This window comes from Geotrypetes seraphini, chromosome 1 (genome assembly GCF_902459505.1).
Source record: "Geotrypetes seraphini chromosome 1, aGeoSer1.1, whole genome shotgun sequence".
Taxonomy (NCBI): Eukaryota; Metazoa; Chordata; class Amphibia; order Gymnophiona; family Dermophiidae; genus Geotrypetes; species Geotrypetes seraphini.
The window spans coordinates 195,888,445-196,139,106 of record NC_047084.1 but is presented as its reverse complement, the minus strand read 5'-3'; the positions used below and the strand labels follow the sequence as shown (position 1 = coordinate 196,139,106).

General features: G+C 42.4%; 2 protein-coding genes across 2 annotated transcripts; one reads left to right on the top strand and one right to left on the bottom strand.

Moving 5' to 3' along the window:
- Positions 1-39,665: 39,665 nt before the first annotated feature.
- Positions 39,666-43,927, bottom strand: SLC25A4 (solute carrier family 25 member 4). Its single transcript, XM_033943462.1, has 4 exons — positions 43,715-43,927; positions 42,283-42,769; positions 40,984-41,124; positions 39,666-40,187 (listed from the first exon to the last, which is right to left on the bottom strand). The coding sequence occupies exons 1-4, from the start codon at positions 43,823-43,825 to the stop codon at positions 40,030-40,032; spliced, it is 897 nt and encodes a 298-aa protein (XP_033799353.1). The 5' UTR covers positions 43,826-43,927; the 3' UTR covers positions 39,666-40,029.
- A 17,648-nt stretch (positions 43,928-61,575) lies between these two features.
- On the top strand, positions 61,576-238,783 carry LOC117359952 (EF-hand calcium-binding domain-containing protein 6-like). The gene is made up of 20 exons (XM_033943447.1): positions 61,576-61,628; positions 64,442-64,716; positions 91,028-91,137; positions 93,700-93,800; positions 96,307-96,384; positions 109,289-109,465; positions 110,119-110,160; positions 113,420-113,557; positions 118,442-118,542; positions 140,573-140,718; positions 141,628-141,824; positions 143,731-143,838; positions 151,000-151,065; positions 161,388-161,498; positions 219,056-219,170; positions 222,920-223,044; positions 229,582-229,825; positions 230,550-230,722; positions 234,006-234,174; positions 236,917-238,783. The coding sequence occupies exons 2-20, from the start codon at positions 64,449-64,451 to the stop codon at positions 237,190-237,192; spliced, it is 2,745 nt and encodes a 914-aa protein (XP_033799338.1). The 5' UTR covers positions 61,576-61,628; positions 64,442-64,448; the 3' UTR covers positions 237,193-238,783.
- The last annotated feature ends 11,879 nt before the right edge of the window (positions 238,784-250,662 follow it).

Here is a 250,662-nt window from a genome sequence, read left to right as displayed (position 1 = left end):
AGTGGTCCCCAGTGGTCCATCGTGCCTAGCAGTCTGCTCACGCGGTGGCCCTTTGGTCAATGACCGAAGGGCTGTCGCGTGAGCAGACTGCTGGGCACGATGGACCACTGGTCTGACCCAGCAGTGGCAATTCTTATATTCTTAAGATAAAAATAAGAAGAAATAAATAAAACATTAGGTGGCCGGTAGTTGGAAGTCCATGGGTGGGTATTATAATATTATTTTTAGTTATTTATTTATAACTTTCAACTTAACTATCAAGTATTATAACTTGTACAGAAAGAAATTAAACCTAGGACATTCTCCAACATTCCAATAAAATTGGCAGTTTAACAATCAAAAATAATAAGGAAATCAACTACACAGGTTTAATTTTACTCAAGTCCTCAAATTGGATCCAAGGTTTAAACACTTGGTGAGAAACATAAGAAAATACAATAAGGAATCAAGACTTGAAGCTGAGAGCAAAATGTATAACAATCTAATGAGCTTAAGATTTTTCTTTATCGGTTTATTAAGATGGGTATAGATAGGACTCATTGAAAAGCAAAGGTTCTAGACTTTCAAAAAAACTAACTTTGGTCGAATGGGGGAATTATTGTCTGGATGGGAACGTCTGGAAGGAGTGGAAATGCGGTGGGCAAAATTGAAAGGAGCAATTGTAATGATGATAAACCTTACAGAGCAAACTCCCTGTCCCAGCTCGCTGCCTGATAAGCAAGCAGACGCTGCTGGAATCTCTTTTGAGTACAATCTCAAGCTGGGAGGAAGACAAATAGAATAGAGTTGCATAAAGAATGGTTTGGTGTAAACAAAATAAATAATTCTAGTACATACTCCAGCGCCTGGCCGTGTAAGACTTTATAGCAGAGAATGCCCAATTTGAATAACGCAAGAGCCTCAAACAGAAGCCAATGAAGTTCTCTATAGTAAAATGTAATGTGATCTGATTTTTAAAATCAAAGATCAAGAGGGAAAGGGGGAGATATGATAGATGTTTAAATAAAAAAAACATACTGTATATTTAGCAGAAAAACCATATTCATACCAAATCAAAGCAAAAAAGACAGAAAAGTAATAAATACAAAAAAATGGGGAAAAACAGACCTCATACACAGGCAGCCGGGACTACACAGTACTCTAAGCCACCCGTATCATCACTGGTATGAAAAAAACTCTGTAATGTTGAAGATTTCTTGGAATTTACAGGTGTGTGATAGTTGTCACTGATGTTATGAAAACTGAGATTGTGAATGACTCAAAATTACGTGAATACATTAAAATACAGTATCTGCACATTACATTGGAAACTCAGCCTTGAGGCCTTGTAATAAAGAGATTAAGCTCACATATTGGCATTCCCTGTCTAAATTGCTGATTCTACATTTCAGCTAATGCTAGGAAGTTCAGAAGGTTGATTTTGTGACTCTTAAGAGACATAGATTTATGTACCATTCTTCATATACATCCATGGGGATAAGGTTCTCAGAGGAACAGGATACTTGGGTGTTTTACAGAAAATCTGTTCCTTGTAGATTAGAAAATACAATACTAATTGGAAGGTCATACAAAAGTTAAGATGTGTTTGTAGGAAGTAGGGCTTTTTACTGACATGATTGATATTTGAAAAGGTCAGAGAGCAAAAGTGATTTAGAAAGAAAAAGTGAAACACTGCCACCTGCTGGGTTTAAAAACTTAACAGAATGGGCTTAACGTTAAAATTAAGGATTTCATTGACGTAAGGCATTTTTGGAAAGGAAGTCATGTGATCAACTGTGCCATTGTATTCTAAAGCACTGTTCTTCAACCGCCAGTCCGCAGACCGGTGCCGGTCAGCAGAAAATTCCTATCAGTCCGCACAGGGCCAGCAATATCAATACCGTTAAATTTCCTGCCCAGTGGTGTTGGCGGAAATCTGCTGTTCCTCCCAACCTCAGGCGATCAAGACAGGCTGCCGACATCGGGCATTCCCTCTGTGAGTCTCGCCTATGCGGAAACAGGAAGTTGAAGCAAAATAGGCAGGACTCAGAGAGAGAATGCCCGATGTCGGCAGCCTGTCTTGATCGCTTCCCCTGCTGAGTCGCCGAAGAGGGCCGCGGGGAAGGTGCAGGTGGAAGGGAGATGGTTAGCGTGCGTGGGGGAGGGGTCAGCGTTTGGATTGGGGCCATCAGCAGCATCTGTGCTGAGAGTCTGCCCACGTGCAGGATGCGGCGTGTAGGGGCCTCCGGCTCGTCTTGGGCGGCAGGGCCTGCGATGCAATGCTGTTTTTGCCGGCTTGGGGAGGGGCCGCAAATGTGCAGGGCACGCAGGAGCAAGATCATGGGGAGCCTTCGACAGTGGCTGTCTCCCCTCCCAGCAGTTCTCATATTTACCAGGGCAGTGATTCACTTTGGCACCTTCCACTTTCCTCAGAGGCGGCAACGGACCCAAGGCTGCCTAAGGAAATCACTGCTGCAGGCAAGTACTGAGAGCTGCTGGATAAAGGGAAAGCTGATACTGGACCTGGAGGGAAGTAGAAGGAGAGATGCTACTGGGTGGGGAGGAGGGAAAGGGATAGGAAGATAGTTAATGTTGGATAGGGGGAGGAGGGAAGGGAGAAGGAAAAAATGAAGGAAACAGCTGGCAGGGAGATTACAGGAAGGGAAGGGGGTCAGGGTGGAATGGAGAGGTCAGATGAGGGAAAGGGGATAGAAAGAGGAATGAGAAAGTAGAGAGAGATTGATGCTGGAAAGGGGGTCAGCAGAGAAATGAGAGAGGGATAAAGATGCTAGATCTGGTGTAGGAGAGATAAAAATGAAGAAAGCAGTGCAGCTGGAATGAATGATGTAAAAAGGAGAGAGGAGGCACAGGCTGGATGGAAAGGGGAGAGGGACATAGAAAGAAATCAGATACATATGGAAGGGGGAGAGGGCAGGCAGTGGATGGAACGGGCAGATGCTGAATTGAAGAAACAGGGCAGACGCTGGAAATAAAAGAGTGAAAAGAAGATGAAAGCAGAGACCACAAAAGGTAGAAAAAATCATTTTATTTTTATTTTGTCATTAGAACATATCAGATTTGAAATATATATCCTGCTAGAGACATAACTGGGGACTGCAAAGCCCAGCCAGTGCTTCTTTAGCTTCAAGCTGGCTTAGGGCTCTCTCTGACCAGGGGGCACTCCCCTAACACTATTCCTGTCATGTGTGACTGCAGTATTCTGTTAGCATGATATTTCTGTGTAGCATTCTGCAACAATTTGGCTTGTTCAGTTTTCTTGAAAGTAGAGGGGATATATGTGAAGGGGAGGGGAGATAGGGGTTTGTTGGTCCTTGCTCTGTATATTTATATATATAAAATGGCAATTGTACAGAATATTGTTTCTTTTTATACTTTAATAAAATATGTTCAATATAAAATCATAACAGGCTTCTGCGGATGGGATCAGATGGTTTGTTGGGACCGAGCTTGCAGAAACGGGGCGGAAATGTGTTTTTTTATTTCGGTCTTAGTAGTTTGCCGGACCACAAAATAATTCTTTTATTTCTGCCGGTCCACAGGTGTAAAAAGGTTGAAAAACACTGTTCTAAAGCATGATAATTATTACAAATGATGTCACATAGGGTATAAATCTGTTTGCCTTGTTTTCTCCCTTTGAAGAGCACTGAAATTCTGAGGGCTTGCTCTTCCCAGACAATGGGAGCTCTGTCAATAAAACCTATTTGTTTATTACATGGCTTTTCTTCGACTGTTATTTGAATTCACAGAACTGAGTCTCTAGCCCAATCATGTGGGAGAGAGAATCCATTCTGGCAATTCTTTTGGTCTTGAAGTTCAAGTCTTCCAGCCTGGCTTGAACAGTACAAATATATTTATTCAATCTCTCCTTTCATTTCATAGGTTTTTCAAGATAAGTTTACCAAAGCCTTCACATGCTTTAATATTAATTGAAATATTTGAACAATTTTTTGCTCCTAGCTGTAGTCATTACACAATTGTTTTATGCAGAATTAACCCTTTGCTCATACATAGTGATGAACATGACAGAAAATGAATTTTGAAAAATAAGCCTATGAAATGAAAGGAGAGATTGAATAAATATATTTGTATGGCGTTTTTTTCAGACCAGTGATGATACAGATGGCTTAGGGTATTGTGTAGTCCCGGCTGCCCATGTATGAGGTCTGTTTTTCTCTGTTTTTTTGTACTTATTACTTTTCTGTCTTTTTTGCTTTGATTTGGTATGAATGTGTTTTTTCTGCTAAACTAAATATACAGTATGGGGTTTTTTTGTATTTTTTTATATATACGACTTTACACTTGTATTTATTAGAGATGTTTAAATACCACCTCTAATCAAAAATTTATGTTACTCGCCAGAGAAGGGCTGTGGTCCCACGATAAACATTTGCAAAAAGGTGGAGAAAAAGCCTCAAATTGCATAAATCTTCAGCAATTAATAATGATTCAAAGCTGCATAAATTCTTTTGTCAAAAAACTCCATTACCACCAAAATGTAATTATCAATTGGGTATTACACCCATTACTGTGCATAGGGAAAGAACAAAAAGTTTATCTAGAAAGGAATAAACTGATGAAAACAAGCCAACATGGCTTCTGAAAGGGAAGATTGTGCCTAACGAACTTATTGCACTTCTTCGAAGGAATAAACAAACGGATGGACAAAAGGGACCCCATAGACATCGTATACTTAGATTTCCAAAAAGCCTTTGACAAGGTATCCCATGAACGACTACTACGGAAACTAAGAACCATGGGGTGGAAGGAGACGTACACAGATGGATCAAAAATTGGTTGGCGGGTAGAAAGCAAAGGGTAGCAGTGTAGGGCCACTTCTCCGACTGGAGGAGGGTCATGAGTGGTGTTCCGGGAGCACTTCCAGGTTGTGACTTCAAATCAGTTGTTGACATTCCATAGAACGCCACCCATTCTACCTGCTGGTTCAACCTCTTAGGCCATAATGTGTCAAGGAAAAAAATCCAGCGCTGTTCATGCTGGTACAATATTCGCTTCACATCCCGCTTCACATCCCCCCTCCAAAATGAGACAGGGATTTGCTCCAATACAAAACACACAAAATCGTTGAAGTTGTGCTGCTCTATAACACAATGGCAGGTTAAAATGTCAATTTATTTTTTATGGCTTATGTTGGACCGATGTTCGAACAGCCTGGTTTTAAAACATCTAGATGTATGGCCAATGTAGGATAACCCGCAGGGACATGTCATCCCATACTCCACTCCTCTGGTTTCACAAGATATCAAGGAACGTAATTTGAAAGCTCTCCTGCCTGGGACCTGTGCCAATGTCGTTAATCTTAACAAAAACTCAATAGGCACTAAGGCCTGGATTCTTTATAGGACGCCCGGGAGAAGTGTCCTATACAGAATCGGGCCTACACCGTCGGCAGAAGGGTGCCCATCCCCTCCTGCCGGAAAGCCGCCCCACCCCCCGAAACTGTAGATCACCGGCAGGAAGGTGCCGAACCCCTCCTGCCGGAACCCCCCCCCCCCCCCTCGTAGGCACCTGGGCCAATCAGGCCTTAGGATTAGTGGGGATGGGCGGACCCACTATGCCTAAGGCCTGATTGGTCCAGGCTTCTAGAGCCTGGGCCAATCAGGCCTTAGACTTAGTGGGGAAGGCATGGGCCCGTCTCATTTCGACGAGGCGGGCCTATCGGCTGGATGGCAGCAAGAACCGTCCAGCTGGCCAACATTTAAAGGTTAATTGGGGGGGGAGGTTAGTTGGGGAGGTTAGGGGAATCATCGGGGAGGAGGTCGTTAGCATGGGGGGTCCGGAGGGGGTCCGGCTTTCCGGCAGGAGGGGTTGGGCACCCTCCTGCTGGCGATTGGGAGTTTGGGGGGGTTCCGGCAGGAGGATTCAGCACCCTCCTGCCGGCGATTGGGAGTTTCGGAGGGGGGGGGTGTTCCAAAAGGAGGGGTTCGGCACCCTACTGTCGGTGATCGGACAGGCGGCTGCTATACTTATTGTGGCAGGGAGATCCCTTGCCGTGATAAGTATAGCAGCCGCGTCTACTATAATGTAGGCCAGCATTTTGCTGGCCTACATTTTAAGCGTCTCTTCCTCTACTAGGGAAATGCGTAGGGCCGACTAGGTTCGCCTAAGGTCCTTAGGTATCTTGTGGGCCTCCCTAGGCTCCCTGAAGCACCTTCAATATAGGCGGCCTGCCTGGGGAGCATTTTTATTTAAAAAATGTGCATCCCGATTGGCTGATTAGACAGCTGTAGGACGCCTACAGCTGCCTAAAATCGGGACAGCACTTTGCAGAATTAGGGCCTAAATGCGGACGAGCTCTCTCATTCAAAACTTGCTTCACAACCACAAGAGCTTCATCCTGAAATATGCATGTGTAAAGGGAGCGCACATCCAGGGAGACTATAAACGACACAGAGGCACTGCTCACCTGTTCCTCAAGGCACCGCAAAAATTGAGTAGTGTCCTGTATATAAGAAGGCAGGAGAGCCAAGAAGGTGTCAATGTATTTACATATACGCTCCAACACTGAATCCCATGCTGACACAATAGGACAGCCCCGGTGGATGTTGTAAATCAGGGGTGCCCACACTTTTTGGGCTTGCGAGCTACTTTTAAAATGACCAAGTCAAAATGATCTACCAACAATAAAATTTAAAAAAAAAACAAAGCGCACTGTACGCATAGAAAATGTTAATTATCATTCCTATTCCAGGGGTTTTCAAAGAGGTCAAAGCAGATGACTCTATGCACTATCACCTCAGTAACAACCATACAAAAATAAACAAATATACCCCCTCCCTTTTTACTAAACTACGATAGTTTTTACCGCAGGGAGCTGCGCTGAATGCCCAGCGCTGCTCTCGACGCTCATAGGCTCCCTGTGCTAAAAACTGCTATTGCGGTTTAGTAAAAGGGGACCACAGTGTAAAATATAGACAGCAGATATAAATTCAGACACATTTTGATCACTAAATTTAAAATCAAATCATTTTTCATACCTTGTTGACTGGTGATTTCATGAGTCTTTGGTTGCACTTTCTTCTTATGACTGTGCATCCAATCTTTCTTCCCTTCTTTCAGCCTGTATGCTTCCTCTCCTCCAGACCTCATTCCCTCCCCCAACTTTTTCTTCCTCTCTCCCTGCCCTTTCTTTCTCTCTGCCTCCCTTTCTTTTTTTTCTGTTTCTCTTCTTTCCTTTTGTCTCCCTGCCTGCCCTTTTTCTTTCTTTCTCCCTGCCCTCCCCCAAGCCACTGCCACTGCCATCGGGGACCAGGACCCAAACTGCCATCGGGGACCAGGACCCAAACCGCCACCAATAACAGGCCCGAAAGCCGACGCCAATAACAGGCCCGAAAGCCGACGCCACCCCAACCTCTCCCTGCTTCGGCCGACCAGCATCGCGATCGAGCTGTTGGGGGAAATGCTACCGGGTTCTGCCTTCGCGGAAACAGAAAGTAGGCAGGACCCGGCAGCAAGAAGAGGAAATGCTTCACTAACATGTCTCCCGCCTTAGCCCTTAGTGAATGCTTGCTTCAGGGCTCTCAACATGTGCGTGCCGGCTTCCCTTCTCCCCTCCCCCCCGGACATAACTTCCAGTTTCAGAGGGAAGAGAAGAGAAGCCGGCATGCACACTTTAGAGCCCGGAGCATAAGTTCGCTACGGGCTGAAATCTCCAAGCCGGTTTTTTTTATAATGTTCAGCAGCGGCGGCAGCAATTAAAAGGCCTTAGGGAGAACACCAAGTAAGGCTGATCGGCCCGGTAGATCAGGACGGCAACACTAGTCTATCACAGAGCCTGGGATGGGCTCCACGATCGACTCACGTTGCCTTCCTGAGCTACCGGTCGATCGCGATCGACGTATTGGGCACCCCTGTTGTAAATCCTTATATATCTTGGGCAAAAAATATATAACAGGTACCTTTAACATCCGATGCAGTAGAAAAACTCATGCTCTGTTCAATTTCCCTTCTGTAAAAGGCTGTAAAAGCAAAAAATTCCTAAATCATTCTTTAGCATCTTCTCATGAAAAAGAATTTTGATCATTGTTGCTCATAGCTTTTTTTTACAGACAAGAAGCATAGGAAAGTGGTCTCGGGGCGTAAGTAGTCTATCCAGACTGGCGGTGACATCTCGTATCCTGGCTCCAGGTAGACAGCAGACAATCTAGGGAGGTCTGCTGTCTGCCTGGAGCCAGGATACGAGTTGTCACCGCCAGTCTGGATAGACTACTCACGCCCCGAGACCATTTTCCTATGCTTCTTGTCCACATAGGAACCAACGACACTGCCAGGAACACACCGGAGACCATCACCAGAGACTTTGGAGCACTGGGTGAGAGGCTGAAGCGGACAGGAACGCAGGTAGTTTTCTCATCGATCCTCCCAGTTAGAGGCAAGGGAAGAGCCAGAGAAGAATGTATCCTGAGGACAAACGAGTGGCTACAGGGATGGTGCCCGGATATGAACTTCGGATTCCTAAACCATGGGGAAGCGCTACAAGGACTTCAGGGACCAGACGGACTCCATCTGACCAGTAGGGGTAAGAACGTCTTCGGACACCGACTAACCCGCCTGCTTCACAGGGCTTTTAACTAGGTAAGTTGGGGGAGGGTACCCATTCACATATTAGTGCAGAAAGGAATTATCCTGATGAGGTGAGTCGAAACTCCGCTTCCATGTCCAAGGTAAGTACCTCAGCCGCGTGGCAGAGGCAGAGAGGTGCTGCGGGGAGCGCGAGGAGAGACGCGGCGGTGAGGAGTGGGTAGCGGCGAGAGTTAGCTCCGCCCACCCGCGTCACCAGCCGCGACAGCAGGATCGGCGCCCGGACTCCCCCTTAAGAGAAGGGAGCCGGGCGAGGAGGAAGCCACAGCAGCCGCGTGGCAGAGGCAGAGAGGTGCTGCGGGGAGCGCGAGGAGAGACGCGGCGGTGAGGAGCGGGTAGCGGCGAGAGTTAGCTCCGCCCACCCGCGTCACCAGCCGCGACAGCAGGATCGGCGCCCGGACTCCCCCTTAAGAGAAGGGAGCCGGGCGAGGAGGAAGCCACAGCAGCCGCGTGGCAGAGGCAGAGAGGTGCTGCGGGGAGCGCGAGGAGAGACGCGGCGGTGAGGAGCGGGTAGCGGCGAGAGTTAGCTCCGCCCACCCGCGTCACCAGCCGCGACAGCAGGATCGGCGCCCGGACTCCCCCTTAAGAGAAGGGAGCCGGGCGAGGAGGAAGCCACAGCAGCCGCGTGGCAGAGGCAGAGAGGTGCTGCGGGGAGCGCGAGGAGAAACGCGGCGGTGAGGAGCGGGTAGCGGTGAGAGTTAGCTCCGCCCACCCGCGTCACCAGCCGCGACAGCAGGATCGGCGCCCGGACTCCCCCTTAAGAGAAGGGAGCCGGGCGAGGAGGAAGCCACAGCAGCCGCGTGGCAGAGGCAGAGAGGTGCTGCGGGGAGCGCGAGGAGAGACGCGGCGGTGAGGAGCGGGTAGCGGTGAGAGTTAGCTCCACCCACCCGCGTCACCAGCCGCGACAGCAGGATCGGCGCCCGGACTCCCCCTTAAGAGAAGGGAGCCGGGCGAGGAGGAAGCCACAGCAGCCGCGTGGCAGAGGCAGAGAGGTGCTGCGGGGAGCGCGAGGAGAGACGCGGCGGTGAGGAGCGGGTAGCGGCGAGAGTTAGCTCCGCCCATCCGCGTCACCAGCCGCGACAGCAGGATCGGCGCCCGGACTCCCCCTTAAGAGGGGGGGTGCCAACGGCGCGCGGCCGTTCGGCGCGCAGCGAAGGCGAGCGGCAAAGGCGCTCGCCTTAGCGAGATCGCCTTTGCGTAGGAGCCTTGGAAGGAGCCCAGGCAGCCCAGCAGCGAATCCTAAACTTCTAACTAAAAAAAAAAAAAAAAACTCTTTTCTTCTGCTGTCATTCTCTTCTCTCTCTATTCTTTCATATAGCTGCACGCAGAGCTAACTCACACTCACATTCAGCCAACCCTTTCAGATATCCTTAGCTCCTAACTTCGTATTCTCTCAGACACCCAAATCTTTCATAATCTCGCACTAGCTCTCAGTAGGATTTTTCTAACTCTCTTTTCTTTTTCTAATTACTGACAGGCAGATCTAATTTGCAACTTGGAAATGGCAGGGAGGACTAGAAGCGCCAAGGCTACAATCAAATCCAGCATTCCAGCCACCATGGGGACCCTGGAAGAGATCACGGACGGCGTACAAAGGGAGGAGGACTCAGGACGGTGGACAGAGGTCTCCGTGCAGACCGAATCCACCCCCGGGCACTACACTACAGTCTCCACGCAGACAGAGGAGGCTGCTCAGCTGGATGGAGCCCTCATGCAGGAACTGTGGAGCCTCAGGGAGGAGGTGGTTCGCCTGAGAAGCATCCGAGAGGATGAAGCCTACATCGATGGAGTCGTTCAGGAGTTGTCCCAAATTACTGAGCAGACCCACGACAAGTCCATTCTTGAGACACCCAAATCATCAGCTTTGAAGACAACATTTGGGATACAGGAAATGGCTGGCGGTAATGACACCTGGCAGTTGGTGACCTCTTCCACAGGTAAACATAGAAGATCCCCCCCCCCCCTTTTTTCAATCTCTTCATCCTCTTCTTTTTCTTCCCAACAGGTCAACCCTACATCAACCCCTCAACTCGTCCTGAAGAATAGATTCCAGATTCTTCAGGAAGAAGCCGCCGACGAGGTACAGGAGCAGGCCCAGCACGAAGAACAGGAGCAGGCCCAACACGCAACCCCATCTTCTGACCGACTTCCCCCTCCACAACGGAAGAAGCGCAGAGTTATAGTCATTGGGGACTCCATGCTGAGGGGCACCGGGGGACCAATCTGCAGACCGGATGCTCACTCAAGAGAGGTTTGCTGTCTGCCTGGAGCCAAAATACGGGACGTCACCACCAGCCTGGGTAAACTACTTACACCTCATGACCATTTTCCTATGCTTCTTATCCATATAGGTACGAATGACACTGCCAGGAACACCCCAGAGACCATCACCAGAGACTTCGGAGCCTTGGGTGAGAGGCTGAAGCAGACAAGTGCGCAGGTAGTCTTCTCATCAATCCTCCCAGTTAGAGGCAAGGGAAGAGCCAGAGATGAATGCATCCGGAGAACGAACGAATGGCTACAAGGATGGTGTCGAGATATGAACTTCGGATTCCTGGATCATAGAGAGGCGCTGCAGGGACTACAGGGACCAGACGGACTCCATTTGACCAGCAGAGGTAAGAACGTCTTCGGACACCGACTAGCCCGCCTGATTCGCAGGGCTTTAAACTAGGTAAGTTGGGGGAGGGGACCTACTCATATACTGGTGTGGAAAGGAACTATCCTGATGGGACGAGTCGACACTCTGTTTCCGAGGTAAGGACCCAATATGCAAACAGTTCTCTAGGAGTCACACAGACTCAGTCAGGAATAGCCTTACAGGGACTCAGCAAACACAAAGTGTGGAGGGCCATGTATGTTAATGCACACAGTTTAGGCAATAAAATTCTAGAACTGGAAACTGAAATAAGGGATGCCAACCTGGACGTGGTGGCAATATCGGAGACTTGGTTCACGGACGCACATGGGTGGGATATGGCTATACCGGGGTACAATTTACTTCGTCAGGACAGAGAGGGCAGGTTAGGTGGAGGGGTAGCACTATACATTAAAGAGGACATCAAAACCACCAGGATCACTGATGTCAAGTATACCGGGGAATCCCTCTGGGTAAACCTGGCAAGAGGTGGCAAAAAATGCCTGTATCTTGGAGTGGTATACAGACCTCCAAGACAACCGGAAGACATGGACGCAGAATTAATTGAAGACATAGAGAATATAACTCTACGGGGCGACACTGTACTGCTAGGGGACTTCAACATACCTGATGCAGACTGGAACACATTTTCAGCAACAACTAGCAGCAGCAGGAGGCTTTTGACCTCCATAAAAGGAGTACATCTCAGACAGATGGTAACGGAACCCACTAGAGCCCAGGCGATCCTAGACCTGGTACTCACCAACGGGGAAAGCGTCTCAGAGGTCTCGGTAGGAGATACGCTAGCCTCCAGCGATCATAACATGGTATGGTTCAACCTTGGGAAAGGATCCCCTAAATCAATTACAAAAACAAAGGTGCTCCAATTCCGGGGCACCGACTTCGCACGCATGGGGGATTTCGTTCATCAGACGCTGCAGGACCATGCAGGGACCAGCAATGTGGAAACTATGTGGTCGTACCTAAAATCATCCATACACGAAGCAACTAATCGCTACATAAAATCAGTAGATAAACGACAAAGAAACAACAAACCCCAATGGTTCACTGAAGAGATCTCGCACCTCATTAAGGAAAAGAAAAAAGCATTTCTTTCCTACAAACGTACGCAGAGAAGAGAAACTAAAGTAGAATATAAGACCAGATCTGCAACGGTCAAAACAGCAGTTAGGGAGGCCAAACTTCGAGTGGAAGAAACTCTGGCAAAGAACATTAAAAAAGGGGACAAATCCTTCTTTAGGTATATCAGTGATAGGAAAAGGAATACAGACGGTATAGTACGCCTTAGACAACCGGACGGGAACTACACGGTGGCGGACTCAGAAAAAGCAGAACTACTAAATGAATATTTCTGCTCAGTCTTCACCTGCGAAGCACCGGGACACGGACCACAGTTGATGATAAAACAAGACGTGGATGACCCGTTTCAGAATTTTGAGTTCACACCTGGGGACGTTTACAACGAACTGGCAAGGCTAAAGGTAAACAAGGCCATGGGACCGGACAATTTACACCCAAGAGTGCTCAGAGAATTGAGAGACGTTCTGGCGGAACCGTTAGCAGTGCTCTTCAATCTCTCACTAAGTACGGGGAAAGTTCCGTTAGATTGGAAAACAGCCAACGTCATTCCTCTACATAAAAAGGGTTGCAAGGCTGAGGCTGCAAACTATAGACCGGTAAGCCTCACCTCAATAGTGTGTAAACTCATGGAAACACTAATTAAGTATAAATTAGATACGATCCTGAACGAGGGAAATCTCCGGGATCCCAGCCAACATGGATTCACCAAGGGTAGGTCATGCCAGTCAAATCTAATCAACTTCTTTGACTGGGTAACAAGAAGACTGGACTCAGGAGAGTCCTTGGACGTCGTGTACCTGGACTTCAGCAAAGCGTTCGACAGCGTCCCACACCGCAGGCTGCTGAACAAGATGAAATCGATGGGATTAGGAGAGACTCTAACTGCATGGGTTAAAGATTGGCTTCATGGCAGACTTCAGAGGGTGGTAGTTAACGGTACCCGCTCTAAAATGTCGGAGGTGACTAGCGGAGTGCCACAGGGTTCGGTCCTGGGCCCACTCCTCTTCAACATATTCATTGGGGATCTGACTCAAGGGCTTCAAGGCAAAGTAACCTTATTCGCTGATGACGCCAAACTATGCAATATAGTAAACGGCCATAATCTACAAGATGCTATGGAGCAAGACCTGCGTACTTTAGAAAGTTGGTCCTTGATGTGGCAGCTGGGCTTTAACGCCAAGAAATGTAAGGTCATGCATCTCGGTAACGGAAATCCTTGCAGAACTTACACCCTGAATGGAGAAACTTTAACCAGGACTACGGCAGAACGAGACTTAGGAGTAATCATCAGTGCTGACATGAAGGCAGCCACTCAAGTGGAGAAGGCTTCATCTAAAGCACGGCAGATGATAGGTTGTATCAAGAGAAGCTTCGTCAACAGGAAACCTGAAGTCATGATGCCATTGTACAGAGCCATGGTGAGACCTCATCTGGAGTACTGTGTGCAATTCTGGAGGCCACATTACCGTAAGGATGTGCTCAGAATTGAGTCGGTTCAGCGGATGGCCACCAGGATGGTCTCGGGGCTAAAGGGTCTCCCGTACGAGGAAAGACTGAGCAAATTGCAGCTCTACACTCTTGAAGAGCGCAGAGAGAGGGGAGACATGATTGAGACATTTAAGTACATCACGGGACGGGTCGAGGTGGAAGAGGATATCTTCCTTCTCAGGGGACCCTCGACCACAAGAGGACATCCGCTCAAACTCAGGGGAGGGAAGTTTCGTGGAGATGCAAGGAAGTACTTCTTCACGGAGAGAGTGATCGAGCATTGGAACAAGCTTCCAGTGCAGGTGGTCGAGGCACGCAGCATCCCAGACTTCAAGAACAAGTGGGATACCCATGTGGGATCCCTACGGGGTCATGCCAAGGGATAGGGTCACTAGGACTTGAATGAGCGGGTCAGTAGAGTGACAGTATAATTACAATTATACTTAAGGGGTCAGAAGACTTAAGGGGGTGGGTAAATAGTGTGGGCAGACTTGATGGGCTATATGGCCCTTATCTGCCGTCATCTTTCTATGTTTCTATGTTTCTACCCACATTGCAAACAGTTCTTTAGGAGTCACACCGACGGGTAGGATACGCCTCACAGGGACTTAGCAAACACAAGATATGGAGGGCTATGTATGTCAATGCACACAGTTTAGATAACAAAATTCTAGAATTGGAGGCTGAAATAAGGAATGCCGACCTAGATGTGGTAGCAATATCTGAAACATGGTTCACGGACTCACATGGGTGGGATATGGCTATACCAGGCTACAATCTACTTCGTCAGGACAGAGAGGGCAGGTTAGGAGGGGGGGGTAGCTCTATACATTAAAGAGGACATCAAAACCACCAGGATCACAGATGTCAAGTACACCGGGGAGTCCCTCTGGGTAAACCTGGCAAGAGGCAGAGTAAAATGCCTGTATCTAGGTGTGGTATACAGAACCCCAAGACAACTGGAAGACATGGACGCAGAATTAATTGAAGACATAGAGAATATCACTCTACGAGGAGAAGCTGTACTGCTAGGGGACTTCAATATGCCTGATGCAGACTGGAACTCATTTTCAGCGACAACCAGCGGTAGCAGTCCGGCTCTTAACCTCCATAAAGGGAGCACGTCTCAAACAAATGGTAACGGAGCCCACTAGGGCCCAGGCGATCCTTGACCTGGTACTCACCAACAGGGAAAGCGTCTCAGAGGTCTCAGTAGGAGATACGCTAGCCTCCAGTGAACACAACATAATATGGTTCAACCTTAGGAAAGGCTTCCCTAGATCAAACATGAAAACAAAGGTACTCAATTTCCGGGGCACAGACTTCGCACGCATGGGAGATTTCATCCATCGGACGCTGCAGGACCAAGCGGAGACCGATGATGTAGAAGCTAAGTGGTTAACACTGAAATCAACCATACATGAAGCAACTAGCCGCTTCATAAAATCAGTAAATAAACGACAAAGAAACAATAAACCCCAATGGTTCACCGCGGAGATCTTGCACCTCATTAAGGAGAAGGAAAAAGTGTTTCTCTCCTACAAGCGCACGGAGAAAAGAGAGGAAAAGGTAGAATATAGGACCAGGTCTACAGCGGTCAAAATGGCAGTTAGGGAGGCAAAACTTCGAGTTGAAGAAATTCTGGCAAAAAACATTAAAAAGGGGGACAAATCCTTCTTCAGGTATATTAGTGACAGAAAAAGGAACACAGGCGGGATAGTACGCCTTAGAAGACCGAACGGAAGTTACGTGGAAGCAGATTCCGATAAAGCCGAACTACTGAATGAATACTTCTGCTCAGTCTTCACCTGTGAGGCACCGGGACACGGTCTGCAGTTGAAGGCAACACAAAGCACAGAAGACCCGTTTCAGAATTTTGAGTTCACACCAGGTGAAGTTTACAGTGAACTGGCAAGACTCAAGGTGAACAAAGCCATGGGACCAGATAATTTGCACCCAAGAGTGCTCAGAGAATTGAGCGATGTCTTGGCGAAACCGTTGGCTGAGCTATTCAATCTCTCCCTAAGTAAGGGACTGGAAATTAGCTAATGTTCCTCTGCATAAAAAGGGTTGCAGGGCAGAGGCTGCGAATTATAGACCGGTGAGTCTCACATCAATAGTGTGCAAACTCATGGAAACACTAATTAAAAGCAAATTGGACACGATCTTGAATGAAGGGAATCTTCGGGATCCCAGTCAGCATGGATTCACCAAGGGTAGGTCCTGCCAATCCAATCTCATCAGCTTCTTTGACTGGGTAACAAGAAAGTTGGACTTGGGAGAGTCTTTGGACGTCGTGTACCTGGACTTCAGGAAAGCTTTTGACAGTGTCCCACACCGCAGGCTGCTAAGCAAGATGGAATCGATGGGGTTAGGAGAGACACTAACTGCATGGGTCAATGATTGGCTGAGTGGCAGACTTCAGAAGGTGGTGGTTAATGGTACCCTCTCTAAAACATCGGAGGTGACCAGTGGAGTGCCGCAGGGCTCGGTCCTGGGTCCACTCCTTTTCAACATATTCATAGGGGATTTGACTCAAGGGCTTCAAGGTAAAATAACACTATTCGCCAATGACGCCAAACTATGTAATATAGTAAGTGAATGCAGTTTACAGAATTATATGGCGCAGGACCTGCTTACATTGGAAAGTTGGTCCTCAACCTGGCAGCTAGGCTTCAATGCTAAGAAATGTAAGGTCATGCACCTCGGAAGCGGAAATCCATGCAGTACGTACTTCTTGAACGGAGAAACTTTAACTAGGACTTTAGCAGAACAAGATTTAGGATTAATCATCAGTGCAGACATGAAAACTGCCAATCAAGTGGAGAAGGCTTCATCTAAGGCAAGGCAGATATTGGGTTGTATCAATAGAAGTTTCGTCAGCCGAAAGCCTGAAGTCATAATACCGTTGTACAGGGCCATGGTGAGACCTCATATGGAGTACTGTGTGCAATTCTGGAGGCCACATTATAGTAAAGATGTGCGCAGAATTGAATCGGTTCAGCGGACGGCCACCAGGATGATCTCGGGGCTCAAGGGTCTCTCGTATGAAGAGAGACTGAACAAATTGCAGCTCTACACTCTCAAGGAACGTAGGGAGAGGGGAGACATGATCGAAACATTTAAGTACCTCACGGGACGTGTCGAAGTGGAAGATGATATTTTCTTTCTCAAGGGTCCCTCGGCTACAAGAGGGCACCCGCTCAAACTCAGGGGTGGAAAATTTCATGGCGACACCAGAAAGTATTTCTTCACAGGGAGAGTGGTTGATCATTGCAACAAGCTTCCAGTGCAGGTGATCGAGGCAGACAGCGTGCCAGACTTTAAGAATAAATGGGATACCTATGTGGGATCCCTACGAGGGTCAAGATAAGAAAATTGGGTCATTAGGGCATAGACAGGGGGTGGGTAAGCAGAGTGGGCAGATTTGATGGGCTGTAGCCCTTTTCTGCCGTTATCTTCTTCTATGTTTCTATATTTTAGAAAACAGCTAAAAACCTATCTTTTCTCCAAATACCTGACTAGCTGACTCATTCGAATATATGATTATGTTTAATGTTTATAATCTTTTGTAAACCACATTGAACTTTTTGGTAACGCGGTCTGTAAGTATAATGTTATGTTTAAAAACCAATTTCCTACCTTCATTAAGAATATTCAAAAGAATTGCAATAATGTCATCTGAAGGAGTTTTCAATCCCTGAAGAAGCTTTACTGAAGCGAAACAAGGCACTTGTTGGATTAGGGCATGGGTTCTGGACTTTCTATCTGGTAGCCACCGTGTTTTTTTTAACAATCTGGCCAGGTGTTTTCAGCGGCTGTGACGGCGATCCCCAGACCATGGTTCCAAGCTAAGTAAACTTTTTGTTCTTTCCCTGTGCACAGTGATGGGTGTAGTACCCAATTAATAATTACATTTTGGTGGTGATGGAGTTTTTTGCCAATGTAAAGAATTTATGCAGCTTTGAATCATTATTGATTGCTGAAGATTTATGCAATTTGAGGCTTTTTCTCCACCTTTTTGCAATAAATGGTTATCATGGGACCACAGCCCATCTCTGGCGAGTAACATAAATTTTTGATTAGAGGTGGTGTTTATTTTGTTACTCTTTATATTTTTTCTTGAGAGCTGTTTAAATACCTATATAATGTAAATGCGCATGAGTCGAGTCTCTTTCATTTGAAAGGAAGCAATAGAATGAGAAGGCATAGGTTGAAGTTAAGAGGTGCTAGGCTCTAGAGTAATCTAAAGAAATACTTTTTTACAGAAAGGGTGGTAGATGCGTGGAACAGTCTCTCTGAAGAGGTAACATAGGAAATGTCGGCAGATAAAGACCTGAATGGTCCTTCCACTCTGCCCAACCATACATGCTCTATAAATTAATTATTTAGTTTAAATTGTCCTTTTTCTTAGATATTTCTGGGCCAGAAACCCAGAGCCCTTCCCAGTAGTGTGCTTAATTCCATTTACTGGAGTCTCCATCAAAACTTACTCCAGCCCATCCTAACCATCCCAGCCATTGAAGCCCTCCCCAGCCTGTCTTCAACTGAATGTCCATATACAGGAGTTGGTAGAGAGAGAGAGACTGTGTCTGAATTCAAGAGGGCCTGGGATAGGCACGTGATATCTCAGAGAGAGAAAGAGATAATGGTTACTGCGGATGGGCAGACTAGATAGGTCATTTGGCCTTTATCTGCTATCATGTTTCTATGTCTTCTACACCAGTGTTCTTCAACCACCGGTCCACAGAAATTTCCTGCCGGTCCACAGGGCCAGCACATGCATTAGGCCCAAAACAGTGTTCTTCAACCGCCGGTCCACGGTGGGATCGATGCGGCGTTATCTTCAAGCCAGCTCCCTCTTCCTCGCTGATTCAGTGCACAAAGCCACGGGCAGTGGCTCCTATGCGCATCCTGTGCCTGAACCGGAAGCTTTCTCTCTGACGTTGCAACATCAGAGGGAAGGCTTTCAGATGAGGCGCGGGACGCGCAAGGAGCTGCTGCCCACAGCTTTGTGCACTGCATCAGTGAGGAAGAGGGAGACGGACTGAAGATAACACCGGGGGCAGCATATCATAGAGGGAGGAAGACAACAAAGGTAGGGGGGAATTATTTTATTTTTGAATTTAGTGATTGAATTATGTCAATTCTGAGAATTTACATCTGCTGACAGTGTGCTTTGTGTAGTTTAATTTTGTGGTTAACCATTATGTGTCAAGATTATATTGTGTATCTGTGAAAAATGAATGGAAAAAATAGTGTTACAATTAGTACTATTATGGGGGCGGGGTCTGGGGTGGAGATTGGGTAGAGATGGGCGGGGTCTGGCCCACGACTTAGCCCAGTGTTCTTCAACCGCTGGTCCATAGAATAATTCTTTTATTTCTGCCAGTCCATAGGTATAAAAAGGTTGAAAAACACTGTTCTACACAACTCACAGTTAGATGAGAATAACCCACTGATTTAGATTGATGTGCCTTTCTACAAGAAAGAAGATTATTGAGATAAGAATCTAATTTTTCCTTATCATAAAAGGTTTGGAGATCATCCTGTATTTTTTCAAATGTGGCATGAGCATTGATTTTATTCTTGGATAGCAACGGTTTCCGTCTTGCTACTCTCCAACAAATCCCATTTTTGCCGAATCTGTTTTTTATTGTAGAGTCATACACTGATTTTAATTGAGGCTAGAAGTGCCTGCAGTTTTTAGGATGTTTTCAGGCATGTCTTGTGACCTCCCAGATGAGTTATTGCTGTGTACATGGAGTAATTTTGACAGGCTGGCTATTCCTTGAAAAATTTACCAATGTTCCAAGTCATTTCCATTTGGAGATAGTGGCTTTCACTGTGGGCCAGAGCTTTAGAAATAGCTTTGTAATCCTCTCCAGACTGAAATAGTCACAAAGTTTCTCAAGAACATAAGAATAGCCTTACTGGATCAGACCAATGGTCCATCAAGCCCAGTATCCCGTTCTCACAGTGGCTAATCCAGGTCACTAATACCTGGCCAAAACCCAAGGAGTAGCAATATTCCATGCTACTGATCCAGGGCAAGGAGTGGCTTCCCCCATGTCTTTCTCAATAACAGACTATGGATTTTTCCTCAAGGAACTTGTCCAAATCTTTCTTAAAACCAGCTACGCTATCCGCTCTTACCACAACCTCTGGCAATGCGGTCCAGAGCTTAACTATTCTCTGAGTGAAAAAAATTTCCTCCTATTGGTTTTAAAAGTATTTCCCTATAACTTCATTAAGTGTCCCCTAGTTTTTGTAATTTTTGACAGAGTGAAAAATCAATCCACTTGTACCCGTTCTACTCTACTCAGGATTTTGTAGACTTCAAACTCCCCTCAGCCGTCTCTTTTCCAAGCTGAAGACCCCTAACCATTATAGTCTTTCCTCATATGAGAGGAGTTCCAACCCCTTTATCATCTTGGTCGCTCTTCTTTGAACCTTTTTTAGCGCCACTATATCTTTCTTGAGATAAGGAGACCAGATCTGAACACAATATTCCAGATGAGGTCGCACCATGGAGCGATACAGGTGCATTATAACATTCTTAGTCTTGTTAACCATCCCTTTTTTAAATAATTCCTAGCATCTTGTTTGCTTTTTTGGCTGCCGACACACATTGGGCGGAAGGTTTCATCGTATTGTCTACGATGATATCCAGATCCTTTTCGTAGGTGCTAACCCCCAAGGTAGACCCTAGCATCTGGTAACTGATTCAGGTTATTCTTCCCAATGTGCATCACTGCATTTGTTCACATTAAATTTCATCTGCCAGAGAAGATGAGAATAAAAGGTTGTTGAACTATAACACATTCATGGAGTGGCTGAGTTCAAAAAGCTAAATCCATTTATCATTAAATTTGGTCAGTTGGTTGATCAGGTAAGGAGGAGTTACTTTTTCACCTAGGTGCTATGGGAGTTGGATAACTTTGTTCCAAATAAAGAAGTAATAGTTTAAAAGCTATGTTATGTGTTTACTCAGGTTCCCTGGGGGGGCATCTTTGATATGATATCTAAATCTGAGTTTAGATGTTTTGTGGAACATGCACAAAAATCCAGTATAAAACATGTCCATTTTCAAAACTGCAAACATCTTTTTCAAAAATTGATGTGTTTGTGCTCTATGCATCACTTTTTGAACCGTTTTGGGGAGAAAAAAAACCAACATACAAATGAAAAATGCACAGAACAAGCCATTGGAATGTAATAGGGGCCAGCATTTGTACTAGACTGGCCTCAAACACATCCCAACAGTGCAATAGGGCATTGTAGTGAACTTCACATAAAAGGTCCCAGGTACACATTTCACCATAGCCCCCTTATGGTATATGGTGAGTCCTCTAGTACCCACCCAAAGCCTACTGGACCCAACTATACACTACTTCAATAGACCTAATGCCTGCAGGTGACACTTCACATTTGGGTGGAGTTTGGAAGACTTACAGATTTCACCATAAATGTAGTGGTTAGAGTGGAATATGGGCCTGAGTTCCCATCTCTGTGGTTGACTACATTGCCCGCCAGGTTACTCTAGGAACCTGCTTGCTGCTCTACTAGTACTAGCCATATCTTCTGAAGCTGTCATACAAGCAGGTATGTACCATTTCATTCACATCTTTTGGGAATGGGAGAGGGTCAGTGACCACTGAGGGAGTTTGTGTGGGGGTCCTGCTCACATCCCTCCAGTGGTTCATCTTGTGGCATCTTGTCTAATTTCGTGCTGTGACAAATCTAGCTCTCTTCCTAGTTTTGGCACAGGATTTAGGGAAGAAGAGCAGGAGACCCTGAGGCAGGAGAGTTGTCCAGGTTGGCTCCATGGTTTACTGAAAGCGCTGACTTCACTCGGGCTAGCTCAGGGGGTTAAGAAACTACAGCTCCCAGAAGGCCAGCCTCAGCACAGGAAGTTGTCACTGAGGCAAGCTCAGCTGCAGAAAGTTTTCTCTCCCTTCCCCCCTCTTCAGAGCAGGGAGGGGCGAGTTGATTGGGATTAAAAGTGAGCAGCTGAGACAGAGTGGGAAGCCTGGGAGCCCAGGAGGGCACACTGCTTCTCCATGGAGGTGTGGGGAACTTAGCTCTAATTGTGAAGATATCTGAGGTGTTGGAGATTGAAGCAGAGGAACAAGTCCAAAGCTATGAACCCATGGACATTGGAGTATCTAGTCTGCCTAGTGAATGCTTGGAGGCAATGGACACAAACTGAGAAAAGGTGGGTAGTGAATGGCTTTGTTTTGTAGCTTACCAGTTTTTTGGGGGGTTTTTTGCTTAAAGGTTTGAGTGAAAAGTGCTTGTATGCCAAACGCTGGGGAGCTTAGCAAAGCTTATCTTCAGAAGCACTGATATAATTGAACTGTGGAATTTCACTGTAGCACTGAGGTTTGTTGGTTCCCTCTCAGCCCAGCTGGAGGTTAATTAAGGAAGATAAAGCTTTGCTGGAACGGCAAGCACAGAGGAGCTTCTTTTAAGGAGGGGTCCTTATCTGCAGGCACTCTGTGGCAGTGCTGCAACGTTAGCTGTTTTCTTTTGACCTTTTTTTTTTTTTTTGTAAAAGCTTTATTTTGCCTGGACTGCAGGAGTATAGTTTTGTTTTTTCTTCTGCCTTTGCATAGGAGAAGGAATTTTGCTGAGGCCATCCTTGACACAAAAACCTGGTGAAGAGAACTATGTTACAAAGACTAGAGTCCAACCTAAAGGGTTTATTTTGAGTTTATCTTCTGGACATGAGAGTCAGGCTGGTATGCATAAAACCAGAGTGTTCAACTTAACCTAAAGTTTTATGTTTTCTACAACCTGTGTGAGAATTGTTGCAAGATGCTATGAATAACTGTACCAAAATAATCCGGAAACATAAGAATAAAACTCAACTTTATTATTCTGCTAATCTTGTTTTGAAGGTGTGTGAATTTCTTTTCCCTTGCCTGGTTTCTGTAATGACACAGAACCTATAATTGTACCTTAGGTAGGCGCTAAGAAGGCCTGAAGGATACCCTGGTCAAAGGGTACACGTTTGGACAGTTACAGTCACGGGGTCCACAGCTCGTTGCCGTGAACAGGAGCTTGTGGGGTGTGACAGTGCGCAATTCCAAATTTAATTGACATGATTGGCATTTGTACTGAAAATGCCATTAAAAGTCAAACATTTAAGTAGTGTGTGGATGGAATTCTGCATGGTGCCTACCGACACCTAAGTCGAGGCACTTGTGCCTAACAGATATTATCTGAAAAGTAGGTGTGGTTAGGAGTGGAGAATAGGTGTGGTATGACTTAGGTGCCGATCCCTGGCCTAATTTACCAGCACCTAACATTATGATGCCTACGGCGCCAATGGGCATGATTCTGTAAACGGTAGTGCTGCCCGATTCACGATTCGAATCGGTTCACTTCGGGTGAATCGAATTGATTCAAAGCAAAAAAAAAAGGCTTCCCGATTCGGCTGAACCTACCCCCTCGCCACCTAAAGCAGGAGTGGCAGCGCTGCTCTTGCTGGCCGGCCACTGCCGCACCTGCTTTAGAGCAGTGGTGTACCAAGGAGAGGGGGTGGGAGGGGCAGTCTGCCCCGGGTGAAAGCCTTGAGGGGTTGCTCCCAGTCCAGTTCCCCCCTGCATCCGGTTCAGCCCCTGATGTCTGGGTCTCGCATCTGGTTTCCTCCCCCCTCGGCCTCCCCAAACCATTTACCTGAAGCAGCCTGCAGCATGATCGCGATGCCAGCGATCTTTGCGCTACTTCGGCTCTGTTTCCTCCACCGCAGTCCCGCCCCTCTGACATCAGAGGAGGGGCAGGATCGCGGGGAAGGAAACAGAGCCGAAGCAGTGCAAAGATCGCTGGCATCGCAATCTTGCTGCAGGCTGCTTCAGGTAAATGGTGCGGGGAGGCCGGGTGGATGAGCGGTCCTTCGAGGTGGGGGGGGCGAGTGGTCCTTCGGAGGGGGGAAGCAGGCCTTCAGGGTGCGGCGGGCAGGCAGGCCTTGGGAAGGAGACAGGCCTTCAAGGGAGGGACAGGCCTTCAAGGGGGAAAGGCAGGCAGGCCTTCAAGGGGGGGGACAGGCCTTCAAGAGGTGGAATGCAGAACCTTTAAGGGGGGGACAGGCCTTCATGGGAGGGGGGCCCTGGTGTAGAAGTACACGGAGGGAAGGGGGAGGGGTTCAAAGAGACGTGCATATGCCGGACTTTGGGTGGGAAGAAATAATGGGTCTGATAATAGAGGAGAGGGAGAGAGATGATGGACCATGGGTTTTAGGGAGGGAAGGAACAGAAAGGGAGAGAAGTTGGACACAAGGGATGTTGTGGAGGGGGGGGGAATAGAGATACTGGTTAGGAGGGTAGTTGGGAAAAGAAAGGGAGAGATGGTGGAACCTGGGGTAGTGGGAAAGGAGGGAGAGATGCTGGATGAAAGGGTAGTTAAGAAAAGGTAGATCTGTGGAGAGAGATGAAAAAAAGGAAAGATGCCAGACATCCGGGGGAGGGAAGGGAAACGGAAGAGGAGGACAGAGATGGAAGATGGATGGTTACCATGGAGAAAGAAGGAGACCCTGGCAAGCAAGTTATCAGAAGACAACCAGAGCCTTGGACCAACAAAATTTGAAAAATAACCAGACAACAAAAGGTAGAAAAACTAATTATATTTTCTGTTTTGTGATTACAATATGTCAAATTTGAAATGTGTATCCTGCCAGAGCTGGTGTTAGACCGCAAATGTGAGCTAGGATTTAACAGAGAGAGGATAAATCCTTTTTGTTTCTTTATTTTATTTACACCACAGCACCAGTGTATTTAAGAGAAGCAAAAGGGGGGTGAAAAATCTATAAAATAAACCCACCAGGAAAATCAAATCGATAAACCAATTAATTAAGCTGAATCGAATCGAAATTTTTTTTTCCTGAATCTGGCAGCACTAGTTTGTGATACTATCGTAGACTTTAGGACCTGGGATTGGGGAGAGATGGCATTCTCAGTACTTTATAATGCAAGTGAAACGAGGATTTGGTCAGACTTTTGAAGGGTCTGCAGAAGAAAAATATTGTATAGGCCGGGGACATGAGACAGCAGAAAATGGGAACTTTTCTTCCTTTTATTTTTGTGAATGGAAAGGCTGAGGATGTCAGAGTTCAGTTAAAATATGTGCTTTATAAGAAAATATAATAATGTGTTTTATAAAGTTTATAGCATTGCTGGCCTACCCGGTGAGGTGTTCCTAGTGGTGGTGGTGGAAGCGTGTCAATGTGTTGATAGGAAAAGGTGGTCTGGGAAATTCTGCTGAGCAAACTCCGGGCCCATTTCCACCCCCCAGTTAGTCCACTCCACTCAACTGGTTCACACACTGAGTGGGTCTTTGGGTGTTGTTCCTGGGTAGTTGTTTTGGGATCTCTTCCATTGGTTTGTCAGTATCTCCTTGTGGTCCAAGGAAGGAAACTTTGTTAACCTTAGCATTGACCTTTAGAATATGTTTGGAACAGTGCTGCTTGTGTGGCATTAGGCTATGTAGTGATCGAAAGAAAAAACCAGACCTTTGCACATTTTTGCACTATATGGTGGGTGTATGAGGAAATTCACATTTCCTGCACAGCTAAGTCCGTGTGAAGTTAACTTGTGCTGTATTTGACATCTAGCAAGGTCTCTGTTTGGAAGGAAAGATCTAAACTTAAAAATGAAGTGGCCAGAAGTTATGGTAAAAGCAGTTAGTGTAGCTGGTTTTAAGAAAGATTTGGACAAATTCCTGGAGGAAAAGCCCATAGTCTATTAATAAGACATGGGGGAAGTGTCTGCTTGCCCTGGATCGGTAGCATAGAATTTTGCTACTCTTTGGGTTTTAACCAGGTATTAGTGACCTAGATTGGCTACCATGAGAATGGGCTACTGGGCATGATGGACCATTGGTCGGACCCAATTAGGCTATTCTTATGTAATGTATTTTTTTTATGGGAACTTATCAGTATTTTTTATAATGGGAACAAAAATGGAAGAAAATTAATGTGTGTGGAATAGGAGGGTAACTAATTTCTTCAGCTAAATAATTGAATCCACCTCAACCAGACATAGGAGAACTCACGCACCATTCACACACCCTCCAACCAAAAACATCAAAAGAAAAAAACTGTTCGACAACCTCCTAGTCATTCGAACTGCAACATTCGACTCCCAACCTATTGACCTTGACCATAGACTACAAAACCTTCAAAAAAGAAATAAAAACCCTTCTATTCAAAAAACACATAAAACCGAACTAACAATCTAGAACTGTCCCAAGCATCATCTGCAATTACTCCATATGTACTTCTGATGTCATAACAATTCAGACATAATTTATTACATTAGTGACTTATATTCTGCCTGTACCTTTCAGTTCTAAGCGGATTATAGTATAAGATAGCTGGGCTTTTCCAGGAAGTTACAATTTGGGGGACACTTACATAGTAGAAGCAGGGGGATTACAATTTAGGGGAGGTTAAATAGAGGAGGCAGAGGAGAGAGGCTGGGGAAGGAAGGAGAATTGAGGAGGTTAAGTAGAGGAGGCAGAGGGGAGAGGTTGGGGAAGGGAGGAGAATTGAGGAATACTAGTAGGGAGGAAGAGTTTAGGGTTGGTTACTTGTTAGGGTCGGTGGGGAGATTGTATAGTTTTTTTTGAATAGCAAGGTTTTGATTTCTTTTCGGAATGATTTAAAGTCACTTGTAGTTGACAACAGATTGGAGATACAGGGGTCTAGTTTCGCTGCCTGGGTCGCTAGGAGGCCGTCGTACATCTTCTTTTGCTGAGTTCCCTTGAGCGGTGGGTAGGAGAATAGGATCCGGGTTCTTCTTATTCTGGATGTGCAGTTGAAATTTAGACGGTTGTTGAGGTAAGTGGGTGCAGTTCCGTTTATTGCTTTGTATAGTAGACAATAAAATTTGAATTGGATTTGAGCTCGTATTAGTAGCCAGTGTGAGTCAAGGTAGGCATTAGAGATATGGTCAAATTTTCCGAGTTAATAGATCAGCCTGAGGGCTGTGTTTTGAATGGTCTGCAGTTGGTTTATCAAGTTTGTGGGGCAAGGAAGGTAGAGGATGTTGCAATAGTCCACTAGTCCTAGGACAAGGGATTGGACTATGATCCTGTAGTTGTCTTTGCCGAAGAATTTTCTTATTTTTCAAAGGTTGCACATGGTGAAAAATGATTTTTGGGTGGTTTTGTTGATTTGTATCTGCATTGTTCAACATCTATCTGTCGACACTCCAAGGATTTTGAGAGAGGGCTGTATGGGGTATTTGGTGACATTTATTGCTAATTCTGTTATGGATGGGGTTTTGTCCTTTTCTAGTAGTAGGAATTTTGTTTTGTCAGAGTTCAGTTTTCAGTTTGTTTTCTAGCATCCATTTTTCCACTACTTCCAGTGTTGTTTTTAGGTTGCCTAAAGAGGTGGGGTCTTGGGTATCGAAGGGGAGGAGTATGGTTATATCGTCTGCATAGCTAAAGGATGTTACGTGTAGGGTATCTAAAGTGAAGCCAAGGGAGGATATGAAGAGGTTGAAGAGCATAGGCGATAATGGTGATCCTTGGACTCCACAGGGGTTAGACCAGGGGTCCGATTTGTGGTCATTTGACTTGACTCTGTAGGTTCTTGATTTTAAGAATCCTTGGAACCAGTTGTATACTGCTCCTGAGATCCCTATGGTTTCTAGTATCTGGAGTAGTATGGTGTGGTCTAGCAGGTCGAATGCCGCTGAGAGATAGAGTTGAATTAGCAACATTCTACCTCCTTTACTAAGGTGCTGTCTGGCTGTGTCTAGTAGCGTTGCTAGTAATGTCTCTGTACTATAGTTGGATCTGAATCCTGATTGAGAGGGGTGAAGTATGTTATGGTCTTCTAGGTAGTTGGTAAGGTATTGTGCTACTAGTCCTTCTATTAATTTAGCATATAGTGGGATTGAGGCGATGGGTCTGTAGTTAGAGGGGGTATCTATTGGGCCTTTGAGATCTTTCAGTAGAGGGGTGATTATAATCTCACCTAGTTCAAGTGGGAATTGACCTTCCATGAGTGTGAATTGAATCCATTGCATGAGGTTGGCTCTGAATTTAGGGGTAGCATTTGTTAGAAGGTATGAGGGACAGTTGTTCAAGTCACATGATGCTTTGCTGTATTTTTTGTATAGACGGTCCATAGCAGACCATTGAACTAGAGGGAAGGAGGTCCAAGTCCTTTCGGCTGCTATGGGTTCTTCTGATGTAGGTTTTGTTATAAACTCGTCGAGGTAGGCTGATGAGTTATTGAAGGTGGATCTGATTGTGGTGATCTTGCTTTTGTAGTGGTCAGCTAGCTGGGAGCTGTTGGTAGGTAGTTTCCTTGAGTGGCTAAGAGAGGCTTGGTGTCAGTGAGGTTTTTTACTAGTTTGAAGAGCATTTTAGTGTCTGGGGCTTTGGTGCCAACTAATTTGGAGTGGTAGGCTTTCCGTTTTTCATTAAGTTTGATCTTGTTTAGTTTTCTCCACTCGACTTTGGTTTGTTCATGGTTCTGCTTTTTCCAGGCTCTTTCAAGTTGTCTGCAGTGCCTTTTTAGTTGTAGAAGTTTGGTGTCGAATCATTTGTCGGATGGCCTGCAAATTCTGTTTTTGGGTTTTAATGGGGGCTAGATCATTCAGTGTTTCGCTTAAGGTGCGCCAGTGGCATATAAATTCCTTAGGATCTGTGGAGCCTATTGCGGGGTCTATTTTGTCCCAGAATGTGGTTGATTTGATTTTTTGGCGAGTTGTGAAGGAGGTTTTTTGGAGTTCGGGTTTGTTGTTACTTTGTGCCCAATTGATGTTGAAGGTATATTTGTAGTGATCTGACCAGAGGGAGGAATGCCAGGTACCATTGGAGATGTGGATATCTGGTGTGTGGGAGTTTTTGGATGTGTATGCTGCAATATCCAGTTGGTGGCCTTTTTCATGCGTGGGTTGGGGGTTAAGGATTTGATAGGATAGTACATTGAGGTATGAGAAAGATCTTCAACTTGTTTTGAGGTGTGGTCTTCTAGGTGTAGATTAATGACTCCAAGGAGTAAGTTATGAGTTGGGTTTAGTGAGTTCTGGAAGACGAAATCTTCGAGTTCGTGTTTGGAGGTGTTCCTTTTGCCTGGTGTAATGTAGCAAAGAAGGCAGGTCAAGGTACCTGTGAGTGTGTGATCGGATAGTTGGCAGGCTAGAAGGTCCAGGTGGGGGGAGGAGCGTTTATCCAGGACTTTTAGGTTGAGGTTGTTTTTTACTAGTATAGCCAGTCCTCCCCCTCATTTTGTCAACAGACTAGTTCTAGTTTGTATCCTTTGGGGCAGAATTCGGTTATGCGTGGGTCTGAGTCGGAGGTTAGCCAGGTTTCAGCTAGGAAGAGGCAACCTAGTTGTTCTTTAGTTATCCAGTCCTTGATTAGGTCTGTCTTTGGGCTAATTGATCTTATGTTCGTGTATGCACAGGCTAATGAGGTGAATTTTATATGAAGAGTGGTGATAATCTTTGGATGGAGGAGGTTTCTAGGAAGTGTCCAAGGTTTTTGAGTTGTTGTCTTGGGCTTTGGAGGTGGCCTTTTTCCCCAGGTGGGGGGGATGCTTTCGTGGGTAGCCGATGGGCAGGATATCGGATTTTTTTTTGGGGGGGGGAGGTTTCCTGGGTGATTAGATTTGTATGTAAGCTGCTGTCACTGTTGGATAGGGGATATGTGGTAGCTTGCTATTTTCCAGTTTGTTAGGAGCAGGGAGAGCAGTAGGAGGACCAGTGTGGGCCTAGCTGTGCTGGTTGCCATTGCTATTATGTGGGTGGCGATTGTATGAGAGGTGGATCTTTACTTTTTGTTCTTGTTGGATTGGTTCGTATGTGTGAGAGGAGGTTCCTTAGCACTTGTTCTATTGGATTGGAACTGTAGTATTGCTCACTTTAGGGCAGTGTGCAGGTTGGAGAGTTGGCTGCGGGTTGGAGAGTTGGCTGCTGGTGATTATTAGTTGGCTACTGGTGATTATGTGACTCTCTGCTGCGTTGCTTCGCAGCGTCACTTTGTAGGTGCACGGCCAGGCTCCTTGCAATTTTCCCTGTTTCGGGGAGGGGCGGAGCAGGGCTCGCTCGCTCATCTCGTTGCAGGGTTGGTATAGTAGGCTAAGCTTGTAGAGTTAGCCAGTCATGCAAGTACTTATTAACTATTCAGACAGCTAGAGAGACATGCAGAATAGAGGAGCATGCAAATACTTATCAGTTTTGTCAGTGGGACATTGGAGAGAGCTTCCCGTTTGGAGGCGAATCTTCCAAAATTAGGAGGCAGGATTGCGGGTTTCAGCAGACTCAGAGGTGTAAAAAACTGTAGAAGATGTCTGGACTGCATCAGGGTCGATCGGCTTCCCAGCAGTCGCTTCACAAAGGCGCTCACTAAGGCGCACGCGCCTTTGCCGTGTGCCTTCGCCGGCACGCTGAACGGCTGCACGCCATTGGTGCGTCTCCTTCTTGAAGAGACTCCCCTGCTGGATCGGGGGAGGGGTGGAGCTGTGCTATGTTATGTTATGTTATGTTTGGAATAATGGTTACTGTCTTAGACTTTAGGACCTGGGATTGGGGAGAGATGGCATCCTCAGTACTTTATAATGCAAGTGAAACGAGGATTTGGTCAGACTTTTGAAGGGTCTGCAGAAGAAAAATATTGTATAGGCCGGGGACATGAGACAGCAAGAAATGGGAACTTTTCTTCCTTCTATTTTTGTGAATGGAAAGGCTGAGGATGTCAGAGAGTTCAGTTAAAATATGTGCTTTATAAGAAAATATAATAATGTGTTTTATAAAGTTTATAGCATTGCTGGCCTACCCAGTGAGGTGTTCCTAGTGGTGGTGGTGGCAGCGTGTCAATGTGTTGAGAGGAAGAGGTGGTCTGGGAAATTCTGATGAGCAAACTCTGGGCCCATTTCCACCCCCCAGTTAGTCCACTCCACTCAACTGGTTCACACACTGAGTGGGTCTTTGGGTGTTGTGCCTGGGTAGTTGTTATGGGATCTCTTCCAGTGGTTTGTCAGTATCTCCTTGTGGTCCAAGGAAGGAAACTTTGTTAACCTTAGCATTGACCTTCAGAATATGTTTGTAACAGCGCTGCTTGTAATGTAATGTAATATATGAGGTTTAATAAAAGAAAATTTTCACTGCCTGTTTCTATTCTGACCATTTATTCCGTTTCATGGACATTACAAAAATATTTTTTTACATGGGGGGGTGTCAAAAAATGATGGGCCCCGGATGCCACATACCCCGGATGCCACTGCTTTAGAGGATAAGTGAGGATGGTCAGTCAGGAAGTGGTGCTGTCCTGCTTCCCCCCCATGATGTCCGGTTTTCTCCCTCGGCGTCCGGCTTCCCCCCCTGGCCTTCCCGCACCATTTACCTTATAGGAGCAGCCTGCAGAGAAGATCTTTGCAAACTGCTTCAGAGCAGTTTCCTCTGCCGCAATCCTGCCTCTGATGTCAGAGCAGTGGCGTACCTAGGGTATGTGGCACCTGGGGCCCATCATTTTTTGACACCCCCCTCCATGTAAAAAAATATTTTTTGTAATGACCATGAAACGGAATAAATGGTCAGAATAGAAACAGGCAGTGAAAATTTTCTTATATTCCAAACACAACATAACATAAATTATGTCTGAATTGTCATGACATCAGAAGTACATATGGAGTAGTTGCAGGTGATGCTTGGGACAGTTCTGATTGTGTGTGTTCGGTTTTATGTGTTTTTTGAATAGAAGGGTTTTTATTTCTTTTTGAAGGTTTTGCAGTCTGTGGTCGATGTCAATTGGTTGTAGAGTTGGGGGTCGAGTGTTGCAGCTCGAATGGCTAGGAGGTTGTCGAACAGTTTTTTCTTTTGATGTTTTTGGTTGGAGGGTGTGTGAATGGTGCGTGAGTTCTCCTATGTCTGTTTGAGGTGGATTGAATTATTTAGCTGAAGAAATTAGTTACCCCCTCATCCCACACACATTAATAAGTTCCCAGAAAAAAAATACATTAAAATAAAAAGTGAAAACAAAGGCCCCTAAAGATGAGAACATAACATAAGAATAGCCTAACTGGGTCAGACCAATGGTCCATCATGCCCAGTAGCCCCATTCTCATGGTAGCCAATCCAGGACACTAATACCTGGTCAAAACCCAAAGAGTAGCAACATTCCATGCTACCGATCCAGGGCAAGCAGACACTTCCCCCATGTCTTAATAACAGATTATGGACTTTACCTCCAGGAATTTGTCCAAATCTTTCTTAAAACCAGCTACACTATCTGCTTTTACCATAACTTCTGGCCACTTCATTTTTAAGTTTAGATCGTTCCTTTTAAACAGAGACCTTGCTAGATGTCAAATACAGCACAAGGTAACTTCACATGGACTTAGCTGTGCAGGAAATGTGAATCTCCTCATACACCCACCATATAGTGCAAAAATGTGCAAAGGTCTCTTTTTTTTTCTTTCGATCACTACATATCCTAATGCCACACAAGCAGTGCTGTTACAAACATATTCTGTAGGTCAATGCTAAGGATAACAAAGTTTCCTTCCTTGGACCAGAAGGAGATACTGATAAACCACTGGAAGAGATCCCAAAACACCCAAAGACCCACTCAGTGTGTGAACCAGTTGAGAGGAATGGACTAACTGGGGGGTGGAAATGGGCCCGGAGTTTGCTCAGCAGAATTTCCCAGACCACCTCTTCCTCTCAACACATTGACACGCTGCCACCACCACCACTAGGAACACCTCACTGGGTAGGCCAGCTATGCTATAAACTTTATAAAACACATTATTATATTTTCTTATAAAGCACATATTTTAACTAAACTCTCTGGCATCCTCAGCCTTTCCATTCACAAAAATAGAAGGAAGAAAAGTTCCCATTTCCTGCTGTCTCATGTCCCCGGCCTATACAATATTTTTTTTCTGCAGACACTTCAAAAGTCTGACCAAATCCTCGTTTCACTTGCATTATAAAGTACTAAGGATGCCATCTCTCCCCAATCCCAGGTCCTAAAGTCTAAGACAGTAGCGCAAACTAATGCTGCTAGATTCAGGAAAAAAATTTTTGATTCGATTCAGCCTATTGAATTGGTTTTTCAATTCGATTTTCCTGCTCAGTTGGGTGATTTTTTTCAAAACTCCTGGTGGGTTTTATAGCTTTTTCACCCCCTTTGGCTTCTCCTAACCACACTGGCGCTGTGGTGTAAATAAAATAAAGAAACAAAAAGGACTTTTCCTCTCTCTATTAAATCCTAGCTCACGTTTGCAGTCCAACACCAGCTCTGGCAGGATACACATTTCAAATCTGACATATTATAATCACAAAACAGAAAATAAAATTAATTTTTCTACCTTTTGTTGTCTGGTTATATTTCAAATCTTGTTGGTCCAAGGCTCTGGTTTTCTTCTGACAACTTGCTTGCCAGGGTCTCCTTCTTTCTTCTTTCTGCATGCTAACCATCCATCTGCCAACTCTGTCCTCCCTTTCCATTTCCCTTCCCTCCCCAGGAAGTCTGGTATCTTTCCTTTTTTTCATCTCCCTCCACAGATCCACCTTTTCTTAACTACCCTTTCATCCGGCATCTCTCCCTCCTTCCCCACTACCCCAGAGTCCACCATCTCTCCCTTTCTTTTCCCAAGTACCCTCCTATCCAGTATCTCTATCCCTCCTCCACACCATCCCTTGTGTCCAATTTCTCTCCCTTTCTGTTCCTTCCCTCCCTAAATCCCATGATCCATCATCTCTCTCCCTCTCCTCTATTTTCAGACCCATTATTTCTTCCCCCCCCAAAGTTTGGCATATGCACGTCTCTTTGAACACCCCTTCCCTCCATGTACTTCTAAACCAGGGTCCCCCCAAAGGCCTGTTCCCCCTTAAAGGTCTGCCTGTTCCACCCCCTTGAAGGCCGGCCTGTTCCACCCCCTTGAAGGCCGGCCTGTTCCACCCCCTTGAAGGCCGGCCTGTTCCACCCCCTTGAAGGCCTGTCCCCCCTTGTAGGCCTGCCTGCCTGTCCTCCCCCTTGTAGGCCTGCCTGCCTGTCCTCCCCCTTGAAGGCCTGCACCCCCCTTGAAGGCCTGCCTGCCTGTCACCCCCTCCCCCTTGAAAGCCTGCCTGCCTACCCCATCCTGAAGGCCTGATGCCCCGACCCACCCAGAAGGACCGCTCGCCCCCCTGGCCTCCCCGCACCACCTATGAAGCAGCCGCAGCAGGATCGCGACGTCGGTGATCCCTGCGCTGCTTCCTGCGCTGCGGTCCCGCCCCTCCTTTGATGTCAGAGTAGGGGTGGGATCGCGGCGCAGGAAGCAGCGGCCAAGCAGCTCAGATCGCTGACGTCGCGATCCTGCTGCGGGCTGCTTCATAGGTGGTGCAGGAAGGTCAGTGGGGCGAGCGGTCCTTCGGGGGTGGGGGGGACTGAACGGCAAGGCCGGGAGCACCCCCTCAGGGCTGGCACCCGGGGTGGATCTCCCCCTCCGCCCCCCCCCCCCCCCCTTGGTACGCCACTGTGTCAGAGAAGGGGCGGGACCGCGGCTAAGGAAACAGCTCTGAAGTAGTGCAAAGATCGCTAGCACCGCAATCTTGTCTGCAGGCTGCTCCTCAAAGGTAAACGGTGCGGGGAGGCCAGGGGGGAAGCCGGACACCAGTGGTAGGCCAGGGGGAACATGTAGGCCTTCTGTGGGGGGGGGGGGGGTGAGCAGTCCTTCGGGGTGGGGGCTGGGACAGGTCTTCAGGGGAGACATGCAGGCAGGCCTTCAAGGGGGACAGGCAGGCCTTCAGGGGTGGGATGCAGGCCTTTAAGGGGGGGACAGGCTTTCAGGGGGGACAGAACTTCAGGGGAGGGCGGCCCTGGTATAGAATTACACAGAGGGAGGGAGGGTTCAAAGAGATGCATATGCCGGACTTGGGGGGGAATAAATAATGGGTCAAAAAATAGAGGAAAGGGAGAGAGATGATGGACAATGGGATTTAGGGAAGGAAGGAACAGAAAGGGAGAGAAGTTGGACACAAGGGATGGTGTGGAGGGGGGGATAGAGATACTGGATAGGAGGATAGTTGGGAAGAGAAAGGGAGAGATGGTGGGGAAGGAGGGCGAGATGCTGGATGAAAGGGTAGTTGAGAAAAGGTGAATCTGGATGCCAGACCTCTGGGGGAGGGAAGGGAAACAGAAGGGAAGGACAGAGATGGCAGATGGATGGTTAGCAGGGAGAAAGAAGAAATAAGGAGACCCTGGCAACCAAGTTATCAGAAGACAACCAGAGCCTGGGACCAACAAGATTTGAATATTGACCAGACAACAAAAGGTAGAAAAACTAATTTTATTTTCTGTTTTGTGATTACAATATGTCAGATTTGAAAAGTGTACCCTGCCAGAGCTGATGTTAGACCGCTAACTTGAGCTAGGATTTAACAGAGAGAGAAGTCCTTTTTGTTTCTTTATTTTGTTTACACCATAGCGCCAGTGTGGTTAGGAGAAGCCAAAGGGGGTGAAGAAGGTATAAAATAAACCCACCAGGGTTGAAAAAAAACACCCAATTGAGCAGGAAAATCAAATCGAAAAACCAATTCAATAGGCTGAATCGAATCAAATTTTTTTTCGTAATCGGGCAGCGCTAGTAAACGGTGCCTAGCGCTTGATTGACAACATTAAGCAGTGCCTAGAACAGGGGTAAGGAATTCCGGTCCTCGAGAGCCGTATTCCAGTCGGGTTGTCAGGATTTCCCCAATGAATATGCTTAAGATCTATTTGCATGCACTGCTTTCAGTGCATATTCAATGGGGAAATCCTGAAAACCCGACTGACCGGAGTTCCCTACCCTTGGCCTAGAAGTTAGGTTCTGTTTATAGAATCAGCTCCTCAGTGTTTGTTCTACAAGATATGGGAATTATTTGTCTAGGGCAGGGGTTCTCAACCCTGTCCTTAGGATACATTCAGCCAGTCAAGTTTTCAGACTCCACTATACCTAATATACTGGCACCTAACACTAGGATACCTATCGCTTACCAAATCGAAATAAGCGCTGAACTCATGATTTTGTAAACGGTGCCTAGTGCTTGACTGACAACTGCACCAAGCAGTGCCTATGAGTTACTACTATTAATCTTTTCTAGAGCACTACCAGATATACGCAACACAGGGCTGCCCAAGTCCGGTCCTCGAGATCTACTGGCAGGCCAGGTTTCCAGGATATCCACAATGAACATGCATGAGAGAGATTTGCATACCAAGAAGGCAGTGCAGGCAAATCTCTCTCATGCATATTCATTGTGGATATCCAGAAAACCTGGCCTGCCAGTAGATCTCGAGGACAAGACTTGGGCAGCCCTGCTGTAGAGAATCACAAAGAAGACAGTACCTGCTCGAATGAGTTCACACAATCTAACCAATTAAGACAGACAAACAGGATGCCAGGTTAGGGGTTACAGTTAGCAGGGATGGTTGAACTACAAGCTATGGTGGTGAGCAGAAGGGAGTGGGGTTATGAGTTGAAAGCTATCTCAAAAAGATGGGTTTTCAGCCTGCTTTTGAATAACGTAAAGGAAGGGTTGTGATGCATGAACACTGGTAGTTTATTCAAGGCATATGGGACAACAAGATGAAAGAAACAGTCTGAAACTGGCAGTGGAGAAGAAGGGTACAGATAAAAGCAAGTTATCTGAGGAACAGCATTCTCAGGGAGGTGTATAAGGAGAAACAAGAGAGGAGAGATACTGAGCGGTAGCAGAATAAACACACTTGTAGGTTAGTAATAAGAGTTTGAACTGTGTGCAAAGGTAGATAGGGAGCCAGTGAAGTGATCTGAGGAGAGGGGTAATGTGAATGTAGCGAGGTTGACAGAAGAAAGGAGTTAGGCACCGTTTATAGAATTAGCCCCTAAGAGGTACATAATTTTTTAAGTCTAAAAACCCACCTAAATTGGCACTTGGACGATCAAAAAACAGGTTGTCCAAGTACTGATAATCCAACAGGGTTTAGACATCTAATACTAGCTTAGGCATTTTGATTGCCTCTGTGCGCCCAGAACGAAAAGGAGCATTTTTTAGAGGAGTGGGGAGGGCGCCATCTGGGCCGACCTAGACTTAGTCGTCTGGCAGTCATAATCAAAAGTTTTACAGGTTGCTTGGATTGAACTTACACGTTTTGACTTAGACCAAGTCAAAACAAGTAGCAGGAGGGATTCCCAGTCCCTACAGCCTGAACCCACTGCGACCCCCCCCCCCCCCTAAATGATTGCCGGTAGGACAGATGCCCAATCGCTCCTGTGGTGACTCCCCCAAATGATCGCCAACAGGAAAGATGCACAATCACTCCTGCTTGCACCCACTGTGAGCCCCCCCCCCCCCATGAATGATCATGGCAGGAAGGATGCCCAGTCCCTCCACTCGGACCCTCCAAGGCCACCCCCACTCAGACCCTCCCACCCCCATCAGGACCCTCCAAACCCCACCCAGACCCCCTAACCTGTTTTAGATGGCTGGCCAGATGACTTCTAGTTGTGTCCAGCTGGCAGGCCTGCCTTCACTGGAATGGCAGGCCTGTCCCTTCCTGGTGCATCTTGGGATGCACCAGGGAAGGGCTTAAGGTCCTGATTGGCCCAGGTACTTAAGGCCCCTCCCATAGGGGGGCCTTAGAAACCTGGGCCAACCGGAATCTTAGGCTCATCTCTCTCTCATTCCCATTCCAGTGGTCTGACATCTTTCTCTTCCTCATGCATCTCTACCATATTCCTCTCCCACCACCATGTCCAATAATTCTCTCTCCCTTTCTCTACCCAAAAATTCTCCCCATGTGTACCATCTCTCTTTCCCTCAGACACCCAATTCTCCTTTTCTATTCCCTCCCTTACCTAAGCATCTCTTTCTCTCACTCTCTCCATTTTTCCATCCTATGGCTCATGCTCCCCCCCTCCTTACCTTCATTCTATGTTCCAAATACATGCCTCTCCCTCCTTCCATCATTTGTCTAAAGTTTGTGCTCTCTCCTCAAGTCCCAACACACCCCTCTCTCTCCCTCCATTCTGTGCTTCAAATACTTGCCTCCCTCTGGCGGGTCTTTACTTTCTGGCAGACTCCCTCCTCACTGCCACAGTCGTTTCTATGTACAAAGCCATGGGCGACGGTTCCTATATGCATCCTGTGAATGAGTCGGCAAAATTTGAACAACAGGTCATCTATACTTCCCCCTTTCATAGCAAGATCCAATGTTGGAAATGGTTTTTAGATATATTTTTTTGTGGATTAGTACTATGGATGAATAATTGGATTTTTCAAAATGGATTAATGAAAGAATGATTTGAAATTTGAGATTAAATTTGATCTATTTATTGAATTTCTGGATTTATTAATTATGAAAAATCTGTACTGGAAATCAATAGAGAGAAATACTCTGTTGGCATACCATAATTTCCATCCTCATCATCTAAAATACAACCTTCCAATTAGTCAATTTCTCCATCTTCAGAGAATCTGTACCTCCCTACAAGATTTAGAACATAAGAATTGCCATCTCCGGATCAGACCCTGGGTCCATCAAGTCTGGTGATCCGCACATGCGGAGGCCCCGCCAGGGTAGGATATCAAGAGTTCAGTTAAAAAACCCTAACAAGACTTCATAAAAGTGTGTGGGGGCTAGTAATTATATATATATAGCCGGATCTTGATTGCATTAGTCTTCATTCAGATGCTTTGTCATAGAATACTCAGAGCCCACTTTTATTCTGTCGCAGCTGTTGAGTTGATTTGAATAGTTTTACATGAAAAATCAAGCAGCCTGAGAAACATAGAAACAGAGTTTGACGGCAGAAAAGGGCCGGTGGCCCAACAAGTCTGCCCACACAATAACCCTCCCTCCCACAAGTCTACTCAAGACAATCCCCCCTCCCCCCCACCTGAAGTATCCATCTTTTAAGCAAAACTCTGTGGTACCCCCACCTGTTGGTCCCATCAACCACCTGGCGAGGAAGACTATTTAATCGATTGATCAACTGTTCGGTGAAGTAGTATTTCCAGGTGTCACCATGGAATCTTCCCCCCTTAAGTTTTAACGGATGCCCTCGTGTCGATGTGGGACCCTTCAGAAAAAAGATTTCTTCCTCCACTTCAATGCGACCCGTGATGTCGTGAGATATGAAGTGAATATGAAGCTAAATGCTAAACCTGCCAAACAGGAGGGCTATAAGACATCCAGGCTCATGTAATTCAAAAATACAGACTGGAGGAAGACTAAGAAAATTTTAGTGTTTCAGTATTCCTTGGGGCATTAGTTCTCATCCCAGACAGGTTGAGTTTTCAGGATATCTACAAGGAATATGCACGAGATAAGATTTGCATGCATTGCCTCTATGCTATGTAAAACTATCTCATGCATATTTGTGGATATCCTAAAGCCCCAACTGGATAAAGAATCTTTGCGCCCCCCCCTTTTTTTTTTAATCTTTGCCAGTGTAAGCAACTACTCTAGCCTGCTGCTTGCACTGGCCTGGTTCCCTCTGAAATTACTTAAAGGTCACAGGGCCAGAAGTGATGTCAGAGGAAGTCAGTGCGAGCAGCAGGCTGGATAAGCTGCTTGCGCTGGCATAGGGGAGCATCTCCTACCCTTGCTATGTCACTGCCTACAATGAATATACATGAGAAAGTTGCATGTACTACCTCCATTCTATGTAAATCTCATGCGTATTCAGTGTGAGTATCCTGAGAACCAGATTGCCTTGGGGTAACCTAAAGAATAGATTGAGAATTACCAAATTTTTTCATTTTACAATAGTTCAACCCAGTCTTTGGGACTCACCTAGCCAGCCAGGGTTTAATGAAAACTACAGTTTGGTTATCCTTAAAATAAATATTCTCCAGCAAGACAGCTAAAAGACTGGATTCAATTATTTTTATTAACAACTCACAAAATGAAGTCTTGAATTTTAATTGTAAGTTACATCCAGCTCCAATAAGTTTTCAAGAACACTTTGCAGATTAGGGGTATGCATCAGGATATGCCATCATTTGGTAGTGTTTAAATTATGTACAGGTTCCAACATACATTTTTAAATTTTAAATATATAAATTATACTTGTGATTTAATGGACAGCCATTACATTATAATAATGCTACATCAATATCTTTTCGTAACTGCCCCATTTTAGCCACCTTTTTCCCTAGGAAATACCTTTGTCCATTAAGCCACATGCAAAATATTACAAAATATCTGAAACAAGGTAGATGAGTTGTATTCATTTAAACAACTTTCTTGATTTCATCATACAATACTAATACAAATGCCCCACCCATTCCTCTCAGTACATTGGACCAAGCACCTTTAAAGAAAGCTCTAGATCCTTCATCTTTGGCTATCTTCTTCCAGCAGTCAATTGTGCCCTTATACATAATGTCAGCTGTGGAAATAAACGTACATATTAAAATTGATCATAATATTATGAAATTAGGACTAGTACCAAATATCTTATTTTTCATCTTTTAAATAAAATCAGCTCTTTCAATATAGGATGCAAAAGAAATGGTTTCTTTGTGCGTGAAAAGAATCTCCTATTTCCTTTTTATATCTGTTTTTATCACCACCTATCTCCAGAAATATAAATCTATATATGAAGATCACCATTCTGTAAAAATCAATTACTAATGCATTTTATAGCACTTTTGTGCAAAATCCTAGAGTGATTATCAAGGGCTATATACAAGGGTGGTTTGAAAAGTTCGGTAAATAAAGAAAGCAAGTTAAACAGTCTTCTTCAAGGGCTATACACTTAGGGCTCCTTTTACGGAGTTGCGCTAGCAGTTTTGGCATGCGCTTAAATGCCGCATGCGCTAGCCACTACCGTCTCCTCTTGAGCAGGCGGTAGTTTTTTGGGTAGCGCGCGCTAATCTGGTACGTGTGCTAAAAACGCTAGCGCATCTTTGTAAAAAGGAGCCCTTAGACCAGCACGTTTCCAATTTTTTCTCATTGTAGGAAAAATAGCTTATGAAAAAAAACTGAAAACACGCTGATCTAAGTGTATAGCCCTTGATGGAGACAAAACTTTTCAAGCCACCCTCCAATATCAAAGAAGCAACACTTTTTAACCTAATAATGATGTGTTTCACAGAGGAATTTTCTGCTCTTTCTTAGCCACCCCTCACCGATTTGCATTCAAGTTTGTAAAGCTATAAGCATAATACTAGCTTTGCTCTTACCCCCTTTCCTGCCGGACTGCATCATCATACGACGCCTGACAGTGTCAAAAGGGTAGGACACCAGGCCAGCTACAGCTGTCACAGTTTGAGCAATCATCCAGCTCACCACAATGTGCACATTCTTAGGATCAGGCAGCATACCTGTTAGGAAAGGTAAACCAGGACTATAGTGATGCTGCTCAAAAAAACATTTTGCAAAAGAAATCAGATCAGACAAGCCATTTGTGTCCAGTCCCAAATTCTTTGAATTTCTTAATCTGGAAGCTTCATCTGTCCATTTGTATATGAATTTCCAGGTTGGCCACTGTTCAACAAATCAGCATCATTCCAAATTATGAATTCTTCCTTAATATAACCAACCATCCTTTTTTTTACACACCCACTAGTTAACACATCCAGCCTACAGCACATATAGCTGTTTGAAAGCACTAGAAATAACAAACTCCTCAGACCAACTCCTGCCTCTTTTGCAGAGTAGTCACTCATCCCCTAGTCAAGCTGTTCAGGTTAATCATATTTAACCACTATGCAATCTATTACTTATGGAATGCATCCACCATGTTGTCCCACTGCCTTGATTCCAGCCAATCAACTACAGTAACTCATTGATTTGTTCATCCATGCTTTCTTCACTCTAATTTAATTATAATTTAATCAAATTAATAACTTTAATAATGCAAGCTACTGATTGTTACTTGAATTTGACATTTCCTTCTCTTAATAGCCAATTAATACTGTGTTAGTTGTAGCCATAGAGGTATCCATGACATTCACTGTACCAAAGCATTTACATGCTACTTAGTATACTCAAATCAGAGCCAATCCCCAAATTTCTTAGTTTTTGAGATTGTATGTTATTTAAAATATGCTAATGTGCTATAAGCAGTAATAAGTCCAGTTTGGTTTGATGACTCCAATTTTTGTGGAAAATAAATCTATTTGCAATTATCAATCCACTACCTAGTGTAATATAAATATATGAACATTATTGCAATTTAATAGAATTCTGGTAACAAGAGTCCCCCCAAAAAAAGTACAACCGACTTTGAAGTGACCTTCAGGACTCACTTCTCTTTTGTATTTTTGCCCTTTAATGCAATTTCTTTATACAGCACATACCTTTTCATCCATTCACTATTTTACATTTTGTTCTAAGTCTCCTTCACCCTCCCCCTTCCTTTCTTGTGTTTCTCGCTCATTCATCCCTTCACTCTAGTAACTCCATCCCCATTTTCTGACTCCACCTTCTCTCCATTCCTGACTTTGCCTCCTTCTGTTTCATGACCTTATCCCTCTTACCCTTGGCAGTATCATAGACACCAAAGTAGGCCGCTCTGTAAATTATGATTCCCTGGACCGAGACGTTGAATCCTTGGTACAGGCCTTTCAAGCCATCAGTTTTAAAGATCTTAGAGATGCAGTTGCCCAGCCCAGTGAACTCTCTCTGACCAGGACCTTTACCCACATCTGCGGCCAGTCTGGTCCTGGCGAAATCCAGTGGGTACACAAAGCAGAGGGAAGTGGCTCCAGCAGCTCCCCCGGAAGCCAAGTTCCCCAAGAAAAAGCGCCAGAACTGAGTGTGCTTGTCCACTCCTCCAAGGAAAATCTGTTTGTACTTGTCTTTGAAGGCGAAGTTTAAAGCCTGTGTGGGAAAGTAACGGATCACATTGGCCAGGTTGCCTCTCCAGAAGGAAATGAAACCTTGCTCTTTGGGGATTCTCACTACGCAGTCAATGATGCCCTTGTATTGCTTGTCAGCTGTGATCTGCTTGCTGGCATGCTGGACCTGAAGTTTCAGAGGGGCAATGAGAAACATGGCAAAAGAGAAAAGAAAGTAAATAGTGGAGTCAGAATGACAAAATTTGACAAAGCAAAACAAATACCCTGTTGCTTTCGCTTGCCACCATAACCTTTGCATCCACATACTAAAAATGATAAGCTGAAATGCTAGTCTTTTAAAGTTGTTGATTAAGAGTATCACAGCTCTCAAGAACAAACTTGACAATTGAAGAAACATCATCTGGCACCCTTGAAATTAATTTGATTCATATGCTATAATACTGTAGTTCTAAAGAATGGATCACTGTCTTGTAGGCAGCCTTGTATTTAAATTAACCATTCCCCAAAGTTCTCTATTTGGATTCCTCCAACATTAAAAGAAAAGAACTCACTAGTTCAAGGTTAACTGTATAAATAAAACTGACTAGATCAGAACTGAACACTGCTTCCAACGTGGCTGGCAATGTTCCATCGACCCTGTATATACAAATCGTAAGAGCTCCTTATCCAGAAATCATTTAACAAGCTCTCAGAATTATTTATTGTTACTTTGACATAATTATATGGAACAACATTAACGTCTCTTAGGTTTTTGGTTTTTTTTTTTTAGTATCTCAAGTTTGTCTCAGTTCTATAAAGAGTCAATGGAAAGGAGTCATGCCCTTGTGCAACTGGAAGAGTTTCCATATTTAGCCAGTCAGCTCCCTCAATTGACTCGAGAGTTTCCCCTGCATCAGGTTATCCTTCTGGATTTCTACCTCATTGCTCAGATGGCTCGTTTTTCAATCGTACCGAATGGCGATTCAGCATGTGAAATCCCCCCACCCTACTTTTTTTTTTTTCCACTGAAGTTAGGGAAAATCGATTTCTAGACCCTTTTCCGTCACTAATAATAAACTTCCACTTACCACTGCAAACTCCAACACTCTTGCTGTTTCTGTCCCCTGCTTACCTGCAGTAACAGCTTAACTCTCTCAATGGGCGCCACTGCCGTCTTGGAAATAGCAGCAGCAATCCCACCGGCCAGAAAGTCCTTAAGGAAACTCATCGCTTGGTCGCTCATCTTGCAATCTGCTCAGATTTCCCCCTCGCCAAAGCGCCCAAAACAACCCTGCGCTCGCTTCACCCACTGGACCACCGCCGACCAAATGGGCAAAGCCCCGGGCGTCGTCCCCTTATAGTCCACCAGAGGTCTCGCGAGAGGAGGAACCCCCCGGGGACGGGTATTGGTGGAGCTGGGGGAAGCGGCGGCTCATCAGAGGGCAAAGGCGCCGTGCACTTGTCCAGGGCTGCTTCCAAGAACTAGGGACGTTTAAAGGGCAAATTAAAGTTATCGGGCCCCTCCGAGAGAACGCTATGTCACACACCATGTGCCCGCTGTATTAATAGCACAGGGTAGAGCGAAGGCACGCTAGCTAGGCGTTAACCCCTTCTCAGGTCAGGCCCACGGTAACACGATCGCTATACCCCGGACACTGAAAGTTGTAGATCTGTTTTCCCGAGTTAAGATTAAAATTAGGTCGGCTCGTCCTCGCCCTTTCCTATCCAGTGGGAGACGTCAGAGAGCATCCACTCTAGCACCTGATCCCCCCCCCCCCCCCCACACACAGCTTCCACCAAGGCATAGTAACATAGTAGATGACGGCAGATAAAGACCCGAATGGTCCATCCAGTCTGCCCAACCTGATTCAATTTAAAATTATTATTATTTTTTTTTTCTTCTTAGCTATTTCTGGGCAAGAATCCAAAGCTTTACCCGGTACTGTGCTTGGGTTCCAACTGCCGAAATCTCTGTTAAGACTTACTCCAGCCCATCTACACCCTCCCAGCCATCGAAGCCCTCCCCTGCCCATCCTCCACCAAACGGCCATACACAGACACAGACCGTGCAAGTCTGCCCAGTAACTGGCCTAGTTCAATATTTAATATTATTTTCTGATTCTAAATCCTCTGTGTTCATCTCACACTTCTTTGAACTCAGTCACAGTTTTACTCTCCACCACCTCTCTCAGGAGCACATTCCAGGCATCCACTACCCTCTCCGTAAAGTAGAATTTCCTAACATTGCCCCTGAATCTACCACCCCTCAACCTCAAATTATGTCCTCTGGTTTTACCATTTTCCTTTCTCTGGAAAAGATTTTGTTCTACTTTAATACCCTTCAAGTATTTGAACGTCTGAATCATATCTCCCCTGTCTCTCCTTTCCTCTAGGACAGCGATGGCGAACCTATGGCATGCGTGCCAGCTGTGGCACGCGAAGGCCTTGCAACTGGCACGCGGGAAGGTCCGCAATAAAGAGCTGCACGGGTCGCGGGGATCCCGTGGGGACGCCTCCGAGGGTCGCGGGGTTCCTGCGGGGCTGGATGTACTAAGTCGCGCGGCTTTTCTCCCTACCTGCTCTGCTTGCAGCACAGAGCCGAACGGAAGTCTTCCCGACGTCAGCGGGAGGGAGGGAGGGCTGACGTCGGGAAGACTTCCGTTCGGCTCTGTACTGCAGGCAGGGTAGGTAAGGAGGAGTAGCCTCGCGGCTCAGAGCATGCCCAATGCATATGTTTACATGAAGCAGTGTTTTCAGTTTGCAGTTAAGACACTTTCTAAGTTATTTAAATATTATTTAAAGATGTTATTTAAAAAAGGGACTTTACATGGCCCTGTTGTATTCCAATCTGGAATTTCCAATAAAAATGGTTGGTTTAATTGAAAGCTCTTTTGTTTTCTTTACATCATATTATTAGAAATGTAATGATTTAACTATTTTCTAATTTGATTGTAAATTTTACAAAAAAACATGTATAGACTCTTTGGGAATACACACCGAGTCTTGACACAGTTAACAGTTTTAAGAAGTTTATCTTTTTTTTTTACTCGGGATACATTTGACATGTTATGTGAATAATACATTTAAAATATATTGTGTAACTGAATCAAATTCTTCCTAAATTCATTAAATTGAATGAAATCATTAAAACATTATAAATTGCGAATAAATTGAAATGAAAACCAAAGGATTGTGAATCAAATTGATTCTCTGACAATACAAAGATTCCAACCTTTAAAAATGATGTTACATAGTTCAGGCAACTTTATAAAGAGTTTTTAGATACTAAAATCTTGTTATTAAGGTTTAATTGACGTGCTAGCACTTTGAGAAAAAATTCTTTGGTTTTGTGCGGCAGTTTGGGCACTCGGGCTCAAAAAGGTTAGCCATCACTGCTCTAGGGTATACATATTCAGGGCTTCCAGTCTCTCCTCATACATCTTCTGGCGCAAGCCTCCTATCATTTTCGTCGCCATCCTCTGGACCGCCTCAAGTCTTCTTACGTCCTTCGCCAGATATGGTCTCCAAAATTGAACACAATATTCCAAGTGGGGCCTCACCAATGACCTGTACAGGGTATCAGAGCTCTGCACCAAACCAGAATCCCACTTAGAATAAGGAGATTATTAATCTGGATTGATTGTTGTTACTGCTTAGTCAGATCGGGAAGGAATAGGAGCCTGGCTTGGATCCTGTCTGTCTGGCCGTCTTGCTCCTGCGAAAAGCGGAATAGCGAAGTCGGGCAGTACGAAATGATGCTCGGACACCCCACGGCCGGCTAAAAAAACTAACGGCCTGCTCAATGCAGGTGTTAGTGGCTAGCGCGGCAGGCGGTTTAACGCGCAGTATTATTATGCGCGTTAAACCCCTACCGCAGCTTTGATAAAAGGACCCCTTAGCTCTGTTAAAGTGAAAGTGTTAAAGAGGTGGTTTACTGCTCGGTCCCTGTTCCAATTTCCAGCCTGAATAATATTCTTAACTCTTCACCCCAGCACTAAATGGTAAAATGTGGAATTTCATTGTTGTATCAGTTACGGTACTGGCATTTTTCCTCAATATAGTTTTGGCTTAACATAAGGATAGCTATACTGGATCAGACCGATGCTTCCAACAGTGGCCCATCCAGGTCACAAGCACCTGGCAGAATCCCAAAGAGTGGCCAAGATTCCATGCTACTGATCCCAGGGATCCGCAGAGGCTTTCCCTATAATCTATCAATAGCAGGTTATGAATGTTTCCTCCAGGAATTTGTCCAAACTATTTTTAAACACAATCTAACTGCTATTTACCACCTCTTCCTGCAACAGTTCCAGAGCTTAACTGTTCATTCAGTGAAAAGACATTTTGTTCTATTTGTTTTATAAGAACAGTATTACTATGTAACTTCAGGGAGTGCCTCCTAGTCTTTGTACTTTTTGAAAATTGATTCACACTTACCCATTCTAATCCATTCTGGATTTTGTAGATCTCTTCCATGTATCCATTAGTTATAACTTTTCCAAGATGAAGAACCCTAATCTTTTCTCATTTTGGCTGCCCTTCTTTGAAACTTTTCTAATTCTGCTATGTCTGTTTTGAGATATGGCTACCAGAATTACGCACAGCACTCAAGGTGAGGTTCCACCATGGAGCAATACAAAGCATATTCTTTATCTTATTTTCCATCCTAAGAATCCCTAGTGTTCTGTTTGTATTTTTTGGCCACCACTGCACACAGAACAGAAGATTTCAACATATTGTCCACAAAGACAACTAGATCTTCTTGATGGTAACTCCTAAAGTGGAACCTAGCATCAAGTAACTATAATTTAGATTATTTTTCCTGGTATTCATCCCGTTGCATTTGCCTACATTAAGAACATAAGAACAGCCATTTGTTTAGGCCAATCAGGGACTTCCTTTAGGCTCTTTCCTAAAGATGTCCCTGATTGGCTCAGATGCGACAGGGGGCATTGCAGTGGGGGTTTGCCACAGGGGCATTGCAGTGGTTTGGTGCATGGGGGGGTTCAGCACGGGGGCTGTTGGCAGGAGGCAGAGGGAGTCGGCATCCCTCCTGCCAGCAGCCCTGTGCTGAACACCCACCAAGTGCAGTGGGGGGAGGGGGGTTCGGCATGGGGGCGCTTTGTTGGGTGGGGGTGGGAGACTTTTTTTTTTTAATATATATAGGCGTGCCATTAAAAAAATGAAAAAAACAACCAGGCAGACCTGTTGGTAACACAGTTACCGACAGGTCTGCAGCAGTTGGATTTTAGGATAGTAAAACCCAATCGCATGGCTATTTTGCATGGGGTTTTACTAATTTGCATGGGAGGAGCGGAGCAGAGAATAATCGGGCAGCAGTTTAGTGAATTGGGTCGGGGAGCAATCGCTAAACCAGTAAAACTGGATTTGCAATCATCAGTACAGGATCGCAAGGTTTAGTGAATCTAGGCCTTAAACTCTTCCCTACTTAAGCCTTGCCCCTTTGACTCAGGACTTGTTCTGGCAGTTTAACTCCACCTGCTATCAGGCAGCTAAACTACACCCTCAATGAGGGAATGTTCATCACTATTCCACCCATTTCCTCATACAGACCAAAAAACAAACTTCCCTCTGCCTGGTTTCCCTCAATTTTCATGACTGGAAGGATGATGGAGTGCACAACTCCACTACAGCAACGTATGCCAACAGTAGGTGCTTGGTTAAAATGGAAGTAAAGTGGTACTCCATTTTAATGTGGCTGAAGTTACAATAAAAGTAAAATTTACTTCAAAGTTAACTGTACTTTTGTTTTAGTGCAGTAATTCCAGTTTAATTCTATTTTTTTCACCTTCTATTTTAGCACAAAGTTTACTTTGCTGCTTTTCTGTATATAATTAGGATATTACAGTACATTGGAAGCAAAGTAAAAAAAATAGTGTGAAAGTATATAAAACTTGCATTGAATCTAATGCTGTTGTTTATTACACGAGACTGTAAGTCTGTCAGTTCAACTACACAATAGAAACACTACCCCCCCTCCCCCAGATGAGGAAAACATATAAATAACAGAAATCAAACCCATAGTTGAATAACTGTGCTTCTCTTTGGGAAACAATCACCCATGCATGCAAGCAAAAAGAAAAATTATTAAGGAGCACCAGATATTAACAGCAGTATATTCTAATCCAAATTTCAAATGTGCAACTTGTTGATTCAACTAGATATGAAAACACTGCAACTGCTCTACTGAAGCAGGCCACACACACAAAAAAAATCATCTATCCATATAAAGTTTCCACGTCATCAAACTAGAGCAGCAGTTCTTAACCAGTATTGTGTGCTACAAGCACATGGGAAGGTAATTTGAAGTCCATATAAAACATTTAGGCCCAAATTCTGTAAACGGCATCCCGATTGTAGGCAGCGGTAGGCATCCTACTACTGTCTAACCAGTCAATTGGGATGCACATAAAAAAAAAAAAAAAAGCTCCCAAGGCAGGCTGCCTACATTGGAGGTGCCTTCGGGAGCCTAGGGAGACCCACATGCCGCCTAAGCTTGCCTAAGGCTAGGCATGGGCGTGGTTTGCCCCAGAAGTAGTCTTAGTCAAACCTAGGCGGCTATACACATCTCCCTTGTCCAGCGGGAGACACGTACAATGTAGGCCAGCCTATATTGTAAGTAGACATGGCCACTAAGCTTATCACAGCTGCAGCCGCCAGTCCCCCCTCCCACCCCTAACAAACGCGGCAGGAGAAATGCCCAATCCCTGCTGCCCGGAACACCCCTAACCTGCCCCGAACGAATGTGGCAGGAGGGATGCCCATCCCTCCTACCCGGAACACCCCGCCCCCACCTCCCTGTAGATCGCTGGCAGGAGGGTGCCCAATCCCTTCTGCCAGAAAACCATCCACCCCCCCACCCTGTAGATAGTGTGACCATCCCCGGATCCCCCTCTAACCTGCAAACCCCCAACACACCCCCTCCCTGAACCCCCCCAACCTTTAATGATGGATGGGTCTTGCCTCCGTCCATCCGGCAGGCCCACCTCCATCAGAATGAGGCAGGCTTGCCTTTTCCCGGTGCATTGTGGGATTCTCCGGGGAGGGGCCTTAGGCCAACTGGAATTTTCAATAGGCCGATGTGTCTGAGGCCCCGCCCCTAGGAGGGGCCTTAGGCACGGGCCAACCGGAATCTTTAAAGATTAGAGGGGGGTCCAGGGAGGGTTGGGGGTTTACAGGTTAGAGGAGGGTCCTGGGAGGGGGGGTCACGCTATCTATGGGGTGGGGTTTCCAGCAGGAGGGATTGGGCATCTTTCTGGATTCATTCAGGGGGGATTACTGGCAGGAGGGATTGGGCACCCTCATGCCGGTTTCGTTTGGAGGTAGTGATGGGTTTTCTAGCAGGAGAGATTGGGCACTCTCCTATCAGAAATCTACAGGGAGGGCTGGGGAGTGTTCTGGCAGGAGGGATTGGGCATCCCTCCTGCCACGTTCATTTGGGGGGGCTTACTTTAGGCAGCCTTAGACCCGATTCTATATAGGGCGCTCGTTGGCTTCTGAGACTGGGTGTCCTATACAGAATCCAGGCCTTAGGGCCTCTTTTATAAAACTGCAGTAGCAAGTCCAAGTGCAGCAAATGTGACACAGCCCATAGGAATTGAATGGGCTGCAGCACATTTGCCATGCAAGCAAGACTCGCTACTTTGGCTTTGTAAAAGGGAACTTTACACATTATGAGCATGTATGCATATTATATACGAGTTCAGTTTTTTATTTAAAGTATGAGGTTTCAGCCATATGATTCTTTATTATTAATTAGTTAACCTCTATGAAACTTCGGAGAACATTAACTTCAGCTTCAGGCATGCTTGGGACCCCAATGACATGGGGTTCATTGCATTCCCCAAACACAGACCCTGCCTGCAGCCAGGGAAGTATTTTACTTGAAGTTTATAGAAAATATAACAAATGCTGGATAGGATTATATAGGTGGACTTTGGAACCAATGATTGATATATTTGTGACTTTTGTAAAAACAGTTATGCTGTGATTAATATCTGACATTTCTTTGAGTGCATATAAAGATGAAGAACACAATTATTAATTTTTGAATTTATTCAACCATGTAAGAAAATATTTAGCTCATCAATGTCACCCTGGCACTCCACAAAGACATTTTTTTTTTTTTTAAACCTTTTAAACAAGAAATTGGATCTGAAAAAGGTAAATCAAATAACCAAATAGCCCTTTTACTAAGGGCTCCTTTAATCAAGCCACGCTAGCGGTTTAACGCACGGAATACTGCGCACTAAACCGCCTTGCACGCTAGCCGCTACCGCCTCCCTTGAGCAGGCGGTATTTTTTAGGCCAGCGTGGGGGTTAACGCATGATGAAACGTCGCGCACGTTAACCCTGCTAGCGCGACTTGATTAAAGGAGCCCTAAGACACGCTAACCGATTTACGGGTCCTTTTACTAAGGCACAGTAGCCATTTTAGCACGCACTAAATGTTAAGGCATGCTAACGCACCCATAGGATATAACGGGCGCATTAGCATGCCTTAACATTTAGCATGCGCTAATTTTTAGCGCGCACTAAAACGGCTACCACGCCTTAGTAAAAGGACTAGTTAGCCTGCGCTAAATGCTAAGGCGCCCAATATATTCTGTGGGTGCCTTGGCATTTAGGGTTAGCACGCCTTAGTAAAAGGACTCCCCAACTTTCTTCAAAGTTTGTAACGTACAGGGAAAAAACATCTCACACCAGAAAACACCAATTTCTATTACAGTATCTTTGGAATTTCATATTACCTGCATATTTGCATGATGCACAGGTACTTGTTAATCCACAGCAAATTGTCCTTTTAATTTGTAAATAATAATGTCTGCAAAAGAAGAGTATATTCCAGGGCCATTACTGCTAAATCAAAGCTGAATTCTGTGGGAAGTATCTGTCATAAGAACATAAGAAATGCCTTCACCGGATCAGACCCTGGGTCCATCTAGTCCGGCGACCCGCACACACGGAGGCCAAGCCAGGTGCTCCCTTGATTACCCGTATCCCTCAATGTGATTTGCAAGAAGGTGTGCATCCAACTTGCGCTTGAACCCCGTCACAACCTCCTCCGGGAGAGCATTCCAAGCGTCCACCACTCGTTGTGCGAAACAGAATTTCCTGACATTTGTCCTGAGCCTGCTGCCCCTCAGTTTCAGTCCATGACCTCTTGTCCGTGTCACATTTGACAATGTGAATAATGATGTTTCTTGCTCTATTTTGTCGAATCCTTTTAGTATTTTAAAAGTCTCTATCATATCCCCTCGCAGTCTCCTCTTTTCGAGGGTGAACAGTCCCAGCTTTCCGAGGCGTTCTTTGTAGCTCAAATTTTCCATACCTGTTACTAGTTTCGTGGCTCTCCTCTGCACCCTCTCCAGCAGGGTTATATCCTTCTTTAGGTATGGAGACCAGTGTTGGACACAGTATTCCAAGTGTAGTCTGACCATTGCTCTGTAAAGTGGCATTATGACAGTTGCCGATCTACTCGTGATCCCCTTCTTTATCATGCCCAACATCCTGTTTGCTTTCTTTGCCGCTGCTGCGCATTGAGCTGACGGCTCTCATGCAAACAAAGCTCCATAGCAACTTTCCAGACCCTTCTGCATTTAGCATTATGCATTAAATTTTGTGTTGTTGCAGCTCCCAGGTGGAAAGATGGGAAAACTACACTGCCCCAATATAACACCTGTCCCACAAGATACTGAATCAGTGAAGCTCCTGGATTGGCATGTGAAATGGATTTAATCATATGAAATTGCAAAGCTTAAATTTTGAGAATGTCGATGCCCCCGTCAGCCCTACAGATAATCTTAAACCACATCTGTGCTGATCTGCTTTATGGAGGTGAAATTCTCTTTCCCTCTATTTGATGATCTGCTCCTGCTGCAAAGTAGCAAATTTTCAATTCCAGTTAAAAGAAAATTCTTTCCCCAGGATTCTTTTTCTTCTCACGGTTTCATCCATGCAGTTTGTCACCAGACCCAAGAAGGGAAAAATGTGTTTAGTACTTTCCTGAAATCTCAGCATGTGGCACTAAAATCTCTTCACTGGAATATTCCCTCCAGAATTATAATTTATTGGTATGCATATTTCTGATATTTTGGATTCTTTAACAGAACCTAGTAAACATGCAGTTCAAGGATACTGTCTTATACCTTTGTGTGAGGCAGCATAATTAGCACCTTTAAAAGAAACCATGGCAGCTAGAATAGAGTTGTCATTTTATCCTTCACTTGAGGATGGATGACTGCTCTGCAGGCTGCTACCAAAAAACAAAGAGCAAGTAATCACTAATAATAAAACTCTAAGCGCGCATGCGCCCTCCTACCTGCGTGTTCCCTGCCTCCATGATCCGTAACTCCGTGGCAGGCAGAGAAATGTTACAGCATGCGGTGTGTGCGCATGTTCGGCGAGTGCGACACATGCGCGCATGACGGTTTGCTGTGAGTGGTGGCGGTTTACTATATCCAGCAGGGGTTACTGTGTGCCGGTTGCCTTTACACAATGCGTGATTAAAAAAAAAAAGGTGGGTGGAAGAAGGGGCACGATAAACAGAGCAGGGACATCGACAGACAGAAACAGAGACACACACACTGAAAGACAGGTAGGTGGGAATGAAAGACACACACAGAAGGACAGGGGCCAGGGAGAGATATAGAAAGAGAAAAAAAAACAGACAGCGGACAAGGAGAGAGAGACACACAGAAAAAAAGACAGACAGACAGCGGTCAAGGAGACAGACAGCAATAAAAGACAGACAGACAGTGAACAAGGAGAGAGACTGAAAAAAAAACAGACAGCGGACAAGGAGAGAGAGAGACACACAGAAAAAAAGAGACAGACAGACAGCAGCCAAGGAGACAGACAGCAAAAAAAAGACAGACAGACATACAGCAGAGAAGGAGAGAGACCGAAAGAAAGAAAGACAGACAGCGGCCAAGGAGACATATAGACAGACAGGGGCCAAGAAGACAGACAGCAAAAAAAGACAGACAGACATACAGTGGCCAAGGAGACCGAAATAAAAAACAGACAGCCAACAAGGAGAGAGAGACAAAGAAAAAAAGAGAGAGAGAAAGAAAAAGACAGACAGACACACACATCTATTCTAACACCCGTTAATGTAACGGGCTTAAAGACTAGTGTTATATAATCAATCAAATACAGGGAAACAAAGTAGTATCTGACTAACATTTTACTAATCACAGAAATCTTGCACAGAAATCTTACACTTGGTATAATCACGTGTGTTCCTCTACTCTCTATGTTATGTTTTTCCCATTTCAGCTGGCAGTATGACTATTAAGAACATTGTGTCCTGGGCTGGAATTTCAAAGAATGTGACAAGGAAGCTTGAGGTGTTTTTAGTCAATGGTATTGAGGTTTTGGGTCTTCATGCCAGTTCTTCTTAAATGTGTCCTGGTGACTCCACACTCAGCAGAGGTGTGTAAAACTCTACACAATGAATATGAATGAAAATAATTTGCACACATTGGAAATCTTGTATATAGAAATTTGTCTCATTCATATTCTTCATGGTTCTTATCTTTTGAAAAAACAACTTTGACAGTTCCTATCTACCTGGCAGCATTCCATCATCCTCATCAATTACATATATGAACATAAGAATAGCCTTACTGGGCCAGATCAGTGGGTCCATCTAACCAGCATCCTGTCTTCACGGTGGCCTATCCAGGTCACAAGTACCTGGCAAAAACCTAAATAGTGGCAACATTCCATACAACCAATCCAGGTCAAGCAGACTATGGACTTTTCTTCCAGGAACTTGTCCAAACCTTTATTTTAAAACCAGCTATGTAAACTGCTCTTAACACATCCTTTGGCAATGCATTCCGGAGCTTAACTATTCTCTGAATGAAAAAATATTTCCTCATTGGTTTTAAAAGTATCTCCCTGTAACTTCATTGAGTGTCCCCTAGTCTTTGAAATTTTTGATTGAGTTAAAAATGATCCACTTATACCTGTTCTACACCACTCAGGATTTTGTAGACTTCAATCATATCTCCCCTCAGTCATCTCTTTTCCAAACTGAGGGGGTGCTGAAAAGTTCTCAGCCCAACCAACTTCCTAAATTCTGAGCATTATTTTGCCACTGTAGTTGAAAAGAGTTTTATTTTATTTTGCAAAGTGCCAATTTGCAGAATCGTAACGCTATGTTTTGACATTGTTTCACATCATTGATTGAACCATGTCAACCTAAAATGTGGAATTTTCAAGTGTGGAACTCCGAGCCGTCATAAAGTTCCTACTCATGCAGAAGAAAACTCCAAAGGAAATCCATGAATGTATGATGCAAACATTGAGTTACAAATGCCCATCACACTCCATAGTGAAAAAGTGGTGTGCAAACCTTCAGCATGGAAATTTGAGACCCAAGATGCAGCAAGGTCTGGGAGGCGTCAAACAGTGTCAACTTCTGAAATTGTCCATGACTTAATTTTGGTGAATATCTGCTAAAACGATTGCTGAGATACTATATAATCCATGAGCAGCTGGGTATGAAGAAGTTGTCAACTAAGTGGGTGCCCAAATGTTTGAATGCTGATAAGAAACAATGTTGAGTGGACTCTTCCAAGTTGATTTAGCAGCATTTTCAGCAAGCTGGTGCCAACTTTTGGGAATGACTAGTTACTGTTGATGAAACATGGTTACACCTCCATGATCCTGAGACAAAACAACAGTCTATGCAATGGTAGTGCTCAGGTTCTCAAAAACCAAGGAAATTCAAGACCCAAAAGTCAATGGGAAAGGTCATAGCCACAGTATGTTGTTGTTGTAATGACTGTCTTCCAAGGGGCCAAACAGTTAATGCAGAATACCACTGTAACTCACTGTGCCTATTAAAGGAGGCACTGACTCGGGGACACTCAATGAAGATACAGGGAAATGCTATTAAAACCGATAGGAGGAAATATTTTTTTTTACTGAGAATAGTTAAGCTCTGGAACACATTGCCAGAAGTTGTGGTAAGAGCAGATAGGTTTGGATAATTTCCTGGTGGAAAAGTCCATAGTCTGTTATTGAGAAAGATATGGGGGAAGCCACTGCTTGCCCTGGATCGGTAGCATAGAATGTTAACTTAAGAACATAATAATATCCTTACTGGGTCAGACCAATGATCCATCAAGCCCAGTAGCCCATTCTTATGGTGGCCAATCCAGGTCACTAGTACCTAGTAGAAAACAGAGGGTAGGGTTAGTCATTTTTCTCAATGTAGGAGAGTAAACAGTGGAGTGCCACAGGGCTCTGTACTGGGACTGATGCCATTTAACTTATTTATATATGATCTGGAAACTGGAAAGATGAGTGAGGTGATTAAATTTGCAGATGACATGAAACTGTTCAAAGTTGTTAAAGCACATGCAGATTGTGAAAAACTGCAGGCAGACCTTAGGAAATTGGAAGACTGGGGGCCAAGTGGCAGATGAAATTTAATGTGGACAAAAGCAAAGTGATGCACATTGGGAAGAATAACCCAGATCACCAGTTTAGAGTCCACCTTAATGGTTAGCACCTGAGAAAAGAATCTGGGTGTCATTGATGAAACCTACCGCTCAATGTGTGGTGGCAGCCAAAAAAGCTAACAGGATGCTAGGAATTATTAAAAAGGTATGGTAAACAAGACTAAGGATGTTATAATGCCTCTGTAGTTATAATGCCTCTTTTATAATCACTCCATAATGCGACCTCAACAGCAGTATTGCGTTCAAGTCTGGTGTCCTTATCTCAAGAAAGATATAGCGACACTAGAAAATTACGTCAATAACGTGTGATAGTCTGTTTCTCTGGCTTTCTGAGAAATCGGAAAACACAAACCCTTGGATGAAAAAATGTGTCTTTAACTGTTTGGGTTTTTAAAAATCTTGTCAAGGGCTCAATAGCTCAAAGATCAACTGGAAGCTGATTCCAAAGTGAAGCTACAACCCAGAAAAAAGTGATGACATGCGTAGATACCCAATGGGCTTGTGTGAGTGCTGGAGCAATCAGTCTATGAGGGGCTGCTGAAAAGTCTCCATCGAGGGCTATATACACAGTCCAGCAATTTTCCACTTTTTTTGTTCCGTATGTTTGTTAAATTTATTATGTATGTGATTTCGTAATCTGCCTTGTTAAAAGCAGACTATAAATTAAAAAAAACTATAAACTATAAACATGATCTCAGAATGCTTGTGTGCTACAACCAATAATTTAAATTGAATACAAAGCAATGGGTAACCTCCATATTTGCATTTATAGGCATTTCCCAGCAGTCTAATTGCTTCTTTTTGTAGGGTTTGCAGATGTTTGCGAGCAGAGGCAGAAAACACTGTTTAGACCAGGATATTCTAGTCCAGACTAGAGAATGACATAGGGACAAATTTGTCCCTGTCCCCACAGGAACTCAATTTCCCCATCCCCGTGAGTTTTGTTGCTAGCCCTGTCCCTGCCCCACTCCTGTAATCTCTGCCTTAACCGCATAAACCTCGAACACTTATGATTTTAAAGTGTTTGAGGGTTTTGCAGTTGAGGACGGAGCTTGCAGGAATGGGGGAGAGACAGGAAAAAATCTCGTGGGGAATTGAAAATGAGTTCTAACCCTAATCCTAACTGTTCCTCCAATTAAAGAACTTTATTACACCAGAAATACAATTTTTCCGCCACAGCCCCTGCCCTCTGGAACGCCATGCCTTCTTATCTTCTCCATGAAAATTCTCTCAATAAACTCAAAACCAAACTCAAAACCTTTTTATTCGAAGATGCATTCCACAATACAAGATAGTAACCACTTCTCAATCGCAGCATTGTTTTTTTTTTTTTTCTTATAAAGAACGGCTTCTATAAAGCGACCCCCATTCCATGCTGGTTTTTCCCCTCCCCCCGTACTCTCCTGTACTTTTATTTTTATGATGTAATTATCAACTTTCCTTACCCCTTACTCCTTTCATGTCCAGTTATGCCCATGTCTTTGTCCTTATTTGTCCCCCTATATTTATTTTAATATTTTTAGCATTGTAAACTGGTCAGATACATGTAGATGGTCAGTATATTAAATTATAAATAAACTTGGAAACTTGGTCCCCTTGTCATTCTCTAGTCCAGGCAAGAAATCAACAATGCATGAAGCAAAGTATGTAAACTTGATGTATTCAATATTGCTCTAATTCTATATAAGATGCTCAAAATTGTGTGCACAAATATAGGCATATACCCAATTTGTGCATGCAACTTATTTGATTAATGAGCCAATTAGCACCAATAATTGGGTGCTAATCAACTATCAGCATTAATTGGCATTAATTGAAATTTGCACATCTTTAGGCACTGGGATTCACATGTAAATTTCATGCATGGATCTGAAAAGGGGGAATGGATAGATTAGAGGTGTTCCTGGAATTTGAATGAATAATTTAGGCCCGAGAATTTACACCAGGTCTTACTTGGTGTAAATCCTCACGCCCAAAATTGGGTGTGGATCCCGTGCCAAACTGTGAACTATTGATAGACTAGCACCAGTTCTAATTTTTATTGGCGCTCAAATGTTGGTTCCTATGTGCCTAACATGCACATTTCTCAAGATATAGAAGTCTCTTTTGAAGTTCCTCTACAATTCCCCTGATGATGCGACCTGCGAATCGGGGTACTCCCGTTGGGATTTAAAAATATCAGACACAGTTCTGAATTCCCAATCTATGATAAGTGGCCATATAGTGAGTGTTGGATATTGTAACTGGCTGTGTCTGAACTTTCTATATCTAAGGGTGAGACTCTGCAATCCCCTATGCTCAGAGAGGAATGGACCAATGTTCTAGAATATTAAGAAAATTACACTAATAACGTGTGATAGTCTGTTTCTCTGGCTTTCTGAGAAATCGGACACCACAAACACTTGGATGAAAAATGTGTCTAACTGTTTTGTTTTGTTTTAAAAATCTAGTCAAGGACTCAATAGCTCAAAGATCAACTGGAAGCTGATTCCAAAGTGAAGCTACAACCCAGAAAAAAGTGATGACATGCGTAGATACCCAATGGGCTTGTGTGAGTGCTGGAGCAATCAGTCTATGAGAGGCTGCTGAAAAGTCTCCATCGAGGGCTATACACGCAGTCCAGCAATTTTCCACTTTTTTTGTTCCGTATGTTTGTTTAATTTATTATGTATGTGATTTTGTAATCTGCCTTGTTAAAGGCAGACTATAAATTGAAAAAAAACTATAAACATGTTCTCAGAGTGCTTGTGTGCTACAACCAATAATTTAAATTGAATACAAAGCAATGGGTAACCTCCATATTTGTATTTATAGGCATTTCCCAGCAGTCTAATTGCTTCTCTTTGTAGGGTTTGCAGATGTTTGAGAGTGGAGAGTTTATTTATTTGACCTATGACTATTATGGGACTACTGGTTGTGCTTGTATAATTAAAGTGCTTACTTTAGCAGTGGTTCCCTAGCCAGTAGTGGCTTTAATTGAAGTCTTTTTTTCTCCACTTTTATTATATGGTGTATACTCTGGATTGGGTCCTAATTTACCTGCCTCTGTGTTTTGTACTGTGTGATTTTCTCCTCTATCCTAGAGAGTTGCGCGGGGACAGAAATCCCACCCGTCCCCACCCGTCCCCGCCAAAATCCCACCCATCCCCACCCGTCCCCGTGAGGAATCCCTCCGTCCCCACCCGTCCCCGTGAGGAATCCCTCCGTCCCCACCCGTCCCCGCGAGGAATCCCCTCCGTCCCCACCCGTCCCCGCGAGGAATCCCCTCCGTCCCCACCCGTCCCCGCGAGGAATCCCCTCCGTCACCATCCTTCCCTATAAACTTCAGAAATAGTTATTTTATTTAATTATGCTACTGAATTAAAGGCTCTGGTAGAGACCCATTTACAAATAAGCAAAGAGACTATTAATTTGGAAATATTAATTGGGAAGAATACATACTTTGTAAATGGGTTTCTACCAGAACCTCTAATGTAAATATAAAATATAAATACTCAGCTGATGAGAACCCACAAACTGTCAGCTGAGGACTTCCTTTGCAGTTGGCCTGGGGTCCCTTTTGCCAAGCTTGGCAGGCAGCAGTAGCGTCCCTGAGTCACAGATGCTGGCACCTCAGTGGCTCATGGATGCTGCCAGCAACTGCTGCGCTTGGTGGAGGGGAGTTCTGACCATCTCTAGAGGAGGTCCTCTGCTGGCGGTGCTTGGGGATCCCCACCAGTCACAGCAAGGGCCAACAAGTACTTCAACACTGTAGAAATAAAACCAGAAATGCATTTCCTTTTCTTTTGAACACAAAACAAAGATATCTGCCATATACATTTCCCAAGGCAGATGACTCTATGCAATGTCACCTCGGTAACAAAATACAAAAATAGACAAATACACCCCCTCCCTTTTTACTAAACCACAATAGTAGGTTTTAGCACAGGGAGTTACGCTGAATGCCTCGCGCTGCTCTCAATGCTCATAGGCTCCCTGCGCTAAAAAACAATATTGCGGTTTAGTAAAAGGGAGCCATAGTGCAAAATATAGGCAGCAGATATAAATTCTCAAAACAGACACATTTTGATCACTAAATTGAAAATAAAATCATTTTTCCTATCTTTGCTGTTTGGTGATTTCATGAGTCTCTGGTTGCACTTTCTTCTTCTGACTGTGCATCCAATCTTTCTTCCTTTCTTTCAGCCTCCTGTATGTTTCCTCTCCTCCAGACCTCATTCTCTCCCCCAACTTTTTCTTTCTGTCTCCCTGTTCCCCCTTCTTTCTGTCTCTCTGTCTGCCCCCTTTCTTTCTTTCTCCGTGCCCTCCCCCAAGCCACTCGGTTTGCTGCCACCGCCATCGGGGAATAGTCCCCAAGCCACCGCTGTCCCAAGCTTTCCCTGCAGAAGCGTCGCGCTGACCAGCATTCCGCTCCCTGACGTCAATTCTGACGTAGGAGAGGAAGTTCCGGGCCAACAAGGCATTTCTCCTCATTCCATCCAGCCTGAGCCCCATCTCTCCTTGATCCAGCATTTCCCTTCTGTGTCTGTCAGAATTACCATTCCACCTATTTTCCAGCATCACCCTTCTTTGTGTCCATCTCACCTATATCCGTATCTCACCACTTTTTCAGAATCTTCATTTGTCTCTGTCCTTGTCTTTACCCCATATTCACCATTTGCCCTTTCAATGTCTTTATCTCCCCCCCCCCCACACACACTTTTTCAGCATTACTTCTATGTCTCTATTTCACCTCCTCTTCATGTCCCCTCTGTATCTCTATCCTTATTCAGAAGGTCCTGCTTACCCTTTCTCTTCTTTGTGTCACTATCTCCATTTTCAGCTTTCCCCCCTTTTCCATTGTTAATGCACCCTGTAGCCAGAATCTTTCCACCCTCCCTCCACTCCGGCCCAGCCCAGTATGAAATATTTCCTTTTGTTTCTCTCCCCTCTCTCTTCTCCTCCCTCACCCACGAGTCCTGCATCTGGCCCTCTCCCTTCTACCTGCACCTGGCAACACCCCCCTGCTCCGCGGCTCTCTTAAGCAACTCGTCAGCAGCGGTGATCAAGACAAGCTGCCGACATCGAGGCCTTCCCTCTACGAGTCCCACCTTTGTGGAAAAAGGAAGTTGAAACAAGCGGGACTCGCAGAGGGTAGGCCCCGACGCCAGAAGCTTGTGTCAATCGTTGTTGCCGAAGAGAGCCGCAGGTAGAAGGGAGAGGGAGATAGGAAGGCTGTAGAAGCTCCGGAGCATGACACCGAACCCGGCCAGGATGATTTCTTTTTCAGGCTGCTGCTGCCGCTGCCGCTGCCATCCCCCACCCGAAATGACAAAAAACAGCCTAATGCCCGCGTCGGGAAATAGCCATGTTGAGCAGTGAGCTCAGCACGTACACAGATGAAAGCCTTGCTTGCTGATTGGTCCGGCGGCACGGTGGGGCGGGGCCGCCGGACCAATCAGCAAGCAAGGCTTTCATCTGTGTACGTGCTGAGCTCACTGCTCAACATGGCTATTTCCCGACCCGACGCCAGACTTGCATCGCCAGACTTGCATCGCCAGAATTTAGGTAGGTTGTTTTCATCCCCGTGGGAGTCCCGTGGGCAAGGGGGCGTCCCCGTGGGAGTCCCGTGGGTCAGGGGGGCATCCCCGTGGGAGTCCCGTGGGCCAGGGGGCGTCCCCGTGGGAGTCCCGTGGGCCAGGGGGGGAACCCGCAGGATCCCCGCGGGACCCGCGGGATCCCCGCGATCCCCGTTCCCGTGCAGACCTCTACTCTATCCTTCTCTAGATGGTCATTTAGGAATCCCAGATATTTATGAGTAGTTACTTTTTTTTACAAACTATGAAATGAACACAGTGAAATGAATGATATCTAATTGTTATAATGAGGGGAATAGACATCACATACCGCTGTGTCAAAAACAGAGTTTTGCAGACACTCATTTGGGGCAAAAGGTACTATCATTGGTCAAAAACCTAATTGTTAACATAGATATATGTGAAAAAATAAATCCAAAATTCGGTGCTCTATTTCATTATAAATATTATTTATACCAGTGCACAGCAAGTTTTTTTTTTCTTTTCTACCTAGAATACTCTCATTACTTTTATAGCAATTGGGTTAATCACCCCACGCTAGAAAGCAGGTGGATGAAAAAATGCTATTTAGCAAACTGTTGGAAACTACTCTACAAGCAGTGGTCTATTATCAAATAATGTCCACACTAGAGAATGATACGGGGACAAATTGTTCCTCGTCTCCGTGGCAACTCATTTTCCCATCCCATCAAGTTCTTTTCCTGTCCCTGCCCCATTCCTGCAAGCTCTGTTCTCATCTGCACAAGCCTCAATCACTTTAAAATCGTAGGTGTTTGAGGCTTATGCGGTTAAGGCAGAGCATACGGGAATGGGGCAGGAACAGAGGCAGCGGCAAAACTCATGGGGACAGGGAAATTGAGTTCTTGCAGTGACAGGGACAAATTTGTCCCCGTGTCATTCTCTAGTACACGCAGCAAAGCTTAGATAAAAGCTGAAATGCACTTATCTTTTCCCAATGGTGGCCTAACCGTTTCACACTAGGTTTCCTCAGGGGAAAGTACTGCTGTACTGCTCACCATGCGAAGTTGCTGTTGGTGTGTCTTGGCAAAACTTCATTCAATTGCTGCCGATTTTCACCGATTCTGGCTAATTCCCTCTGTTGGCATTTGTGTATGTAATCAAAAGGTGGCCTGACGCAGTATGGCAGTTCCTAAGTTCCTATTGAAAGGTCACTTGGACACACAAAGTCAGAGGCGTGAAGAAAGTACAAGAAATTTATTACGGTATACCGGACTCTATTGCAGTTAATAGCCTGCCTACTAGAGTGTCAGAAACAGGAAATACACGGACTTTTATGCCTTTTTTGCAAACTAATATATGCAAAAAACTACAATTTTAATTTGTTACTTCTATAACTTTTCTACAATTATTATTGGGCCTAAGCTCACACTAGCAGGTCACTTATCTAACTCTTACAGTTCTAAATGTTAAATGTACAGAAGGGCAGGGTACATCATGGCTCAAACTCTTATCTATTCAGCTTACAATGTGGTAAGGTAGGGACATACATTTTAGGCAGATGAAGTCAATAGATTGTACATTTTCTTCAGCTATGTAGACCAGAGCAATATTTTAAACAACCGTTAACCATTTCATGACCCTACACTATGACTGCAGGAACACTTCCTTATCAGGACTATTTCCTAATTCCAACAGGTAAGCAGAAGGCACTGAGAGAAGTGGCACGCATAGCATCACAGTCCAGCTCTGATATTTTATTCCCCTCCTTTTTCTAATTCTTTCATTACACTTTGCCCTCAAGATACCTGTATCGCCTCGGGAGTGAAGCAAAAAAGAATCATAATAAGTTTACTTGTAATGACGAATTGAATCACTAGTATTTGCCAATATCAATGCTTTTAAACACCTGGTTCTTACACACAAAAAGATCATTATTCTTCCACGTTAACCCTATTTCCTGAAATAAATGAATAATAAATCTGAGTGCACTGATTTGAGTAGATGACAGCATTAGTGCAGAGTAGGTGTAAACTGTTTCTCTCCCGTCATTTATCTTTCTTTGGAAGGTACAGTTCACTAACACCCAGGAAGGCCAGGTTATGTTAATTACAGCTGGACCTCCCTGTGGTGCCCGCTTCTCAAAGGCACTGGCAGCACTGCTGGAAAGGAGATTTAACATACAAGTAAGTTTTCTGTTGCCTGTAGCAACCCTCTCCTTATTCAATAAAAAGGACAACACTGAACTCAAACACTGGAAAGGCTAGTGAAGAAACAGAGCAATTCTCTGACAGGGATGCCCGGAAGGATCTGAGGAATTACTGCTTGAAAATAATATTTTCTGGATTCCGAGACTACATTTTTGAAGCTAAGGTATCACAGAGACACACTGTTTGAAAAGTGCCACTCTCAGTTGGATGAATTTTATCTTTAATAGTGGAATTGTTTTTGATCCCCCTGCAGAGGGGAATAAGGTGCTATATATGTCTAAATAAAAAAAGAGTATAATTTTTTTTAATATTTGCCAGAAAATATAACTAGAACAATTCAAAAGCCATTTTCTGTAAAGAAAAGGCTGAATCACAGTGTATTTTGGAGAAGTCTCAGTGGTTCTCTTTCTTCCACTAATAAAAGCTCTATATTCTTTTTTCCTACTTCTGAAAGTGGGTGGTTGTGTGGTTTGTCTGTATCTGGCACTGTTTTTTGTCATGACTTTCTGCAGTGATAGCTAATGAGATTTGTGCTTTTGTTCTGCGAGGTGACAAATTTTGTGTTTATATAACTGTACAGAGCTAACCTGTTTTCTGCCTCCTCTTTCCACTGCAGGCTAGAAATGTCTGGTCAACTGCTCCCAGCCCCCAGCTCAGGCCTGCCCCGACTACCTGTTATCCAACACCCGCTCTCCCTGCTAGGGGACCCGGAAACCATCTCCCTGCGAGGCTTCTCAAGGGCTCCGAGTGACACCCAGTCGAACAGAGCTCCACATGCTCCAGAGAAAGGCGGCCTGACTCCCATCCTTGCTCCTCTGCAACTGCACATCCCGGAAGGGGTACAGATCGTAGCTTCTGCAGACCCTAGCAAGACACGGCTCCCTATCTTTGGTAAGTGAAGGTGACCACCTACAGATTAATCAGTACTCAGAGAGAGAGGACTATGGAGTTTGGCAACAAACAGCATGCAAGAGAGAAAACACCTTTAAAGCATCCGCATGTTAGAAAAGTTGATGAGCAATCTACATTTATTTTGGTTCTATTATAGCCTCATTGTTCTTGTTCACAGTTCTCCTTTCTTAAACTAGGACTCCCCAGTGTATGACTTTTACAAATTTTGAGATAGCAGTCATGTACCTTTTACAATACCCATATTCCTTCCCTGAATTAACTGCTATCTTCATGCTTCACATGTATCATGATGATGATACAGTGCTTGAATATCTAAACAGACAATTTCCAAGTATACTAAAACTCTCAAAGCAATTAAAGTTTAAAAAGGAATTAAAGGAAATCTTACTGATCTTATTGGCTCCAACTGCCATTTAAACATTCAAACCCCCCACAAATATTTGCAAATTGGTAGTGCCATGTCACTAACTACAGTCTATCATTGCTTAGACCAGAGGTAGGGAACTCCGGTCTTCAAGAGCCGTATTCCACTCGGGTTTTCAGGATTTCCCCAATGAATATGCATTGCAAGCAGTGCATGCAAATAGATCTCATGCATAATCATTGGGGAAATTCTGAAAACCCGACTGGAATATGGCTCTCAAGGACCGGAGTGCCCTACCCCTGGCTTAGACCAGGGCTGTCCAAGTCTGGTCCTCGAGATCTACTGGCAGGCCAGGTTTTCACGATTTCCCCAATGAATATGCATCGAAAGCAGTGCATGCAAATAGATCTCATGCATATTCATTGTGGATATCCTGAAAACCTGACCTGCCAGTAGCTCTCGAGGACTGGACTTGGGCAGCCCTGGCTTAGACAGTGAAAGAAGGTTTACTAACTGTACTACCATATTAGTATCTCCCTCCTACCTTAATCATAAGCCTTTTGAAATACAGTAGTAATGTTTTAAAACCTTTTTAAAAGGTTTTCAAATTATGCTCCAGTCTTAAATAAGATGATATTGAATTCCACAATTTCGAGCCCAAGATGTAAATTACAGAGGACCGATATTCCCACCGGACCATCCGGAAGGAGGGTACATCCAATAATGCTGCATCTGCTGACCCCAGTGATCGTGGCTGTTGGCAAAGATCCACCGTTGTTGCCATAATCACCGACGTGGTTGTCGTTATTATGTAAAACCTTGAACGATGTGTTTTAGAAGGCTACAAATGATCCAAAACACAGCAGTCAAATTACTCTGCAACGCAAAAAAGTTTGATCATGTCACTTCACTTCTAATACAATCCCACTGGTTACCAGTCACACATAGGCCCTCTTTTACAAAGGCGCGCTAAGCGTTTTAGCGCGGATTTAGAGCATGCTAAATCAACGTGTGCGCTAACCGCTAATGCAGGGGTAGGGAACTCCGGTCCTCGAGAGCCGTATTCCAGTCGGGTTTTCAGGATTTCCCCAATGAATATGCATGAGATCTATTTGCATGCACTGCTTTCAATGCATATTCATTGGGGAAATCCTGAAAACCCGACTGGAATACGGCTCTCGAGGACCGGAGTTCCCTACCCCTGCGCTAATGCATCCATAGGATAACATGCACGCATTAGGATTTAGCGCTTGTTTAGCGCACGCTAATATTTAGCATGTGCTAAAAAGCTTAGCGCACCTTTGTAAAGAGGGGGATAGAATCACATTCAAAATCCTATTGCTTAACTTGAAGGCTAAACTAACCCCGGGATTTATAGACGAACTACTCATTTCACACTGTCCAACGAGAACACTCCAATCCAATAACCAACATCTCCTTAATATCCCTTCTCTATGCCATCTCTTTTACCACACCGCTAAAAAGAAGATTTTCTCTGTTACAGCCACACCTTCAGGAAGAAACACCTATGGATAAATTTAAAGTAAATCTAAAGGCCTTTCTATTTAAGGATGCTTACGATAAGTAATCCTCAGACCTCAAAAAGAAGGAAGAGTATACCCCTTTCCTACTGTATTGACCTGTGTTGTTTTTCTCTCCTATTATAACTTGTATTTCTCCCCCCTATCCCTCATGTGTCAATATGTCATTTAAGACTCTGTACACCGCTTAGACAACTTTTTTAAGCGGTATATTAAATTTTAAAGAAAACTTATAAAGTATATATAATTCTGTATTCAATTGGTAGCCAGTGTAGCTGCTTTAAAACAGGAGCGATATGATCCTACCAAGAGTAACCCCTCCCCCCTACTATCCTTGCTGCCTCATTTTGCGCTACCTGCAAGGCTTTCATCATATGCCTGGGGATACCTATCAGTAAACTATGGTAACAATCAAAACACAGGGTGACCAGACTTTGAACAACTAACCTGAAACTATCTCTTGAGAAATAATCTCTCAAACGCCTGATTAACATCAGTCTATAAAATTCTTGCTCCTTCATGAATAACAAGGATCACTACATCTCCCATTCCTATCTCAACAGGTAAATCAGCCCATCTGATATCCCGCTAAATAAATCACATGGGTTTTAGATATATTTAATTTCAGACGATTCCCTTGTATCCAACTACTCGTATTGTTTGTAAGGAATATGAATGATATTTCCATTGCTGCTTGCATGTTTAATTTATATACATTAAAATTAAATAAGGACGTGCTCAACCTTATGATGGAATGCAAGCATCTAATGCTGTTATGATCTGGTCACCTATGCACTGAGGTTTATCTGAGGGTGGAAAGGAGGAAGAGCATTTTCTGCCACAGGATAGTGTCAGCAATAGCACATAGCTCCTAATATGTGTACCTGTAAAAACTGTGCTGCACTAGTCAATTTCTGACACTCATGCCTATCAAGAAATACCATATAACTAGCTCCAAAAAAAGAAGAAAATTGCCACAGAAACTTAAAAGACCCAACAGCAAGGTAAGAAAGGTCAAGGGTTCCGTGAGTGGTTGCAGGACGGAAAAACACCAATACTCAATGCTGACAAAGTTAAACAACATTAAACTAACTCAATTAGAGAAATATTAGTGATAGGTACCCTCAGTGCACAGATGCAGCGACGGGAGCAAACTCCAACGCTTCATGCGAAAAGGTAGAGGCTAACTAGCCCCCACCTACACACCATCATGGGGTACCAAGGGTGTGTTTCAAATGAAATAACACTATCACCAAAAACAGTGCACAATGAACACAGGTGAAATAAAGTGAAATCACGAACTGCAATCACTCAGGGAACCCCCCAGCCAACTCCCCCCAAAAATCAAGAAAGAAACTGAGCTACAGTGAATCTTCATCCGACGTCCAAGGGAGCAGGAACAAGACAAATGACACACCGCAGAATCAAGAAATACCAGCATCTTGTTTCTCTGCCCTCCTAGATTGTGGTGCTTTCTACACTGTTCCTTTCTGCAGCTTTATGTGATAGATGTTTATCTGCACTAATTAGGATTATACCATAAATCTGCCTACAGCTCCAGTCTGTCACAACATGAAAAAGAATAAGTACTTATGGTTTGAAAATGTTATTATAATAACGCACACAATATTTCTTTCTACAATAACTTAGCAGCAGAGAAGATAATATTCCCACAAGTCAATGGTATCTAGGGAACAATTAAAAACACCTTAAAAAACTTCTCCCATTTTGCAAATAGAAAAATTAATTGCAGTCCCAGTCTGCTTACAAGCATTAACCACAAGACTCCAACACATATCGGTAGGCAGGCAGCGATTCACTAAAAAAAAAAAAAAAAAGAGGGACACCGACTGGGCTAACCAATCCAAAAATAAGCGACTGCTGAGGACCAGTCGCTCAGGTCCTTTCCGACTGCCTTGCCTTCTGCCACCCTGCTCTCAGCCCCGGTCTCCTGCCTGCCACAATCTGCTCTCTGTCCCATCTCCTGCTCTAGCCCCGAATCTCTCCTGCTGCCCCAACTTGCTGCCCCAACTCGCCCTGAATCTCTCCTGCCGCCCCGACTCTCCTGTCCTTCCCCACAGTGCAAAGCCTGTGGTTCTAACCCATGGGCTTAAAGCGAGTTAAAACCACTGGCTTGTGAAGAAATAAAAAGCAAAAAAAAAAAAAGAAGTTTCCTGTTCTGCCGGGCACGGAAGGCCAGTGCATGCGCAGACTATCTACAGATGGTCTGCGCATGTGTCAGGATCGCTCAGTTGGGGGGCATGATTCTTATCGCCCTCATTTGCATGAAGGCGATTTGTGGATCAGCTCCCCGGACAAAGATCAGATCTGATCCCTCACAGATCGAATCCGATCCGTGCCCTTAGTGAATCTAGCCCTTGGTTGGGCTGAGAACTTTTAAGCACTCCTTCATAGATGAAGGTGAAAGGGGATAGATTCAAGAATAATCAAACAAAATACATTGTTATAGCCTCCCAGTACAAGTGGTAGAGGCAAAGACTGTATCTGAATTTAAGAAAGGATGGGATAATCATATAGGATCTATATGGTTGAGGAAGGGATAGTAGACAGTATGAATAAGTAGATGTGGAGGGCCATATGGTCTTTTTCTGCCATCATTTTCTCTAAAGGAACAGAAACATGCTTTCTTGAATTCAGATACAGCTTGTAATGGGAGGCTATAACGATAGTATTTCCTTTGATTATAGGCAACCAATGGATTGACTCCTTGAATCCACAGAAGGATAAGAGTCCAAAAGCCAAAAGAATTGTGGAGTCTGATGATACTGATGCAGGCTTTGGCAATGGGAGGGCATGAGGGAGGGGACACTGGGTGCAGATCCTGGTAGGGCATGGTACTTGAATATTAAGCCCCCGTCTTATATTCGAGTCAACCATTTTTCCTCCTTTTGGGGGGAAATGGGGGTCTCGACTTATATTCAGATCAACTTATATTTGACTATATAAGGTACATCCACAACCTCTCCATTGTTTACAAATGCACTTCACTGTTCCAAGATTGTGGAATACCTTATTGTTTTAATAAAGCCTGCACCAGTATTATCAGATTCCACAGTTCTTTTGGCTTTTGGACTCATTTCCATTGATTATTCCTGAGCAGGGCAGGATTAATTCGTTGAGGGCCCCTAGGCACACAAGTACACTTGGTCCCCTGCCCCACCCCACCATTCACCCAGGCGGAAACAGGAAGCTGCGTCAGAGGGAAGCTTTGGGCAAGCAGCACTGCTTGCACAATTACAGTTCCTGTTGCCTTTCTTACCTGCGTTGCTTGCTTGTCTTACTTTCCGTCGATTGGGGGGGGGCCCGCATTGCCAATCGGGGGGGGGGGGGGCCTGCATTGCCGATCGATGCTGGAGGGGCCCATCGCCGTTTGGAAAAAACAATGTTGATGCCTTCCTTCATCGGGCCCCCCTGACCATTTCGGGCCTTAGGCACATGCCTACTTGGCCTATTGGTTAATCCTGCCCTGTTCCTGAGTCTAATCCCTTTCACCTTCAAATCATTCCAGAGTTTGCTTTCAATTAAAAGAAACTGGCCTGTTGTGTATTTATGCCTTGGAGGTATTAAAATGTCTCTATTATATCTCCCCTTCACTGTAATCTTGCTACTCACCCTGAGAAAATATGAAGGAAAAAGCCTCAGCTTTACTGGTAAGCAGTATAAATCAATGTTCTACAGTTGCCAAGCATAATAGGCATAAAAAAACCTCCACAGATACAATATACACCTCATCGATTGCATTTTACGTTTCATTGGTTATTTTACTATTGTTACACTATAAGCACAATGTAAGCATATATCCCATAAGTGTAAATTGATCATAGATTGATAGCTCATCTCACTATCATTTCATTTTTTTTTTATGGTGCTTTGACTAGAGCACAGGAAGTGATACTAAATTACATCACAAATTCAATGAGGAAAATTGGAATGCTTATAGCTCGTGATAGGTTGTAGTATCTCTATATGTTTCCCATGGTTTCCTTGAATGGTTTAATTCTTAGTTGTTCCTCTGATTTGAAACTGGACCTCTCATTGTGGACTATAGATAATATTATTTATTTTGAAAATTTATGGCCCACTAGACAAGTTTTTATTAGTAGATAACAAAACCAACATCTGAAATAATTAATAAAGATAACACAAAAACACAAACACAGAAAAAAATAATAGTTTAGTTCAGTGTTCTTCAACCGCCGGTCCGTGGACCGGTGTCGGTCCGCAGAAATTTTCTGCCAGTCCACAGGGCCAGCACGTCCATCGGGCAGAAGACAGTGTTCTTCAGCCGCTGGTCCATGGTGCAATCAATGCAGCATCTTTGGGCCGGCTCCCTGAGTGCTGCAGTGCACAAAGCCATGGGAAAAGACTCCTATGCGCGTCCTGCGCCTGAACTGGAAGCTTTCTCTCTGACGTCATAACGTCATAGGGAAGGCTTCTAGATGAGGCGCAGAACGTGCATGAGGAGCCGCTGCCCACAGCTTTGTGCAATGCAGCACTCAGGGAGCCGGCCCGAAGACGCCACGTTGATTGCACCGTGGACTGGCCCGAAGATAACACTTGGGGGGGGGGGGGTTCAGGCCAGAAGGCAAGGCACAGCATGAAGGAAGAGAGACAACAACTACAGGGGGGAATGCTTTTATTTTTTATTTAGTGATTGATTTACATCTGCTGTCTGTTCAGGAAGAAATGCATTATGGTATTGTTTTATACCATAATCGTCCTTCTTTCTATCATTATTATTGTATTTCATTATCCTGCCTTTCCCTTTGTTTTCCTTTTCTGTTTATTCTGTTAGTCGTTAATTTAATATGTTTTGTTCAGTGTCCATCTGTCTTTTATAACCCCTGTATTATCTGTAAATTGAATGATTTATTCATCGCTTAGATATTTGAGTAAGCGATTAATCAAATACTTATTAAACTTGAAACTTGATTTGTTTCTTTTCCTCTGGGGTTGTACTGCTTGCAGAGTCTTGCATCTTAGGGTTTGTTTGTAAATATTAGTACTTTTAGTTTTTGGTCCTGCATTTGTATGGGGTTATCTGTTTTCTGGTAGGAATGAATGTAGAAAAGCATACAGTTGCTTTGTGTATTTTAATTTTGTGGTTAACCATTATGTGGGGTGGAGATCGGGTGGAGCTGAGCACGACTTAGCCCAGTGTTCATCAACTGCCGGTCCGCGGACCGTGCCGGTCCACAAAATAATTATTTTATTTCCGCTGGTCCATAGGTGTCAAAAGGTTGAAGAACACTGGTTTAGAAAAGGAAAGAGAGAGAGAAAGAAAGATAGTAGACATAAGGAAAATTAAAAAAATTGAAAATTATTGGATGGCAACTGGTTTTCAACTTTTTCTAATCTAGTTTCTAAAAGAGTATTTCCCTTTATTATGGAGACATAGATTTTTTCCAGAACATGGAATGTCCCAGCTTGATTGTTGAATTTCCCATTGATCATATAAACATCTGTTTGTAACTTTGGAGGTGGCTTCCCCAATAGAGGAGCATAGTTGTGACAAACAATTGGTTAAAGTTCCTTCTATTCTCAGTATCAGTTTCCACAGTTCCACATTGGAAATCTCCTTAAAGGGGGTAGACAATGTGGACTCACTTCCAATGCAGCTTTCAAGTGACACTGATTTCAAAGTTAATTTGGGAATTGATGTAGAAATAGGAGTTTTCTCATCCACAAATTCTGGAAGTGAGGTATTCAGGGCCAATTCTCCTAGTGGGATACTTCAGGGTCACTCAATTGTAATAACATAAAAATAGCATTACTGGGTCAGACCAATGGTCCATCAAGCCCAGTAGCCCGTTCTCACTGTGGTCAATCCAGGTCACTAGTACCTGGCCAAAACCCAAAGAGTAGCAACATTCCGTGCTACCAATCCAGGGCAAACAGAGGCTTCCCCCATGTCTTAATATCAGACTATGGATAGATGGAAAAGTTCACTTATGGATTAGGAACTGGTTATTTGATAGAAAATAGAGGATAAGGTTAAATGGCCATTTTTCTCAATGAAGGAGAGTAAATAGTGGAGTGCCACAGGGATCTGTACTGGGACCAGTGCGATTTAACTTTTTTTTATAAATGATCTGGAAATTGGAGAGATGAGTGAAGTGATTAAATTTGCAGATGATACTAATGGCCTCTTTTACAAAGCCGCGCTAGCGGCTGCGCTAGCGGCCCCAAAGCCCACAGAGATTTATTAATAATAAAAATAATTTTATTCTTGTATACCGCCATACCCAGGGAGTTCTAGGCGGTTCACAGCAATTTATCAAATTATCAACATATCAGAGTTTACAGGTAACAACAATAAAGAACAATTGACATAGAATGATGTCGTTAAGGTTAGCTGGAGAAGGGAAGAAAAGGTTGAGGGTAGTGGGAAGGGATGTTACAGTAAGAAGGAGAGAGAGGGGATTTCAGTGTATAGTAGAGAGGGGAGTTCAGTGCATTGTAGAGGATGGGGTGTCAGGGGTTGTGTCTGTGGAAAAGATGAGTTTTGAGTAGCTTTCTGAAGTCGAGGTAGGTGGGGGCCTCGAGCACCATTTGGGCTAGCCATGGGTTCAGTTTAGCCGCTTGAAAAGCGAAGGTTTTGTCGAAGAACCTTTTGAGGTGACATAGTTTTAGTGAGGGGAAGGCGAACAGATGAATTCTGCGGGAGTTCTTAGTGTTGCAACTCAGGTAGAAGTGAGGGTTGAGGTAGGTTGGGGATAAACCGAGTACTGTTTTGTAGCAGAAGCAGGCAAACTTGAATATGACTCTGGATTCAAACGGTAACCAATGAAATTTGAGATAGAAAGGGGTGATGTGTTCCCATTTACTCAGGCCAAATATAAGGGGGACAGCGGTGTTTTGAATTAGTTTTAGTCTCCTGATGGTTTTTTTTGTGGTGCCCAAGTAGATAATATTGCAGTAGTCCAGGATGCTGAGAATGGAGGATTGTACCAGCAGTCGGAAAGAGGAGTCGTGAAAGTGTTTTTTTATGGTGCGGAGTTTCCAGAGTACTGAGATGCTTTTCCTGACTGTAAGATCAGTGTGTTTCTCTAGGGATAGATGTTTGTCTAGCGTGACTCCCAGTATTTTTAAGGTTTGTTCAAGGGGGAAGGCTGAACCGTTCACTTGAATTGTGTTGTCTTCGATTTTGTCATTGGGGGTGGCTAGGAAGAATTTAGTTTTGTCGGGATTTAATTTTAATCTGAAGGATAACATCCAGAGTTCTATCTGATTAAGTAAGCTTGAGAGTGAGGAGAGCAACTCTGGGGTGAAATTGGTTAGTGGGACGACTATTGTAATGTCGTCTGCGTAGATGAAGAATTTGCGCTTGGAGCTTTGGAGGAGGTGTCCCAAGGAGGTGAGGTAGACATTAAACAGGGTGGGGGACAGAGGGGAACCCTGTGGGACACCACAGGAGTTGTCCCAGCTATATGAGTAAGAGTCGTTCTTGAACACCCTGTATGATCTGTTTTTTAGGAACCCATGGAACCAGTTTAGGACCTGGCTGGAGATGCCGATGTGTTCAAGGCAATCAAGGAGGATGGTGTGGTCGACAAGGTCGAAGGCACTGCTCAGGTCAAGTTGCACGATCAGGGCGCTAGAGCCTTGGCTAAAGAGTGTGTGCAGGTGATCGAGTAGGGAGGCTATAAAGGGCTTCGGGGCTGTTGCCGCATGGCAGCTGCTAGCGTGGCTTTGTAAAAGAGGCCGTAAACTGTTTAAAGTTGTTAAAATGCATGCAGATTGTGAAAAATTGCAGGCAGACCATAGCAAATTGGAAGACTAGGTGTTCAAGTGGCAGATGATCACATTGGGAAGAATAACCCAAATCATAGTAACCAGATGCTAGGGTCCACTTTGGGTGTTAGTGCCCAAGGAAAAGATCTGGGAGTCATTGTAGACAATACAATTAAATCTTCCACCCAATGTGTGGCGGTGGCCAAAAAAGCAAACAAGATACTAGGAACTATTTAAAAAAGAGATGGTTAACAAGACTAAGAATGTTGCAATGGTTTGAAGGATTCCTCCACTCAAGAAGATACAAGTTTCAAGTTTAGTTTCAAGTTTATTTAAAAGTTTCATTTGATCGCAATGTCATAATCCAATGCGATTTTCAAATAAATTCAGGGTAAAAGTAAAAAACAACTAAAAATAAAACCACACAAATTAATAAAGGTAAGACACTACAGGACACAAGAGGAGGATAGGTTTAAATACATACGAACATAAACAAATAAAATGAACATAGGTATTGAGACAATAGGATGGGAAAGAGTTAGCCATTTAATTTTCATTTAGAAATTTTTGTACGCTATAGGATATTTGAGTTATATGGAATTTGAGCATCTCAATTGAAAGCATCCTTAAAGAGTCAGCTTTTCAGGAGCCTTTGAACTTACTAAGTGATTTTTCTTCCCTTAAATAAATTGGAAGCAAGTTCCAGGTTTGAGGTGCCGTAACAGAGAAGATCGTGTCTCTTCTTGAGTAAATGAATCTTAATGAGGGGACTAAAAGGAGAAATTTGTCCTCAGATTTTAAAGATCTTGTTGGAATGTAAGGGATTAGAAGCCTTTCCAAGAATGCAGGAGCTTTATTAATTAACGTTTTGTGTGTAAGTAATGCTATTTTGTATGTAATTCTATAATTTACGGGTAACCAATTTTTTTCCTTTAATAGGGGAGTCACATGATCAAATTTTTTCTTTTTGGTAATTATTTTTATTGCAGTATTTTGTAGGATTTGTAATCTACGTATTTCTTTTAAGGTTATTTCCTTGTACAAGGCGTTACAGTAGTCGATTTTTGATATGACTAATGAGTGTATTAAGATATTCAATGATGATTCATCAAGGAATGAGAATAATGATCTAATCATCTGTAGCCTATAAAAACAGCTTCTAATCAGTGAATTTATTTGTTCATGATAATTCAATTTCTGGTCCAAAACGACCCCTAGTATCTTAACATTTACAATTTCCTTTTTTTTTGTTTTGTTTATGTTTATGCAGGATACTAATTTATGTCCCTCCCTACATGGAAAAAGCATAACCTCTGTTTTATATGTATTAAGAGCTAGTTTGTTATCGTGTATCCAACTGTAAATTTTCAATAATTTCTCATTGACCAATAAGATTTCTTCGGTTGAGCTTGAGAGGAGCCAAAAATACATTAAACAATAAGGGTGATAAAATTGAGCCTTGAGGAATCCTGAAACTTGTTGAGATTGTATTAGAGGATGCGTTATTGAATATTACCTTTCATGAGCGTTCTGAAAAATATGACTGAAACCACTGAAAGACGTTATCAGTTATTCCTAAGGATCTGAGTCTACTTAGAAGGAGATGATGATCTATAGTGTCAAAGGCTGATGATAAATCTAAGGATATGAGGAGAAAAGATTGATGATGATCCAAAAAGTAAAAAACAGAGGATGTCAGGCCTCTGTTCAGTGTGTTCAGAGTGTTCAGTCGAATGATATTGTCGAAAGCCTGTTTGATGTGGGTGCAGAGCTCCCGTTTTCTCAAAGAATTCAGAGACCTGATTAAAAACTATTTTTTCCATCAGCAAACAATGAACAATCAGAATCCTTGCGGAATAACAAGGAATAACCCTTGCGGAGTCTCCCAAGGCTCCCCACTATCACCAACAATCTTCAACCTTTACATAGCCACATTTGGCACATGCTTAGACAAACAAGGCATAACGTCATACAGCTACACAGACGATATCACCATCCTCCTGCCTTTCGACCAAACCACCCCCAACACAATAAACAAACTACACATTGCACTAGAAACTGTGTCAAAATGGATGAGAGACCACAAATTAAAACTGAACCAAGACAAAACCAAATTCTTATTTCTAGAAAGAATCAAAACCCCAACTATAACAAACCTAGAAATAAACTTCATCACATATCCCTTACAACCCAACCTAAAATTGCTGGGAATAATGATAGACAAAGGCTGTACCATGCAACTTCAAATCAGCAAAACAGTTTAGAAGGCATTCGCAATCATGCGCAGCCTAAGACAAGTCCAAAAATACTTCAACAACGAACAACTCAAACTCATAGTACAAGCGCTAATCCTAGGACTCCTGGACCACTGTAACATACTTTACCTGTCATACCTCGCCAACATGCTAAAACAATTTCAAACAGTTCAGAACAGATATTGGATAGTTCTAAGTCTAATAGATGCTGGCACTGTCATTTCGATGTAGGGACATTGGATCATCTACTGTTCTATTGTCCCTTGATACTTAAATTTTGGAAATCCATTTGGGGTCAAGTGAATAAAATATTGGACAATCCAGTGGCATTGACATACGATACTGTGCTATTTGGCACGTTAATGAGGGCTAAAAGCCAAATATCTTCTCATAATAACAAACTTCTCTTTATAATGACAGGGGTTGCCATACAACTTATTTTGAAGAACTGGAAAAACTGGGATTGGTTAAATTATACTTTCTGGTGGGAATCTCTATGCCACACTTTTAAAATGGAATATATGATGGCCATACAACAGGGACATTATAGGAAATTTATGGATGTTTGGGAACCATTGATAAAATTCTGTAAGGAATGATAACTGATCTTATTTTTGGTCTTTTCAAAATACAGATCCAACGTTGTTCATGCTGGTATAATGTCTCCTCTCCTGTTTGTGGATGGGATATGTTCTATTACACTGCATTTGAAGCTTTCAAACTCATGCCTTGCGGACACACAATGAAGTGTCATTACGTCAATTTCTTTCTTTCTTGGAGCAATGTGGGAACAGCCTTGTTTTAAATTTTCTAGTAGTATACCCAATATAAGTGGTTTAAACATCTCTACCATATCTCCCCTCTCCCACCTTTCCTCTAAAGTATACAGATTGAGATCTTTAAGTCTGTCCCCATACGCCTTATGATGAAGACCACGCACCATTTTAGTAGCCTTCCTCTGGACCAACTTCATCCTGTTTATATCTTTTTGAAGGTGCGGTCTCCAGAACTGTACACAATATTCTAAATGAGGTCTCACCAGAGTCTTATACAGACTGCAAAGCAATTTTTGTGTGCTTTGCTTGTTTTTAGATTGTACAAAAAATAAAGTCACCACACTCATCAATATGCTTAGTAAGCTTGTTTTTTGCTTAGAACTCTGCTCAGAGACATGAAGGCTGATTACTCGGCCTCACCTACCAATCATTGCAGTGTTCAAAAAAAGCTTTTGAATCTTAAATATTCTTTGTATGCGCTAGCTTATCCGCTATGCTAAAGATATTAATATTTTCATAAGTTTTTGTGAACTATACTAAATGACTTAACTTTGAACAGTGACTGGTTCCGACGTGCACGTTTCGTTTGCTGCGTCAGGGAACCGACAATAACAGCTGAGTTTTAAAGCTGGTAGTGAAGTCACTGAAACAGAAAATAAATACTGTAAATACTTATATAATACGATGTAAATACAAGTTGTAAAGTAATACAGCACTATCTTATGGCTATTAATCTTATGGCTGTTTTTAGATTGTAGCAGCTCTTTAACTATTGATCTGAATAAAATGCCACATGCAAAGAGCTCCATATGAAATTTTACACTTTGCAAATATGAACAATTTCGCTAAATCTGTTTCCTGCAAGAAAACCCCAAATATCACATACACTGTCACAAAAAACACATGCTGTTTGCCATTTCAACATGCAAATTGGAAGATACATAATTTTCTATTGATGTTCTAAATGGTATCAATACAACTGTACAAATTTCCAAGAAGGCTTTGTTAAACTGCATGGTGCTTCGGTTACAACTTCCCTAACAGCAATGGAACAGTTTGTCAGGCTTCCAAAAACAGAGTAACCATGTTCCAAACCTCACAACATAAGTAGAATCTCAAATTTCACAGCAGCAGTCACTCACATTCTGCATCATAACTGCAGTCTGGGGGATGGGCTTTTTGGATGATTGCGGTTATGATGTTTGCACAGCAGCTGGGACTGGGACTTTGAGTGAATGCTGCTGTAAAGTTTACATAGCAACTGAATACACTTTGCCTTTTGGAACAGGAATCTATATGAGACTCATGTCTGGCTTTTTAAGACATCTGCAACAGTACGTGGGCTACAGTCCCCAAAAAGGTATTTCTCTGAAAGTTCAATAACATAGTAATTAGTAACATAGTAAATGATGGCAGATAAAAACCTGAATGATCCATTTACTCTGTACATAAGTTATACCCATTAAAAAATACGTGATTAGATGAACTTGTCTCTTCTTTGATATTTCTGGGCCGTAGGTTGTAAACTTGCAGGGGTGTCAAAGTCCCTCATTGAGGGCTGGAATCCAGTCGGGTTTTCAGGATTTCCCCAATGAATATGCCTGAAGTTTATTTGTAATTTCTTTATAATGTCACTGGGGTACTAATAGTTAAATATTAGTGGAAGTCAGAAAAATATTAGAGTTCAAATAAAAGAACTGTCTTCTCATTCAAATTGGTAACCAAACTTCAGGATTGCAACCGTCACGTTTGAAAGTCACTCAGAGGTATAGAGTTCTTCAAGAAGAGAGTTGCGCCCTCTAGTGATGAACCAAAGTATATTTTTCAGTTGTTGCAACTTTATTAGTTCTGGTTACGCTCCAAGTTTGATTACAAAAGTAAATAAATAAATGTCTTTACAGTCTTTCAAACACTTGTATGAAAATACTTTGTTTTTTCATATCTTTACAAATCTTTTCAAATGAACATCGCTCTGTGAGAAAATTGAGAGCAGCTTGATAATTCAGTTTATAACAGGTTCGGGGTCTCTACGTGGCCCCGTTTCGATTCCTTCTTCAGGAGACCCTATTGTATGTAAATTGAAAAACCTTTTCAATGCTGATAGAATGCTTCAAGTTTGCGATGTGGTAACATCTGAAATATAGAATGTATATAAACAGCCGGGTATGAGAATAGAAATTTTACTATCCTCACTACGGCAAAAATTCTAAATTAATTATAAAGCTACTATAGGAAGCGAGGCACAACAATACATACTGTCAAAAGAACGCTGTCGGTGCTGTGAATTTAAACTGTCAGAGAAAACATAGCATCAGCTGTCTGGTTTAAAAGAGTACAGGGGGAGGAGTTTATTACACGTCAGAATTAGAACTGACGTGATTCCTAGAATGTTGGTGAATAAGTACATAGAGTGATGAGTTACTGTTTAGCATTAAAAATTACAGGGAAGATTTTAAATGTTATTGTAAAGACAGTGAAATATGACTGTGTGTAGCCTAAAAGCCTTGTTCATAGGAAAGCGATCCATTCCATATCACTATTTAGGCCATGAGGCTGCAGTGTATTTAAAGTGAAAATCCACTTTTGTTCTTGTCTCCAAAGTATATGGGCCACATCTCCTCCTCTGATTAAATTAATGACATTGAGCACTGAAAATTTGAGATCTGTGATCGCATGTTGGTGTAGTAACCAGTGCTGGACTAGGGGAGCCTCTTTTACTTCAGAGCGAATTCTACTAATATGTTCTCCAATCCTGATTTTGATGCAACGAGTGGTACAACCCACATATAAAAGATGGCACGGGCATTGAATCACATACACTACTTGTCTGGACTCACAATTTGTGGCAGAGGTTTTAATTTTGCTAAGACAGCTATTGTGTATGGACATGTGTTTTAAGGTGACACTGTATTGGCACATTTTACAGTGTCCACATGGAACATGTTGCCCTGCCATTTGTTCTACTGGATGTTTTACAAAATGGGATTGTACCAGCTGTTGTTTGAGATTACGTTGACCCACGGACAGAAATAACTTATTGGAATACAGCAGTTTTCACCCTAAACATTTAAGAAATAATATTCCCGTAGGACAGTTTTTACGACTCAGAAGACTCTGTACCACAGTTCAAGAGTATATCTGCAGGGCTAATGACATGAAAATGCGATTCATAAAAAGAGGGTATCCAACATCAAAAAAGCATATAAAAGAGGACTGTATGCGAATAGATCTTTATTGTTAAATCCCACCTCTAAAGAAGATGAGGACACTTTAGTATGTGTCTTCCCGTACTCAGTCAGAGCATTTGATATTAAAAGGATCATTAAGAAACACTGGGGTATTATGCAATACCACAAGACATTCCATCAAATACTCCGCTTTGCATGCTCCAAACAACGTAATCTCAAACAACAGCTGGTACAATCCCATTTTGTAAAACATCCAGTAGAACAAATGGCAGGGCAACATGTTCCATGTGGACACTGTAAAATGTGCCAATACAGTGTCACCTTAAAACACATGTCCATACACAATAGCTGTCTTAGCAAAATTAAAACCTCTGCCACAAATTGTGAGTCCAGACAAATAGTGTATGTGATTCAATGCCCGTGCCATCTTTTATATGTGGGTTGTACCACTCGTTGCATCAAAATCAGGATTGGAGAACATATTAGTAGAATTCGCTCTGAAGTAAAAGAGGCTCCCCTAGTCCAGCACTGGTTACTACACCAACATGCGATCACAGATCTCAAATTTTCAGTGCTCAATGTCATTAATTTAATCAGAGGAGGAGATGTGGCCCATATACTTTGGAGACAAGAACAAAAGTGGATTTTTACTTTAAATACACTGCAGCCTCATGGCCTAAATAGTGATATGGAATGGATCGCTTTCCTATGAACAAGGCTTTTAGGCTACACACAGTCATATTTCACTGTCTTTACAATAACATTTAAAATCTTCCCTGTAATTTTTAATGCTAAACAGTATTTTTTAATGCTAAACAGTAACTCATCACTCTATGTACTTATTCACCAACATTCTAGGAATCACGTCAGTTCTAATTCTGACGTGTAATAAACTCCTCCCCCTGTACTCTTTTAAACCAGACAGCTGATGCTATGTTTTCTCTGACAGTTTAAATTCACAGCACCGACAGCGTTCTTTTGACGGTATGTATTGTTGTGCCTCGCTTCCTATAGTAGCTTTATAATTAATTTAGAATTTTTGCCGTAGTGAGGATAGTAAAATTTCTACTCTCATACCCGGCTGTTTATATACATTCTATATTTCAGATGTTACCACATCGCAAACTTGAAGCATTCTATCAGCATTGAAAAGGTTTTTCAATTTACATACAATAGGGTCTCCTGAAGAAGGAATCGAAACGGGGCCACGTAGAGACCCTGAACCTGTTATAAACTGAATTATCAAGCTGCTCTCAATTTTCTCACAGAGCGATGTTCATTTGAAAAGATTTGTAAAGATATGAAAAAACAAAGTATTTTCATACAAGTGTTTGAAAGACTGTAAAGACATTTATTTATTTACTTTTGTAATCAAACTTGGAGCGTAACCAGAACTAATAAAGTTGCAACGACTGAAAAATATACTTTGGTTCATCACTAGAGGGCGCAACTCTCTTCTTGAAGAACTCTATACCTCTGAGTGACTTTCAAACGTGATGGTTGCAATCCTGAAGTTTGGTTACCAATTTGAATGAGAAGACAGTTCTTTTATTTGAACTGAGGTTTATTTGTATACACTGCTTTTATTATATGCTAATAGATCTCATGGATATTAATTGGGGAAATCCTGAAAACCCGACTGGATTGCGGCCCTCGAGGAGGGACTTTGACACCCCTGCTGTAAAGTCTGGTATTGCCCTAGGTTCCAAATGCTGAAGTTGCCGTCCAAGCTCACTTCAGCCTATCCAACCATCCCGTTGTTTGCAGGTTATCTACTGTAAAGTTTGGCCAGCAACATCCTCATATTCCATATTAGTGGAGTTCACATTGATGCCTACCCCAGCCCATCCTATACCAAATCACCATATATGGGACACAGACAGTGCAGGTCTATCCAATACCCGTCTTAGTTCTTTAATTTACATCCTTCGTTTTCTAATTAGAGGTCCTCTATTTTTATCCCACGTTGGTGAATAGAATGTCTTAGAAATAATATTTTTCAGTCTTTTCTACATAGCCAGTAACAACACCTTCAGATAGAATAGTAGCGCCAAGTACATCAGCTAGAATGATATTTCCCCAGTGTTAAAGCAACTACATTGGCTGCCAGTTACTTTTCAAATTGAGTATAAGATCTTGACAATCATACATCAAGTGGTTCATGGGGTAGCACCTTGGTATTTGACACAAGTTCTGAAGAAATACAGTATTTGCCAACTTGCTCCTTGCAATCACAGTCAGCAATGAGGCTATCTATTGAGTCAGTAAATGAGATACATTATATGAAAACGGGCAACAGCAATTTCAGTGGCCAGTCCACAGTTATGCAGTGCTTATAGTCTGATAGTTAATCATTTTGTGGTGGTTTTTAAGGTTTGTGATCTATTTTATTGATGTGATAATTATGTATGTTTTATTGTTAATTGCTTAGGCTTTAAGCAGAAAATAAGTTTTTAAATAAAAATAAATAATAATAAGTGTTTTATTTAAAATTTATTTTGCTAATAAGACAGCAGGGAGATGACTGAGATAATGACATTCTGGGGCAAATTCTATAAATTGCGTCCCGATTGTAGGCAGCGGTAGGTATCCTAATGCTGACTAACCAACCAGTCGTGATGCACATTTAAAAAACAAACAAACACCCCAAGGAGGGAGCCTACATTGTAGGCATTTTTGTGAGCCTAAGGAGGTGCGTAGAGCCACCTAAGCTCACCTAAGGCTAGGCGTGGGCATAGTTTTGCCCAGAAGTGGCCTTAGGCAAGCTTAGGTAGCCCTAGCCTCTTCCTAGGGCCACGATAGGCACCTGAAATGTAGGCCAGCAAAATGCTGGTCTACATTTCAAATAGACGCGGCCGCTGAGCCAATCACAAGAATTTACCTGCCATGATCAGTTTAGTGGCTGTGGCAAGGAACCTGTCTCCCCACGAAGACGACCGGCAGGAGGGATGCCCAGTCTCTCCTGCCGGAACCCCCAAAGCTGTCCCCCCACCCCCCAAATATCCACGGCAGGAGGAGTGCCCAGTTCCTCATGCCACCACCCCGAAGACATCCCCCAGCACCCCCCCTCCCGAGATATTCCCCAGCAGGAGGGATACCTAATTCCTCCTGCCAGAACCCTACCCCGACACATCACTCAGGATGAGGGATGCCCAGTCCCTCCTGCCAGAAACCCCACCCCCTAAGATTATTGGCAGGAGGGATGCTCACTCCCTCTTGCCAGACTCCCCTGCAGGCATGCCCAACCCACTCCCCAAGCCCACCCAGACCCCACCAGTACCTTTTTTTTGTTGGCCGGCTGGAGAGGTGTTTACTCCCTCCAGCCGACAGGCCCACCTCCACAGAATGGCGGGTCTTTCCCTTCCCAGTGCATCATGGGATGCACTGGGGATTGGCCTAAGGCCCTGATTGACCCAGACGCATAAGGCGCTTCCCATAGGAGGGGCCTTAGGCATCTGGGTCAACTGGAATCTTAGGCCTCTCTCCCAGTGCATTCTGGGATGTACTGGGAGTGGCCTAAAGTTCCAATTGGTCAGATCCCTTAGGCTATTCCCCAATCTCCTGTCAGGGGCACCATGTTTCGTTATAGCTTCTTCAGAAAATTTGTCAGACTCATTTCAGTCAGGGCAGCTGGTATGTCAGAGAGCCTGTTTAGTTAAGTGGAATTTTTTTTCTGTGACGGATGATTAGAAACTTTCTACTGTAAAGCTTTATAATGGGGGTTGCAAAATTTTTCACTGAGGTCTTTTTCTCCACTTATTTATGTAATTATTAGATTTTCTAGAAATTATTTGAATATGTAACAGTTTTGTGGATGTATTTTTTGAAAGTTTCACATGGAAGAGGTTTCAGAATAAGTAGTTTTATATTTGAGTAAAGTCTAGCTTTGATTTTTGAGTCTGTTCTACTCAATTACTCTACTTTGATACTTAGGGCCCCTTTTACAAAAGCACAGTAGCAATGTTGCTGAGGTAAATGCACCAAAGCTCATAGGAATTTGTAAAAGGTGCCCTTAGTTGGTAATTGAAATCACTTACTATATTATATTTCTGCTAATATTTCATTATCTGTTCATTCTGGCCAGGTAGGTAGTAGTATACTCATATCATAACCCTTTTCCTCTTCATACATAAAATATCTATCCACGAGGATTCAAAGCATATTTTGTTTCCTGCAGAACTTATTTGATTCAAACTCTTTTACAATCTGATGCACCTTATCACTGCACAGTGTTGTTCAAAGTACTAGGTCAAAGTACTTATGTATATGTAAAATTACATGTATGTTTTAGTACTTAAGTAAAAGTACAGTGAAAAAGACATTTAAAAATGTACTTAAGTAAAAGTAAAAATGTTATTACATTACATTACATTACAGATTTCTATTCCGCCATTGCCTTTCAGTTCAAAGCGGATTACAAAAAGAGTTATGGAAGAAAGGTTACAAAGTTAGATCAGAGATCGTTTCCAAGAGAGGGACAAGAAGGATCAGGGGTTGGGGAGGGGATGGTAAGAAGGGGTATTAAGCTTTATTAAGGGATTTCTTGAAGAGTATAGTTTTTATTTCCTTTCTGAACATCTTGTAGTCTGGGGTTGTTATCAATAGGTTGGAGATTTGGTTATCTTTTTTTGCTGCTTGAGTGGCTAGTAGGCCGTCGTCTAGTTTTTTCCATTTTACTTCTTTGATTGGGGGGTAAGTGAATGGGATGTGTGTTTTTCTATGCCTGGTAGGGGTAGTTTGGATGAGGTGGTCGTTTAGGTAGATTGGGCTGTCTCCATTTATAGCTTTAAATAGTATACAGTAGAATTTAAATTGTATTCTTTCCTGGTTTGGAAGCCAATGTGAGTTGGTGAATGCCTCAGTAATGTGGTCATGTTTCTTCAATGAGTAGACGAGTCTCAGAGCTGTATTCTGAATTGTCTGTAATTGTTTAATCATTATTGCAGGGCAGGGGAGGTAGAGGATGTTGCAGTAGTCTAGGATACTTAGGATTAGAGATTGTACTAGGAGCTGAAATTGTGTTTTTTTGAAGAAGTTTCGGACTTGTTTAAGGTTTCTCATTATTGCGAAAGATTTCTGTATTGTTTTGTTTATTTGTGGTTGCATGGTGCAGCCTTTGTCAATAGTCATACCTAGTAGTTATATTTCTTTTTCAGTTAAAAATTAAAGTAGCACAACTACAATTAATGCATCTAATAGTTTTATGCCAAGAACTTTATTGTTCTGCAGTGCAATCCACTTTGCTTTTATTAAAACTAAATTTTTTTAAAATGACTGTCATTTATGCGAGTGTGCTTGTAACTCATTCATCCAGCATAGCTAAAAAGGTGTTTAACTATACTAGCACAAAGTGGATTGTTCAATCTGATAAAGTCCCTTCAAATTAGGCAAGGCTGCAGTATTACTGATGTCTTCAGACTTAGTCTGCAGGTACGTATTGATCAGGGAATCTCTGTCTGAAACACTTGACTTCTATATACCTTATCATCATTACTGTCATTATCTTCTGCATTATAAGTAGTGCTGTCTAATTCATCACTTGCATCTTCATCTTTAACTTCATTAGCAATGTCATTCTGTCCAATTAAAAAGAACGTTTTCATAAAGTTGTCTTGGAAGTTGTTCTAACAATTTTTTCTCTGATGGCAAACTCTGAATATCTTCAAAACCTGATGCAAGAATATCAAATATATGGAACCCTTCAGTCTTAAGGACAGACAAGCAGACTTCCCATCTCAAGACTCTACCAATCCAGTAGAAAGTCACCCCAATGTAAAATTTTCCATAGGATGAGACATACATTATGTCCACCAAATTTCTACCAGCTTCAGGTTCATTGCCACTTCAAATTTACCCAACTCATCACTGTTGTGTTTGGCTGGAGACCAGTAGCCAGTTAAACAAGCACAAACAACTCCACTGTTCTTACAGGCTATATTCACCGAACAGCAAAATTTAAGATGAGATGATCCATTGTTTTTATGATGAGGTTTATAATAGCAAAATTATGTCCCTGATTTTGCTATTTCATTTGGTGTATTACAGAATCATCATTTACATCTTGCTTCCGCTTTTACTTTTTACTTTTCACTGCCAGCATCAGATGTAACTAGGTAAAAGTAGTGAAAACTGGCAAAATTACTACTTCAGTAAAAGTAACAAATGTTATCCTGTACTTCTTTACAAGTAAAAGTAACAACACTTTTACTGTAGTATAATAATTAGTAAGGAAACATCAGGGCAAGCGATCCACCAAAAATCTAATGTGGTAGAAAAGATCGGTAGACAATATGGAGATTAAAGTCAGATATAAAGTACTAAAGCTGTTCCTAGGAACCATGCCCGACATGTTTTGCTAAACTAGGCTGGTTCAGGGGCATGTACTGTTGTAATAGCTTGACCACTTTAATTTTTTCTGGGGTGTAGGATTAAACACAGAATATATACCTTGCTCTAAGTACTAGCCACACAATCTAAGTCTTAAGTAACTGCTATATCAACTATATCAAAAGAAATAAGGAAAAAAAACCAAGAAGATGTGTTACACATACCATTTGATGACTTCTGGAGATTGTGTGCTTCCAATTCCCCCACTCAGTCCTGCCATGTGACCCACCCAGGGTGCCTCTGCCGGGAGTACAGAACTGCAGCTACGGCTGGCAATCTGTCATCCCTGGACACATTCCAGTACTGGTTCTGATCCCAGGTTTTGGCACAAAAATGTGAGTTCTTAGGATCACCCCAGAACCACAACTGAGTTCAGAAGTGTTCCAAAGCTATTCACATTGTTCTTAGCCCCCCTCCCCCCAATTCCAAAGATATATATGTGCACATATACAATCCCCTTCTCTTTTTATCTCTGTTTATTCTTCTATTCTCATACACACATAGAAGGTTGTACACTAAAACAATATTCTTATAGCCCAAATTCCCACACAAAGCATTAAGGAAAGCTAGCGCAAAATAATACACACTTATGTAAAGACACTAAGAGAGAGACAGGGAGAACATTTGGGAGTCTGTCCTCCTGGTTAGGTAAAATATCCCCTGAAACCTAGGTGGCAGCAAACCTTTAGAAAGGGAAATGGACTGAGGTGGAACACGTATAGCCCACTGCTAACCTGACCACCTGCTCACCTGTCTGGGCAGCATACAGACAAATCAACATTTTTGCATACCACAGTACTCCTTCTTCCTGCAGATCAGTTACAGTTTGAAGATAGATAAGAGCAGGACCTCCTTGATAAGTAGGACACCGACCCTTACGAAGGCATCCCACCGCCTATATTATTCCCTTATGTTTTTCTCCCTTTTTTGTTCTCTTTCCTATACCGATTGTAGTTCTCCCCGTACCACCCTTTCCATTTCAGTAAGTCAGTATTGTTCTAAAATGTCTGTCAAATACAACAAGAAGAAAACCAAAATTTACAGAGTTATTATATAATAAACATTATCAATAAAACCTTTTTCTTTTTTTCTTTTTTTGCTGTTGTACAACACTTTGAATTTATGAAAAAGTGATTTTATCAAATTTTAAATAAACTTGCAAACTTGAAATCAGAACGGGATGGTGTCCCATTAGCTGGACCCAGAGCACAGTCTTTATAGTATTCTGTTGCATATTCATTAGTTTGTATGACCTAGTGGTCAAGTAAAAAACTTTATTTTGTACTTTTCATGTATTTCAAGTGTTTCTTTCCCAGCTAGAGTGTTATTTAGAAATAACAAAGTATACATCAATCTTTTTAATTGGATGGTAGAAAATCATTGGCATGGAAATATATAGTCAGGATATCAATAAAAAGAAAATATTATTGTTCACATGCTGCTAACCCTCATCACATGATGTCTTATCAAAGGAAAAAAACGACAGAATTGCAGAACCAAGGAGACAGAATAATGAGAACTAGGCCCAATGCACTAGTATCATCAGCAAAGAAAATACTGGTAGTACCAAGTTGTAAGAGTGAACAGCATAAGAAAGAAAAAAAAATCTTATAGAGAATTAATGTGCATGAGGAGGCGAAAGAGAGGAAGACACTAGATGGAAATGGGGAGAGAGAGGCAGATGCTTTATAGAAGAGGGAAGAAAGAAGGCAGATACTGCATTGAAGAGGAAAGAGAGAGTGTAGATGGTGTGGGGAAGAGACAGAGGTGGAAGGTGATGGATGCAACCAGGGAGCACCCGTGGAAAATCAGGGGAGGGAAACTGCACAGTGACACCAGGAAATTCTTTTTCACTGAGAGAGTGGTTGACCGCTGGAATAATCTTCCACTTCAGGTCACTGAGGCCAGCAGCGTGCCTGATTTTAAGGCCAAATGGGATAGATACGTGGGATCTATTCACTGAGTTAGGTGGGGAAGGGTCATTGCGGTGGGCAGACTGGATGGGCCGTGGCCCTTATCTGCCGTCTATTTCTATGTTTCTATGTTTCTATGAAGGGGGAAGTGAATGGGGAGACACTGGATGGAAAGGAGAGAGGAGGCACACACTGTACTGAAGTGGTAGGGAGAAAGAAGTGGCTGATGCTGGATGAAAGGGGAGAGAGAGAGAGGGGGTAGATGATATATAGAAGTGAGGAAGACAGATTCTGGATAGAACAGGGAAGAGGGAAGATGGGGGGATAGAGAGGACGGAGATGATGGAAGGAAGAAGAAAAAGGGGAGATGCTGGATAGAAAGATGAGGGGGAAGAGGGGGCAGGATGTTGCATGGAAGGAAAGAGATACAGAGTGAAGGGAAATATTGATGGCATAGGAGAGAGATGGGGAAGAAGCTGTATAGAAGGAGGAAGACAGAGGCCTGGATGAAAGAAAAGAGAGTCAGGAGGGAGATATAATGAAAAGGGGAGGAGGTAAGAGATGAAGACACTGGATGGAAAGAGGGGTCTGATGCTGTATGGAAAGGAGAAGACACAAGGAGATATTGATGGAAAGGGAGAGAGGAGGCAGATGCTTTATAGAATGGGGAGAAAGAAGGCAGATATTTGATTGAAGTAAGGAGAGAGAGAGAGAGGGCAGATGGTGCGAGGAAGAGACAGGTGAGAGATGATGGAAGGGGGAAGTGAAAGGGGAGATGCAGAATGGAAAGGACAGAAGGGAAATGGAAGATGCTGTATAGATGTGTGTGTGGGGGGGAGAGACAAGAGAGGTGGCTGACACTGAATAGAATGGTAGACAGACAGGAGGAAGATACGGATGGATGGGGAGAGGGGGTAGATGCTATATAGAAGTGGGAAAGACAGATTCTTGAAAGAAAATAGCAGATGTTGGGGAGCAGACAGAGGAGGGATATGATAGAAGGAGGGAGGTAAAAGGGGAGATGCTGGACCATGGGATGGAGAAGAAAGTGAAAGAAAGATATGCCAGACCTCCTGGGGAAGGAAGGAAAGGAAAGATGCCAGACCACAGAAGGAAGAGGGAAGGAAACAGATATCAGACCAGGGAATGGAAGGGAAGGAGGAGAGGGAGGGAGAGAGAGAGAGAGAGAGAGAGAGAGAGAGATGCCAGACTTCAGGAAGGAGGGAAAGGGAAGGAGAGAGATGTTGGAACACTGGAAGGGGGAGAGGGCAATGAAGGAGAGAGAGATGCTAGACCATGGAAGAGGACAGAGATGCCTTACAACAGTAGGGGGGAGGGAGGAAGGAGGGGAGAGAGATGCCAGACTGTGGGAAAGAGGATGTCTGACTACTGGAAGGGGGAGGGTGATGTAAGGAGCAAGAGATACCAGAACAAGGAAGGGAAGGATGAGAGCTTCCAGACTAAGGTAGGGGAGAGAGGGAAAGGAAGGACAGGACAGATGCCAGACCACAGTAGGGAGGAGGGAAGAGAAGTAGGGGAGACTGTGAGAAGGAGAGGAGAGAGATACCAGATCACAGAAAGGGAAGGAGAGAAATGTCAGATCACTGGGAGGGGGGAAGGAAGAAAAGAGGCCAGATCAGGGAAGGACAGTAGAAGAGAGGTTTTAGCCTAGGGAAGGGGGAAGAGAAAGAGAGGAGAGAGATGCCAGACTGTAGGAAGGTGAGGAGAAAGATGACAGACCATAGGAGGGGGAAATAGAAGACAAAGATTTCAGATCATGGGGAGAGAGGGAGGAGATGGTGCACAGAAATGGGTGGGGAAGGGAAGAGAGAGAGAAGAAATGTTGTTTATGGATAGATGGAAATAGGGGAGGAGAAAGAGGGAGGAGATGGTACATATGGATGGGGGAGGTGAGTGGAAGGGAAGGGTAGAGTGAGGTCCGGATTTTACACAAGTAAATAGGTCCCTTTCTGGACATGTCACACAGGTGAATTGTAGGATATAGCCCCATTATGTGTAAAGATTCTAGCCTATAATATTATTTCCAGGTTTTAGGAAAGGAATGATGCAGTATAGGTAACCTTTCTAAGTGTTCATTATTTATGCCATAGGCCAAAGAGCTGATATTGGAAGTCGGGCAGAGAGCCAAGTAAGTCTTGCCAGTAGCAGATCCATTTCAATTTCTCGGCCAGGAACACAGCTCCGGACTGAAGTGGATGAGGTAGGATTGTGATAATACAGAAAAATATAATTTCATTCTAGTGTGACTGTAGTGATAGAAGGGAAAGGGACAGTATTAAGATGAAAACTGGAAAAATTAAACTCTTTTTAGAGCAATCAGCTAATCAGGTCTGCTTTCTTTCATCTTTGGTCTCTAAGCCTTTGTGCTGAGGTGTAGCACTGGAGCTACAGTGCTGCCAAACATTATATATTGAGGTATATGAGCCTTTGCTGTTAAATCTGCAGACTCCTAGCATACAAGGAACTGTTGGTTGATCTAGACATCTCACTTGCCTTTTTTCTTTCTGGTGCCTCCTCCACAACCATCCTGCTAACAATTGGTGTACTTCAAGGCTCTGTTCTGGGACCGCTCCTTTTCTCAATCTACACCTGCTCACTTGGAACGCTGATCTCCCATGGCTTCCAGTATCACCTCTATGCTGATGACTCCCAGATCTACCTCTTCATACTAGATATCTGTACTGAAACCCAGAAAAAAAGAAAGAAGGCAAGTGAGATGTCTAGATCAACCAATAGTTCCTTGTATGCTCGGAGTTTTTTGCTCTGTCAATCTAGTTTTTAAAGCCCTAGCTATTTGACGAACATATAAAAGCTGACATGGGCAAACTAATAAATATATAACATAAGAGGATGTACAGTCAGTCACAAATTGTGAAATTGCACACTGAGATCTAGTTGGATGCAAAAACTTATCAGAATGGCACACATTAAACATTGTCCACACTTTCTATGTCCATTCATTCTGTCACCTACAGCAAGAGGCTGAGTCCACACATATGATTTACATAACATATATTTTAAATTACAAATACATGAAAAGAACATAAGATGCATATCTTTAAAACACTGATGATTTGATAGCATTTGAAAATGGGTTTATGTAATCAAGAACATAGCTGTTTACAAAGACACAATACCCTCCCACTAATCCTCGGGCCCACACAAAGTCAAAAAGCCGCTGTTGCATAGCCTCAAGCACCTTTCTATTCACCCAAATCGGGAGTGTTTGAAAGAGAAATAGAAGTTGGGGTAAAATCATCGCCTTGACCACGTCGATCATACTAAGCCAGGAAGAGCAAAGTTTTTCCAAGTATTCAATTCTTCCCTAATTTTCCAAAAAGTCAGTGCGTAATTTAAGTCATAGAGGCGAAGGGAAGGAGGGCCTAGATGAATTCCCAAATAACGCATAGTACCTTTCACCCCACGGAAAGGAAATAGATGATGCAGGGCCCTCTCTTGGTCAAAGCAATAGCCAATCAGGGACTTCCTAAGGCTCAGCCCTAAGGAAGTCCCTGATTGGCTCAGGCACCCCAGGCCCCTCTCAAGGCAGGAGCCTGAGCCAATCAGGGCCTTAGGCTCCTCCCCGTGCATCACATGATGCAACGGGGTGGGGCCTAAGGCCTCAGAGTTGTCGCTGGAGTCATTGAAGCAGGAGGGGTTGAGCATCCCTTCTGCTCTGTTAAAGGTACGGGGCTGGGGGTGGAAAGGGGGCTTGGAATGGGTAGGGGGTGCCCGGGGGGGGGGTGGCAGGAGGGAGTTGGCATCCTTGCTGTCCATGGGATTTGCAGAAGTCTTCTCTGGTACCACAGTTCGAAGGCGTTGATTTTTCTTCTATCTGCTTTCCTGAGTGTTCATGTCTCGCAACCATATGTCATGATCGGGAACACATGGCAGTGATCAGTCTTTGTTTGATGGTGACTGAGACGTCCTTGCACTTCCATATTTGGTCCATGCTTACCATGATTGCACGCCTCAGTGCTAATTTATGCTTGATCTCTGCCGTTGAACCACCACTGTGGTCCCAAGGAAAATGAAGCTGTCAACAATTTCTATTTCTTCATTGTTGATCCTTATAAGGACTTTCTTGTTGGCAGTAGTCATGATTTTGGTCTTCTTGATGTTCAGGTAAAGTCCCCTCTTCGCTTTCTTATTTCAGCTTCAGGATCAACTTCTTGAGGTCCTTCTCATTTTCTGCCAGCAGGGTAATATCATCTGCGTATCTCAAATTGTTGAAGTAGATATGATGTCTAAGTACATAAAGTTTTTCATTGAAATTCAAAGTGGTTGCTGAAAAAATTGGCAAAAAACTCTAGAGGTTCACTTTTTTTGCCTCCCCTGTAGATGGTGGATGAATTGGACAGACTTTGCATATGACAATAAAGGTTCCCTGGTATGCTCTCATTTGCCATGCAATGGGCCAGTACTGGAACTGGAACTTCTTTGGTCTGTAGCTCATGCAGCTGACACTGCCTCTCTTTCTTGCACACAGGACCAGATACTGATGTTGCCATTTCCTCCTTTTGGCTTGCACAGCTGTTGCTGCTGTTTTGCTCTTGTTCCTATGCTAAATTCTGCATAGATAACAAATAACTCTATGTAGGAGGGGAGTTCTGTTCACATTCTGCATTATGCAGTTGTGCAGAATTCCCCTAAGATTAATCTGCCTTTCTGCTCTAATAGTGAAGGTTAATAGTTACAAATCCAGGAAGCCATTGTGATGTTTACCTTTATTACCTAACTTCAAGTCAAATTCTTATTTTAGTTGGAGTATGTGTTTCGTGAAAAGATGAGAACTGGAGGATATTTTACTCTAAGGCAGATGTTCAAAAACAATGACCCTGAAGGCAAAGCTCAGGTTAGCAGGTATGTACCTACTCTAACACATTGACCAAAACAATAGATAAGAATATAAGAATAGCCATACTGGATCAGACCAATGGTCCATCTAGCCCAGTATACTGTTTTCAACAGTGGCCAATCCAGGTCACATGCACCTGGCAGAAACCCAAATAGTTGCTGTCATTTACTATGTTACTATGTTAATCCCAGGACAAACAGTGGTTTCCCCCATGTTTATCTTAACAGCAGATTATAGACTTTTGCTCCAGGAACTTGTCCAAACCCTACATCCTCTGGCAATGAGTTCCAGAGCTTTATTCATTGAGGGGCAAATTCTATAAGAAGCGGCCAAAAGTTAGGCGCTGATATAGGCCCCATTCAGCGTGATTCAAGCGCAATTGGGTGCTGTTTAGTGAATCACGCTGAGTGGCATTTATTTTGGAGGCGCCCATTAAATAGGCCAGCTCTAGGCACAACTAAATGTTAGGCGCCCATGCGAGCGCTTCAGCACGCTTAAGAGCAGTGATTCTGTAAGAAGGCGCCTAACATGTAGCCACGCCCACGCCTAACATGCATGGCGTCTATTTTTTTGAAGGCTGCCTAAATTTTTAGAGGCGCCTTGTTACAGAATCGCACTTTCTTGATAGGCGCCTATGTTTCAATCAGTGCTGATTAAAAAGCTTAATTTAGCTTGTTATTCAATTTAGACAGGCGCCTATCTAGTTGGGCGCCTCTGAAATAGGTGCCTTACTTTAGGCGCTGGTTACAGAATTTGGGCCTGAGTGAAAAAAATATATACTCCTATTTGTTTTAAAAGTATTTCCATGTAACTCCATTAAGGATCCCTAGTCTTTGTACATCAAGAACTGTGTGTGTTAATTTAACATCTTATGAGCCCCATTTAATATAGAATGTAGAGATCAGAATTGAGATGTCCAGGTCAGGAGATGCTCAGTTCTGGTCCATATTTTAGCAAAGAATCTGCCAACACAGAGACTTTTCTAAAACATTTTCAGGATTGTATGTGTATTTCCTGGCATGTGCAGCAGAAGCAGCAATTTTAAGATACATGTTGAAAAAATGAACAGTATGACTCCTTCCTTTTGGAGGTGTTAGCATTACACAAGGAAGTGATTTCACATCTTGCACATGGAAATGATGATTTTACAAATTCTGCTTGTAAATGGTACCTCATTCCGAATGTAGCTGCTTCATTTTAGAAGCCTATGTGTAAGTGCTACCAATTAACGAAGGTGGAAATAAACTACACGGGATTAAGAATGACTCCCTTAATCCCTCATATAAAGTCCTGGCCAAAATGAGCATTTTTCTAAACCAATGCATGCCTTTGAGTTTGTGTAAAGACCAACATAGGCATTTTCCCACTTACATATATTTTCCCTTTATAAAAATGGGAGCTACATCATATGTAGATTTTAGTCCTGTCGAAGTCATGCCATCCTGAAATCTCTGTGTGGACGTATAAATAGCAGTTCTCTGAAATCGGTATTTAGATGTGTATGCAATATACATGCATAAACACCACTATTTACATGTGGATATGTTTCTAAAATAATGGCCTGTATATTCTAAGCTTTTCTGTCTACAAATGTTGAACATTTTTGCCAATGGGAAATAAAGCTTTAGAGGCTACAATGAACGTTGATTAGACTGACAGACTTTAGTGTGTGCGCATGGGGGGGGGGGAGGTGATGCTATAGCAATGAGACGGCTCTGCAGTGGGACTGAAATGTAACTGTTATGAATCATATGACATTCCTAAGTTAAATATTCATTTCACTTTCTTACACATTGTATGAAACATTTAATTTCAAGAAATTGATAAACTGGATCTCTAGGTCTTTTTCAATCACATATTAATGTGCCATATATTGATATATGAATATCAATATGAATCTTTTTTTCTCATATCTATCTATACAGTGTGTGTATATATATATACAGTATGTATATTGATTCATAAATTGATATATGAATAGATAGATAGATCCTGCTAACCAGATAAGCCCTTTCGAAAATCAGCCCTAAAATGGTTATTGATGGTTTTCTACCACAGATACTATTGTTGGGTCTCTTAACTAGTAGAATGAAATTTGTATGCTTATGTCACTTGGGAATGGAAAAGGCACAAAAACCAAATGAAGGATACAAGCCAAGGGAGTGGTGAGAGCACTAGGGGAAGTGGTGTTTATTGGAGGTGTCTTATTGGTGTTTATCTTTTAACACCTAACATCAGAAGTCCTACATATAAATATCATAGTATTACTATGAGTATCCTGTTGTAAACCGCTCTGTACTTCTGTATCCTGTTCCAAACATTTGTTTCTTGTTGCATACATCTCGCTCTGAACTTATGTATCTTGTAAACGTAAGTTTCTTGTTGTAAACATCGCATACTCTCATTGCATGAATCTTGTTGTAAACCGCTTTGAACTTATGGTATAGCGATATTTAAGAAATAAAATTATTATTATTAATAATTGTAAATAATTTATATTTGATTTTGCAGAGATGTGCTACTCATGTTGCTGACCAAATTTATGGGTCGGTTCATTAGCTCCAAGCAGTATCATCAGCTTCTCTTCAGGTATGTCAGCAGAGGAATGATGGAGAAAAAGGCAAAGCAGTGTGTATAAAGTAATGACAATTTGAATTTACATAGCACGCGAGGTCCCAATGATCTAGGTCAGGGGTAGGGAACTCCGGTCCTCGAGAGCCGTATTCCAGTCGGGTTTTCAGGATTTCCCCAATGAATATGCATTGAAAGCAGTGCATGCAAATAGATCTCATGCATATTCATTGGGGAAATCCTGAAAACCCGACTGGAATACGACTCTCGATGACCGGAGTTCCCTACCCCTGGGCTAGGTAAATACTGTGTTTGAGAAATACATTTTCACTTGCTCACAGGGTGAGAACTCATTTACAGAGTACATGCTGACCCTGAAAGGGAGAGGCAGGAAGGAACAAAAACATCCCCAGAATTGTATTTACCTCTTTGATAAAATGAGACCCTGGGAGGTAAAATGCTTGAACCAGGCTAGTAGAGCTAATGGGCAAGCTATAATTTGATCCTAGGAGATTTTTTTTTTTTTTTTTTTACTCCCTAGTTCTTTGTCATAGCCATTGGTTTACAACTACTACTATTAATCATCATTTTTATAATGCTACGAAACATATGTAGTGCTGTACACAAATATGTAGGAGACAGTCCCAACTCAACAGATATTACAATCTATTCAAGACAAACCGAAGTACATTTATTAGGGGAAAGGTTAAAACATGGGTAATGAACAGGTGGATAAGGGGTTAAGAATTAAAAGCAGCCTCAAACACCTCACAAATGTCAAAATGTCCCAGACTTACCCAAGTCAGAGCACGATGAGACCTGCAGAATATTCCAATAGCACCATATATTTCTTCATTTAGGATATTTTGCTTCCTGCAGGATCTGTCCCATGTGCTAAAATTCTTCTAGAATTCCTTTTCAAGGGTGGGGGTGGGGGCAGTTGAATTTTTAAATGACAGATGCAATGATGGATCAACAATAGGGAGCAAAGGAATTCTTCTGTGTAGTGTTTAGTTTGAGGATGACAATTTTTTGAAAATGTTTACCTGGAAAAAATGGCCTAACAGAAAATTGCTGTCCCCAAATGCAGCTAGAGTATGCCTGGGCGATGTGATATATGCACTTTCAGAACACACACAATCACGATTGAAAATAAACAACCTTTTTAATTAAAAAACAAACAAACCCCAAAACATTCCTCAAAACTATTATTCAAAGTTCAAAAATATATATAAAGAAGTCACTTATCTTTGGGTTAAACTGAACCCATATATCACAAAGTAATGATTCCTTATCTGGTTTCTGTTCCAAGGGCTGTCTCATATCATACTCCTCCTCTTGCTTTTTCTGACTTCCTTAAGTCACTTTAAGTAATGAAAATCTTGTTAATTGACGCCAATTTAGATTTGCACGCACATCTTTCTATGCAGTATTCTATAGCAATGCCTGCCCATAACCATAGCACACAACTCAAAAGGGGTGTGTGGTCACGGGAGGTACATGAGTGTGTCAGGGGCATTCCTAAAACTTCTGTGCAGTGTTATAGAATATCAGGGATGTGCACCCATTAGTTACACTTGGTTTTAGTAGGTATGCTGTGTTTGTAAACTTGTAACCCATTCTGGACTCTTCTGGGAGGATGGGTTAGAAATCCAACTAAATAAATAAATATGTCCTGGCGCTCAAATCTGGATACTAAAATTGGCACTCAATGCTACTCATCTTTGAGTGCCCATTATACAGTAGAATAAGCATTGATTAGTAATTCATTTATGGTTGCCAGAAATCTCAAGATTTCTGTTACAGTGCTGTTGAATATCACTGTATAAATGATCAACAGGAAGATGCTGGACTGAGGATCGAAGGCTGATTGAGAGCCATGTGTACCTGCGTATATTTCCAGAATACTGAAAATATTTTTCTGCTTAAATATGTTGCATTGTTTTGATTTCCTTGATACATAATTCCCTGAAGTGTATCACAGTATGCATAATACCATCTGTAACAGAGGTACTGGGGGAGGCAGCTGGTAGACAGTGAATGAGTCCTTCCCTGTTGTGTTTAAAAGTGCCCCTACTGTCCTTCCCTATTTTAAAGAATGGTACTTGTACTGGGGGGGGGGGGGGGAGTTGTGTTCCCTCTAAGCCAGAGATCTCAAAGTCCCTCCTTGAGGGCCGCAATCCAGTCGGGTTTTCAGGATTTCCCCAATGAATATTAATTGAAAGCAGTGCATGCACATAGATCTCATGCATATTCATTGGGGAAATCCTGAAAACCCAACTGGATTGTGGCCCTCAAGGAGGGACTTTGAGACCCCTGCTCTAAGCTGCATTATATATCCAGTAACTGAAAGTTAATTGAAATTTTCTTTGCATACAGTGTGCTTTGTGTAGTTTAATTTTGTGGTAACCATTATATGAGTTGTTAAGATTATATTGCGTGTATATGAAGAATGAATGGAAGAAATGACTTTATAATTAATACTATTATGAGGGTGGGGTCTGGGGCAGAGCTTGGGCACCTCCAAACAAAAAGGCATTCCGCTGTCCCTGACTTAACCAAAACTAAAGATTTTTTTTCTATCTTTATTGTCTGGAAAGTTCACCCTCTGTAGCCCATGTCTCTCACTTTTTGCAGACGCTGAGCTATTACAAAATATTCTGGCTGCAACAAACACTTCCACGTTCTCTCACTGACTGAGAGGGATTGCTGGAAGAGCATAAGATGTGCCATAATAAATTAGAACAAAGATCCTTCCAGCCCAATATCCTGTTTCCAACAGGGGCTAATCCAGGTTATACATACCTAGCAGGGTGCCATAAAGCAGCAAGATTCCATAATATTACTCCCATGGTTAAGCAGTGGCTTTCCTCAGGTCTAGTTTAAGAATGGTTTATGGACTTTTCTTCCAGGAATTTGTCCAAACGTTTTTCACACACGGCTACATTAATAGTTGTTTTTGGGTTGTTGTTTTTTTACCACATCCTCATGCAACAAGTTTTGTGCGATTTGTTTTAAATATACTTCAGGGCATGTCACCTAATCTTTGCGTTTTTTTTTAAGGAGTATACAATTGATTTGCTCTTATCTATTCCACTCCACTCAGGATTTTATAGACACTTGATCATATCTTCCCATAGCCATGTTTTCACTAAGCTGAAGAGCCCTAACCTCTTTAACCTTCTTTCATATGAGTCATTCCAACCCCTTTACTATTTTGTTCACCATCTATACCTTTTCTAATTATATATTTTCTGAGATGTGGTGACCAGAATTGCACTCAGTATTCAAGTGATTCACTTGAATACCACCAGTATTCAAGTGATTTCACCACTGAGATATTATGATATTCCTTTGTTTTGTACTCGATTTATTTCTTTATAATTCCACATATTCTGTTTACTTTTTTGCAGGAGGGTGGTAAACTGTGAATACACTGTTGTCACACATCATCAAACACTTCCTCCCTGCCCACTTACAATGTGCCAGCAATGGAAGCCAGTGGACAGGATGCAAATTTTGTGCCTTAGCTTCTCTTGTGTTTTGTGTGCCCACACTGGCTGCACATAGCTAGCTGCGGCCATGCTTTTTTGACTGCTATCACACAATGAGCATCAGATTTCAATGTGTTGTCTGTGATGACACCTAGATCCTTTTCCTGAGTAGTAACTCCGAACCTAGTACAGTTCTCATGCAGTTCTCTTAGGCTTCCACAGTTGGTGTCATGCAGTATTCTGGGGCTCGCCGTGTTTGGGTAGGTAGAACCAACATTTCAGATGTTCTCCCTTTTAAGCTGGGCTATGTATAACATATAAGCCCAGCTTCACAGGAAGAACATTTTAAACTCACCAGATAATTTTCCATTCTATGCAGTAACATAGTAAGGGTCAAAGGCGTGCCCCTGTGCCCTCCTCTCCGCAGCTCCATTCCTTCCATGCCCCCCTGCTCCTTCCTACTCCCCATTGCACACTTGTGCTCTCCCTCCCCCCTGTACCTCATAATTTTTACCAGCACAAGTGGCTTCTGCAAGCATGCTCCTTGCGCCAGTGTTGGATTCCCTCTGATGTCACTTCCTGGCCCCGTGACCCAGAAGTGATTCAGAAGGGAACCAAACTGGAGCGAGCAACAGACATAAGTTGCTCACGCTAGCGAAGATAATACGGAGGGATGGGGTAGGGGGAGACATGGCGCGAGGGTGGCATGGTGTGTCAGGGCAGGGCAGAGAGGTGCCAGCACCCCCACTGATGGCACCCGGGGCAGTCCGCACCCCCCTTACTATACCACTGATTCTATGGGAAAACAAGAACAGTGAATTTTCCCACCAAAATTCAAATTTGTAACCAACAAACTTTCCCACCATAATTCATATTGGTGACCAATGGACTTTCCTGCCTCATTCACTTCAAGTCCCAGCCAATCAGGTTTGAGGATCCACTTATATAAAGACAAACTGCAGACCTCATAGCATATTCTGAAGAAAGTCACAACATGATGGGCTCACACGTTTTTTATGTGTATCATTTTATTTTAATATGGATTGCTTTATTGTACTTTTGGAACTTTGATATTTTTAATAAAGTCCATTTCAGGAACATCGTCACTCCACAGTGGTTTTGTTTTTTTTGTTTGTTTCTCCTGGACTTTTTTCTCTGTGGATATCTTGGGATCAATTTTCTTTGGTTTTGTCTTGACACGTTCGTTCTGCATACCCAGACATAGGCCCTCTTTTACTAAGGTGTGCTAACTGATTAGCGCGTGCTAATCGATTTAGGGCATGCTAAACGCTAATATGTGCAGGTTAGTCCATGGACGTGTTAGCGTTTAGTACACGCTAATTTGATTAACACGCGCTAATCGGTTAGCACACCTTAGTAAAAGAGGGGGATAGTGAGACCAGGAAAACAAACAAGCTAGTATCATGAAGCTACAGTATAATTTGGGTTATTCTTCCCAATGTGCATCACTTTGCATTTGGTCACATCAAATTTCATATGCCACTTGGATGCCTAGTCTTCCTGCCTTCTGGAGTCCTCCTGAAATTTCTCAGTCTACATGCAATTTAACAACTTTGAACAGTTTTGTGTCACCTACAAATTTGATCACTTAAGAACATAAGAACATAAGAAATGCTGCTGCTGAGTCAGACCAGTGGTCCATCATGCCCAGCGCCCTAACTGAGACTAGCCCTACCAGCGCATGTCCTTGTTCAGCAGGAACTTGTCTAACTTTGTCTTGAATCCCTGGAGGGTGTTTTCCCCTGTGACAGACTCTGGGAGAGCGTTCCAGTTTTCCACCACTCATTGTTCCCCATTTCCAGATCCTTTGTAAATATGTTGAGAAGTACTGGTTCCAATAAGATTCGTGCAGTACTCCATTATTCACTTTCCTCCATTTTGAGAACTGGCCACTTAAGTCTGCTCTCTGTTTTCTATCTTTTAACCAGTTCCCAATCCACATTAGGACTTGCCCATATCCCGTGGTTTTTAACATTTGGAACAGCAAAGTGGTAAGCCTAGAAACCAAAGTCAGCGTGCTGAAAACATGAATACAGTATTCAGTTGCATGTTATATGGTTATGAAGTAGTCAGAAAGAACAGTGATGGTTATGAGAAAATATTACAGAAAGTTTCTATGAGTAGGGTGGACACAGAAGGTAAGAAACAAAGAACTGTACAAGAGGATACAATAAAAAAAATTAATTCAGTAAAAAATTTAGAGAAACAGACTTTTTGGACACATCTGCAGAATAAACAGTAATATTAAAACGCTGGTATTTAGAATGATGGATGGCCCCAGTAGACATGGATGCCCTCACAGATGATATTGTTAAATGGTGCAGAGCAATCCTTCAAGAATTAAGCCAAACTGCACTAGACAGAAATCAATGGAGAGAGGTGGAGAGGCATAATTTTTTTTTTTTTAACCCTTCTAAGTTCTTTTTTGGCCTAAGGTGCTAGTCGCACAAAGTCAGTAGTAGAAAAATGTCCATTCTTGATAAAAACGTCCAAAATGTTACTTTTTTTGAGAATGGCCTAAGAACATAAGAATTGCCGCTGCTGGGTCAGACCAGTGGTCCATCATGCCCAGCAGTCTAAACTAAACTAAACTAAACTAAACCTTGGGTTTATATACCGCACCATCTCCACGAATGCGGAGCTAGGCACGGTTTACAGGAAGAAAGATGAGAGAGGAACTACAGTGGAGAGATTAAAGAGTTAGGTGTAAAGGGGGAAGGTGAGAGGCCTAAGAGGAGGGAAGTGTTACAGTTTTGAGAATAGCCAGGTTTTTAGGTGTTTGCGGAAGAGTTGGAGGGAGCTTGAGGTTCGGAGAGGGGAGGTGAGGTTATTCCAGATCTCAGTGATTCTAAAAGGGAGGGATGACCCAAGTCTGCTCACACGGAGGCCCTCTATTCAAAGATCAGCGCCCTGACTGAGACTATCCCTATCAGCGTATGTCCTTGCTCAGCAGGAACTTGTGTAACTTTGTCTTGAATCCCAGGATGACAGACTCTGGAAGAGCGCTCCAGTTTTCCACCACTCTCTGGGTGAAGAAGAACTTCCTTATGTTTGTATGGAATCTATCCCCTTTCAACTTTAGAGAGTGCCCTCTCGTTCTTTCCACCTTGGAAAGGGTGAACAGCCTGTCTTTATCTACTAAGTCTATTCCCTTCATTATCTTGAATGTTTCGATCATGTCCCCTTGTCTTCTCTTTTCAAGAAAGAAGAGGCCCAGTTTCTCTAATCTCTCACTTTACGGCAACTTCTCCAGCCCCTTAACCATTTTAGTTGCTCTTCTCTGAACCCTTTCGAGTAGTATTGTGTCCTTCATGTACAGCGACCAGTGCTGGACGCAGTATTCCAGGTGAGGGCGTACCATGGCCCGGTACAGTGGCATGATAACCTTCTCCAATCTGTTCGTGGTCCCCTTCTTTATCATTCCTAGCATTCTGTTTGCCCTTTTCGCCGCCGCCACACATTGCATGGACAGCTTCATCAACTTATCGATCAGAACTCCTAAGTCTCTCCAAGTACCGCCCAGACATCCTATATTCTTGCATGAGATTTTTGTTACCAACATGCATCACTTTACACTTGTCCACATTGAACCTCATCTGCCATGTCGATGTCCATTCCTCAAGCCTGATTATGTCACATTGCAGATCTTCACAATTCCCCTGCGTCTTCACTACTCTGAATAACTTCGCTCGTCGTACCTATGTCCAGATTATTTATAAAGATGTTGAAGAACACGGGTCCAAGCACCGAGCCCTGCGGCACCCCACTGGTGATGCTTTTCCAGTCCGAGTATTGTCCATTTACCCCCACTCTCTGTTTCCTATGCTCCAGCCAGTTTTTAATCCACATGAGTATTTAACCCTCGATTCCATGGCTTGCAATTTTCCGAAGTAGTCATTCATGCGGAACCTTGTTGAACACCTTCTGAAAGTCGAGATATACAATGTCGATTGGGTCGCCCTTGTCTATCTGCCTGTTTACTTCCTCGAAGAAGTGCAGCAAGTTTGTCAAACAAGATCTGCCTTTGCTGAAACCGTGCTGGCTGGTCCTCATTAAACCGTGTTCATCAAGGTGATCAATGATGCGGTCCTTTATCAGCGCCTCTACCATCATTCCCGGTACCGAGGTCAGACTCACTGGTCTGTAGTTTCCCGGGTCTTCCCTTGAACCTTTTTTGAAGATTGGCGTAACATTTGCCTCCTTCCAATTCTCCGGAATCTTTCCCATTTTGATCAACAGGTTGGCTATTAGTTGAAGCAGTTCAGCTATAGTCCCTTTCAGTTCCTTGATGATCCTCGGTTGGATGCCATCCGGTCCTGGGGATTTATCGCTCTTGAGCCTATCAATCTGCCTGCATACCTCTTCTAAACTGACGGTCAACCCTGTCAGTTTCCCGTTTTCACTTCTAGCATATAGCCTGATGGGTTCTGATATGCTGTGTATATCCTCTTCGGTAAATACTGACGAAAAAAACGTGTTCAGTCTGTCAGCGATTGCCTTGTCCTCCTTTATCGGTCCCTTTATTCCTTGGTCATCCAACGGTCCCACCGCTTCCTTCGCAGGTCGTTTCCCTTTAATATATCGAAAGAATGCCTTGAAGTTTTTTGCCTCCTTGGCTATTATTTTCTCGTAGTTTCTTTTGGCCCCTTTCACTGCCTTATGGCACCTGCGTTGATGTTGTTTGAGGTTATTCCAGTTTTTGTCCGTTTTTGATATTTTCCATTCTTTAAACAAGGTTTTTTGTCTCTGATCGCTTCCTTAACCTCTACAGTGAGCCACGCCGGTTCTTTATTCTTTTTCCTCTTTGTTCCCTTGTTGATAACGCGGTATATATGGATTTTGTGCCTCAGTGACTGTATCCAGGCATTTAATTGCCCAGATCACCACTATGTCTATCTTTACAACATATACCCGACCACAAATTTGCCCAAGTTCCAAATACCCAAAACAAGACCTTTTAGACATAGGAGGGGGCCAGTCCTTCGCCTAACACCATGATTCTATAATCGGCGTCTGTCATAAGCGCTGGATAGAGAATTGGGGAACCTGTCCCCCACCCCCCTGCAATGTTCACCAGCAAGAGGGATGCCCAGTCCCTGCTGCCGGACACCCCCCAGCCTCCGAACAAGCTGAAGAGCCCTAGTCACTTTAGCCTCTCCTCACAGGGAAGTTGACCCATCCCTTTTATAAATTTTGTTACCCTTCTCTATACCTTTTCTAATTCTGCTATATCTTTTTTTGAGATACGGCAACCAGAACTGCACACAGTATTTGAGCGATACAAGGGCAATATAACATTTTCATCTTTGTTTTTCATTCTTTTCCTGATAATTCCTAACATTCTATTTGCTTTCTTAGCAACCACCGCACATTGAAATGAGGGTTTCAACATATCCTCAACAATGAAAACTTATATATTTTACCTGGGCAGTGACTCCTAACACAGAATCCAGAATCTTTGCTTTCCTGAGTATTCAACCAGCCTCTGTTAACTTTTCCAGATATTTTTGCCTGTCTTCCTCTGTTTTCGATCTTTTGTAGTTTATAAAGGCTAACCTCTTTTTCCTTACCTTCTCATCTGCTACTTTTGAGAGCCAAAGCAGCCTTCTTTTCCTCTTACTTTTACTTACTTTCCTTACAAAATGGTTTGTTGCCATTACAATAGCTCTTTTCAGTTTTGCTCGCTGCTTTCCTACTTCTTCCAGATGTTCCCATCCAGACAACAATTCCCTGACATAATCTCCCATCTGAACAAAATTATTTTTGTAAAGTCTAGAACCTTTACTTTCGATTGAGCCCCTCTATCACAGCCTCTAGATCCAGAGCCTTGTTTCCCATACTACAGGTATTAGTATACACTGCTTTCCAGATGTTGCCTCTTTTTCTCATTTGTGTAGCAGTCTTTAATTCTTCACTTACCTGATGGGTTATGGTATAACGTCAAAAGCACGCTGGACTTTGGCGCGCCAACAATCCTGTGGTGACATTTGCATGCAGGACATATGTGTGTCGCCAATTTCGCTGCTTTTAAGCCTTTCCGTTAGCGCTGTGAGGGGGGGAATTCTTCCCCAAGTACACTGATAACTCCCGTTTTTCTTTCCGTTTTTGCTGTTCGGGAGTTTTCAGTGTAGTGGGGGTGATTCCCCCCACACACCCCCAACAGGAGCGTGAGGAATTGTAAATTGAAAACCCCAAACTTCTACACTCCACCTCACAGAGCTAACAGAAAGGCTTAAAAGCGGCAGAAGTGGTGGCGCGCATATGTCCTGCGCGTAAATGTTGCCGTGGGATTGTCAGTGCGGTTTTGACGGATCACTGGGCTTATACTTAACTGGAGACTTATCACCCAGCTTCGACAATTCTAGTTTAAAACCCTCTTCAGTAGGTTAGCTAGTCTGTTGCTGAAGATGCTTCTTCTCTTTTTTGATAGATGGACACCACCTCTGTTCAGCAGTTCTTGTAAAATCATCCCATGATCCAGGAAGCTGAAACGCTCTTGATGAAATTATCAGTACAGCCACATATTCATCTCCAGGATAGAAGCTTTTCTGCCTTGGTCTTTTACCCTTGACAGGGAGGATTGATGAAAATACAACTTGTATACCCAATCTGCCTCATCTTTTCTTCTAGAGCCATTAAGTCACTTTTGATATATTAGAAGGGGTATCTAGCAGGATCATTTGTGCCAAAATGGATGAGCAACATCAAATAATATTCATTAAGCCTGATGAATCTCAGCAAGCTCTCCTTAATATCTTGAATTTTGGTGTCTGGCAGGCAGCACACCTCCCAGAACATCATGTCTGGTTTGCAGATGGATGCCTCTGTACCCCTCAGAAAGGCATTTTCAATCACCTCTACATTTTGCTTCCTAGAGGTCCAGCAACTTTGGGGATTTCGAGCTTCAGTTCCTCTTGTCCATGGGATGCTCTTCTCCTCTTCCAGGGCTGCATACTGGTTCTTCAGTTTGAGGGTACATGAAGTCATAGTATTGATCCTGCAGGGTTTCAGGATCTGTGTCCAGTTGTCCTCTTTCAGCACAGCTTCTTCTTTCCACTGCTGGAGATCTTTGATGTTTTTATGAAGTATTTCATCGATGCATTTTATCATTTTAACAGATGCTTCTCAACCTTGTCATATTCTCTCTCAGTTCTTGCACTTCTTTCATGATGGATTCAAGCTGCAGACATCTTGAACATGGAACCAGCCCCTCTCCTTGGAACATATTTTCTGTCTGCACAGTGGCTGAAGCTATAGCTGAGGCAACAACTCTGGTGACATGAGATTTCCCAGACATACTACAACTGCAGAAGATTATGAACCTGTTGAAAGAAAAGAGAAAACAGAAGAAGCCCTGTGTATTCCCAGTTAGACAAGGGAAATACCTGTGTAGACCTAAAAATTTCTGTGTTGATTTTTACACCTGACCACAGCTCCAGCTCACACAGATATCCCCCATTCCCACAATCCCACCCCAAAATCAACATTATTGTCCCTTGAAAATCCCAAACTTCCTGACACAGATATAGGCTTTGCTCGCACTTTCCAATAACAACATAAAATATCCTTCAAAACCTTCTGCACCCTTCCAACATTGACATGAACCCCTCCATCCCCACATCTCCCTAATAAAAACATAAGCCTCTTCATCACTGTATCCCCTGACCCCTATCAATGACCCCATTTGAAATCTTATGGGGAGAGGGGAAAGAGTCAGAAGTGATCCACAAGCATTCTGGCCCCTTCTGGCACTGGGGGTCATACTGATGCCAACCAAATTCTAATAATAGCCTTGCGGTATTACTGTTAGTAACAATTGCTAAATAAGAGTGCTTTATGCCTTTATTTGGAAGCTTAAACCTTATCAGTAGTACTTTAAGAGGTCAACTGGTGCCATCTTGAACTCAGCATTAGAAGGAGCAGGAGTGATTGGGGATCATTTCTAACCCCCCCTCCCCCTCCCCACACACATACACTAGACACCAGGGAGACCTGTGGGAGAGTCAGGGATGGGAGTCTTCTATGGGGAGGTTGCCATTTGTCAGGAGTTTGGGAATGGAGGTCTCATGTCTTTTGTCAGGGGGTGCAACAGTGTTTAGCAGAAGTTAATGTCTGCCAGGAATGCTGGGGGAAGGGGTTGGGGGGAGCAGTGTTAGGAGAAGCTGGTGTTTGCTTAGGAGAGTCCAAGAGGAGTTTGAGGAAGCTGATATTGATATTGGGAGATTTACAAGGATGAGAAGGACATTCCTATTGATGTCGGAGAATATAGGGGGGGGGATTTAATTTTGCCAGGGAGTGTGGGAATGGTAAGAAATGTTGATCTAGGGAGCATCAAATATAAGATGCTATAGATATGGAAACCTGGAATTAAGCTTCACAGTAGTCACTGAATATTAGTGTTATCTGGATAACTTTTTGCCTTTTTCACCCTCTTTTTATATAGATAATATGAGGCCATTTACACTGGCGTTTACAAAGCTGTGGTAAAGGTTTTTACTGCGGGTCAGCAAGGTAAATGCTCCGATGCTCATAGGATTCTTATGAATGTTGGAGCATTTATCTTGCCATCCTACAGTTGAAACTCTACCACGGCATTATAAAAGGATCCCATAGTGATTTAAATCACCTGATATTTTTCATATATTTCAGGTTAGTTATATGGTCACCAACAAACACATAAAGGCCCTTTTACAAAAGCTTAATGTGCACCAATGGACATTAGCATGTGCTCAGTGCCATGTTGTCCAAAGATATAAAATAGGATGCGCAGTGTTTAGAGCACATTAAAGTTTAAAAGGGCCCCTAACTGTGCTATCCCTTGCCTTTTTTTTATGAATGTGGAGTTCCTTTCTATTTTAATTGTAATTTTGTAAACCACTCTGTTATTGCCTAAGGAAGGGCGGTATAGTAAATAAAATTAAACCATAATTTGCTCTGAATATCATCCTAAATATAGAAACATAGAAGATGACAGCAGAAAAGGGCTATAGCCCATCAAGTCTGCCCACTCTACTGACCCATCCCCTTGTCTATGCCCTAATGACCCAATTTCCTTAACTCGACCTTCGTAGGGATCCCACATAGGTATCCCATTTATTCTTAAAGTCTGGCACGCTGTTTGCCTCGATCACCTGCACTGGAAGCTTGTTCCAATGATCAACCACTCTCTCTATGAAGAAATATAGTTTGTGCATGAATAAAATGCATTAAAAAAATTATATTGCAGAAATACTAGATCGTCTATTAATACTGTCTTTTTCAACCATGGATAGAAATGGTGAGAAGAAAAACCTAAAAGCGATTTCTTTATGACTTTGTCTTCAAACCTTTCTGAACAGATAACGCTGTTCACACTGAAAATAAAGCAGTGTGACCAATGGAGATTATTGTGCTGTTCTCTGTGACAGGCTGAAGTTAAATGACAAGGCAATAATAAAATTTGAAGAGTTATATGCTGCTCTTCGGGATCCTGTGCCATCAGGGCTTCCAGCCTGGCTGGACCCTGTTAACAGAAGACAGACGGAGAGGATCATGATGACAGCCTCGCAGGTTCACACACAACTCAAGGAGAAAGCAAAGCAGAGGTAGGAGCACCAGAATTAATTGCGGCCTGTGTAGGAAAGTGCATGTGTACCTTACCCCCTCCTTTATAAAGGCACGCTAGCGTTTTTAGCGCCAGCCACAGCGGTAACAGCTCGGACACTCATAGGGATTCTATGAGCATCGGAGCTGTTACCGCAGTGGCCAGAGCTAAAAATGCTAGCTCAGCATTGTAATGGAGGGGGTTAGCCAGCTGCTAGTGCACTGTATTGGTTGCATTGTGAAGCACATATCTATTTATTTATTCAGTTTTCTATACTGTTCTCCCAGGGGAGCTCAGAATAGTTTACATGAATTTATTCAGGTGCTCAAGCATTTTTCCCTGTCTGTCCTGGTGGGCTCACAATCTATCTAATGTACCAGGAGCAATGGGGGGATTAAGTGACTTGTCCAGGGTCACAATGAGCACTGAGGCTGTAGCTTTAACCACAGTGCCACACTCTCCCCTATATATGCATTTAGCAATTGAGAATCCTACAGAACAGATGCAGAGACTCTCTTCTCTATGTTGACTCATGACTTGCAATTAAACAGAATGGTGGTGTGGGTGGGGTGGGAGGGGGTTGTTCATCATTTCAGAGGGCTTTTTGGAATGTAATATAAAGATAATTTTCTGCTTGCTGTTGTCTTGATCCAGGAATTATTTTCACTGTTATATGGTATATCATTCAAGAGTGGGGTAAGTTCTAGAAATATCTGTTGGTGCTTTGAATAGCTGGCCAGCAAACTCATTACAATGAAAGATGAAAGCTTTCCTAAATCTAGAAAGTTGCTTGCTCAAATTTGCAACTAGTGTGTGCATGCCTAACTTAAGTTAATAATAAGACAATAATTGGTGTTAAAAAGCAATAATTGGCTTTTATTGGAGCTAATTGACACCAATTAGCAGTTACACATCTGCCCTTAGTTGGTATTCTATAAGTTGTGCGCTCAAATTCCAGAATTAGGCATGAGCATTTACACCAGCCATTGAGCTAGCATAGGTGCTCATACCTAAAGTTAGGTTTATAAGTGTGATCTGTATACAGTGGGGTGGCAGACCAACCTGGGCGCTGTCTTGGTGGGGGCTCTGGCACCTCTCCTCTTCTCTGCCCACCCACCTCTTTAAATCATTGTCAGCAGTGAGCAGCATCTCCTACCTGCTGCCCATACCAGCCTCAACTCTTCTTCTAATGTCATTTCCTGGTTGCGGGACCAGGAAGTGACATCAGAGGAAGAGCTGAGGCTGGTTCGAGCAGCTGGTAGGAGATGCTGCTCACTGCTACTGAAGATTTAAAGAGGTATGTGGGGGAAGAGTGGAGGGTACAGTGGGGAATATAGTATGGGGTGCATGTGGCAGGTAAGAATATGGGGGACATAAGGTGTGATGATGCCAGTTGCCACTGCCCCAGGTACCTCCTCCCTTCACTATGCCACTGTCTATAGAACAGGGGTTCTTAACCTGGGGTCCATGAACCTGTAGGGGGTCCTTGGATGGGTTTCAGGGGGTCCGTGAAGGTCAGATAAAAATTAATATTTATATTCACTATACAGCCCGGTACTACTGATCTTTCTCGCAGATAATGACAGAGTAGATGTAGTAGCAGTAATGGTAGTAGAAAATGTAGTAGTAGTAGATCTGTTTTAATTTGTACAAGAGGATTGTATTTCATAATTATGAGTGGTCATTACTATTTGCATACAAAGGAGTGGTTTTTTTAAATTGTTTACTTTAAAGTTTAATAATACTTTGTGCATGTCATATATGTATGAGACAATCAAATCTCGATAAATAAAGTACATTGTATTCATTGCATACAAAGTTGTGTTTATGTGAATATTTCTGGGGAAGGGGGGGGCATAGCTTTCATCAGATTCTTAAAAAGGACTCAACAACAGTTATGTATCACTGGTCTAGAGTATGAGAGCTAAGGCTTAATGTTAAAAACTGCAAGGTCGTGCATTTGGCCTACAAAAATTCAAGGGAGTTGTACTGTATAGGGCGTGAACTACATCTGTGCCTGAAAGAAGAGAAGTTGTTGGAGGTGATTGTATCTGATGATCCTGAGGTGGTCATACAGGTAGATATTTATTTATTTATGCAACAACAAAAATCAGCCAGAAGTTTGAGTACACAGGGGGAGGAATAATCAGTAGGGCAAAGGAAGTCATAGTACATCTGCATCTATCTCTGGTGAGACCTCATTTGGTGTACTGTGTGCAGTCTTGAAGATTGTACCTTCAATGGGATGTAAAGCAGATCCTTGGGACACACCTAGTCCTATCAAGTTTTCAGGGTGGGGTGCAAGAGAAAGGGAAGGGAAGTGAAAGGAAGAAGCTGGGTACAGGGAGAGACAGGGATAACTACTAGTTGTTGTTTTTTTAGTTTTATTAAAATTTGATAGAATCAGCTATCCAAAGGTTTCTAGACGAAATACAAAAGTAAAAACTTTACAATGCTAAGATACATAGATATAATTTCAAACTGACCAGACATACCGGAACATGAAGGGTAGGTGGGGAAGAACTACAATCGTTAAAAGGACAGAAAAACATTCAAGGTAAAAACATTTAGGGAAGGTTAGTAAAAGTATGAGAAGATCTTTGTTTTTGGCTACTATTAATTATTTCTATAGCGCTACCAGACGCACGCAGCACTGCACAGAATCACAAAGAAGAAGAAACAGTCCCTGCTCGAAAGAGCTTACAATCTAAAGAGCCAAGACAGATAAACAGGATGTCATGGATACAGTTAAGGGGAACGGTTAATCAGCTGGCTGGGTTGGAAGGATGATGCTGAACATGGAAAGGGGACAGTGGAACAGAGGGGAAATGGCTTACAGGAAAGATAGGGACACAGAGGCAATAAAAGCAGACATAGATTTAGAAAAAATATCAACTGGACAGTAGATCCTAGAAGAGCAGAAGATGAATGGCATGGGTGGGGTGGGGGGAACAAAGCAGAAGATGGGTGATATTCAGGGGTGGGGGGAAGAAGGGGAACATGGGAATGGGGAGGGAAATAGAGCACACGAAGAAGGGGGCTGAGTGATGAGGATGAGAGAAGGTGAACAGAGCAGAAGAAGACGAGAACTTGATGATTGACAGTAGGGCTACCATATGGCTCTAGAAAAAGGAAGATGGATTGAGACATCCAAGTTTTACTTCCACTGAAAGCAATGGAAGTAAAACCTGGATGTCTCAATCCATTCTCCTTTTTCTGAATCCATATGGTAACCTTAACTGAGAAGGAAATAGTTGGGGGGGGGGGGGGTGCATAGCAGGAAATTATAGATAGGAGTGGGAATTTTGAGGGAATAGTTAAGACTTGGCAATAGTAGTTATAAGTAGGAATGTATTGTTAGGTTCAGAAAATGGACAAGGGTGTGAAATGGGGTAAGAGAAGGGGATGAAATAGGGGGGAAAGTTGAGACATGATATGAATGACCTGGAAGACTGGAGAGATGATGAAAGGCATTGAAAAGTGATGGAGGCATGAGGGGTGTATAACCTTGTAGCCTATACTATCTGGGAGAGGTTTCTTTATGCACAGAAGGCAATGGTGTCTTATATTGCTGATTAAAAAGTGAGGGGAACGATGTGGAAAGTTCAAAAATGCCATTTTGGATTGAAATCCTCACAACTAGCTTGCAACTTCAAATATTTCTGTTTAGAGATGCCACCAATTAACGAGGGTGGACTCAGTAAATAAAGACATAATTCTTTTGCAGAAAGATGACTGGATGCATGGAACAGCCTCCCAGTGGAGTTACTAAAGATAAGGACTGCATCAGAATTTGAGAAAGCATAGGATAAGCACCTAGGATCTTTGACAGAGAGGAAGCTAGTTTAGTAGCTTTTATGGATAGGCGGGCGGGGCGGGCAGTATGGTCTTTGTCTGCCATAATTTTTCTCTGTTTCCAGGGATCAACAATAAACATATCGTCCCTATAATGTAGGTTCCTGGATCTCAGTAATCTTATACCACAGAAAAACCCTGAAGGAGCTGCAAGGATTCTAGCACCTGAGTTTAGGAATATGCTGAATCAGCTGGGATTTTTCATGGAAGATGAAGAGTTTGAAAAGCTCTGGAAAAGGTATAATTTTATTCATTTTTGTATTTGATGACTACACTTTGGAGTACAGGCACTTTCAATTACAAAAAAAAAATCTGATATGTTGTTCTACACCCTTGGAAACAGAAATTATGTTCTTATTGGTTTTAAGAAAGGTTTGGACAATTTCCTGGAGGAAAAGTCCATAGTCTGTTATTGAGAAAGACATGGGGGAAGCCACTACTTGCCCTGGATCGGTAGCATGGACTATTGCTAGTCCTTGGGTTTTGGCTAGGTACTAGTGGCCACCATGAGAATGGGCCACTGGGCTTGATGGACCATTGGTCTAACCTAGTAAGGCTATTCTTATGTTCATATGAGCATTATACATGTAAGGAAACAATTATAAATATGGACAGTAATACTGTTAAGATGTGATATTTTTGTATTAACCTCAATTATTAGTAACTAGGGGGCTCTTTTATTAAGGTATAGTAACAATTTTAGCATGCACTAATGATCGGTACGCACTATGACCCTGATTCTATAAACAGTGCCTAAGTTCTAGGCGCTGAGGAGCATAGTTGTCAATCATCTGCATGCCTAGCAGTGCCTAAGTGGTCTTAGGCACCGGTAAGCATTGGAAAAAATGTTTAAGTACCTGAATAAATTCATGTAAACCGTTACGAGCTCCCTTGGGAGAATGGTATAGAAAATTTAACAAAAATAAACAAAACCTTAGACGTACTTCCATTTATGCCAGGGTTTTCTTAGCCTGAGTGCACCTAACTTAGGTGCCTACTGGCGCCTAAGTCAAACCACGCCCAGGGCAGGATTAATTCTTTGAGGGCCCCTAGGCACACAAGTACACTGGGCCCCCTAGCCCTGCTGTGCCCATGCCCCACCCATGCCCCCATTCATTTACCTGTTTTTTTTATTTCCACTTGTATTTCTTTTTTTCTTTTATTATAAAATTCAAAACAAACAACAAAGATTACCGTACCAGTGCCAGTGTAGTTTTAGTTCTATGCAAGCCCCAAACATCTCTGAACAAATCTCCCTTCCTTCCCTTCCCACCTACTTGCCCAGGACTTTAACTCTAAACCCTTTCCAAACATATATAAAAGTGTTCAAATGCATTGTAAAGCAGTAATACTATGTGAAACATAAGTCTATATTAATAACCAAGTTTGCAACTCCTCTCAACTGCCTCACTCTATGTCGTCCAACTGTAATCCATATGTATGTATAAACAACCAAATCTGTAACTCCTCTAGTATATCCCACTCCATGAATATTAACTTGTAACAAAACAACAAGGCAAGTGGTCCACCAAAGAATCCAACGTGAAACAAAAGAAGATCAGCAGACAATAAGGAGATTCAAATTAGGTTTATTCAAGGTGCAAGGTGCTCCCAAGAACCATACCTGATGCATTTTGCCAAATAAGGCTGTTTAATGCTAAGAGAAAACCATGTCTTTCATACACACAGAATCACCTTCGCCCAGTAAGGAATAAGTAATCACAAACTAACCCTCCCTCCCTCCCTTTTTACAAAAGCATGGAAGATGATTTTACCACTGGCTTGCGTGCTGAATGTTCTGCGCTACTCCAATGCTCATAGGAACTGTATGACCGTCAGAGCAGCGCAGAACATTCAGCATGCTGGATGGTGCTACAAACCAAAGGAACAGTACACTACAGTACAGAACTTATGTACACGACAGAAGAGCGGGACTTGGGTGTGATTGTATGTGATGATCTTAAGGTGGCCAAACAAGTTGAAAAGGTGATGGCGAAAGCTAGAAGGATGCTAGGATGAATAGGAAGAGGTATGGCCAGTAGGAAAAATGAAGTATTGATGCCCCTGTATAAGACTCTGGTGAGACCTCATTTAGAATATTGTGTGCAATTCTGGAGATCACACCTTCAAAAAGATATAAAAAGGATGGAGTCGGTCTAGAGGAAGGCTACTAAAATGGTGTGTGGTCTTCATCATAAGGCGTAAGAGGACAGACTTAAAGATTTCAATATGTATACTTTGGAGGAAAGTCGGGAGAGGGGAGATATGATAGAGACATTTAAATCCAATCTCAAAAAATATAAATAATAATAAAATTAATTTATTTTTATATACCACCATACCAGAAAGTTCTATGCGGTTCACAACAATTGGACATGATACAAACAGTGCAAGTTATTTAGAAAAAATTAAGCCACTTAAAAAGGTATACAATGGAAGGAAATACATACATGCGATATAAAAGAGTGTGGAGAATTTTACAAAGAATAAAAATAAAATTGTAAAAATGTATTTAAGACCCTAGCCTGTTGAATAATTTAGTTTATTTGATTTCTAAAATCAAGATAAGAAGAGGCTTTTAACACAAACTTGGCAAGCCAAATATTTAATTTAGCTGGCTGAAAAGAAAAGGTTCTTTCACAGAAACTTTTATACTGGCAAAATTTTACTGAGGGTACGCAAACAAATGTATTCTTTGAGAACTCTTTTAGGAAATAGCTCAGATTAAAGTGAAGGTTAAGGTAACTCGGTAGCATACCAAATGTAGTTTTATAACAGAAACATGAAAACTTAAACAGTATTCTAGATTCAAATGCCAGCCAATGGAGCTTTTGATAAGAGGGAGTAACATGTTCCCATTTCTGTAGGCCAAAAATAAGGCGGACGGCCGTGTTCTGGACCACCCTCGATTTTCTAATAATTTTCTTGGGAGCGCCTAAATAAATAATGTTACAATAATCGAGAATACTCAGGATAGATGGTTGCACTAACAGACAAAAGGAGACTTCGTCAAAGTACTTTTTAATAGTACAGAGTTTCCAGAGCACTGAAATACTTTTCTTAAACACAAAGTCCGAATGTTTTTCTAATGTAAGATGTTTATCCAAAGTTACTCCCAGTATTTTTAGAGTTTGTTCACTATTATAATCCATCCCATTCACATGTATCATAGTTTCCTTGATTTTATCATTAGGGGCTGCTAAAAAGAATTTAGTCTTTTCTGTATTTAATTTTCATCTGAGAGCAGACATCCAACGTTCAACCTGATTTAGAATGATTGATAGGGAATTTATAAGCTCAGATGTAAGACAAATTAGCGGGATGACAATAATGATGTCATCTGCATAAATAATTTAAGCTTTAGATTCTACAAAAGGTTTCCCAATGAAACAAGATAAATATTGAACAAGGTGAGGGACAAAGGGGAGCTTTGAGGAGCTCCACAAGAATTGTCCCAGCCGTAAGAGAGATTATCATCCTTCAACACCTTGTAAGATCTTTTTCCCAGGAACCCACGGAACCAATTCAGGACAATGCCTGAAATTCCAATGGAGTCTAAACAGTCCAAAAGAATAGAATGATCAATCAAATCAAATGCACTACTCAAGTCAAGTTGCAGAATCATAATACTTGAACCTTGACTAAAAAGTAAGTGCAAATGATCAATCAGTGAAGCTATGACTATTTCCATACTGTAACCTGACTGAAAGCCAGATTGGTTGTCATGAAGAATATTATATTTCTCCAAGTAAGTAGTAAGTTCAGTAGTTACTAACCCTTCCAATATTTTAGTGGCCAAAGGGATATTGGCAATAGGTCTAGAATTAGATGCTACATTAGAGGGTTCTTTAGCATTTTTTATAATTGGTATAATCATAATGTGACCTTGTTTCACTGGGAATTTATTAGCCTAGTGGGGAAGATACCCACTGAAGGACATTTACTAATAGTGGAGAAAAAGCCTCAACTGCATTAAAAAAATGCTTTCAATATCAGATGGCAACCCAGCAGGTTATAAGCCAGTCAAATTCTGTCTCATAGGCAAAAAACTCCACCAAGAACAAAATGCTGTTTTCAAAAATGGGTTAACCACACCATATTTAAATACCTACATGGTGTAAATGTGCATGAGGTGAGTCTCTTTCATTGAAAGTAAGCTCTGGAATGGCAGGGCATAGGTTGAATTTGAGAGGTGATAGGTTAGGAGTAATCTAAGGAAATACTTTTTTTTACATCAAGGGTGGTGGATGTGTGGAATGGTCTCCCAGAGAAGGTGGTGGAGACAAGAGACTGTCTGAATTCAAGAAAGCCTGTGATAAATGTGATCGCTTAGAGAAAGGAAGAGATAATGGTTACTGTGGATGGGCAAACTGGACGGGCCATTTGGCCTTTATCTGCCATCATGCTTCTATGTTTCTTCCACTGTTTTGTAAAAATGGAGGTGGGGGGAATAGAAATATGTATACATAAACTGATCCATAAAGAAGCCAGGGTCTGCATACAATGCAATACCACAGAAACAGTGGTGCATATCCTCTAATACTGTACAAAATATAAAGATAGCAGATATAAATTTGAAACAAGAGAAATAACAAATCATTTTATAAATTAACAAATAAAAATACTCAGTGTAAAGAGCCTGTCTCTGGTAGAATAGACTCCAAATAAGCACCTTCTTGGCACCTAAAATCAAATACTCATTTATGGAAATGCTTTTATAATGAAACAGTGGCTTGCATGTGGTTGTGGATATGATTAATTCTAGCTAGACGACATTTGAGTTGGATTTTTCTATTTTGTCATCTAAGAATCCGATACCACATCTTTCTGTTTATTAGTCAAATAATGATATTGATATCGCATGATGCTGTTTTGCACCATTAAAGAGTATTTTAAAAAGGAGAGATCTATGCTGTTAGTTCTTTATAGTGTATGGAAGTGTGTACCAGACCTTACTGCAGCCTGACTGATGAGCTTGTTCACCTGAAGTTCCATTCAGTAGCAAAATATTTTTCAAGTTCGCAGAGGTTTCAGGGTAGCAGTTGAAGTAAAACCAAGATCAGAAACTTCATAATGCAATGTAGGAAAAACAATTTTTAAAGGCTTTTTTTCACACTTATAGGTATGACATGGACGGATCAGGGGTTCTGAAAGGTGATTCTTTCCTCAAAAAGCTGGGAATTGAGTTTCGAAATGGATCTTCAAACCATATTGACGTTCCAGGTATATATAAAAATGATTAGGGCTTCTGATCTTAGGTATTTCAAAGCTGTGATTTGGGGTATTTATTTTTTCAAGAAATTGGTTGTTTGGAGAGCACTTAAAATTTATGTATATTGTGAAAATAAATTTTAGGCAAAGTTTTTGGTGTATTCTATTTTTCACTTTATTAAAATTACAACATCAGTATATTGTGTGTGTGTGTGTGTCTCTCTCTCTCTCATTCTTTCTCATTCCCTTCTTCATCTGCACCAGTCACTCTCTTCACTCTCCCCTTTTCTCTCCCTCTCAGTACTCTTATAGGGACCTACAGTATGCTGCCGAAAGATAACACAAATAAAAACATAAAATGAAATATCTGGTGTACTGATTTATGCTTTATTTCAGCAACATCCTGCTTGCTTTGCACAGTGTGTAGACACAGCACTATTTGGGCAGAACTAGTGGATAAAAAACAAGGGCAGATTTACCTGACTGGTAGCACCTTCAACTACAAAGCTGCTTTATCAGTTAACTGACCTCCATACATTAAAATTATAGATATCAGGAAGATATTCCATTTGAGTGATAGTGAATTCTACATATGTATGGACTTGGAAAGGATAAGGTTGGAAGTGATTTAGGCTTGTGCCTCTCTAATGTTATGTTGGATACTCTCCCTCACCTTAATATCTTATTCCTTACATCCATAAGTGCTTGCTTTCATTATCATATTCTGACAGGACCACATTTGGAATTAATTCTCTGTAATGGACTCAGGTTTGATCTAGTAATGAATGGGCCTCAAGTGGTAGAGGATAATGGCATGACTGCTGCCTCTTCCTTTCTTTCCTTCCTAGGCTCATGTGGCCTTGTATAGCATGGCTGCAGCTTCCTTTCTCCAAAAATAGCATGGCTACAAAGAGTATCACTTTTTCTGAGGAAGGGCTGTGGCTCACTGGTTGAGCTGCTGCCTCTGCACTCAGAGGTTGTGAGATCAAATCCTGGTGCTGCTCCTTATGACCCTGGGCAAATTGCTTAATCCTCCAATGCCCACTGCTTTGCATGTCAGCTTTGAAATGACAAAAAGGCAATATACAAGTCCCCATTCCCTCTCCCTTTCTGTAGCCCCTCAGTTGATTTTGCTTCAATGATGAAGTCAAATGATGTTATTGGAGTAGGACCAGCTGAGGGGCAATAGAAGGAGGAGATGATATCTCCAGTTGTACTGGCCATGGGAGAGGGAGGTGACAGCCATATTGTGCTAGGTCATATGGGTCCAGGGAATAGGAGGAGTAGATGGTAGTGACCATCATCAGGGCTGTAGCTAGGTATGTGTGGGCAGTGCACAGGGTGCAAGAGAGGCAGGGGCAGCAGAACTGGGTATAGGCTGCAGCACAGAGTGCCTTGCTGTCTCCCTTCTGTCCTCTCCCCCTAGCCCACAGTCTCTCCCTATCCCTTTCCTGCTCCTGGGGTACCCTTTTATTTGAGACTTCCATTTGTGGGTGAGGGATCATGTGCACGGTGCACGGTGGTGCACGGTGCACGGTGGTGCACGGTGGTGCACGGTGGTGCTCTGTGGAGTCTCCTGCTAAGGTGCGTTCCAGGCATTGATGAGTCCCACCCCCTTTAATGCGCACTTCCTCTTCCTGTTGCTGTGTAGCCAGGACTTTGCAGTGCCTGGACGTGCTTGAGTGGAAGGCTCCACAGTGTATTGATGTGCTTGCTGGGCATAGATTTTTGCCTGCAGGTCAGGATTTGGAGAATGAGGAGGGGAAGAGTGAATGAATGGAGATGCTACTTTGTGTGTTGGGATAAGGCAGGAGGAAAGTAGGGAGGCACTCTTTGAAGGGGAGGGTGGTGTCATAGTGTGTGATTGCACAGGGTGTATTTATGGCTTGCTATGGCCCTGGCCTTCTCACTGTCTTCTTTCACTTGGGGTACTGCCTGCAAGGTAATGTCATCAGATTGTGGCAAGAATGTTCTATCAAGGTTTGCAAATTATAACAAAATCAGAAGAACATAAGAATTGCCGCTGCTGGGTCAGACCAGTGATCCATCTGCCCGGCAGTCTGCTCACGCGGTGGCCCCCAGATCAAAGACCAGTGCTCTAAATGAGTCCAGCCTCACCTGCGTATGTCCCAGTTTAGCAGGAACTTGTCCAGCTTAGTCTTGAAACCCTGGAGGGTGTTTTCCCCTACAACAGACTCCGGAAGAGCGTTCCAGCTCTCCATCACTCTCTGGATGAAGAAGAACTTTCTTACGCTTGTACGGAATCTATCACCTTTCAACTTTAGAGAGTGCCCTCTCGTTCTCCCTACTTTGGAGAGTGTGACCAGTCTGTCTTTATCTACTATGTCTATTCCCTTCAGTATTTTAAATGTTTCAATCATGTCTCCTCTCAGTCTCCTCTTTTCAAGGAGAAGAGGCCCAGTTTCTCCAATCTCTCACTGTACAGCAACTCCTCCAGCCCCTTCACCATTTTAGTCGCTCTTCTTGATTATGATTTACCAACATCATAAATTGTAAGAAATGAAATGTACACCTTAAGTTAAACTCTTGGTCTGGCATTAAAAAATGTTTTAAAAATTTCCAACATTTTTTTAAAGGAAAATATTGGATCATAGTTCTTTTTTTTTTTCAGTTCAAAAAAAATTTTTATTGGTTTTTGGAAAACATAAAAAAACTGAAGTACAAAAAGAAGAGCTTCCAAGGAAGCACAGGTTATAAACCGGGTGATGACACCCATCCAGTATATTCAATTACATAATAAGAAGTGGCAATAACAAGATAAATAAACAGTAAACAGTATATCAATCATGTTAGTATGCACATCATAAAAGCCTATAAGAACGAGGAACAAGCTTCGTATGGGATAGTGAAGGGAGTAAATCGAGAGAGATAAGATACAATATAGTCCACGCTAAAACAGTGCACATGTGACTGTATATCGTCAGCAGACAATGACAAAATAGTATGAAATAAAATAAAGAGAAAATAAAGGAAAGATCAAACCAGAATACTATAGGTAAATGATCCGGTTTATGGTCAAGGGTCTAAGTGCTGATGTTTGCCAGAATCGACCAAGTTTTATCAAAAGTCGCTCTAGATTTATGGCGGTCAGCCATATGTCGTTCAAATTTATTGTGGAGGCACATTGAATTCCACCATTGGTTATAATCTAATTTTGTAAAATCTTTCCAATTATGTAAAATAAGTTGAATGGCTAGAATTAATAAAAGGGTAAAAAGGCGGTCATGATACACAGATAGATGGGCAGTGAGTGCCGAGGAACCCAGAATCAAAATATCAAATGAGAAAGGATCAGTGAAAGAGAAAATTTTAGAAATCGTGTGCCAGATCGAATTCCAGAAAATCTGCAAATGGGGGCAATCATAGAGCATATGCCGCAAGGAGCCTTCAGATGCTTTGCAAGACCAGCAAGAGTTAACTGAGGACTTCATTATTTTGGCTGATTTAATAGGAGTCCAGAAGGCTCTATGATAGAGGAAAAGAGCTGTTTGTCTATGAGAGGCTGAATGAAGGGATTTAAATAATCTGGGCCATAACGCCAACCATAATTGCTCGGTAATAGGGGATTGCAACATCGGATCCCATTTAGAGATGGATTCGACGAGGAAAGGATATGATTTTGCCTGCATATACTTGTACCAATTTGAAGATTGACCTTTGGAAGCAGAGAAAAGTTGTATCTTTGAGTGGAGGTCAGGAGTAGTATGCAAGGATGCGGGAGATGAGAACCTCGCAGTAAGACAATGATGCAGCTGAATCCAATTAAAATATTGGGTGGGAGGGATATGGAATTTTGCCATAATGTCCGAGAAGGTAATCCATTTATTCGCGTTGATAAGATGCGCAATAGTACAGAGACCTTGCTGTTGCCAAGATTTCCAAAGTACCACGGAATTGTCAATTTTAAGTTTGGGATTATGCCAAATAGGTGCCGCTAATGAATCAGCTAATTTGTTCTCTGAGATGGAGTCAATATGGTTAAGTGTTTGCCAAGTACTATGTAAAATCGGATTGCGTTTGGCCTCTGAAGGCAGAGGAATGGCAGGTGCATGTTGCATGATGTACGGATCGAGTAAAGAATGCTCTAAGGATAACCACGTGGGCGGAGTGCTTATGAGGAAAAGATTAGACCATAGGGAGCCTTGAGATAATAGAAAAGCATAATGGTATTCCCGAAAGCTAGGGAAGTTGACACCTCCCTGGTCCCGAGGACACTTTAATTTACGCAAGGCAATCCGGGGCTGTTTGTTGTGCCACAAGAAGGAAGAAAGGAGACGCTCAATACGAGAATAGACGGAGGGAGAAAAAAGACATGGAAGCATACTGAGAACATAATTTATTTTGGGAGTTATCATCATTCGTATTGTAGAAAGTCTGCCCCACCAGGAGAGGTTGAGGGGGGACCATTTGGAAGTACAAGTGTGAATGATAGAGAAGATGAAATCAGAATTAAGTTTCAATGTGGATTCGAGAGTAGGACCAAAGAATAAACCAAGGTATTTAATTTTGGTAGGGGACCATATGAAGCCAGAGTTAATTGCATCAGTTTGGACATCGATGCAATTTAGCGGAAGTATTTCTGATTTAGTTATGTTTAGCTTATAGCCAGATATGGCTGAGTACTGTCTAATTTGTTCAAGAACAGGAGAAAGAGAGTCCGGGGTGATGTAGAGCAGGATATCATCTGCATAGGCCGAGAGTTTAACTGAAAATTGGTCAGACTGGAAGCCATTAATTCTATGGTCGTGTCTGATAGCCGCTAATAACGGCTCCAGAGCGAGATTAAAAAGTAATGGGGATAGGGGACATCCTTGTCTGGTGCCACGGGATGGATAGAAAGGTTGCGAGGTACGGCCATTAATCATAATCCGAGTCGTCGGGTGGGAATATAGAACTTTGATCATATCAATAAAAGGATCTGGGAATCCATACCAACGGAGAATATGAAAAAGAAAATGCCATTCTAGGCGATCAAAGGCCTTTTCAGCATCGAGGGCCATAATCAAGAGTCTGTCTGGATGAGATGTAGTGTGGTGGATGATATGTGACAAAAGGCGGGTATTATTGGAGGAGTATCGGTTATGGATAAAGCCAGATTGATCAGGGGAGATAAGAGATGGAAGAACAGATTGGAGCCGGGTAGCAAGAATTTTAGCAAAGATTTTAGCATCCACATTAATTAGAGAGATAGGTCTATAGTTTTTGACATCTTGGGGGTCTTTGCCGGGTTTGGGAAACACAATAAGGGTAGCCTCTGTAAAGGAGCCTGAAGAATCGCCCTGATTGCAGAGAAACTGAAAGAAAGATAGCAAATGTGGAAGCAGAGTAGGAAGAAAGGCCTTGTAAAACTCAACAGTAATGCCATCGGGGCCTGGTGATTTATTCGAATTTAGAGAGTTAATGGCGTCCTGGAGTTCCTGAGCAGAGAAGGAAGAGGAGAGAGGAGACGTCTCGGTAGGTAAGAGTGAAGGATGGGGAAAAGATAAAAATGAGGTAAGCTGAGGAATAGAGGGGGAGGTTTCTGATGAATATAGTTGTTGATAAAAATCATGGAAGGCAGAAGAGATGGAGGAATAGTCTGTAGATAACTGCCCAGATACATCTTTAATAGAAGATATGGTAATCTTATCTTGAGATTTTTTCAGATAGTTTGCAAGTAGATGACCCGGTTTATTATTGTCGGCGTAATATGTGGATGCTTGAACAAAAACAGAGTTGGCAGCAGAGGAGCTTAAAAGAGAGTTGTATTGCAATTTAAGATTGCGAAGATCAGTTAGAGCTTGTATATTAGATGTATCAGAGATATGGATGGACTCAGCCAAACGAATGCGGGATTCCAGATCCCGTTGTGCAGTTTTCTGAGAAGAATGAAGTTTGGCTGAGAATTGAATAATAGTGCCACGAATAAATGCCTTAAAGGCGTCCCAGGTAACAATCCAATTAGTATGTGTGGGAATGTTGAATTTGAAAAATTCTTCAATGGCAGCACTAATGCAATCCGAAAAATGGTCCTCAGCAAGGAGTGAAGAATTAAACCGCCATTGCTTACTGCGAGGTTCTAGGGAGAAATGTGTGCAATTTATTGTAATGGCAGCATGATCTGAAACAGTTATGGAGTGAATGTCAGATGAAAGAATGTGTGTTAAGATAGATGTGCTGACAAGGAAATAATCAATCCTGGAGTATGTGGCATGGGGGGCAGAAAAGAATGTAAATTGTTCATCATCCCTATGGTGGATTCTCCAAGGATCTGTTAGTTGTAACTGAGTCATAATATCATGCAATGCATACCATGATTTTGATTTTTTATAGGGGGCGTGCGATTTCCAGTCCCTACTAGGGTCCAAAATGAGGTTAAAACCCCCCCCTATTATTACGGGAGTATCTGGATCCTGCAATATATGGTTGGCGATATTATGAAAGAAATCTGGCGAATCAATATTAGGTGCATAGATGTTAATGATTCGCAATGCATGATTGGAAATAGAAAGCTTAGCACTTACCCATCTACCATGTGTATCATGAGAGCTAAAAAGTGTGGAAATGGAGGGATGTTGTCTCACCAGAGTAATGACACCATTCTTACCATCCTCAGCAGGGGAGAAAAGGGGAGGAAGAAAACCACGTTTGGTAAACTTGGCAGAGTCAGCAGAATTAAGATGAGTTTCCTGTAGCAGAATAACATCAGATTTAATATCATCCAAATATGACATTAACTTCCGTTGTTTTATTACATTATTAAGACCCTTGACATTCAAAGATGTTATTGATAATGACATTTGAAGATAATAAAAAGAATCTGATAATTGTCTGCATATAAAATATAAGGAATGAAATACCCATCAGAAACTGCATACATATCTGTAGTAAATAGAACAGGAGTGATAAATATCAGTGAAATACCAATAAAGAGAGAAAGAAGTAAAGAGCAATAAAATATACTGGAAAAGGTGAGAAAGCCCCCTGCTAAATAGAAGCAGGCCATAAAATATGGGTGGGCTGAGAAGCCAAAGCCAAGGCCCAGGCCGAAGGACAGCACACACCAGCAAACCTATTGACAAAGACTGTGAAAACAGGAGCTCTTGCTGCAGGAAAACAAAAACAGGATATCAGCAAGTTCAAGCAGTAAAACCTTGAGTAAACAACTGACCTATTAGGCTAATTGAAAGATAACCAGTCATAACAATCCAGGTAGCAAAAACAGTTGAAGCAGAACTAACAGGGCTGAACAGATACAGGAGCACGCTGTGAGTGAAAACAAGGTGTCAGAGTGACCGAGGAGAAAGCAGAAGGCAGCCGCACACAGTGAGAGGCTAGAGAGAGAGAGCCGAAACAGATGCAGGCAGCATTAAATCTAATGGTGCCGAGGCCCAAGGCGGGAAAGGAAACAAACAGAGAGCACATTGTCAGCTCGTGGTGCAGAGGAGTGCAGTAGAGGTAAGGAGAGTAGGCAGACATTGTGCAAAAAGAAAAAAAACTTGAGCCATAATTACAAAAGGAAGTAATGCATCGTGGTGAGGAAAATTCCGGTGCTCTGAAGTAGAGAGTCACTCTTTAAAGCACAGCCATGCTTCTGTTAGCAGAGCAGGGCAGATCAGACTCACACATTGTCAATCGGGGTGGGCGAAGTTTCTTCTATGTAGGTGGCCAAGAGCTCCGGATCGGTGAAGTCTTTTGTTTGGTTTAAATATGTCACCCGCATCCGCGCCGGATAAAAGAGGCCAAAGCGGGCGCCCATCTTCTTTAGCTGGGGACGGAATGCTAGGAGTTGCTGCCGGGTTTTGACTGTGTTCTTATGAAGATCCGGGAGAATAAGAATCCGGTTACCCTCATAAGTAATGGGAGCCATAGATCTTGCTTTTTGTTGTATAGCAATAACTTGAGGGTATCTCAGGATTTTCATCACGATGGGTCGCGGTCGACGGTCGCGTGGGAGCCTGGAAGATGGCGACCGGTGGGCTCGCTCAATCTCAAAGTCGTGGGTGAATGAAAGATCCAGCAGTTTGGGGATGAACGCTTCGAGGAAGGTGACCATATTGTTTCCTTCCTGCCCTTCCGGGACCCCCAAAAGACGCAAATTGTTCCGGCGAGAACGATTACTCGCGTCTTCCATATCTTTCTCCAGGGCCAGCGTGCGTTTCACATGGCCCTGAAGTGCTTTAACATTAGCCTCCGTAGTTGCCGATTTGATTTCTAAATCAGCCAATTTGGATTTAAATGAAGACAAATCAGTGTGAATCACTGCCAGATCTTCTTTAAGCTCCGATATTGCATCTTTGGTGTCTGTCATAAGTTCTTGAACTGTTTTAATTGCTTCCCACAAGTCAGACATGGAGGGAGATGCAGCAGTATCAGAAGTCTCTGAATTGGAGTTTTTCGCCGGAGAAGGTGGGTCTGGCTTGTGTCTCTTGCCCTTAGTAGTTGAAGCCATAGTTCATACAGCTGAAGGTGGTAATTAGAGGGGTGAAAAACGAAAATATTGCAGCAAAAGAGCAAAAAGTAAAGAAAGGTTGCTGGAGCTAGTTGTTCAAGCGACCATCCCAGTCGGGCTCAACAGCACCCCCCATAGTTCTGATAAATCTAACCATAGGTGAACAATAGCTGAAGTCCTCCCACCTTATTTCTGGGTATACAGATAGTATCAACTTAGCTCTGTTACTATGAATTTTTGCCTCTTTGGTAAGATTTAATTCATATTCTTTTTTAGCTTTCTTTATCAATGCTTTGCATCTAACTTGCCAATGCTTATGTCTCTTAATTTGGATCCTTTTTCCATTCTTTAAAGGATTTTTTTGTTTGTTCTAATATCCTTTTTTACTTCAGCTTTTAACCATGCTGGTTCTCATTTTCTGTTTTTCCCAGCTTTCTTAATACATGGAATACATCTCGTTAGGGCTTCCACAAAAGTATATTTAAATAACATCCTCGCCTGGTTTACAGTCCTAATGTTTGCCACTGATCCTCTCTGCAGCTTTTGATATCGTCCACCATGATATTCTAATTTATCAACTTTCTGAGATAGGCATCGACTCCACAGTTTTAGAGTGGTTCTCGAACTTCTTACGTTCCCGCTCCTACACTGTTAACACAAAAGGCACCACGTCCGCTCCTTGGAAACCGACTTGTGGAGTCCCACAGGGATCACCTCTATCCCCTATTCTCTTCAACATCTACATGTCTTCCCTGAAAATCTTCCATCTATCTTCCCTTGAAACAATCTATACTTATGCTGACGACATCCTTGTCCTTCTCGAGACAGACTCGAACCTTACCAACCTCCCTGAGAACATAACAGCCTGCATAATGAAACTACAATCCTGGTCCCTCTCTGTTCAAATGAAACTGAACGAGTCCAAAATGAAACTTCTCTGGCTTGGTCCTAAATTAGAACAGCTGCCCACCCTCTTCGCACTGCCCTCTGGCACCACGCTGCAGCTTGAGTTCTCAAGCAAAGTTCTAGGCATCATCATCGACTCTTCTCTGTCCTTCAACGACCATCTCAACTCCCTGGTAAAATCATGCTTTTTCAGCCTCCACATGCTGAGGAAAGTAAGATCCTGCTTCCGCCAACAACATTTTGTGTCCTTGTTTAATACATCATCCTTTCCAAACTAGATTACTGTAATTCCATCTACCTAAGTTTAACTAAAAAGAGTCTTCAAAGACTTCAACTAATTCAGAACACTGCAGCCAAGTTGATCTTTGCAAAACGTAAATTTGACCATGTTTCTCCACTTTTGTCCAAACTCCACTGGCTCCCAATAATCACCAGGGTTCATTTTAAATGTTCCTGTTTAGCTTTTAAAATTCTACACGGCATCCTCCCTCCCCTAATCCCTCTATCTTAGAACTCCCCGAATCCCAACAACACCAGGCCCACCCAAAAACTTAAACTATCCTTCCCCTCACTAAAAGGCATCCTCCTTGCGGGAAAATTGGGAAAATCTCTCTTCTTCAGAATCACAGGGCTTTGGAATAACCTTACTACCCCATTGCGGAATCAGGTCTCCTTTCAACTATTCTGTAAGCACCTGAAAACTAGGCTTTTCACAACCACCAAACTCAATGTGTTATATTTTCCTTTATTAAGCTCTTGTAAACCGTGCCGAGCTCTATATTCATGGAGAGGATGCGGTTTATAAACCTAAGGTTTAGTTTAGTTTAGTTTTAGCTTCTTTTTAACCATTTTCCTCATTTTATCGTAGTTTGAAAATGTAAAGGTAATAATAATAATAATAATAATAATAATTTTATTCTTATATACCGTCAAACCAAAAAGGTTCTAGGCGGTTCACAACAAGTAAAACTAATACATACAATGCAAATAAAATACATCAAATTATTAAATGAAAAAACTATAGAGAATTAATACCGAATGCTTTAAGATACCAACCTATCAAATAGTTGTGTCTAACAATTTTCTAAAATAAAAATAAAAAGAGACCTCTAACATAATTTTTCCAAGCCATACATTCAGTTTGGCGGCCTGAAATGAGAGGGTTCTCTCAAGGAACTTCTTATAACAGAATTTTGTGGAGGGATATGTAAACAAATGCACTCTATGTATACTCTTATTAGAGTGGCTCAAAGAGAAATGAGAAACAAGATAACCTGGAGACATAACGAAAATTGATTTGTAACAAATGCATGAAAATTTAAACAAAATTCTAGACTCTATCGGCAGCCAATAGAGTTTCTGATAAAAGGGAGTAATATTCTCCCATTTTTTTAAAACCAAAAATGAGTTGAACTGTATAAAGTCTAATGTACCACAGACAGCGCTTGAAAACAAATTCTTTGCAATATTGGGAGCCAGTGTAATTGTTTTAATACTGGACTAATGTGGGCTCTCCTAGATATTCCTTCAATCAACCCTGCTGTTGAATTCATTAGTTGTAATTCTTTACATTTGACTTTAAATAATCCCAAATAACAATGCCTGTGCCACTGACCGAAAGTCATATGTGTTCATAGTTTCAAGTTTTTTTATTTTTTATATATCGTCTATAAAAATACATGTGTAGACAGTGAACATTATTAAAAAATTATAGAAAACAATTAAAATAAGTAAATAAAAACAATAATTTATCAAATATTATTTAAAAATATATTGGACAAATTAAAATTAACATACATGAAATGGAAGGAAAGTAAGGGAGGGAGAGGTTGTTTAAAATACATCATAGTAAAATTAATAAAAAAGGATGGTAAGTGAGGAATGGTAAGAACATTAGGAAGGGGGATCACTTCAGAAGAAGTGTTAGCAGTTACAAAGCTACATATGAATCAGGGAGTTAAAAGGTGGAGGCTGATGCTAAGGAGTAAAAGCATCTTTAAAGAGGAAGGTTTAAAGTTTGGTTTAAAATTTTCCGAGGGAGTTCTCCAATCGAATGGCTAGTGGGAGGGCATTCCACAAAGAGGGGGCAGTAACTGAGAGATGGATTTGCGAGTGGTGTCGTGAAATAATTCCCGTATTGAGGATATAGAGAGTAAATTTTGATTATTTGATCGGAGGACCCTATGGGATCAAAAGTTTGTCTATGAATGCCGGTTTATTAGAGTTTTTTGTTTTGAAAGTGAGGAGAAGCATTTTATAGGAAAGACGATGAAAAACGGGTAGCCAATGTGCTTTACGGAGGAGAGGGATGACATGGTCAAATTTTTTTGCGTGATAAATTTAACAGCAGTGTTTTGCAATAATTGTAAACGGTGGATCTCTTTCTGTGTTATGCCTTGATAGAGGGCATTACAATAATCAAGGGTTGAAATTACTAGGGAGTGAATCAAGATATTAATGGAAGAGTGATCAAGAAAAGAGGAAATAGAACGGATGAGCCTAAGCTTATGAAAACATTTCTGCATAACTGCACTAACTTGTTGATGAAAGGTAAGATCCCTGTCTAGAATGACTCCAAGAAGTTTAACTTTGGTATCCATTTGAATTGGAGAGGAGTCAATACTGATGGGTAGACATAAATGGTCATCTGGGGAAAGTGAGAAAAGAACACTAGTAGTTTTAAGAATGTTCAGTGATAATTTATTATGCTGTAGCTGTGAATACCCTCCCTGTACAACCCTGAGGACCTGTTTTCCCATTGAAAGTGCATAGTCTAAACAGACACCTAGAATTACCATCTCTCTTTTAACTTGTAATTGCATACCTTGAACCAGAAATTCAGTTGAAAGGCCCAGGGCATCCTTTGACATGAAAAACATGTTCAAAAATTACATAGACTAAAAGTTGTGTGAAAAAGCCAATGTGAGACCATTGCACAATCCTTAAAAGTTACCCCATAGGGACCTATGTACTACAGACACATAGAAGATAATTTTATAGAAACACAAAATTATAGCAGACAAAAGCAATATGGCCTATCCAGTCTTCCCATCCATATCAACTACTATCCCTTCCTCCCCCTTAGAGATCCTGTGTATTTCTCATATGCTCTCTGAATGGCCCGTGCTGCTCCCAACGCTCATTGGAACTCAATGAGCGTTGGGAGCAGCACAGGCCATTCTACATAGCTCCCCATGCTAAAACCACTAGCGCAGTTTAGTAGAAGAGGGGGAAAGTCTTCCTTTCCACTATGTCCACAAACAGATCTTTTCGTTCATCCATCACCTTTTCCATGAAGAAGTATTTCTTCAGGATATTCCTGTCCTCTTTCATCTTCGTCCTCTGCACCCTTGTTCCAAAGCTTCCTTTGAATTGAAAGAGACTTGCCTCCAGTGTATTAATGACATAGAAACATGATGGCAAATAAAAGCTAAATAGCCCATCTAGTCTGCCCATCCACAGTAACAATTAACTCTTTTTCTCTCTCCGAGAGATCCCACGTGCCTATCCCAGGCCCTCATTAATTCAGACACAGTCTCTGTCTCCACCACATCTTCTGGGAAAATGTTTCATGCATCTACCACCTTTTCCAAAAAAAGTATTTCCTCAGATTACTCCGAAGCCTATCACCTCTTAACTTCATCCTATGTCCTCTCATTGCAGTTTCCTTTCAAATGAAAGAGACTCGACTCATGCACATTTATATTACAGAGGTATTTAAATGTCTCTATCATATCTTTCCTGTCCCACCTTTCCTCCAAAGTCTACAGATTGAGATCTTTAAGTCTGTCCCCATACGCCTTATGACGAAGACCACGGACCATTTTAGTAGCTTTCCTTTGGACCGACTCCATTCTTTTTATATCTTTTTGAAGGTGCGGCCTCCAGAATTGTACGCAATATTTGAAATGAGGTCTCACCAGAGTCTTATACAGAGGCATCAATACCTCCTTTTTCCTACTGACCATACCTCTCCCTATGCAATCTAGGATCCTTCTAGCTTTCACTGTCACCTTTTCAACCTGTTGTCCACCTTAAGATCATCACATACAATCACAGCCAAGTCCCGCTCTTCCGTCATGCACATAAGTTCTCCACCCCCTAAACTGTACCATTCCCTCTGGTTTTTGTAGCCCAAATACATGGCCTTGCATTTCTTAGAATTAAATTTTAGCTGCCAAATTTCAGACCATTCCTCTAGCTTTGCCAGGTCTTTCTTCATGTTATTCACACCATCCAGCGTGTCTACTCAAAGAGGCAAATCTTACCCGACAACCCTTCAGCAATATCATTTATCAAAATGTTAAAAAGAACAGACCCAAGAACAGAACCTTGAGGCACACCACTGGTAACATCCTTTTCCTCAGAGCGATCTCCTTTGATCACTACTAGAGAATGACACGGTGACTGTTTACCCGCGGCCACCGCATTTAAGCCGCGGGTCACCGCCGAAAACGGGGAAGAAAACTAGCAGTCGCTGCGGTGACGGGGACAAGGCCATTCACCGACCGCGGAAACGGTGAACAGGTTTGTCCCCGCGGGCCAATGTACCCCCTTCTAGGAACCGCTATTTACCTGTGTTTCACCGTGCTCCTCATTTGTCAGATCAACCCCTCCCGACAATCGCAGCAGAAGGGTACCCAACCCCTCCTGCCGGTCCTCCCAATGGCCTCCCCTAAGATCGCCGGCAGGAGGGTACCCAACCCCTCCTGCTGGACCCCCCCCCCAACGAACCCTCCCACCCCGGAACCCCCTTAGTCTTACTTTCCAAGTTGGACCGGACAGCTCCTCGCTCGTCTGGCCAGCAGGCCTGCCTCCGTCCAAATGAGGCGGGCCCGCCCTCCCCTCCCCTGCCTAACCCACAGGATCCTAGGGCCTGATTGGCCCAAGCACCTAAGGCCCCTCCTATAGCGGGAGTGGCTTTAGGTGCCTAGACCAATCAGGCCCTAGGATCCTGTGGGTTGGGCAGGGTAGGGGCGGGCCCGCCTCATTTGGACGGAGGCAAGCCTGCTGGCCATACGTGTGAGGAGCCGTCCGGTCCAACTTGGAAAGTAAGACTAAGGGGGTTCCGGGGTGGGAGGGTTCGTTGGGGGGGGGGGTCCAGCAGGAGGGGTTGGGTACCCTCCTGCCGGCGATCTTAGGGGAGGCCATTGGGAGGACCGGCAGGAGGGGTTGGGTACCCTTCTGCTGCGATTGTCGGGAGGGCCGTTGGGGGGGTCTACAGGAGGGGTTGGGTGCCCTCCTGCCGTGATCGCTGGGGGGAGGGGAGACTTGCAGCACTGCTTATACAGCGACTCTGGCTGTGAGGAACTACAGTAAGGCCAGTGTTGAACAGACTTCTATGGTCTTTGTTCCATGTGTGGTAAGACAGATTAGGATGTGTTAGATAGGGCTTCAACAGCAATTTCAGTAGTTGGAACATTAGAACAAAGTCAGGCAGATTTCTACAGTGTGTGTCTCATGTATGGCAAGACAGATTAGAATATGCTTCAATGGCAACTCCAGTAGTTGAGACTTAAAGAGAACACCAAGCAGACTTCTACGCTCTGTGTCCCTTCATGGGTTCTAATTTTGGCCATTGGGGTTCCTTGGAATAATTGTACCTAAAGGGAGGCCCTACATTCTTTGGGCTAAAGTACTTTCGGAAACCCTTTTGGCCCAAATGAGGTGTATGGGATGGGAGCTTGGGGGTTTGAAGGAGCTCAGTAAGATCTCTAGTAAAGAGGTGGGACTTTGTAAGCATTTAAAGTACATGTCGTGTTTGTTTTTGCATTGCTAGCCCCAGGGGTGGTGGAAGATTAGTGATTGAAAAACTGTATGAAAAATAACTATTTTAAATTTAGTGATCAAAATGTGTCAGTTTTGAGAATTTATATTAATTAATTTTTTCTCTGCGTGTTTTGTTTTTGTATAGTTATTAACTAATATTTAACTAAGTTTTAAAGTTTTAAAGAATGTTTCCTTTATACGTAAATAAAGAAAAGTGAATGGGATTGCAGTGGCGGTGACGGGGCGGTGAATGGGGTGGCAGTGGCGGTGACGGGGCGGTGAAGAGGATGGTGAGACGGGGACGGGGCGGTGACGGGGATGGTGAGACGGGGATGGGGTGGTGACGGGGATGGTGAGATGGGGACGGGGCGGTGACGGGGACCAATTTTTTCACCGTGTCATTCTCTAATCACTACCCTTTGTCATCTTCCACTCAACCAGTTCCTGACCAAGCCCGTCACTTTGGGACCCATCCCAAGGGCACTCAGTTTATTTCTTAGACATCTGTGTGGAACACTGTCAAAGGCTTTGCTAAAATCTAAATACACCACAACTAGCACACATCCTCTATCCAATTCTCTGGTCACCCAGTCAAAGAAATTGATCAGATTTGCCAGACAAGACCTACTTCTAGTGAATCCACAGGATTCCAAAAACTTGACCATTCTCTGTTTTAAAAGCGTTTCCATTAATTTGCTTACCACAGAAGTCAAATTTACCGGCCTGTAATTCCCTACTTCTTCCTTACTTCCACTTTTGTGGAGAGGGATCACATCCGCCCTTCTCCAGTCCTCCGGTACCACTCTCGACTCTAGAGTCTCATTGAAAAGATTAGTCAGCCCCCTCGGATGTACACCATCCGGCTCCATTGCTTTGCCTACCTTTATTTTAGCTAGCTCCTCACGGACACAACCCTCTGAAAATCGATCAGGGTCTTTTACTTCTCCATCCCTATTCACATTTGTCTTCTGCAGTCCCGCTCTCGGTGCTTCAGCCGTGAACACAGAACAGAAATATTTGTTAAGCATTTTGGCCTTTTCTTTATCAGCTTCTACATATTCCTCCCCTTCACCTTTAAGTCTCACAATGCCACTTTTGCACTTCTTCCTATCACTAATATATCTAAAAAATGTCTTGTCTCCCTGTTTTACCGTGTCCTGTATTTTGTCTTCCATTTGCATCATTGCTTTCCTGAGATGTATCTCCCCTTTCCTGCCTTTCTTCCAAAGTATACATAATGAGATGTTTAAGGCTGTTCCCCTTCGCTTTATGACAGTCTTTTTATTCATGACCAGTGCATATGTCTGTGACTTCAATCATAAGAACTTAAGAACATAAGCGTTGCCTCTGCCGGGTCAGACCAGGGGTCCATCGTGCCCGGCAGTCCGCTCCCGCGGCGGCCCCCCAGGTCCATGACCTGAAAGTGTTCCCTACCTAACCTAAAATATCCATACCCTATTCGCTCAATGTCCTGTAAGGTAAACCTCTATCTGTACCCTGTTATTCCCTTTGCTTCCAGGAAATCATCCAGTCCCTTTTTGAACCCCAGAATTGTACTCTGTCCTATCACCTCTCCAGGAAGAGCGTTCCAGGTGTCCACCACCCTCTGAGTGAAGAAGAACCTCCTTGCATTCGTTATGAATCTGTCTCCTCTCAGTTTTTCTGAATGGCCTCTTGTTTTAGTTGTCCCTGCTAGTCTAAAGAATCTGTCCCTCTCCACCTTCTCTATGCCTTTCATGATTTTATAAGTTTCTATCATGTCCCCTCTCAGTCTCCGCTTCTCCAGGGTAAAGAGCCCCAGCCTGTCCAACCGTTCGGCATATGAAAGGTTCTCCATACCCTTTATCATCCTCGTTGCCCTCCTCTGGACCCTCTCGAGTATTGCCATGTCCTTCTTGAGGTATGGCGACCAGTATTGGACGCAGTATTCCAGATGTGGGCGCACCATTGCTCGATACAGTGGCAGGATAACTTCTTTTGTTCTGGTAGTGATACCTTTTTTGATAATGCCCAACATTCTGTTCGCTTTTTTTGAGGCCGCTGCACATTGTGCCGCCTGCTTCATTGTGTTATCCACCAATACCCCCAGATCTTTTTCTTGGCTGCTTCCCCCGAGTACCCTCCCTCCCATCGTATAGCTGTACATGGAATTCCCCTTCCCTATGTGCAATACCTTACATTTCTCCACATTGAAGCTCATCTGCCATTTTTTTGCCCACTCACTCAGTTTGTTCAGGTCGCTCTGCAGTTCTTTGCATTCCTCAACAGTTCTGGCCCTGCTGGAGAGTTTTGTGTCATCCGCGAACTTGATAACTTCGCACTTTGTCCCCGTTTCTAGATCATTAATAAATATATTGAACAGCAATGGTCCCAGCACTGACCCTTGCGGAACACCACTTGTGACCCCTATCCAGTCAGAGTAGTGCCCCTTTACTCCTACCCTCTGTTTCCTGTCCGCCAGCCAATTTTTGATCCATCTGTACACGTTCCCTTCCACCCCGTGACTCCACAGTTTCTTCAGTAAGCGTTCATGGGGCACCTTGTCGAAGGCTTTTTGGAAATCTAGATATATAATGTCTACTGGGTCACCTTGGTCCAATTGCTTACTTATCCCCTCAAAGAAATGCAGTAGATTTGTTTGGCATGATCGGCCTTTACAGAAACCATGCTGGCTTGATCTCATCAGATTATTTTTTTCTATATGCTCATTGATACCTTCCCTGATCATTGATTCGACCATCTTCCCCGGAACAGAGGTTAAGCTCACCGGTCTGTAGTTTCCCGGGTCGCCTCTCGATCCTTTTTTGAAGATCGGTGTAACATTCGCTATCTTCCAGTCCTCCGGGATTACCCCTGTTCTCAAGGACAGGTTGCAAATATGCTGCAGTAACTCTGCTGTTTCATCTCTGAGCTCTTTTAGTATTCTCGGGTGGATCCCTTCTGGGCCCGGAGCTTTGTCCGTTCTTAATCTATCTATCTGCCTGAGAACGTCTTCGAGGCTTACCTCCATGCATGATAATTTCCCCTCTTGGTCTCCCCTGAAAATTTTTTCCGGTTCTGGCACACTGGATGTGTCCTCTATTGTAAAGACCGACGAGAAGAACTTGTTTAGCCTACCAGCCACCTCTTTTTCCTCTTTCACCACTCCCTTCCGGTCACCCTCATCCAGGGGCCCCACCTCCTCCCTCGCTGGCTGTTTCCCTTTCACATATCGGAAAAATGGTTTGAAATTTCTTGCTTCCTTTGCTAGTCTCTCCTCATACTCTTTCTTGGCTTTCCTGACTACTCGGTGACCTTCTTTTTGTTGCTTCCTGTGCTCTCTCCAGTTTCCTTCAGTTTTGTCCTTTTTCCACTTCCGAAATGATTTTTTCTTGTCTCCTATCACTTTCTTTACTTCACTGGTTATCCATGCAGGGTCCTTTGTCTGATTCTTCTTGGAACCTTTCCTAAATCTTGGTATATATAGGTTTTGTGCCTTGTTTACTGTGTCCTTGAATAGGGACCAGGCTTGCTCCACAGTCTGAGTTTCCCTGGAGCTGTTTTTGAGCTTCTTTCTCACCATTTGTCTCATGGCATCATAGTTCCCTTTCTTGAAGTTAAATGATGTTGCCTTGGTTCTCTTTCCCATAGGTAGTCCTACTTGCACTTTGAACTGAATCATGTTGTGGTCACTGGTTCCTAGTGGTCCTATGATCTCCACATCCTTCGCGGGGCCTTTCAGCCCATTGAGGATCAGATCCAGAGTCGCTGATCCTCTCGTTGGTGCCTCGACTAGTTGTTCCATGAAGCAGTCCTGGACTGCTTCCAGGAACTCCGTTTCCCTTGCACATTTTGAATTTCCAAGACACCAGTCTATCCCAGGATAGTTGAAATCTCCCATAACTATGGTGTTTGGGTTCTTGCATTCCCTTCTCAGCTCGGCTACCATTTCTGTATCTTCAGCTTCAGTTTGCCCAGGTGGACGGTAGAACAGTCCCATCTTTATCTCGGATCCGTTGCTTCCTGGTACTTTGATCCACAATGACTCCAGTTGGGCATTTGTCTCTGCTGTGTCCACAGTGGTTGAGTGGATGGTATCCCTTATGTATAGTGCTATTCCTCCCCCCTTCTGGTACGTCCTGTCTTTTCGGTAGAGTTTGTATCCTGGCAGTACTATGTCCCATTTGTTTTCCTCGTTCCACCATGTTTCCGTGATCCCTATGATGTCTAGTTTCTCCTTATTGGCCATGACTTCTAGTTCCCCCATTTTGTTCTTCAGGCTCCTTGCATTTGTATACATGCAGTTCAAGTCTTGGCATTTTCCCTTCCTTTCTATTTTACCTTGCATTTCATGCTTCATTCTGTCCCCTTCCTGGCCTGTCAACTCCTGAGTATTGTCTCTTTTGTCCTCCCTTTGTGGTAGATTCCTATTGTCTTCCCCTTGTGGCGTGTTCCTATTGTCCTCCTCTTGTTCTTTCTCATCGTCCAATCCCGTTTTGACTTCCCCTTCCAGTATGTTCATCCTTTCCCCCTCTCGCTTCATCTGACTCCCTTGTTTGCTCATAGTCTGTTGCTTACCACTTGTGTCTTCCCCAGAATCTTTCCCCTCAGTACCCTCACTGGGTACTGTTTCCCGAACCATCGATACCAGGTCGACTGTCGGCTTTCCCCTTCTGCTTAGTTTAAAGCTTGCTCTATCGCTCTTCTGACGTTATTTGCTAATTGTCTAGTTCCCGCCTTGCTCAGGTGTAGACCATCCTTCTTGTAAAGCTTGTTCTTTCCCCAGAACGTTGTCCAGTTCCTCACGAAGAGAAATCCCTCTTCCTCACACCATTTTCTCATCCATGCGTTAATTGATTGTAGCTCTGTCTGCCTCTTCGTTTCTGCCCTCGGTACTGGCAGGATCTCTGAGAAGGCTATCCTCTGGGTCCTCAACTTCAGTTTCCTTCCTAAGATCTTGAATTGTTCAGTCAGTGCATTCCTGCTGTATTCCCTCCTGGTGACATCGTTTGTCCCGACGTGGACTATCACTGCTGTCTCTTCCGTCTCTGCTCCTTCCAGGATTCTCTCAATCTTGTCAACGATGTCCTTTGTTCTTGCTCCTGGGAGACAGGTCACTAGCCGATCCTCTCTCCCTCCTGCTATGTGACTGTCAACGTGCCTCAGGATTGAGTCTCCCACCAGGATTGCAGATTTCCCTTCTTTCAGCCTCCGTGTCGGTCGCAGGTCTGTGTCCTTGGTGTTCTTTGTTTCTTCCAGCAAGGTTCCTCCGTGGGTTTCCTCTACCTTGGTGTCAGATGTTTCTTGTCCTCTGCTCTGTGTGTCTTCCTCATTTCCGTGCTCCTGTTCTTCCGCTCTCCTGTAGGCATCCTCGATGAACCTCTCGAGCTCCCTGACTTGTTCCTTGATGCACTCCTCTCGCATGGGGTCTTCGGCTGTCTGGAAGGGGGCTTCGGAGATGTAGAGTCCCTCCAGCTCCTGGATCCTGAGCTTCAGTCGACTGACTTCGCTCTTCAAGCTTTCCAGTTCCTGGCATCGTCCGCACACATATGACTGCTGCCCGGAGGGGAGGTAGTCATACATGTGGCAGTCCGTGCAGTACACTGGGAAGCTCATCCTTCGGGTTCCTTCTGCTTCCATATTTGTCCGCTCTCTAGGAGTCCTGTTGCTCTTTGCTAGTGTGTTCACTCCTGTGCCTGGCTCTTCCTTACCTTCTTCGTCTTTCGCTTCCTTTTACGTATGCGCTTGTGCTATTTGCCCCTTGCTTACCCTCTGTGGCTGCCTTTTCCTTTAGCTCGTGTTCTCTCTTTTCTTGTCCTGCTGAGCTTGTTACTGCTGTCTCTGTGTATGTGTGTGCGCTACCTTCTTAGCCTGCTTCTACCCTGTCTTCAGTGCCTTCTTGCCTGTCTTTCCTTTGATGTGTGGTCCTTCCTGGGCCTATTCCTTCCTTCTTTTCTGTGTTTGCTTCCCTCTTACTTGTGTGTGTGCGTGTATGTGTATACTTCCTTACCTTGCTGTCTTCCTTTCTTGGAGTCCTTGGATGTAGTGACCTGGCCTGCCCTTCTTGAGGCCCTTCGCAAAGGCGCTCTCGCTAAGGCGAACGCCTTTTCCGCTCGCCTTTGCTGCGTGCCGAACGGCTGGGCGCCGTTGGCTCCCTCCTCTTAAGGGTGAGTCCGGCCTCTGGCTCCGCTGGTGACGCGGTGCGGGTGGGCGGAGCTTACTCTCGCCGCTGCCCGCCCTCGCCGCCGCTACCTCTCTGTCTCAGCCCTCCTGGCTAACTCTCTCAGCCGCTGCAACAAGCCTCCACGCGGCTTGTGCTGCCTTCGCGCCGCAGCTCCCCTCTTCTTAAGGGTGAGTCCGGCCTCTGGCTCCGCTGGTGACGCGGTGCGGGTGGGCGGAGCTTACTCTCGCCGCTGCCCGCCCTCGCCGCCGCTACCTCTCTGTCTCAGCCCTCCTGGCTAACTCTCTCAGCCGCTGCAACAAGCCTCCACGCGGCTTGTGCTGCCTTCGCGCCGCAGCTCCCCTCTTCTTAAGGGTGAGTCCGGCCTCTGGCTCCGCTGGTGACGCGGTGCGGGTGGGCGGAGCTTACTCTCACCGCTGCCCGCCCTCGCCGCCGCTACCTCTCTGTCTCAGCCCTCCTGGCTAACTCTCTCAGCCGCTGCAACAAGCCTCCATGCGGATTTCTGCCCATTTACCCCTTGTACTTTCTAAAGACGCATAGATGCCTCATGTAGCTTTATAAAATAGACTAAAAATAGATGCCTGTGTGGTCTTCGTACTTAGGTGACCTGTTATAAAATTAACTTCAAAATGGGAGAAAACCTGTAGTACATAAGCCTAGTATATAGTTAAACTGATTGCTAGCAGGCACTACTTTCTTTAACTGTGAAGACATATTTTTCATAATACTACCTTCCCTTTACTGTATCTTACCAGAAGGGCAAACCAGAAAAGTGTCAAAGGCACAGCTAGAACGCAAAACTTCCCTCAGCATCGAGAAGTGGCTGAAAGACAAATTCAGAGAGGGATTCAAGCACATGAAAGAAGAATTTGAAAAACACGATCCACAAAATATAGGCAAGGTACAGTATACCACTTAATGGGCTGAGTAGGTAAAAAAAGAGGCCAATTTATCCAGTATCATATCTGGGGGGACGGGGTTGATTATCAAGGAGTGGTAAAAAGCAAGATTTTACCACATGATTTAGCACAGGAGTTACCAACCTGCAGGATCTCGATACCACAGGTTGCACATTTCTGGGGTAAAAGAATAATGCTGCTTATGAGCCACCTCACAAGCAGTGTTATTCCATCTGCCTAACAGCATCGAGCTTCCAAGACCCAGCTCAATACTCCCAGGCCTTATGTTAAAGAGGACTGGACAAGAAATCCTAAGTGGTGGGTAGAGCGTCCCCTTCAAGGCTGAAAGTTCCTGCTAGGCTCCCTTCACAAATCCATAATTCCTTCATTGTGCCACTTCTCCCAGATGCCCCTCCAACCAGAATGTTGGAGGGGCAATTACAAGTATTACCTCCTCCAATACTAGCCTCCCCAAGATAATAACCCCTAATCTAATACCCTCCCTCCCTCCTGAAGGCGCCCACCTTGGCCTACTTAGAATCTAATGGTTAGAGCAGGAGTGATCCTCAGTTGCTGATGCCTTTGCTGTGGCCCTCTTCCTTTAAAATGCAATATGTAACAATAACAAAAAAAAAAATGCAGCCTGGGAGCATCGGGCCACAGCTTAGCAGCTCAGTGCAGCCACCAAGGTTGATTGCAAGCTGTGTTATTCATGTACAGTATTTCAGGAGTAACTAACCTGTGGTACTGAGATACCTGCAGTAGTAAACTATGATAAGGTGAAAACCCACAGGTACTTACAAAGCGTTCACTAAGATCCAGGACCAGTGTGGCCAATAGAGCTCTGCACCACTGAAGGTTAACATAAAGTAGCCAAAGCCGTGATTCATGTTGCATGATTTTTTTGGAAGGTGGAAAAGGAAGACTTCCTGTCAATCCTGGAAAAATTTGACTTGCATCTGAAAAAGGAGCATTTAAATCTCTTCCTAGCAAGGTGCGGCCTTGAGAACAATTTGTCAGGCATCAGCTACATGGACTTCCTGAGAAACTTCCAGGATCGCAGTGACAGAGGGATCATACACAAAATGCTCTCCAACTCAAAACACAAGTCAGTATAAACTTATGTAGCCTGAATTTCCTCATCTTACCATGACTGATATCTGATAGGGCATTTGCCTTGCACCTGATTAGTTAATGAAGATAAGGCTTTTTGAGTTTAGTTGTGGGTGAGCGCTTATTTTTCCACGTAAAGCTGTTTTCAGCATCAATCTTGAGAAGATATATGATTAGACCAGAGGGTCTCAAACTTTGGTCCTCAAGGGCCATAAACAATTTAGGGTTTCAGAATATTCTTAATAAATATACAGTAAATGAGATAGATTTGCACACTACCTGTCTCCATTGTAATTGCTCTCTTGCACATTTATTAGAGATAACCTGAAAATCCAACTGGTTTGTTGTCATTAAAGATTGGAGTTTGTGACCCTGGAATTAAACTGTGTGAAGACTGAGTAGTTCCTGGTTGCCTTTATGCACCATCCTCCCCTCCCCCTTCTTCCTCAGTTCCAGAAAACAGACAACAAAAAAAGTGATTAAAAGTGGAATTCACTTGTTTAGAATTTATTAATGCATATCAATATCAGAATTAAAGGATTCACAGGATCTCTGAGGAAGAGATTGAAGAAACTGAACTGTTGGTTTTGATGGGCAGACTAGATAGGCTGAATGGTCTTTATCTGCCATTAGGTTCTAGGTTTTTCTGAGAAAATGAAAATAGATAAGATGGGGAGAAGGTAACGAAGAAAAAGGGAGATGGATATTTCATTTGCCATGTCATCTAGTTCAGTGGTTCCCAACCCTGTCCTGGAGGACCACAAGGCCAATCGGGTTTTCAGGCTAGCCATAATGAATATGCATGGAGCAAATCTCTCTCATGTATATTCATTAGGGCTAGCCTGAAAACCCGATTGGCTTGGTGGTCCTCCAGGACAGGGTTGGGAACCACTGATCTAGTTTATATAGCTTCCAAGGGGGCCTGATCTCTGATATTTTATTTATTTATTTTAAAAGTTGATATACTGCATATAGCCAATGCGGTTCACATAAAAATTTGACAATACACTTCTCCCAGAGGATGCGGGCAGAACATAGCCGTGAATACTGAAAAACCGTGAATAACTTTTTGCATGTTATTTGTGGTTTTTCGGTAAAATAGACCTGAAAAAAGATAATAAACTATGAATAACCCGACCTGCGATTTGCTCCATACAACGCTGGGAGCAGCAATTTGTTCCATGAAACGCTGGGTTCAGTGACAAAAATTAGGGAGCGGAGTTAGCAGCTGAAAAATCACAAATAAGCGATTCCGCAGATACGGAAACCACAGATACGGAGGGAGAAGTGTACAGACATAGTGGCTATAAAGGCAAATCATACATAACTTTAGAATAACATCAGAGTACATAAACCAAATCCATGACCTATCACAAGCCATACCTCTCAACCTCAGTCAAATCCCATCACATAAATGCATTAACAAACAAATATGTTTTTAAGATATGGCCCCTGGCCCTGCCGCACTCTGCCTAGCCACTCCTCCAGCTTCACCCACCCCCTGGCTCCATCCCCCGACAAACCTCAATTTTGGAGCTACAGCACCCACAAGCTGCCTTCCCCTTGGGTAGCAAGAGCTACCTTAATAAATGTCATCTCCTACTGCTGTGGGACTAGTCTCACAATAAGAGCTGTGAGATTTTGCAGCTCTCATCACGAGACTGATCCTGCAGCAACAGGAAATTATATCTTAGTATGGCATCTCCTGCTGCCAATGGAAGGAGAGGCTGCAAAGTGGGAGTTTTTGGCTCCCAGTGGCAGTGATTGAGATGATCCATGAAAATCAGTCTCCCTCTGAATGATCAGGCTATGACTGTCGCTCCACATTCATAGATTAAGAGAATGACTTTTGTAAACAGTGTCTATGTTGCTTGTGACTGCTTTATTATCATCTTTGCTAGATTTCATAGGGAAGGTGCCATCAGTCCAGCTTCTACACTGACTGCAATTGAAGTCAAGTTGGCAAATCTGTTTCAGTCCGATTTCCTGGCACTCATGGCCACATTTCAGTAGGTATCAGTTCTTGTTTTCTTCTAAAACATTAATGCTCTTGATGGAAAAATGTGTATTTCATAACTTTTAAGTAAATTTGCCTGCCTACACTAAAATAAATATGCTTTAGTGTATCTAGGCCTACCTCAAAGATCTTTGGCCTGTTTTGAATTGAAAGGAAATGAATAGTAAAACCAATAGGTGAATCCGACATAGCCATGTTTCAGCTTCTGCCTTTATCAGGGTTAAAAACTACTACTACTACTTATTATTTCTATAGCGCCGCACTGTACATTAAACACTACTATACGCCGCACTGTACATTAAACACTTCTAGGACTAAGAACACAAAGATCTAGAATAGTCAATATCTTTAAAAATCTAGGTGTCATCATAGACAATACACTGAAATCAGTGTGTGTCAGCGGCCAGAAAAGCAAATAGGATGCTAGGAATTATTAGGAAAGGGATGATAAATAAGACCAAGATTATTATAATGATTCTGTATTGCTCCATGGTGTGACCTCACCTTGAGTACTGTGTTCAATTCTGGTCACTGTATCTCCCCCCCATAATAGCATAATTAGAAAAGGTTCAAAGAAGAGCCACCAAAATGATTAAGGGGACAAAACTCCTCTTATATGAGGAAAAGCTAAAGAGGATAAGAAACGACCGAGGGGGGGATTTGATTAAGGTCTACAATATCCTGAGTGGTGTAGAACAGGTAAAAGTGAATCGATTTTTTTAAAAAAATTATTTATTCATTTTAAAGCCATAAGTAAGTACAAAATAAAATACAATCATATAACTCTATAAAAGCACTTAAATACAATTACAATTATAATCTATGACAAAAAGATTATCACCTTCCCCCCATAATTATATCCAAGAACTACACTCATATTGAGAACTGAAAAATACATTCCAACCCGCCCTCCCACCCACCCACCCTGGACGTGTATGACCATAGGGCATAATCAGCGATCACTCTTTGCAAAATTTTGTCAATGGCTCCCAAATCTTCAGAAACTTCTTATAATATCCCTGATGTATGTTCCATCTTAAAAACATGACAAAGAGACTCCTACCAAAAGGAATAGTTCAGTCTATCCCAGTTTTTCCAATTCCTTAGAATAAGCTGTATGGCAACCCCTGTCATAATAAAGAGAAGTTTATTGTTGTGAGATGATATTTGGCTTTTAGCTCTCATCATAGTGCCAAATAGCACAGTGTCATATGTTCGTGCCACTGGATTTTCCATTACTTTGTTTATCTGATCCCAAATGGACCTCCAAAATTGAAGTATCAAGGGACAATAAAATAATAAATGATCTAATGTCCCAGGTTCGAGATGACAGTGCCAACACCTATTAGACTTGGAACTATCTAATTTCTGTAACCGAACTGGGGTCCAAACTGCTCTATATAACAAAAAAAACCAAGTTTGTCTCATAGATGCAGACACTGTACATCTCATCCTCCAAGTCCAAATTCGTGGCCATTGAGACACAGTAATCTGATGCTTTATCTCAATGCTCCAAATGTCACGAAGACCAGTTTTTGGTTTCTTATTCAAAAATCCAGATATTAATTTATACCACTGAGCGGCCTGGTGACCCAGGAAATCCACCTGGAAGCACAGGAACGGCAAACTATACTGATTTTTAAGATTTTTCCAGTCAGGGAACCCCTCCTGAATGGCCTGCTTCAACTGCCTATAACTTTGAGACTTAGCAATGTCAAATTTTTGTTGCAGTCATGAAAACTCAAGCAGCTTTCCGTCCGATACTACATCATCTAAAGTACGTATGCCCGCCTTCATCCAGTATTTCCAGATGACCTTAAAACCGCCAATCTGAATCTTAGGGTTCAACCAAAGGGACTGATATGGATTTATGAATTGGAATATCTGTTAAATTAGTAATAAATTTTAATGTCTTCCAAGTGTCCATTAAAATTCTATTGTCCTTATACAATCTAGGCATCTTGATACTAAAAACGTGACACAATCTTAATGGAGGCGGTAGTTGCCATTCCAACCTTAACCAGTCTGGAAGATTTTCCATGAGCTCAGGGAGGATCCAATACATACCCTGATACATTATATAGACTTGATGGTACCTATAAAAATTTGGAAAATTTACCCCACCCTCCACAATTGGCTTTTGTAAGGATACTAAAGCAATTCTTGCTGTTTTCCCCAGCCAAATAAATTTTGTAAGAATACTGTTTAATTTCTTGTAAAAGGACCCCTGAAAAAACACTGGTAACATACCCATTTGGTAACAAACCACAGGCAAAATCCATCATTTTCACTGTCTGAACTCTCCCCCACCAAGACAGATGTAATGGGTTCCATTGCTCACACATCTCCGTGACCTTTTGCAATAAAGATTTTTCATTTACTGTCATTGTTTCTTCCAGCATTTTGTAAATCCAAATTCCTAGATACTTTATACCCTCTTCCCCAAAGGAAAGGGGAATAAATCAAACAATCTTTTTTGACAATGTACATTAAGTGAAAGAATCTCTGATTTACTCCAATTTATTTTATATCCTGAAAATTTTCCAAATCTAGTAAATGTGGAATGGTTGTTTCAGGATTCCTCAAATGAAGCAATATGTCATCTGCATAAGCAGAGACCTTGTATTCCCGACCTGCGTAAGGAATACCCTGGATCTCCTTTGCCTGTTGTATATCTAATAACAAGGGTTCTAACACAATATCAAACAGCAAAGGAGATAACGGACATCCTTGTCTAACTCCCCTCTCCAGACAGAAACACTCTCCGAAAAAGTATTATTTATGTATAATCTTGCATAAGGGGAATTATACAAGGTTTGAATCATTTGAATAAATCCAGAACCAATACCAAACCAATCCATTGCTTGATACATAAAGGTCCATTCCATGCGATCAAAGGCCTTCTCCACATCCAAGGATCAAAGGCCTTCTCCATATTAAGTCTTCTTTTTAAATAAATAAATAAAACATTCTTGAATATATAAGAACATAGTAACATAGAAGATGACGGCAGATAAAGACCCGAATGGTCCATATAGTCTGCCCAACCTGAATCAATCTAAAAATTTGTTTTGTTTTTTTTTCTTTTTCTTCTTAGCTATTTCTAGCCCCAAATTCACACCCATAGTCTGAACATAAGAATAGCCATATTGGAGCATACCAATGGTCCATCTGGCCCAGTATCCTGATTCCAGCAGTGGCCAATCCAGGTCATAAATGTATGGTGGAATCACAAATAGTAGCAAGATTCCATGCTACCAATCTCAGGGTAAGCAGTGGTTTCCACCATGTCTATCACAATAGCAGACTATGGTTTTTTGCTCCAGGAACCTTTCCAGATCTTTTGTAAACCCAGATAGGTTAACTGCTGTTACCACCTCCTCCTGCAGTGAGTTCCAGAGCTTAACTATTCATTGAGTAAAAAACTATTTTCTTCTATTAGTTTTAAAAATATTACTATGTAACTTCATGGAGTGCCCCCTAGTCCTTATACTTTTTAAAAGAATAAACAACTGATTCACATTTACCTGTCCTATACCAGTCAGGATTTTGTAGACCTCAATCATATCTTCCCTCAACTGTCTTTTCAAGCTGAAGAACTTTAACCTCTTAAGCCTTTCCTCACACAAGAGGAGTTCTACCTCCTTAATCATTTTGGTTGCCCTTCTTTGAAATTTTTAATTTCACTATGGGGCTCATTTTCAAAAAATGCATCTAAAAACCCCCGCATAAACTGGCACGTGGATATTTTAATCACCAGAGCAGGCAAGTGTGGATTTTCAAAATGAAAAATTAGGATCTTACTCGGATAATCATTTTTTCTGTTAACACACACAGGAGTCTGTACGTTAGGTGATCAATCTGTGCTCACAAACTGTTTGCAGAAGGATGTCAATCACATCTTTCAGCTCCTCCTCCTTCACTAGTGGAGTATAATGCCCTCTTCAGTTTGTATCAAAGCAATCAATCTCCACTGTAACAGAAAAAGAGAGAAGGGGGAGGGGGGCACAGGGAACTTCCCTGGAGATATCATACTTGTGGAGGGGCATAATCAAAAAAAGCGTCTAAGTCCCCCTTTGGCCTAAGTCCTTAAACGTTCAACGCAGAAGCAGGGAAAATGTCTATAACCAAAACTAACGTCCTTGTTTTGATTATAGCCTTCCTCTGCCTAAACGCCCAATCTCCACTACGTCTACAAGTACACCTACACGACATCTACACTTTTTAGCCATAATGAAACAAAAAAACGCCTAAGCCCCAAACGTCCAACAGAAGGGCTTTTAGGCGAAGGAGGAGCCAGTCCTTCGCCTAAAAGCTGGATTCTGTAACCGGTGTCTGTCAAAAACAACACCGGTTACAGAATCCCCCACCCCCCACAACCATCCAGGCAGGAGGGTGCCCAAGCCCTCCTGCCATGTTGAACCGTGACCCCCCCTCCCGACAATATCGGGGCAAGAGGGAGCTCAAGCCCTCTTGCCCCAGCCAAGCGCAGCACCCCCGACGATATCGGGGCAAGAGGGAGCCCAAGCCCTCTTGCCCCGCCGATTAACATCGGGCCAGGAGAGAGCCCAAGCTCTCCTGGCCCCGGAAAACACCCCCCCCCCCGTGACTCGTTTGGGCCATGAGGGAGCCCAAGCCCTCCTGGCCCTGGCGACTCCCTACCCCCACCCCGCACTACATTACGGGCAGGAGGGATCCCAGGCCCTCCTGCCCTCGACACAACACCCCCTCCCCCAATGACCGCCCCCCAGAACCCCCAATTGCCCCCCCAGCCAACCCGCGACCCCCCGGTCGACCCCATGACCCCCCCACCCCCACCCCCATCCCCATATCTTTTTTCAAGTTGGCCGGACAGACGGGTACCAAACAAACTACCGGTGCAGGTGATCAAGGCCACTAGCGTGCTCGACTTTAAGAATAAATGGGACATCCAGTGGGATCTCTACATGGGTCGAGCAGCACTCTGACCTAATGGGGTGGGACAGTAGAGTGGGCAGACTTGATGGGCTATAGCCCTTTTCTGCCGTCATCTTTCTATGTTTCTATGTTTCTATGTCGGGCAGGCAGCCAACGGCAGAATGTGGCCGGATTGGCCCAGCCGTCCCAAAGCCCCGCCCACAGGTGGGGCCTAAGGTGCCTGGGCCAATCAGAATAGGCCCGGGAGCCTTAGGCCCCTCCTGGGCCATGTGCCTCAGGCCCCACCCCCAGGAGGGGCCTAAGGCTCCCAGGCCTATTCTGATTGGCCCAGGTGCCTTAAGCCCCACCTGTGGGCGGGACTTTGGGACGGCTGGGCCAATCTGGCCCCATTCTGCTGTTGGCTGCCTGCCGGACAGGCGGGTTTGGCACCCGTTTGTCCGGCCAACTTGAAAAAAGGTACGGGGAAGGGGGGTGGGGGTGGGGGGTGTCGGCCGGGGGGTCACGGGTCAGCTGGGGGGGGCGATCGGGGGTTCTGGGGGGCTCCCTCCTGGCCCAAACGAGTCACGGGGGGTGGTCGCCGGGGCCAGGAGGGCTTGGGCTCCTTCCTGGCCCGAACAAGTCAGGGGTCGCCGCGAGCTAGGAGAGCTTGGGCTCTCTCCTGGCCCGATGTTAATTGCGAGGGGGGCGATGATTGATTGCAGCAGGAGAGATGCCTCATCTCCCCTACCGCAATGCCATCACTCCTCTACCGGAACTGCCGCGACCCGCGGCAGGAGAGATAGGGCATCTCTCCTGCCGCGGGTTGCAGCAGTTCGGGTAGAGGAGTGATGGCATCGTGGTAGGGGAGATGAGGCATCTCTCCTGCCGCGAAGGTTGTGATGGGTAGGTTGCTGGGCCGCTGAACTGATGGCACCAGCGGCCATCAACTCAGCGGCCTCTTTTTCGGTACTTAGACCTGGTTTGACTACGTCTAAGTCAAAAAGGTCTAAGTGCCGACTAGGCAACCTGTAAATGTTTTGGTTATACCTGTTGTACACCTAGGTGTAGGTCGGCCCACCTCCCGCCCACTGCCCGCCCTTTCCCCTCCTCTAAACACACCTCTTTTCTCTCTGTGCATCTAGAGGCAGGGGATAGGCCTAAGCTGTTTTTAGATACGTCTAAAAACCAGCTTTGGTTATGGGTACTTGGACGATCAGGCTTTTTGATCGTCCAAGTAGCCATTTATGACACTTTTTAGACGTTTGGTTTTTTTTTAATTATTACCCCTTACTGTTTTACTCTGTAAAGCATGAAAAAGGACAATAATTATCATGAACTTGCAACATAGATGTATCAATGAACCAACCTGCTGTTTGCAATTAGCACTAACACATAAGGAGCTCCAAAGTTCAACAACTCAGTACTTTATTAATCATTTATTCATGCATGGCCAACCAACTGACAGGAGAAGAACTCCAATTCTGGACTATAGAGTTGTCTGAGGCAGAAAGCAGGCGAGCTGCAAAATCCACAGGGCAGGCCATACAGACTCCTGTGTGTATTACAAAAAGAAGATTATCCAGATAAGAACCTAATCTTTCATTCTGTTACATAAACAAAGGAGTCTGTACGTTAGGGGGAGAGATGGCCAACCTTTCACAAACCAAGAACCAAAAAACCAATGCACAGGAGCAGATAATTTCACTCTTAATAGGGTTACCAGATGTTCATGGACATGACCTCTTTTTAGAGAATTGTCCAGGTATCTGGATGGATTTTCAAAACCCAGCTGTTAGTCTGGGTTTTGGAAGGCCCCGAGCATACTTGGAGGCCCTCCAGACATGGTCTAGACTTGGAAAAGGAGAAGAGGCAAGGTTTTGTGTAGGGGCAGAATGGGGCGGGGTCACATGTCCTCTTTTTCTTCTTGAAAAAAATCTGGTAACCCTAACTCTTAAGAAATAGTGGGGAGAGCTCTACCATAAAAGATTTCTCAAACTCCTTCTTTCTTACTACTCTGTGGTGTTTAGTAGAGGAGGGCAGATAAAAACCTGTACATTCCATCCAGTTTGCCTATCAAGATAAACTCATAGCATAAGGTATAATGTGATACTACATATGCATCCTTGATCTTGATTTGTCCTTGCCATTTTCAGGACACAGAACGGAGTCTACCCGGTAGTGGCCTTGTTCCCCAATTGTTTCTCTATTGTTTCTCTTGTTTCTCAGTTTCACTTATAGCATTGTTTTTTTGTCTCAGAAAAATCGATAAACTTGAAAGGAATGTTATCAGTCAGCAGGAATTTCAAGCAGCAATAGAAAGCAGGTAAGAATGACTGACTTGAATTCCCAGAAATAAGATTTTATAAGGAAACCATCCCCCCTCCATTCATAGGCACCAGCTCTGAGGGTGCTAGAGCATTTTTTGCAGCACTGCTCATACATCAGAGCTGGTATCTTCTTGATGTAGAGCTGCAGTTAAATCACTTATGTGGGGCTATCTGCTGATTTTCAGTGTCATTTAACCAGTTAATGCCTCTAATTATATGTACAAAGATAACTGCGGCCCATTGGTCAGACATTCCTATGATAGGTTAGCCAGCTAATAGGCTGCAGGGAAAATCAGGACTGAAGGTTACTAAGGCACTGTCTCTGTAACTATTGCTCCTGCCTCCACCTGCAGGGCTTAAGGTTGCTAAGGCACTGTCTCTGTGAGAGGCTGAGGGAAGAGATATGGAATGTAAAAGGAAGAACACAGCTGAACTTAATGCAAACTGGGGGAGGCATAGAAAGTCATACAGCCAGTAGGTTGCAGGGATAAGCAGGAGTGAAGGTTGCTAAGCTACTGTCTCTATAGCTACTGTTCTTGCCTCCTCCTGCAGCTCACTTACTCTACTTCTCCGAGTGAAACTCACGCTTCCAGGTACTATTTATGCCACGAAAATGCTTTTGCTACAAATTAAAATGTCCTTGAAAGTATTCTTTTGTGACGTTCTAGGATCACATTTTTCATCCTGCCTGGTTGATGTCTGTCTAAACTATAAGCTATTGCTTCTGATCCTGAAGGTCCAAAAGAAGCTAAGAACAGAGAAACCAACCTGCCACTACAAAAATTCAGATGTAGATAGCTTGCAGTGATGAATGTTTTCTTAGCTGCCACTCACATTATTCCTTGGTATTCAATGTCGGGCCATGTCCAGGCACCAGTATTGAATATCTGTGTTTATGCAGCCAGCCATCTCTTATGCAATTAAGTGTGATATTAAGTACTTAACCACCTAAGCAGTATAAAAATAGGACTACTTTTTATGTGGTCCAATTTGGCCACTTAATTAATTGCCAACTCCACCTCTGAACCACCCACAAAACAGGCAGCTTTCGCTTTAGCAGTTTGTGGTAGTATTTATTTATTTGTGTTTATTAAGAACACAAGAATTGCCGCTGCTGGATCAGACCAATGGTCCATCCTGCACAGCAGTCTACTCACGCGGCAGCCCCAAGTTCAAGACCAGTGCTCCAAATGAGTCCAGTCTCACCAGTTTAGCATGAACTTGTCCAACTTTGTCTTGAAACCCTGGAGGGTGTTTTCCCCTATAACAGACTCCGGAAGAGCGTTCCAGTTTTCTACCACTCTCTGGGTGAAGAAGAATTTTCTTACATTTGTACGAAACTTTAGAGAGTGCTCTCTCGTTCTCCCTACCTTGGGGTGAACAGTCTGTCTTTCTCTACTAAGTCTATTCCCTTCAGTATTTTGAATGTTTCGATCATGTCCCCTCGCAGTCTCCTCTTTTCAAGGGAGAAGAGGCCCAGCTTCTCCAATCTCTCACTGTATGGCAACTTCTCCATCCCCTTAACCATTTTAGTCGCTCTTCTCTGGACCCTTTCAGGTAGTACCGTGTCCTTCTTCATGTACGGCGACCAGTGCTGGATGCAGTACTCCAGGTGAGGGCGAACCATGGCCCGGTACAGCGGCATGATAACCTTCTCTGATCTGTTCATGATCCCCTTCTTGATCATTTCTAGTATTCTGTTCGCCCTTTTCACCGTCACAGCGCATTCTGCAGATGGCTTCATCGACTTGTCGATCAGAACTCCCAAGTCACTTTCCTGGGAGGTCTCTCCAAGTACCGCCCCAGACATCCTGTATAAGTGCATGATATTTTTGTTCCCGACATTCATCACTTTGCACTTATCCACATTGAACCTCATCTGCCATGTCGATGCCCATTTCTCGAGCTTGATTATGGCACATTGCAGATCTTTGCAATACTTCTGAGTCTTCACTACTCTGTATAACATCGTATCGTCCACAAATTTAATCACCTCACTCGTCATACCAATGTCCAGATCATTTATAAAGATGTTGAAGAGCACAGGTCCAAGCACCGAGTCCTGCAGCATTCTGCTGGTGACGCTCTTCCAGTCTGAGAATTGTCCATTTACACCCACTCTCTGTTTCCTATGCTCCAGCCAGTTTTTAATTGACATGAGTATTTCACCCTCAATTCCATGGCATGCAATTTTCCGAAGTAGTCGTTCATGCGGAACTTTGTTGAACGCCTTCTGAATATCCAGATATACAATATCGACCGGGTCACCCTTGTCTATCTGCCTGTTTACTCCCTCAAAGAAGTGCAGCAAGTTCATCAGGCAAGATTTGCCTTTACTGAAACCGTGCTGGCTGGTCCTCATCAGATCGTGCCCATCAAGGTGATCAATGATGCGGTCCTTTATCAGCGCCTCTACCATCTTTCCCGGTACCGAGGTCAGACTCACCGGTCTGTAGTTTCCCGGATTTCCCCTCAAACCTTTTTTGAAGATCAGCGTAACATTTGCCATCTTCCAGTCTTCCGGAATCTTTCCCAATTTGATGATTACCCTCGAATGGTTGCCATCTGGTCCTGGAGATTTATCACTCTTAAGCCTATCAATCTGCTTGCATACCTCTTCTAGACTGATTGTCAACCCTGTCACCCAAGGCAGTTTATAACAAGTATAATTCAACATAAAATAATTTTGCTAGCACCATAACAGTAGTAAAAAGACCAAATATAAACAAATACAATGAGTGAGATAAACTCAAAATCAGCAAATTGAAACAATAATATGATTACCAGGAAACAGTTTTAAAAATAGACTTATAAGCAGTGAAATTCAAATACCATGGCGTCTAAATATTTTTTTCCCCAAAGCATAGCAGTATATTACACGAACCGCTTTTAAGAAGCGACCCCCATTCCTGGTGTTTTCATTCCACCCCCCTTCTTCCTCTTAATTAATTTGCTTTAATGATATAATTATTAACTTTCCTCCCTCTTTACCTTCAAACTCATGTTCATATTTGTAATCTGTCTATTTAATGTTCACATTTTCTTCTTCTACCCCCCCCTTTTAAAATTTATTCTAACATTTTTTTTAGCTTTGTAAACCGACTAGGTGGACATCGATGGTTGGTATATCAAAATTTAATTAAATTTGAAACTTGATAATACAATGTCAGCATAATACTTTTGAAGCAACTACACATCAGAGATACAACGCTGATGTATCGCTTTCCATGCCTCCCCCAGCTTGCAATAAGTTCAGCTATATTCTCCCTTTTACATTCCATATCTCTTCCCTCAGCCTCTCGCAGAGACAGTGCCTTAGCAACCTTAAGTTCTGCTTTTACCTTCAACCTATTAAAACATCCATGCTTTACTTCCATTGAAAGCAATGGAAGTAAAACCCGGATGTTTCAATCCATCCTCCTTTTTCTGGAGCCGTATGGTAGCCCTACCCCAAATGACCCGCCCCCCCCCCCAAATTAATTTTTCCAAACTCCAAATCTAGCTAAATTGCTTTCTTGCACCCAAAAACCCTAGATAAAATTTACCTACCTACATATAAACATACAATTATCGCTTGCTTTATAGTATAGGATATAGTTGTAATGCTATCTACAGTCGTGCTACTACATTTCTAGGTCAGCTGTATTACAATTTCATTTTTCACTTGGTCAAGATGTTATCTCTGATTTTATCTTGACCAAGGTAAACTGTTGTTTTTAAAACTAGGCTGGTGTTCGCCTCAGGAGTTAGAAATTTCACTTTGAAAAGCACTAGTTCTCTCCTATACAAGGAGAATTGCTGTTTTACAGATTTGTCACTAGATGGCAGCACATGATTTATTTGGGATTAGCTACAAAATCCACTTCTAAAATTTTAGTACCATGCTCCTTTAGTTCTCAACAACCATAAAGTCATCAGTTAAAAAATAGTTATGGAACTTCAGAATGAATCAAAAGGAATTGCATTAAAATGATATTTTGTAAATTTTGGATATGCTATTTAAACTTTACATCAGTTTTGGATCTACTACTAGTACTAGATATCATTGCTACAGTGCTACTATTTATTTATTCAATTTTCTGTACTGTTCTCAAGCATTTTTCCCTATCTGTCCTGGTGGGCTCACAATTTATCTATTCAGATACTCTTTCTATCCCTAGTGGGTTCACAGTCTGAGTTGTTTTTTTTATACCTGGGGCAATGGATGATTGAGTGACTTGCTCATATAAAGTAAAGTTGCTTTTAGTCAGTCTCAGTCACTCGTAGCTTTTACACAAGCTTGTTTGCAGGCCAGAGCCGGATATCTCCAGTAGGCCAGAGGACTTAGGATCCCGGGTTCAAATTGCAACGCTCAATCTCACAACAGTCCTTTGCTTCACAATAAACCAGTAGGAAGCCAAGCTGAAAATGAAACTTTAAGGTTTGATGAACAGTTGATAGTAGAAACTCCAAACTATTTACATACAGCTTCAGGTGTGTTGGAAATTAGAAAGATTCAAAGGTTTCAGATTAGCAATCACTCTCAATAAGTTTTAATGGGAAACTTTTCAGAAAGCAAAGTCTCTGCAATTTTCCTCTGTTGAACCACCCTGGGTTCCCTCTATATCCTCACCAGATGTCTATCTCCTGTAGACTCATGCTAGTAGACTCCACTCCCCCCCCCCCCCCCCCGGACTTCCTTGCTCCAGGAGTCTCCCTTGGTACATGGGCTCTGGTGAGAGAAAAGGATCAACCAAAAAGCCTTGAATTTCCTACTCACTCTTCTCTTATACTCGTCCCCTCCCCCTTTCTCACTGGGCAAAAGGGAACCTCAGCTCCTCCCACAGGTCTTTTCTTTACCCTGGGGATTCAATTCTGTGTCAGTGACCCTTTGAAAGGTCCCTCATTTGAAAATCTATTGTCTCTGTCCTTATGGCAAAGGAGATTTTCAGGGGTATCACACATACAAGTATGTTATTTCTCATCACTTATTGAATCTTAATATCTTGTCAGTTAAACAATGGAAGAGCCGAGGAGCACCATTGTTGGGCTGTACTTAGGACATCAGTTGACCTTAATCCAGCACTGACTACAGTAAAATATTTGGGCTTCTTTTTTATTCAGGTACAGATTGTTCAGTGTGTCCAGAGCTAGCTTAAGGCATAGGCAAGCTAGTCATGTGCCTAGGGCCCAAAAGCATGAGAGGAGGGGCCCTATTAGATGCATTCAGGATTCAGAAGGCTAGGATTTCTTTGGGATTAAATGTGTACATTACCTGTATTGGAACCAGAAGAATGGATATGTGTCTGGATAGTTTTCAGGATTTAGCTCTCTACAGTTCTGCAATCCTCCCTCATTTCAGCATAGAGGCTATAGATGGATCCAACCAATGGGAAGGCCGCACTAGTCACAGGAAAGAGGAGCTAAGTTGCCAGTGCTAGAGAAGGGAAGGAGGCAGAGGCTCAGGGTGAGGCTTTGGAGAGAGCTGTGAAATCTGAAAATGACTTGGGGTGGGGGGGGTTGTTGGAAAGGAGCAGGAAGGAAAAATGGGAGAAAGTGTGAAGAGCCTGCTGGAGGCTGAGGAAAAGAGTTGGCAGCTAATGTAAGAACTTTACATGATGGTGGATAGACAAAGTAGAGAATGGGCTTCAGGGGGTCAGCTAAGCAGCAGGGTAAGCCCCAAACAGCTGAGAGGCAGGGGAAACCCTGAAGCCGCTAATCAGTGTCTTTGGGGAATCCTGCCAGCTCAGCTGATCATGGTTCCAGAGCTGCAATCAAGATAAGTTAGCAGGAGGTAGAGCAGCAGCAGCAACAGGAAAAAGGAGCTGAGAGACAGGAAAATGGATGGAGCTGACATAGAGAGGGATAGGACGAGGAGCTATGCCTAGCAATGTGCTCTTATGAGCAGGAGCCAGCACAGTTTCTACCATTTTGAGCCAATCATGGCCTTAGGCCCCTCCCAATGCATCCTAAGATGCATTGGGAGGGGAAAGGGCCGTCATTCTGAAGAGGCAGCCCTATCGACGAGAGTGAGTGGGCTTCCCTCCTGCCAATTTTGCATCAGAAGGTACAAGGGTGTTGGCTGATGTGGTGGTAGTGGCAGTTTTATATCCTTCTTTAGGTTGGGAGACCAATGTTGGACACAGTATTCCAAGTGTGGTCTGACCATTGCCTTATAAAGCGGCATTATAACATAGTAACATAGTAGATGACAGCAGATAAAGACCCAAATGGTCCATTCAGTCTGCCCTGATTCAATTTAAATTTTTTTTAATTTTTTTCTTCAAATCTATTTCTGGGCAAGAATCCAAAGCTCTACCCAGTACTGTACTTGGGTTCCAACTGCCAAAATCTCCATCAAAATCTACTCCAGCCCATCTACACCCTCCAATCCATTGAAGCCCTCTCCAGCCCATCCTCCTCCAAACGGCCATATACAGACTGTGCAAGTCTGCCCAGTACTGGCCTTAGTTCAATATTTAATATTACTTTCTGATTCTAGATCCTCTGTGTTCATTCCACGCTTCTTTAACTCAGTCACCGTTTTCTTCTCTACCACCTCTCTCGGGAGCGCATTCCAGGCATCCACCACCCTCTCCGTAAAGTAGAATTTCCTAACATTGCTCTTGAATCTACCACCCCTCAACCTCAAATTATGTCCTCTGGTTTTACCATTTTCCTTTCTCTGGAAAAGATTTTGTTCTACGTTAATACCCTTCAAGTATTTGAACGTCTGAATCATATCTCCCCTGTCCCTCCTTTCCTCTAAGGTATACATATTCAGGGTTTCCAGTCTCTCCTCATACGTCTTCTGGCGCAAGCCTCCTATCATTTTCGTCGTCCTCCTTTGGACCGCTTCAAGTCTTCTTACGTTCTTCACCAGATACGGTCTCCAAAACTGAACACAGTACTCCAAGTGGGACCTTACCAATGACCTGTACAGGGGCATTAACACCTTCTTCCTTCTATTGGTTACGCCTCTCTTTATACAGCCCAGCATCTTTTTGGCAGCAGCCACCGCCTTGTCACACTGTTTTTTCGCCTTTAGATCTTCGGACACTATCACCCCAAGGTCCCTCTCTCCGTCCGTGCATATCAGCTTCTCACCTCCCAACATATATGGTTTCTTCTGATTATTAATCTCCAAATGCATTACTCTGCATTTCTTTGCATTGAATTTTAGTTGCCAGATATTAGACCATTCCTCTAACTTTTGCAGATCCTTTTTCATATTTTCCATTCCCTCCTCAGTTTCTTCTCTGTTACCAATCTTGGTATCATCTGCAAAAGGTACATTTTTTCCTTCTAACCCTTCAGCAATGTCACTCACAAACATATTGAACAGGATTGGCCCCAGCACCGAACCCTGAGGGACTCCACTACTCACCTCCGAGCGACTTCCATTAATCACCACCCTCTGGCATCTGTCCGACAACCAGTTTTTAACCCAGTTCACCACTTTGGGTCCTAACTTCAGCCCTTCAAGTTTGTTCAACAGCCTCCTATGAGGAACCATATCAAAGGCTTTGCTGAAATCTAAGTAAATTACATTTAGCATATGTCCTTAATCCAACTCTCCGGTCACCCAATCAAAAAATTCAATCAGGTTTGTTTGGCACGATTTACCTTTTGTAAAGACATGTTGCCTCGGATCCTGTAACCCATTAGATTCAAGGAAGTACACTATCCTTTCTTTCAGCAACACTTCCATTATTTTTCCAACAACCGAAGTGAGACTCACTGGCCTGTAGTTTCCTGCTTCATCCCTGTGACCACTTTTATGACCACATCCACTCTCCTCCAATCCCTGGGAACCACTCCCGTCTCCAGAGATTTGTTGAACAAGTCTTTAATAGGACCTGCCAGAACCTGTCTGAGCTCCCTCAGTATCCTGGGATGGATCCTGTCTGGTCCCATTGCTTTGTCCACCTTTGGTTTTTCAAGTTGCTCATAAACACTCTCTTCTGTGAACGGCGTAGAATCTACTCCATTTTCTCGTGTAACTTTGCCAGACAATCTCAGTCCTTCTCCAGGATTTTCTTCTGTGAACACAGAACAGAAGTATTTGTTTAGCACATTTGCTTTTTCCTCATCACTCTCCACATATCGGTTCCAAATATCGGTTTTTCATACAGATGGGGTGGTGTGTGTCAAAAAAATGAGCCCTGGGTGTCATATATGCTAGGTACACCACTGTATAGAGTTTATGGGACATATATTATGGACCTTGAGTAACGGATTTCAGTAGCCCTGTTCTAGAATGTTTGAATTGAGGTCTTTCCAATCTATTAATGGATCTCTTTTTGCTTTTTTTGTTTGTTGTTTCTTTTACATAAGAACATAAGAGTTGCCATACTGGGACAGACTGAAGACCCATCAAGCAAAGTATCCTGTTTCCACCCCAGGTCACAAGTACCTGGCAAGATTCCAAGAAATAAAATAGATTTTATGCTGCTTTTCTTAGGAATAAGCAGTGGTTTTTCCCAAGTCCATCTTAATAATGGCCTATGGACTTTTGTTTTAGGAAATTATCCAAACTTTTTAAAAATCCTGCTAAACTAACTGCTTTCACCACATTCTCCAGCAATGAATTTCAATTACACGTTTTGTTATATGTAATTTACGTACTGATTCAATTTTGATTACCTTGTACAGTAAACTGCTGTGACTTGCTTAAGCCAAACAGTATAGTAAATTTTAACAAACCATATAATATAATGCCACTGAAAATTCAGATTCATAGAAACATAGAAGATGACGGCAGAAAAGGGCTATAGCCCATCAAGTCTGCCCACTCTACTGACCCATCCTCTTAAGTCTATACCTAGCGACCGATGTTCCAGTTCAACCCTTGTAGGGATCCCACATAGGTATCCCATTTATTCTTAAAGTCCAGCACGCTGCTGGCCTCGATCACCTGCGCTGGAAGCTCATTCCAACGGTCAACCACTCTTTCTGTGAAGAAATACTTCCTGATGTCGTCATGAAATTTCCCGCCCTTGAGTTTGAGCGGATGCCCTCTAGTGGCAGAGGGTCCCCTGAGAAAGAAGATATCATCTTCCACCTCGATACGTCCTGTGATGTATTTAAATGTCTCAATCATGTCTCCCCTCTCCCTACGTTCTTCTAGAGTGTAGAGCTGTAGTTTGTTTAGTCTCTCCTCGTACGAGAGACCTTTGAGCCCCGAGATCCTCCTGGTGGCCATCCGTTGAACCGACTCGATTCTAAGCACATCTTTACGGTAATGTGGCCTCCAGAATTGTACACAGTATTCCAGATGAGGTCTCACCATGGTTCTGTACAATGGCATTATGACTTCAGGCTTCTTGCTGATGATACATCCCATCATCTGCCTTGCTTTAGATGTATATTCAGTCCCAGTCAGTGAGACTTATCCAGGTAGGAGCAATTCCTACCCGGATTTAAACCCATAGTAAACTGGTCCTGGAAAAGGGTGGGGGTGGGGCCTTGAGAGGAAAGTTTTGGACAAGATGGCGTTAGGATTACCACTTTAAACTCTGATAGCCACTATTTTCTGCACTATGCCTGTTTATTAATAGAGATTAAAAAAAAGATACTGTACTGTATTTTGTCTGAGTCTTTTCTAATTGTATGTGTAGTCAGCTTGTATGAGTAATTGTACAAATCTAAGTGGGACATTCACTATTTATTTCTACTGCAGTGTCTATTGTAGGAAATACTATCATTCTTCCTTTCCTGCAGAAATAAAGTCCTCTGCCACTACAAGGTGATGAATGGCTGCCTTGTTTGCCATTATTTCCTTCTTATTTATGCCACTATTGCAAGGATTATGCTCTGTTTGGGCTTTGGAGATGAAGACACTTTCTTGCTGATGAATAAACACTGCCACTTTTTAAATATTTGTATGCAAAAAATGTCCTGAAGGCTATTATGAAATGCTTTGCAAAAGCAGTAAGACACTGTTTTTTTCTCAAAATGACACTTTTTTAAAAAACCATTTTCATTCATAGTGGATGGGAGCGACTGAAAGGCCTTTCAGTGTTAAGTTGTTTAAGCAATACCAGTGTTTTAGTGTAATGAATAAACTGGTTTATAGGGGACAATCAGGAGCAGTTCAGTATCTGTGTCTGTACACCCGCCAATGCTGGGATTCTGGGCAAGGACTTCTTTCTTTCAGAAAAAAAACTGAAGCCATCAAAACCCTGATTAACCTCTGATATTCACTTGGTGCTCCTGCTCTGGAGGACTGAGGCTGTGACAATGAGTTAATGGCAGCCATATGCTTGGGGTATTGTGGGTCCTGCTGACCCAAAGGTGAACTCCGTGAGTGACTGGTGCTGACTGCTGTTTGTTTCAGGTTTGGCCTGGAGATTACTGATGAAGAGCTGGAGCGACTGCTCGACAGAATCCCCCTTGATGAGGACGGCAACGTCAGATACCTACAGTTCATGGCCATGTTTGATTCCCGGTACGCCACTATTTTTTTTTTTAATTCATTTGTTCATTTTTTAGAGGTGTTACACAGTGTTGTCAGATGCAGATAGTTTCTTACAGATATTCTAGCAAAAAGCTACCAGGTCTGGAACAGAACATAACTACATAAAGTGCCCCTTTAGATCATTCTGAATGTTGCATTTATGAATTTAAGTTCTCTGTTATCTACTTATAGGAGAGTGTATGTTTCTTCTTTTTCATGTATATCCTGTATTAGTATATTGTATTACATAAAACTCTATTATACATATTATGAATGTGAATTCACCTTAATATGCAAAAAAAAAAAAAAAAATCAATTTAATGCAAATTAACCGATGAATTAATGTGTTTATAGTTAATTTTTATCCATAGATATATAAAGTAACTAATTATTGTACTTAAGTAAAATTTTATTTTACTTATACTGAAGTAATAATGTCATCAATTTTCACTACTTATACCTAGTTACATCTGATGTTTGTAGTTAAATGTAAAATATAAAAGCAGAAGCAAGATGTAAATGATGATTCCTCGGTAAACCAAATCAGACGGCAAAATCTAGAACAGGATTTTGCTATTGCAAACCTCATCAGGCAAACAATGGATCATTTCACCTTAAATTTTGCTGTACAGTGAATATAGCCTATAAGAATAATGGAGTTGCCCATCCACTGCATTTACCATCTCCTGCGTACTAGTCCCCAGCCAAACAGAACAGTGATGAATTGGTTCATTTTGAAGCAGAGATGAAGCTGAAACTGGCAGCAATTCTTGGTGAACAAGACTGGTCAACCCAAGGAAAATTTTACATTGGGGTGACTGTCTAAAGAATTGATAGTCTTTAGAGAGGAAGCCCGCTTGTCTGGCTACAAGACTGAAGGGCTCCTACATATCTGACATACTTGCATCAGTTCTCAAAGATATTCAGAGTTTGCCATCAAATGAAAAATTGTTAGAGCAACAAAAGACAATGATTCCAACTTTGTGAAAGCCTTCTCTGTAACTGGCTAGCATGATGATGATACCAAAGATGAAGATGCAAGTGATGAATTAGACCACACTGCATGATGTTGATGTTAAAGTATTTTTTGCTATACGGAAGTCAAATGTTTTGAATAGAGATTTCCCTGATCAATATATGCAGATCCAGTCAAAAGACATTAATAATATTGCAGCCTGGCTTGATTTGAAGGAACTTTTTTACTCAGACTGAGCAATCCTTTTTCTGTGAGGACATTTGTTGAACATCTTTTTAACTGTGCTGGTTTAATAATGACTCACAAGTACAGTTGTATGAGTGACAGTCTTTTTCAAAATTTAGTTTTACTGAACGTAAAGTGGATTGAATTGTAGAGAAATAAGATTTTTGGGATAAGCACATTAACAATACAGGCAGTCCCCAGTTTAAGAACGCTCAACTTACATCAAACTCATACGTATGAATGGGGGTACTACCTCTCCCTTCCTGTGCCAACGTGCCCCTTCTTCCTTTCTTTCTGTCCAAATGCAACCCTCCTCCTCATTTCCCTGTCCCAACATGTCCCTTACCATCGTCCCTCATCCAAAATTCATGCCTTCCACAGTTGTTTACCTCCTCTGGCCGGATCCTTCCTCCCAGCCGCACATTTTTTGGCAAAGCCACAAGCGGCAGCTTCTGCACATGGTTCCCTGGTCTTCGCAAAGCCATGATTGGCGGCTCATGCATGCGGTCCACTTACCTGGAAGGGGATTGAGGGGTACAGATAGGAGTTGAGGTAGGTTATAGGAATAGTCAGGGACCACAGCACAGGTGATAGACCTGGAGGGCCGCCACGGGAGCGGACCACTAGGCGGGATGGACCTCTGGTCTGACCCGGCGGAGGCAAATTCTTATGTTCTTATGTTCTTCCCTCTGATGCAGACATCTTTTAGGTCATCCAAGTGCTAACTAGGGCAGGTTTTTAAACTTGTTTAAGTTTTGGTTATGAGCCCCATAGTGTGCAACTACAAGGGAGGTATAGACATAGGAGAGACATGGGTAGGTCAGGGGAAAGTCCAGCACTTATATGTGCAAGCTATAGAATATTATCAGTTACGCACCACACAGCAGTTATGCAAATGCACCATACCAGGATGCCCAAAAGCACTACAACCATCAAAGAACACTAACTGAAGCTCATGTATGGATAACCATCACAGAAACACTCTAACTCTGTATAATAACACAATTACTAAAGCTCATATATTGTAGCTCGTGTATTGTTATGCATCACCATAACTAAACTGTGGTTGTAGCGGGCTATAAATTCTTTAAATAAATAAAGCTCATATATCATATGACAATCTTCTCCCCAGCGTGCCCTCTATAGCTTGCGGGTCCTCTTTAGGACTTTTACCAAACTAGGCAACTGCCTAACAGTGCAGGTACAGGGAAGTACAGCAGACTTTCTCTCGACAAACAGACACCCAGTCAGAATGGCTTCAGAACCAAAATAAAGATTTATTCCGGCCACTGGCCAAATCAGGTTTTCATAAATAAACAATGGTCATGAGTATTGCCAAACAGTTCAAATGCAATACACCGTTCTCAGTCTCTAAATAAAAATGAAACTTGACCAGACTGTCCCAGTTAGCTTCACTGGGAAGATTAGGAGAGAGTCCAAAAAGTAACACAATAATATAAAGTAAATACTTCACCAAAATTACTATGCTCCGGTTTGTAAACGCCAACTTGTGTCTGTTGCTGAGCTGGTTTGCACATAAGGTGTTTCAGGCAGTCTCTGCCAGCTTTTCTTCCCCATTCCCCATTCCCCACTCTCCCCTCCCCTCCCCCACACTCAGGCAGGGAAACGGGAGTGCTCGTGGCTTTTAGCCACAGTTCTTAATTGGCAGACAATAACTGGCAGTATATTCCTTTAGAGTGTTATGATAATCTTAAGCAGCTTTAAACCCCATGTAGATTGACTCATACAGAGAATGGTGGAAAAACGTTAGCAGCAAACAGGACAGCATTCAACTCCCAGCCTGCAGACCTCGATCTGCTACTGGTCTCCGTGGCAACCACTCTGAGCAACACAGCTGAATGGAGCACAATAATCAGCATAGATGGAAAAGTATCCTGCTACCAGCATAAAACAAATTCAAATATTTTTGTTTCTGTATGTGCTCTTCCAAAACACTGTGCTTTCTTATGTTACAAAACACATATCCTTTCTTTGTCAGCAGGTCAGTAGAATAAGGAAGGAACATAACTTACAGGCTCAATCAACCTGCATAACCTCTACAGCTTCAGGGAACTCAACTATGCCTTCTCCAATTACTATAGCTTCTGGCATTAAGTTAAATTCAATAGCTGGGTTAGGAGGACTTTCACCCACCTGCTGCATATCCCATTCTGCTGGAACAGCTTTAGTAGGCAGCTCCTGCTGATGCCTAGCTGGGCTCTTGGTTGGCCTGCTCTCAGACACTCGCCTTCTGAAGCCCCATGCTATCTGTAGCTCTCGTCCCTGTTTCTCCTTCTCTCTGTAACCAGAGCCTGACTTTAAGCAGCTGTAGGCCATGCCCCCTGAGCCAGGGTAGGAAAATAGTATCAGGCACTTCATACTGAAAAGCCAGCAAAATGTCCCTGCCTCTAGAATTTGAGTGCCTTAAAGGGACAGAACCTCTAACATAACCTTGTGCAAATCCTGGCTATTCAAGGGAGAAAACCCTGAACTTGTCCTGGATTGGCCACACATAACACCATTAAAGAAGCTCATGTAAAGTGCTCTGAATTGACCAACCAGTCATTATTAGTGGTATAGAAGCATTCAATAAACAATACAAACATTTACATCAACCATTGAGCTAGCATGAGTCGTGCCTAAATGACGACTTAAACTAGTATTCTATAACACATAAAAATATGAGGGAAGATAAAGGCCAAATGGCCCATCCAGTCTGCCCATCTGCAACATCCACTATCTCTTCTTCTCCTGAATTCAGACACAGTATTTCTCTCCACCACCTCTACCAGGAAACTACAGTGGAACTTCAATTTACGAGCATAATTCATTCCAGAAGCATGCTCGTAAACCAAATTGCTTGTATATCAAAGCGAGTTTCCCCATATGAAATAAGAGAAACTTGCTTTAATTGGTCCCACCTTCCCCCACCCATGAGGCCACCGGCACTGCACCACCCCACCCCCGGCTCAAACCGGCATCGCTCCCCCTCGCAAACGCCCCTACAGGACGGGCCGGTGCCAGTAAATGAAGATCCCGCCTCTTGCCTGGGCTGGGCCTTGAGCATCTGCGCATGCTCAAGGCCTTCTGGCTCTCATTTTCTCCCAGATTCCAAGCACAGCTTTGGGACACTGAAATGTCCTGTTTTCAGAAAGAGAGCAACTACAGCAGGGGTGCCCAAAAGGTCGATCCAACGCAAGTCAATCGCAGAGCCCAGGATTTCTCCCTGCTTCCCCGACACCAACACAGCAACAGGCCAGGTGCGTGCAGTGACTGCACAAGCCTTCCCCCCCTCCTTGACATAGTTCTTTTCTGCCGTCATTTTCTATGTTTCTATGCGTAGAGGAGGGCAGCTTGGGGAGGATTGATAGAGTGTAGCTTGGGGGAGGGTTGTTAGAGTGGGCAGACTTGATGGGCTATGGCCCTTTTCTGCCGTCATTTTCTATGTTTCTATGTTTGACATCAATTCTGACATCAGAGAGGAAGTTCTGGGCCAGCCAGGCAGCGATTGGCTAGCCCGGAATTTCCAGGGGGGGGAGACTTGTACAGTTGCTGCACGCACCTGTTGCTGCATCAGGGAAGCAGGAAGAAATTAGCGGCTGGAGGGGGAGAGAGAAAGAAAGAAAGGGGGCAGGGAGAGAGAAAGAAAGATAGAAAGAAAGAAAGGGTGGGCAGGAGAGAGAGAAAGAAAGAAAGAAAGAAAGGGGAGAGGCAGGAAAAGAGGAAGAAAAAGTTTAAAGTTGTAGGAGGGAATTGAGTGTGTTGGGTGACAGGTAGGAAGAGACGAAGAAAAAGTTGGACTCATGGAGGGAAAGAGAGAGATGTTGATTGGGGAATAGAATGAGGTCTGGAGGAGAGGAAGCATGCAGGAGGCAGAAAGAAGGGAAGAAATATTGGCTGCACAGTTAGATGGAAGTGCAACCTGAGACTCATGAAATCACCAGACTACAAAGGTAGGAAAAATGATTTTATTTTCAATTTAGTGACCAAAATGTGTCCGTTTTGAGACTTTATATCTGCTGTCTATATTTTGCACTATATTTGTATAATTTTCTATAGTTGTTAATGATGTGACATTGCATATTTTAAAGTCATATGTCTTGACTTCTTTGGAAAAAACCCGACTATAAATGATGATTAATATTCTCTGTGTGTTCAGTATGCTTTGTGTTTTTTTAATTTTTATTGTTGGTAGATCATTTTGACTGGGTCATTTTAAAAGTAGCTTAAAAGTTTAAAGTTGTAGGAGGGAATTGAGTGTGTTGGGTGACAGGTAGGGAGAGACGAAGAAAAAGTTGGACTCATGGAGGGAAAGAGAGAGATGTTGATTGGGGAATAGAATGAGGTCTGGAGGAGAGGAAGCATGCAGGAGGCAGAAAGAAGGGAAGAAATATTGGCTGCACAGTTAGATGGAAGTGCAACCTGAGACTCATGAAATCACCAGACTACAAAGGTAGGAAAAATGATTTTATTTTCAATTTAGTGACCAAAATGTGTCCGTTTTGAGACTTTATATCTGCTGTCTATATTTTGCACTATATTTGTATAATTTTCTATAGTTGTTAATGATGTGACATTGCATATTTTAAAGTCATATGTCTTGACTTCTTTGGAAAAAACCCGACTATAAATGATGATTAATATTCTCTGTGTGTTCAGTATGCTTTGTGTTTTTTTAATTTTTATTGTTGGTAGATCATTTTGACTGGGTCATTTTAAAAGTAGCTTACAAGCCAAAAAAGTGTGGGCACCCCTGAACTAGAGAATGACATGTTGGCTATTACCCGGGCTAGCCGCAGGTAACCCGCCAAAACGGTGGGGGGGAAAATGGTCGCTGTGGGATGGAGACAAAGCCATTCACCGCCCCGTAGAGCAGTGAATGGCCTTGTCTCTGTGGGAACGTGCGTGGTCACCGCACAGTCCACAGCCCCTCCCTCCTTTCTGCCGATCGCCGTCATCCGTCCGATTGCCACCATCCATACTGGCATGTCCCTCCCTTTGTTGCAAGTTTTAATTTTCTTTCTAAAAAGCAGCAGGAGCCTTGAAGTCACATGTGGCTGCTGAAGTTCTCTGATGGTTATGTTATCTTTGCAAGCCTATTTCAACAGAAAGGAAGCTCTGGAACAAGGAAGCATAGATTAAAGCGCTACCCGCTCCTGCACATCTTCAGCCCTTTCTCCAGCCCTATTAAGGGCTTGGTGGGCCACAGCTTCTTAGATTCCAGCACAATGAGGAGGAAGGGAGGCCGAGTCTCCCCCCCTTCGCTGCACTGGAAAGCTAGCTCTTTTCTTTGGCAGAAAGGCTCGCCCACTCCTGCACGTTCCATCTTCAGCCCTCTCTCCAGCCCTATTAAGGGCTTGGCAGGCCACAGCTTCTTCAATTCCAGCACAGTGAGAGGGAAGGGAGGCAGAGTCATCCCCCCTCACTGCACTGGAAATCTAGCTCTTCTCTGCGGTGGGTACTCCTGCCCACTCCTGCATGCTCCATCTTCAGCCCTCTCTCCAGCCCTATTAAGGGTTGCCAAGCAGACTTTGGCTTGCTCTCGCACCACTGGGAAAGGTGGTAGAGTGGCAGCTATTGTCAGGACCATCACTTCTCCTAAGATAATAGATTCCATCACCCTCCCTACACTGGAAGTCCTAGCCTTCACTATAGGCCACAAAAGTGAAATCACCTTCATCCTGCTATATAGGGCACCCCACTTCCCAGCAGAAGCCCTGGAAACCCTTTTCGACTTCATCACCAAACTATTCATCTCCTACAAACATGTGACCATCCTAGGTGACTTCAACTTCCCCGATTACCCCAACACTTCTGGAATGAGCGACGACTTCCTATCCACCTTAACTGACCTAGGATTCCACCAGGTGGTAACCTCCCCCACACACTCAGTAGGAACCATCTTATACTTAGGGCCTCTTCTACTAAACCACGCTAACTGTTTTAGCGCGGGGAGATGCCCTGAATGATCTGCGCTGCTCTCGCGCTCATAAGAACTCTATGAGCGTCGGGAGCAGTGCAGGCCATTCAGCGCAGCTCCCCACGCTAAAACCGCTAGCGCGGTTTAGTAGAAGAGGGGGGTTAGTGTTCATACACAAAAGACCTAACCACAGAGCCCCAACAAACAAGCTGCACCACCACCCCAGTCCCATGGTCACACCACCACCATGTCAAATTACTTAAAGCCACTCCAGTCCAACAAAAAGGCCCCACTCTGACCACTCAAACGCAGGTCATGAGCTCATTCAATCCACTAGATATGGTTGCTGGCGTCCAAGACCTCAGCAAAATCTGCAACCTAAACCTCCGCTCCATCAACCTGGTCACCTCTACCTGGTACTCAGGAATCCAATCTCTCTAAGACAACCTTGCCCATAAAAAAACTTCGTTCTTATGTTCTTATTTTGTTGCTTCCCTTTTTATATTGATTTTTATGTCTTGTTACATTTTTTATTGAATTTGGGTTAGTAAGTTTTGTGCCAGCATTTTGTGCATTCAGCTGATTTTGCATGACTTCCAGTAGCCTGATACTCTGATGACATCAGTGGAACGCAATTTGTGTACCAATGATCCTTTTTGTTGTTTTATTGATTTTTATTTCTGTATGTTATAACGAAATTTTATTGAACTTGGTTTTATAAGTTTGCAGTTTAGCTTTTTAATGTCATTTTTTTCATTGGAATGCATTTTGCGTTCCATTGTCCAATTTTTTGGCATCTTAGTAAAAATGTTTTTTTCCTTTTTTCCCATTTTTCCATTTTATATTTTAGTTGCCTCTATATTTGAGTTTTTTGAGTTCTTAAAACAAACTGCAAGAAAACCCCATTGAGGAAATATGTGTACCGTATTTTTCGCTCCATATGATGCACTTTTTCTACCCCAAAAAGTGAGTTTAAAAGTGGGTGCGTCTTATAGAGCGAATACAATTTTTTTTTTTTTTTTTTAACACCTCCCCCCACCCACTGGTACCTTTTTTAAAATGCCGGCAGTCTCGCCAGGAGCTCTCCACGCTCCTGCTGGACGGCTGCCTCCTTTGTTTCCGCAGAGCGACGAATACGGCAGGAGCGCAAGCTTTTTGCTTCCAGCCTGGTCTCGCACCACTCCGTGAATGGCTGCCATCAGTTTTCACGAATTGCAGGACCAGGCAGGAAGTGAAAAGCTTGCGCTCCTGCCGTATTCACCGCTCTACAGCAATAAAGGAGGAGGCCGTCCAGCAGGAGCATGGAAAGCTCCTGGTGAGACCACGATGGACCACCGGCATTTTAAAAAAGGGGCGGAAGCTGGGGGCTGTGGGCTGCCTACCACTAGACACACCAGACGCACCTACGTGTAGAGGAGGAAAAACCAAGAAAAAATATTCTGAACCAAATTTTTTTTTCTTGGTTTTTCCTCCTCTACATGTAGGTGCATCTTATGGTAAGCTGCATCTTATAGAATTCCTTGCTGGTTGCTGGTTCCTGTTTTTATGAAGGACTAGCTGCATGTCAAGCTGCAGGCACTGTTGGAGGCTGATGATTAATGTAAGTCTATTTCTTGTAGTTCATGAGAATGGATGAAGCATTTTTACTCTATCTTGTAATTTCTATTTTAAAATTTGCTTTATCTTATGCACTTAATAGCTATTAATTATTATTAGTAGTAGTAGTAGTAGATTGAGAATGCTGAACTGTATGACGTGGCTTTTGTCTAGGTATTTAAACAATTTTTGATCCTTATTGTTGTGTTTTTATTATTGAATGTTATAATTTTTATTACTGTGCTGAAGTACTGGTAGGCAAATTAACTGGGAATACTGGTCGACAAGTCAATGAAGCTGTCTGCGCAATGTGCGGCGGCGGCAAAAAGGGTGAACAGAATGCTAGGAATGATTAAAAAGGGGATCACGAACAGATCGGAGAAGGTTATCATGCCGCTGTACCGGGCCATGGTGCGCCCTCACCCAGTCCAGCACTGGTCACCGTACATGAAGAAGGACACGGTACTAATCGAAAGGGTCCAGAGAAGAGTGATTAAATGGTTAAGGGGTTGGAGGAGTTGCCGTACAGTGAGAGATTAGAGAAGCTGGGCCTCTTCTCCCTTGAAAAGAGAAGACTGAGAGGGGACATGATCGAAATGTTCAAGATAATGAAGAGAATAAACTTAGTAGACAGGTTGTTCACCCTCTCCAAGGTGGAGAGAACGAGAGGGCACTCTCTAAAGTTAAAAGGGGATAGATTCCATACAAACATAAGGAAGTTCTTCTTCACCCAGAGAGTGGTAGAGAACTGGAATGCTCTTCCGGAGTCTGTTATAAGGGAAAACACCCTCCAGGGATTCATGACAAGGTTGGACAAGTTCCTGCTGAATTAAAACAAACGCAAGTAGGTCTGGTCTCGGTTAGGGCACTGGTCTTTGACCTGGGGGCCGTCGCGTGAGTGGACTACTGGGCGTGATGGGCAGTGGGATCATGAGAGGAGCCGCCTCCGCGTCTTTGAACTTAAAAATACACTACGGCAAGGCACGCAGGGAGCAGAGAGCAGGCCAGATCGAACAACAGCACCTTGAGGTCCGCGAGTATGCTTACAGGAAAACAGCTTCCTTAAACACATCCTCCTCCTTCCCCCTTCCCTTCCTTCCTGCTGTCTGGCCAGAATTTAAAAATATACCACGGCAAGGCAGTAAGAGAGCAGGGAGCAGGCCAGACCGAACAACAGCACCTTGAGGTCCGTGAGTGTGCTTACAGGAAAACAGAACCCTAAGCATGCATGCGCACTCCTATCTGCTGGGGACCTACTGATCACGGAAAACGGAACACGCATGTAGGAGTGCGCATGCACGCTTAGGGTTTTATTATAGTAGATAATTATGTTTTTACATTATAATACATATGTCATGTTTTCAGTTTAGATTTTTATTTTTATAATGATTCTTATGTTCTTTATTATTCATGTTTTCATGTTACAAATGCATGTTTTTAAAATTCCTTTTAATTAATTACATTTTTATGTCTAATTTTATGTTTTTATGCATGTGTTGTAGAATTTTACCCCTGATGCAGCCCTAGTGGGGGCAAAACATGTCCCATGTTGGATATTTTAAGATTGTTTGAAATAAAGAGTGATGTGTACTATTATAGGAATCTGCTTTTTATTCCACTCTTTGTCCTACTGTGGATTTGTGACTCCTTTTCTTTTTTAAACAAAAAGTATTTCCTTAAAGTGCTCCTGAGCCTATCACCTCTTAAATTTATCCTGTACCCTCTCATTCTGGAGCTTCCTCTCAAATGAAAGACACTCACCTCATGCACATTTATGCCACATAGGTATTTAAACATCTCTACTTAGAATTAATAACACTGTTTACATAATCTAATAGAGAAAAATGTTATTAGCCCCGAGAAAACCACATTTAACAAATAGGTGGAGAAAAAGCATTAGAGACAGCAATCACAACCGCTCAACTAGCATCACAGGCAAAAAACTCCACTGCTCTAAAATGTAAATTTCAAAAGGGCATAACAACCACCACTGTGCACAGGGAATAATTAAAACAAACTTTGACTTAGCTTGACACGCCGATGTTTGCCATGTAGAAATGTTGATCACACGCCGCTGTCTGACCTCCGCTCCAGCTGCAGTAAACGCTCAGCATTAAACATCGATGAGGAAAATCTAAAATGGGATTATTTGATTCTTTTCCATTTATATGGAAGGAGGAAGGCTTAAAATATTTAGGTATCATGATAAAAAATACTCTTGATGACACAGTAAAAGAGAATGAAAAACTTTTATTAAAAAGAGTTACAGAGTTATGTGAACAATGGAATCCTTTACACCTTTCTCGGTGGGGGAGAGTTCAAACAATTAAAATGATGATATTGCCTGTAGTTTGTTATCAAATGAGTATGATACCAGTTTTTTTTCATGGGTCCTTCTACAAAAAGCTTAATGGTATCCTTACAAAGTTTCTTTGGCTTGGTAAACATCCCAGAATTGCTTTAGTATCTCTTCAAAAGCCAATTGTGGAGGGTGGGATAAATTTTCAAAATTTTTATAGGTATCATCAAGCGTCAGGGTATGTATTGGATCCTCCCAGAACTTATTGATAATGCACCTGATTGGTTATATTTAGAATGGCATCTTTTGTTTCCTTTATATTTAGCTCATATTCCTAGTATTAAAATACCTAGAAGATATAAAGATAACATAATTTTATCTGATACATGGAAAACATTGAGATACATTAGTAATTTAACACCTATTCCAATTAATAAATCAACAAATCAATTTTTATGGATAAACTCCAAGATTCAAATTGGCGGAAATAAAATTCTATGGAAGGACTGGATTATTGCAGGCATACGAACTCTAAATGATGTTATTTCAGATGGTAAACTGTTTGATTTTTCACAGCTACAACATAGATTTGGTCTCAATAAATCACAAATATTTAAATGGTTGCAGCTGAAGCAAGCTATTCAGGTGGGGTTCCCTGAATGGCAAAATCTTAATAATCAATTTAGTCTGGAGTTCCTATGTTTTCAGGCAGACTTCCTGGGGCATCAAGCCGCATTGTGGTATAAATTAATATCTGGATATATAAATAAAAAGCCTAAAAACGGTCTAAGAGACAATTGGAGCATTGAGATTAAGCAGCAAATTTCTGCATCTCAATGGCCACGAATTTGGTCTTGGAGAATGAGATGTACAGTGTCTGCATCTATGAGGCAAACTTGGTTCTTTTTATTGCATAGAGCGTTTTGGACCCCAGTTCATTTACAAAAGTTAGATTGCTCTAAATCTAATAGATGCTGGCATTGTAATCTTGAAGTAGGGACATTGGATCATTTAATTTTTTATTGTCCCTATATTATGGTATTTTGGAACTCAATTTGGACTCAAGTTAACTGTCTTCTAGAAAACCATGTTGCGTTATCTTATGACACCGTTCTTGTTTGGTATATCTATGAGGAAAAAAAGTCAAATTTCATCATATAATAACAAACTTTTGTTAATCATGACAGGGGTCGCATTCAACATATTACCAATAATTGGAAAAACTATTCTAATCTTAATTATACATTTTGGTGGAACTCTTTATGCCATATATATAAGATGGAAAGAGCAATTGCTACGCAGAAAGGAACCTATAATAATTTTAAAAAGATCTGGGGGCCATTGGAAAAATTTTGTAATGAGTAGACATCACTTTCTATGGGAGATTATATTTACACAATGGGGGGTGGGGGGTGGTATTAGTAGTATACATTATATTTTTAATTATTAATAGTATACTATTTGTTGAGCTTTTGTTTAAATTACTTTAAGAAGGATATATATATGGGAGGGGATATATGTTTTTGTTCTAGATGACATGGAAAAGATTTTCAAGTGTTTTATTGAAATTATAATGAATGTATTTCTGAGCACTTGTTATATGATTTAAAATGAATAAAGAATTTAAAAAAAAAAATCTAAAATGGCTAGGACTCTTCAGCCTAGAGAAGAGATGGCTTAGGGAAAATATGATAGAAGCCTATAAAATAATGAATGGAGTGGAGAGGGAAGATGTGAATTGCTTGTTTACTCTTTCCAATAATACTAGGACTAGGGGGCATGTATTGAAGCTACAAAGTAGTAAATTTAAAACAAATAAGAAAAAATGTTTCTTCAACTGACATGTAATTAAACTCTGGAGTTTGTTGTCAGAAAATGTTGAAAAAGCAGTTAGCTTAGCAAGGTTTAAAAAAGGTTCAGAAAACTTCCTAAAAGAGAAATCCATAAACTATTATTAAGATGGGCTTGGGAAAATCTACTCCTTATTCCTAGGATAAGCAGAATAAAATGTGTTGTACTTTTTAGGGTCTTGTCGGGTACTTGTGACCTGGGTTGGCCACTGTTGGAAACAGAATACTGGGCTTGATGGACCTGTGGTCTGTCCCAGTATGCAGCTCTTAGGTTCTTATAGAGCTTTAGCAAGTGTACTGGCAACAGTGGGTTGACAACAGTGGGTTGAATTTAGGTTCACTGATCTTTCTGATTTTCAGTAAAGGTCAAGAAGCATCAAGTGTAAATGTGGCGTTAGGAGCTGTGAAGCAAATGATTGTTGACCTTCCAAGGTTTGTGGATGAAGGTGATGGAGGAGCTCATAGGGTTTTCTGGATGTGGAGCTGCTGTTGTATTTCAGTCTGCGAGTTCTAGATAGGGTTACCATATGGCTCCAGAAAAAGGACTGATTGAGACATCCCCCATGCCTCTAGTTGTTCACTGCTGCAAGCAACTTCAAAATTATAAGAGCTATACCGAATGGCATATATTTTTATTATTATTTGGCCGTATATGAATACCAGATAATGAGCTTTAACATAACAAAATAAAAAAACAAGCAGAGAAAAAGTGTTTATTTCAGTAGGATTTAGCACTGTAGAGCCCCAGATTATTCGTATTCAAATACAAAAATGTATTCAGGGTACTGTTCGGTAAGTCCTACTTCAAATGTTGTGTTAACTTCTGCCCAATTGGCTCTCTCTCCTCAAGCTTCCACCTTTTATAATATATGGAAAACATCTGGTCAGGGCTTCCAAGATGGTATTTTTAAATATGCACACTTGACTTAAACTCTTGACCTTTGCAGCCTCTCCTTTTAGGGGGTTGTTTTTTTTTTTTTCTTACTCTCTTCCTCATTTTATCATAGTTGCCGTTTTGAAAGTTAGATGCTAAAGCATTCGATTTCTGTAGTGTCTTCACTTTAGTTATTAACTCACATTTGATCATAGTATAATTGCTTTTGCCAAGTGACTCCAAGTCCTGCATTCTACTAAGGACTAGATCTAAAAAGCTCCCCCGTTGTCATTTTCTTAACCAGCTGCTCCATGAAGCAGTCATTTATTTACCTTTCTAGCAGTTCCTGATGTATCATTTATCCAGGCCAATATTGGTATAATTGAAATCACCCATTATAGTGTTGTCAAATTTGTTGGTTTGCCCAATTTTTATTAATTTCACCACTTGTCTTGTTCATTCTTTTCAGGCAGATGGTATTATATCCCCAGCACTATTCTCTTTCCCTTCACACATGGAATTTCTACCCATAAGGGTTCCATGTTTGCAGTCTGTTTCCTGTAGAATATTTATTGATTGTCTCAGTAGCATTCCTCCCCAATTTGATCCACCCTGTAACTGCAATATAATTTGCACCCTGGCATCACAAAGTCCCAGTGATTATCTTCCTTCCATCAGGTCTCTGAGACACCTATGATATCTACCTCTGCCTCTTCATTTTATGCTATATACTCTAATTCTCACATTATTATTTTGGTTTCTAGTATTTGTGTATACAAACACATCAAAGTGCATTTTTTTTAACTTATAACTACAACTGGCTTAGCAGTAGATGAAGATAATTACATTAGTATTTATGGATCGCTAATATTTCCCAGAAGGAATTCAATGCAATTACAATTTAGAAGAGCCAGGCCATATCCAGGGATTACATTACAGTAAAACCTTGGGTTGCAAGTAACTTGGTTTGCAAGTGTTTGCAAGACAAGCAAAACATTTTATTAAATTTTAACTTGATATACAAGCAATGTCTTGCAATACAAGTACATACAGTATATACACATCATAACTGAACCGATGGCTCTTCTCTCTCTGACCCTGCGGGAGTGTAGTGACTGTTCTAAATGAACGAGGTCTTGCAATACAAGTGCTTATAATATTTTGTATTAAAGTTTTTGGGTTGTGGAATGAATCGTCTGTGTTTCCATTATTTCCTATGGGGAAATTCGCTTTGATATACGAGTGCTTTGGATTACAAGCATGCTTCTGGAATGAATTATGCTCGCAAACCAAGGTTTGACTGTATTTCAAAAGAGTTCATGACACAGATAACTTGATTTGTGTTTGTGTAGGTTATGGTATGTAGGTATATGGTTTGGAACGAAGATTGGCTATTTCTGGTGTTGTAGTCTTGATATTACAGGTTCTGGTAAGGGTGTCGTTTTCACTGTTTTTGGGGTGATGGGTAAGTAGAGAGCGTAATTATCTGTCAAGGTAGGGAAGGTGACTTATGTCTTCTTTGGTTTCTGGTGGTCATAGCCTGTTTGTTGGGGGGTGGAGTAAGTTATTTTCCAAAATAACTTAGGCTTTTACGAACTTTTAGTCTGTTTATTGCAATCTCTTTATCAGCATGCCCTAACTTCCCTGTTTTGCTAGTATCCTTCATAGATACCTCACTCAGAGTTCCTTTGAAGAAGCCACAGTAAATGCTAGTGCACACTTACCACAGCTTAAAATGGCTTACCATGGGATGTGCTCAGGTGTTCTTTGGTAAGCTTGAGATTTGTATGGGCAAACCGCACACTACATTTTTTTTATATTTTCTCTACAGAGGAGGCATGCTGGGGACATTTTTGCGCTGCTCAGTCATCACAGCTACATTACCATGGTTAGCACAGAATTAGCAGGTCTATTTATGCCATGCCTCAGAGACCGAGTATTCAGGCAACCATTGCTAGATATTTATTTCGGTCAGAGTCTCAATCACTGGCAAATGGCATGTACTGTAAATACTAAATTTTTTAATTATTTTAAACTTTTTTCTTTTTTATGTTTCTTTCAATAAATTAAGAAATAAGATTTTTAAAGTAGATGTAATAACATCTTTTTTGACATCAAATATCATGAGAATTATATTCGATAGTGCATATATTTAAAACAAAAGCACTTATCTTTTTGTAGTGTCTGCACTGTTTTAATCCCAACGGGGCCACCGTTTCACCTGGAATGGCTTCATCAGGGGAAAACGTGGACAGTGCCTGTAACAGATGACAAATCATTAAAATTCAACATTATTAAGATATTTGAAGACAAACTAAGTTATTAAACTTTAATTATATGTGTTAATATCAGCAGCAAACTTACGGAACCGAAGTTGGTCTTAGCGTATAATTCTCAAAAATGGCGTCGGTGAAAACCGACGCTGAGTCATTTAAATTGCCCGCTGAATGAATGCCGGTAGGGCGTCATTTCCGTAAAAGACGTCATGACGTAAAGAAGGTTGACAAATAGTAGTTCTGACTTTGCCACGTTAGCTATGCAGGTATGACGGTGAATATTAGCAGTACCCGAACAGCTTCCAGGAGCTTCCATAGACCCAGTTTTTTAGTTCCAGCACTGAATATCCAGGTCTAATTTAGCCAATGGCTTAGCGAGGGTGAGAAGCACCAAGGTCAATGGTGCCACTCCCTTTGTCTCCTCCCGCCCCCCCACCCGTTCATTCCCCGATCCCCACTGCCGTGTGTGCGCCCCTTCCCTTCCCCCATACCTCTAGTTGTTCACTGCCACAAGCAACAAGAATTTCAACGTGCTCCTCGCGACGCTGTTGCCTCTCCCTCCGATGTCACTTCCTATGCGCGGCACCCAGAAGTGACATCAGCGGGAGAGGCAACGCGGTCGCGAAGAACACGTTGAAGTTGTTTCTCACAGCGGTGAACAACTGGAAGTATGGGGGGGGAGATGGGCGCGTGGCGAGAGGAAGAGCGGGAAGAGGCGGGAGGGCGAAGAGGAGGAGGGGTGCCGGCATCCCCACCAACATGGCACCCGGGGCAACCCCCCCTTTACTGTGCCACCGCTGGTAGCAGCCAGCATTTAAAAATATGCTTGATCTCATATTTTCTATTAGTAAATGTATTCCCTCTGCATGATGAGTTTAATCTGTTCAATATTCATGTTCCAAGCAGGCAGACACTTTCAATAATAGTTGATGCTATGATGTCTTATGATGTGATGTAAGGACAGCATAGGCTATTCACTAACTAAAAAATGAAGGGAAAAGCCTCAGAAAAGCCCTCCCACCCCCACCGAAGTGGTTTGTTAAAGGTGGTTGAGCGGTCACCTCACTGGCAGAAAACCTTCACTATAGCGAGACCCTCATGCTGTACTTCACTAATGAAAAAAACAAAAGATAGAAGAAAAACTTTTCAACTTATCTTCAGCTGATCGGTACACCAACGGTGGCCAGTGTTTCACAAATCTGCTGCCTCAGGGTGTATCCCCACCGATCAGACCTCTTTCAAATGGGGCGCCAAAAAAAACCCCGTCTCACGCATCCTTCATTTTTTAGTTAGTGAATAGCCTATGCTGTCCTTACATCACATCATAGGACATCATAGCATCAACTATTATTGAGAATGTTTATTATTCTATACATTGTCTTTTCATGATATCTGAGTCATTGTAACTACATAAATAGAGCCAGTCTGACCTACGGCGCATTCCGAAAATCAGTTAAAACTGTTCTGTTTGACAAATTTTCTCCTAAACAGAAGCCTCTCCATTCTCAATGATATTTCCCCCTCTCTCTACCTTAATTTAATTTGCTGTCCTCTACCTATTTCTTATGTAACCCTCACTTCTTGCTTCCTGTAATTCGCTGATTGTCCAGCCTTCTTCGAATGTGAACTGCCTAGAAGTCTTTCGACTATGGCGGTATAGAAGAATAGAGTTATTATTATTATTATTATTTGTCCATCACAGTGGTTACCCAGTTGTAGCTGAGGATAGTAAGGGCATAAGTAATTCTAGCATTGTATTAACGATTACAGTAGTTTAATTTTGTATGCATTATTAAGAGAGGAGACAAGCATTTGCAGGTCGAATGGCTTATACTTCTTTTGTCAGCCAATTAAAACATCTTCACTGAGATCTACTGAAGTAACCTTTGTGTGGTCTCGGTCTCGGATGGAAATGGTTTCTGGAAGCTCTTGCTGGTGAAATTTTGAGATGATATTAAATGTGTGTGTGGGAACTGACGGGAAACAAATAAGAAAAATGGAAAAAAAAAAGATTTAGGATAAGGATTTTCTTTTACATTTTTTTTTTCATGGATGGGAAAGGTGACGTTAGAGATGGCGGTAAAAGTTAGTCCTGGTGAAGCTAGTCTGGAACAATAGCACAGTGTTGTTGTGGGCTGATTCCACGACTTAGATATTCTTCCCATGTCAGTATAATCACTATGGGAGGTAGCTCGATTAAGGATTACCATATCATTAATAGTATCCATGACTTTTGTTCAAAGGCTACTTCTGTAATGTTGCCTTGTGGATGAAGCATCCTAATCCCCTGAGCTGCAGCTGTAGAGAGGGGGCTTCCTTAGAGCTGCCCACACTGACTTCTCTGCCCCCTTGGATCAGTTCTGAAAAAACAGACAGAAACAACAGTCAACTCAAAGCCGGAAAAAAGAAACATCCATTTTACATTTCCACATTCATCCCCAAGCTTCAATCCCTGCCAGTGTCTTCCATTCATCTCTTCTCTAACATCCAGATCACTACTCGGATGGTGGCCAGATTAAAGGGGGAACAATACAGTTTTAAATGTAAAGTTTGCATCTAATTTTTCTTTGCATGAGAAAAAAAGCACATTTATTCCATCTATGTGCCTGTCTAGTGCTTAGCTCACAGTTTGTCAGGCCTTTCTTATTTTCTTTGGCAGTGCGAGGCAGCGCTGCCCCCGTGTCTCTGCTGCTACTCATGTCTGGTGAAGGTATTAAACAAATACTTTGAAATGTCTATGTGTGAACAACATTGAATACAGAGATGTTAAACATCAGTTTTGCCTTGCTGGTTTGATACTTGCATGAAGGATGGCTCATTCCCTGGTTTTGCAGCGTGCAGAACAAAATACAAAAGTCCTCAAGTAATGTGCACAAAAACTGATTAAAGCACAGATGGCATGGCCCCTTAAATGCTAAGGGGCTCATAATCGAAACTTAAATACATCTAAAAATCCGTCCCAGCCGGCACTAGGACGATCTAAAAGGCAGGTCGTCCAAGTGCCGATAACCGAAATGGCTTTTTGGACGTTTTAGGCCTCTGAAGCCCGCTGTGCACCCAGAGTTGAAAGGAGCATTTTTAGAGGAGTGGTTAGGGTGGGACATGGGCAGGATGTGGGCTAACCTAGACTTAGGGCTAAATTCACTAAGCAAGCTGCTCGTGTACCGCTCGGATTGCGCTCAATTTATGACCCCGGCTCAATTCACTAACCACCCTCCAGACCTCATCCTCACTGTATGTGATCAGCGCATGCAAATGAGTAAAAATGCATGTAAATTTCTTAACGCGTCAATTCATGAAACTATTTCCTCCAAACCGACTGGCCTTTCCGTTCCAAAAAGTTACGACTGCTGAGGACTAGTCATTTACATCCTCACCGGCTATTTCTATCTAGCAACTGACGCGTGCATGTTAAGAACCCCATCAAAAATATACATCTACCCCTCCAAAAATCATAAATATATCAAAACTTTTAAATATATGTATACCTTCATGTACATAAGCATTCGAAATATTTTTTTTTTCTTTTTTGGAATGCGCATAGCGAGCATGGGAGTGAGTCTCGTATTTGTAATGCGCATTGCGAGAAAATCGCAGATTAACCCTGTGCTCTCCTTGCGCATTGTACATTTCAAATATCAATTCCAAATAACAAAAAAAAAATAAAAATCAAATAAAACTTTTATGGGCCAGCTATCCCTCCCCCTTCCTTCCAGCTGGATTGTCGCGTTCATGTGACGTTAGGGTGTCGCTAGTGGTTTCTACGTGCTTCACGGCAGATAGAGCCGCACAGCCTCCTGGGATTCATAGGCTGTATATAAAAGTGCCTGATCCCAGCGCATTCAACAACTGTTAACTGTTGTGCCTTCTAGCAACTTGAAAGTACTTTTCCTGCTGGAATCAGCGAACAAGATGGCGTTTGGAGCAGGACGCTGAGAGGAGCACTTCCCTCTTCTGGGAGAAAATTTTCTTCATTTCAATTTCAACGTTATATTTCAATGCCTAAAAGAAGAGGAAAAACGAGGGGTATCCCTCTACCTACATCGGGCTTCTCGACGCCGAGGCAAACTGTGATAACAGCATTCACAGTTACTCCTTCCATGTCGGGCGCCTCCGCTGCTGTGGAGAGGGAACTCCACAGCTTGGACAGCGAGATGTCTCTCTCGCTGAGCCCACGAGGACCGCATACCCCTCCCATCCCAGGAGAATCTTCGTTGCAGAGGAATTGGCAAGAGGGCTCCCCCGGAGTGTGCGGGGAGGCTCATTCACTCTCCGAAGTGAACCCGGAAGTGAAACATACAGCAGACACGCTGACTCCGATGTCGGAGAGTCAGCGTCCTGGGGGAGAGGAGCCGTTGGTAACCAGCGTCGGGGAGGTTGTAGGAGTCCAGAATTCCATCGCAGGAGCAGGAGCCGTACTAAAGCCGGCAGGTATCCCCCTCCTCGGACCGTTGGTGAAACCACAGGCTGTTACCCTGGATTCTATCTGGACTGCGATAGAGAATTTGCACCTGGTATGTTCCAATTTTCTTACTACAACTCAGAATTCTACTTCCAGGATAAGCTCCTTAGAAACTATTACCCAGCAACACCAAGTGGACTTAAAAAAATTAGATAAAGAAACAACAGAGACTAAGAATTTAATTTCTAAACAAACAACAGATAAAATGATGATTTTGAGGAAGATTGAAAACCTGGAGAACCAGCAAAAGAATTTAAATTTGAGGATTCTTAATTTTCCGGTTCCCAAGTTTATGTCTCCTCAAGAACTGTTTAAGAACTTTATGTTGAATGTTCTAAATGTACCTGAAGTAAGTCTTCCTCCGATACAAAGAATTTATTACTTAAAACAAGTGCAGAAAGAAAAAGCTTTAGTGGATGAAAATGCTCAATTAGATGTTTCCGCTATTCTGCAGTCTTCTGATATTGAAACTCAGGGAAGAGCAACTTTATTGGTCTCGTTGGTATTTCTTCAAGACAAAGAGATGTTGCTTAAATTATATTTTAATTTAAAGCAGATTACTTATTTGGGAGAAAGGGTATATATATTTCCTGATGTTTCAAGGTGGACACAATCTAGGAGGAAAGAATTTCTGCTATATAGATCAAAGGTGATTGCTTTGGGGGCAAGTTTTCAGTTGCGATTTCCTTGCAAATGTTTTATTTCCTATCAAGGAAGTAAATATATTTTCTTCGAACCTGCCCAATTAGGTTTTTTCCTTGAAGGTAAAGGTATCTCTACACAGTCCGAATGATAAAGGTTAATAATGTGGTTGATTTGTTTTGGATAGGATAAGATCAGGCTGCTCTATTTCTTTATTTCTATTTTTCTTTTGTATTTCCCCTTTCCCGAGGGGTTTTTACTTCATCTTGTTTCTTCTCTCCAGGTTGTGGACTGTATTACATGATTTATTTTGAATGTTTAAATTTCGATTCTTGGTTTGTATTATGACTAAGAGAATATATTTCTGTATTTCTTTAAACATCTTTGTATATAGGATGTATTAAAATGATAAATAAAGTATTAAAATAAAAAAAAAAGAAAGTACTTTTCCTGAGAGAAATGGACTGTGCTCATCAGCTGACGAACTCGAAGAATTCAACAGCTCGCTCACAAACCTCCGATGCTAAAAGTTTTCAAAAACCTACGGTCACAGCTAATACAGCTAGCAATAGTACTTCAGAAAAAAAGAACGGTTGGTAAGAATACTTCCTTATTTATTGCCTTTTTTACGACAACAATGCTTTGCGGTAGGCGCATTCGGAACCCGCTAATGACGTCCACGATTAATCCACGCCCCATTTCTATGCAGTGAATTCCTAAATAGCTAGCGCTTGCATTATGAGCTTCAAAACCAACCAGGATACAGTGCACATGCGCGTTGATCGATGTTTCAGCGCTAATAGCGGCGTGTTTACGATTGGATCATTTGCATGGACAAGCTGTACTGAATCGATTGTCTACAATGACTCGGAAATGGATAGGATACGAATAGGATAGATTTTGGGACTTTAGTGAATCCTGCCCTTAGTCGTCCTGCAGGGATAATCGAATGTGTGACAAGACTGCCTAGGCCAGGGGTGTCAAAGTCCCTCCTCGAGGGCCTGAAGGTACTGTACTGCTTAAGAGTGGGGATTAGTATATACAGTAAAACCTTGGTTTATGAGCATAATGCGTTCTGAAAACATGCTTGTAATCCAAAACACTCGTATATATCAAAGCGAATTTCTCCATAAGAAATAATGGAAACTCAGACGATTCGTTCCACAACCCAAAAACTTTAATACAAAACACTGAATGTAGTTGTATTGTAAGACCTCGCTCATTTAAAACAGTCACAACACTCCTGCAGCCAGAGAGAAAAGAACCATCAGCTCAGTTGTGATGATGTGACACGTGTATACTGTATGTACTTGTATTGCAAGACTTTGATCGTTTAGAACCGTCACTACACTCTTGCAGTGTCAGAGAAGAACCATCAGCTCAGTTGTGATGTGTGTATACTGTATGTACTTGAATTGCAAGACCTTGCTTGTATATCAAGTTAAAATTTAATAAAATGTTGTGCATGTCTTGCAAAACACTTGCAAACCAAGTTACTTGCAATCCAAGGTTTTACTGTATAGCTATTGGGATTGTAGACAGATGGGTATAGTGGCTTTGGGGGGGCTCACCATAACCTATAAGGGAGTTCTGATAAGATGTTTATATGGCACCCTTTTTGTGAAGTTCACAGCAGTGCCCTATAAGTGCTCATATTCCATAACCGTGGAAATAGATAAAAGAACGCACAAAAACATCAGTATGCAGAAAAGAAGATTGTGTTCTTAAAGTTTGTGGTTCAAAAGATCAAACCCATGCTGCTCCTTATGACCCTGGCCAAGTCACTTAATCCCCCCATTACCCCAGGTACATTAGATTGGTTGTGAGCCTACCAGGACAGACAGGGAAAAATGTTTGACTACCTGAATAAATTCATGTAAACCGTTCTGAGCTCCCATGGGAGAACAGTATAGAAAATTAAATATATAAATCAGTTAAACCATGTTGTCAAAACATGTTATTTTCAATTGCATTTAGAAACATAGAAACATGATGTCAGATGAAGGTCAAATGGCTCATTTAGTCTGCCCCTCCGCTGTAACAATTATCTCTTTCTCTCTTTGAGAGATCCCACGTGCCTATCCCACGTCTTCTTGAATTCAGAAAAGGTTACTGTCTCCACCACTTCTTCCAGGAGACTATTCCCTTTCTGTAAAAAAAGTATTTCCTTTGATTATTCCAGAGCCTCTTAACTTCATCCTATGCCCTCTCATTCCAGAGCTTCCTTTCAATTGAAAGAGACTCGACTTATGTGCATTTATGCCACGTAGGAAATTTAAACATCTCTATTATTTCTCCCCTCTCCCACCTTTCCTCTAAAGTATACATATTGAGATCTTTAAGTCTGTCCCTATACGCCTTATAATGAAGACCGTGCACCATTTTAGTAGCCTTCCTCTGGACTGACTCCATCCTTTTTAAATCCTTTGGAAGGTGCGGTCTCTAGAATTGTACACAATATTCTAAATTAGGTCTCACCAGAGTCTTATACAGGGGCATCAATACTTCCTTTTTCCTACTGGCCATACCTCTTCCTATGCACCCTTGCATCCTTCTAGCTTTCACCGTCACCTTTTCAATGTGTTTGGCCTCCTTAAGATCATCACATACAATCACACCCAAGTGCTGCTCTTCTGTCATGCGCATGAATGACTACTTCAAAAAATTGCGAGCCATGGAATCAAGGGTGAAATACGTGGATTAAAAATTGGTTGACAGATAGGAAACAGAGAGTGGGGGTAAATGAACAATACTTGGACTGGAAAAGCGTCACGAGTGGAGTGCCGCAGGGTTTGGTGATTGGACCCGTGCTCTTCAACATATTTATAAACGACCTGGAAATTGGTTCGACGTGCGAGGTGATTAAATTTGCAGATGATACAAAGTTATTCAGAGTAGTGAAGACACAGAAATATTGCAAAGACCTGCAACGTGGCATAAATACGCTCGAGAAATGGGCCACGACATGGCAAATGAGGTTTAACGTGGATAAGTGTAAGTTGATGCATGTCGGTAACAAAATTCTTATACACAAATACAGGATGTCCAGTGCAGTACTCGAAGATTCCCCCCAGGAAAGAGTAGAGAATGACACGGGGAAAAAATCTGTCCCCGTCACTGCACCGTCCCCGGCCCACCATCCTCTGCACCGCCCCGTCACCACCGTTCCCTTCACCGCCCCATCACCGTCACCGCCATCCCTTTCACCGCCCCGTCACCGCCACTGCCATCCCATTCACCGCCCCATCACCGTCCCTGTCTAGCACCCATCTTCTTCCCTCCGCTCCCCCACTCTGCCTTCCACATTTCCTTTCAGGGTCTGTTCCTCTCTACCCTCTTTCAATGTCTGTTCTATTCCTTTCCACCACCCTTCCCTCCCTCCTTTACCATCTGTTCCTTTCTACCACCCTTCTTTCATATCTTCTATCAGTCCCCCCACCATCACCAGCAGTCTCTCTTCTCCCTTACCATGAGCAAATAGAACTTCTGAAAATTGTATTGCTGAGGCATTATTTCTAGTACGCCTTTTTTTCCAGATGGATAATGACATCAATTTTATAATTCTTACTGTCTGCTCTGATTTCATTCACAATTTGGTTTGTGTTTTGTACCTGAGGATTCCATGAGGCATTTAACCTTTTCCTGTCTCTTCTGTGATTTCAAGTTGATTCCTTCAATAATGGAGTCTCAAGGCAGTAGCAGTTTTCTATTTTGGGCTCTTTTGACATTGTTTAAGGGATTTCTTGTACATTTGATGCTGGTCTTCTTTGATGAGGTCACTTCAGAATCTATTTCCAAGGAAGAGAAACTTTTTCCCTTTCACCCCCTCCTTCCTTGTGTGAGCCGGAACACGCGGTCCCCGCAAGCAAGTAATTTTATATAATTTTCATTCTATTCATTCATAGAAATTAAAGTCTAGATAATGCCAGTCACATAACAAAACATGATTTTACAAAAATAATTCCCTGCACAGTCAAGCCTGCAAGGATTACTAGATGTCTTTCAGCAGCTCCCCTCCCTCCCTCCCCCTTACCTTTGTGGCCAAGTCAAAATGATCTACCAACAATAAAATTTTAAAAAACACAAAGCACGCTGTACGCAGAGAAAATGTTAATTATCATTTATATTCCGCGGGTTTTCAAAGAGGTCAAGGCAGATGACTTTATGCAATGTCACCTCGGTAACAACTATACAAAAATAGACAAATATTCCCCCTCCCTTTTTACTAAACTGCGATAGCGGTTTTTAGCGCAGGGAGCTGCGCTGAATGCCCCACGCTGCTCTCGACGCTCATAGACTCCCTGTGCTAAAAACCACTATTGCGTTTTAGTAAAAGGGGGCCATAGTGCAAAATATAGTCAGCAGATATAAATTCTCAAAACGAACACATTTTGATCACTAAGTTGAAAATAAAATCATTTTTCCTACCTTTTTGTCTGGTGATTTCATGAGTCTCTGGTCCTTCTTCTGATCCTTCTTCTTTCTTCTCCTGCCTCCCCCCCTCTTTCTTTCTCTTAATTTGAGTGCAATTGTTGGATATGTAAAAAAGGGGGGATGATATATGTATTTGTCATAAAATATAATTTAATTTAAGTGCTGTTCAAGTATAAAATGTATGTATGATATGTTGCACTTATTTTTGGTTTTAAAATGAATAAAGATTAAAAAAAAGATTAGATTTTTATGGTCTATTGTAGTTTATGAAAGCTAACCTCTTATTCCTTACCTTCTCAGCTACAACTTTTGAGAACAAAAGCGGCCTTCTATTCTTCTTACTTTTACTTACTTGCCTCACAAAAAGATTTGCTGCCCTTACAATAACTCCTTTCAGTTTTGCTCACTGCATTTCTACCCCTTCCAGACATTCCCATCCAAACAACAATTCCTTGATGTAATCCCCCATCCGACCAAAGTTAGTTTTTTTAAAGTCTAAAACCTTTACTTTTGAATGAGCCCTCTCTATACCCGTCTTAATAATAAACCGTATCATGCAGTGATCATTGGATGCCAGATGATCATCCACTGTAACATCAGAAACACTGTCCCCATTTGTAAGCACTAAGTTCAGTATGACCCCCATCCTGTGTGGGTTCCATTACCAACTGCTGGAACAGTTCTCCTTGTAGAGAATCCAGGATCTCCCTACTTCTAGAAGACTCAGTAATAGGGATACCCCAATCAACATACAGCATATTAAAATCACCTATTAGTAAAACTTCCCCTTTTTTAGATATATTCTAAATGTCTACTATTAAATGTCTACTATTCTTCTGTCTGTGAAGGAAACCTGTGTATCACACAAATATAAATATATTTACCATACCCTCTTTCTAAATCGATCCACAGTGCCTTTTCCTTGCCCTGAAGATCCTGCAGTTGTGTGGATTTAATATGATCTTTAACACATAATGCTACTCCCCCTCCTTTTCTTCCTACCCTGTCTTTCCTGAACAGATTTATAGCCTGATATAACTACATCCCAGTCATGGTTCTCCGTGAACCATGTCTCTGTGATTGCTACTATATCCAACTCATCTTCCATCACTTCTTCTAGAACTAGAATTTTGTTTCCCATACTTCAAGAGTTAGTATATACTGCTTTCCAGACATTGTTCCCAATTTCCCATAGATGTAGAGGTATTCAGTGATTTACTTACCTGAGGGCTTATACTCACCTGGTGGATTTGATCACCCTTCCCCATCACTTCTAGTTTAAAGCCCTCTTAGTAGATTAGCCAGCCTGCCACCTAAGACACTTCTTCCCTTCTTTGATAAATATATACCATCCCTGCTCATAAAATGATCCTTTTTTAAAACTGAACTGAACCCCAACATTCTCCTGCACTGATATAAATCCAACTCTCATTTCTTGCCACTTCTGGCTCTCTTCAGGGACCCTTCTGAAACTGTATGTTCTTGCTTAATGTGTAAAACTGATGCATTTACTTTGTAGTTCATTGTAAATTTAGCTATTATTTCGCTCTCTACCTCCTCCCTCTTTTGTCTTCCCAGACTCCTGGCTAAAGCCTTTGAACCCAAACCTGCACTGATATAAATCCAACTCTCATCTCTTGCCACTTCTGGCTCTCTTCAGGAACACTTCTGAAAAATGCCCATCATTAAAGTATAACCTACCTCTAGGAGATAGTCTCCACTGCCACACCATGAACTCAGCTTAGACCCTCCCACCCCTAGGCTCAACCCACCCACCAATCATCCTCCACCTATTTCCCAACCAATAGAATAAAAGTAACTAAATTAAAAATATAATCAACAACCCCAGTACTATACTATAATCTCATAAGCTTATATATACTTAAAAAAATCTCACCCTTCCTTATCTATCTTCTATCATATCCAGAACAACTCTCACTCCCTCCACTCCCCAAAGACTCCTCTTCACCAACTCCTATTACTGCTACTAACCTGTCGCTTCCTCCTCTATAATATTACCAAAATCCGTCCTCTTCTCTCTGAACACATAACCAAAACCTTGTCCACGCTCTCATCACCTCGCACTTAGACTACTGCAATGTACTTCTCTTGGGCCTCCCGCACACCTCTCTCTTGCCTCTTCAATATGTTCAAAATGCTGCTGCATGACTCATATTCCATGAAAGCTGCTATTCTCACATTACCCCTCTCCTCAAGTCACTTCATTGACTCTCCATCCATTTCCAAATACAGTTTAAACTCCTCTTGATGACCTACAAGTGCATTCGCTCTGAAGCCCCCGATAATGGTCCAGTGACAGAGAAACATGACTTTATGGTTCGTGCATATCGTAAAATATTCCCCTTTGATGTGTCTAACAACCAACAATTCTGTGACCTCAGCGTCCTTGGCAGAGTATATGGTATTAGGCATTTTGCCAAATAATTCGGCAGGATGTCATAAACGGCTTGTTTGGCAAGTTTCAAAACTTTGAAAACTTCTAAACTAGATGTGCATATACCTCTTCATCACCCATACTGTTTCTGGAGTATGAGCATTAAACTTAAGAACACATGACAAAACGCTATCCTCTTCTTTCTGTTGCTTATTCTGAAGTAAAAATTATCTATGATTAAACATAGCTCTTGTAGCTGCTCCCTTAACCAGAGATCTAGGATAGCCTCTCTCTTCAAATTTATCTCGCAATTTCATAGATTTCTCTTTGTGTTTATCCTTTAGAGAGCAAATTCTTCGATATTGCAATAATTGAGAGAAAGGAATATTCTGGCAAGAATGTCAAGGGTGCATACTAGAAAATGTAGCAACTTGTTATCATCTGTCGGCTTAATGTAAATTGAAGTAACAAATTGGCCATGTTGATACTGAATCCATACATCCAGAAAAGACGGAATGATTTTGTGGAATTCCTTGCTGGTTGAAATAAAAAGTGCATCCAGTTTACTTCAATTCAGGAAATGGGTTAAAACTTTATTATTTAAGAAATGTTTCTCTTGAATGGCTGAGTTGCTTTTATCTGGTTTTATGTTACAGTTTTTATTGTTTTTTCAGTGTGAATTTATTTTTATGGTTTTGTTAGTGCTATTTGGTTATTATGTATGTTTCTATTGTAACTCACTCAGAATTGTAGGATGATTGCAAGTAATAAATGTTTAAATAAATAAATAAATCCCATTTCAGCTCAAAACAAATCATGTTATGAAATTGATTCAGTTCAGAAACAAACTGTAATATAGCCTCAACTGTATGTGTCCAAATCACAAAAGCATCGTCAATGTATCTCCACCAGCACAGCACATGACAAAAATGTGGAGATGAATATACCCAATGATATTCAAAATCAGCCATGAATAAGTTGGCAATAAATTGAGCAAAATGATGCCCCCATGGCCACCCCTCTTTTTTGCATTAAATTTCTTTTAATCAAAGAGAAAATAGTTGTGTGACGCGGCCAATTCTGTCAATGACATAAAAAATTCAGGAGGCACAACATATGAACATGGCGCCACTGAAAGCACTTTATGCACTACTCTTTTGCAGAATATTTGTGTATACAGATACTATGTCCAAAGATACCAAAATCAAGGGTTTTGAAGAATCAACTTTCAGTCCATCCAGCAACTGTAAAAAAACATGTGCTTTCCTTCACGTATGATGGAATCAATCCTACATGTATTTGAAGAAATTGATCAACATACTTACATATTTTCTCCAATAGAGAGTCTCTCACCGATACTACCTGGCAGCCAGGAGGATCAATAACACTCTTATGAATTTTGGGACAATAGGGATCTTGAACTTAATATAACTCAAAAATTGGGCTTCAGATTTAATCAGAAACTCTTGTCTACTTCCTTGTGTAACCAGTCTTATCAATTTACACAAAATTTTATCTGACAGATAATTTTCCAGCAAAATATATGTAGAATCGTCCAGTAGCTGATGATAAACTTCCTTAGTATAATCATAATCGCTCCAACTTCCTTAGTATAATCATAATCGCTCCACCTTTATCAGCTTTCCGGATCACAAGAGATGAATCCATCATCAGATCTTGGAGTACATCCCTTTTCTGCGTCAATAAATTATATGGTTTCCAAGCAAGAGACCTTTCCATTTTCTCCACATCCTGAAGCACTAATGTTTTAAACGTCAGCTTACTTATTTCTACCCACGCTATGTGGATTTCTGGAGAGACTTATGAAGCTTAATACAGTTTTCCCATTGTTCATTAAAATCACTGTGTGTATTACTTCTGAGTGGAGGGGTTTTTTGGGGGGGGCCTATGATTAATGTGTGCTCACTCGACTACTTGGTAATAGCTTGAATTGGTTGGTAGTTGAAATCACCCGTAATTATTGTATTACCCAGTTTGTTGGCCTCCCTAATTTCTGACAATATTTCAGCATCTCTGTTCATCCTGGTCAGGCAGATGGTAGTACACTTCTATCACTATCCTTTTCCCTTTTACACATGGAATTTCTACCCATAGGGATTCCAAGGTGTGTTTCTGCTCCTGTAGAATTTTCAGTCCATTTGATTCAAGGCTCTCCTTAATATATAATGCTACACCTCCACTGTAGCTTCATAAAAGAGGAAATTACCAGTGCACATCTGCCTAGAAACAGTTCTGCTCAATTTACAGTGCTGAGGTATTATCTGTAATGGAGGATATGAAGAACCTGTTTGAACTTGGAAGCAAGGCCTGATTATAAAATTGATAATGTGCCATCTGAAATGGAGATATTTGCTACTTTTAAGGTGAAGCAGAGAGCTGGAAACCCTACTCCCTCCCCAAAACCGGGGAGAACCGGAAAGAGCACAGGAAGCATCAAAAGGAATGTCACCGCATGGTTAGAAGAGCAAAAAGAGAATATGAAGAGAGGCTAGCCATGGAAGCACAAAATTTCAAACCGTTCTTCAGATATGTTAAAGGGAAGCAGCCGGCAAGGGAGGAGGTGGATGAAGGAGATAAGAAAGGAGTGGTGAAGGAGGAAAAAGGAGTGGCGGATAGACTAAACATGTTCTTTTCGTCAGTATTTACAAAAGAGGACACATCCAATGTGCCGGAACCTGAAAAAATCTTCAAAGGAGATCAAGCAGAAAAATTAACATCCATGGAGGTAAGCCTTGAAGACGTACGCAAGCAGATAGATAGATTAAAAACTGACAAATCTCTGGGCCCGGACAGAATCCACCCAAGGGTACTGAAAGAACAAAAGGAGGAAATAGCGGAACTACTACAGAAGGTTTGTAACCTATCCCCGAAAACAGGTGTGATCCTGGAGGATTGGAAGATACCTAATGTTACACCCATCTTTAAAAAAGGATCGAGGAACTACAGACCGGTAAGTCTGACTTTGGTTCCGGTGAAGATGGCGGAAGCGCTGATAAAAAACAGCATTGATAAGCATCTAGAAAGGAATAAACTGATGAAAACAAGCCAACATGGCTTCTGCAAGGGAAGATCGTGCCTAACGAATTTATTGCACTTCTTCGAAGGAATTAACAAACAAATGGGCAAAGGGGACCCCATAAACATCGTACACTTAGATTTCCAAAAAGCCTTTGACAAGGTACCCCATAACCGCCTATTATGGAAACTGAAGAACCATGGGGTGGAAGGAGAAGTACATAGATGGATCAAAATTGGTTGGTGGGTAGGAAGCAAAGGATAGGAGTAAAGGGCCACTACTCAGACTGGAGGAGGGTCACGAGTGGTGTTCCGCAGGGGTCGGTACTCGGACCGCTGCTGTTCAATGTATTTATAAATGATCTAGAAATAGGAATGAAATACGAAGTAATAAAATTCGCAGACAACACCAAACTATTTAGTGGAATTAGGACTAAAGAGGTCTGTTAAGATTTACAAAGGGACCTGAACAAACTAGGGGAGTGGGCGACGAGATGGCAGATGAAGTTTAATGTAGAGAAATGTAAAGTCATACATGTAGGAAACAGAAACCCAAAGTACAGCTATATGATGGGAGGGCTGGTAATGGGTAAAAGTACCCTAGAAAAGGACTTGGGGGTGATGGTGGACAGGACAATGAAGCCGTCGGCACAATGCGCAGCGACCTCTAAGAAGGCGAATAGAATGCTTGTATTATCAAGAAATGTATTACAACTAGAACAAAAGAAGTTATCCTGCCATTGTATCGGGCAATGGTGTGCCCGCATCTGGAGTACTGCGTCCAATATTGGTTGTCGTACCTTAAGAAGGATATGGCGATACTCGAGAGAGTTCAATAAAGAGCGACGCGATTGATAAAAGGTATGGAAAACCTTTCATATGCTGAAAGATTAGAGAAACTGGAGCTCTTTTCCTGGAAAAGAGGAGGCTTAGAGGGGACATGATAGAGACTTACAAGATCATGAAGGGCTTAGAGAAAATAGAGAGGGACAGATTATTCAAACTTTCGAAAACTACAAGAATGAGAGGGCATTCAGAAAAATTGAGAAGGGACAGATTCAGAACCAATGCTAGGAAGTTCTTCTTCACCCAAAGGGTGGTGGACACCTGGAATGCACTTCCAGAGGGTGTGATAGGACAGAGTACGGGGTTTAAGAAGGGATTAGACAATTTCCTGAAGAAAAAGGGGATAGAAGGGTATAGATAGAGGATTACTATACAGGACCTGATGGGCCGCCATGTGAGTGGACTGCTGGGCATGATGGACCTCTGGTCTGACCCAGCAGAGGCACTGCTTATGTTCTTATGTTGAGATGTCTTATCAGTTATCGAAGGCATAGTACTGGATGGATAGACAGGAAATTTAGCTAGGTAGAAATAGGAACTAAGAAGAAACTGGTTTGAACTGACCAGAAGCTAAAGCTTTACAAGTATTAGGCCTAGGATCATGTGATATGGAGACATGTAATGAGGGAGTTAGGAAGAAGTCAACATGCGCGATGTGTTGAATTGTGATTGGCAACAAAATGCTGGAGAGAAGGACTAGTTGAGTGGAAGGCTACAGAGGGTAGTGATCAATGGAGATTGCTCTGAGGAAAGAGATGTTACCAGTGGTGTGCTTCATGATTCTGTTCTTGGGCCTGTTCTTTTTAATATTTATATAAACGATATTGCTGAAGGGCTGTCGGGTAAGATTTGCCTCTTTGTGGATGATACCAAAATCTGCAATAGAGTAGGTAATGCCAGGAAGATGTGAATGACATGAATAAAAACCTGGCAAAACTTGAAGAATGGTCTAAAATTTGGCAGCTAAAATTGAATGCTAAGAAATGCAAGGTATTGCATTTGGGCTGCAAAAACCCAGTACAGTTTAGGAGGTGAAGAACTTATGTGCACGACAGAAGAGTGGGGCTTGGGTGTGATTGTATGTGATGATCTTAAGGTGGCCAAATAGGTTGAAAAGGTACAGCGAAAGCTGGAAGGATGCTAGGGTGCATAGGAAGAGGTATGGCCAGTAGAGAAAAGGAGGTATTGATGCCCCTGTATAATACTCTGGTGAGACCTCATTTAGAATATTGTGTACAATTCTGGAGACCGCATCTTCAAAAAGATATAAAAAGGATGGAGTCGATCCAAAGGAAAGCTACTAAAATTGTCCGTGGTCTTCGTCATAAGGCATATGGGGACAGACTTAAAGATCTCAATCTGTATACTTTGGAGGAAAGGCGGGAGAGAGGAGATATGAGAGAGATATTTAAATGCCTACGTAATGTAAATGCACATGAGTCAAATCTCTTTCATTTGAAAGGAAACTGCAGTGAGAGGGATTAGGGTGAAGTTAAGAGGTAATAGGCTCCGGAGTAATCTAAGGAAATATTTTTTTACAGAAAGGGTGGTAGATGCGTGGAACAGTCTCCCAGAAGATGTGGTGGAGGCAGTGACTACTCTGAATTCAAGAAAGCCTGGGATAGGCACGTGGGATCTCATAGAGAGAGAAAGACATAATGATTACTGTGGATGGGCAGACTGGATAAGCTATTTGGCCTTTATCTGCCATCATGTTTCTATGTTTCTAAGGTGTTCACCCATGTCTAATGGAGATATGTCTGGCTGATAGCCAAGCTATGACTTGGTTCTCCATAAGTAAAAATCTCTTTTGTGTGCAGATGGCTGGAATATGACTTGATTATTCTACCTTATACTTCTTTATCCCAACCTTAAAATGCACTCAGTTCACGCTGCTTGTACTACCCGATTTACAAAGATTGTTTCAAACGATAAATATAACAAGTACATATGCAGATTCATTCTCACCATGTATTTTGAAAAAAATTTTCATTATTTTTAGCAAATACATTCACAAAATTATTTCAACTAGTTTGAAGGAAGGGATTATCCCTAAAATATGAAAACACTCAACTATTCACCCAATACCGAAAGATCTCAAAGGAAATTTGAATGATCTTACCAACTTTCGAACAATAGCAAAAATAGCCTGTATAGGAAAAATGATGGAAAAAATAGTTTTTAACCAGATTTCTGAATTCATCGAGAAAACTGAAGCTCTACACCCACATCAAACAGGCTTTCGACAACATCATTCGACCGAACATTCATTAATAGGCCTGACATCATCTGTTCTTTACTTTCTGGATCATCATCAATCTGTTCTCATATCCTTATATTTATCTTCAGCTTTTGACACTATAGATTATCATCTCCTAAGTAGACTCAGATCCTTAGGAATAACTGACAATGTTTTTCAATTGTTTCAGTCATATTTTTCTGAGCATTCATCAAAGGTAGTATTCAATAACTCATCTTCTAATACAATCTCAACAAGCTTCGGGATTCCTCAAGATTCAATTTTTTACACCTTTATTGTTTAACATATTCTTGGCCCCCCTGTTAACTCTCAGTCAATCGGATTTACACCATTTGCATATGCAGATGATGTTCAACTTTTGTATCCTCTAGATTCAAATTCCACAGAAGAAATCTCGTCAGTCAATGAGATTTTATCAAAAATTTACAAATGGCTACATGACAACAAACTAGCTCTTAATACATCCAAAACAGAGGTTTTGATATTCCTATGGAGGGAAAGGCAAAAATTAGGATCACACATAAACATCAATAAAATAATAATAAAGGAAGTTTCAAAGGTTAAAATACTAGGGGTTATTCTGGACCAGAAATTGAATTATCACGAGCAAATAAATTCATTGATTAGAAGCTGTTTTTACAGGCTACGGATAATTAGATCGTTATCCCCATTCCTTGACGAATCATCTTTGAATATTCTAATACACTCGTTAGTCATGTCAAAAATAGACTACTGTAATGCCTTGTACAAGGGAATAACATTAAAAGAAATATGCAGATTACAAATAATACAAAACACTGCAATAAAAATAATTACCAAAAAGAAAAAATTTGATCATGCCACTCCCCTTTTAAAAGAAACACATTGGTTACCTGTAAACTATAGAATCACATACAAAATGGCACTACCTATATATAAAACGTTAATGAATAAAGCTCCGGCATTCTTAGAAAGACTTCTAATCTCTTATATTCCTATAAGATCTTTAAGATCTGAGGAGAAAACTCTCCTCTCAGTCCCTTCTTTAAGATTCATTTACATGCGGAGGTGCACAATTTTCTCTGTTACGGCACCTCAAACTTGGAACTCGCTTCCAATTTATATTAGGGAAGAAAAAAAATCACTTAGTAAGTTCAAAGGTCTCTTAAAAAGCTGGCTCTTTAAGGACGCTTTCAACTGAGCTGCTTGAATTCTACAAAACTCAAACATTCTATAGTGGACTAAAATCCTCTAAATGAAAATTGAGTGGGTAACAATTCCCTATCCTATTGTCTTAACCTTTATGTTCATTTTAATTTTTTTTAATTGTAGTTAAACCTGTCTTCCTTTAGAAGGGCATGGCTTAGCGTGCACACAAAATGATCGTGTGATCGCAGCGCTCCTCTTACCTGGGCAACCGTTGAAAAAAAAAGATTTCCTTTTAAACTGTTTTCGGCTGAAAACATCGGAGAGGACAGCGGGAATATGGCGAGCACCCGACAGAGTAAGAGTGAAACCGGAGGGGCTGTGAAAAGGCAGAAGCAGGATCAAATTACCCCGAATAAGGTTCCGCTTCCTGCTGATGTATCAGAGGAGTTAAGCAAAGCTGAAGTTATGGGGGAACTGAGGCAAATCAAACAAATGCTGACAGAGACTGTGAGTAATATGGCAGAACTGAAGGAAGAAATCCTGAATATACACAGACAAATGGAAGTAGCTAATAAAAGAACAACAGTTAGAAGTTAAAATGGAGAGCTTAGAATGTGAAGGAAAAAGATGCAAAAATGACAGTTTGGAAATAATTCAATTGAAAAGTCAGCTGGAAGATTACGAAAACCGTGGAAGAAGAAAGAATATAAAACTTTTTGGAATACAGGAAAATTTGGAAGGGAAAAATGCAATACAGTTTTTAGAAAATTTAATTCCTAGATTATTGCAGTTGGATTTCAAACAGCCTTTTGAAATAGAACGGGCACACAGGATTCCAATAAAGAGTCTGGAAAATCAAGGGAGACCAAGACCATTAATATTCAAGATGTTAAGATACCAGCAAGCAATAGAAATTTTAAATGCTGCCAAAAAAGATAAAAACTTAAACTATAAAGGATCCAAAATATGGTTTTTACCAGACTTTGCTAAAAATACAGCAAATATTAGGAAGAAATTCCTTGATCTGAGATCTCAATTAAAGGAAAAAGGATATAAGTATGGGTTATACTAGCTGATGCCCCGGCGTTGCACGGGTATTTAATTATAGCAATAACACTGTAAATGGATTTAAATAAAGATACTTTATAGTGGTGAATGAAATAATTTTGTTACAGCTTTATAAAAAGTAAAATATTCAAAGTATAATGTGAAATATTTGACAAAATGAATACAATTCAACTAACACAAAAATTGATTATAAACAACATTTTTAGTTTCACCTCCAGGAGCAAGAACATATGCATTCTTGGGTGAACCCACCCTTCCCATGTGTGCAGGTGGGCCGCGAGACCCCCAGAACATATCACCCCAGGAAGTGAGGGATCTGCATACCAAGTTTCATTCAAATCGGTCACACAGCTTTGTATATTTTTTCCAATGACTTGAATGGGTGAAATCTGATTTTCTGTTTGTAGCTCCGCCCACGTGTGCAGGTGGGCCGCGAGACCCCCAGAACATATCACCCCAGGTAGTGAGGGATCTGCATACCAAATTTCGTTCAAATCGGTCCCACAGCTTCTTACATTTTTTCCATTGACTTGAATGGGTGAAATCTGATTTTCTGTTTGTAGCTCCGCCCACGTGTGCAGGTGGGTCGCGAGACCCCCAGAACATATCACTCCCGGTAGTGAGGGATCTGCATACCAATTTTCGTTCAAATCGGTCCCACAGTTTTTTACATTTTTTCCATTGACTTGAATGGGTGAAATCTGATTTTCTGTTTGTAGCTCCGCCCACGTGTGCATGTGGGTGGCAAGACCCCCAGAACATATCACCCCCGGTAGTGAGGGATCTGCATACCAATTTTCGTTCAAATCGGTCCCACAGCGTTTTACATTTTTTCCATTGACATGAATGGGTGAAATCCGATTTTCTGTTTGTAGCTCCGCCCACGTGTGCAGGAGGGCCGCGAGACCCCCAGAACATATCACCCCAGGTAGTGAGGGATCTGTATACCAAGTTTCGTTCAAATCGGTCAAGCCGTTTGTGAATTACTGTGAGAATGGCAGCTTTTTACATTTTTTCCATTGACATGAATGGGTGAAATCTGATTTTCTGTTTGTAGCTCCGCCCACGTGTGCAGGTGGGCCGCGAGACCCCCAGAACATATCACCCCAGGTAGTGAGGGATCTGCATACCAAGTTTCGTCCAAATTGGTCACAGTGAGAATGGCAGCTTTTTACATTTTTTCCATTGACATGAATGGGTGAAATCTGATTTTCTGTTTGTAGCTCCGCCCATGTGTGCAGGTGGGCCGCAAGACCCCCAGAACATATCACCCCAGGTAGTGAGGGATCAGCATACCAAGTTTAGTTCAAATCGGTCCCACAGCTTTTTACATTTTTCCCATTGACTTGAATGGGTGAAATCTGAAGTTATGTTTGTAGCTCCGCCCATGTGTGCAGTTGGGCCGCAAGACCCCCAGAACATATCATCCCGGGTAGTGAGGGATCCGCATACCAAGTTTCGTTCAAATCGGGCAAGCCGGTTTTGTGGAGGCAGTTTTTACATTTTTTCCATTGACATGAATGGGTGAAATCTGATTTTCTGTTTGTAGCTCCGCCCAGGTGTGCAGGTTGGCCGCGATACCCCCAGAACATATCACACCAGGTAGTGAGGGATCTGCATACCAAGTTTCGTTCAAATCGGGCAAGCCGTTTTTGCGTTGGCAGCTGTTTTACATTTTTTCCATTGACATGAATGGGTGAAATCTGATTTTATGTTTGTAGCTCCGCCCACATGTGCAGGTGGGCCGTGAGACCCCCAGAACATATCACCCCAGGTAGTGAGGGATCGGCATACCAAGTTTCGTTCAAATCGGACAAGCCGTTTTTGCGTTGGCAGCTCTTTACATTTTTTCCATTGACATGAATGGGTGAAATCCGATTATCTGTTTGTAGCTCCGCCCACGTGTGCAGGTGGGCCGCGAGACCCCCAGAACATATCATCCCGGGTAGTGAGGGATCTGCATACCAAGTTTCGTTCAAATCGGTCAAGCCGGTTTTGCGTGATCGCGGCACATACATACATACATCCGATTTTATATATATAGATTACCCAGCAAAAATGAGGGTATCTTGTGGGGATAAATCTTTGTATTTTGTTGATCCGGAAAAACTAAAGACCTTTCTTTCAAAATCAGAACCTATGTCATTTTAGCACAATGGGTGTTGAAATGAAGGGATAAATACTAAGACTGGATTGATGGATATTGAACAAAAAATTAAATATAAAGAACTATGGGACTTTTGTTTGTTGGAAAAAGAAGAATATGCAACAAAGAACAGGAAATAAAAATGAACAAGTGAAAAAGAAAATAAAAAAATGTAAAGAAGAAAGTAGAAAGAAGGATAGACTGGAAAGACATTAAAGTGAAATTATTAGACTGAACTTTTAGGAGACTGAAAGATGGATGATTGGAGTAAAGAATGAACAAGAAGGATTAAAGGACTGGACAAATGAACACAAAAGGAAAAGTGAAGACTGAATAGGAAAATAAATAGATGTGAAGAAGAAGAAAGCAGGACTGATAGACTAAAAGGATATTATAAAAAAAAAAATGAATGACAATTGGCAGTCAAAAGTCTTTAAGAGTGGATGGATGGAGATAAGAAATAAATATGAAAGTTCAGTTTATTTAATAAGTCAGAAAAGGAGAAAGTAAAGAATGAAAGGACAATAAGGAAAAGATTGCAGAATGGACTAATGATAGAAAGGACAAGTTATATGATATTTAAATGCAAGTAAAGGAAAGGAAAATGAATAATATAAAAGAAAGATACATAAGAATTTATTGGTAGCTGAAGGAATGTAAACATTGATGTTGTGATAATATAGTTTTAAAAAGATTGGATTTAATTTAGAGAAGAGGAAATATAAAAAGGGGGGAAAAATTATTTTGAAAATGAAATACAAATGTTTAAATACAAATAGAGGATAAAAACTTATAAAATTGAAGTTTGTTTTTTTTTAACAGAAATATATGAAGAGATGGATATTTGTTGTTGGATATTTAAAGGAGGATAGGAGAAGATGGATTAGATAATATAAGATATAGGAAAATGATACTTTTTATTAAATATATGACTATGATAGAATTTTCTTGAATGAAATAAAATGTTGGGGGAATGAATTAGAGATTGGTGAAATGATAAAAATGCATTAATGGAATGTTAGGAAATAAATATGGTTATGTGACTAAAGGTTAAATAATAGATAGAGAAATTAATTACTTTAAAATGGAAAAAAAAGAAAAAAGGTTTTATGATTAGAAGAGAGATATAATTAGATATATTGTGGAGAGGTAGTGAGTTTGTCTCAATAAAGGATAAAGGGGTTATTAATAAATATTGGTTGCCTGGGGGGGAGGGGGAAGTTGGGATTACTGTCCAATGTGTGTCCTTAAGCAGTCATTATATTGGGGAGGGAGGGGTGGGAAGAAGGTGGGTATTAAAGATATTACTAGGATGATTAAGGAAAAGATTAATAAGGGATTGGGTAATTTGGAGGTAAGAATGTGTGCCATGGGGAGAAGTTTTTTAGATCTTAGTTATGGAAGAAGGGAAGAGGAAGATTATGATAAGAAGTATAAAATATATTATGTCTTTTAAGATATTTTCTATTAATGTCAATGGCCTGAATCATGTAATCAAAAGGAAAAAGGTATTATCATTTTTAAAGAAGCAAAACGCGGATGTTTATTGTCTGCAGGAGACCCATCTTAATATAAAGGAATCACAGAAACTAACGGGTGGGTGGGTGAAAGAATGTTTTTTTGCTCCAGCAGAGGGTAAAAAAGCAGGAGTAGAAGTTCTTATAAATAAAAAGTGTATGGCCAATTTTAAGATAGTAAATTCGGACCCACATGGAAGATGGCTACATGTTGATATAAGTATGGGAAATAATGCCCTGACATTGTTCAATATATATGCCCCTAATTCGAATCAATCAGAATTCTTTAAAAAATTGCAGAGTATGTTGTTACCACTGGCTGCTTCTAATTTAGTGGTGGCTGGAGATTTTAATGCTGTAATGGATCCATTAATGGATAAAAAACCAGGTAAAAGTATAAAATCTTTAGGTTTAGATAATTTGGTTCAATCATGTGATTTGAAGGATATATAGCGTATTCTTCATTTTAATGATCAGGAATTTTCATTTTGTTCACAGGTTCATAAATCATTTTCAAGAATAGATTATATTTTTATTTCATCACATAAGGTGCAGCAAGTGATTAAGGCTTCCATTGATCCCATTATCATTTCGGATTATGCGGGAGTATGGATAGATTTACAATTAGATCAATTAGAAAATAGAAGACCTCTTTGGAGATTTGATAATGCATTGCTTGTGAATGAAAAATTTTTGGAAAATTTTAAAACACAAATTAGTGATTTATTTCAAATTAATTTAGTGGAAGATACATCTATTGAAAATGTATGGGACGCTTTTAAAGCGACTATGAGAGGTCATATTATATCATATTCGGCTTTTGTTAGGAAACAGATTAAAAAACAGTATATAGAGTTAGAAAAAGAAATTAAAATACTAGAAACTAAATTGGTAAGCAAATGGGAACATGATGTATTACAAGCTCTTTTGAAAGCAAAAGGTAAATATAACGAATTAGCTTCAAAAATGATAAGAAGAGACTTGTTTTCCAAACAGACAATGTATTATGGAAATTCTAATAAGGCGGGAAGATTATTGGCAAATTATCTTAAAGCAAAAAAAAGAAGAACTAACATTAATGGGATAAAAGATGATAATGGTATAATAACCAATCAAACGGATATAATTTTAAAGCAATTTCTAAAATTTTATAAGGACCTGTATTCTTCCGAGCCTTATTTGGAGAGGCAAAAAGATGGTAAAAATTTTTTAGATTTAATTATTGGACCTAAGGTTCCTGATCATATAAAACAGAGTTTAGATGAACCTATATCATTAAAAGAATTAGAAACAGCGTTGAGATCTCTTAGAGTTGGATCCGCTCCAGGTGGTGATGGTTATACAGTAGAATTTTATAAAACATTTCAAAATGTCCTTTCCCCATATTTACTAAATTTATATCAGACACAACTTATAAAAGGTGATATTAAAGGTACTATGGCTGAATCGATAGTAATTGTTTTGCCTAAGCCAAATAAAGATCCTACTTTGGTTTCAGACTACAGGCCTATATCTTTAATAAATGTGGATAATAAACTTTTGGCGAAAATTTTGGCTTTGAGATTAGCCAAAGCTCTCCCACATATTATAGACACGCATCAGACGGGTTTCGTTGCTAAAAGACATTCCTCTAATAACTCTAGATTATTGTTTCATATGTTAAATTTATATAAAAAAATGGATGAAGCGGCTTTTACAGTTTCCTTGGATGCAGAAAAAGCGTTTGATAGGGTAGAATGGAATTTTATTTATCAGGCTTTAGAATGGTTTGGTATAGGTTCTGGATTTATACAAATGGTAAAAACATTGTATAGCTTCCCGATTGCAAGATTAAATATTAATAATATGATATCTGATGGTTTTCAATTGCAGAGGGGAGTTAGACAAGGTTGTCCTTTATCTCCTTTGTTATTTGATGTTGTATTAGAACCCTTATTGTTAGCAATACAGCAAGCAAGGGGGATACAGGGTATTCCATATTCTGATATGGAATATAAAATTTCGGCTTATGAGGATGATATTTTACTTTATTTGAGGAATCCAGAGTCTACCTTATCTTGTCTATTGGAATTAATTGATATGTTTGGCAAATTTTCAGGTTATAAAATTAATTGGAGTAAGTCTGAACTTATACCTTTAAATGTTCATTGTGTAAAAGGATTATTTGACGCTTTTCCGTTCATATGGAAAGAAGAAGGATTTAAATATCTTGGCATTCAAGTTAAAAATACAATTGAAGATACAGTAAAAGAAAATGAAAAATTTGTATTGAAAAGAGTTACAGAGTTATGTGAGCAATGGAATCCGTTACATCTTTCTTGGTGGGGGAGAGTTCAAACTATTAAAATGATGATCTTGCCTGTAATTTGCTACCAAATGAGTATGATACCTATTTATTTTCAGGGGTCCTTTTATAAAAAGCTTAATAGCATTTTAACGAAATTTCTTTGGCTTGGTAAAACGCATAGAATAGCTTTGGTATCTTTGCAAAAATCAATTAAGGAGGGAGGGGTAAATTTTCCAAATTTTTATAGGTACCATCAAGCCTATATTTTACGTCAGGGTATGTATTGGATCCTCCCAGAACTGATAGATAATGCACCGGATTGGTTATATTTGGAATGGCGCCTTATGTTTCCCCTAAATTTAGTTCATCTTCCAAGTATCAACATGCCTAGAAGATACAGAGAAAATAAGATATTAATGGATACTTGGAAAACGTTGAGGTTTATTAGTAAATTAACACCTGTCTCAATAAACAAGTCAACTAATCAGTCTTTATGGATAAACTCCAAGATTAAAATTGGCGGAGCTCAAATCCTTTGGAAGGAATGGATTATTGCAGGCATTAGATCTCTGAATGATGTTATTTCGGAAGGTAAACTGCTGGAATTTTCACAATTGCAACATAGATTTGGTCTTAGTAAAAAACAAAGTTTTAAATGGTTGCAATTGAAGCAGGCCATTCAGGTTGGGTTCCCTGAATGGAAAACATTGAATAATCAATATAGTTTAGAGTTCTTATGCTTCCAAGCAGACTTCCTAGGGCATCAAGCCGCATTGTGGTATAAATTAATATCTGGATATTTGAATAAAAAAACAAAAAATGGTCTAAGAGACATTTGGAGCATTGAGATTAAGCATCACATTACTGCATCTCAATGGCCACTGATTTGGTCTTGGAGAATGAGATGTACAGTGTCAGCATCTATGAGACAAACTTGGTTCTTTTTATTACATAGAGCTTTTTGAACCCCTACACGTTTGCAAAAATTAGATAGTTCTAAGTCCAATAAATGCTGGCACTGTAATCTGGAACCTGGGACGTTGGATCATTTACTATATCATTGTCCCTACATTAAAAGTTTTTGGAATGCAGTTTGGCTACAAATTAATAAATTGATGGAAAATCATGTAGCAATATCATATGATAGTGTTATTTGGAATGATGATGAGAAAAAAAAGTCAAATTTCACCAGAAAATAACAAGCTTTTACTAGTCATGACAGGGGTTGCCATTCAGCATATAACCAATAACTGGAAGAATCATAGTAACCTTAATTATACATTTTGGTGGAATACAATTTGTCATATATTCAAAATGGAAAGAGTAATAGCAATACAAAGAGGGACATATCCTAAATTTATAAAAATATGGGGGCCATTGACAAAGTATTGTACTGAATGAATAATAGGATTTATCTTCTTCTTTTCTTCTTTTTCTTGTCTTCTTTATGGCACACATGGAGGGGGGGTAGTGAAAATAATTTTACATAACATGTTATAATATGGTATACAATATGCATAAGGTGATTGGAAAGTACTTGAAGGGTGGGGGGTGGGAGAGGAGATAAAAAAAATTTGTTCAGAATATTATGTAATAGATATAAAAGTGATATTGTGTATTCATTAGTTGTAACTCAATATTTTGTACACTTCATGTAAAATATGAAAGTGAATAAAGAATTATAAAAAAAAACCAACCTGTCTTCCTTTTGTGTCCTATAGTATCATAGTTTTAAAATATGTGTGTTTTTTTATGTTTTTCTCATTATTTGTAAATCGCATTGGAATATGACATTGCGATCAAATCAAATTTTTAAATAAACTTGAAACTTGACACTAGTTAATTCCACAACTGGTATGTACTTCCACACTGGGTCTTCTCAGTCTATTGAAGCACATATCACATATATTACCCATCCCAGGCCAAGTCATAGAAACATGATGGCAGATAAAAGCCAAATGTCCCATCCAGTCTGCCCATCTACCGCATTCACTATGTCTGAAGCTCATAGGAATTCTTTGAGCATTGGAGCTATTACTGCAGTGACCGGCTAACGTGGCTTAATAAAAGGGGGTCTTTATTTGCTAAAACATCCAAATTGTCATTTTAAAAACACATTTTTTAGACAGTTTTCTGCATCAAAGTCTCAAGGGGGAGGGTTGGGGGGTGTTTTATGAGGGATTAGGGCAAACTTATGATTTGGATGTTTTTCTACAATAATGGAAGATTGTAGAAAATGTCCAGGGGAAAACTTGGACTTTTGAGGCTAGACCTGTTTCAGTAATGAATATGTGCCAAAAAGGTGGCCAAATTCACGAGATGACCACTGAAGGCATGAAGGCATGGCCCCTATTACTCCCCCAGTGATCATTTACCTTGTCCCAATCCTCAAAGATATGAATGAAACAATACATACCAGATGTTAAAGCCAGTCCCATTAGAGCAGCAAGCAGGTCCCTGAAGTAGCTTAGTAGTTGATGCAGTGGACTGCAGAGAAGGGGATCCAGGCCTATATCCCATTCTAATTAACACACTTATGGTAAGTGTAAGCCCTCAAAAACCTACTGTACAGGCAGGCAGTCCCCGGTTTAAGAATGCCTGACTTATGTCAGACTCGTATTTATGAACTGGGATCCTGCTTATCCCTTCATGTGCCAACACGACCATCTTCCTCCTTTCCTGTCCCAATGTACTCCTCTTCCTCTCTTCCATATCCCAATGTATACCATGTCCTCCATCTCACTTGCCTCCCTCCCACTAGTGTTACCTCCTGTGGCTGGCTCCCTCCTCCCCATCGTACTTCTCTTTTCAAAGCCACAGCCATGATTCCTACTCGTGGCCCGCAGCTGGTTTTAGAGCAATTGAAGGGTTTTATTAAGCTCAATGTGGTACTTGATAATTTCCAGTTTGGTTTTTGACTGTATCAGTACCTGGATTAAAGGCTTTCTAATGTGTTGTATGATCCTCTGATTCTGGAGTAGATACAGTGGCTTCTAAATTGTGAAAAAAAATTAAAGGGAGTGGCGGGAGATCAAAAGAGCAGCTTCACTCTTAACAGATTCTGCCAGTCAAGCCTTTCAAAAATCTGTTAGAGAGAAGCTGTTGTGGTTCCCCTGAGGCAGCATGAGCGAAACAGGGCCCTTGTCAGGAATCCAATAACATGAAATGTGGAGCGCTACAAAGATGCCAAGCGAATTCAGTTTTACAGCCAATCTGACTTAATAGATGGTAGAAGTTTGAGAGTGCCTGCATTGGAACTGAATTGATCTAAAGCAAAGCGCACCTGGTGCATATAATTTATATTGGGACTCTTGACCTTTGAAAATTAGAAATTTAGTGGGGAGAATTTATCAAGGGGTGCTAAATGGTTTAATGCACACTAGCCACATTAACGTTCTCTAAACGTCCGGGCCAATCAGAGCCTTAGGCCCCTTCCCGGTGCATCCGGTGAGGGGCATGAGGCTCTGATTGGCCCAGGTTATATAAGGTGTCTCCTATAGGATACACCAGGGAGGGGAAGTCCCATTTTGGAAGAGGTGGGCCAGCTGGCTGGAAGGAGTAGGCATCCCTCCGGTCAGCCATCTAATTAAAGGTACGAGGGAGAGGGTTCGGAGGTGGGGGAGGGTTGTGATGCAGCGGGAGAGAATGGGCATCTCTCCTGCTGCTGGGGGGGGGGGGGTCGCTTGTAGCGGGAGAGAGTGGGCATCTCTCCTGCTGCAGGGGAGAAGTTGTGTGGCAGTGGGAGAGCATGAACATCTCTCCCGCTGCTGGGGGCCATTTCTCAAAATAGCTTTTCTATCAGTCTCTGACACTGCTATGCCGGAGTTTTAAATAGTGCTGTCACTGTACCGGCACCCTTGGACCAGTTGCTGATTTTTGTCACCAAAAGCTGACACCGCTGTTAGAGAATGGCTCGGTGATTTTAAAGAATCCACCAGAGAACTCATTTTAATGTTGAAGAGTCCATATGCATGTCAGTGTCAGAGACTGCTGGAAACCTTGCTAAAAACAGAGATGAGTCATTTTGATAATCCACCGCTAAAATGCGTGCAGGCTAAACCATCAAAAAACAGTTTAGCGACGGTGTTAAACTTTTAAGAATCTGTGCCCAAGTGAATAGAATACAGGAAAATGAAAAGTGTGAAGAGAGAAAATGAATTAGGAGATAAGTGAAGAAATAAAGAACAAACATACAAAAGAAATTGGATCTCTATCAAGTCAAAAAAAGCTGGAAAACAGCTTTTATTTTTGATTAGGATGGGCTCCTAGCTAGAAATTTTCATTGCTAATTACTTTGACATAGCTCATATTTGATTCATAAACCTAAGTCAGAAACTCCACAGTAGAAAGTTGCGCAGGGACAGAAATCCCACCCATCCCCGCCAGGATCCTCTCCATCCCCACCCGTCCCTATCAGAATCCTCTCCGTCCCCACCCATCCCCACAAGGAATTACCTCCATCCCCGCCCGTCCCCATAAAAAGCAGCAATTACTTCTGACAGTATCATCAATTCCACAGTTTCTTTTGTGTTTGCGCTGCTGTTTTCCTTGTGGAATCTCTTTGGTGGAACCCTTTTTTGTTTTCTGTTCAGGTAATTAACTTATAAACCCCCTCTTTTACTAAGGCTGTGTCCATTATATTATATGGATGAACCCTGCTTCCAAAGCCTTCCATCCCCGTGAGAGTCCCGTTGGCTAGAGGGGGGTCCCCATGGGAGTCCCATGGGTTAGGGGGGATTCCCGCAATCCCCGTTCCCATGTAGACCTCTACTCCACAGCTAGGTTTTAACTCAGCTTAGCCAGCACAGTGTTTGTTTTGTTCCCTCTGTGGCACAGTTCAGCCAATCTGGTCCCAAGAAACAAGAAATCTGAGCCTAAGAGGGTAGTTATTAAGCTGTAGTAAAAACCAGCCTATTCTGTATCATAATTTTCTGCAAGAGCAACTAAACCGAGGTAGGCCAGTTTATTTCTTTAACTTTTTAATTTGCTATAAACTGAGTCGAGCTTTATTATATTAAGATGACCCGGTCTATGAATCCAAGTTTTAGTTTAGTTTAGTTTAGGCCAGTACCACAGGTTAGTCACTCTTGCTATTCATAGTGCCCAGAAGCTTTGGGCATCAAAGCCATGACCCGATGCTCCCAAATGCTCCTTAAATGGGTCAGCAAATCTGCTAATGCCCCTGCTCAATCACAAACCCCCCTTCTGAAGGCCTCATCAATTACCCCCCTGCCCGAAAAAGCCCCCAAATCAATTCTTACTCTGTCCCAAAGACACTTTACTCCTCCATAGACTCCTCTAGGCCTACCTTTCGAAATCCCTGATGTTTAGTTCAATTTGGACAGGAGTGATCCCCACTTACGCCAGCCCCAAGTTTAAAATGGCATTGGTGACCCCTAGTGGAAGTCTTGTGGTACTGCCACTAGGGTTTAATATAGCAATGGTACTACCACTAGGGGTCATCATCACCATTTTGAACCTGGCACTGGCAAGCGGAAAGAGTGAATAGGAATCGCTTTTGCCTTGATGCCACTAGATACCAGGGATTTTAAATGGAAGGCCCAAGAGGCCTATGGAAGGTGAAGGTCTTTGGAGAAAGGGAGAATCAGCAGTTTGTCTGGCCCCTTTAAGATGTTCCAAGGTGCTTTGGGAATGCTCTTTTGAGGCCTGATGTCCCAAGACAGAAAAATACTGCCATCTATTGTGCCTCTGTATTGCTTCATGGTATGACCATACCTTGAGTATTGTGTGCAATTCTGGTGAGTGCATCTCAAAAAAGATATAGCAGAATTAGAAAAGACAGGTGTAGATTTGGCAACTCCAGTAGCTGGGAGCTAAGGTCAGACTCCTACAGTTTGTGTGAAGTCAAGTTTGCGTATTATATATCACTTTATTACCATAGGCTACAAGTGAGTGTGCTAAGCGTCTCAAGGGGGAGGGGAAAACATCTTAATGTTGAAATCAGCAAGTTAAATAGTATTAGCAGTACTTTTGGTTTTAACATATATTGTTCCAAGACTGCATCATATTTAACTGTCTATATGTGGCTGGCATGATGGCAGGTTGCCAACCAGTGTTTAACCTGCACCAGAATAGTGGGTGTAGCTCTGGCTGTCTTGTAGGCAGAGTGGTTGCCCATTTATTTGCCCTTACTTTATTTTTACAGGGGCAGTAGTTTTCCATGAATAATGTGGCTTCTAGTGTTCACTGTAAGCCTTGTTGTTTGATTTACATAGTAATGAGCTGCTTTGCATCTTATTACTATAAATACCATGGTATCTAATATTAACTGGCATAACAGTAATATAACATATGTTATACTCCTTCAGTATACATGAAATATTGTATATATTGTATTTCAACTGCCTTTTTTAAGATTCTGTATGCTGTAATTCTCTGACTTCTGCATATTGTAACTCGCTGACTGTCCAGTTCTCTTCAAATGTGAACTGCCTAGAAGTCTCATGACTATGGCGGTATAGAAGAATAAAGTTATTATTATTATTATGAAAGGGAAAATAATGTACATTAGGGCCATAATGCACTTAATACAAGGCACCGCTGAAAAGTTCTCAGCCCAACCAAGAAGAGAATGATGTGGAGCCATGAAGCTTACAAGCTGTTCCACACTTTTCTTGACACTTTTCAATCACTGAAACGAAAAGTGTCGAGGAAAGTGTAGAATAGCTTGTAAGTTTCATAGCTCCACATCATTCTCTTCTTGGTTGGGCTGAGAACTTTTCAGTGGCCCCTTGTAACTACCCCCATAATTCTTCTATGCCTGGGGTTACCATTTTTTGAGCAGCAAAACTCCAGACACCTGGCCCCCACCGTGTTCTGCCTCTGCCTCTGCCCCATTCTGCCCCAACCCCACCCAATTCTGCCTTCAGCTCTGCCCTTTTCCATCCCAGCCCCTCCCAGTTCAGCTTCCAGCCCTGCCCCACAAACCTCCTCTCTTCTACAGGGCAGGATTAATTCGTCGAGGGCCCCTAGGCATACAAGTGCACTGAGCCCCCTAGCCCTGCCCTGCCCATGCCCCACCCTGCCCTGCCCCCTGCCCCACCCCCATTTATTTACCTGTTTTCTTAGTTACTTCTTTATTTCCACTTGTATTTCTTTTTTTCTTTTATTATAAAATTCAAAACACACAACAAAGATTACCATGCCAGTGCCAGTGTACAGTTTTAGTTCTATGCAAACCCCAATCATCTCTGAACAAATCCCCCTTTCCTTCCCTTCCCACCTACTTGCCCAGGACTTTAACTCTGAACCCTTTCAAATGCATAAGTCTATATTAATAACCAAGTTTGCTACTCCTCTCAACTGCCTCACTCTATGTCATTCAACTTTAACTCATATGTATGTATAAACAACCAAATCTGTATCTCCTCTGGTGTATTCCACATGTATGTTAATTTGTAACAAAACAACAAGGCAAGCGGTCCACCAAAGAATCCAAACGTGGAACAAAAGATCGGCACACAATAAGGAGATTCAAATCAGGTTTATTCAAGGTGCTCCTAGGAACCATGCCTGATGCATTTTGTTAAACAAGGCTAGTCAATGCTAACAGAAACCATGTCTTTCATACATACAAGACACAGAAACACCCTCACCCAATATGGAATAGGTAATCGCAAACTAAACAAAAGCACAGAAGAGGTTTTTAGCACTGGCTGGTGGGCTGAATGTTCTGCGCTGTTCTGATGATCATAGGAATTCTGTGACCATCGGAGCAGTGCAGAGCATTCAGCATGCTGGCTTGTGTTACAAACCGAAGGAACGGTACAATTTAGGGGGTATAAGAAACAGTGGTGCATATCCCCCAATACTGAACAAAATATAAAGATAGCAGATGTAAATTTGAAAAAAGAGAAATAACAAATCACTTTACAAATTAACAAATAAAAATTAAAAAAAAAAGGAAAATAAGATAATACCATTTTATTGTACTAATACATTTTTTAATTAGCTTTCAGAGGTCAAACCCTCTTTCCTTAGGTCAGTAAAGGATACTGCTGTTACAGTATTCTGTCCTGACCTGAGGAAGGAGAATTTGGACTCTGAAAGTTAGTCAAACATGTATTAAAATTAGTCCAATAAAAGGATCACCATTTCTATTTCTAAACACTTATCAACACAGCTCCAATATTACTTTATCCTGAAGCAAAAAAAAAAAAAAATTAAAAAATAGAACTTTTTTTCTACCTTTCTCATGTGGTTTCTGCTTTCCTCATCTTCTTGTCATTCTCTTCCTTCCATCCAGGGTCTACTCCTTCCAGAAAATATCTACCTCCCTCTGCCATCTCTCCTCCTGCTTCCGCCCCCCCTCCCCCCCTCTTTGGTCTGGCATCCATCATCTTCCCTCTGTTTCCCTCATGGTCTGGCATCTCTCTCCTTCCATCTCTCCTTCTCTCCCCCCCCTGTGGTTTTTAGAATCTATCTCTTCTCATTTACTCCACTCTGTCTCCTTCCCCATTTTCTGGCAACTCTCCTCTCTCTTCCCTTTTCTTCTCTGGTCTTCCTTCTCTATTTTCTGCCTCCGTCTAAATTAAATTCTTTATTACTATTCAGTCCTCAGTGTCCCTGTTTTCACTGTATCTACTCACAGCTTGCCACCCCTTTCCTTCACACCTCCACTATCTCACTAACTCTATCTTCTTCCCCCCATCCAGCATATGCCCCCATCCAGCATGTGGGAAAGCAGCAGCAGTGGTGAAGAGGTGAAGGCTCCTCACCTCTTCACTACTGCTGCTGCTGCTGCTTCCTCATATGCGACTGAAGCTGACGGCACGAGTTCTCCACACTTCCATCATCTGCCCCCTTCTCTCTCTCTCTCTCTCTCTTCTTCCCACTTCCATTATCTGTTCCTTCTCTCTCCATCCCAGGCAATTCCATCACATTATCCTGCTCCCTCAGTGAATTGCCTGGGGTGGAAGGAGAGAGAGAAGGGGCAGATGATGGAAGTGGGGATAACTTGTGCTGTCAGCGTCAGGCACATGTTGGAAAGCAGCAGCAGTGGTGAGGAGGTGAGGGGGTAGAGGCTATCTTCCTCTCATTCATTTCCTTGCCACCCCTGTCCCTTGGTCTTTCCCACGATTTCCACAGTTTCCAGCATATCCCCTTCCTCCATTCTTGTAGCCCAGCATCTCCTCTCTGTCTCTGATGGCCTGATATCTCCCTGTCCTTTTTCCTTCACTATCTTCCTATCCCATCTCTCTTCCCTCCCCCCATAATCAATAATCTCACCACCTCTCTCTTCCCTCCCCCTCAGGGTCCAAGATTGCTTCCGCTCTCTTTCCTGCTGTTCTCTCCCCCTGTCACCCTAAGATCCAGCCCCCCTCTCGCCCTTGTCCAACATTTCCCCTTCTTTCCCTCCCTCTCATCCCCTGCTCCAACATACAGCACTTCTTGTTCTTCCTGACTGCCCTTCCATCTAGCATCTTCTCCTCCCCAGGCCTACCGACTTCAACTCATTTACTGCTTTGTCCTATCTCTCTCCCCCACCGCTACCGAAACCTGTAAATTTAGCACACACCTGTAAATTTAACACACACATGGGGCTCAAACAGTGTGCATGCCATTGATAGCTTCCCTCCTCTTTCCTCCCCCTCATGACGCAACTTCCCATTTCGTTTATGGAGGAGGAGGAGGAGGGAATCTGGCAGCGTCACGCACACTGTTAGAGCCCCGCGGCGTGTGTTGAATTTGTTTACAGTACAGGCTTTGGCAGCGGGAGGAGAGAGAGAGAGAGAGCAGTCGTAGGCCCTGTTTCTTTCAATAGGGGGGGGCCCGATGTTGCTGATTGAGGGGGGGGGGGGTCCGGTGTTGCCGATCAAGGGGGAACCTCGGTGTTGTTGATCGATAGGTGAGGAGGGTGCCCGGTATTGCCAATCGATGCTGGGTAGGGGCCCGTCGCTGTTTTAAAAAAAAATTTTTTTCAGTGTTCTCCAGCGGGGCCCCCTGACCATATTGGGCCCTAGGCACGGACCTACTGGGCCTATTCAATAATCCAGCCCTGTTCTTCTTCCCCGACAAGCTCCAGCCGCGTCTAGAGGGCCTTTTGTATGCGCATATGTGTGTGACGTCATCCATGCATGCTCAGATGTCCTCCAAATGTGGCTGGAGCTTGTTGGGGCTTTCCATAACCTGGACAAACTGCTGGGTTTTGGAAAATCTGTCTGGGATCCTGGACAGTTCTCTAAAAAGAGGACACGTCTGGGTTTTCACGGACATCTGGTAACCCTACCTAGGCCACTGAGTAATGGCCAGTGCCTTGGTCCTGGCTCAGGATGCAATTCATTTTACCATCCCTCTCTCAGTACACAGACACACACATGCAAGCACTCATGCGCACATACACAGATCCTGTGTGTACAAAATAGTGATTGTCTAGAATGCAAAAAGAAAAAAAGATCTGTCTTGTTGTTCTGTTGCCTGTATGTCTAAGATAAAAGCAATTAACCCTTAGACTGTAAAAGCCCACCTCTCTCTTTTATTTCACTTGTGAAGCCAGTTTTCTCAACTCCTTTTTACCATGACTGGTATTTCCCCTTGACAGTTTTACCAGGCATTTTCAATACATGTCTGACTTCCTGCCTTCAACCCCCATGCTGAGCTCTTGTGTTCCGGTCTCCTCTTGGGTCATGTCCTACACGGAGTCCCCACTGAGGGCTGCTGCATTGGGTCAGCAGGAGCAGAGGCTGACAGTTATCTGCTAACCCTCTATTGATCCTGGCCCTTCCTGAACCTTCATGGACAAAATGAAACAGAAAACAGAGTGACTAATTACCTGTATGAGTGTTCTAATGGTGTTTCTGCTGCTTTTTTTTCATTCTCCTTCATACCACAGTCATGGGATCTGGAAAAAAAGAAAAGGAAGAACCCAAATAGTGAGAGGAAAATGTTTTAGTTATTCCTATAATAGCACTACACAAGGATACAGTGGAGGAACCATGGTTTTATAAGCCTTATGAAAGTACAGATTTTCTTTCAGAAAGCTGAAGGAAAGGCTTACATTTTCTGAGCTTCGGCAGAAACTATCTGTCAGTTTAAACGTACCAGGAATTATTCACATGTTGATACAGGCATTCATTTGCTAATTCTCTGGACATTAAAAAGTGCATGGAGCCCAAGAGGCAATGATGCTGAATGAGCCTGAAATACTCAGCCACTTAATGCTGCTCAGATGCTGTATCATTCCTGGAAACACATATGGCTTTTTCCTCCTCTATCTCCTTGATAAAAAGTCAGCGTTTGATCGCCTTAAGGGGAAGAATGAGTTAAATGGACCAGCATTCGAGCCCTGGCTCTGAAACCGGGCCTTTTCAGAGAGGCCTCAGCACCTGCGCAGCCAGGGCATTTGCACATCCATAAATAAATAAATTAACAATGAATAAATAATTTAATCCGGCCCGCACAATGCCACCTTGCAGATTGGATCCTTTGCTACTCCCGGCGAATTTGTCTATTTCTAATTCTTTTTGATAAAGTCTTCAGATACTTGCAGACTGTCAGGCTAATTTTCTTATTGTTTTCGCTTGATTAGTTCTGTATGACCCAAGGTCGCCCTCAAAATCCACATCTCTCGTGAAGACTTCGAAAGGGCCTTCTTGGATTTTTTTTTTTTTTTTTTCCTTCAAAAGGATGGAAAGTGCCTGCCATTTCTTGGGACAAAAGCCTAGAAAGGTTTTCAGCTATCGGCCTCCCGATGCAGCAATTTCGTTCACCCAAGCGCAAAAAAAACTCATTAGGGGGCACCTTTATTTCTTCCTCTTTATCTACTGCATGTTGGGTTTGCTTGTGTCAAGATTTTCAAGTGGTGGGTGAGCTCGGCCAGTGTGGCTTCCAAACCCTATTGTGCTGAGGCTGCCCTGTCACCGCATGGGGCATCTGTAACCAGTCAGTGAAAACTTCTCCCAGAGTTATGCCCTGTTTTCAGAAGATGCTTAGCAGCCTGTTAAGAGGTAACTAACTCTAAAGTGCCTAATCTTTAAATCCTAGTGAATCTCAGGGTGTCACATCAGAAAGCCGGCTGCTCCCCGGCTGCAGTGTGATTTGTCAAGCGTGGGCTGCTGTGTTTAAATGCCGTTACAGGATGTCGTTGGGTTTTACTCAGGTAGTTGGTTTCGTTGCCTTAGAGGCTAATATTCAAAGGATTTTTATGACTATATTTGAGAATTAGTTGGACAAATCTTGAGGGGGGGGGTAAAATTTATTTTCCTCACTGTCCCTCCTCTCATCTACTAACTGGATATATTTTTACTGGCCAACAAATTTATCCTGATACAGCCTATCCTCAGAGTATCAGACAATGGAACAATAGACATCAGGAAAAAAATAGACAGTGGCCAAAATGTATTTATTTCCGGGAAAAGAAAATTTAAAAAATGTATAAAAAAGGTTACCACGGCGCAAACTTAGGGCTTCTTTTACAAAGCCGCGTTAACGGTTTAATGCGCATAATAGCGCGTGCTAAACTGCCAGCCACGCTAGCCGCTACCGCCTCCTCTTGAGCATCCTGGGATAGGAGTGTTGATAAATTGATACAGGATTCAGGCTCTTATCAGGTTTTTATAAAGATGTTGAAGACTTACCTGTTTGACAAATTTTATAAATGAGTATATGATCTGCTATGCTTGTATAGCTTTCTTTTGTCTTTGTAAACCGCCTAGAACTGAGACGTATGGCGGTATACAAGTGGAATTTTATGTTTATGTTGATCTTAAGGGAACCTTTTACTCAGTAGCACTAAAAAAAATGGCCAGCACTATCCCCAGCATGGGTCTTTCCCACACGCTGAGGCTACTTTTAGGACTGCAGTAAAATGGCCCCGTTTTCCATATTTCCTATGAGTGGCCACAAGCTAATTTGCCTATTAGCATGTGGCCATTATCACGTAAGTCCTAACCGCCACTTACTCTGTGGGCAGTAAGGGGGAAATTCTGTAAATGGCATCTAAAAAGATAGGCACCTATCTCTTATCAATCATACTTAGGCGACTATTACAGTATTATGCTTAACTTAAAATTTAGGTGCCTGTAATGTAGATCTGGGGTTTTAAAGGCCTACATTATGGGCACCTAATAGACTTATGTACACAGCTCCAGACACCACAATAAAAAAATACCATGGTGGGAGCAATTTTTTCTTTATCAGTGAAGTTCAGCACAATAGCATAGAAATTATGGTCCCCTTTTTTATCGCCGGCCTCTGTGGTAAAACCTCCGATGCTCATAGAATTCCTATGAGCATTGGAGTTCTTACCACAGCTGCTAGCAATAAAAAAAACCCCTAATATAGCTTGATAAAAGGGGGCCTATATGCATGCTAATCGTGCGGAGAATAATAATAATAAATTTATTCTTTTATACCGCCATTACCCAAGAGTTCAAGGTGGTTTACACCACAAGAAACTGAACAATCAGCAAAGTACATACATATCATAGGATAAAACCAGAGTTAAAACCAGAGTTAAAGGTTAAAAAGTAATTACAATCTTAAAAAGACCTAATTAAGTGATAAATTTTTCAAACAAAGCAGACTTTACTAATGTTCGAAAAGAACAGTACGACATGGCTTGATGAAAACATTCACAGAGCCAACATTGTAGTTTGCCAGCCTGAATCACTGGTAAAGGTGGAGATGAACTGTGCCTGGCGCTTGTTCAGAAGAGCAATTGCTAGGAACATCTTATCCCTCTTGTAAAGCTAGCTGCTCTTCCTGCCCTGCTGAGCTGCTTCGTGGCTTTCCCTGCCAGTTCAGCGGGGCAGAAAGAAAAACTTTTTTTTTTTTTTTTTTTTAATGGGTGCAGCTGTTGGGATACCCACTCTTTCCTGCCATCGGGATCCCCCCTGCCAGCCCCTCCCAAGCCCCCAGACCTTTAAATTGAAGGCTGGTGGGAGTGATGCCCACTCCCTTCTGTCACTGGGATCCCCTCTTACCTTGTATTGAAGACCAACAGGAGGGATGCCCACTCCCTCCTGCTGGCAGGTCCGCTTCTTCAAAAATAGTGGGCTTTCCCCTTCCCGGTGCATCCTAGAATGCATTGGGAGGGAATCTAAGGCCCTGATTGGCTCAGGTGCCAAAAGACCCGCCGTCTAGGAGGGGCTTTAGGTGCCTATGCCAATTAGAGCCTTAGGCCTCTGCCTGATGCATCCTGGGATGCATCAGGAAAGGGAAGACCCACTACCTGTCTGGAAAAGTTATTGTGAATATTGACCCAATAATTTATATATTTAAATGGCAATATTTAGCCAGTAAACTTCTAGGTGGGCTGCACCGATAGCAGGTATAACATGAAATGTCCAATTTTGGACATTTGTGTATTCAGCATTGCCAGCTAGACAAACAAATAATACATTGACCCATGTGGCTGAATATTGACTTTATTTAGTCCTTCTATTGTCTTGTGTGCAGCTGATCATATCCAGGACATGCTTGAGCCTTATCAGTCCCATAGGACAAGAGCAAAGAAAGGAGCTTTCAGGCGCTCTCAAACCACTATCAACATGCGTCTTTGGACGAAGCAAAATCAGTTATTGAATCTTTCATAAAGTAGTGCAAACCTATGGCCAGAACAGGAGAAAACATAGAATGTCCCCATAATGTGTCAAGAACTTGAGCGTCTGTGGATTTTGGTATCCGCAGGAGTTCCTGGAATCAATCCCCTATGGATACCAAGGATCAACTGTACTAGCACGTCTGTGTGCACATATGTGCATAATCACCAAGATTCCACCTAAGTGCTGTTTTCACACAGTATTGCAAGGACATGATCAAAGCTTGGGCAAGGCTCAAACTTGTACATGTAGTTTATGAAAAACTCTACAACTCAAAAGCAATAACATCATTTATGCTGGACGGATTTCTACAGGCTGGGTTCAGTATGTGTCAAGATGGATTGGCATAGGCTGGAGTTAACTCGGGCACGGACTCCAGTGGTTGAGCAGGGTGGCCGATGCCAGGCAGACTTCTATGGCCTGTGTCCCATATGCTGCAATATGGATCAGGAGCAAGAATGCACTTTTTTTTTTATACCACATTCATATGGTCTGAGTACAGGTCTTGCCTATCTCAGGGGAAAGGGGAAAAAAGTCTTAAAGTGGAACTTAGCAACTAAAATGAATAATTACTGGATTGTTGGTTTAAACATTGCCTCAGAAATGAATGTGACTGTTGAGAAGACTGGATGGACCACACAGGTCTTTTGTCTGCTGTCATTTACTATATTAAGTTGTGCATGTATCTATGGCACTTCTGTGCTAATAATTAAACTAATAGTTACATATCAGTTTCTCATTTCTTAAAAGGAGGGGCGTGCCCAGTCTATTTAATGAGAAGTCTGATGATGAAGAAAAGATACCAAAACATCTCAATGCCTATTCCTCAACAGAAGACTATGACAGTAGAAGAACTCCTAAACAGGTAGCATATAAACAAACATCTTACATACACAACAGATCTTCCCAAATTATTCGACTGCCCCTAATTATGAGGAAACTGATTTTCAAAAGATTTTTGCAAGTAACTTTGAGAGTAACAGATAAGTCTTTGCTTTGGAAATTCTTGCACATTAAGTTTTTTGGGCAACCCATCCAGTCAAAAATTAACCAGTTAATTATTGGAAAAGTTGGAGGAATGCTGGTTGGGAACAGCTAATCTTTATCCAGATAGTTTTTCCAGATGTGACAAATCCAGATGTGACAAAAATGTAGAAGAGAAAGCAATTGATCCTTATGATAACATGCTGTTTTAAGGTGTCCAATGCATAGAAATAGATGATGATTTCAGATTGTCTAGTTTAAACCCCTCTAAATTGCTGATAGGAGCAAGACTAAATGTGCATGATTAACTGAAGCCATTATAGATTCGCTGGTGTTATGGAAAATTAATAATGAAGATTGACAAGAAATTATATGACCGATGAACCAAATATGGACCTTTTGGCAAAATGCAGTCATATACCTCTCAAGCAACATTTTTTCTGTGGCCCTGGAACATCAGACTTCACAAAGCCATGGGCTGAAGCTCCTGGCCTGCGGCACTGGGTCCCCCCCCCCAGACCTAACCCCTCTGATGTTCAGCTCTCGTATGCCTACCTACCTCCTTCATGGCTACCTGACTTATCATTGGTGGTCCAAGGGAGGGTCCACTGGGGTGGTTTGTGATCTGGGGCTCTTCAGCAGGAGCGATGTCCAATCTTCCTGGCCACTGCAGTGCCATTATCAAAAAGGCCCCTAGTGGCAGTCTCACATTACTACCACTAGGGGGTCATATTTCTCTAGACCTCCAAACTCCCCCGGACTACTAATAATAAGTCAGGTAGCCATGGGGGGGAAGGGGGGATGAACATCAAGGGGTTTAGGTCTGTGCAGCAGGAACCCAGTACCACAGGCTAGGAGCATCTGGCTGGCTCCTAAATGGTAAAAAGCTGTTGCTATTTTAACATGGTTTTTGGGCACTAATGCAACCTTTGGTGTATCACCACTAGTTGTGATAAGCTATTTGCTTAGTAATGAGATGTAAAACATGCATTTGCACATTTTACATCTCATTACTCCCTAATGCACAGCAACCTAAATATCACCATGCTATTTTTTAGAGAAGTGGCCTTAGAGTTGTTTAGGTTGTGTTAATGGTCAATTAATGTTTATGTTATACTGTATCAATGTAATTTTTTTGATTGTGAACTTCTTTTACACATCAGTAAAAGATGGTACATAAAATTAATAAATTGAATCAAATCAAATTAAACAGCTACATGCAAATGTGAAGGCATTTGCACATAGAAGTTGCTAAACTGCCATTCCACTTATAAGTGTCGACACAGCCAGGTAAAAGCTGCCAGGTCCATGCCATTCATTTTTTCAATGGCTGCTCTGCTGTATATGCTGGCAAATACACATGCACTCCTGAAAGCATTTTACAAAAGGCTCTGTGTGTCCTTTTCTAGAATACCACTGGAATCAAGTACATGCTAACCTGAGCATCTCAATTCCAATATCAACATTTTATTGTTGGGAATGTGTGGCACAGTAGTTAGAGCTACAGCCTCACTGTTCCTTGTGACCCTGGGCAAGTCACTTAATCCTCAATTGCCTCAGGTACATTAGATAAAGTGTGAGCCCTCCAGGATAAACAGGGAAATATGATAAAGTAGTTGAATGTAAAAACCACTTAGCATATAAGTGGTATATTACAATTAAAAGATAAATAAATACAAATTTTAAAAAATGTAAAATAGGACATTTTAAGTACATAGGGCATGTAATTAGGGGGCCCCTTTTACAAAGCTTTGGTAGTGAGTCCTGCACTGAAAATGTGATACAGCACATTTAATTCTTGTGGGCTTCAATGCATTTGCCGCACCGGAAATCACTACTGTGACTTGTAAAAGGTGCTCTAAGTTATCTAAATAAATACATACTGTGGCGGGGAGTTGAAGTAAGCAGGTCTCAATCCTCATTGTTGTACCCAGCCAAGTGGTTCTCTGGAGTGTTCAAAATGATAATTGCACAATTCAAAAATAAAAACCAAAACCTTAGGTTCAAAAATATAGCTTTTTTTAATTTGTTCCCCAATTCCAGGGATATGTAAGCAAAACAAGTAATAAGTGTTGTCACTTCACACCAAGTCAGTTCAAGTTCATTAAATCAAAATCACAAAATAGAATTCACTTTAGCACTTTCATCTGTTGCAAAACACAGTTCATAATACAGCTTTCTCAAATATGGGTTCTTTCCTGGGTTCTTTATAAACAACCCTAATAATTCTGGATCCTTTGTGTGGTCTTTAAGAACACCTTAGCCAAAGGTTGTATAAATAGTTCACAGCATGCTTTTAACTCCTGGCTTAGCACAGCTGAACTTCCCCCACAGTAGTTCTTATGGCTTCAGACTGAAATGTTTGAAAAATGTCTTAGTTTTGTTTATCAGTAGTTCTACAGCAGAATTTTTCCTACTGACATAAGCAAGCTTTAAATTAAGACTCCTGTTCCCACTGCATTTCTTCAGTATCTTGCAAGCTTAGTAAATCAGATTCCCCTTCACTCTTACACACATCCCCATCTGGCTCATTAACATTCTCCCCAGTTACAGAAACAAGGTCTACCTCTTCCCTTATTGCTTGGGTTGGCTCCTTTTATGACCTCTCTAGCAACCTGGGTTTAGAAAGGTTTACAGCCAGCTGTTCTAGATCAGCTCTCTTCCAGCTTGTAGCTTGGCCTGCCTTTACCCTTGGGCTTCAGTGCTGAGCTAGGAATCTCCCTCTGCTTGCCAATGGAGTCTGCTTTGCTGCTAGCTGTCTCCCCTGGTGCTGCCACGTCTCTCTTCTCTGGCTTCAGGACTCTCATTTTACCTACACCTACAGGACCACCTAGAGTTCTAATTGACTGAACCTTGAACAGCCTGCTTGCTATTGTTAATGCTTTTCCAGCTGTGTTATCAGGTGTAGTCATTTCTATCCCACCCCCAATTTGTGTTTTCTTCTTACTATTAGGGTTTGTGGGCTTTGGAATTAGCTGCTGTTTACCAGGCTTCTCTCTTAAGGGTAAATAAGCTTTTGTCACTGGCACTTTCCTGACTTCTAAAGCCTTGTGCTCAATCTGTGTGGTATTGATACTGAGTTTTTCTGCAGCGACAGGGCTTGGCTTAGCCTGCAACTTAAATATTTTATTGTCCCTGAACTTTTCCTTGTCACAATACATACATTTTTATTTACATTACCCCTCCCCCTTTTACAAAATTGTAGTGAGGTTCTTAGTGCTGGCCATGGCAGTAACACCTTTGACGCTCATAGAATTCCTATAAGAATTGTTACCTCCATGGTGGGCGCTAAAAACCACATTACGGGGAGGATGCAAATGTTCACCCTTCTATTTGCACCAAAACAAAGGGATCAAAATATCATGAGTGCCTTGGAGCCCAGTTGGAGTTATATTTGAAATGAAGTAAAAAAAAGTGAGTTAGAAAGCAATGCAAACAGAGCAAAACCCTGCAGAAAATACCTGGAGAAAAAAAGAAAGCCACAATTTTGTAAGCCTTTCTCTTTACAGCAGATTCTTCATGAATGAGCAATGCACAGCAGAGGTAACCAAGTTTAGAAATAAATGAACAAGTGCATAACTAATCATGCAGTGCTGTTGTTTCTTTCTTTCCTTTCTTTTCTCTTTGAAGTTGTTCAAAATCATTAAAAACCTCCTGCATAAAAATTACTCTGCGATTGAGAAAGAGTTTGAGGAGCTGGATGAAATGAATTCAAGGCGTCTCACTCAGGAGAATATGTACTTTCTCTTAAAGCGGTAAGAAGACATCGCTGGACTTTCTGAGAACAGGAGTGTTTCTGTGGCAGCCTGTCTCCTACCATTCTTCTTGTGATAAGAATTTTTACATTAATGTATTTATAATTACCCCTAATGACTGTACAGTGGGCAGTGGGATAGCTCTGCCTGTGACAGAAGTAATCTAAGAAAATATTTATTTACTGAAGAAATGGTTGATATTTTCAAGTTGACATGGTGGAGACGAGGACTGTGGCTGTATTCAAAAAAGCATGGGAAAAGCACAAATGATCTGTAAGAGAATGGAAAAAGATTTTAGAGATTAGTAGTTGGTGCAGATGATTACACTGGATAGGTCGTACGGTCTTTCTCTGCTGTCATATTCTAGAGTAAGTTTCTGTAGTTAACGTGTTTTAATCTGACATGTAAGATCATAAACAATAATTGCCATTCTGTATTGCACAGTAACTTTATTAATTTTAGAAAATAATTTGCCTAATATTCAAAAGGTTTAATTGGCAAGAGAGGCTCCTGTCTTGTTAAACCCCACTGAGTGATTTAGCAAACAATAATTCAGCAGCATTTAACTGGTTAATGCCACTTAACATTGCAGAACAGGAGCAGAGAGGCGATTTTCAGCCCACTAACCAGCTATGTAACTGCCTAAAGTCAGGACAGCCAAAAAGTTAATTAGGCAGTGGTGTGAATATCAGCAGCGCCCGGGTTAGCTTCCAAGTGACTGCTGATATTCAATGCCTGAACCAGGGGGTCCCAGCATTAAATATCTGGGGTCTCAGTGGCATACCAATGGGGGGGGGGGAACAGACTAACCCGGGTGCAAGCGCTAAGGAGGTGTGCAGCTGGCACTCTAGGACCTCCTGCCCTACCCTGCTGTTTCCACTGTTGCTTTCCCAAAGCAGCAGCAGTAGTAAACTTAAATCCAGCCATTGTGGGACCTTTTTGCATTTCCCCATGACTGCCAGTCCACCCCCTCTGGCATCACTTCCTTACTCCAGATCAGAGTTGGCAGCCACGGAAAGGTGCAGGAAGGTCCCACGATGGCTGCATTTAAGTTTACTGCCATTTCTGCTGCTTTTAGAAAGCAGCAACAGAGGTGGGAAGATGAGGGGGCAGGATGCAATTGGGGTGGAGGGAGACAGAAGGGAGCAGGATACTATATGGAAGTGGGGTGGAGGAAGAGGGAAGTGCGGGGAAGGAGAGAGAGAAGAGGCAGAATAATGGATGGATTTAGGGTGGAGGGAGAGAGAGAAGGGGTGGATACGAGAGGAAATGCAATTCTGGACTTAATTCTAAATGGACTACTAGGACCAGCGCAAGGTGTAGAAATAGAAGAGACGCTGGGAAGCAGTGATCATAATATGATCCACTTCAATATGGACACAGGGGCAAAACATCAATCCAGAACAACAGTCATGGCACTGAACTTCCGAAAAGGGAATTATGAAGGGATGAGACTCATGGTGGGAAAGAAGATTAAGAAGAGGTTAAGCACTGTAAAAATGCTAGAACAAGCATGGTCCCTTTTTAAGGATACAGTTACCAAGGCGCAAAATCTATATATACCGTGTATCAACAAGGGATCCAAGAGGAAATAGAACAAGGAACTGGCGTGGCTCATTGTAGCAGTGAAGGAAGCGATCAAAGACAAGAAGATTTTGTTTAAGGAATGGAAAAGGTCAAAAACGGATGAAAACTGGAAAAAAAAACACAAACATCAAAGCAGGTGCCATAAGGCGGTAAGTGGAGCCAAAAGAGACTACGAATAAAAAATAGCCAAGGAGGCAAAAAACTTCAAGCCGTTCTTTTGATATATTAAGGGGAAATGACCCGCGAAGGAAACCGTTGGATGACCATATAATAAAGGGAGTGTTAAAGGAGGACAAAGCCATCGCCGACAAACTGAACACATTTTTTGCATCTGTATTTACCGAAGAGGATATACACAACATACTGGAAGCCGACAGGCTATATGCAGGAAACAAAGACGGATAACTGACAGGGTTGACAGTCAGTCTAGAAGAGGTATGCAGGCAGATTGATAGGCTTAAAAATGATAAATCCCTGGGACAGGAGGGCATCCATTCGAGGGTAATCAAGGAACTGAAAGGGGCTATAGCTGAACAGCTCCAACTAATAGCCAGCACAGCTTCAGCAAAGGAAGATCTTGTTTGATGAACTTACTGCACTTCTTTGAGGGAGTAAACAGGCAGATAAACAAGGGTGACCTGTCGACATTGTATATCTGGATTTTCAGAAGGCGTTTGATAAGGTCCCGTGTACACCTGGCTGGGCCTCCACGTGTGCGGATCGCCGGACTTGATAGACCAAAGGTCTGATCTGGAGATGGCGCTTCTTATGTTCTTATGTTATGTTCTTAACTACTACTTCGAAAAATTGCGAGCCATGGAATCGAGGCTGAAATACTCACGTGGATAAATACTCACGAGGCTGAAATACTCACGTGATTGGCGAATAGGAAACATAGAGGGGGGTAAATGGACAATACTCGGACTGGAAAAGTGTCATGAGTGGAGTGCCGCAGGGATTAGTGCTTGGACCCGTGCTCTTCAATATATTTTTAAACGACTTGGAAATTGGTATGACGAGCGAGGTGATTTAATTTGCAGATGATACAAAGTTATTCAGAGTAGTGAAGACGCAAAAAGATTGTGAAGACCTGCAACGTGGCATAAACACGTTGCAGGGCCGCAACATGGCAAATGAGGTTTAATGTGGATAAGTGTAAGGTGATGCATGTCAGTAACAAAAATCTTATACACAAATTCAGGATGTCCAGTGCAATACTTGGAAAGGCCCCCCCCCCCCCCGTAAAGAGACTTGGGAGTACTGGTTCACAAGTCAATGAAGCCATCCGCGCAATGCGGCGAAAAGGGCGAACAGAATGCTAGGAATGATTAAGAAGGGAATCACGAACAGATCGGAGAAGGTTATCATGCCGATGTACTGGGTTATGGTATGACCCCCCCTTCCAGCACTGGTCGCCATACATGAAGGACACAGTACTACTCGAAAGGGTCCAGAGAAGAGCGACTAAAATGGTTAAGGGCTGGAGGAGTTGCCATACAGTGAGAGATTAGAGAAACTGGGCCTCTTCTCCCTTGAAAAGAGGAGACTGCGAGGGGACATGATCGAAACATTCAAGATAATGAAGGGAATAGACTTAGTAGATAAAGACAGGTTGTTCACCCTCTCCAAGATAGAGAGAATGAGAGGGCACTCTCTAAAGTTAAAAGGGGATCGATTCCGTACAAACGTAAGGAAGTTCTTCTTCACCCAGAGAGTGGTAGAAAACTGGAATGCTCTTCTGGAGGCTGTTATAGAGGAAAACACCCTCCAGGGATTCAAGACAAAGTTAGACAAGTTCCTGCTGAACCAGAACGTACGCAGGTAAGGCTAGTCTCAGTTAGGGCACTGGTCTTTGACCTAAGGGCTGCCACGTGAGCAGACTGCTGGGCACGATGTACCACTGGTCTGACCCAGCAGCAGCAATTCTAATGTTCTTATGGTGGGAGAAAGAAGGGGCAGATGCTGATGGAAGTGGGGTAGAGGGAGAGAGGGAGAAGGAGCAGATGCTGATGGAAGTGGGATGGAGAGAGAGAGAGAAAGCAGCAGGATACTGGATAGAATTGGTGTGGAGGAAGAGAAAGAGAGAAGAGGGCAGGATAATGTATGGAATTGGGGTGGAGGGAGAGAGAGGGGGCAGATAATGAAGTGGAGTGGATGGAGAGAAGGAATGGGGCAGACATTGGATGTTAATGGTAGGGGGAGAAGATGCTGGATGGAAGTGGGGAGGAGAGGGAGAAGGGAGTAGACACTGGATAGAAGTAGAGAGGAGAGAGGAAGATGCTGGATGGAAGGGGTAAAAAAAGAGGGCACATACTAGATAAAAGGGGATTGAGAAAAAAGGACATTTGCTGGATGGGGGAAGAGGATAGAGTTTGTGAGATACTGGAAAGAATGAGGGAAAGAGATGGCAAGCTATACATATACAAAGTGAAAAGAGGAACATTGAGGACTAGATAGTATGAAAGAATTTATTCTAGACAGGCAGAAAATAAATTGAGAATGAAGACCAGAGAAGAAAAGGGAAGGGAGAGGAGAGAGAGAGAGAGAGAGAGATGCCAGGCCACGGTGTGTGTGTGGGGGGGAGGGAAGGAGAGGAGAGGAGAAGTGAGGGATGCCAGAGCATGGGGGATCTTCAATCTCTTAAACTTATTTGTATATTTTAATTTTATTCTTTTTATTTCTTTTATCTTTTTCTTTTTTATTATTTGAATTGTACCTTTCCATCACAATTCTTGGAATTTTGTTATATCTTTTCTATTTTAATAATTGTTTACTCAGGTTCTTTAGCTAGATTGTTAGCCTTCAGGACAGATAGAGAAGTTCTAAGTACCTGTATTTTATTGTAAACTGCTTAGATCTGTAATATGCTTAAACAGTATATCAAATGTTAATAAAACATAAACATACCAGATCTGGGGGGGAGGAAACGGGGAAGGAGAAGAGTCAAGATGTGAGTGCAAAAAGTGTATTTTTAATGACATGCGACAGCCAAGCTTCTGATATGAGTCAAGGAGATTCTGAACTCCTTCCTTGTATGTTTTCCATTAACCACTTGAATGCCTCCCAAGCTTCAAGCTCAGCTGCTGAGAGTGATTGCTTAAAATCTTCATCCTGCATAACGGACTTGATCTGTGGGCCTATAAATATCCCTTCCTTCATTTTTGCTGTGCTGATTTTTGGAAATTTCTTAATAAGATATTGAAAACCTGGCGAGTTTGCTTTACTCATGGCCTATACCAAGTTCTTCATCAACCCCAGCTTGATATGAAGAGCTGAAAGAAATATTTTATGAGGATCCACCAATGGCATAAATTTCACACTGCTTGTCCCTGGGTTATAGATATCCCTCAGCTGCCAGACACGGTTGACATAATGTTCAGCTGTAGATCTGCTATCCCACAAGCACAGGAACCAGCAGTATTTAGTGAATCCTCCATGCATTCCCATTAGCATGCCAATGACCTTCAGATCACCACAGATGTTCCACTGGTGTGTTTTATAACTGATTGCTTTTAGTAAATTCTTCATATTCTCATAAGACTCCTTTAGATGAGCAGAATGGGCAATTGGTATACTGTACTTGGTTTGCAATTACTGTTGTGCAGTAACACTGCCTTCAAGCTTCTCGATGAAGAATCAATGAAGAAATGCCATTCATCTGGACAATGCACTTGTGACAAACCGTTGAAGAGCCCGTTGATGTCACGACAAAAACACAATGCACCATTTACAGTGAAGAATGTTGTTAAGTTATGATTTCTTTTTTCTGTATTGAGTTATAGTAGCATCTTTTGCAAGCAAGTGCTTTGCTTAAGCCTTGAACCAAGAAGTTCTGCTTTTTCTTTTGAAAGATTTATTTATAAGATCATTGAGTTCAGCTTGTGTAAAATCTCTGGTTCTGAATCTTCATCATTCACATAATCAGGAACAGAGAATTCTGGATTGTGACCAGCAGCTGCATCATCATCACATTCATCATCATGTTCCACAGAAGCAAGTCCATCTTGTGGAGGTACAGGGAAAGACAGTGAGTCATCATGAGGAACCGGCCTAATAGCAGAATCCAGAGTAGGATATATAATTTTGTGCTTATTTTTAGCTGAGAATCCACTTGTGTTCACAAGGCAAAAGTAGCAATCTTAATATGGTCTCACGGTTACCTCCATATCATTGGGATTGCAAATGACATCGTTGCCTTTCGTCAATTGAGCCAGTCATGAAGTCCGTTAGAACAACTGGTACAGATGATATGTGGAGCCAAAGACTTATCCTTGTCACCCAGTGGACAGCCAAAGTACAATTTGTATACCTTCTTCAGATCTACGGTAATTGGGCGGCTTTGTGCTTTTGTTGTGAATGAACCACAGATGTAACAAAAACTATCTGGATGATTAGTACAATGTCTTGGCATGATAAAGACTGATATTAATCACCGTCTAATATAAAAAAACAAAGACAACTGTCGTTAACCCTCCTTATACGTTTATCCTATAAATGCATGATATATAATGAGCCTCATTATAAAAATGTGACGTGCTAGTGAAAAACTAAACATACATTTGAAATCAGCATGAAAAATACTACAAAATCCACCCAACATTAACTCTGATGAAAATGATATGTTGACCTGTTATGGGCTCCTTATACAGAGCCAAGCTAGTGATTCCAGCACAGCAAATATGATGACGCCCATAGGAATTGAATAGGCTTCGTTGCATTTGCCATGCCAGGATCACTAGCATGGTTTGCAAAAGGACCCAGCCCTATGTGAAATTTAGGAAATATCTTAAGATGTTCTTATTTCATAAATCATTGATTTTTAATTCTAGTCTTTATTGTTATTCTCCCAGTTAACGATTGGTCTCTTTGCTTATAGATGCACTATTATTATTGTCATTATTTGAGGCATCAGCTAATTTATTCTTTTTTTATCCCATGTTTTGACAACAGTTTCAATATAAACCCTGAAATAACTCTGGGTGAAATCCGTCGGCTCTGGCAAACACTGATAACAAATCAAGACAGAACTCTTGATTTCCTGGAGTTTGTGAGGCACTTTGGTTTCTCCCCCAAATCGGCCTGTTTTCCTAATGCCAAAATTAATCCCCCTAAGAAAGGGGACTCTGACTTCAAGATTCGTTCTAAAAAACTCAACTGTGATTCTGATATATTGGTGGATCGTGTTCGAGCAAAGGTTAGTACTACACTGAAAAATAATCCATAAAGAATCCTATGGGAGGGGCCTTAGGCATCTGGGCCAATCAGAGCCTTAGGCCCCTCTACGGTACATCCCAGGGAGGGGAAGGCCCGCCATTTTGAAGAGGCAAGCTTGCAGGCTGGAGGTAGGAGGCATCCCTCCGGCCATCCTTTGTAAACAAGGTAAAGGGGGGGGCAGGGGGTGTCGGGTCATTTGGGGTATGAGGGTAATGGTGGGAGGAAGTGGGCAACCCTCCCACCACCGGGGGGATGTTGGGGGGTTTGCTTGGTGGTGGGAAGGAGTGAGCATTTCTCCTACTGCCAGAGGGTGTCAGGGGGTTGCTTGGCGGCAGGAGAAAGTGGGCATCTCTCCCGCTGCCAGTAGGTGTCGGGGGTTGCTTGACGGCAGCATCAGGAGTGAGTGGGCATCCCTCCTGCTGCCTGGAAGGGTGTTGGCAGGAGGGAGTGGGCATTGCTAGAACTGCCCAGGTTGCTATTGTTTGCCGGGGGGTGCTTGATATCGGCGGTGAGGGAGTGGGCATTCCTCCTGCCGTTCTTCAATTTGGGGTCTTCACGATTCTCCACCAACCTCATTTGCATGTGTGGTTTTTTAAGAATGACTCACCTTTTTGAAATAGTTACAGTAGTGGTTGTGACAGCGGCCCGTCAGATTTTACCACCAACATTTGAGAATCTTCCCCTTTGTGTTTTGTTTTTCTTAGGTAGAGCTCTTCTGGGATGATCTGAAAAGAGAATTTGAAGAGCTTGATCCCTATCATACTGGCTTTGTCAGTAAGGAAGAATTTAAAGATATTTTGACAGAACTCTGTGTGCACCTGAATGAATATGAGTGTGAAATGTTGACAAAAAAATTTGCAGTAAATGAAGATGGATGGTGAGTTGGAGAACTAACTTAACTAAATGCAACATATAACTTATGCATAGGGGGAAAAATCTATTAAATCAAGCTTGTCCACAACCCGGGCCTCCATGTGCTTTTTTAAATGGCCCTCAGAAGCTTGGTAATTCATCTGGTGCTTATATGTAGTAAGATTCCTGCTTCCCCACCATGACTCAGATCTTTGTAAGTTTGAGCCAAGCTGCAGTGCCAGAAGTTTGGCTTGATCTTGTGGTTTCAAGTCTTAAGTCTCATGAGACTCGAAACCACGAGACCAACCTGAACTTCCGGCACCATACAGGTCAGACTTGCAAAGAGCCAAGTCATGGTGAGGAAGCAGGAAGCTCATCATTTGTTCTATAACTGGAGCAAGGTGAAGGGAAACAGATTGGATAAGGCCTGGTGGGGTACATGAGAGACAGCAAGTAAACTGGATGAAGGCTGCGGGTAGATGAAACAGAGAGAGAGAGACTGGCTGGGAGGAGACAACACACTGTTATATTTGATGAAGCATATGGCAAAATACAATGGAGCATGTTTTGGCCCTCTGAATGTTACAAAATATAAAATGTGGCCCCTGATATAAAAAGGCTGGACAAGCTTGATCTAGAAGTTGTAGTCGATGAAAGTCGAAGAGACGATGAAAGTAAATGAAAAATCTTTACTGCTGAAGGTCACAGAAATGTGTGAGCAATGGAACCCATTACATTTGTCTTGGTGGGGGAGAGTTCAAACGGTTAAGATGATGATTTTGCCTTTGGTTTGCTATCAAATGGGCATGTTACCAGTGTTTTTCCAGGGGTCCTTTACAAGAAATTAAATAGTATTCTTACTAAATTTATTTGGCTGGGTAAAACCGCAAGAGTTGCTTTAGTATCTTTACAAAAACCAATTGCGGCGGGTGAGGTAAATTTTCCCAATTTTTATAGATACCATCAAGCCTATATAATGTGTCAGGGTATGTATTGGATCCTCCCAAAGCTCAAGGAAAATCTTCCAGACTGGTTATGGTTGGAATGGCAACTCCTGTCTCCATTGAGATTGGGTCACATCTTAAGTATCAAGTTACCTAGGCTGTATAAGGACAATAGAATTTTATTAGACACATGGCAGACATTAAAATTTATTAATAATTTAACACCTATACCAATTCATAAATCCACGTGTCAGTCCCTTTGGCTGAACTCCAAGATTCAAATTGGCGGGTTTAAGGTCATCTGGAAGCATTGGATGAAGGTGGGCATACGTACACTAGATGATGTTATTTCAAATGGGAAAATGCTTGATTTTTCATGACTGCAACAATCTTTTGGTATTTCAAAGTCTCAAATTATAAGTGGTTGCAGTTGAAGCAAGCAATTCAGAAAGGGGGTTCCCTGATTGGCGAAATCTAAAAAATCAGTATAGCTTGCCGGTCCTATGCTTCCAGACAGATTTCCTGGGACATCAGGCCACTCAGTGGTATAAATTAATATCTGAATTTTTGAATAAGAAACCAAAGACTGGTCTTCGTGACATTTGGAGCATTGAGATAAAGCAGCAGATATCTGCATCTCAAAGGCCACGAATTTGGATTTGGAGGATGAGATGTACGGCGTCTGCATCTATAAGACAAACATGGTTTTTCTTGTTACATAGAGCTTTTTGACCCTTGTTCGTTTATAGAAATTGGATAGTTCTAAGTCTAATAGATGCTGGCACTGTCATCTCGAGGTAGGGACATTGGATCATTTACTGTTCATTTATCATAAGTTACAGAGCAGAGCAGAATGTGGTTTATTACCGGGGAAGCTCCCTGTACCCCTCCTTCCCTTTTCTTCCGTTTCAGTGGAGTTCGATCGCTTTGGTATCAACTGAAGAGGGAGCTGTTCTCCACTGCAGAAGAGGAGAAGTTCAGAGATTTAAAGTGATACCCTTCTGCAGATTTGTGACTAGTGGGAAGCAATAGCTAACATAAGGAATCCCATGCCATCTAAAAGAAAGATAGCAAAGTTAAACAAGGTTGGAATATTCAAAAGTAAATGGTTTTTCTAAAATACCTCAGCCCCACCACTCCACCGCTATGTTAGCTTCAAAACAGCGGGAGATTTACGTGGCAACTCATCATAGGTATTAAATTTATCTAAATGCTATGATAGTTTTACAAAATTATTATCATTTTTATAAACTGATGTATTTTTATTGGTGTGTATACTTAGCTTTTAACCACACAGCTGGACCTGGGAGTCAGACCCGACATGTTTCGCACAAACAGTGCTGTTTCAAGGGTCTCCCGAGGCCGCCGTTGTCATCCGACTCACAAGTGCAACTTCTGTGAAAAGTTCTTGTTTAACTTTGCTATCATTTAAGAAGGGTTGGTGTTAGAACTAACAACTAACATACTGGTATTGCACTAAATCTAAAAGAAAGAAGCATCTTTTTATCTTTCCTTGCAGTCCTGTTGAATCCTCTTATGCCACAGAATTTGACTCCATATTTATTTATTTATTTATGTTAGTATTTATATACCACTTATAACCTAAGTAGTTTACATTCAGGTACTTCAAACATTTTCCCTATCTGTCCCGGTGAGCTCACACTACCTAATGTACCTGGGGCAATGAAGTGACTTGCCCAGGGTCACAAGGAGCAGCATGGGATTTGAACCCACAACCTCAGGGTGCTGAGGCTATAGCTCTAACCACTCCTTGCTGTAGAGGCAACTCTATTGTTCCTGCAGCCCCCACCATGGTGGCTGACCCTTCTTACAATGTGGGGTTTGGGCTCCTTATGGCACATTCAGCTCCATTCTTCCTGTGGCTCCAACTGTCACAATCCAGATCTTATGCTAGGGCTGTGAGTTCCCTGGGTGCTACGCTCTTCCATCTGCCTTGCATTATGCAGAGGTTTATTTTTACATATGAAAACTAACCTGTTTGTATGGAGGAGAGCCAGTCAGAGAACCACTCTTACCAATAGGGACTATTACTTAATGAAATACATCTGACGAAATTAAAAAAAGAATACATGTGACAAGTCAAATTTAAAATCTGAAAAATCCAATAACAAAATAGTTGCTCTTCTTTTTGTCAATATTTTTTCTTATAAAATTTTAATATTCATCCTCATTATATCTATTTTATGTAAATGAAGTAATATCCATCCAGTTTATCAACTGATGAATGGATCCCAAAAATAAACAGGTTAAATGCATGACTAACAGCTTTCGCCTTCGTTATGTAAGGTATGTTATTATACAAAATAATTTTTGTGCATATATTTTATCACCTTCTGTTTTTAGTGTTTCATATGTTGAGTTTCTGCAACCATTTGCATTGCGAAGACAGATGTGGAGAAATGTAAACAACATGGAGGCTATTATGCAGGGAGTGGGAGGAGAGGCCTATCTGTCCAAATCAGAAGCGCCACCAGAAGCTCTGGAGACCTTGACAGCTAGAATAAGAAAGCAGGTAGAAGTGCTATATTTCTCCTGGGGGTAATGTCTCCCAAATGCTGTAGCTAGAAAACAAAAGTAGACTGTTATGACATAACATTGCCTTAAAAGGACTACTCACACCAAACTGTCTTCTTGTTTTCAAAGCTATATTTCTATTAGGTATGTGCCCCCCCCCCCCAATAAAGACTCATAATGTCAGACACGGGCAAAATAAAAGTTAGTTCTTTTTTTAACTCTTTTTATTGATGAATAGAAAACAGCTACAGTACAGTGGGAAGATCACCAAAGACAAGCAAAAAGACAGAATCTTGTTAATACAGAAATCAATCTGTAGATACGAGGGAGAATCAAAAATTAAAGGCAATTGTTACATTACACAATAAACGGACCAGAGCTGGTGAAATGCATCATGTGTACTCATACATTGCCTGTTGGATAGTTTGTCCACCCACAGTGCAGCGCTCAGCCTTTAGCTGTGTGCTAGCCACGAGGTCAGAAACATGGATGCTCCATTGCAAGATTGCACCATAGAAGAACAACGCACAGTAGTGCGCTTTCTTTGGGCAAAAAGAGTGAAACCTGTGGAAATTCATCATTTGATATTGACTCAGTATGGACATAGCACCATGAATCAATGAAAGGTTTATAAGTGATTAAAGAGGTTTAAAGCAGGAAGAACAGATGTATCCGATGAAGGTCGTTGTGGTTGCCCAACATCGTGCACTCAAGAGCATATTGACAGGGCGGATGCCTTGATTAGAGGCCAACAGATAATGGTGTCTCAGTTGGCTGCAGTTTGGATGTCAGCTATAGATCTGCATTTGCCATAATGCATGACAACTTGGGATACAGGAAAGTCTGCACACGATGGGTTCCCAAGCAGCTTATTGATCTGCACAAGCAACAGTGTGTTGAGGTTGCGACCCAGTTCCTGGAGAGAATGTTTTATTTGATTGATTTATTTTAGGTATTTATATGCCTGGGGACACAGACAGCTAAAATTGACTCTGACATCTCAAAACTACTGACCAAAACAACAGACATAAAAGAGTTCCGTAAAGAAATAAAAACACTACTGTTCAAAAAATATCTCCCATCACTCTAACCACCATCCAATGAGTTCCCAATCAACGCCTTTGGAAACACCCACCTATAGTATCTCTTTGTCTGTGATCTAGAATTACTGTAACTCTTTTACACCCCACCTGACTTAACTTGTTTCAGTTGATATGTATTATCTTCTGTGATATGTATTATCTTCTGTGATATGTATTATCTACGGTGATATATATTATCTTCTGTGATATGTATTATCTTCTGTGATATGTATTATCTTCCGTGAAATTGAAGTATCATAATTCTTTACGGTTCCTGTAACTTACTCTTATCCTGTAATGTAATTCTACTGGAAATGCCCAGATATCTTCTATATTGTAATCCGCCTAGAACCGCAAGGCACAGGCGGAATAGAAATCCCTAATGTAATGTAATGTAATGTAATATACTGCCTATCAAAATTATCTAAATGGTTAACAGGCACTCAAGCATTACCCCTATCTGTCCCATTGTGCTCACAATCTATCTAAAGTACCAGGGTCATTGATTATTTATTTATTTATTTAAACATTCATATCACCTCATGACCAAAACCCTATGTAGGATACAAAAGAAAAAAACATAAACATAGGTGAACAAACACACCCTGATCTTAAAATACTAACATGCAATTCTTAAACTTCCTCAAAATACGCAATCATACAAGTTATTAAAAAAAAAAAGATCAACTTTTTCAGAACATATAGATAATAAAACAGTTGTCACCGACAATGAGATATGGGTGCATCACTGTGACCTGGAGAGCAAAAGACAAAGCATGATGAAGTAAAGGAAGCTGTGCTCATGTGGCTTCAGGAGCAGCCAGAAAACTTATTTGCAGGAATGCAAAAGCTTGTTGAACGATACAACAAATGCATCGCCTTGCATGGGGACTATGTGGAAAAGTGATATGTTCAGTTGCTCACTGTTACTTTTATTAAAGCCGTTAAATGTATTTTGCCTTTACTTTTTGATTTACCCTCAATGCCTGCCTACGAAAGCCAAACTAGTTCTGTTAGCTTTATTTTCCTTCCTCCAAGTCTCCTCCCTCCATACACTGCAACATTGCTTTCCTAAGTAGGATTCCGCTTTCAGCCATGGGGGTTTCATCTTCAGCAGTTTTCTTTTGCTCCTTTGGGCTTCCAACTAAACTTGGAATCGGCCTCCACTGGGCAATGCCATTGGGAGAATTCATCTATACCTACTTAGGTTATTTTCCCCCTTTAATTTCTGTTTATGGTTGTTGTTTTTTAAATATTTGCATTTATTTGATTATGAAAAATTTCCAAAGAGAAAGGAAGGGCACTTATCTGTGGAGATTTTTTTTTACTTTGGAAATTTTTCATCTGTGGACTTTGTACCAATTTTCAAAAGTGAAAATAGGCATGCATGCTTTCACTTTTGAAAACTGGTACACAATTTACAGGTAAAAATGGGCCTACAGATTTTGCATCTACGGCGACAGTATGAAAATTATTCCATAATACTTCCTCTCAAAGTGGGCTGCCAGTTCAGTGTAACTATATAGAGAGGCTAATGTTCAGTATATTGAATTACTGTAATGGTTATTGTATCCTCAAACTAATTATGTGGAAATTTAGTCACTGCTGAAATGGTATGCAGTGAGACAATCTAGTGATCATTTCCTTTGAATTTGCAGTTAAAAGGTGAGTGGAAGACTCTCCGCAGAGCCTTTAAGAAACTGGACACTGACAGGAGTGGCTACCTCTCCCTGCCAGAATTCAGATCGGTTCTCAAGCTCTGCAACCTCATCCTTGATGAAGATGAAGTATTTCACATCATGTCGAAATACGATCAAAATCTGAATGGCCAAATTCATTACAAATCCTTTTTGGAAGAAGCTTGCAAAAAAAGGAAAAAAAATCTAGCAATGGCAAATCATAATGTGGATTCCAATGTACACTATCCTCATTAGAGAAAGTTTTGTAATGTACACCAAGTCTAAATTGACATTTTTTTTTTAGTTAAAAGCCATTTGATCTCAGAAATGGAGAAATTGACCCCTGAGGGCTGTAAACCAGTGCGCTTAGTGTTTCCCGTTATCTGTAGATCTCCAAAGTTGAGGTGGGAGCAAATATACTCATTTTCCAGAATGGATCTGGGTACAGCCTAAAGGCAGTGCTATACAGTACTCTAGTGACAGTCTATGCTGTACTCTTGTGACATTTCACAAGAGTACAGCATAGACTTGCACTTTTCAGGTACTTGGCAAAATTTCCAAAGTGCACTGGGCAGACAGCACTAGTAATCCTTTGCCAACTAAATACTTTTAAGGGATTTTAAATAGAAACGTAGGTCAACAGAAAAATGCAGTGATGACTTTCTATTGGACCTAAGAGGTAATGTGTAGAAATAAAACAAAAACAAAGGGAAAAAATACTTTTTTTATTGGTCTAACTTGGGGGTCCTTTTACCAAGGCACGCTAACCAATTTAGCGCATGCTAAAGATTAGCAGGCGCTAAATGCTAAGGCACCCATAGAATATGATGGGTGACTTAGCATGTAGTATGCATTAATCTGTAGCCCACGCTAAATCAATTAGTGCACGCTAAATCCGTTAGTGCGCCTTAGTAAGATGACCCCCTTAATGTAGTTTATGATTAGCTAGCAAAGGTAATCCCTTCTTCCTCAGATCAGACTAAGAATATGGGACCTTTTTGCTAAAGGGCATTAAGCCCTTAATGCACACTTAGGGCTAAATTCTATATACGGTGCTCAAAAAATCTGTGACAAAACAAGTGCTATCCTATAAGCCTTGCTTAAAGTTAGGCACAGTTTAAAGAACAGTGCTTGCACCCAGGAACTGTGACTAAGGGCTCCTTTTATCAAGGCGCGCTACAGGGGTTAGTGCGTCGGACATTTCATCACGCGCTAACCCCCGCGGCAAGCCTAAAAACTAACGCCTCATCAATGGAGGCGTTAGCGACTAGCGCGGCAGGCGGATGAAAGTGCGGTATTCTGCCCGTTAACCGCCTACCGCACCTTGATAAAAGGAGCCCTAAATGTAGGCACAGCCATTTGCGCCAATAAAAATGGGATGTATATGCCTGGGCCTAAATTTAGGTGCGGATACCCATATTCTATAATTATGCACATAACTTAAAGTAATGCCCACAGTCCACCCAGGACCTTCCATTTCCATGGCCCCTTTTTTGACGCACATGTAAAATTTAGGTGCATATCCCGTGCCTAAATTTACTTGCATAACATGTATTTGATTTTAATTAGCACCAATAATTGCATGTTAAAATGACAGTTATATACACTAATTAGCTTGTTATTCAATTAAATTGCATGTGTAATTTTGGCATGCACAATTTGTAGTGCTTTTTATAGAATTAGGGGTTAGTGCCCAGGAAAAGGCTTACGGCAAAATGTGCTCCAAGTTTATAAAAAAAATTGTTATACTGCCTAATCAAGCTTCTAGGCGGTGTACATTAAAATAAAATACAGTAAAACCTTGGTTTGAGAGCATAATTCGTTCCAGAAGCATGCGTGTAATCCAAAGCACTCGTATATCAAAGCGAATTTCCCCATAGGAAATAATGGAAACTCAGACGATTCGTTCCACAACCCAAAAACTTTAATACAAAATACTATACGTACTTGTATTGGAAGACCTCACTCATTTAGAACAGTCACGCGTGTATACTGTATGTACTCGTATTGCCTGTATACTGTATTTGCTCGTTTAGAACAGACACTACATTCTTGCAGTGTCAGAGAGAGAAGAACCATCGGCTCAGTTGTGATGATGTGACACGTTTATACTGTATGTACTTGTATTGCAAGACATTGCTTGTATATCAAGTTAAAAGTTAAAATTAACAGATACAGATGGCACTGGGTGCTAATTATATGACAAAACAGTATATTTTGGACGTACATAAACAAAAGCATTTTATGGTAATCTGCTTTTTAGCGTGCACAATGCATGTGTTATTTATATTTTTTAAATATGTTTTGGAGGGGGCATGGCATGGGTAGAGAATGAGCATGGATGCATTATTCAGTTAACAGGTATGCATTAGCGTACACCAACTGAATAATGCAGGCTTAATATGGAAGCCCAGCGCCTCCTAAACAGAAGGCGGTAAGTGCTCTTGAAAAAAATTCCTTAATTAAGGCAGTGTTAGAAATGGGCTTAGCATGCAGGAAAGTGCCACATTAAATATGCTAAGCCCATTTTTTTAACATGCAACATAAGTATTTAAATATCTGTATCATATCTCCCCTGTCCCTCCTCTCCTCTAGAGCAGTGTTTTTCAACCTTTTTACACCTATGAACCGGCAGAAATAAAATAATTATTCTGTGGACCGGCATCGGTCCGTGGACCGGCGGTTGAAGAACACTGGGCTAAGTCATGGGCCAGACCCCGTCCATCTCTACCCAATCTCCACCCCAGACCCCGCCCCCATAATAGTACTAATTGCACCTTGCACGTCCCGTGCCTCATCTGGTAGCCTTCCCTCTGACGTCGCAATGTCAGAGAAGGCTTCCGGTTCAGGCGCAGGATGCCCGTAGGAGCCACTGCCCGTGGCTTTGTGCACTGAATCAGTTAGGAAGAGGGAGCTGGCTCGAAGATAACGCCGCATCGATCACACCGTGGACCGGCGGTTGAAGAACACTGTTTTGGGCCTGATGCACGCGCTGACCCTGTGGACCGGCAGGAAATTTCTGTGGACCGGCACAGTGGTTGAAGAACACTGCTCTAGAGTATAGATATTCAGGTCTTCAGATCTCTTCTTGGTGCAAGCCCCACTCCATTTTTGTCACTTTTCTCTGGTCAGCTTCAAGTTTTTTTACATCCATAGCCAGATACGGTCTCCAAAACTGAACACAGTACTCCAGGTGGGGCCTCGCCAACGATCTGTACAAGGGCATCAACACCTCCTTTCTTCTGCTGGTTATGCCTCTTTCTATAAAGACCAGCATCCTTCTGGCTACAGCCACCATCTTGTAACACTGTTTCATTGCCTTCAGATCCTCAGACACTGTCACTACAAGGTCCCACTCCCCATCCGTGCATATCAGTCTCTCACCTCTCAGCACATACAGTTCCCTTGGATTTCTACTCACCAAGTACATCACTCTTGTTTTAGTGAAGGGGCCTCTATATTTCTTGACTAGCTTTTGGGAGATATATTCCTTTCAGCACACAAAAACTGAGCGAGCAAATGAAGAATATCAAAGGACTGCATTCTTTGTCTTTATATATTCATTCTGTTTTGAGTTGATGAAGGCATTTGACTTTTATTCATGGAGGCTATTGCATTTTATCTAGGGTATTTAGGGACCCTTTTATCAAGCTGCGCTAGAGGTTTTTAGCATGAGCCGGTGTGGTAGATGCTCCAATGCTGATAGAATTCCTATGAGTGTCAGAGTACTTACCTCGCTGGCACATGCTAAAAACATCTAGCACAGCTTGATAAAAGGGAGGGGGTTTTTTAGTTTGGAAGTGGTTATGCTAAAAAAAAAAAAAAAAGTTACAAATTAACTCACGTAGGCCATGATTGCTTCATTCTGCATGTGTAATGTCATTTGTAATATCATATTATGGACCAATCAGCGGTAGCCATTTTCAGCGAATGAGAATCCCCCCTGCCTCAACATCCTGCTAAACAATCATGGAAGCATGGTAGGCCTGGGGGTCCTGCCACTGGGTCCAGGAGGGGGATGGATTATAACTCTTCAGGGTGGGGGAAAGAGGTAGGGAGGGGCATGCTAATGGTGGGGAAATTGCTGGGTCGAGGAAGGGCCTGACAGCAGGGGAACTGCCAGTGTGGTGTGGAGAGGTGGGGACAGAGGAGGGTCACCACCAGCAGGAAGTGTGGGGTAGGAATGCCTGTCACCAGAGGAGTATGTGGGGGAGGAATGGTAGAATATAAACCCTCAGTTTATATTCGAGTTACCATTTTTCCCCTAAAAAAAAGGGGGATAAAAATGGTATCTCAGTTTATACTCAGACGGGTTTATATTCGAGTATATACAGTAATCGAAATCTATTAAAGACTGATTCTTTTATATATATATATATATCTTGTGGCGGGGCCCACGCCTGTCAGGTAAGACTGAACCTCCACCACTTGCGCACAGACCAGTGCTCCTAGGAGAGACAACGGAGTCAAGCAAGTATTAGCAAAGTACTGTTTGTCTCTAGGCCAAAAACTTTTATTCTCCTTGCATCACCTCCAGTCAGAGAATTCAAAAACATCAACTTATTTCATTCCTCCATACAGTTATCTTCAAACATGCAGTTTATCATTGGAACATTTTATCAATAGTTCATCATTGTAATCCAAGATAGGTTGAAACACCTTTAAGCAGTGGCTGCCCCACAATCCAGTTCTTGCAGCTCCCTCTGCAAGCACCTCACCCTGCTGGTCTGCCAGCCAGCAGGAGTGAACAGTCTGCTGCTTTACATTTTCCCTGCAGGTGCTGTGAAACAGTTCTAGAACTAGGCTTTCTTTGAAATACTTTCACCTAACTGACCTCTCCCTCAAGCTAAGGCCAGAAGGTGGGGAACTGCCTCCCTTATAGTGACTCAGTGATCCTGTACCCACCCAATGTTCCCTTATGTTTCAGTGTCACTGGGGTAGCAAACCTTGGGGCTTCACAAGCCTGCACTGCTTGTTCCCTAATCTTTAAACCCTGCTCCTGTTAGCAGCAGTACAGGCTATCACAGACTCTCCCCGCCCCCACCACACCAAGTTTTACAACTGGTTCACTTCACTTTCCTTAATTTTCAGGATTACTTTAATTAAACACCAACAACCAGGTTTGCCCCCTAACCAGCTCATTCACCCATAGATTCATCCATCACATTTCCTTCTGGTTCTGGGCACCAGTCCATATATTCTGGGTTATATAATCTGGGAAATTTCCCCCCATTTCCACACAGCTTTCTTCCTCAGCTAACTGTTCCCCACCCCCTCCCAGTGGGTGCAAATGTCTTTCTAAAGCAGCCTCTGAGAACTCCTCACCACAGGAAAGTTTCTGTTTAGGAGCTTTGTACCTGACTTCCCTGTTCCATTCTGGTAGAGTTCTGTTACGGGCAACAGTGAAGGAACCCAGTTTCTTTCCTGAGCTTCCTGCATGGCTGGAATGTTTCTCAGCTCTCTGGCTCTGTGCTGCTCCTGGTCATTAGGATTCCCAGCTGACTGGAATTTATCCAGGTAAGGTTTCTACTCGGTCTCCCTTAGCAACTGGCTGGTATGCCTGAAGCACATCAGTTCTGCTAGAGCAGAGGTAGGCAATTCTGGTCCTTGAGAGTCGGAGCCAGGTCAGGTTTTCAGGATATCCACAATAAATATGCATGAGATAGATTTGCATCTCAAGGAGGTAGTGCATGCAAATCCATCTCATACATATTCATTGTGGATATCCTGAAAACCTGACCTGGCTCCGGCTCTCGAGGACCGGAATTGCCTACCCCTGTGCTAGAGTCTAGACCCTCCCCTCTCTCTAACCCAGGGGTGTCCAATGTCGGTCCTCGAGGGCCGCAATCCAGTCGGGTTTTCAGGATTTCCCCAATGAATATGCATTGAAAGCAGTGCATGCACATAGATCTCATGCATATTCATTGGGGAAATCCTGAAAACCCGACTGGATTGCGGCCCTCGAGGACCGACATTGGACACCCCTGCTCTAACCCTTCCCTGGTCAGGGATCAAGGCTTGAGGTTTAAAGCACACTTTTTCGGGGTGCTCAAGAAAGGAAGAATAGGATAATAAAGTTTATCTCTTGCACAACTAATAGGACCTTAGCCTTCTGCACAAGTTTTACAGTTCTATTTTTTGTCCTAGGAAGGGAAACAGATTGAGTCAATGCTGGGCTGGCTGCAGGGGTTCTAGCAATCACAGGGGCTTCCCTGTGACAATATACTGTATATATAAGAATTTTTATATATATATAGATAGATAGATATAATTATAAATAGCAGTGTATCAATATGTGTGTTAATAGGGTTCACCACCTTGCCCATGTTTAAGAGAGCTCTTACTTCTGTAAGAATGTAAAACCTGCAACTTAGGACTCAGGATTGAATTTAACACTTGTGCTTGTTAGGGGTTTAACTAGCTAATGCCAATGTCTTGCTTACTGCATTGAATGCCTCTTTTGAGGAGTGATCTCTGCTGTTCATCTGTGAATGCAGCAGCTGTTTCTAGTGCTTCTATTCTACAAGTCCAGCTAAATGGTAAAAAATGAATTAAAGAAACTTCTCACTGATATTTCTTTCCTTTTCTTATTTGTTGTGTATATCATTTGTTCTTGTGCTGGTTGTTGCAGAAATGCAAACCAACCACAGCAGGGTTGACAGAAAAAAGTCAGACTAGTGATGTTCCTTCTGAAAAGTTTATCTCACTATCACCATAAAAAAGTGGCTCTTGACTCAACACGAATCGTGTTTCGGCTGTAGACCCTGATTCAGGAGTCTACACAAACTAAAATATGCAACATGAATGAATAAATAAATAAAACCAAAAAAACATGCTTGTAATCCAAAACACTCATAAAGCAAAGTGAATTTCCCCATAAGAAATAATGGAAACTCAGATGATTCGTTCTACAACCCAAAAACTTTAATACAAAATACTGTACTGTACAAAGTAAAAATATATTAACCTGCATTTTACTTCTGAAATGAATCGTGGCTAGTCTGAGGGAGACGCGAGAGAGGAGAGGATGAGGGTTATTGTGTAGGACGACTTTCACTATGACGTTTAGAACAGTCACTACACTCCCGCAGCATCAGAGAGAAAACTATCAGCTCAGTTGTCATGCACGTATACTGTACATGGTTGTATTGCAAGACCTTGCTCATTTAGAATAGTCACTACACTCCTACAGTGTCAGAGAGAGAAGAACCATCGGCTCAGTTGTTATGTGTGTATACTGTATGTACTCGTATTGCAAGACCTCGCTCATTTATCAAGTTCAAATTTAATAAAACATTTTGCTCGTCTTGCAAAACACTCGCACACCAAGTTACTCATAATTCAAGGTTTTACTGTAGTTATACTGATAGCAGCTCAATTTTGCCACTCTCCTAATGAAGTCAAACTCTATCATAGCACTTCAATTTGCCAACTGCATAAGAGAATTCTGAACCTCAGTCCAAAAAAATACCATGGCGTGGAGGAGTAGCCTAATGGTTAGTGCAGAAGACTTTGATCCTAGGGAAATGGGTTCAATTCCCAATACAGCTCCTTGTGACCCTGGCCAAGTTATTTAACACTAGGGTTACCAGATTTTCCCGAGGGAAAATCCGGACCCATGGCCACGCCCACAGGCCCTCCCCATTCCGCTTGCATCACACCCTATACCGCCCCCAGCCCCACCCCCAGACAGCATTCATGCATGCACAGATGCGACATCACATGCACGCATGTGTGATGTCACTGAGTTGCATGCACATATGCCCCCTCCTGACGCAATTTTTACAGGAAGCTTTTCAAAACCTGGACAAAGTGCTGGGTTTTGAAAAGCCATCCGGACCCCCGGACATGTTCTTGAAAAGGAGGACATATCCGGGTAAATCTGGAAGTCTGGTAACCCTATTTAATACTCCATTAAACCCAAAATACAAAAAAAAACAGATTGTGAGCCCACCAGGGACATAAAAGTACCTGCATATAATATGTATAATATGTAGTGCTAAATTATTATTAGTAATAATAATACATCAAATCAGATTCCCTGCACCTCAATCAGCACAGCTGGAGACAGAAATTCCAAGAGAGAGCTGCAGCTTAGAAGGCTGGACATACTGCTAGTATTGCTACTGACATCTGGTGGCCAGAAGCTGTCATTGCAACACCCTGTCAATTTTGATTCTTTGGCTGTGGCTGATGCTTTTGAAGGTGAGACGTATGCAGCACGTTTGATACATATTCTTTTTTTCTAGTTTTTTCATTCTTATTTGAGAATATTTTGCATTTATGTATCAAAATGTATTTTATACATGGTATGTTGCATATTTATTAAAAGTAGAAATTATTTCATGATCTCCCACTTTGCGTGATTTCTCTCTGTAGTACTTTATTTGCACTCATATTTTTTTCTGCCAATATGATCATCACATCAATGATTATTTTTAAAATGTATTTAATTTACAATTCTAATAATATAATTTATGACTTGTAATCTCATTGATTTCTTTTTTCAATTTTATTTTTTCTTCCAATTCTTTCTCAATTATACCTTTTTCCTATCCCAGTGGTAGGCAATCTCATTAGTCAAAAGAGCCAAAGATCAGCAATACAATGATTAAGATTTCTTTTGAGAGCCATACCCAGGGCCGCCATCAGGGCAGTACTACCAGTCCTGCATTCAGGGGCCCGGAGGTGACAGGGGGCCCGGGCTCCCCCAAAGTCCTAGGCAGTGTTCCCTCTAAGGCAGCGGTCTCAAACACGCGGCCCACGTGTGGCTCTCCAGGTTTTATGGAGGCATCATTCTCTTCCTTTTGGAGCAGCAGCCGGCTCGTTCGTTCAAAGCCGCGGGCTGGCGGCTCCTTGCGCTATCCACTCCTGCATCGGAAGCCTCTCTGACGTCACACCATCAGAGAGGCTTCAGGCGCAGGCGCGGATCTCGCAAGGAGCCGCCACCCGCGGCTTTGAATGGAATGAGCCGGCCAGACACGCTGCTGCTCCAGTGGTGTACCAAGGGGGTGCAGTCCACTGTTCTCCCTAGAATGCGGCTCGTCTAGAGCAGTGGTGCTTCCCTTCCCTTCTCACTGCTGCCATCGGGGATCAGGCTGGCACCGTGTTCTTTGATCTCCCTGCTTCTCTTCCCTGCAGGGCCGACCAATTCTCGTCGAGAGGACGTTAATTCTGACGTCGAGAGGACGTTCTGGCTAGCCAATCGCTGCCTGGCTGCCCGGAACGTCCTTTCCGACGTTAGAATTGACTTCGGGCGGCGAGAGTTGATCGGCCCAGTGCAGAAGAGAAGCAGGGAGATGGCTTGTTCCCGATAGCGGCAGCAGCAGCAGCCTATTCCGCGGCGGTGGTGGCATGGGGGAGGCAGGAAGGAAGAAAGAAGGTGTGTGTGGGGGGACGACAGGGAACCAGAAACAAAGCAAAAAAGCGGGACACAGAATCAGAGAAAGACAGACATAGAGAAAGAAAGAAAAAGTTGGGGGAGGGAATGAGGTCTGGAGGAGAGGAAGCATACAGGAGGCTGAAAGAAGGGAAGAAGTATTGGATGCATAGTCAGAAGAATAAAGTGCAACCAGAGACTGATGAAATTACCAAACAAAGGTAGGAAAATGATTTTATTTTCAATTTAGTGATCAAAATGTGTCTGAATTTATATATGCTGTCTATATTTTGCACTATGGCCCCCTTTTACTAAATCGCAATAGTGTTTTTTTAGTACAGGGAGCCTATGAGCGTCGAGAGCAGCGCTGGGCATTTAGCGCAGTTCCCTGCGTTAAAAACTGCTATTGTGGTTTAATAAAAAGGATGGGGGGTATATTTGTCTATTTTTGTATGGTTGTTACTGAGGTGACAATGCGTAGAGTCATCTGCCTTGACCTCTTTGAAAAAAAACCAGAATAGGAATGATAATTAACATTTTCTCAGCGTATAGTGTGCTTTGTGTTTTTTAATTTTATTTTTGGTAGATCATTTTGACTTGGTCATTTTAAAGTAGCTCGCAAGCCCAAAAAGTTTGGACATCTCTGAGCTAGAGCATTGAAACTGTGTATTAATATTTTAGCCCCCCTTTTACAAAACTGTGGAGCGTTTTTTAGCGCCAGCCGTGGTGGTAGCAGCTCTGATGCTCAGAATTCTATGAGCGTCAGGGCTGTTACCACCGTGGCTAAAATCCACACTACAGTTTTGTAAAAGGGGGAGGGGTTAGTTTGTGATGACATATTCCATACTAGGCGAAGGTGTTTTCTGTATTCTGTGTGTTTGAAAGACATGATTTTCTGTTAGGATTGACGATGTAGGATTGATCTGTGCTGGTCTGGCTTGTTTAGTTTTACAATGGGTGTATTGATGTACTGCTCACTGCAATATGTAAGATGCTGCCTTTTCCTAGGTACTCATGTGTGACGTGTGGTTTGTTACTAAAAATCATGATTTTCTTACAGATGGGGGGGGTGCCAAAAAATGATGGGTCCTGGGTGTTACATATGCTAGGTACGCCACTGTATGTAAAGATACCAGAAAGCTGGCGAAGCAAAAACTTTAAGTAAATTGTTATTCTTCTAATTTTTGAGTATTTAACCCTCCCACAATCTCACGGGCACTCGTTTCAAGTTTCAAGTTTATTGAGATTTTGATTTAAACGCAATATCAAATATTTTCAATGCGTATAACAAAAATAAATTTGGGGAAATAAATAAAACCATTTGAACAATAAACATACAAACATATCCATAGATGATTAAAATTACATAAGGAGTACAAGGATAAACTACATTTGTTTAAAAATGTGTCCTCCGCGCCTGCTCATAAATTTGTGGAATATGTAACTTGTTCCTCATGCATATTTTTTTTTGCACACACCTCATCAATCCTTAGAGGGAACATTGGTCCTAGGCCACCATAGCACAAATTCCTGTATTATTCTTCTGCTGTGCACAACAATAAACAATAAACACTGCTGTCATACTTTTTTTTGTCCCCTGCCGATTTCCTGATAGCACCCCCCCCTGGACAAAAGTGGGGGGGGAAGGGGTGCATGGGGGGGCCCAATAGGATTGCTCAGTAAGGGGCCCAGAAATTTCTGATGGCGGCCCTGGCCATACCCCGTGCCCGCTTGCGCTACGATGGCTATGTCAACCCGACTGACACCCCGCTCGCCTGCTAAATAATGCCAGTCACATAACAAAACATGATTTTATAAAAATTATTCCTTGCTCAGTCAAGCCTGCAAGGATTACTAGATGTCTTTCAGCAGCTCTCCTCTCTCCCCCTTACCTTCCTGGCCAAGTCAAAATTATCTACCAACAATAAAATTTTAAAAAAACACAAAGCACACTGTATGCAGAGAAAATGTTAATTATCATTTATATTCTGCGGGTTTTCAAAGAGGTCAGTCAGATGACTTTATGCAATGTCTCCTCAGTAACAACTATACAAAAATAGACAAATATACCCCCTCCCTTTTTACTAAACCATGATAGCGGTTTTTAGCGCAGGGAGCTGCGCTGAATGCCCTGCGCTGCTTTGCTGTCTGGTAATTTCATAAGTCTCTGGTTGCGTTTCCTTCTGTCTGTGCATCCATTCTTTCATTTTTTTCTTTCTTTCTGCACTCAGGCCCAACAATTGTCCCTTTCTATTCCCTCCCTCCTTCCTTCCTATGTCCTTAGTGCCCCCAGTGCCTACTTGCAGGGCAGGATTAACCAATAGGCCAAGTAGGCACATGCCTAGGACCCGAAATGGTCAGGGGGGCCCGATAAAGGAGGGCATCAACATTGTTATTTCCAAACAGCGATGGGCCCCTCCAGCATTGATCGCCAATGCGACCCCCCCCCCCCCGATCGGCAACACGGGCCCCACCCCGATCGGCAATGCGACCCCCCTATCGACGGAAAGTAAGACAAGCAAGCAACGCAGGTAAGAAAGGCAACGGGAACTGTAATTGTGCAAGTGATGCTGCTTGTCCAAAGCTTCCCTCTAAAGAGAAACACAGAATAACCCCCTTGTCAACACCCCTCCCCACCAGTCCGCCGCAACTAAAGAAAACGAAGGTCCAGGTGCCAGCTCACAAATCTTCCCAACGTTAATTCTGATGTCAGAGAGGAAGTTCTGGGCCAGCCAGGCAATGATTGGCTGGCCCGGAATTTCCTCTCCGATGTCAGAATTAACGTCGGGAAGAAGGTATGTGGGCTGGCACCTGGACCTTCCTTTTTTTAGTTGCGGCGGACCGGGGGGGAGGGGTGTTGACAAAGGGGTTATTCTGTGTTTCTCTTTAGTTGCAGTGGGCAGCAGGCAGCATGTGGCAGCGGCGGCAGACCGTGGGGGTGTTTGAAGCGGCAGTAGGCAGCAGCAGCTGGGGCTGGACCGGGGGGGGGGGGGGCAGGCTTCGGCTTCGGCACTGGAGGGAGGGGAAGCGATCGCCTGTCCCGTTGTCCTCACACACAGCTGCAGGACGCTGTCTCTGAAAACAGGACATTTTGACATCCCGAATCTGTGCATGGGATCTAAAAAGGGGACAGTGCCATTCAAAACAGGATGTATGGTCACCTTATATTTATGGGGAAGGGAATCAGGTTGGGCACCCCTGCTCTAGCTAGCAGAGCCACGAGCCGCACTCAAGTGGCTAAAGAGCCACATGCAGCTCGTGAGCCGCGGTTTGCCAACCACTGTCATCCCAAATGACTACCTAGGCAGCTCAGGTATCTTTATCAGCCCAAGGGTGGGAGGAGGGCCTGCTTTGAGAACATCTCTCAGCACTGCTATTTGGCTGGTAAGAGTCACATCATTAACAAAATCCATCTGACTTCCATCTCTGGACACCAAGATCTGCATCTGTGGCGGCTCCACCCGGGCCCTTGTCCCAGGCTTCCGTGCCTGCCACAGCAGCCCTCCTACTTGTCACAGCATAGCCCTTTGTCCATTCCTAATGGCGCTCACCTATCTCTTAGGACTGACTGACCCATGTTCAATAGCTGTTCACATGGAACCCTTCTCCACTTCGGCCTTCAGACAAGAACTTTGAAGGCTGAAGTGGAGAAGGGTTCCATCCCTGGACCACATGTGGTTTCTATAGTGCAGACAAACCTTACTAGCCCTATAGGATGGCAGACTGGAGCATAAGCCTCCCCCATCACAACCCACAGCACTTTTGACAAGGGGGTAATTCTGTGTTTCTTTAATAATTAGGGCCAGATTTAAGTTTGGGGCAAAATGCAAAAACACTGAGCCAGTTTCCTAGCACAAACTTTAAACAAATTAGTTAATCTTTCCTCCAATTTCAGGCAGGGAAAAAATGATGAAAAAATATTGCAAATAAAAACTTTTGAAAAACTATTAAGACTTGCTAGAAACTGCACAATTTCAAAACTGGGCAAACATGTCATACTGCTTCTCACAGACTTTTTGGTCTGCAAGATTTTTCCCTGTGGAATATTTTTCCTTGGCCTTATTTTTTTTTTTTTTTTTTTAATCTAGTCCAGAAATTTGGCCAAAAGGTCAATAGCAATGTACTCCAAGGTGGCAATATTATACATTTCGTAAACAAGCAAATAATAAATATACTGTATGTTGTTGCAAGTTTCTGAGTCCTAAAAGTACAGTATATAATTAGCATGAACTCATCAGCCCACAGCACTTTTTCTCATGCTGCAAAAACATGGTATAGGGTCAGCTTAGTAGCACTTATTTTATTCTCTTGCCAAGGATTTGCTGTTGTGTATTATTTCTTGTACA

Excerpts from the sequence above, each read along its gene's own strand:
- SLC25A4 (XM_033943462.1), bottom strand. The coding sequence starts at position 43,825 with ATGAGCGACCAAGCGATGAGTTTCCTTAAGGACTTTCTGGCCGGTGGG. Across the intron at positions 42,770-43,714 it reads GAGTTAAGCTGTTACTGCAG|GTCCAGCATGCCAGCAAGCA; the intron begins GTAAGCAGGGGA and ends CTGAAACTTCAG. Across the intron at positions 41,125-42,282 it reads TGTCTATGATACTGCCAAGG|GTATGCTGCCTGATCCTAAG; the intron begins GTAAGAGGGATA and ends CTTTCCTAACAG.
- LOC117359952 (XM_033943447.1), top strand. The coding sequence starts at position 64,449 with ATGTCTGGTCAACTGCTCCCAGCCCCCAGCTCAGGCCTGCCCCGACTA. Across the intron at positions 141,825-143,730 it reads CTCTCCAACTCAAAACACAA|ATTTCATAGGGAAGGTGCCA; the intron begins GTCAGTATAAAC and ends CATCTTTGCTAG. Across the intron at positions 151,066-161,387 it reads CAAGCAGCAATAGAAAGCAG|GTTTGGCCTGGAGATTACTG; the intron begins GTAAGAATGACT and ends TGTTTGTTTCAG.